Source organism: Dryobates pubescens, chromosome 22, assembly GCF_014839835.1.
Source record: "Dryobates pubescens isolate bDryPub1 chromosome 22, bDryPub1.pri, whole genome shotgun sequence".
In the NCBI taxonomy this organism is placed as follows: domain Eukaryota; kingdom Metazoa; phylum Chordata; class Aves; order Piciformes; family Picidae; genus Dryobates; species Dryobates pubescens.
The window spans coordinates 8,793,471-9,028,466 of NC_071633.1; the positions used below are offsets into that span (position 1 = coordinate 8,793,471).

Here is a 234,996-nt window from a genome sequence, read left to right on the forward strand (position 1 = left end):
GAATCTCATTTGGTTCCTCTTTGCCCAGCTCTCTAGTCTGTCCAAGTCTCGTTGAATGGTCTCAAAGCCTTCAGCTGTATCAGCCAAACCTTGACCTACATCAGGATGGTATTGCACCATCAAAGGAAATGTGGGATTGACAGTGTCTTCTAATACTTCAGGTCCTGCCTCCACCAACCTGATCTCCTTCTATGATCAGGTGACCCACCTGGTGGATGTGGGGAAGGCTGTGGATGCAGTCTACCTGGACTTCAGCAAGGCCTTTGACACCATCCCCCACAGCAAACTCCTGGCCAAGCTGTCAGCCTGTGGCTTGGACAGCAGCACTCTGCACTGGATTAGGAGGGCCAAGCCCAGAGAGTGGTGGTGAATGGTGCCACATCCAGCTGGCAGCCAGTCACTAGTGGTGTCCCCCAGGGATCAGTGTTGGGCCTGATCCTGTTCAATATCTTTATTGATGATCTGGACGAGGGGATTGAGTCCATCATCAGTAAATTTGCAGATGACACCAAGTTGGGAGCAGGTGTTGATCTGTTAGAGAGTAGGAGGGCTCTGCAGAGGGACGTTGACCAGCTGGACAGATGGGCAGAGTCCAACGGCATGAGATTTAACACATCTAAGTGCCAGGCTCTACACACTGGCCACAACAACCCCATGCAGTGCTACAGTCTGGGCACAGAGAGGATGGGGAGAGTGGCTGGAGAGTGGCCAGGCAGAAAGGGACCTGGGGATACTGGTTGACAGTAGGCTGAACATGAGCCAGCATTGTGCCCAGGTGGCCAAGAAGGCCAATGGCATGCTGGCCTGTATCAGGAACAGTGTGGCCAGCAGGAGCAGGGAAGTCATTCTGCCCCTATACTCAGCACTGGCTAGGCCATACCCTGAGTACTGTGTCCAGTTCTGGGACCCTCAATTCATGAAAGATGTTAAGTTGCTTGAACATGTCCAGAGAAAGGCATCAAAGCTGGTGAGGAGTCTGGAGCACAAGCCCTATGAGGAGAGGCTGAGGGAGCTGGAGAAGAGGAGGCTCAGGGGAAATCTTACTGCTCTCTACAGCTACCTGAAGGGAGGTTGTAGCCAGGTGGGGGTTGGTTTCTTCTCCCAGCACCAGAATAAGAGGACACATTCTCAATCTGCACCAGGGGAAGTTTAGGCTTGAAGTGAGGAGAAAGTTCTTCACAGAAAGAGTAATTTCCCATTGGTGGTGGAGTCACCATCCCTGGAATTGTTCAGAGTAAGACTAGATGAGGCACTTAGTGCCATGGTTTAGTTAATAAGATGGGGTTGGGTGATAGGTTGGACTTGATCTCAAAGGTCTTTTTCAACCTGGTTAATTCTGTGATTCTGTGAGAATATATATTTCTCTGATTTTATTTGCTTCTACTATACAGAACAACCAAAATCATCCAGATTTAAGTGAGCAGATGATATTTGTAATTAATAAAAAAACCAATAGAAGTAATTTTCCACTACCTTACCAGAGAAATTTATCTTTAAAAGCAGTATCAGATAAAGTTTAAATGGGAATTAATATATGTACTAAAGTACTGAAGCCATGCTAAAAATATTTCCACATTAGTCCTGTATCTATGTGTATTTGTACTCACATATACTCTGTATCATACTCAATATTGGGGGAAAAATGTATTAGAGAAGCTCTTTTCCCCCTGCAATTGTCAACTGTGAAAAGTGCTAAAAATACAGCCATATAAAGCAATCTGTTTCTGTGAGTTCTGTGTTTCCTTTCCACCCCCTTCCCTACAATTTTTTTTTAAATTAAGATCTTTTTACAGAAAATAGATTTTTGTTCCTATGATAATTTATTCCTAATGCTCCTTCCCTATCTTTGGTTGCACTCCCCGTGTTACATGGCATTTTATTGCTGCACCTGTGAATTGTATGGGTTAGCAACAATATACCTGAAGATCCAGTAGGAGGTTTTTTCACAAGCTAACATCCAGATGTTACCACATCACTACATTTCTTTCATAAAGTTTCTATTACGGCTAACATTCACAAACCTCTTTAAAGTTATTAATGGCAATCATACATATTATCTCATCATGTTTATACTTCAACAAAAGACAGGAAAATTAATAAAAGTATTAAGAAAAGAAATTGTACCCTTTAGTTTTCTATTTTCCCCTCTGTTTCTGCCTTTCACAATTCTCCCACAACTACTGCCTCAAAGTTTAGTGCTGTACTGAAAAACAGATCAACATAGCACTAGCCAATGAAATAAGAGATTTTGCATGTGAGATCTTATATTCTGGTGTTTATACAAGTAAAACTTTCTGATTTTTGCATGTATTCAAGCTCTGTGAAAAATTAAAGAACATCAACCTATGTTATACATTACTGATGCCATGGGTTTTGCTTTGGTTTGGTTTTAACTTGACTTTGAGAATTTTAACAGTTAAGCACACCTTGACCTATAGGCAATTTATATAAAGATATTCAGACCATGAATACTACAAAATGAGTGCTAATTAACTGTTTGCTTCAATTCAACATATGTTTTTACTTAGGAAAAAAAAAGTTATATTCTTATTTAGGATAATTTTAATATATTTAATATCTCTAACCTAAATCTCATAATTTTATATTTAGATTACAGGTCAATGATCATTGCTCCTTATGCCCTGCACATTAATGTTTTAACTGGTATTTAAATTCTTAACTCAAAACATCCTACCTGATACATATCCTACTTTAAGATTTCCACTGACTTCAACTTTTATTCATTTCAAACTAAGCCTAGAGGGCTCAATGAAGTGTAAGAATCATGCTCAAAATACTTACTGAAACAAACGTGTGTTTCTGAGGCTAGACTTTGACCAAGGGAATTAAAATCACTATTAGGAGATGATTATGCATTCTTGAATGTTTTTAATTTTAATTTCTGGTTTATATAGTTTCATTTTTTCCCTTCCTCTTAGAAATATTCTGTATAATGTAAGTGGAAAACCCCAGCATTTCTATAAATATAGAATCCATTAGGATCACTAAAAATATCTAAAATGGATTTTACTGTTAATTCTGAAGGTAGATTATCTATTGTTATAGAGAGCACTGAGAATGCATCAGAAAGCAGACAGATTTTTTTTCTACCAGGTTTTCTGTCTGCAGAGATGAGTCTTTAGGAGTTAATATTATGATTTTTACAATTACCCATCTGACAAATAGTGTGCAGTGCCCCTCTTCTCTTTGGGCTTTTAAAGGAGGCCCATAAGCTCCTAAAGCAGATGATACTTTAATTTCTTGATGAAGCAAAAACCTGAAACCTTAGCTCTGAATGCTGCTGATTTGAAAGCAGCCTTTAGAGATGGAGGTGTCAAAGATCAGAAATATTATTTGTAACAGATAAGGCATAGGAACAGACCAAATAGATCATCTGAGAGTGTCAAACAGAGACTATTTTTTAGTATATATTTGTAATATTCCTAGAATATTAGGCCTCATATCTTTGTTGATATTAAAAGCAAACACAAGTAAATTTTACCAAGGTTATTCATAATACATTTTAGAAAGAGCAAAGCCACTAAGAATGGTGCACAGTCACTCTATAGTATGTTCTTGCTTATTACTGCTATTAGAAAACATGAATCAAAAAATACTACAAAAAATGTGCTTCAAGCCAACACTTTGCCCTCCTGTCAACTCTTTAACAAGTAGTCTGTGTTCAGTTTCATGGAAATGTACAGATTTACAACTGTGCTATATGTGCAAATAAAAACCATGAGCAAGTTGTTTAGCAGCTTCTATGGAAGTGTTGTAATCAAGTGATACTCAGGTAAAGACAATACATGCCTAGTCCTGCTTTTCACTATACTTCTCCAGGGCTAGCACAGACAATGGAATTTGTTAGTATAAGCTAGAATATAGACTGGCAGTTCATTATCATCAAACTGATACTGATACATTACTCATTACTATTACACTGTTGGGGGAAGGGTGTTGTTTGTATATTTTCCATAAAAACAAATTACAAATTCCTTATAGATGTGATAATTACTGGATGATTACTCTGGGCCAACGAATTATACTCTCTAAGTTGCTTGGGAACAGCTTCCTCTACATTAAGTATCTGAAGTGTGTTATTTTTGGTCAAGGTCACACAGTAGTTTTGCTGTTCCCTGATTTATTAAAGATTAATTCGAACAATAGGAAATGTTCTGAAAAATACTCCTCACTGCTGCATGTAAACAATACCACATCAATACCAGTAGGATTAGTCATCAGCATCCTGGTCTCATATTTCTGAAGTAGAGGGTGAAGTAGGCAGAATGGGACACTGAGCGGGCAGACTTCAATCTGGTAAAGCATTTAAATAAGTTTTTACATTGAAGCCTGTCATTAAGTGGAGTTTTACTCACACAAACTTTAAACTCAAAACACTGAAGGAAACAAAAATAAAAGTCTCTACTAAAGCAAGCATTTTTAAATTAAAAAAAAAAATAGAAAAAAGGTACTTTTTTGAGAAGTTCCATAAAACTATAGAACTAGGTTATTGATTACTGAATTCAGCTGAGTCCTGCTATGAGCTCTGGAACCCTTACAAGAGAAGGAGTCACTCTCAGTTAACCCTCTTCCAGAAGACCACACACAGAAGATAAAATCCTCCCCAGTCACTTTATGCTCACAACTGGAATTATGTTGGCACAAGATTTAACTGCTAGAGAGCTGCTACTTTCCAACCATGTGTTTGTCAAATATGAAGAAATATGAATTAGGTAACCCTAGCAAACCTACCATGCTGATAAAAAACAGGAGGAAGCCAGAACCCAAATTGCTGAGCACCTCTCTATACTGACTGCAGCTACAAAAGCTGCTCAAGTGACTGAAATGGCCACAGTCTTGGTATCATTAGCTTAAATAAATATTTATCAGTAACAACTGACAATGGCAAAATACCTCCTCAAAACAAGTTGGTTGGTGTTCACTAAGAGTGAAAAGCTTTGAGCTATGATTCATCTCTTCTGAAAAGTGCAGGTGTTGCAGTGTTTTGCAAAACCACAAATCATTAATACCACCTGTAGATGCAGGAACTGAGTTATGGAGGCAAAATGAGTTGCCTGCAATCACTTAGCAATTTCATTTGGAAGGCAAAGATACTTTAGGTGTTCATCTTCTGAATATGCCACCCTGAATATCAGAGAGCTTTTGCAGGTTCCTGTTCACTCACAGAAACTTGGATTTGATTTCCAATTTTGGTAGATTAGTTCTAATTCTGTGCTAGTTTATACTCAGTGAAATAACCAGCTACCAGTCATATGTTATGGATTAAAAAAATCATAAAGAATCTGATTGATCATGCTCAGATTTGATATTAATGTCAATCACTATCACAACTGTGACACCCCTACTAAATTAACATGAAAATTGCACACAAATGAAGTTAGAATCTGTTGAATTGCCACTACAATAATGTAAGAAAATATGACACCCTTTTTTTTTAATCAAATAAATACTATGCAGTGGAAAATTAAAATGTAAGGATCACTTGATTATGAAAACCTTGTTAAGATCAGAAATCATTACTGTAATATCTGCACTAAGGGAAATACTGCAAAAGGCAAAGCTGCTGAGTCTTAAACTTTTTCAGTAGTAGGTTTTTCTTATGCCAAATAATATGTGTAATGTGAAGAATAAACATTTTTCTAAATTAAAAAAGTAAAGAACAGTTGCCATGGAAACATCATGAGTTGCCTCGGGGCTTGAAAAACACTATTAGCCTACAGGATGGCTTTCAAACACTTTAATTTGAACCTTTTGGAGTTTCAGCAGTGTAGTGATCTGCTGAAATAATTGTTTGCTCTTCTCTATTTTTTCAGTCTATATATTACTGTGTGTTCAAAGTAATGATTACAGAGGAATCATTCTGATATTTGAAATTGAATTTCTAGAAGGGAAATCTTCAGCTTTGACTTTTTAACATTGAAAAATACAACTAGCTAGCACAGAAATCTTCTTTTTACTCTTCAAATCTTTCTCATTTTGTAACCCTGCAAATTAGTTTTTTCTTTTAGGTAGACTGCTAGTTATAAAAAACAACACCAAACTGAAAATTTGCTGCTTGCTAATTTTTAGTTTGTGAATCACAGCCCTTGTCCAACAGGTTGCAACAACAAGCAATGGATGAACACAAGTTCCCTAAAAGTGTCTGTAAATTCCATGTGCTAAAAACTTTGTTCTTTGGAATTGTTTGCAATTTTCACATTTATAAACAACTTAGTAACTTACTATTTAAAAAAAAAAATATATATATGTGTATTGGACTAGATCTCAAGAGGTCCTTTCCAGCCTCAATGGCTGTTATCCTAAGATATGCAATAAAAGAGTATAGTTGGGATTTTTGACACTACGTCACATGCACCCAAATTCAGTGAGTACAGAAACACACAAACATTTAAGAGGAAGCAAATGATAAAAAGTAAGTTTAGAATAGTATTCACTAATAAGCCACATTGTGAGATGAGCCTTGAAAGGTAGGGATGTGCTTTTCTCAGGTCTCACACCTGCAAATCTGTCTATGAACACATCTGCTCACCTGTTGAAATCCTCTGCACCTTTTAACATTCAAACATAATTCTCCCATCCATTACCTTGTCAAATTCTTGCCCCTTACTCTGGCCACTGTAAGGTGCATAAAAGGACTAAAATTCTCAAATTTCAGAATCTGTCTGGAGAGGACTATTTCATCAAAAGAGATAATATTTCTGAGGGTGAATAAGAGGACTGTCACCTTGCAAGGCCTTCACACATGAAGGTGCAGTAGAATAACAGTAGGATGAAGATGCTATAGAGCTAACAGTACAAGTTCTAGGATTGCTGAAGAGAGTTACTTTGTATCACAAACTAAGCCTATATCCTGAGCTTATCAGGACATTGTACTTGGAAACCAATGGATCAGGCTGTCAGGCATCTCATTTGAAACTGAGTGAGTCAAGGAGAGACAATTTCTAGTTTCTTATTCTTTAGAAGAAATGACTGGTTTTGGCTGTGCGCTGGCAACAATGAGCCATATCTGGTCACACTCCCTCACAGCTCTGCCAGGGCTCATATAATTCATAAGTTACTGCTTTAGGAGAAAAGGATTTTGTAAGCACAGGAGCTTTGATCTGCAGAGTAAGGATTAGTAGGAGCAGCTTTGTAGCGCAAATGCTGTTGCTGAGGACCTGATACCTACACTTTTTAGCAGTCATCTGAGTTCTGTTCTTCACAACACGTTTTATACATACACGCATGGGTTAGATTCCCTCTGCACAATATAATATCAGCATGTAAAAAGCAACGTATCACATTCTTGACATAATGTGCTATAAAATATAGAAATGTGTTCAGATATATTCCTACCTATTTTCAGTTGTCACGAACAGTGGAGATCATTAGGTGATTCCAACAGCAACTTCAAATAAAAACAAAACAAAAAGAAACAGTGATTAATTTTAAAAGTCTCTTCAATTAAGCTGCCTGCCAAAAATGCTAGCTACAAGAGAAATGTACAATTGACAAACCACTAATAGGAAGTATCAAGAGGAATTGCGAAAGCAGCACTGTGCTGAATATAACTGAAAGATATGGATGGTATATATTAACAAAATACAAAACAGCAGTAAAATATAAACAGCAGTAATGCTCCTGTGTAGAAAGACCAGTAGACTTAAACATCCTGCACTTTTATTTTATTAAGCACTATGTTCATGTAGAATACCTTACAAATAATCTGCTTTAAGATAGATTTTCTCATTTTTACAGAAAGTCTTTAGAAAAACACACATTTAAAGTGTTTGAATAACGGTATTCATTTAAATATGACAACTATCTTAGACTACCTCTTTATTTTCATTGTAAGGAAGAAAGCAGGCACAGAACAAACACCAAGACCTTAGGTGAATAGCCTATGACATTAAAATCACAAATGTTTGCATCCACATTGAGATCATACCAAGGACATACCTATAAATGGCCTCGTTAATGAAAAGGCATCAAAAGGGCCCACCACAAATAGATTTGAATTAAGACATTTAATGCTTTTCTCTAAACTTTCAGTGAAGAAAACAGTAGAAAAGAGTAATCAACACTGTTTGAAGAAGAGTCTATTTCCAGCAGATACTCTGTTTCTGATTTAACAGTAATCTCTTCATGATTATACAGATTGGAGCTGAATTCTGTAGCCTTAGGGATATCTATGTCTCTTTCCTTCATTAAGGGGTGCATGAAAATAATTCTAATAACTTTTAACGTGCATCTCTGTGCTGAGGTGCAGCTCTAATGATGCATTATTATTAGCAAGGTCTTTTGGAAAGAATGTATCTCTTCCAACAGAAACCTCAAGAGATTAATCACTCAGGCTAAAAGCTCTTATGTGCTTTTAACACTTCAGATGAAATGAGCTATTCCTAACTGTTAGATCTAAAATCTTTGTATTTCTAACAATTTACACCTTCCTTTAATTGTCTGAACCTGTTTCTCAAAGGAAAAATGATTAGTTTCAATACATCTTTGCATATCATCTAATATAAATAAAAGAAACACGTATTTCTTGGTAGGTTTTCACTGTATGGCAACTCCATCTCACTTCCCCCTCTCTTTTCATTAAGACAAGTTGGTAGGTCATATTGGAGACTATGCAAGGAACAGGTCTCCAGAAATAACTCTGATGAGGAGAAATACAGTACTGTTACTCCGCAGTAATAGAGTTGCACAATTTATTCCTTGTCACAAAATTTCACTGCAGGATCTCAGCCTAAAATAAAAGAACTAAAAATGGTGTGAACAAAGTACCAAACAACGCAGAAAGATTTTTATGAGTCTAGAAAAGATCTGAAAAAAAGTATAATAGATATGCCCTATTCAGTTCAGTAACGCTTACTGAAGAAAACTACAGTGAACTACCACAAATTTCCTCTAAGCTGACTGCTCAGGAACCACCACAGGTAATTCACTTGTTATTTCTGAAATGGAAATAGAAGTTCTGACCATAGAATCACAGAATGTTAGGGGTTGGAAGGCACCTGGAAAAATCATCTAGTCCAACCCCCCTGCCAAAGCAGGATCACCTAGTCTAGACCACACAGGAATGCATCCAGGGAGGTTTTAAGTATCTCCAGAGAAGGAGGCTCCACAACAACCCTGGGCAGCCTGTTTCAGTGTTCCGTCATCTACACATACTACAGGGATCATTAAAAATGTGCAGAGATGAATGAAAGTCTTCCAACACTGTGCTGCTTCTTCCAGCACAGTAACAGCTAAGCATGGACAAAGAACCCTGAATTATGTAAATGCTGTGCCTATCAAACAATAACATCTGTAAAAAAGTGCCAGAGCTACTTGGACAGAAGCAAGCTCTTAGCCTACCATAAGTATCTGTCTTACAGCAATAAAGTAATCAGCCTCAGTTTCTTTTGAAAACTGTGGTTCAATATTCTTTCAAAAATGCTGTCCTGTTAGCAGGAAATGCTAATGGAACAAATGAAAGTTAAAGCCTCAAGACCACTTAAATCCAAGAAATTATCGATATATGAGCTACAAAACATTGCAAGCAAAAATTGGGGGGAAAAACAGGATAGATGGGGGGCGGGGGGAATGGCGCATTTATTGAAACAAGCACATAAGATGAGTCATTGTGAATCAGGGAGTCCAATAGTATCTCCAGCTCTTTCACATTCACCAGGTTGTACATTTGCTTATCAGAAACCTTTAATCATATTTCAAACAACAAGTCATTTTAATGACCCCGTTAAACTATGCTTTGCCTCTTTTTCTTTTGAAAGTAGGCAAGGGGCAAATGGATAGCAAACAACACTACCTGTGTCCTAAGCACTACAGGCAAACTGAGAGTAACTAGAGAAAAACAAATCAAACAACTCCCAATCAAACAAAAACAAACCAAAACCCAAACCCCCCAAAACCAATGAGGTGATGTAAATCTAATAATTTTCCCAGGCATCACCTTCTGTTCTGATTTGTTCAGTTCAAACTCATGTTTATTAAATACATTAATCTCTCCTAAAAATTGATTTATTCAGTTAAAAATTGAGGCAATCCATTTTTTCTTAAAGACAATTTTTAAAATCTAAAACATGTAACAGCTTTTTGTATCACAAAGAACATGAGCAAAATATTTCAAGTAATGAAATGGCCTAAAGGAACCAGTCAAGGGATGCATGAGAAATGTGTAACTTCCCTCAAAAATGTTGCAATGTCTACATGTCTTTCACACAGCAAAAATATTCCCCACAGTGATGTTTTTTTGTCCCCACCAGGAGGTATCAATTGCATTTTAAGTGCCTCATGTAATGCATCTTCCATAATTTTCCTTAAGAAGTGGCTTCACAGTCTAACAGCTGAAGATCCAGAAAACACATTCAAATTCAGAATGCTCTTTACTTGGTGCTTGTTCATACAACCCAGTAATTATCCATTTTCTGAAGTTTAATCGTCAATGAACCTGAGTCCCGTAAGAGCTGAAAGAAACCTTAGAAAGATGACAGGATATGACAGGCAACATAACTATTTTCACAGGGAAATAATATATGAATTATTAATCTGACCCAGAAAAGGTCATAATCAAAGACTAGCAGGAGCCCCTTGAGCACTGTTAGTGCATAATTCTGCCCTCCAAATCCTGAAAGCTTAGGAGAAGAGAAATAAAAACAAAGTGTATGTCACTGATGGGAATTTTAAAGGACTAGCGTTACTCACATGTATGATGTATTTTCAATTATGCCTCTATTATCATCTCTTTTAAAACACAGAGGGAGATACTTTATAATCACTTAAAAATACTATTGAACAATTCCAAGATTTGAAAAGCAGGGAATTGAAAGAAGGTGCGTCATAATAATTTAATATTTATTTCTTAATTACAGAACCATTTCTTTAGGGGGAAAAAAAAAAAGTAGTTACAACAAAGACATCAAAGGATCGTAGCTTTATTCAGTGCTGATTACCATTAGCACACTGGGCAACCTCAGATGCGGAAACTGCCAAGTCATGGCTTCAAGTGCACAGCTTCTGGGCTTGCACTTCCAGCCCGGAAAGCCAATCAGATCCTGGGCTGCATCAAGAGAAGTGTGGTCAGCAGGTCAAGGGAGGTGATTCTCCCCCTCTACTCAGCTCTGGTGAGACCCCACCTGGAGTACTGCATCCAGTTCTGGAGCCCCTATTACAGGAGGGATATGGACGTGCTGGAATGTGTCCAGAGAAGGGCCATGAGGATGATCAGAGGGCTGGAGCTCCTCTCCTGTGAGGACAGACTGAAGGAGTTGGGGCTGTTCAGTCTGGAGAAGAGAAGGCTCCAAGGTGACCTAATTGTGGCCTTCCAGTATCTGAAGGGGGCCTACAAGAAGGCTGGGGAGGGACTTCTCAGGATATCAGGTAGTGATAGGACTAGGGGGAATAGAATGAAGCTGGAGGTGGGGAGATTCAGGCTGGATGTGAGGAGGAAGTTCTTCACCATGAGAGTGGTGAGACCCTGGTATGGGCTGTGCAGGGAAGGTGGCTGAGGCCCCATCCCTGGAGGTGTTTAAGACCAGGCTGGATGAGGCTCTGGCCAGCCTGATCTAGTGTGAGGCATCCCTGCTCATGGCAGTGGGGTTGGAACTAGATGATCCTTGTGGTCCCTTCCAACCCTGACTGATACTATGATACTATGCAGTGAGTGAAAAACTGAAGAAAACAGGTAACTAAAGAATTTGGCTCAAGCATATTCAGCAGTAGTAGCATGGTTGCCTCTAAATTTGTCTGCTATAAAAATACAATGTTGATACAATTTACTACTGTATTGTTATTGTTCCTGAAAAAAAAAAAAAAATTTTTTTTGGTGAACTGAAACTGCTTTATCTACTTTGCTCACAGTATCACCATTATTACACTTGACTTATATCAGTATACAGCCAGGTTGATGATGCCTTGTAGTTCCTTTGCTCACAGCATACACAAGTTGTTAGATGCCTGCTCATGCAAACACGAATATCTGGTATCACACAAAACATTTTGAAAATTGTAGCCAAAGAAAAATGTTTACACTACATTTTATCTGAGAAAGTCACATAAGGCCAATCTCTTATCCCAGCAGGCCTGATCTGCAAAATTATCTGAAGGCTGATTTCTCCTGCCCCTATGGGACACAGACACAGCGTAACAGACTCTTTAGGCTAGCTCAGTCTGAAATATGTTATTATTTATGCAACAGATACAGGATTAATTATTTACAGAACATATTTAGTCAGGTACACATTCCCTTATCTTTAAAATGTTTCCCATTTAATTAATTTCTCATTATTTTCCACCACACACTTCCTCATAACCAGATTTCCAGTCTCTCTTTTGGAGGCAAGGTTTATGTCTCCTAACTGTCAGCTTTCCCCATCAATCTAATTGATTCTAGGAGCAGCTCTTTTGATAGCAATCTGCTGCTATCCTATGGCATCTAAGAAAACCAGCTTTCCTGAACTGTACCATAATTTAATTACTTCATTTTCTGCAATGTACAACCAAACAGGCAGAGCCAAAACCACTTTTTGCTTTCCTCCAGTTACCAACAACCCAAGTCTTATCAGTTTTTAAGTGTTTGCAACAGCACACCTGCTACTGCATTCATTTCCCCAGAAGATCCCATATGGCAGTAACAGTTTGCCAGCAATGCCAGCAACCTCACTGGTCACATTTTGCAAAGGCTCCTGCCTAGCTACCACAAAGTTTACAGTGACTGACATTAATATTTCTTGTGTGATAATGCAAATCCAAATACAATGACACATGGAGGGTCACAAAGCCTGCAGTTAGAGATGCAGGTGAATGTTGGGTAGGTCTGCTGGAAAAGCAGCTTTAGGGCAAAGAGCCTATGGAAAGAAGGTTGTCTGTCAGTTTTTGCTCTTGATCTCTAAGTTCTTTAGTTTTCTTCTTATCTCACCAGAACAGAGTTAATAACACATTTGCAAAGGGAAAGACAGACAATTAACACTTCTGAAAATGCTGAGATCATCATCCAGAACTACAGAATATTATTCTGTGATATCTCAGCTTTCAATAAAATTCTTTACTGAGAACATCTTTATACATTAATTACTCATCATTACTGAGATGTCATATAAAGAACGGGGAAAACAGTTGTGAAGACTAGAGTAAATTAATATTAACTATGCATTTCTAATACATCTTCAGAGAACAAAATTCAGCCAGCATAAAGAAGTAAATAATCACTACATTATCAACATTTTCTTAAAAAATATAACTGATTATATAATATTCTATTACTTTCTGCTGATTAATTTTTACATGGTAAATATTTTCTCACATCCCTGCCATAAATGCAGCTGTGCCCAGAGGGAGGTAGTCTCAAAGGATGTACATGAGCTAAGACTAACTCACAGAATTTTTTACCAAAATCTTTAATTTTGGCCCTTTTCCTTTGTTGCTTTCAGTAATGCAAAATACAGCCTCCAATAATTCCAGTTTTTCTGTTTATTGCAAATTAGAGCTTTCATGTGTTCTCCCCAGTTATTTCATGGTATCTTCTTTGGCATGAAGTTGGGTTGAAGCAAAAATCTTGAGTATAAACCTCTGTGGAGCTTTTTGTTGCTTTTGTCTGGGAAGAGAGGGAGGGAGGGAGGGAGGGAGGTAGAGAACTCTGGCATTTGACAGAAAACAGGGAGGTGCATAAAAGCTCTGACAGAGATTCTTAATGAATCAACATCCTGAGTGGGGAAGAAATAAAGATACTCTGTTCTTTGATAGAGAAGCTGCTAAACTATGTCGTCCTGGAGTCATTCCAGACTGTTAATGGCAGAGGTAACACACGATGCTTCCATACAACTTCACAACATGTTACCTTCCAGAATGAAAATGATCATACTATTGGTCAGAAAAAAATCATGAATGTAGCAAACTCAACTTTCTCAGCAACAACCCAGTTAGTCTGGAACTTGCTACCAGAAAAAAAACCATTGCACTTATGGGTCTCACAATGTTAGCAGTGAACCTTCCAAAAATTAAATGTACAGATAGAACAAGTGAGAAAGCAAAATTAAAAGAAAAACCTCCTTAAAAAAAAAGGAAATCAGGGATTTCAAGTCCTTAGTGAGCTTCAAAAATATGCCCTCTGGGCTCACATGTTCGTTTGGGCTTCTTTTTTTAAACACAAAATTAGTTGACTATAACATAGTAATATAATGAATCCTGTCTTTAGTAACATAAGTTTAGAATATAAATTTTCAATTGCCATAATATGAATTCTAAAAGCTGATGCAGAAAGGAATTATAGCTTAATTTCCTGGGATTTATTAAAACAAAGGAAGACTATGGGTTAATGTTGTGTAGTAGTTCTCTTTAAAGCTCACAGAAAAAAACTTACTCTCTAAAGAGGCTGTGGACTTTACATGAGAGAGGAATTAAAATTAGGGAAGGAAACTTGCAGAAGTACACCAAGTTACTGCATTTAAAAATAAATATATCAAATGCCATTTCAGCTACACTGTTCAGACTCATGATCCTAACTTGCACTGAGATGTTAGAAGTACATAAGAACACAGATTCCCAGAGGTGTTAAATACTCTATGTATTTTTAGATAATTTACTGAAAACTGTAAAAAGAGATTATGGCACTGTTATCTTTCAGTCTACCTGGATCTCTTCTAATAAAATGGCACTAAAGGAGTTACTGGTTCTGTCCTGAAAAAGCAATGAAATCCTTCTAGCTGGAATATCCTACTTAATGTCAGGGAAGATAACACAAATTTTATCACTGTGAAGTAGATGTTATTGCATTCACTCCATCCACAATCCATGTCATGACCTGATCTAAGAAGGAGGAGTTTGTGGGAAGTACTCTTAGCAATACCTGAGGGGTGCTGTGAGGCAAACCGACACAAAAATGGCTGGAATTACTGCAGGTTTATTGATTACTTGTTCCTGCAGATCACTCCGATTATATAATTACTCTTCATGCAGACAGGATGACTGCCTATTGCATGCTAGATAAAGAGAGAAGAAAGAAGAAAAAGAAAGGGAGGGAGAGAGAAAGGAGTGAAGAGAGAAATGAAGTAAGACCAGAGGCAAGTGGAGAAAAGTATCACCACTCCAAGTTCTGATGGTGTCGCTTGCAGTCGATGTCTTCTTGGTGGTGGGTGCACTCCTGACAGTTCATAGTACTGCCTTTATCTGTAAGTTCCTCTTCATTCCCTGCAGGGGGGCAGTTGGTAGGGGTGTTTCCATAGCAGGGTGGATCACATGTTGCTTGTGTGATGACACAGGTGCAGTTTTCATAATCCAAAAGCAGAATCTCTGTATTTTTCATCTAAAAATATTTTGAGTTGCTCTGACATCCCAGTACCATAGAAAAGAACAGTTATCATTATTTATACACATAATACTCTTTTATAAGACTACCAAATTACTTAGAATTTCTTTCTCTCCCTAGTTCTAGATATAAGTGGGTTTGATTTTTTTCATAAAGAGCATAGCAAAAAATCAGGTTTGAGAAAGGACTTCGAAAGCAGGTTTTGGTCAGCATGGTTGGTTATTTTATGAGGACTATCACAGAGATAAAACAGTTATGGATGTCTCTAGTAAGGCTGAAAGTACCACTCACTAGCAGCGTACACTGATATTTCAAGCAGAGACAAATGAGAAAGCAATGTTTTCCAGTGATTAAAAACAAAATTAAACAAAACATCATTTGGAATCCTCTGCATACAATTCCAGCTTTAGCCACAATAGTGTGAAGTGTAAGTGCCTAACAACATTTCCCCAAAGTATTTGTCAAAAAACCAAAACAAAACCACCAAACACCAGAAAAAAGATATTTCCTCTCCCTCAAGCAAACTTCTCCAAAGCTGTCAACATCTTCTAATGACATGAAATAGAACTGCAAGCATTTTGGGGACAGCATATAACTGAAGATATTACAGACAAATTGGATAAATCATATGAAATTAATCATGTGTCATTCCATGAAGACAAACACATTGATTGTGGAACTGTTAACCTATGATGCTCCAAAGCTGAGTTAAAATCTCACTCTCCTGCCTCAAAATAAAACTCAGTTTTACAAAAACCAAGATAAAATTATTGTGCTACTCTATTAGAAAATTAAAATTGACAGTCAGCTACAAGGGCTTCTAGCTAGAACTGATACTATGGAAAGACACTTTACAAGTCCATTTACTTTAATTTCAAGGAAACTTTACAACATGCATGCTTTACATGTATTCAATGTTTATTTCTGCAGCATACACTCCTCTAGTTTGCTTCAGCAAGTCATAGTCTGAATAACCTGTTTCTCTTCTGTTTCCACAAAAAGCACAAGACATGTCCTGATTTGCTTTCTCATCTAAACACTTGGGATTTTTCAGCTGGGTTCAATAGTGTCAACCCTTGCCTTTCTGAAAAAAACATGAACATGACAGTGGATACTTGGAAACTATCTTTCATGATGACTGAGGTGTACAATGCTATCAAATGCCAATCAAATCAAAGCTCATTATTTAGTCATGATTATATGAGAGAATGAAGTACTGGTAAGACACAATGAATGAAACATACTAAAAACTTTGGAACTTATGAATTTTCCCTTTGTGACAAATGCCCTTTGTGAACTTGGTGATGATTCCAGTTTATATGAAGTTTCTTCATTTCCCCTGTTCAAGTCTCTTTTATTCAACACTACAGAAGAAACTATTTTCTGCTTGGTTTTCATTCAGCCCGAGGGATTTTTGAAGATCATAACTACTGAGATTATTAATCGGACAATACTATTTGCAGACTTGAAGACTGAACTGCTCCACTGCTGTGGCACAATTAGTGGAAATCTGAAGCAGTATGACAGATTTCTCTTGCACTTGCTAAGTAACTCTTCGGTGAAGCTTGCTTCTTAGACTAAGAGCACTGTGAAACTCTTGACTGATGGTCAAGATTCAGACCAGGGTGAATTCAGAGGTTATGACAATGATCATGAAAGAAAGAAAAACGACCTACAAATAAAAATCACAAATAAGGTGTGGGAAAAAAATCAAGAGTACAAAGGTGAGGCCTCAGTGTGCATGCAGTGCTATCAGTCCTGACCTGGAGAAACCAGAACAGCACTGTTCATCTGTAGCTTATCCAAAAAAAATGTAATCATTAATTGGAAGTGTATTTGAAGTAATAACCTGAAAGAGAATAGTCAATATGGAATTCAAAGGGAAAACTTCCATACACAAAGATAGTTGTAAGAGCTTATGGAACTGATTATGGCAGCTTATCCAAACTGTTTGATATTCAAAAGGTATTTGATGACACATCTCCTGCTGAAAACCATAGAAAAATAAATATAGGTCACATTGAAAGAAACATCCTATGGTGAGCACTAATTGCATTCATCTTTTATTTACATCTGGAAACCTCATAAAACATTCCCTACTCTAGTGCTATCCAAATATTTTCCAGACTGAGCTATATTTAGGACTGCTCCAATCCCTGAAGGTGGAAGTTCTGCCACACTCTAGGATCTGGCTCACTAAACATCCTAAAATTCTAAGAGCAAAGGGATTTGCTGTTCTTTCTTATAAAAACACAAATGAGTGGAGTTTCCCCTCATCATAATATCGAAAAATTTCACACATGCATCTAACTACCTAGCTATCTGCCATTTAAATCAACAGGAAAATATGGCATGTTTGGTACTATCAGAATTTGTACTTCCTGCCTGCATATCTGTGCTTCTCTAGGGCAAATTCTTTCATACATGTATTATTGCCTCATGTCTCAAAATAGAGCCCTCCTGTTAGGGCCTGAGCACATTAATCCCATCTGGCTACTGTGGGAGCTGAGGGTGCTCAACCCTTCGTAAGAAAATGACAATTAATTTTAACCAAAGAAAGAAAAAAGAAAAGAAAGCCCTTTTTTTCTAAAAGTAGGTCTTGGCAATGATAGTAAATGAATACACACAAGCCTGTTCATCAGCCCTTGGGCCAGCTGGCATGGAACGGTTTATGTCCACACTACTAAAATCTCTTCCCCGTCAAAACAGGCTGCATTCACACTGTGTACTGGGAAGGCTCCCTGAGACCACTGCTGGCTCCTGAATCATGCCTAGCTACACTTTGCAAAAGTGGCAGTGAGCTCAGGCCAAAATTGAGCAGGAGACATTTTTAAAAGTGTGACAATGCAGACAATGAAGCTCCAATTCATGCCAATGTTCCTTGGCACTATTTAATTTACTAGAACAAACATGCTCTGAATGTTCTGGAATTGAAAAACTAGTTCTTTATAGAAAAATACCCTGTATCTTGCACACCAAGACCAGGTATTCTGGACATACTTAAGCATGGTGGAATCTATTTTCTTATATGAAATACCAGTTGCACACGAACCAATAGCTCTATCAGTTTTGGGCCCAAGGGGTCCAATAATTTTATTTTTAAGATCCTACCTAATTGTGAAGACTCACAGAATCACACAGAATCACCAAGGTTGGAAGAGATCTCGAGTAATGGTGAATGGCAACACATCAGTACTCTTACTTCACTTTTGCACATGCTAAGTTCTAAATGTTTTATTACAGTGCTTTGTAACAAAATGAGGAAACAGCAGTGGGCTAAGAGCATCGAAATCCTGTTAGTTTGAGCTGTTGCATCTTTTCAACAGGATCAAACACGGCACATGAAGCCAAGTATGATAGCTGTGCTAGTGATCTTGAGGTCTCTTAGCCAAAGAAGGATGTTCTGAAGTTGAGCTGAACCTGATTTTAAACTGCAGGAACATTTTCTTGTTCACTGAAGGGCAGAAAACATTAGAGGTAGCATTTATCCTTCCATGAAACCTGAGAATGCTGCTGATGCCTGCCCTTAAAAAACAATGAATGCTTTGTCTTCATATTGTATACCTACAAACCTGAGTATGCACTTTTAGGTATTTGAACATTAACACTGATGCACGGAGCTTTATGAGATATTGTCATAAACAATGAAATGCTCATTCACTTCAACCTTTTCAAAAGTACCTATGAGTATCTATGCCACACAATACTTAGGTCTGCTTCTTTTATAGACACTTGCAGCAGCAGATAAAACACCTCATTAAAGGGCTGAAGCAAGACCATTCAACAAAATTCAGCTCAGACACTTCGATTTTGCACTCCTGTGGATTGGTATGCTGTATAATGATGAATAAGTGATGAAGATCTTCATGTGACACAGATGCTTGAGAAGCCCCACAGCTCTATTAAACATCTAAGACTTTTGAAACAAAATATTTGAGAACCATACAATCTTAATTATTTTTTTCTCCAGCATAGTGCTATGAACTGTAAAAGTCTTCTTATCCGCACTTCATAGAATCCAAAAATAACTATAGTCAATACACAATGAAAGATGACTCCTTCTAGAAAATGACTGAGTGGCTAAGCTAGGCTTTTCCTGAGAAGCCTCTCTATTTCCAAAAAAGGCAGGTCACCAGAGACTGCACAGCTAAAGTTAAATTTCTCTAGCCAAAATGAATCTGAATACACCTCAAGTCTGGTTTTGCCTCTAAAATGGGTAAACAATACTTCTATATTTCACAGCAGTTCAACATGGATGAACACCTTAAAGATCATACCTAGACAAAGTTTAAAGGTGGTGGGGCGTGGTGCGGAACATTTCCTTCATGAGAAACTACAGAATGTCCACAAGAAAGGGTCATCAACCTACTGACCTGATATACTGTTGCATTAAAAATAATGAGCATAAATCACTGAAGCAGCTCTTCCTAACTGTATATTCTTTCTATACTCTCCCCAAATGATCAATTAAATCAGCACCCTGGCTTCACCCTCAAAATTCAAAACATTTTTCTTCTATATCAGCAGAGAGCAAGAAGAGCTTCCTTGGGTCACTCAGTTGCAGTTCATTACAAAGGGCTTTTTGACTATAAAATAAAAAGTCCTGATTTCATCAATACTTTCTAATACCCAGTCCACCATATTGCCAGTGGACATGAGTGCAAAATGGGAATTGAGTAGTTCAGACTTCCTCTGCAATATTCACAGCTGCATTCTCTTAAGTACGTAAGAAAGTATTTCAGAGCACCTTGAACAAAATTTTCCATCTTGGTTTGATCAATCAGTGTAGTCAGAACCCTCTTACAAGACTAGTATTATAACTTAACTGCCTGGGTTTTTTTTTCCCCCTTGGAAATTTGATTAATGTTCTCCAAATAAACATCTGGTCATACACAGAAGCAATCATGCCTCCAATGGAGTATATAGATCATAAAGGCACTAGGATTAGTGCAGATAATGTGCATGCAGCACATTGTGTTACTGCTGTGTTTGTTGCTCTAGCACACAATATCCATTTTGGGTGATTTTCAGCAAAATATCCTTCTGTGCTTGATGCACAGGAACTAAATCCTGTTTATTGTTTATATATCAATTAGTGAAACTCCCTGTCCAGTGCACTAGGCAGAATATTCGTGCACCAAATTTTGTACAGACTGCCATTTCAGAGCCTGTACTAACTAGTCCCTCAACCAACCACATGAAACAAAAACTCGTATTCTTCAAGCTTGACTGCTCCTAGCCTTCTCTCAAGGATTTTCTGTCTTTCTTACCCTGATTTATTTTCTTTCAGCTAGCCATGTCAGATCTGTTATTTTGGTATACAGAAAAAATACTCAGTTGTCAGAATAAGTCAGTAAATGAGATCTTGGCATTTCTGCAATTGATGATTTGAATGACCCTGTACGCCCACACAGAGGTCTTCCACTCAGCCATCTGTTAGTTTATGCACATGCCTGCTCATGCAGGTACACCTGTGAGTTGGCTCATTTCATAGTTTGTTTCAAAGAGCCATTTCTATTTAGTGCATGTCCAAGGGAAGTAGTAGTTTACCCATCTCAGCAGAAATATCACACAGAGAATTCCTCTGTAATATTCCATAGATCTGATAGAACAACACTCAGACTGCACATTCTAAGCATCCAAAAAGGTCAGTGTAGCTTACAAAATGGGAGTCTTGCTCAAGACAGCTTCCCCAACACTTCCATTCTCCCAGCAGCAGTTTCTATCACCAAACTACTGCTTTAAGTCCTGTAATGTTGAAACACTTCAAGAAGTCCATTTAATTGTTCGAGGAAATTTACTACTAGAAATCTATGAATATAAAATTATAATCTTTTGTGTTATTATTTGAACTAAATTAGGAATTCAGCTTTTATATTTTAGCTTTTAAAATGGGATTTGAGAGTCATGTTTTGGGTACTAACTTTCAAGATAAAAACCAAGGTGATTTTGTCCTTAGATATATTAATATCACAGTCACCAAAATTTGCTCCTAATACCTCTGCATGCTTGGGGGTAAAAGAAAAGGATTTTCAAACTAAGAGAAAGATAAGTAACTAATCTAAAGCTTCTTCCTCTAAGTGTTATTGCACATTGTTCACAAGGTTCATACAATATTTTGAGATCCTCAGCTATAAGCAGACACATGGTGCATTTATGTGCAGTCTATTGTGATTATTAAATATCATGAAATTCTGAGAGAGTAACATGTTCTGATACTACTGTTAACCACATCATTATGCATTCACAGTCTAAAGGAATAGGCTATATTTGAATTATATCACAGTAAAAATAATAGAAACCAAAGATCAGTACTCTACTTAACAGCATCAATACACTTCTATCTTTCCCAGGCAAGACACTGAAAAGAAGCATCATTCACTTAATGGACGGCTATGTATGCACCCCTGCTACAAATCTTTAATGATCTATAGTACTGCATTTCTAAAATACTTTTTCAGACAGATTTGTGGGCACTATTCTGGGTTCAGTAAGGTACCTTCATCTTCTGAGACTGCAAATCTGAGAAAGTAGTCAACAATGGATAAAGTCATATTTTGGAATCAAGACAAAATGAAGAGTAAAAGGTACTGCCTAAGGTAATGGCTTTTAAGCTATTTAGAGTGTTTTGAACTGGCAATATCCATTTTTTATCCTCCTGACTTAAAGAAGCCAAATGACAAAATACCCATTTGTGGTAGTTGGTGACCAATCATGTCTGAAGCACTCAGGACAGAAAATTCTGGTGTTTATTTTTGTCCTAATTAGTTTGAAGGGCATCTGAGAGCTAAAAAGTCAACAAGGCCTATCCCATGATGGATATTCTACTCTGATTCATCTATGGCATTCTCTGAGTAATGAAAGAGATTTGTGTAGTTTGGAGATTTGTGGTAAAATCTTAAAAAACAAGAGAAAAAAAGTGGCTACTCCTCCTGGCTCAACAGCAGAAGAACATTCATTTAGTAATCTAAATTCATATGTGGAACCACTTTGATACAGCAGGCTGGTCCGTCTGGCAGCCAAGAGCCCACAGGGCAGCCCAGCTTGGCTCATCAACTCTGTCTCAAAGGAGGCAAGGTAGCAGATGCGGCTGACAGAAGAGTATGTAGTGGCAGTCCATGAACAAGGGCCTGGACCCAGAAGGTCATGGCTGTCCCATGCCTAGAGACCAGGTCCAGTTCCAGGACTAGAAAAGCTAGGCCATGCTGGCACACGGTATAAAAATTGTCACAATAATCAGTTGCATAACAAAACTAAAATAAAGCCATAAAAAAGAAAAGCAATTAGGCATTCAACCCTGAGAAAGCAAATACAATCTTTTCTCTATTGTTCAGTTGTTTCAGGGCTGTGTCTACTGTTTAATTGCTACATCATTTATCTTTCTTCCCTAATAACACATTAAAAAAAATATTGAAACACAGTGCAAAAAATTATTTCATTTCTATACATTTGAAAAACGTGCCTGCCAAAGCCCATCTCTGTTTAGCTGCTATATCACTAATTCCATACTGTGCTGTTAACTACATTTAAATGAATATGATATAAAAACCTTGGACAAGATTTGATATCCCTCATTTCAGCCAGCAATGAATTAATATAAATATTGCTGTATATTAAAACAAACAAATTCCATTCTGTCTTGCTCTTCAGGGACACTATGCCTAATACCTAGGTGGACTCGTATGTTATTTGACTATAAAGGCTATTAGTAAACCAAGAAATTGTATGTAATATAAAAATGGAGTTACTGAAAGCCTTTGAATTTCCTGCTGGTAATTCTTATTGTCAAAACGTCATACAATACACCCTTCACTGAACAGCAACAAAAGGTAGCTTTTAACTGAAACTGTTGAGACTGTGTTTAGCGAAGAGTGAGCAGTAAATTATTCTGCTTATTTATTATTCAGATTAGGCATTCCAGAAACATTTCCTATTCTATTAATTAATAATTTGAAAACTGCTCAATGCAGAGAGCTGTGAAGAGACAGCTTTTTAGAATTTGATTGTTTCATGTGCAGAATGAGAAATAAAATTGTCAAATACCACATTGACATGCTAAGATGTAAAGTAGCCTTCCTACTCAATTTTTTCTGTGCAGCTCCCCCAGATAGCCTTGCTCTGTCCTGGATGCCAACTTTTTACTAGAGCCAGACTAAAAATAACTTAAATAGTAACACATAGCTGATCACCTAATGTATCAAATTCTGTCTACCTTATTTCTCCACAATCTGCCTGGCAAATTACAGGTTTGCTGTAGGTACAATAGCCTAAGGATATAAACCAGGCAAAATTTATTGGGAAACATAATACCTTTTCTTGGATCAAGTGATGCAGCTGAAAGAAACAAGCGAGCTTTCAAACACACAAAGCTTATTTCCAAGTTATTTACTGAGCATGAACATATAAATGTATACAGGCCAAGCAGATCTATGTCCAAATTTAGTATTTTTTTGTTACGATTTTACTGTAAAATCCATGTTTTGATATCTCTGAGATGGCAGTGTTGTATCAGGTGTATTATAATTAGTTCTGGGAGAACTGAGATTCTTTAGCCCCCATAGGCAGCACTGAGAATTGAAAGCCACAATCTGTCCAGCTCCCTCTGTTTGCCAGGTATAATTAAATAAACCTTCACAATTTATATTCCTCCACAATATTTTTCATATAATTAAGGTTCTTTTAAAATTAATTTACCAAAACATGTTTGCCTTCTATTTATAGTAAGACAGGGTTTCCATTTGTTTAATTTAGCACCCAAGAGCTCATGCTGAAGATGGGTGTTTGAGATCACAACAAACTATTTGTCTGAAAATTGTGAACTGGCAGACATTCCTGACATGAAAACAGATGTGCCAGAAGTACACTCCGCTCACTATTTTCTGACAGTATAAAGAGCACGTTAACTTATAAATAAAAGATTTAACCATGCTTGCAATTGCAAAATTTATGACTGCTCTTGCAAGTGTGTGTGTGGTCCAGTGGAATTCAACTCCCCGAACAAATCTTTTACAAACACACAATAAATCTCCTTCAGGCGAGAGAGCTATTAGTTTATTTATGAATATATAGTTAATATTATAAGCAGCTACAAAAAGGAAGAAAAAAGGAAATCAGAACATACAGAGCATCAGGACATTCTAAGATAAGTAAGTATAAATTTCAAAAAAAGAGGTTTTTTTAAATTCAATTGAAAAATCATTCTAGTGTTGGATACTATTCAGGAAAACATCATTTTCTGCTTTCGGATTCAAAAATATACTTTTACAATGCCATTACATTGATACAATGATATAGTTTGTAGTCATCAACACTCTTCTTGACACCATTTCTAGCTGCATCACTCCCATGTGCATGTTATGTGAATACAAAATTAAGTGAACGATGGAAACCTCAGAAAGTTTGCACACGTTTCTCAAGTTACCCCAGACTGGAGAACGGTACAGGAGGGGAGTACTACAGACCTTCCCAACTAAATTCCACCACCTAAAAATGGCAAACTGAAATAAAAATGAAAAACAAAAAAAAGGATGTTGACTTGCTGGAGCGTGTCCAGAAAAGGGCAACAAAGTTGGTGAGGGGTTTGGAACATAAGCCCTACGAGGAGAGGCTGAGGGAGCTGGGGTTGCTTAGCCTGGAGAAGAGGAGACTCAGGGGTGACCTTATTACTCTCTACAACTACCTGAAGGGAGGTTGTAGACAGATGGATGTTGGTCTCTTCTCCCAGGCGGCCAGTACCAGAACAAGAGGACACAGTCTCAGGCTGCGCCAGGGGAGGTTCAGGCTGGAAGTTAGGAAGAAGTTCTATACAGAAAGAGTGATTGCACATTGGAATGGGCTGCCTGGGGAGGTGGTGGAGTCGCCATCACTAGAGGTGTTCAGGAGAAGACCTGATGGGGTGCTTGGTGCCATGGGTTAGTTGTTTGGGTGGTGTTGGATTGGTTGATGGGTTGGACGCGATGATCTTGAAGGTCTCTTCCAACCTGGTGCATTCTATGTATTCTATTCTATTCTATGTATTCTAAAACAAAAAAAGCAGCAGACCCAAGGATAATTACCACTTGTTTCAATGGTGTAAGAAGGAATAAAGTTGTCAGGAGTAAATTTCAACCCAATGGGACAGTAATCCTGAAAAAGTAGTGGTAGGACAGAATTTGTATATATAAAAACAAATTTAGCCACCATCTCTATAGACTCCTGGGCAATACTTTACCATCTTAGGAACGTTTCCTAACTTCAGACAGTTCCTCACTGAAAAATGCAAAACACAATTCCATGCAGGGATTGTTCACCCTAAGGTCTGCACACTGTTCTATACTAACACTTTGTCATTTTGTTTCCACATGCATGTGAAGTGCTCAAACCTGAGATCAATGACTATATACACTGATGACTATAAACATACATTTATGATAAAAAAATATTTTTCTGAATAACTAATTATCACTTAATTCTTGTAATCTGCTATACTATGCTTGAAAAAAAATGGAATTCCATTCTTATTTCCTGCTTGACTGTAACCTCAACTATGAGACTGAAGAACTTTTCCCCCAACTCCAATCCTACTCTATCTAAGTAAACCCCATCTGATACTGTCAGAAGAATTATGAGGACAGCCAACCACCATGCATATATTACAACCTGAACAAAAGGGTAGTTTACTGCTATTCTCCAGTAACAAGAGAAAATAAGTATATCATACTAATCAGGCAGTTATGGAAACTATGTTTCTCATTGAGCATGAAGTGGCAATTGCTACATGAAGGAATCACCCTAGGTGTTTTGAAGTAAATTAAAATTCTTCTCTAACAACTAGTTTGTGCAAAAGTCCCGCTGGGCAAGCTGATCTTTCCATGTGCATTTTCCATTTTGCCTGCATTCAGTTAGATTGCAGGTGATTTTAAATTTCTCATGGGATAGCACAGCATGTGAAGCTTTTGAGCAGTAAGAATAAAGGCAAATGCTCTACCACTAGCAATGTAAAATCTTTGCACACCTTTTAAAGCTTATTAGCCCACTTGTAGACAAAACCACCAGGTAATTAGGTGGGTAAAAAAACTCTCAAGTGTACAATCGTATTCCCAGTAACTACTTTGGAAGCAAGTCCCATAACAGCACTCAGTGATCTGTGGCATCTTTCATCCAAAGCCTATTTCACCTATCATGTTTATGACTGAAATGCAGTTAACTATGAAAAACATAACAATGGCTTAATGGACGAGGCTCTGGTCAGACTGATCTAGTGTGGGATGTTCCTGCCCATGGCAGGGGGGTTGGAACTAGATGATCCTTGTGGTCCCTTCCAACCCTGACTGATAGTATGATACTACTATGATAATGCCAAGCAACCAGGTAAAGTTTACAGAGAGAAAGGACAATGAGTTTCAACTCATTTCAATCAATGGCAATTCAAGAAGAAAAAAAAATGACTGAATTCATTTTAACCAGAAAATTCAGCTGGAGCCACTCTCCATGTTACAAAGCATATAGCTGGATCTGCAATTACCACTAACTGTTCAACTAGTTTTATCCAAGAACTCTCTCTTTCAATGTCATATCATGCCCTAATCAGCGTTTCACCAGCTCAAGGCAATTTACATGTGTGCATATCCCCATTAAAAAAAAAAATATATAAGGAGGGGGGAATAGGGGAAGGGGCGTGACTGGGTGATTATCCACATTCTTATGTAGTCTTGATGAATCCAGGTCTGTACCCTAACTTATAGCCCACCTTGGCAGCTGTGCTCATTGTACTGATGCCTTTGCAACACTTTGCTCAGGAGAGAGTCAGTATGACAGACTCAATGGAAGTTCAGGTTCCTGTGCAGTGAAAAGGTTTTAAGAGGAAAGGAGTTTTAGTTCCTGTCTCTCCATTCTATCATAAACTGTTTCCATTTCCATTTCAAAGCTTAATTTGTGGATTATTTCAGTCTCTTTAAGTGAACACTGGAGCAGAACAAAAGAGAAATAATGTAATCCATTATCAGTAGTAACTGAGAGGCCACCGTATTAGTCTGTTACCTCCCTCCTGAGACAAGTGCCTGCCCATCCTAAATTGAAATGGCTCCTGAAGGTCAGGACCATTTCTGGGCCAAAGCTTAGATCTCACAATTGGGTCACACATGCAGCATAAACAGTTACCAACAACTCGATGTCCCTTGGCTGCATATGCAAGAATTTACTGTAATCCTATTTAACTGCTGACAATCACTGGATCATATTTGTATTTTCTACACTTGGCAGAATGATCTGCATGCATTTCAATATACAGAGGGCGCAGGTTCGGCCATCTGTCCATAGATGTCAAACTGAGACATTTTCCAGTGGCAGCATCTGGTTTCTCTACAAAAAGCAGTGTGTTTGCAGCTTTGGGCCTGCTACATAGTAGGGCTACAGATGCATTTTCTAGAGTCAGCTAAAGAGAGGATTCCTGCTCCCTGTGTGAAACATAGCAGGAAATACATAGACTGCCTTTTCCTGATTCTGTGTAGGACCGAGATCCTAATCTGTAACTAACAGATTATGGCACATTCTCATCTGCATAAAAACTTTGGCCCTTAGAAACTAAGAACCATACATATTAAAAATGGTAGTATACATGGATATCATTCAAGACTGTCTATACTTCCTATCTAACACATGTCAAACATGGACAAAAGTTCTAGTGTTTCCTTAAGAACAAGATCCAACAAACAAAAACATGAAGCCCAGAATCAAAGATTGAAGTCTCATGCTGCAAAATCTCTGCAGAAACATGCCATAGGACTTCACATACATTCTATGCCATTTCATTTGGTGTGACACTAGTAAATGAAAAAATGTACTGAAGAATCTGGAGGACCAGGAACCAGCTTGCAACGAAGACCACAAAAAACAGTCATAGAAAAGAAGCTAGCTGCCAAGTCTAATTTGTCACATAATTATACCACGTGAGGCAGCAACATCCTTTTAAATTACCTTTCAGGCAGACATACATAGATAATTTTGGCAAACAATCTAAGAGAATATATGTAACGCCCATTCGTGTACTAAAACTCACACAACCCATAGGAAAATACACAAAATCTTTGCTTAACGCTGCCATGGCAGCACAGCATGTGGGAATGCCTGCAGTGATTGCTTACCCCATACTATTCTTAAAATTAACCCATCCATGTTCATGGGCCCAGTACAGCAACAATTCCATACAGACTGTACAATCTTGACAGAACTAGAAGTGCACAGAGCAGACAGTGAGTTTGTGGTAGAGCATTTCCATGCGATACTCATATATGTGCAGGAAAGGGAATATCTTACTATTATACCAGCAGGCCTAAAAGATGTAGTAGTGTGCTAGTTCCCAAGTGTCAGAAACAAATATGTCCCATTGGAGGACTACATTGATTCAAGTGCAGAAAAGATCTCTCTCATGTACAGATGCTGCTTGTGCTCTGTTGCAGAAAACCACAGCAGGAATTTTATGTTTGAACATATGGACAAGTTAGTCATGCCCTATCTATTCAGAGAAACAAACAGAGACAGGCTGGATAGCTTGCAGGGCAGAACAGCTTTTTTATTTTCCTGCAGCCCAGTAAAGGCCATAATGGTGGCACTGAATTTCTATTTTAATCAGTTAACAGAAATAGTTTAATATTGTCTGGCCAACTGAAGACTAGAGAGATAGAAAATTTTACCACATGTGACATGGTACAGAACAGATTCAGTCCTTTTCAGCTTTCCTCTGAAAGACAAAGCGGTCTGCTTCTCTTCCTAAGAAAAGTCTCTATACATTGCATATCTTTACAGCAGAAACTCACATTTCATACCATACAAATTTAGTGTTCACTGAGCCCTGACAGGTCAAAAGGAACACTCAATACAACATTGTAGAGTGTTATATGTGACCTTTTTCCTGGAAGAGGATTATGAATTTTGGAGATACAACAAAGCCTGAAGATGTAGCATATTCAGTGTAACAGGCTAACTTCTAGAGAAGAATTAAAAAAATGTTATCCATTATTCATGATGGCTTAACAAGTTTATGTCCTTGTCCATCAGCATACTGTATGTGCTTTACTATTCATCATGAACTGGCACCAGACCACCTCTTCCAATACACTGCCTTTCAAATATGATAGCTCTAACCTAGAGAAAGAATAAAGCCCACAAAATCCAATTCTTGCATATGGGTCAGGCTCAGGGTTTGCCCTCTGTTAGTTAGGGTTAGGGTTCAGGGTTACAGTTGGGGTTTACTGTAAGGGTTAACGGTTAGGGTTGGGGTTGGGATTTGGGTTAGAGCTAGGGTTAGGCTTTATCTCTTACCATTTTGGAAGACACAGACCCCTAACAGCCCTGAGCTTGTCAGTGCAGCTAGCACCCAGTTTACTAACAGGTTGTGTGATTTTCTGTCATTTTGGACCATCTGAACTGTACTTTCTTCTGTGTTTTATCTCAGAGAGTTTGGAAATCGTGTGTTTCGGGACCTTTGCCTTTCAATCTAAGGACTTGAGAGCCGCCTAGTGGAAGCCTCTGTCTGAATATCAAAATACAGTGAAGCGTCTTCCAGTGGATTCCACGTTTGTCTCTTTTTACAGAAATGGGAATTGGAATTCAGTGCTATAGTCCATCTATGACAAAAACCTTTTCTAAACTCACAGATCCCAGCATTAGGCAACCTCATCATGTAGTGGCCAGTACTACTAATAAGGAACTTAATTCTCCAGACCCATGTGTAAACAAAATTAGAATATACAAAAGACAATGATACACTGCTTATTATTAATATAAAACATCTTTATGGCTCATCAGCATCAAAGCCTACCAAATTGGGCAACCTTAAATTAAACTGCAATTCCAAAGAAAAACCCATTTCAGATAATTATCTCTTTTCCTCTTGTTTTGCCTATAATACATCTGATTAATGATCATGAAAGGCAAAAACCACAAGGCACTCATGTATCACTGACACATCAGTCTAAGCAGCAGTTATCTAATCCATGAGTGTATAAAGTCAGTAATGCAGAAAGCTATGTTAGACGATGTTTCTGATGCTTTCTTTTCCTCTGTCATTTATTGCTTTACATGTAGAGGTTAACTAAAGACAAAAACCATAATCAACCCTGCTTTAAGCCAGTCAACTTTAGGAGTAAAATCTGATCTATATGTGTATTATTTAGGTCTGTGTGATGGGTCTATGGGCTTCCCACCTATTTCAGGGTTTTAATAACACAGGGCACAGCATTAGGATAGTGTATGCTGCTCACTAAAAACCAAGACAAGTAAAGATATGCCTGCTCTGACATGTTGTGTCATGAATTGTGTCAAGTCACATGCTTACACAAGCAGTCAGAAGGAAAAGGAAAGCTGTGTGAGGAAAATAGATGTAGAAAAAAAAAAGGCAGAAAGGGTTAGTTGCTTGGGTGGTGTTGGATTGGTGATGGGTTGGACGCGATGATCTTGAAGGTCTCTTCCAACCTGGTTTATTCTATGTATTCTATGTAAAAAAGTGAAGAGGTAGAGAATTCTGAGAATGAGAAACAGAGACATCCATTTTGGCTTCAGATACAAAGGGAAATGCTAACATCCTAACGCATGGTTTCCCAGCAAATACACTAGCATATACATGTATATTTCCACATAAGGCATTCAGCCATGGATATTATGAAAAAGAATAAATAAAAACTGACTCAAATGCAACAGACTCATTCAAGTTAATTATAATTAATTTTTAAGCCATCCAAAGTAAAGTTATTATTCTGAAAGAAGAGATATATCAAGGACTCCTTAGATTGACACAATGTCCTCCATTACGGACATTGATTTTAGCTGGAAAAGTACTAGCAAGAAAATAGAGGAAGGAAAATATTGTTGGGTGTTTTGTTTTTTTAAATTATTATACCTATGGTTTTCAGTTCTACTGTAAATAGGCTGAACTCTGGAACTGAAACAAGTCCTTTAGATTGTTTTACAGTAACAGCTGTGGCTGTTGAACTAGCTACAAACATTATACAACAGATCTTCCTGTGAAAGAATAACAAGTGCTCCACTGACTTTGAATCCATGCTGACTTACACCAAGTACACACTGCACATTGTTGGTCACACGGGAAAGCAGATGGGAGGAGAAAGGAAGGAATATAAATTATTTTCATTTGTATTTAATAAAATTTGGCCTACAGGCTTTAAGTGACTCAGTACTGAACATCTGGGATAGATCATAGGATCACAAACTGGAAAGAAGTCATCTGGCTTCTAGAAATAAACACATTCAGTTCCTCTTCCACAACTTTGTTACCGATAAGCTGCAACAGCCATCTTAGGGATATTTAATAGTTGCAGACACAGGATTTTTAACTTTTTAGTAATTTTTAGCCTGACTTTTTCACACTGAGGCATCAGACAACTGCTAGATTTAATCATGGACCAGCAATAATATTTGGGACTGCCCTCCACACACAGACACACACACTAAATTCACTTATTATTTCGATGCAAAATTTTATGAAACAATGATAGCCCTGCAATTCCAATTTTTGTTAGTTCCATTCCTCACAAGCACCATGGGAGCAGCACAGTATCTGATGCAAGATGCAGCACTGATGAACTACTTAGATCGGCGTTTCCTGTCTTTGGAGGTATGTGCTAACTGTATCCTTCTGTAAACCCCTAACTGCAAAGAGGTTTGAATGTTCTGCCATGTGAGTGAACACAAAACAGTGTATGATAAACAATATCAGGAAGATACACTTCCAGCTTTTTCAAATAACTGGGTAAAATTGTAGCTAAATGTTTAATTACAACAACTCATAATTACCACATCATTATTTATTGCAAGGTATCATTTCATAGTGTTATATTTTTATGCTGTCAGTGCTTGCATTATTTTTACAGCATTGGTGAATGTAGCTAAATATGCAAATGTTTATAGTACTGTCACAGTCCATCCTAGGGAACAGTAAAAACATGTTACTACCAGTAGAAGTACTGTCAAGTATTAACAGGGAGATAGAAGTTTATCAGGTATGTTTCCTAGGTACAGATGAACCTACCTGGAAGAGCATCTTAAGACATTAATATAAACCAGGATTGTATCTGCACTCTAATCTGAAGTTGAAATTATCCCCTTACAGCTGGGAAAGTGTAACAAGTAATTGTTATCTAAATGTACCAGTACCAGCTTCTTTTTCTGCAGTAAAAAACTACCAGGACTGCAAAACACCTTCCCAGTATTGGCATGCTGTCAGCAGACAGAGTTTATCCTAAATCACTAATGTGTCCTTGGCTTCTGCCTTGCATTGACAGACTTCAGAGAAGTTTTAACTTGCCTGATCTTGCTTCCCTTCTTGTACAAAGCTCTCATTGATCTCAACTTCACAACACAGAAAGAATTAAGGATTAGCCTAGTATTCAGTTCCCATTGTGTAGACTGAGATTTACATTTTCTTAGCCACTACAGGAATAACTTCACATGGTTATTTCCATACATTTGGCACCCATTAAAAATTATACACTTCCACCTGTGGAATTTGGTGCAAGGAGCACCAAAGTAAATGAAAAAGGGTGAGGCAGATATTGAATAATACACTTGAAAACATTTAAAATAAAGTTTTTGTAGGAAGTGATTTAACAGCTATGTGGGGACTTATGGTCACATATAAATGGGGGGGATGGTGTCACACACAGAAACCACAGGTCACTAAAGAAACAAACCACCACACGGCGTTGCCATGGCACACGTGCATGCCACATTAAGTATTCAGTAAACTCGGACATTGCCTAGTCAAACACCACCTTAAAACAAAATACCTGAAATCTGTTCAAAAAGCACCAAATCAGAAGACCTAATCTAGCAGTTAGATCTACTAAAATTGTGTATTTGTGCTTAAATATTGGGTTATTGTCCTCACTTTCCCAAAGGATCAGTTGGGCTTCTATGTTCAGGCCATCTATTATCTTTAAAAGCTGCTGCATTGCAACTGAGAAACCACTTTTCTTGCCTCTAAAAATGTTGATGATTTTAATATAGGTATAAAGAAATATCTAATGTTTTGGGGGCATTCTTAAATACTGACATAATTTTTACACTCCCCCCCCTCCAAATCCAAATCTTCTCAAATATAGAGATGTCAGTATTTCCATTTTCCATCTTAAATAGATGAAAAATAGCCACAGAAGACACTGTCTTGGTCAGAAGAAACACATTTATGTGAAATGTTCATATCTGCATATTTTCTACAGAAAACTTTTTAGGACTGCTTCACCAGTGGTCCTACAGGACTTTTTGCCCAGAACTGTGAATGCTAGTGCCAGTCTAACACATCCTCTTCACATAGATAAACAGCAACAGACCATTGGTTTGAAACAGATGGGGGCAGTGGGATCAGAAAGGATAGAATAGCACAGTTTTTAAAGTAATCATGAATGAGGTAATAATCTATATGGAAGATAACATATATCCATGTCTTTTCATCCTTTGTTCTACCTCAAGAAGAGGCTGGAAAAATGCAACCAAGACATACTAGATTATGTGGAAGAATTCCGAGACTTTTCAAAGATGGCGCTGTCACGCCTGGCGGGACTCAATACTCACAAGGCTGAGGTTAAAAGTGAAGTAGAGAATTTGCTAGCAAGAGTTGAACAAGCACAAAGGGACATAGACTATTTTGGATCTGTCAGAGATTCCAACACATGTATAGGAGTACATGAAGACCTGGTGAAACAGCAGCTATCTGAAGCAGCAGAAGAAAAAAAGAAACTTAAATCCATGCTTAATGCAAGTAAGAATGGTTTACTTCTCAGTACTTCAATGTGAACAAGATAGTTCTCTAGCCACTGTGTGCATGCCAGTACAGGAATAACAGATTTTCACAGGTTATGTGAATACCACAGATAACTGTAAATATTAGACTTTAAAAACCAAACAAATACAAAACCAAACTATAAAAAGGGAAGGGAGAGGAAGAGAAGAAAGTGCAATTCAAAGATTTGTTTTGCAAATACTCTTCTGCATATCAAACAGGTTCTTTGGAAGATGCTTTTTATTATAAAGCAATGTAAAAAGCCTCAGAAGGTTTGCTCTTGCAAAGTCCCAGAAAAAATGCCAACACCTTTCTGAGTATTGCAGATGCTTTTTGGAGCAGACAGGGGTCAACCCCCCAACTTAAAAGTGAATCCATGAGTTAATAAAAATACTTGAGTTAATAAAAAGACTGCTACGATTTGCATCTGGTTTACTGCCCTCTGTTATTATTTGTCTCCCTCTCCTTTTCAAGTACTCTATCAAGAGAGCACACTGGCTTAGCTGCAAGTAAAGCTCTGTTCTGATTAGAAAATTAAGTGTTAAGGTAGTAATAAGAATAGAGACACAATCTATACTCCTTTAAAACACACTATGTTTTATCATTTTAAGCATCTTTACCTTAAGAAAGTTGAGTTACAGATATTGTAAATTAGATAATGTAGATACATTTTAAGTAGTCTGTTTTCATTCAAAAGTATTAAGAAATGTAAAATAAACAATGAGAACTGCGAACTGCCTTTTCTTAAAAAGTGAAAGATATTTAGCATCATTAATTACAAAATTCCACTAACTTCAACAGAATTAGACTGATTTAATTTTACAGATATGCTTACAGTTTGTTCCTTAAACTTTTCCAGCAAGAGTATTAGGGCAGATGGTAATAGAAGAAACCACAATGCTTCTAAGCTCTATCTCTACACCACAAATGAGTGCTCTGAATATCAAGATTTCTTTTTTGCCATATAAAGATTTCTTTTTTAACATTAGACATTTTTTGAGAGGCAGAAAAAATTGAACTCATTGTGGCAAGGACACTTTGAAAATGGTATCTTTCTGAGAGTTTCAGAGAAGAAAAAATTGCTTTCCATTTTCCCTTGTTGGAAATTACTGCTTTTAATTTTATTGCAGCAGTTCATAGCAACTCTAATTTTATCAATACTAGTCAGATGCTTGTCTCATTGAAGTCAATGGCAAAGTTGTTCCCTGTGTAAATTTTACAGAACTGAGGAAAAAGTAGCAAGATCTTCAACTTTAGCAAATAGCAGCTCTGCTTCTTTGCTATCACGTATTTCTCAGAAGTGAGGATTTTTTTTTAGAGTGACTCAGCAAGCTAGCAAAAATGTTTTTAAAATCCTAGCTTTATTATTAGTTTTGGTTCAGGTTCACACAGACTTGAAAATAATACGTACATTCACTGTTTTTGTATGCAGTAGTCAATTTCTCATCCTGCTTTGGGTGGGAAACAGGAAATTATCTTCTGCACATTTTGGGGCACAACAAGAAACAGTGGGCTTTTAAGGTATAATGGTGAAGAATGTGGAACAATTTTTGCCCACTGTGGATGTCTCAGTTTCTCACTCTTCCTCCATGCTATTATGAATGCCAATAAGTTGTAAATCTTTTCTTAAGAAGAGAAACTCTATTGACAGATTTCAGATAGCAATCTGGTTACTTCTGTGGAGCAAAATGTTGCTAAGGCTGGCTAGGTGTTTTTTTTTATTATTCAACAGCTTTATGCTTTTAGAATCTATATAATCAATAAATTTCAGCTTTGGGAAAACTATTGTGGATTTCCCACGGAAGGTGCAGCCAGAGTGAGGACTTCCAAGGAAAAGGAAAAAAATTAAAAATAAATAAATCAGTGTTGTAACAGCAATATCCCAATGCTTTGGTTAGAGGGTACCAGTGCACACAAATGACATAAAGGTTGCTTTCTACAGGCAACTGGAATCTTGCCACTGACTTCAATAGGTTCATATCAGGCCAAATAGAGAGGATGGTTTTGCTTTCTTCATTTAATCTACTGCCAGAATTTCCTGCCTTAGGGCTTTGTTTGTTCTGTTTACTAAAATGGCTGCACTTCACTAAAGGCAATTCTTTAAACTTCAAATAGCGTCTCTTGTAATTTATGAGTGTCTTTAGTAAGCAAGCTTGCTAATATGTTTTGCAATAGAGGTTTTTCTGGAAAACATGGTACTTGATAAATATCTCAGTATTTGAATCTTCACAAGCTTGGTGCTTTTTGGTCTTAAACATCTGTTCAAAGTGGATACAAAATGTAACAAAGCCAAAACTATAACTTGCTCTCTTGTGGCGCTGATTTTATCCCTATAGTGAGGTAAACATCAGCCACGCTTCTAGCGTAAGAATTGTTATCACACACATATCATACCAGTTCATTTAAAGATCACCTTAATATATGGGCATTATTTTATGATCTATGTATTTGTTCTAGCTTCATTGTGCTGCCAATTTTGGGAAAGGAATGGGACAATAACCCAGTGATTTGGATTTCTCTTATTACTTATTTCTATTTGTCAGTTTTTTATTATTCTCTTTTTGTTTGGTTGGTTGGGCTTTGTGTTGTTATTATTTTGTTTGTTTGCTTGTTTTTCATTTTCCCCTTCATTTCTAATACAAAGGCTAGGTGAGGACAAGACAGTTCCTGAAACAAAAATACTATATACATAGCATAACAGGAAAATTGATTCTAATTTGCATGCCTTCAATAAGAAATAAATTTGATTATTTTAGTGTATTCATATAAAGCAGAAGTCACTTTTTGGAAGATAAACTGCAGCCTTGTAAAAGAACTGACAAGAATAGTCAGAATCACTAACTGTGCCCTTGGTGTCCTCTCAGGTACACAAACAGAATCCCATTTGGATAACACCGATCTAACAATGCAGAAAACAACACACTGTGTAGCTGAAGATATGCAGTCTCCTTATTACATAAAATTAGCTTCAGCACTACCATAGCCATATTGCTGCCACCTTTACTGATATATAGAGTCTGTATTATAGTTGGATTAAAGGGAAATTAATTCAAAGAAAACAAAACTAATATTTTTTGTTGTTTGGGTGTTTGCTTGCAGGTTGTGACCAAATGCTTGCAGGTATTAAGTCCCTAAAAATAGTTAAGAAGACTGAAGATAAGCATGGCTCTTGGATGAAAGATCCTGGCAAAAAGCATGCAAAGATTTATTTATTAAATGGTTCTGTAAATAATGTTATTTTGGAGTTTGCAAATATCATGACATTTATGGAAAGTAATCATACACTAAAAGCTCGCAGAGTCCCCTTGCCATTTCCCTGGGAAGGAACTGGCCACATCATATATCAGGGTTTCTTGTTCTATCACAGATATGGCTCCTTAAATGAGATAATTAAATTCAATATCCAGAGAAGAAATATAACTGACCAAATGCTACTGCCAGGGGCTGGAAGGATTCCTGTCTATCAGCTTTCTCCGTCTACAAAAATAGATCTTGCCATTGATGAGCAAGGGCTTTGGGCAATTCATGCAGAACCAGAGACTGAAGGGAACATTGTAATTACTAAAATCAATCACAAAACCATGGCAGTAGAGCACACTTGGGACACATCATGCAATAGCAAGGGTGCTGAAGCAGCTTTCATGATATGCAACACACTCTATGTTGTCTACAACTTTCCTAGTGGAGGGACCTCTCGCATACGATGTGTTTACGACATTTTGGAGACAGTAAATACTCAGGAAATTCCAGTATTACATTTTCCAAAACTTCAAGGTAGTCATTGCACTATACATTACAATCCTAAAGAAAAGCAACTCTTTGCTTGGCGTGATGGATCCCAGATCATTTACAAGATTCACACAAGACAAAAAGTTTAGAAATTAAAGCAACTTTTCAAATATACTTAAAAGCTAGCAGTCTCGTGTCACCATGTCTATTAAAGTGTATTAAAATCACATTATTCCTACCTGTTAAATAAATTCAGGCTTACACACCCTAGTGATCTTAAATATCCAGTTAAGAATATGCAAACACTCCATTAATATGAATGACATGACAACTACATAACCACAGATAAACAACAGCCACAAATGCTAGTCTTAATGACTAAGGCTAATTACAATTAATAATAATACACCCCTGACACGTTCTCTTCTTATCAAAATTATATATCCTACTTCAGTGCCACGGAAATCAAACCAGAAGTCCTTCCTGCCCAATATGCACTGACTGACAACCTTCACTACCCTGAAGCTCACTTTAGGAAGTCTTCTGGTAAGCACTATAAAATCATGTTTCAAAAGAAATGATCTGTAAAATTTTACTCAAGAGGTTTATTATAGGACAAAGCATAAGAGTAAATATGCTTACAAACATGGTTTATTATTAACACATAGTTCCTGTACATTGCATCAAGGCTACTCCTAATCATAGAACTTCTAGGCTATGTCTATGAAATGCCCACATTTTTGCTATCGTTATAGCTGTAGAGTCCACTTTTGATCATGTTACTACATTAGTTGCATTTAAATATTCACTTTTATCAGCTTCAATTTGCCACCTTTCAGGGGTTTTTCAGCATATCAATGCTTGTGTCAGAAGCAATGTACCTAGATGATCTATTCTGTATTTAGTTAGTAGTAGTTAGTAGTTAGTCTGTTAGCCAGACTAACTCAGTTAAAAGCAAATGAAGCTGTATTTACCATCAAAAACTACACTTTACACAGGAATGCAATGAATATGTACAAAATGCACAGTATTTACAATATTATACAGATATTTACAATTACCATAGAACATGAAAACCCCCCTGGTCAAAAGACAGGAAAGCTGTTCCCCTGCCCTCCCAAACCCTCCTGTCCCAAAAGAGAGAGAGGAGCAGAGAGAGAAAAGCAGTGGGTTACTTATCCGAGGCCAGCCAGAAGCACGTTATCTCTCCTCCAAGCAAATCAAAACAGCCAAGATCAGAAGAAAAAAGGAATGGGAAACGTCAGGAATTGTTACGGTACAGCTCCTCTTATCCCAGACATTTATCCAATTAATTTGTTTAGAATAATCTTTTGTTTTCCTTTTTACACCCAACAGTGACTTATTTATGTTTTTCTACTTTTCTGCTTGAAATCTGTACATAAATTTTAAAGGTCATAGCCTAAAACCATCACAATATTGTACCCAATTCGAAAATGGTTTACATATCATTCTGTTTCCTTTCTTATCAGTCCTTTTCTAGCATCTAGCAGTAAGGAATTTTCTCAATACTTCAAATCACTTACATTGCTCATAGCAGAATCTTTCTCATCCTATCCTCTGACTCCAGCAAAATACCTGTACAGAAAAGGTCAACCTGAGGAGCACAACTGTATAAGAGAGGGCATGCCCCTGGTCAGGCCTCATTTTATAAGTTATAGATAAACTCTGGGTAAATATAAACCCATTTTGTTTCAAAAATAGTATTTAAAAAACAGCAAACAAACCTTAGGCTTTTATTTGTGAAATACAGATACTGGGTATAGCTTGGGATTTCTAATGACAGCTGTGTTTCTGTTTAATAACAACAAAATCACCAAAATAAAACAAACTACCAAAAACCGGTGCTTGGAAAGGAATCCAAAGCTGTTTTGCAGAAAGACAGTTTTGTTCTTTACACTAAAAGAGCTGTTGTTCTGTTTAAAAATAGTTTCAACAGACAGCCAAACATTGGGGAATGATTTTGAAGAGGAGTTCCAGAACACAACCAAGAGTGTATGGACTAGAGTGCTGCTCTGCTTCTGGCAAAAGAAACTGTATTGTTGGAAGCAGCCTTAACGACTAGAGCATTACTACAGCATGTGTTACAGAAGCCACAGCAAGCACAGTTAAAGACATCCTCAGGCTGAAAACAAGGTGGGCTGGCGCTGACTTCTTGTGTGACCATGGGTCAAAGACAGAGTCAACTATTTGGCCTCTTACTTGTCATCTGTAAAATTACAAACACAAAAATATAAAATGGTATTGGCCACCCTTGCAATGCATTGAGATCCTTTACTGCAAAAGAATGTGTCATTTACTTAACAGTAAACAGTACTTACTTACTTAAAGGATTTTGATGCAAATATGGATTGAGTCTGCTCTTAGAAAAGTCCTTCTTGGAATATGCTATGTGCCACACCATTACACAACAGAGAAAGCCTACATTACTATTTCATATACAGATTTCAATGTGCTATCCTCAGAAGTTCAGGCAAGGACCTCTCTGAACGTTGAGGCCCTGGAAATCCACACTTCATAATGAAGTCAAGGTACTGCCTAATTTCAGTAAAAGGAGAAATTTTGTGTGAATGAGCTTCACTAGATCTATTAAATATCACTAGATATCATACTGTACAATTATTTTTTAAAATATTGAAAACAAGCAGACACAATAAAAGTTTTCACAAATCTCACAACTGAGGTTCATTTACAAGGAGGAGGAAACTTTCAAGCCTTTTTGTTTCCAAAATGTGCATGAACAATCAAACAAGTCAAAGAGCTGGAATTTCCAGCTATTAATCCTGATACTGATTTGTTGGTAAACCACTTATGTGCAATCATAAGAGAATAGAGGGGGCATTGCTGGATTAGCCTGTCTCATCTACTGTTTAAAATCTCTGATGAGTAATCCTCTTCACAATATTTTTGAGACCAGCACTGACCTTACACTTCATAATTTTTTTTCTTATCCCTTGCAAAGCCTGTAATTATCTGTAACCACTAACAAATATCCAGGAAGAATTAAGCACTTTCGTGGGGTTTAAATATTTTTAAAATAATTTACACAATGCCTATGTCCAACTGAATTTTCTTTTAAAGTTTTGGTCTTATACTGCTTGCACTGTCACTGTCCATTTACTTCAACTAAGAATTTGAAGATAAAGTGTCACTGTCATTTCCTGTGTACTTACTCAATTTAAAATCAATATTGTGCCATGTGGATGGATGGCTGTCCCTGTAAGAGCTACAAAACTTTACTTTGGCTTTATGCTCTCACTGTATTTTTCCAAAAGCAATTTTAATATGTTTGGAAGATGCATGATGATGTAATGCCAGCTTTCCAGGGCAACATATGCACTGTCAACAACTTTGACAGAAAAAAGTTTTCTTTAGCATAGGTGCAAAACTCAGTTTAAAGCCTTAGATTTTCTCTATATGGATCTACAAAACTGAGGGAACAGTCTGAGATCAGATATTTCAGTCCCAGAGGCAATCAGCTTTGAAGTGTGTGCAGAACTCATATCACTGTGGAGAATGTTATCTCCTATAAGAATCTCAAAAGAAAATATCTATTTCAGCAATCTTCTTAGCAGAAACAGTTTTGCTGAATGCTATGAATTGCTCATTTTCTCCACCATATTGGAAGCTAGGGTCTCATTCAAAAAAACAAACATACAAACAAAAAAAGGCATTTCATGTTCAATTGTTTGGTGACAAAATGCAAACAGAAACTTGCAGGATTAACGACAGCAGTAAAGTTAAAATGCATTGCTCTAAGTTTACAGAACTTGCATATAGACATACTGAAATGGCCCCCAGGCTACCCTGCAACCTTTTCTTCTCATGGCATTAGTACCATTAGTACACATTCTCATCCACGATGCACATTTGATATAACTACCTTCTTAGTTGGTCTTGTCAACAATTAATTTCTTATTAAATTTCACATAAATATCATTAAATCCTCAACTTACTAATACCACAACTTATATGGTATGTAATTTGAATAAATATTTTTCTTATCAAATGTGTACTGAAAACAATGTTTTGCTTTACTAACCAATATATTTATATTTTTATGCTTTGAGGTGCAAGCACACATATATAAACGGTGGGGGGGTGGAAAGAAGGACACACAACTGTACAAATATAAAACACTTCTTATATGCTATCATAGTTTTCCAGGTGAAGTCAAAACCATTAAACCACCTATCTTAAACTTATTTCATAACCTGAACAAAGTATCCTCTTTTTATTGAAAAAGAAGAAAACATTTGAGTTCTGTCCACGCACAGCCATCCAGCTACTCCTGCAACACATCCTCCACTACTTCTCCTCCAAAGGTTTATCACACATAGCACAGCACTGAAATCCAGGTGGTACAATTACATTGCAATTGATTTTTTTCTAGCTCTGACTTTAGTGACTCCCTGTAGCAGAGCTGTAAGTCAAGGTAGCTGCTGTTTGCCAAATCCTTCCAGCTAAAGCAAACTTTTTGGTGAAATATTTGTATTAACATTTACTGTCATTATGTTTGTCTGATACTATTCACAAGGTTAAATTAAATTCAACACTGTAAGTATTCATTAAAAAAACCCCAAACCTCACATTTCATTTCACACTTGTTTGTGTCTATGCTAAAAGAATTTGACTGCTTAGCAAGTAACTAGAACACCAAATGACTGACTATCCAAGAGAAACAATGAGGAATGTTCATAAACAAGACACGAATTCTTTTAAAAAGGAATGCAGTACGTTCACAGAAATAGGTTTCTGATATCTGGCAATGTACAAGTGTCCTGGTTTGAGGCCAGGCAGATCTTCTCTTGCCCCCTGAGAAGGGCAGAAGAATGACACACAAATGGATTGCAGAAGTGATGGAAAGTTGAAATAGAAAAGCAATTAGTGTTTCACAGAAGTTGCAAGCATAGTGACAAAAGAATCCCCGAAGTGTACAGAATCCCCTATAGCACACCCAGAGGCCTCCCAAACACTTCCATTCTCCCCACCTGAGGGTATACCCAAAAGCCCCCAGCGCTCTATCTTCCCCCTCCACTGCTAGTAGGCTAGTCCCAGTTGGCCAGGTCTGAGACTGCCCCTGCCCCTCCCCCTTCTTCTCCTGGTATTAGGCCTAGCCAGGCCTAAGAGGCCTTGAGATAACTCCCCCACTGGTACCTGATAGGGAGCATCTCCCACAGAAGCAGAGGGGGAAGAAAGAGGAAGTGAAAGACTTTGCAGCTGGATTTATAGGGTGCAGGATATTATGGGTATGAAATACACTATTTCCTGTGTCCACCCATTGGGCTGTAAGGTGTAGCTTGTGTGCAGCAACAGGAGGCACTCAGCCTAAGCTGCCGCAACAAGCAAATCAAAGAAGTTACAGTCACATCCGTATTCATTCCATTATTTCAGGGAAACAAATGTTTCTTCTATGTCCAATTGCACTGGATAAAGTCAGCACTTTAGATTCTTTGTGAATGGTGAAATAGGCATTAAGCCCAAACACTACAGCTATGCTTTTTAAATGAGCCTAAAAGAAGTAACCTTTTTCTGAATATAGCAGCTGAAAAGCACACAACATATCTTAAGAGCAGAAAAACAATGTTTACGGTTAAAAAAGTGAATCATATCTCAGTCTCTGAGTCACAATTCAGGTCTGAATTCAGAGTGCAGCTGTCTTAGGCTAACTTATGACAGGAATACAGTTGCTATCATACCAGCAAGTCTTTGATACTGAAGTACTCCTTTTGATTTGACATAAATTCCCATTTGGGAATCATAATGATTATAAATATTCAAAAAATTTTAGTTCCCTAAGAAGAGCACTTTCAGTAAAACAGTTATCAGAGCCACAATTGTAAAGTGGCTGATACTGCTGCAAATATTCATCATCTTACATTGACTTTCTTTTTTGGCAATTAGCTTTCAATTTATAGACAATACATTAGAAAAGTAATTAACATGGCTGTAGGCAGGTTTTATAACATGAGATGTCAGATCCATATGCTGGTTGGAAAATAAAAACATATCAGGAGACATTTTTGAGGTTATTTCTAAAATCTAATGAAAGTACAGTGACCAGGATGTGAGCAGTCATCTACAAATTAGGCTTACAGCTCAAAACCAAGGCAAAGAGACGAGACACATTAGCCTTACAAAAAAGACAGCTACTAGGAATGAAGAATTGCTGCAAGCCTGTAGTCTGGACATTAAACAAAATGGTCTTAGGTGCTAAAATGAAGTTTCTGCAAACCACACAGTTTATCTCTGAAGGCTAAAAGAGGAACAAAGGGAACAGGCAACCCGGAAATGGCCAAAAGTCAGACTGCAGAAGGAGCCTTACAGAGGTCTTTGACAGAAAACCTGTATTTTGCAGAAACGGATGACATGTCCCTAGGAAATATGTGTTTCTACCAGTGGCTATTACCTATGTCAATCATGATCAATTACTCCTATTTTCCAAGTTGTGCACACTATGGCACACAGATAGAGTTTATCAGCTACTGGATCCAAGATAACGAGTAGAGATAGGGACTTGCTTCCTTCCACTGTCGGCTTGGGTTTGGGGACTGGGTTACTGGGTGGGTTTTTGCAGTAGATCTTAGTGGATGCTTGCAGACTGACCTTTAAGATAATTTCAGGATGTTTATCAGCAAAGACTCTGTTATACTTTCTTTATATGTTCCCAATCTTCTTTAATCTCCACAGAAGGTACCATTCATATTTTCTGGTCACATATTAGCTAAGGTCAGAAAACAGCAAAAGAAAGCTAATCAGTAAACAAATCAAGAACTCAGGCATGTGACTTGAGTTCCTGCATATCAGCTGAGTCACAATAACCAACCTTGCCTGCTAGGTTAGGTGCAAGTGGCTTAAGCTAATCTTCATTGCTTGAGAGTTGCAGCAAGTCACACACTACAGCTCATTTCTGCAGCTAAGCAAAGATGGTGTATTTTGTTATATCAGAAAAACTGAATCATAATACCACTGGCTTGAGCTGCTGGTGGTCTGCTTCTAAAATAAAGGTGAACGCATCACTTACTGTATCGTATGTATGACTATGAAAAAAAGAACTGTGTGATAGAAACCATAGCAATTGTTGACAGAAGCAATGAAGAGCATTATTTGGGAAAAAAAGCAGAAAGAAACCCTTGCCTCCTGGCTCAAAACTTCAGGTAAGATGAATTTGGAGGTCTGCTATTATAATCTCTCCTGTGCTTGAAGGTGCAGGATTTTGTGGTGGGTTTTTTTGATTGTGTGTTTGGGTTTGTTCTTTTTTTAAATAAAAAAGGTCTTACAAAAAAATACAGCTTTCTTGGATCAAGCCTAAATGCTGGCTAGAAGCTTTCATGGAAACATAATATTATTATTTATAACATACTATCCATAATAATGGATGTCTTTTGAGTCAAGAAACAGCCTAATAATGTCTCATGTAATTCATGATACTTTCTAGTGTTTTTTCTGCCAGTTCTTATTGCAACCAATTTAGACAAATGCCAAATCTCCCAATGTTACAAGTTCAGTCTGACTGAAACAAGTTCCACAATTCAAAATGTGCTCAGTAAAATGATGGGATAACAGCTTACATGATAATGCATTTGCAATACATAAGCATGCAGTAACTTACAGTATAAGCTCTGTTTTCCAGGCTGCAATACAAAGACTTCTGCCTGATGCTTAGAGCAAATGCAGGTGTTTTAAACAGCCCTCATTAACTATGATAAGCTTCCCAATCCAAAAATGTATAAAATACCTCAATATATGGAGCTAGTATTTACCTGGGAGAAAACCTCTTCAAATCACCAGTGTCTGAGTTAAGAGCTGAACACTAGATGGAGCTACAGCCTTGTAGCACCACTGGCGACATTCAGATTACCACAGATGCCTGAGGTATGATTTCAATTAGCTACACGCAAGCAGCCTTGTTTAAAAGACTTTCAGAATCCTGATCAGAAGTAACGGTACGTCCTGAAAACTTTTTGCAAGAACTGCATGTGTCCATTAAAACTTCTGGAATATAAACAGAAAACTAGGGGAAAAAAACCCAGCTCAACAAGTATAGTACTCTGGGAGGAAACCAAAGGAAGTTTTTGTAAAGTTTATTTCATCTAAGTAAGAGATATCTGAAAGAAAACTCTTATACTCTGTGTACTGTTAAAGAACAGTTCATGCTCTAAACTGTCAGAGAGAAAAAAGAAATAATAAATTCTGGTTTAGTATCAAGTAGCTATAGTTGTCGTGCAAGATTCCAGGAAATTTTCAAGTGTAATTTTATGCAGAGACAAAATGTCTTTATTGAAACTTTCATCTTGAATATTTCACATTAACTTCACTAAGTAATGACAGGAGGGAAAAAACCAAAACAAACAAAACCACCACCACCAAAAGCCCAACCAAACAACCCCCCCGTATCTTACCCATTACATAAAGAGCATACCACATATGTCAAAAAACGGTTTCAAAAGATAAGAGAAGTTTGTTCACCTTACCAGAGGAAACTGGTAACATGACTGGGCACAAATCTCAGTTAAAGATAGGAGAGAACACTCTCTAACAATAGAGAAGGGATCAGCTGTATGGAATTGATGGGCAAGTATTCTCCAATACATTGTTCCCTGTCTACAGCTGATTCAACCAAATCTGCATGAAAGAAAATCTCTGATAATTTAAAAAGATTTACATACACACCCCAGTTTTTTTTCCCTCACAAAGAGATTGCACAGTACTTGCAGCTTTCACAGTCTTGCATCACAATGTTTATTCATTGTTTTAATGCTAGTGTTTCATAGCCTGTACAGCCTATGAATAGGAATACTGTGATTTGGGGAAAACAGTGGAATCACATTGTGACTAACCTTTGCTGTAGCCTTAGAGTAAAGCTTTTTGATCAGGAAGGATGTGAGGTCTCAAGTATCTCTTTTGAGAATTCTTGAGTAAATAATTAAAAAATCAGAATGGTTGGGACTGAACTTAGTCACGGTGAATTTACTGTCCTTTATAAACAGTAAAAATAAAGTTTTGTAAAAACTTTTCAGCAAATAAAACAGCAGTTCAGAATATACTGCAAATTGACACATCAAAACACAGCCATTTCTCCTGCCATGAGCATCTCTAGGGAGCACAGCCATTTAGAGCCTGCATCATGGTTGGTTTTGGTCCTTACTTTTCAGTGACTATGAATCATATTGCTGCTTTTCTGTACAATCCAGTAACACCAAGCAGTTTACTATGATATAACAACCAACATACATAAGCCTAAGCACCATTCAGGCATGCTTGCAGGATCAGGAACAGGGACTGAACTCTAATACAAGGCCTCTCAGCATTGCCAGCATGACCCATAATGTGACTGCGACATGAGGAAGAGAAACTCAGACAGTTAAGCTTCCTAATTTCTAACAAAATAAAAACAGGTCCTCGTTGTTATATCTAGTTGAGAAAAACAGTTATAGAGGGACATCTGAGATCTCACAGGTAACTTTCTACTGATTTTCAAGATGGAGAAAATGAAGATGGTCAATAGTGTCCAGCAGTATTCTCTTTTGGGGTTCCTAACTTGGTTTTTTTTGGTAGGTCTTTTCTGAGAAGAATGGTTCTGCTCTCCCTGAATAAGCTTCATTGTTATATGAGAAGCAAAGGCTTAACACAATGCCAGCTTTGTGACAGTAATGTGTCTGCACTACTGCAGAACAGAAATAAACCACTCTTACTGAGGGAGGGATTTCTGGAATGGTAATTAGCCAAGAGGCCAGAACAGCTGAGGGCGCAGCTCTGAAACATACTATACTGAGAAAGAGAGATACAGAATTAATTCACTTCAGTCAAAATGATATTAAACAGGACAGACAGGATCAACAAGGTAAAGGCAGCCCAAAACCAGGACTCCCTCTACACTGAAGTAGTACAATAACATTGTAGTAGTACCAGTGCTCCATATATCAAACAATAGAGAAGCAGAACAGTACAATGATTACGTGTGAATACCACAGTGCAGCAGGAGGACAGTGGTTTATAGTCGACGCTTAGCCTGTGCTTCTCAACCTCCTCCTGGTTGTGCCTGTGCTTCCCAAGGGAGTGGCAGTAATTGCACAGCCTCTCTGTTCAGGCCCCCTCCCTTCACAGCTGTAGGGCATGGCCATGCTCGCCTTCCCATGTACTGGCTGACACTGCTTTTCCTAGCAAAACACTCAAATACAACATGTACCGGCTGTGTCTTGACTATTCCAGGTCAGGAATAAACAAGAAAGGAGGTAACAACCCTTCCCAACAATAAAGGAATAAACTGGGTCTCAGATGCTGCTTCCACCACATGGAAAGTCACCCAGACACCTGTCCCAGACCACCAGGGAGGCTAGCCCAGGAAAAGGAGGGGAAACCAAGCCGGTGTTGAACAATGCTTTTCACTTTGCTCAGACTGGTCTAAATTCTATTGAGCCTTTCCCAAAGGATTTAAGAACAGTGGAGTAAATAAGCAGTGCCATAGTAATAATTTATGATATCACAAAAGATGAAAATGCTATCAGCTATTGTAATATTGACCACTCCTCCACGTGACCTATTTGACTACCTCAAAGCTGAGAGGAAGGGCAAGAAAAATTCAAAGGCAAGCCAAATTAATACACATCATGTGGATTCTTGCCAGTTTTAATTATCTTTAACATGTTCAGAGATGTTCACTTCTCATTTTCTCCCTCTCCCACCTTGGGAATGTTTACTCTGTGAGGTTCAATTCTTTATCTGGAATACCTAGTATGTGATTCATAGACCTGGTCTCAGACATTCCCTTCATGCTGAATTCATAGAAAGGCTGTAATTCCCAGTTTCCATCACATCAGTGAGGTAACTGGAAAGGTTGTGGAGCTAGGATCTAGAAAGCTGTAGCAAGGGGCAAGCTAAACCTCACCAATTTCTGCGGGGCACGTTGTAGCTGCTGAAACTGAGGTGCTGCGAGGCAGAGGAGGCTGTAAGGTACCAGACAGGCACCTACCCGAACTCTCGAAAACAGATTTTGCCTCCGTCCTGTCAGGGCCCAGGCCACACTTCGTAGTCGGGCTGAGGCTGCCGCGCGACCCCCTCACACCTGCCCGCGCAGGGTGGTGCAGTGCCACCGCGCGAACCCTTTCGCACCTGCCCGCGCAGGGTGGTGCAGTGCCACCGCGCGCCCTTGCTCCCGCCGCGCAGCTAGCTGTCACGTGGCGGCGGTGGCTGCCGGTCCTGTCTCCACAACCAATGGCGCGGGGCCCGGGCGATGCGTGAGGCAGTCGGGGGCGCGCGGCGCACCTGGAGGCTGTGGCGCAGGTGGGACGCCGTGGTGCCGGCGCGCGCGGGCGGTGTAAGAGGGCGGGCGGCAGACGGGCCCGGCCTGGCCTCAGCGCAGGGAGGCACGGGAGGTTGCGCCGCTGTCCCGGCGTCTCGGGCGGTGGGGTGGTGGAGTATTGGGCCGAGCGCTGTCGCGGTCCGATGGAGGGCACCGTCGGGTCAGAGGCAGGTCAGAGGCACTCCGGCCGCTGACGGCTTCTGGGGCGCTTCGGCCGTTTGTCGTCAGGGAATCCTTCACGAATCCCGCTGCGGACGAGGCTGTGAAGCCTGTTGATTCTGCTCTCTCAATGCTGAGTTCTTGCTGCGGGAGTTACGGGCTCCATGCTGCTGAGAAGACCGGCTTTTAAGTAGACGCGGCTCCTGTAAGTTAAATATTTATTCTCACAGGGAGCAAAGCTTTGAAACTTGAGTTCAACTAGCAGTTCAGCAAATAGACAGATCTGTTGACACAGAACAGTCGATTCAGAAACTGCTGTCAGTGATGACATCCAGTTGCAGCCCAGCTCTCTGAGGGGGCAGTGAGGTGCTCTCCCTCCAGCCTGTAACAACATTAATTCAGAAAAGAGCCGGGGGGGAGGAGGGAAGGAAGAGGATAGTTAAAAAGATGTTCAGAAAAGGAGAGCTGGAAGACGAAACTGAGTGTTACGGTCTGTTTTACCAGCGCCAAGATAAGGGAGTAAGAGTATGAGGAGATGCCAAGTGATCTCCAGTTTCGTCATTAAGCATGCATGTTATCATGCTATTATATGATTAAAATACCTCTCCCTTAATATTGACAGGGCGGGTAAGGAATCAACGTCTCATGGTATGTGACCATTTGTTCATGTTGCATGGGACAAAGTAAGATGTGTAGTATTCATTTGGTAGGTCAGTAACTGTGACTCTGTGTATAGGCAAAGCACAGTATCTGGTTTTGAAGATGCAAAACACATTGTATTTCCATAGGCATAAAGGTCATCTGCACTTGCAGATTTTTAATTGCAGGGTTTTGGTAGGAAGGCAAACCGTGAGGGGCGCTTCTCCAAAATAAACTCCAAACTGAAACCCCATAGACAGCAATCTGTGAACAGGTGCATGATGGGCTCCAATCTGTAAGGAGGTGTGGAAAGAGTGGATGGGAGAACAAAGAGGTCTGAATTTCAGCTTTCCAGGTTTATTGATTTACTTTGCATGTTTTCCTGCATTTTGCTTGGATCTGCTGTAGGAACTTAAACCCAGTAATTCTTCACGCTTTTTGTGTCTTTCTAATGGAGAAATTAGTGAAGTAGAACTTGGCAGAGGAAGAGAGTGAAAGGACAAGTTGGGACAAACCTAAGTAAATATGAATCTTTTTTAAGTGATGTGGACTTACCCTGCATTTGCTGATAGCTCCAGCTGGAAGCAATTGTAAGGGATTCTTGGACCTTCTTCACTCAGTGTAAGAGAAGAAGGACATCTCAAAAGACTCTTAGATTTGTCTTCAGGACAAGTATCTCTTGATACCAGAACAAGGAAATTTATATTTTTTTAAAATTGTAATATAATTCTTAATACATAAAAAAATTTCAAGTCACTAGTAACAAGACTTAAACTGAGTGGCAGCTCAAGACTGATCTTGTCACTGACTCCTGATGTTTAAATCTGTTGTAGATACATATAATATGTGTGTAACTGTTTTGAAATAATATTAGCATCAGTTCTGGAAATGTAAGTGCTTTATTTACATAAGTAGGTAATAATCAAGTGTCCTGAAAAAACATATAGTAGTTTATCTATTGTACTTCTGGGGTTCTGCCCTGTGGAAAGTGCCAAATTAAAGGGAGGGGGCAGGAACCGATTAATCTGTATGGCTTAAGTATGGTGGAAATTGGGTGGAAGCATTGTTCCCTGATTCCACGTTCCCTTGCTGCTTTCATGTCGCATTACGAGAGGCTGAGGAATTGGAGGAATGGTGGCAGAGGGCACTGCTGTTACCATCTTGGTGTTGCTCTGGCAAACCCATCCATAGGAGGACTATGCTAGAAGCAGGGAAGGCAGGTGGGAAGGAAGTAGAGTTGGGCTAAGCATTGTCCTCCGAGCACTCCAACTATATCTGATCTCACTTCATCTTTCCTAATGTGGTACCAGCAGTGTGAAAAAGTGATCAGGGTGTGTTTGTGGAAATAGAGTATATCAGTGCATGCATAGGCTGGAAAAGTACTTTCTGGATTCCAGAAGCAATTATTTCTGTTTTGTCTGTCATGTTTCTGTTACATAAAGTCTTTGTTTTACTCTGTACTGAATGTGCATGCTCTAAGGTAGCATAACATGACTTAATATGGTAGAGTGTGCTTGAATGTAGGATGGAAAGAGAATATATAGAAAAATGTAAAGGAGACCTTAAGAATCACCTTCTTTGAATGCTTTAATGGAGTCATCATAAAAGCAGAGGGAGAAATATGCTGTGAGTGCAAAACATGAAAAAATGTAATGAGATTGACCCACCTTTTTTTTCCCCCCCCTGTGTGCAGGCCTGCTTCTAGCCCTCTTGTTACCTAACTTGTTTCCTGTTTGCTTCTTTACAGTCTTGCTTCAAAACAAAGTCTGACAAACACCTATGAAGCACTTATGCCTAGATGCTACTTTCACTCTTACTAGAGTATTCAGAGACAGATCAGAAACTTGGTTCACTTTCCCCACAGCTAGGGATTTGTTTGAGCCTCTCAGCTCAAACAAATCAGGGCCTTGACCTGGTAAGATTAGCAAAGGAATCTGCTCATACATAAAACGCAGAGCTTCAGTGGGCCTTGCTAGTTAGCAAAAAAATCCACCTTTCCTTCTGTCCCCCCAAAAAAGAGATGAACAGGAATAGGATGAAAACCTCTTCTTGCTTTAGGTGTCCGCAGTATGATTTGGAGAATTTAGAGTTTATCCAACCAGAGAAATGCTGCATAGTGAAATGCATTTTGTGCTAATGATCATTCAGTGTAGATGCAAATGTAGTGCTGTTCAAGTACTATATCAAACAAGGCTTTTCTGCATTTTCCAAAAATAACTGTAACAGTGTAGAACTAGTAATGCAACAGAAGATAACATTGTTTAGGGCAGTAGATAACAACCTTCAGAAGTCACTTTTCTGTTTTTGAAGCTGAACCATTTAAAATCTCTGGATATATGCTTGTCACCTCATCCTCGGAGTTTGGTGAATTTGACTTTTTAAGGTATAATCTTGAAATTCTCATAAGCTACTGAGTAAAGTTTAACTAGCAATGGCTAAATGCTCTTGAAGGGATGCTTGATTACCAGAGTTCAGTACATATATATGATTTCCCACCCCCCCACCCCCCCCCCAATATCATGACCACTCAAAATCTGGAAGCTGTTTAAGTTCTCTGAATTTTTCCATTTGCTTTTGTATTTTCTGTGCTATGAACTCACCTGTTACTTTGAAAAGCTACAGAAACAGACACTCCCACCTTTGAGCAATCTGTTCTTTAACTTTGTCTAAGCACCAGCTCTGAGGTGATAACATCTCTTTCATGAGCTGTAACAGCTTCAATTTCTCCTGCCACCCTTTTACGGTGTCTCATAGTTCTTCTCTTAATACATGCACATAAAGCAACAAAATAAAAGTCCAATTTTTGTAGCTAGCTATATGCATCTGCCTATAAGTTTCAGCACAAGGTTTTAATTTCAGGTCTCTTTTGTATTTTGTAACATTACAGTTGCCTCTTTTGTTTCCCTGGATCTTCGTGTGTTTATTTGCTCTAAAACCATTGCCCAATAGCATTTTGCTCTTACTTGGCAATTCATTGATGCAGAGAACAAAGAAGTTAAATTGCAAAGATAATTTATTTCTGAAAGAAATGTAGAAAGTAAATCCTTTTGACACTGTTGTCAGTCTAGGTCAATTTGTTGAATTTGTACTGTGCATCTGCCAAGTTACAATGTAGTGGTGTAAAGGACTATAAATGTGACCTGGATTTTAAACCTCTAATTTGATAACCTGTAAAGCAAGATTGTTATGGACATTACCAGGATTTCTGGAAGACCTCTAACCCAAAGCTGCTGAGAGGAATGAACTGTATATTTTCATACTGATCAAAGAGGAAGATTTGATATTTTCACATGCATGAAGCAGGACATTATTTCTCTGCCAGATGATCAACAAAATAATGGGAGGCCATTAGTATTTTTCTGAACTCTGTGTATGTGATATAGATAATGTGGATACTTTATATCCACATAAAAATATGTTCATGTGTTCAGTTGCATTTTCCAGGTAAAATCTGAAGTGACTGAAGATAAAAGTTGAGAATTAAATACAGGGGGAAACACATCACTTAGTGGTTTAGAGAGGGGGAAAAGATAAGAAACCTGACGATGACAAGATAGTATGTGGCAGATAACATGCCTGGAATGGTAAATGACGTGTCTGGCTTCCAAAACATTGCAATGACACAGCATGAACAGCTGATTGTATGAGGGGTCTTTTGCATATTAACCAAGGACATGATGATGGTTTCCTGAACCGGATGTGAATTTGGAGAAAACAGAGCAAGAGGCCTGATTATTCTTCAGCAAAATCTTTAATTAGGCTGGAGGTGTAAAATAAGACTGAGTGCTCAAAGACAAGCTGGTTGGAGGAAAAAAGCAGACCCAAAGCTTGATTCTGTTTTGAGTGTTGCTTATCAAATGCTCACTGCAAGTCTCATTTTCATTAAAGCAATGATGTGGCCTATATGAATATTCATAGAGAATGATTCACTTCTGGGCTATGTCTTCATATTCTCTAAGATCAACAGATTGTACAGCAGATAAAGTAATTACTAAAGATAAATGTAAATTGCTGAATTGTAATCTGGGTTTCAAGCACTGACAGTATAGAAGCTGCTGTATTGCTTTATACTCTTCTGAAAACAAGTCTGGTTCGTCTGCACGTTCAGAGGTGACTTAGTTGGGGGATGCCTTCTTGTTTCTGTCTGTGCTGCTCATACAAAGAAGTAATTTTGTTTCCAATTTGCACTATTTTAAGATCAAAGTTTGTTTCTGAAGTCTTAGTTTGACAAGGGAAAATATTTGCCAAGTGCCTCTTGGATGTAGCAAGTCATATTTTGTTCCACAATAATACAGCGCAGATGGTAGCATCTGCTTTAATAATGTGTAATCAGAACATCTTACTCTAATGACATTGCAGTAAGATTTATGAATGTGTTTCTGTGATGATGAGAAATTAATGCATGTAATTCAATCATCTCCTAAACAGAAGTATTTTGATGTTTCACTCAGGACCAAAAAAAAAAAAAAGTTCTCTAGCAAAGACCTTGGGAAGGTAAATGCAATATTTTAAATAGATAGGAAACCAGTGCAGAGGACCCTGGGAATCAAAGTTGTTTGCATTCCATGTGGCTGGTATTTGCTGTGTGCAGTACCACGCAGAGATGTACTAAGATCTTCTTGCATAAAACTTCTCCAGCTTTTACTTAAAATGTTCTATCATTGTGTAGTTCATAATGAAATTTTTGTTGTCATCATTGTTCTGTATGTTCAGTGCTTTGGTGGTGTCCCAGGCCATGTTAACCTATATATTCATAAAAACAAGCTCTTAGGAATTGAAGTAGATGATTCAAAGAGGTGCCTTCCAACCTCAACTGTTCTGAGACTCAATTATTCTGTAGTAACATTCTTGTATGCTTCTTGAAACTCTTCTCACTAGGTTTAAGTACAGATCCTAACAATGCAGTAAGCATAAACTCTTATCTGAATTTAGTATTAATTCCATTCCTGCCCCCCACCAAGGTCCTATGCCCAGCTTAAGGTATGAATTTGTGCTTTGCTTTATGTATGAAATCACATAAGTATGGGTGGTCTTCCAGTGGCATTACCATCACTCCTTAAACAGTTACATTGGCAGATTTATAGCCGCCCAGAAGAAATGGCCAAATTAGTCACTGGATTTTGAGATGTGCTCAGGACATACATCAACAACTTCAGAAGTCTTTTGTAAGACTATTAAAAGTTTGCACCTAATGTTCAAAACAGGATGTACAGTTTCTGCTCTATCACCATAACCAGAACAAGACACAGTAACAGAGTACATCATCTGAAAGAGAGAAGCTGAGCATTTCAATGGGTTTTCAGTGTGATGATTTGGATCCTAGGTAAACATGCTCTTCTGTGAGCAAATACAGCTTCTTCATATAATAGGTCTTTGAGGAAGATCTATATATCAAGTCATATATTGATTATGGGCTGCTTTGTGTTCCCTCTGAAGTCTTAATCTGTCTCTGGTCATCTTGGTATTTGTTTTCCTTATAGGATTCAATAGAAAAACAACTATAAAGGATGTCACATTTTTCTTGCCACCTTTTAATAATGTTTCATCAGCTGGCAGGTATTGCAAGTTTCTCTCACCCATCTGAATCTTAAAAATATTAAATGTTGCTTTTGGATGTCAAATTACTGTTGTGTCTGTCATGCAACATTGTCTCTCTGTATAATGCTTTTTCTCATAATTAGAAAATTATGTTAATCCATTAAGTAAGAAAAGTAAATATGGGAGAATATATTACTGTCTGATTTAGAAAATAGCTGTGGCACAACGTTTTGATACATCCTCTTCCTTATTTGTCCAGTTCTGCAAGAAGTATGATGTTCTATATTCTGAATAACAGGAGTAAAATCAATGAAATGTGTCATTTTAGATCAGGGTTTAACTTGCCATGGAGAATTTTTGCCTTTTGGTTACTCCTGTTCTTGAGGCAGAAAAAGAGAGAATTTTAGGACAGCTTTTTCCAAAGGTATTTTTATTAATCTTCAGGAAGCAATCAGTGTAAGAATGTTTTGTTTATAAGCAGCTGTTAAAATTCCTGTTTTCATTAATGTGGTGAGTAGTGTGGGATAGGATGCTTTCCACAGTGATCCAATTGTTTTTCTTCGTTTTAATCCAAGCAGATTCAGTTTTGTTGAATTTGCTGTTTCTAGCAGAAGTATATTATTTTCTCTTCCTTTCTTTCCTGCAGACACTCGTAAAAATTGCTACTGAAGCTTAAATCTGTACAGAAGTACTCAATACTGTCAGTTCCTCTTAGTGTGGATTCAGCATGTTTGTGTTCACAGATGCAGTGTGGGTCATATTAAACCAGCCTAGTGATGTTCCAGTTATTTATAAATTGCTGCATAAAATATTTCAGAGGGAAAAATACTAATATGAAACTAAACTTCACAAAGTCAAAAAAGCTGTCTTTTTAATATTAGTTTTTAGCCTTATGTCTTAAACTGAGTTGAGTTAGGCAAAAGTCTTCATATCACACTAATAAAGTTGAGGTAAATTCAGGATGCTTTTTAACCTGAGTAATTCAAGAGTAGTTAATTATGTAATGAGAAATAATCATAAGAAATATATTTCTTATTTGTGTCTGTGTAGTCTAACCCAGACCTCAACTTTTTACCTTAGAAATGTTGTGGATAAAAATTGTCTTTTGATCTCAAATAATCCCTTTTCTAGTTTGTATCACTGTGTCCTCTGGTGCCAGTTCCTCTACAAAGCCTCACCTACTGTCTCTCAATTTTAAGGAATTCTTAGTATCCTCCACTCTTCTGATCCTCCAAAATGAATTATTTCTGTCAAGATTCATTGCTTTTACTCTGCATGGATACACTCACCTATTCATAGCATTTCTTATGTGGCATTTTTCTGAAGATCAGAAATATGGTGCAACTTGAATGTGCCAAGTAACTTTTGTCATCTCATCTCAACAACAGTACAATAAAAGAAGAAAAAGTATGTGGAGAAGCAGCAAATGTGCAGAAAAGTATGGATTTGGGTTGCTCTGGGGACAGTCTTGCAGGGTAATGACTCTGTAAGCAGGGATGTTGTAGGGGGAAAAAGAATAGATCTCAAAAGAGACTGTAAGATAGTGGCATTAAAAAGGTGAGCAGTGATTGACCACTGTTGTTCATTGAAACATCATACAAAATGATCATACAAATTGAAATCAGATAAATGTATGGCGGGTAGATCCTTCAACATCTGTGAAAGATGATGGCTCTTATCCAGTCTGTTTCATAAAGTCTCGTGCTAGCTGATTATTCAGGAAGATGGAGCAGGAGGCTGATCACTATGGACCTGTGTCACACTGAACATTATTAGAAACAGAGCACTGGACCAGAGAGACTTTTAGTTGGGATGAGCAGGACTATTCTTACAGTGTCATAAGTGTTCCAAAAATACATAGCTGCTTTCAGCCTCAGAGTCGGATAGATGCGATGGATGCTTGTTTTGATTACAGTACAGGCAATAAGAAATAGAAGGTGAGGCATGAGGACCAAAGACTGTATGACTTCTGAAAAGTAAGCCAATTAACTCTGGAGTGTTTGCTCTTTGTTGGCAAAGCAGCTGATTTTTACAGAGATGCTCTGTAAAAGTCGAGGAACTGAAGAAATTGGGCCTGCATACATTTCTTTGAAATATCAGCTCTTTTGGCCCTGTGTTAGCACTTGCCTACTTCAATGACTTAGCTCTATTTACAGACTAATATTTCAAATGATACCTGCATAAGTTAATGCAAAATCTCTGTTTCCACAGAGCCCATTTACACATCTGTAGCCCTCATGGGATGTATACACATATACTGAATAGATTAACAAAGTAAGTTAGTAGTGCTTCCTCTGCTGAGTTGGTTCGCTAGCAGCTTACTGGGCAAAAAGAATTATGTCCAACTACCTAACTTACTAAATGCAGAAAGGCAAACAAAAATCAAACACTAGGATTTTCTGTAAGTAACTGGCCCTGGTCAAGTAGGTTGTCATGGCCAGGTTGAGAAGCCTTGGTTTCAGAGATTTCAAATAGCCTGAGAACTATTTATGAACTGTAAGAAATGTTAATTCTTATCTTCAGATTCTAAAGAATTTTTTTTACCACCAGTATAGTTTGCCTAAATTTTTAGGATTTTTACAGAAGACAGCTTTGAATACTCATGTTAAATATGTATACCCTGTCTTCAATTTCTGTCAAGATTTTGCCCTCTGTTTTATTCTAACACAAAGAGTTCATTCATGCATGACTATTGTGTTTATTTTTGTAACCATTTCTCACCTTTTACTTTACTAGAGCGTGAATCTACTTTAACAGGATCATTCATTATATTATTATCTTAAGATTTTCAACTCCTGAGTGTTTTGTTACTTGGTTTGTTGGTTTTTTTAAGAGGGGGAGAATGCCTTCCCCCCCCTCCCTTTTTTTGTTTCCTTAATTTTTACCAAATAGAAATGGAAACTAGTTGGATGACAAAGGAGATAAAATAATTTGTGTATTTTTTCACTTAATTCAATAGTAAATAATGCATTTTTATTTTTAGGATTCACAAAGTTGGGATCCACATTTCTGTTTATACCCTGGTAACAGAAAACGATAACAATTTAATTTTAATTTATTAAATTTTATTTATTTTTAAATTTCTTAATATTTTATGGATAACATTTAAAAAAAACATTGAAGGAATGAAGGGATTTCAGCTGCTCTCATAGCAATTCTATCAACAGCAGAAGTGACCTCTCTTTACACATGCCATTCTGCCAGCATCAGGTTTTACATGTAAGGATGAGACTCTGTACAAACATGAGTCAGGAAATTCAGTTATGGTACCAATAGCAACTGTAACCTAATATCCACAAGTACTGTGGAGGAGTTACTATGAGGTGATTTGTGTCTTAAAGCATCATAAAGTATCAGTCAGATCATTTAGCATATTTTTAAGGGTGCTTTCTTTTTTCCTTCCCCCTCACTTCTCCTGAAATTGAAATTCAGACTCATGCTAGCAAACTTAATGAGTTTATTTTTGAAAACAGATGTTTGGCTTTGACTTTGCTACTTCATAATGCAGTATATTTAACTACATTCTGTTCCTTTCATATTTTAAATCATATTATTTAGTATGATATGTTTAAAAGCAGCCTAGTACTTAACTGCTTCTCACTCTTTTATCAGTGGTATACAAACCAGTGCCAGGGTGACAGCCCTCTGCCTGCATAAGCTATTGTAAATTATTTTGTTAATAAGCTTAGTTAACTCATTTTCATCATGGAGATAGTGTACTTGTACTGTGCTTCACCTAAGGGTGTCCCTTCTTATAAGGACTCCCAGCAGTATGTTGTCTACAGACTTTATCTGTTCTTCTGCTATCTACCTGAAATAGTTCAGTATCAGGTCTTCATTCTACTTTGGCTAATGTATATTTCTCTCTGGGGCTTCCTCCTCCCCCTCAGTGTAGACCTTTTATACTTTCTGTCAGAAAATATTATTATTATTTTAATTCTCATTCTAGTTATCCTTGAAAAAATGCTATAGTTTTACTTTTATTTAGTATGTAAAAGTTAATCAGTGAAGGTAGGGTTCTGTTTGCCCCTCTGCCTATTCTTGTGAAGCATATGAAGGGGAAATAGAGTAAGTTGTGTATGTACTAACAAATACATTAAATTTAAGCTATAATCAGATGAATGGGATTTCAAGCTGGGTAGTCCTGGAGGATGGTGTATAAGTAGTGATCCTTAGGTGGTCATTTCAGTGATCATCAGAAATTCTTTTGTTCCCAGCAGCTGTGGATTGTTATTTAGAACTGAGGATTCACCTAATTAGAGAGTCATGTTAGGTTCCTAAAGGCCAAATCTGCACTTGTAAGGTGGGAAATGACTGGTGGAAATGGTGCACATTAGTTTGTTCCAGTTCAGGAGTCATCTTGCAACTGAGAAAAGTGTGGAGGACTTCTGAAGCTTACCCAAGCCGCTTGGTATTTCATTACACCATTAAGTATAAAGCAGTGTAATATAGGACTTTGACTCTTTAATCAGTTTACAAATATGTATTCTTCTCAGAAGAAAATATGACAGTAGGTATTTAGAAGGCACAGCTAATAATTCTAAGAAGGAATTTGTAGGACACTCAAACTATGTGTATTAAGGCAAGATCTGAATTCTTGTCAAAAATCAGATCTTTCTGCATAACTGTTGGCAACCTCATTATTAAAAGCAACCTTGAAAATACATCTGACTTATGAGTTGCCTAAATGTTCATGTTCATATCTCTGGACAGCTGCTGCTTTAAGGCAGCCATGAAAGGTTCAAATTTAATTAAGGCTCTTCATAATTCTGAAGACCATCTTGCTCATAATGAATATGTCTGTTAAATGTTATGTTCTTCTTGGACACAGTAAGCTATACTTTTACAAACAGAGAGTAGATTAAGAAATTTGCAAGGGATATTGGCTCTAAGCACAATAATTCTACCAGAGATTTTTTCATCTTGTTTGAAATGCAAATCTCAGATTGGGTATCTCAGAGGGTAAAGCTAGCTGAGCAAAATATATTTAGGGCATTCAAACCAGTTTGCTCCATCTGCACTTCCTGGAAGATCTTGTTACTTAGGTAATTATAACAAACAGGATTGCAATATTATTTTTTTTCCCCTTGTGGGCTGGGCTTTAAATTAGTATGAGTATATGCCTTAGAAGGGCTGATAATAATTTAGACCTGTATCGGCTTAACAGTAAAACTTTGGCTATTAATAGTGAGTAATTTTTGCAGATCAGGAGAAAAATTCGTTTCTTCTTAGGGACCAGAAAAGGTGAGTAAAATTAATTCTTGCATTTTCTTGGTGTATAAATTAATAAATCCTGAAAGTTAGAATTTGCTGAGATGAAACCTTGCAATATCATGTTAAGAGTTTTTGTTCCATCCTTACCAGAGCTTTAAAAAAAAAGATGTATTTTTTCAAAATAATTGCATATTTTTATGTAGTGGGTAAGTCATGGTGTTCTGAATCTGTTGATGTTGACCAGGAAGGAAAATGCTGATAGGAATTGCAATTAAAATGCCAGCAAAGAGATGGATCCTATATGAGGATGCCTTGGGATTGATCTAGCTGTCTTGTTACCTAATTTTTGAAAATTATTTGTTTAAATTCCCAATTGCAGCTGTTTCTGTAGAACTAGACCACAAATGGTAACTGAAAGCATATGAGATCAAACGAGCTGTTTTCATAGTATTGCTCAGAACAGTCAAATTATAAGAAGGGAGTGTCTGGGAAAGTAAGACTTGCCTGAAGCACAAGCAACAGGTCTGTCTAGAAAAAGATGTCAAGCAAGTAATATCACATTATCGCTCCAGAGCAAAGAACGTTGCTTTTACAAAGAAATTATTGTTTGATCAGCAGGTTTGACTCTAGCTTAATGCAGTTAAACTGTAAATACGGTGTGGGTATAGTTGAAAAAATAGGCAGTGTGGGAGCTGGGAGATACAGTGCTTAGGTCTGGTGGTATTTTCCAGTATAACTTTATGGTTTGTGCCAAGGAGTTGATTAAAGGTTTTCTGTAAGTATAAATTCAAGTATGTGATACAATATATCGGCATTTTCTGGTTGGGTGTGTTGGTGTGTTGTTTTTTTTCACTGCAGATGGTGAAATACTGATGGTAGTCCTGCATCTTGTTAATAACAACTGTGTATAGCTCCAGTATGTGAAGTAGCTAACAGCACAAATAAGAGTGCAATCTAGCAATAGAAACTCTGTACTATTTTAGGTATTTTTCACATTTATAATCCTTTCTAACTTTGTGCCAGTTACTGTCCTGATTTACCAACACAGCTGGTGGCCATGGATTTCTGGAGAAGGGCTGGTCACAGTGGCCAGTGTTTTAATTGTCACAAAAATATTTTCATCTATGTGAATTGCCCTTAGAGACGACTATAGTATTTATTTAAATTAAAAATAATTGCATTCTTTGCATTAGTAATGGCATAAATACAGATTAGGGACATTTCAGTGGCATTGGAATAATCAGCAACATACGATGGCCAATACACATGCTTAGAAACTGCAGCCTGTGATAGATATCTCTAGCTGCTGACAGACCACTGTCTTTTGTGCTGCTTAGAAAGCTGCCCAAATTGAACAGTTTTGAACCACAGATTTAAAAACTTGCTATATCAGAAGACTGAATATCAAAAGACCTCTCGAGGGGGGAAAAAAAATCAAGACTCTATGACCCTTTAAAGGCTTTGATAGTATTTTGAGTTAAGAGCACTACAAGAGTTATGCATATGTATGATCCCTGTTCGTTGCTGTGTGGGCACTAGTTTCATGCTTCAGTGATGAAGCGATGTCCAAAAGGGTCTTAGTGCAGAGAGAATTTTCTTGCAGGCAGTGAAATGGGCAACATAAATTCTTTTCCCCTTTGAAATGTCATCTGTTGACAATAGTGGCTGCTACTTGACTAAGAGTCCAGCAACACCAACTCACAAGCAGTGACTAATTTTGGAACATGTTGTTTGTAGTCCTTAATGTCAGAGGGTAACATGAATGTCTTTACTCCTCCTTTAAAGAGTTAGCGGTAACTTCACATTTAGTTTATTAGAATGGAAAGACCTGTATTTTTAATGTCACAAAAGAAATAGCAGAAAGACTGAATGGGGGTATAGAAAGGAGGAGTACAAATTATTTCGCTGTCATTACTCTTAAGGCAACAATCAAAAAGAGCTCCTGCAGAGTTCTGCTTGTAGGTTAAGCATGATTTTTACCATGTGTTCATTCTTTCATTGAACTCTACTTAATCCTCTTTTCCCCCACACTGCAAAAGTTTGAAATCCACTGGGAAAACCATTGTAAAGGATGAGGGATGGGGAACCTCAAACTTCCAGTATTTGCAACTGCTGATTTTGTTTCCAGCTGTATTTCCTTGTTTTGAAAACTGAGAATGATCGTTGATGGATGGAAACCTCAGAAATCCCCAGACCTCTATCTAGAATAGGAACAATCTAGATAGTTTTCCAATTGTTAGGCTGTATTTTTGCTAGTGTGGATTTTTCTTTGTGTGGCTTAAATTATGATGCAACAGTGACACATTTTTCTGTCAGAGCTGGTTTAGTGTAAAACACATGGTTTCCTTTGTGTTTTTTTTCAGCAGAGAGATTAAAGGCCTGAAGAAATCACAGATGATGGCTTCTGACGCTAGTCATATGCTGGAAGCAGCTTTGGAGCAGATGGATGACATCATTGCAGGTATAACAATGCTTTATTTTAGAGCAAACGAAGTTGTATTTTTCCCTCCTGCGATTTTGATGTTTCTTTGTTTGGGGTTTTCTCTAAACTTTTTCATTATTATTCTCAATTTGCCAAGATCTTTGAAACAGATTTCTATGATTCAACAGTTATGTCAAGAAAATCTAAAGTAAAATAAAGGAAGAAACCCCTCAATTCCATCTCAGGCCTGTGAATATTGAACTAAAAGGGATTTACTTTGCTCTAATGCTGTGTGGTAACTTCAGAGCATCCTAATTCATGTGGTAACTTTCATATTGTAAGTGCTTATTTCAGTGTGCCTTTGAAAAAAGTTTTCATCCAAAACTTCCAGTTTACTGGTTAGTATGCATCTGTATTTTACACACACACGTAGACATAAACGTGTGTGTATAAAATATGCATTATTTTCTTTCTTTATGACATCTATATTTATAATAGCAGGCCCTGCAGGAAATTAGTAGCTAAGCTGAGTTAGAATGCATATCTTTTTGTTGACGTTTATATCCAGGAATGAAGCTATACATTTCTTTTTTCACAGCTATCCACTAGAAAAGCATATGATGCAAGGCAGAATTTGCTGTCTTTTAGTGTTCTCGTGGTAAGGCAATTAAAAAGTTTCTCAACATTGCAACATCCAAGAAGAGAAGTTGATTTCTGTGGTTAGGACTCAGTAGCCTTGGGGGTTTGTGCTCACACGCTGTTTGATATGAGCTCCTAAAAGAATTATTTGGGCAGGGCTATAAACTCACTTGTGATGTTTTCTGAACCTTTATAATTTAAATAGTGACACCCATGCTGTGCTAAATTTTCTTTTCTTTCTTCTCTTGTAGTAAACATTCATATCCAGAGAGTAATGCAGTGTCAATAGAGCTTCAAATTCCAGCATCAGGCTGTGATTAATTAGGAATTCATTATCCAGGATTTCTAGTTAAAATAATTTCTAGATTATTTATTTTTTTTCATCCACATATAAGTCTCCATTCTAAATGTGCAAGCTTTAACAGACTGCTAAGATAGGCAGAAGTGTAAATGTCAGTATTTGATAGACATAACTCTACAAATCATAGAATCTAGACCTCAGAGATGATAAAGTTCAACCTATTACCTAATACCTAACACCTCATGACTAACTAAACCATGGCTTCACATGCCACGTCCAATCCTTTTTTGAATACCTCCAGCTGGCAGTGGCACTGTTCACCACCACTCTCTGGGTTCAGCCCTCCCACCAATTCCTAACCCAGAACACAGTTCTCCTGTCCAAGCCACAGGCTGACAGCTTGGCCAGGAGTTTTGTTATGGGGGACGGTGTCAAAGGCCTTGCTGAAGTCCAGGTAGACTACATCCACAGCCTTCCCCACATCCACCAGGTGGTAACCTGATCATAGAAGGAGATAGGTTGGTGAGGCAGGACCTGCCCTTCCTAAATCCATGTGGACTGGGCCTGATCCCTTGGCCATGCTGCAGGTGTGCTGTGATTGCCCCCAAGATTATCTGCTCCATAATCTTGCCTGGCACTGAGGTCAGGCTGACAGGCCTGGAATTTGCAGGGTCCTCCATCTGGCCCTTCTTGTGGATGGGCATCACATCCCAGTCATCTGGGACTTATTTGGTGAGCCAGGACTGGTGGTAAATAGTGGAGAGTGGCTTGGTGAGCGAATCTGTTCTATTGAACCAATAGAATTTAATTAGGATTTTGGTGTTTCACCTCTTAAAAAATACAATGAAGCATTTGGCTTCCCTCAGATATGTAAAGAGAGAACAAGAAAAGTAGGTCTTAAACCATAAATTTTAAGTTAGGGAGATAAACTAATTTCTTCACCATTGCAAACCTTCGTTTAGGATTCTGGACAGCTCTATAAAACTGAGGTAATGTAGAAACCCATATCCCTTTAATTATGCGGTGGAACCTATGTTCATAAATCACCTGCATACATCTGGAAATGAAACATTTCACTTCTGTGATGATTTATACATAGCTCAGCAGAGACTGGTTGTATTGTGGGTGCACGGATGATTCCAACCTTCAGAAAAATCAAGAGAAAGAAAAAAGGGCATATTCTATATACACAAATTTTCAGATTAGATATTTTCTTCCAGGAGTTGTCAGAGCTTTGTGGTCTGTTTTATTTGAAGGAAAGAGTTAGAAAACTTGTCATGGTTTCGAGGGGTTTCAGGTTCATCATTCCGTAGAATTGAATCTTTTCAATCTTTTCTGTTAATAGGTTATGCTCCCAATATATCTCAAATTGTCCAGTATCTCCTCCTCTGAGCAGTAAAAGACAATGTATTCAACTAATTATTTTCTGTAGTTAAGATGTCTTATGCTTGAGTGAAGTCTGTTCTGGTTGTTCTCCTCTAGCCAATGTTCTGTGTGTTCTAGAACAGATTCTCAAATATTTTGGTGTGATTGAAGGACCAAATATACCTGCTGGAGCCTATACTTGGATACAGTTGTTATCCCAATTTGTTGAGGAACATAGTAATTATTCAAGTTTAAGTCCCTGTAATTGAATACAGTAAGCTTCTGTATGCAATTTGGGCATAGAGTGGAAAACAGGAATGCACTCCTCTCCTGTAGGGTGAGAAAACTAATAAGACAGGAAACACCTTCAGAAGAACTGCTGGTCTGTTGTGGAACAAACCAAGACCGAAAGTCTTATAACTGAAGGTTTTCTATACCATATGATGTAAATAGTGGACAGATCATCTGTATAAATTTAGCTGCTCTCAGAGTAGATGGAAACAGCAAAAACTGGTCAGCCTGTATGCTATTTCAATTCACTGTATCCAGATTCTATGGAAATTTCTAAGTAGCACTAGATTCAAAGATTAAGACTAAACTTCATAACTGATGGAAACTTATATAGCTGATGAAAGAGGTGTTTCCTCTAGAATGAGGCCTGAGTGGGTTCTAGCAGAACTATGCTCTTCTCTTGAACTCTCTCAGTTTATTGAGGAGACTGTTAGCTGTATTTATTAATAAAATACTAGATTGTGGTCTTGTTCTTTAAGGTAAGAACTGGGCGTGCAAATACATGTTACAAATATTTACAGATTTGTGGTCCTACTTTTAGCCTTCTAACTCTAGAAGTCATACACGTCCCTTGCTCCAAATGTTAAAGCTCATACATGATTCTGAATAATCCAAATAAAAAGGTTTCACTGTAGACTCTGCGTCTCAGTGCAATACGAAATATTGTGAGTGTTTGGAGTGCATGAAAGTAGAATTGGGAAGCAAGATTAAGAAATTGAATTTCACTGGGCTTGATCAAATTTGACAGATAAGTCAGTGTTCCCAAGTCCTCTATGCTTCAGTACATCTGTACTGATAACCCACCCTCATAGCTATATAAATTAGGCATGCTAAATGATTAGCCTTATTTGACTAAAATAGCAAAAAAGGCTAATGTGATTGTCAAGCAACATGACTTACCCATTAGCTTGAATGACTTGCACTCCAAACAGAGGCTTTCTCTGAAGAAAGCACCCTTACGTCCATTCTCTCCATGCATTCTTTGAGGAGCATGACTTCGGCATTGCTTTTCTGTGCAATATGACCAAGTCATTACTTTCCCTTTTATTTAGCCTATGTTCATTTATTATAGAGTACAGATTGATTATTTTTTATTTGCAATATATATCCTAATGAATTAGAACAATTTTATTTTTTCTTTATATCACACTGCATCTGTCAGTAATTTGGAAATCTGTTTAGTTTTGTGAACAATAATTGTAAGAGGTAAAAATCCTGTCACAATATTAGTCTGCTGCAGCTCCAGAGTCTCATTAAATTCACAAAGTAATCAGAGTAATTAGTGACTTTCCTTTTAACAAGAGCTTCTGCACTTAGTGTGTACTGAAACGTAACAAGAAAGTTAAATGTGTTTATCACATGGGTGTGTACTGATATTTCAGTATTAATACTGGAAGACTTAAAAGTATAAATTATTTAAAAGTTTGTCCAAGAAGTTGGCCATGTTTAAATTATCTGGAGGTGGCAAAATGCTTGTCTTGTGTTGTTTTGTCTGTGTGCTACAAACCCAGCCTCTACCCATACCTTTGCTGAAAAAGGGCCCTTTATAGGAACTTATGCTTGAGATGAACAAGAATTTATTTCCTTATGGGATTTATTTGCCAGTATTTGAAGGACCTGTTTGTGTGTGGGTTTGGGTTTTTTTTTGAGGGTTGTATGTGTTGTGTTTTGTTTTTGTTTTGTGGTGTTGGGTGGGTTTTTTCTCGGTTGTGTGGTGTTGGTGGGGGGGTTTGGTGTTGTGGGTTTTTTGTTGTTTGTTTTAGTGTTCTGCTCCATCTTAATGAATTTCAGGGTTTCTGGAATAAGGTTTTCTCTGAATTCCTATGTAAAGAATAGGAATTAAAAATATTTCCTAATGACCTCATCCTTTAGCCATGGTCATATGAAGTCGTATACCTCATCACAGGATTTACTCTGAATGGTAAGGACTAGGCCCATGGCATTTTAAGTGAGGAAGGTAGGCAGCTTCTTTCTGCTTCATAAGAGATTGAAATTGTGCAGACCATAGAGAAAGCACTTAATCCTATTTTTTTGTAGTGTGTGTTGTGGGGGTGGGTTTTATTTTATTTGAAATATACACTGAGTGACATGCAGCTGAAGGGCAGTACAAGCTTTTTGTGATTGTGCATAATGATTAAAGAACAACTTTTTCTTCTTTTCAATTTATGAACAACTTCAGATTTTTATCAATTACTTCCTATTCAAGGTATACAATATTTTCAAATCCAAATTTAGTTTCTATTGTAAAATTGTATGGCTTTTTATAGAATGAATATGAAGGTCTTTGTAGAATTTCACTTTCAGATCTCTGAGATGGACTGTCATTGAAGTAATGAGAGAAACAAGATTACTTAAATAATGAGGAACTTCATTTGTTATAGATCAGAATAACTGAACAGGAACAGCTGGAATGGTTTTCTTGTATTTTCTAAAATTGTGATTGTGTTAATAGGCTGTGCTTCAGTTATGAGTAGTGTATTTTTATTTTCTTTTTCAATCACTAATTTGGGCTTTTTTTCTCCTGAACAAAGGAAATAATTAATGCATAGAAGTAACAAAATAAACAAGTGCTGTAGATATATTAAGGTGAGCACTTGCAAAATTGTACTACACAAGATACTGTAGTGGCTTCTTTGAATCATTAACTAGAGCATATTTGTGCATAGACCTTATAGCAACAGAGATATGAATAAGGAAATTAAATAATGAACTATACAAAATCAATTCTTTGAAAGAGGAATGCATAAATTGCTGTCATAACAGTTTCAGAAGATTATATATCAAGAATATTGGGTGGGGTGGAGATTAAAATTGTGACCTTTTCACAGACTGTTAGGGGTTGAAAGAGACCTTGAAAGATCACTAGTCCAACCCCTTGCTAGAGCAGGACCACCTAGATGTGGTCTACCTTTAACCATCCTAAATGTTAAAGGAGAAAATACAAAAACTTAACACAAATATCTAAGGTTTATAATTTGTAGTTCAACACTTTATTGTACAGCATTTCTTATAGCTTGTAAGGTGCTGACATTCAGCTTCTGGTGCTTGATGTCAGACAAGCTAATTAGTTAATTACTTAGATGTCAGCAACAACAAATCTGTAACAATTCTGAATCTTTTAGAAATTTTAAAATACAGCCATTACTTGTCTATTTATTTAATCCATGCTTTTCCACATCAGCTATCTATTGTCTTATCGACAGCTAAGAAATGGCCATGCAAGCCATGCTCACAATTGACAGCCATTTGATACCATATTTTGTGGGGACTTTACACAAGCTGTAGCCTTAAAGCTAAGGCTTTGCATAACTGTTTGAGTGCAGTTTTGATCTATGTTTTAAAAGCATGTCAAAATCATGGCAACCTGCATGTTGGTAGTGTATGTGTCTTGCTCATTCTTTACACAGGGTTGCCAGAGCAACCTGCAGTTTGGAATTTCCTCTGACTGCTTAACCTTACAAGAGGTCATTACAGCTATTTGGGCTGCTGTCCCGAAGCATGCTTCCCATACCTGCAGTATCCTAAGCATATTTAGAATAGAATAGAATAAATAATCATTTCTCACAGATAGTGAGGTTCTGAGCACAAATAGAGAGTGAAGACTCTCAGAATCTTGTTTGTAGTGCCTGATGCATTCTCTGTGTACAGGATAGTACTACAGAATCTGATAGAGCTGAAAGCATTGGGAACTTCTTTCCTGTAAGATCACTTTGTGATGTTATCCAAAATGAGATATTTTCAATTTTTTTTGTAGGAGACAAACTTGCTCCAGAAAAGTCCGAGTCAGTGATTTCCTTGTTAAATTGCTCTTTCATGTGTTCCTGCCTTTCTAGCAAGATAACCGCATTAGACCCTTTTTCTTGAAAATGAGCTAAAATTAATTAAAAATTAAGCAATCTTTGTAGTTGAAACATGCTAATTTAAATTCTTTATCTGTGACTTACAGATAAACAGTTTCATCAATGTGAACCAAAAAAATGCAGTAATGACCTAGACACCCTCGTCAGCTTACAAAAAATGCAATACTGCATTGTGCTTATGCAAACCAAAGTCCATATATTACAGGTATTTGAATTAAGCTTTGGAAAAGGATGTAAAAGAAACAGAACTGTAAATATCTGCAGATACAGTATGTAGCAAAGAAAGGCAGTTAAATCATGATGGCCATAACCTCATAGGATTGAAATCTGTGACACAAAGGTTCTTTTGTTGTTTACATGATGTGATCTGTTTGTCAGTGCGAGAGTTACTCAGCTACTTAACAGGCTGGTGAACTAATTTTTCAGACCTAAATTTGACCACGTACTATCAAACATAAGATTTCCTTAAAATCAAAATTGGTATTTTCTACACACTTTAAGACAATGAAACTGATCTGAGTAATTTTTTTAAATCAAAATAATGTAATTTTTACCAAACAAGATGCCTTTATTGCCTCACAAACTGAATGCTCTTATTTTCCTTATACTTTCAGACTCAAGTTTTTCATATAATAATATTCATATTACCAGTAGCTTACTAGTTCTTGCTACAAACAGTTATGGATTTTGTACTAAAAAGATGTATTTATTATCTCACAACACTATTTTAATGAGACTGCCCTAAACATGCCTTTTTTTTTCTTTCTTTCTTTTTTTGGTGTGAATTGAGACTTGTATTTTCTTCCTTGTCCCTAATAACATGTGTTGGTGCTGTTTTTCCTGTGCAATGGAGACTCGGTCTCAGATCTCCATCACAGCTGTATATTCCATCTTCCTTTTTACACCAGCTGTAAGGCTGCATAACTTGTGTTTCTGGATAGGACAGAGCTTTTAGTTGTAGTTGTGTATATATACAGTACCTAATGCACTGCACATCACAGCTTAGAGTCTGTAAGCATGTTAAAGGAAAAAGGTTGAGTAATTACATGAATAATTTGCATGAGAAATTATAGACAGTTCTGGAAAAGTGTCTGGAGGATTCCATGTGTGGTTGTAAATAAAGCTCAGCTGAAAATCATCCGAGCTGCATGAAACTTGCATCTCAATGTGGTCATTAATGTTTCTAGGCTTGGAAATTCTTTCCTAAGGCTTCCTGCTATTCCAGCTTAACAATTACTGTTCCCTCTAGTTTAAAGATTTAAAAGCAGAGATTTGAGGAGAAGCTAATATGAGCTGTAATTCAAAACACACCACTTGTGATGTATTTTGCATTACAGTATTGGAGGGAAGCATTGAGTGAGCTACCTCTTCATTCCTTTGACAGAAGGCTTAGGAATGAGGAGGGTGAATTATGTTCCATCCAGACTTTACTACTAGTTTACATAAATTCGCGTTTTCAACGCTATCTTCATGAGAAAAAGAAGCATGCTTCAAAGAAAATTACACAGGATAGCCTTGAAGGAGAGAGGAGGAACTTGGACAACCTATATGTGCATTGAGGAAAATCTCAGGTAAAAAAGTTCTCTTACAGTGTAATGATTAACTGAAAGGCCAGAGAAAATGCATGTTTATAATTTTATTCCAAAACAGTGTTGGTCAGATATGAAAAGTGTTACCCTTGACTATTTCAGCTTTATAGAAAGGAATCCTTACCCCAGTACAGAAGTAGTTTTTGGCTTTTGTTGTGAGGCTTTGGTGAGTTTTTTGATGTTTTCTGCACTGAAGTAGTCAGCAGTTTTAGGAAAAACTTTTAAACTACTGATGATTAGATTTTTGCTTAACCAGGATATTTTTTTTTTTTAATTATTAATTTCAAGCCAGTTTTAAAACAACAAAAATGAGTTAATAAGGATGAATGCTGAAGATCAGAATTTAAGACGTAAGGAAAAGTGAGAGATCAGACATGGTATCTACTGCTAAGGGTGACAAAAGTTGGGTGTTGTATGAGTGGATTTTCAAACTGGCAAGGCTTTCTTTTTCTTTCCTTACTTAATAACTTATTTTTGCAAGCCACTAGTAGTGCTATTTACTGAATAGGTTATGTATTTGCCCCAAAGGAACTTTTCTTTGAAGCCATTCAGCTAATTACAAAGAACTTTGAACCCAAAAAAGTGCTTGCATGGTCAGAGTGTTGGAAAAATGCAAATTAAAAGTTGTTTTCATTTTTGTTTTATTACCTTTGTTATTCTTTCTGCCATACATCTACTGTGCAGCAGTGTTTAACCTCCTTCATCCTCTGTCTCTGTGTGGAAGCCAGAACTGAGCTGCTTCAAATGTCTGGGTTGCAATATGTTTTTTCTTCCTTTCTTTCTTTGTTTCTTTTCTATTCCTCTAAGTTGCACATTTATGACAATTAATTGTGTTACACTAGAATATTAGGAAACCATGGGTTTGAGTATTGTGTAAACATAGTGGCAAAAGATGCCCCTGTGTCCTGTTTACCTGTGGAAAAAATGAGGCATAAGCAGACAGGGACTTGCTCAAGGCTATACAAAATGTGTTGTCTTCCAAGAGTTCTAAACTGTATTGATTTTTTTTTTTTTCTGTGTATCAATAAAAATCTTATGCTTGAACCACATTCCTGCCCATTTCAGCCACTTATAATAAAGCTATGGGCAAATAAATTGCTGTAGAGTGTGCTGGCAACACGTAGTGATCTGTTTACACCATGGCATCTCTGTTGTTTGGAGATGGTTTTTTGCATCAGTCTGCAAAGAAATCCCAAGTTCTTGATGTGTGCTGGTGCTAAAGCTTAATGTGCTTTGCAGCACTAATACAATTAGGTACTCCTATGCAATTCTGTTTTTCAGGGTGTGTTCTTGTCCTGGTAAGCAATCTGTGTCCTATTTAAACTACATGGAAAACAAATAAGAGAAGCAAGGGTGTGAATCATTTGAATTTAAGCAGTAAAACAGGAAGCTTTCTGAATTAAAATGCTGAGTTGATCTCTGCGTTTCTGCATTTTTTTATTCAGTATCTTACTTGTTCATTCAGAGAAGTTCCTCATTTTCCATTTCAGCCAGGAGCATCAGTTTTAAAACAATTTCACGAAGGAGGAGTGCATGCATACATTTGATGGGGAGCTGTAAAAGGTCATGTTCTCTTAGTAATGCACTGAGATCTGTAGTTAGCTCCTGTTCCAGACAAGGAGAGTTACTTATGGGAGAGTTTTGTAACTTTTGTTGGGGACTTTGTCCCTTGTCTGGCGAAGCACTTTTAAGTCCTTGCTTAATCTTTGAGATCCCAGCAATTTGAAACTAGTGGAATTTTGGTTGTTGAAAGCTAGAATCTTCAGCACATCTCAGAATTATGCCCTGTGTTCTTGATATGGATAAGGGTACAGATACACTTTGGATTTTTGTCTTTCTAATGAGTGAAGACAAGAGTACGTTCTTCTGTCACCAGTACTGGCTTGCTTTTTTAAGTCTAAATGCAAATCTTTAATGCTCATCAAGATTAAAATATGTGTCTGTATTTATTATTTTTTTCCTGGTATTTTGATAGAGGTAAATCAAATAAAATTATGCAAAACTGTAATTGAAATTTCCTGCAGTATTTTGAATTGTTTTCTATAGAAGGTATATGTTACAAGTAATGTTGTAGTCCTGATAACCTAAGGATGGAGGCAAGATACTGTATATAGTGAGGAAATGAGAGTGGTGAGGGAAGGTGTCACCCATATTGTCCTCTGAGTTACAGTGATATGGCTGTGTATATGGCTATATAAACTCAGTACTATTAACTCAGTTATTGCTTGTGGGCTAGAAGATTTGTGTGGTTTTGTTTGAACTGTGTATTTTTATTTTTTCTTTTGTTCCTCTTGTCTGTATGTAAGATATTCATATAAATAACATGAATGCTATAACAGAATGCTCCATTAGGTTTTTCCCATTTGTTATCACTTTTAAATTTTGAGTTCATTGAAGGGATAGCTACTAAAGCTATGAATTAACTTTGGATGCTGTCTACTTTTCTGGTACAAAAAGTATATTTTGCTATGCAAAAAGAAAATTGTAGCATAAAGTTTTCAAAAAGAAAGAGTGAGAAAATCATTTTACAAGTCCTAATGTCACAATAACCAAGGAAGCCACACCTTTAAAACAGACATCGATGCTGCTTAAGCAAACAGTGGCAGAGTTTGTGTGTGTATCTCTTTTGGAAAGTAAGAAGTGAGGCACTCTGGCTTGGGTGACAAGATTTAAGAAGTCATATGATCCAGAAAGCTCTTACACAATTTGGAAATCTGCTATTTTTAGTTGCTAGAGTTTAATATTAATCTGTATTAGGAAGTAAACCGGAAAGAGCTAAGCTGGCATAAGTAGCTGAGAGTATACAAATACACAAGAAAATATCGTTTAGTGGTTAGAATACTCAGATACAGGGAAATGGTTAGTTGATACTCACCTCTAAAGGAAATAATTCAGGAAGACAAGATAGAAATATGAGGTGAAGTCGTTTTGTGTAGCAGTCTTTGTAACACCGGATATTGAGGAAACTTTATCTTGGTCATAGTCTTAGCCAGAAATGAAGATGAGATCTCACACTTGAGGTATTATAATTAACAGCGGAAGTCAGCAGGATCAAACAGGGACTATTCTGGTTATGAAAAGAGGTTAAGGCTATATGAATTGCTCCAGCACTGCAAATAAGAGTGTTGCAAAACACTGCACTGCAAAACTTCAGAATTCAAACTGCACAATGTTGTGCAAAGATAATTGGTGTGATAGAATTCTTTGTGTCATTAAAGCAGTGGTTGATGAAAGCATGGTTAATATGATTCAGAATTTTCCCAGAAGCTTTGAATAAAGTTAAGCATTCACAAATTGAGAGACAGAATATTGTCTTGGATCAAAGGCTGGTGGAGATGGGAGACAATATTAGGATTAAATGATTAGTCAGTATTTTGATTAAAAGCTAATCTAGGTGCAGAAGACACTTCACTTTACCAGTACCTAAAGTACCAGCGTAGTTGTGTGCTGTATTTAGGTATTCATTGTGTATCAGGCTATACAGAAAGCAAACCATTGGGTGCAAACATAGGTTGCAATGTCTGAATCATGACCAATATCCATAGCAGGCAAATTAACATTGGTTAATACAGAGTAGTGTGCATGAAGAAGAAAATTTGAATTATGCATATATCTAATTTCAAATAGATACATCTACTTGGGAAGAAAAAATCTGCCTTAAATAATTTTCAAAAGTGCAATGAAGATTTATGTTCCCTTCAAAATTAAGATGCAAATTGTTAAACACTGAAGTAAAATCAAGAACAGTATGGAGATTCTTATAATCTCCACAGGTAGATCAATAATGCAGGCCTCTAAGGAAATGTTCTCTGCTCTGTGGATCCCACATGCATCTGTAAAGTATGTTTCAAGGGAGGATTGAGAGAAGTACAAGTGATCTGAAGCCAAAAAAAAAAAAATGAAGTCAAATGAAGGTGGGGTAATATGATTGCTCATGCCAGAGGGAGCAGGAATGAAGGCATAACATGCACAAGCTGTTATGTACATGAGGCAATGGATTATAAATAAAAAGTACAAAAAAATAGAGCCAGTAGAGGGGAGCATTAAATGAAATCAAGGTTTGAAAGTCAGGACTGAGAACAGTTAGCTCATTTGAGTGTGCATCTCATTGAAACAGGGTATTAAGACAAAAATAGTTAGAGATACTAGAGCCTGCATTATTTCTAATTCTTCCTCCAAGTGTGCTACGTTTCTTGGCAAAGAAACATGCATCAGCCTTTCTTTGCTTAACACTGCTGTACTGCTGTGTGGAGTTTTCTAACTAGGAAGCTGAGAAGCTAGTGACATCTCATGGTAACCCTTGAAAATTACAAGTGATTTGTGGTAAGGTTTTTGCATTTGTAATTTAACTGATACTACAAATGTTTGCTAGATCAAAATTCTTTTTTAACATACTTGTGCATACATTTCACATTTAATTCTCCAGTGTTCATTATTTCTCTAAAGACTAACTCAAGTATTTCAAAGCCCAAAGTACTGATACATGTCAGTTAACATCTGAAGCCTAACTGTAGTCTGTAGTACTTATGAATTTGTCACTCACAAAACAATCGTATACCATGATTTTCTCTCCTGGTTTTACTTGGTTTAGGTACAAAGTCGGCTGCAGAGTATGCTAATGGTGGTTATGATATTGTGTCACCTGCTCCTTCAGTATACTTGGGCACGTTTCAAATTTTACATCTCCTGGAAGATCTAAGGATGGCATTGGAAATGATAGAAGATCCTCAAGAGAAAGAAGCATTGCGAAGTCAAATTCCAGGGGCCACAGCAGTGTGTATACGGCAATGGTTTGAAGAGAATCTGGTGAGTAGTTAGACATAGCTTTTACCTTTTGTTTGCAACAGCATTGGTTCAAGTACATGGAATAGAATACATAGAATAAACCAGGTTGGAAGAGACCTTCAAGATCATCGCGTCCAACCCATCAACCAATCCAACACCGCCCAAACAACTAACCCACGGCACCAAGCACCCCGTCAAGTCTTCTCCTAAAAACCTCCAGTGATGGCGACTCCACCACCTCCCCAGGCAGCCCATTCCAATGGGCAATCACTCTTTCTGTATAGAACTTTTTTCTAACAGTATTTGGATATTTCAATTATTTTTATTATGGCCAAAATCTGCATATTCAGAGAATTTCAGGGGGCGATGAGCAGTCATGGAAAGCTTTGGATACTGCCTTTTAATGTGCTGATTTCTAAAGTAATGCACAAATAGGAGTGTAAGAAGTTGATAAAAGATCTTATTTTGCCCTTGGTGAGAGAAAAGTTACCTTTTCTGTGTTTTTATTTGGTTGATTTGTTGTGTTTGGGGTTTTTTGTTTGTGGTGGTGTTTTTTCTGGGGATAAACAAGTTTATATTGAGTTACAAAACTTTTTGTTTAAACCATCAATCTGGAATAGATAGCATTGTCCATTGAAGGGGCAAATTCCAGTTGGATTGCTCTCCTATCCTATCATATTGAGCCACATAGGGAATAAAAATTTGACTATATTGGATAAGGTTGAGGCTTACCAGCTGAGAAGCAGGTCTTCAGACAAACCTTAAGAGACCCATTGGATGTAAAGGAAGAGAAACAGCAGGACCTGCTAGAACATTCTTTCACTGCAAGTGAATGGTGGTTTCCTAATGAATAAAAGCTCACTTTCTGTATTTCATAAAGTTTTTGAGATGAATGAATTTTCTTCTGGCTTTGTCAGTGCATGTTACTCTTAGGTAATTTTGTATGTGGCTTCTGGTTCACTGTTTATCACCTGCTGTAGCTGTTCCATGCTTACTAAATTCTAATGTTGTTGAAAAGGTAACTGCTTTTGTTTGAACAGGTAACTGCTTTTGTTTGAACTTGTCAACTCTTGGTTTGTTAGTGTTCCCCACAGAGTACAGATCTATGGCTGGAAAGTGCAGTTTGGGACCTTAAGAGGAAAAGAATGAGGATTTATTACCAGTTTTGGAAGCTGAAAGTAGAGGCAAAGAAAGATGGCTCAAGACTAATTCCTGCTTAGTGTATCAAAGAATAACATTTAACAGCTAACAGTTTGGTTTAAGCAAAAGAATGGAAAAGAAATCCCAGTTACTTTCTTGCATGCTCCTCCTGTATTAACAATCAAACCCGAATGCAGCCCTGAAAACTCTGTGAGACAGAGTATGGCTGTCCCTGCTAGTTCTGTTTGTGCTACACAGCAGTGTTTGGGATTGCAGGTTACAGGACAGAAAGTGACTGAACCTTCTTTGTATTGTTTGCCTTGTATTGGGATATCATCTAGAAACCACAGCTCAGCTGCACTAGAATAGGAAAAATTGCTTCTGTAGAAGTTGCCCCTTGGCCTTCTAATTCAAGGACCTTTGCAGATTTGGTAATTGTCATTCAGTGTGCTGACCTACACACAGTGCTTAAATAAATAAGACTGTGGACTTTAGCCTTTTGGTCAGCTTTGAGACATTGGCTTTTTACTTATGAGTCACAGAGCTTCTGTGATGATTATGGATATAACAGCTGGTCTCATTAGAGTCTTACCTTCTTTCAATTCCATAATGCCAAACTGGAATTTCAGACGTGGTTTGTTGCTTTTAATCAATTCTAACTTGTGTTCTTTGTCTGCTATGGGTGTGAATAGCAAAGGTGTGGGAAAATTTAGATATACCTGGAGTGTGAAAACTTCAGATGACATAATTCATACTTGATTACTTTGCCTGCTTCTTCTTCTGATAGCGTTTGCTTTGTTCCTTGTTTTATGGCAGCATTGGTAATGATTTAGTGTTTTGGTGATTTGATGGAGCTGGATTTTGAGCTTTTCCTCTACATTCTTCTAAGGAAGAGGCACACCATTCATGGAACTCAAGTGTGCTTTTAGAAAAGGTTCCTTTCACATTTTTGTGGTATGAGATCTGTGAAATTAACAGGATATCAGGTTCTTGAGTTCATAGTAGAACTGGACACTGTAACTGCTGCCACTACTTTGAGATAGGTTTGACAAACTTAGCACTGAATTCAGAAAGATTGTTACTATGTATAATAGAATGAAGATTGAATAATTGCTGTAACTGCATAAGTATTTTGGCAAAGCTAAAATAGAATAAATCATCATTAATTATAGACTGTTGACTACTTAGGAAATGTATTAAAAATTTTTTGCCTCAACATGAATGTTGAGAGTATTATACATGCTTTATGATTGTAAACTCTTTGGCCTTAAAACGGAGCAAAACCACTTGGACTACCATGGTATTCATATAAAACAATTTTGTGTGCACTTTCAATGCTTCATGTTAAATATTCTAGTATAGGTGGTGTCCACATGACATATCACAAAGCAGGTAGTAATTTCAGCATTAAAAATTAACTGCCACAGTAACAACTGACTGCTTGACTTGGTGAGCTGTGAGAGAATGTATTTAGTTATGGTTTCATTTCATTACTCTAAATGAACTTTTACATTGTAATTTTATTTTTATTTTCTATTTTTATTCTATACATCTTTATGGAACTCTTTTCTGAGTTCATGGGAATGCTAGTGATCTTACAGTGTTACTGAAATGATTTTAAGTATGAATTATGAGTGGAACATTTATATTTAAAGTAAGCCGCTGAGGATTTTATAAAGGTAAACCAAAAGATTTTCACAGAAGTAGGGTGAGTATCTTGGACTCTTGATTGGCATTTGTCATAATTAAACTTTGTAAGAGATTGTTTCTACTGTGTGTTAAAATCAAGGAGATTTTTTTTTTTGTCTACTCTCTTTACAGGGACTTAGAAAGTCCCAGTTTAGAATTCTAAATTGGTGGAGTTTGTGAAGTTTTTGGAATTACTTCAAAGTTTTATTTTAAGCATGTGTTACAGTGCTCTCCTGAAACATTATCACTGGTCCCTCTGTTTCACTGTTGTCTGAGATTCACTTTGTAGTTATCTGTCCAGAAGAGAGGCAGAAAATGACTGCTTTAGAGGACACTTCAGTGTGCTTGGAAACATGATTTTATAAAAGTATCAATAGAATTTTTTGGCAACATCTGAAAGGGAAGAGCAATGTCAATTAAAGCCAGTATATGTATCTGCTGGTAGATTTGACTGTGGAATTCAACTGTTGAGAGTCATGATGGAGCTATATGTAGCTGGATCTTCCCATTGCCAAGGGGTATTAGCACATGTTAAATTGAAAACAGACCAGCAGAGCCTGCTTGGGACAGTGCAGAAAAGCCATCATTCCATAAGCATTTGGGTTTATTTTTCACAAATCGAAACATTAGATGGATGTGTTTTCTGAGCAGTAGTCAGAGTCACAAGTTGTATGACCCAGTCCTGTGCTGTGCTCCAGCTCCTTTTGAATGAGTTGATGATGTAAGGAAGCCCTGAACTGGAAGATCTGGCCTTCTCAGGAGTTCCTCAAGCATGTTAGAGCAATTGACAGCACACAAGAAACAGCAGAGAAGTGTCCTTCATACAGGCAGCTTTTTATAAATACTAGAGTGTCTTGGAGCTAGTGGATATGGGATTGTACACAGCTTGCATGGATTTTTTTTTCTAAATCAGGCCTCATTTATTTTACTGTTTTTTGGAGTCAACCATATCTGACTGTGCCTGTCTACTGTAGTAGCTGCCAGCAGAGGCATGGAAGTCTATTCTGCACAGAGGACTAATAGAAGCTTTAAAAAGTTTTGGAATAAGCAGGGCTGATTTAAATCTCTTTCCTAAAATGACATGGTAAGGGTAGCTCTTGGCATTTTATTTCATCATTGTAATGGTCCATAATGCTTAATAGAGCCAGCTTTAAACAACAGATTAGAAAGAATTGTGTTATGGCCTTAGGTTTAGCATTCTCATGGAAGGAAGGTGATATTTCTGTTATAATAGCAGAGCCTATGTCTTTATACGTTAAGCATTCTGAGATTTCAAGCTAGTTTACTTACACCTTGTGAAGTTTAGGCCTTGGGGACAATCCTTACCAACATGGGCTATCCACACCTTGATGACATCAGAGGAAGCAGAGGATTACTCACTCAATAGGAAGCCATGACTGTGTACAGAGATTGCATGTTAGCTTTCAGAAGTATTAATTTGATTTATTTGGTTCCATTTATCTCTCTTTGAGCTGTTGGCTTCAGCATCTTCCTTTGCACTAAGTGTCTGAATATCCCATCAGTTCATCTTTCCTTTTATGTCTGATGTTACGCATAGTGTCCATTTTTCATTTCACATTATGTTCTGTCACTAGAATTTCCAGCTGCATTGCTTTTTAGTAATTTAAATATGATACCCTATACTGATGTAACAAACATTAATGTAGAAATTTAAGTGCTATGAAACATCTGCTTTTTAAAGTTTAGCTAGAGGGAACACTGGAAAATATTTTCCATAAAGTAACTAGCAAAGAGGTTGGTAAGAGATAATTGTTTTATTAAGCAATGGTGCTAGCAGATATTGTGCCAGTACAAGAACGCTATTGACAGCATGCAGTTGTGCTGCTCTGAAAGATCACAAAAATGTGGCTTAGCACAAATTTAACTGAATAAAAAGTTAAATTGTTATGTAACAGTAATATAATTTCTTAGGGACTCAACTAGGTGGGAGAAGGAGAAACAATGGTGGAAAAGCAAACAGCTTCATGCTTCCTCAGCTCCAGTGTTGTCAGGAGAAGAAATACACCAGACAGACTCCCTCCTGCCACAGTTTCAAGAGGATTTGTGGATATTTTCTGGTCTCATCATACATGTGGAATGGAAAGGCATGAGAAGTTTAACTGATGGTTTAAAGTATTCTTTTACTTTCAGTTTCAAAGCAGTTTATATAGCTGTGTTTACTACTTAAAATCTTGTTTGCTATATTTGACATTGACTAATAAAGCAATGGGTTGCTTAGCTGATTGGGTTTTATGGGTTATGTATCAGCAGACGTTCATGTGCCTAGCACCTCTGCTGTTCTGCAAATGGTGTTTTGGATTCTTTCAGCAGGGGCAGCGGTCAACAGTTTCTGTGAAAGTACAGAACTGGCAAAGAAATCCTAATGGATTTTCATTCAGCTTGTTCAGTATATAAACTTTGGTAATTTAAATATTTGTAGTGCCCTACTTTGCATTTATATCTGTTGTCATTTATTTTTTGAGACAATACTGGAGAGAGGAGAAAAAAAATTTTAAAAATTGCTGGGACAAGGGAGTAATATCTAAATCATTCTCCCTGGGATAACACTTGAAGGAGGTGGTGCTGCAGTGAGAATGGGGGATTTTTGCTTGGTTGGTTAGTGCTTAGTGAAGAGCTGCACACAAGCATGGATTTCCTAAAAAGAAGAAGAAGAAAAAAATACAGTGGTAACCTCAGGAAGCAATCCTCAAATTGCAACGTATTTCCCTTATTTTCACACTGGCCAGAGAAGCTAACCTACTGTTTCAGTGAAATGGAAAAGTATTCTAAGCAAATCTGTGGCAACTGATTTGTATCTGGTTGGAGGCTGAAACTTTTTTCAGGCCAAAGCTCAAGCAGGATGTAAAGTTCAGTGTGCAGGTGACAGGTTAAAAGAGGGAGCATGTGACTGTCTGGAATGTATGTTGTCAACATTCATGACTGATAAGATGCAGAAAATTCAGACACATTTACCTTTTAATCAGGAAGAATGACTAACAGAACCAGGAGGCCTTTACCTGAAATCCAGGACAAATGACAAGGCAGAAATAAGGTAGATTTGTCGTTTTAAGTGCTTTTAAGAGGAGAACTGGATACTCATGTAACTGCAAAGGCTGCACTGACACACTAGTGAGGTAATCATTTTCCTGCAGGTTTGTTTTGTTTTTAATGGAAACCAAAATCAGTAAGAGGCTGTGTGGTGGAATGTTTTGCGATGTATGTTTTCCTTTTCCCTATATAAGCCTGAATTGAGAGTTAGAGCTTGTGTGTAGAAACACAATACTTTGAGATAAAGTTTGATAGATTTGCTGTTCTCCATAATTAGATAACTAGTTTTCTGGGGAAAAGAATGACTTGAGCTGAACAGACCTTGTGTTTAATGTCAAGAGAACTCCTATTCAGTCTTCAGTATGTCAGCCATGACAGAGGCCATCATACACAGAGGAGTGCATCTTAATTTTCTTAAGTTTGTTGTGGTTTTAGGGGGGTGGGGGTGTTTTGTTTGGTGGTGGTGTTTGATGTTTTTTTTTTTAATGGACCATTGACAAAAATAAGGCTTTTGCCAGATGGTGTGGGCTAGTCAGGAAATAACTGCTTTTATCAACTTCTCAGATAGCATACATACTTCTATAACCAGTATAGTGTAAGTGCATTCTGTGTAGAGCAACCCCAGTCCTGTTCAGATCTCTCTTATAGCATGGTTTACTTTTGGAAGATGACAGTTCTTTTCTCTTGTCATATTTACTAGTCATTTTAGTTATTCTGTGCCTTGAGAAGTCTTATAGCACTAACTTTCTAAAAAAATGGAATGTATTTCTTGTTGCACAACTTCATGCATTTGTTACCTGTTGTTACTTAAAGCTGGAAGTCTAGCTTTACATCCCTCCCCTTTAACACTGTATTATGGAAGACTCTAAAAAGAGGACTGTCAGGTCAAATGGATCAAGAATGGTTGAAATAATGAAAGTTAACATCCCTTGCAGAAACTCATTCACATACTGGTGACTTCCACAGTTTGGAATGTGATCCTTATAAGAATTGCATTTCAGGACATGCAGATTAAGACTTTAGAGTTCTTTGTATATATCATTAGTATGAGGGGTAACTTGGACCCTGGCTCACCCAAACTGCTGGTTTACTTCACCTTAAATGTAGAAGTGAGTTTGGCTGTAGAAACTGAAGGAAGTGGGAAGATAAGTAAATTTGAAATCATCACAAAAATTCCGTGGAGAAACAGCTGCCATTTGGTCTCAATAGACATTGTCCAAGCAGTTGTCCTTGTGTGTGTAACAGTCAGTTGCCCAGTTTAAGGCCCATTTTTAACTAGTGGGTGATACAATATTGGACACTGGAGTCTATTGGGAAAAATTAGAACTTAATCATAACTACTCTGTGGAGGCACTAGAGGACACCGCAGTAACAGGCAACACTTGTAAACTTCCCTTCTTGCCAGAGCTTTGCATATGCATTTGTGTTGATGTTGCAAGCCTGAAAAGTTGCCATGCTGTGAGACTTCAGCTTCAGCAGGAACAGACAAAAATCTTAGAGGGGTATCATCATCTTCTGTTAAGACAGAAAATTGCCTCTTCGGCAATAGCGGTATTTATGGGATAATTAACTTATCCACAGGATCGTCCTTGGATTCGTCCTTTCTTATAATGTCTTTTGAGGGGACAGGCAAGTAATTGAAAGAGCAGAACTTATTTTTAGGCTTAGTCTGAGCCTGAAATAAACTGAGGAGGCTGAGTAGTGTTACGATAAACAGGGAGTGAAACGGAGACAGGAAATAGGGGGTCTTTGGTAATGAATTCCAGTCACTCTTGAAACAGAAACCCAGAGAAAGCATTACTTGAAAATAGTTTCTTAGTGTCAGCCTAAAAATTTTTAGCTTGTTATTCAACACTAAAAGGGAACAGTTTCTGCAGATTTATACTATTCTTGAAAGATCCTTTTTCAAAGATCATTTAGCAAGTTTTATTTTTGGTGTTTTTAGAGTTGAATTGTTCTGGTGTTAACTGATCTGCTGTTTAAAAAAACCAGATGTTTGGGGGAGAGTCTGAAGTTTATACAGTTGTGTGTAATATATACATCTGTGAGAAACATTTGGGATAAGATTGTGGGGCAGAAGATTTATCTTAAAATACGAACATGCATGCAAGATTTTAGAAGTTGAGGAGTGAAAGGAAAAGAAGTCAGAACTATATCCTGTAGAACTAAGCTGTGCGCTTGCTTCCAAAAATCTCTTTTAACCCTGGGAATGTGACTGCTGAGATGGGCCCAAAGCATGGATGGTGAGATTGATATTTACAAGCACTTCACGTGGCTAAAGAGGGTAAGTGATTTACTGGGGTTTGTTCTTTCTTTGTAAATGCACTTTAACAAAGCTTAGTCAGAATTCTCAGCTTTGTGAAAAGAAATATTGAGTGCCACGGCTTTAAAATACTTTAAGTTTCTTCCTGAGAAATGAATTAATAACTTTTCACATAGGAGGAGGTGGCTTGGGGAAGGGGGAGAGAATCAGCTGTCTTTGTCTTTAAACTCTATGATCAAACTTCAAACAAAGATTCTAGCAAGTGCTTGAAAGTAAATCCTGCTTCAAAATGAAAAATTATTTGCCCTTGTTCTTTGCTTAATTCTTCCTTGAGTAACTGTATGAGACCTTTCAGGATGCCTTTGTTTTGGATAGGAATAGCAGTATGTTTTTTCCTGTGCACGTACTCTGATAAATATGTGTTTTAAAAAGACAGTGTTATTAAAACCCTGATTTTTGTGATGAACTGTCTGAACGTGAATTAACTGCATGAGATTGTTTTCTCTCTTCCTGCAAAAGAAAGAAAAGTAAGTTTGTGCGGCTGTCTCGTCACCCTGGGAAAAACTACTTCGTATTTGTCAGCTTTCAGGTTCTTAAAGGTCCAAGTATTTATTTTTCAGTGTTTGAAAAATCCATGTATGGGGTGTGAACAGATCCTTCACAGTAAAATGGGGAGGGTGGTGTGGGTGTGTATGTTAATTAAAATACTAATTTGTGTGTCATGTAAGCAGGTCATACTCTTGTTACACTTCTAAAATCTATTTGAACCTGTGTGTACTTTTCTTGCAAAGTCTGTGCATGCCATTTATGTTAGTGCTTCTGTATGGCATTGGATTAAAAATATACATGTATACATATGCACATGCATACTATCTTTTTTTATTAGCTGTATAAACATAAAATGTAGGTAAATATGTGAATTGTGATTAGGAACTTAGAGTAATTTCTTGAATGAAAAATATTCATGATCTAATGCCAGTATTTAATAAAGGCTTGAGAATCTTGAAGTTAGTTTACAAAATATTTACATCAGATTCTGGAAACTTTTAACAGTTCTGGAGTGTGGGAGTGAGTGGGATAGTGAAGGAGCGGAGATAACAGGAAGTAGCAGTTGGTAACATTATACTATTAGTTTAACCTGTGCTCTGTGCATTTAAAGCTGAATAACTCTTTAGTGGCTTTTGCAATTGCATATTAATTTATTTAAATGAAGTTAGGAATATGGTATGTCTGGCACCTCTGCTTCCTGGCTTAAATTTCATTTCTGAAAAGATAGGCTTGTTAGCAAAAGGCTGTAGCATGGCATTCAGGATACACTGAGGACAATAACATGGTGAGAAAGGGCTCACAAAATAGCTACAGTGGAGAAAGTCTCTGAAACACCCAAATGCTCACAGATTTGGAGGGGTTAACACAGGGTGTCCTTAGGGTGATTTTCAAGTACCGCGTTCAGAAGGGTTACTGTGTTTAAATGTAGTACAGGTTTTTACAGAAATTAATAATGCTTTTACTGTTGCTACATGTAATTCCTTTTTACTGCTCTGACGTGTAATTCCTTACAAGCTCTTTAAGGGGCTGAGCGTGTGTGGGGGAAGGGAATTGAAAATGATCTTGCATTGTTCCCAGGGGAATTTAAGCAGTCTGCTCCCAAATTCCTTTGACGAGTGATTTTTAAAAAGAAGTTGAAACAATCTAAGTTGCTTATTTAATTCTCATGTTCAAGAACCCTAATGTCACATGTCTAGCACTGATTGCGTTAGCATACAAAGATTTCAGGCCCTGCAATCATAAACTGTTGCTCTTTGGCTGATAATGAAAGTATGAGTACCCTTCAGAGTAACAAATGGCACTTCACAGAAAGTAACTGCAACAGACTTCCACAAGCCCTTGGTGGAGTATGCCAGAGCTGGCTCAAATTTCACCATTAGCAGAAATCACTTCAGAGAACAGGATCAGTTTTGATGTTGCAGTGGTTGGCTAAGCTAGACTTGAATTAGTATCTGTGGTTTGGACGGTTTAGGACAGCAAACAAACACAAAAATCACAAGGTACAGGCAGGGACAATGACATATGCAACTGCTATCCTCAGATGTTTAGAAGAGAGGATTTGGGTTTATGCAGTGGTCTTATAACTTAACATGCATCGTGCAACAGCAGGAAGCACAAAGCAATATTTAGATCAAATTGAAATGGTCATTCTTGGCACAGCATTTTAACAGGTCATTTTAACGTGAAGAAAGTCCAGAAAGAAGTGTATTTGTTTGTGAGCTTGGACAGGGTTAGAGCAACATAGTGGGCAGCAAAATGTAAGAGTGGATGTACAGAGCCAAAAGCCAACTCAGCTGCATATGAGGCACAGCTAATGTGTTTTTCTTTGTTTACTTAAGTCTTTCTTACTCCGTTTCATTTTTTCCCCCTGACTCTTCCCAGTAATGAAAGTTATTAGTCTGCAGTAGTATTTCTCACAAGAGAAAGAATTTTCTCTGATAATATCAGACAAAATTCTGCAAATGATACAGCTATACTGTGCTATACCTTACAACTGTACTTGAATGACACTTTCAGAACTGGGTTAGCTTATTCTGGCTGAGAAGCTGAATATCTGACAGAGACACATAGTACCACCCTGTTTGCAACAATGCAAATATTCTAGGATACCTCATCAGTAAGCCACGAAGCCTGCCTAAGAAGGATAAAAGAAGAAGGACAAAGAAAAAGGAGGACTGCAATGTGTTGGGACCTGGCCCATGCCTATCAGGCTCTTCTCATTACTGTTCAGAGTGCTCAGGGGCAAGAAAAGGTCTCTGGACCTACAGGCAGGGCAACTGCACAGGAGAATCAGCCTGTGCCACTATCAGCTGCCCCTGTCAGCAGTCTGTTTCTAGGAGGTTATGAAAGATTCTCAAGAAGTGCACTCTGAACATTACAGCAAAGGCAGCAGCATAGTTCTCATAAAGTAGTTCATGGGCACTTTGTGGGAAAGTGTCTTGCTGATAAGTGATGTTTGGTTCTTTGACAGTGCCTAAGCATAAATCTGTCACTCTTAAAAGTTTCTGTTGCAAGCTGTGGAACTCAAGACACTCCCACTGTCTGAAGCTGGAAGTGTCTCATCTTTAGCAAACTTTCTTTGGTTCTTCCAAGGGATCTAGGTTAGAGGGATGACATACAATTTCAACTGTTGTCTTGTTGCTTTGTTATCTTTCCATCTGGAAACTTTCCTTAAATGGAACACACCATTCCAAATAAAAATGCCATACTACCCATTATGGTACATAGGCATGAAGGTATAGCCACAAGTTATTAACAAGTGTCACAAACATAATTGCTAATATTTACAATAAACAGTATTATGGACTCTCTAAGGGACACTGTAAATAGCTGAGTTTTTTGAACTGCAGTGGATGGAATGCAGCAAAATGGAAGGTCTCTTGTCTTATTTTGAGAGAGAGATGCTTTCATTTCTCTCTCAGGTGTTTGATGACTCTTATGGCTTGCCTTAGACTAACCTTTTGGTGTACATGCAGCACAGTATAATGGCTGATCTGAAAAAGGTATAGATTATTCTTAGACTTTCCTTTCTTCCAGATGCTGTTCATAACCTTTACTAGCACGAGGTGGTACAGTCAAACCCATGGTATAGGCATCAAACTTATGATGCTGAGGGTAAATCTTCTGACTTCTGTAAGGATATCTTCCTTTAAGTAATGGAGGAGGAAATAGGAATTACTGTTAGGAAAGATTTCCAGATAACAAAATTTTCACCAAATATTTATACTTTGTTTTAAGGACTACAAAAATACAGATAGTTTTGTCTTTACTTAGTTTCAGACTATATGCTGTTAGCTTTCACAAGTGACTGCCACTTTCACTGAAGCAGCAAGGAGCAACAGCCAATAGAAAATCCTGTGGTTGATTTATTAATTGCCTTCTGATGAAAGGCAAGCATTGCAGATCCAGAAATCACATTCCAGCCTTCTCCTCCTCAAGTACCCTGAGTGAATGTGTGTGTTTTCAGATAGGTGTGTATCTGAGATAGCACTAATGTGCCAAGAGATTATATTTGTATTCCGTCCATAGTCAGATGCTAAAATAAAATTGTTTGCTCTGTAGGCTACTCATCACTGCACAATAGCAACTACTGCAATTCATAACATCAGTTCTGCTGACCCAAAAGAGCAATGAAAGAGATGAAAATTCCACACTCTTCTAAATACTATCAACTCCAAAATAGGCTGGAAAAAGCCTGTAGTGTATGTTTTCTTGTATTGAAATATAATACTACAATTTGTGTTCCTGGTAGTTTGTGGGGAAAGTGACTGGTTGAGCTGTGCTGCCTATACTTGTTCTCAGCCTCTGAACTTCAACAAAAGGCAATAGATGAAGCATGTCCCTAGTCTTCCCTATTAATGTTGTATTATAGTTGCCACAGACATCTTACTTAATTATCAGTGGAACTGAAGGTGATTCATGTGACAATAAAAAGACGTTTATAATATAATTTGTCTTCTGAAAGAGGTGAGTGACTTGTTAAAAAGCCTTGTAAGTCACCACTCTCACTGACTGCCAGGTTTCTTTTCCCAGCTTCTCACTCCTCCACCAATATGAGGTCCATGGTATTAGAGACAAATTCCTGTGCTGATCAACTTCAGAAGTTGACATTTTTTAAAATCAGTTGTGTTGCATGGTCTTTGAGCTGAAACTGAAACAGCACATATGAGGAGAGCATAAACTGGCCTATATTCTGTTTTATTATCTTGTATGTGTACTGCTTTTAAGGGGCTTTCTTTTACAGCCGATGAAGGTTGAGCTAGAGGTTCTGCTACTGAGATTCTGATCAGAATGCTGTGCAGTGGTTTTTGTTCTGTTCTGACAATCTGCATTCTGAATTGTTTCCTTGTAAAATAGCATGCAAGAAAATGTGACATTCCACGCTTACAGGTCTCTGAGAAGGCTGTTGATAGTTAAGGTAGCTACCTGGGTTGATCAAACATTTCTTCCTTTTCTTGACAGACCCTTTTATAGTTCTGCTAATTATTCCCATTTTCAGTTAAAGCTTTTGAATCATATTACTATGATTTTTGTACAATTTTTAAGGTGGGTTTTTTTCATATATGCTGGAGGAATATTTAATCCTTTTTCTTGGAAAAAAGATTCTAATGCCTGGATTGTGTAAAGCGATACTTAAACTTTCCAGCAGCTACTAGAAGTATATCCAGATTAAAATAAAGAGCATATTCTAGAGAGAGATTTGGAAACTAAAGATGAAGAAGCTGCTGAAATATCTAATGGAATGGAAAAATACTAAAATACTGCCTTTTTTTTTTCCTTCCCTCCCTTAGAAACAGGAAAAATAATAGACTTGGAATTGTTTCAGGAAATTATGTTAATATGTCATGCAATCTGATGGGCATTAAACTATATTGAATATGTCTGTGGAGGCTATAGTACAGGTACTTCAGAAAACTGCTTTGCTGCTCCTTTAGGCAAAGCATTTGTGGTATACAGTTGACTTTTCTTCTGCAGTGACACTACCATCAAGATAGTTTCAGCTACTTTGTGTATCTTTCTGGTTTGCCATCATGTGTTACTACACACTTTTTAATATTTCATGCAATTTTTTCCCTTCTGTTGTTACAATTAACATATTTATCTTATAATTTGTGGGGATCAGGTAATGAATTTTTTGATCTTGAAGGCTACTCTTCTGAAATAACATCTTTGTGAAAAATCTTGGCGATTCAGCCTTTTATCTGTGTGGTTGCACAAGTCCAGTGTTGTGAGCTCTTAAACCCAGTTGTCTTTAGTCATGACTTCAGTGCTACAGGTACTATAATCAGTTGCCACTGATACATGTGATATCTAGCACTACTTGCCCAGTTTCCTTTTAGTACTGACTTTCCAACTACAGAATGCACTCCAACCATCCACAGATGTCCTTGGTTCATATTACATCGTTTTATCTTGTCTTGATGCATGCCACAAAGATTTCTCAAGTCTGAAACAACTGCCTTGTGTCAATCAGCCACTTTTATTTAGCAGATCATTTTCTGTCTACTGTACTTATCTGAGCACTCTCAGTCTGACCTGTGGTTGATAGGTTTTTTTCTGTTCGCATGGGTGTGATTCACTAGGTTTTACATGAGTATTAAGTATTGGAATTCTAGCAAAGGATATTTCAGTCTCAGTGCAGCAGACATGATTGGAACCTACACATTTGGTAAATGTGAGTGTAATAAAATTACATGATTTGATGTTGAACTAATTGTTAATTAGTGATTATATGAAATGTTGAGCTCTGTTTTGTGTTTGTGATCAATTTGGTTTGCAAAGATGTATTGGCAGTAATTTAACTCATTGTGCATGTTAGGCTTGGAGGGGGGAGTGATTACACAAATGGTAACAGTTATATTTCTTAAATCTATCCTAGGAATATAGCAAATGACAGTGGGAGAAAGGGTGCAGAATCTGCTTAACTAGGTGATCTTCATCAATAGGTTTTGTTATTAAGAGAATCTTTTCCTGCCTGGCAGTGTGCTGCTGTTCCCTGAATACTTGATGTTCGAGGTGCAGTAAAGTCTCCCCTACCATTGTGTGTGAGCCAGAGACATACTGGGGAAGGCCTGTGGGCTCTCCATTGAGAAAACTCATTTAATGGTATGTAATTGAGTTTTAACTCTAATGGAATCATAGCCACCAAGGCTAAAGATTTTGAGTTCTGAAGTACAGTGAAAGATTTTGTTCTCTAAGTGGAGTAACACCCCAAGCAGAAGGGCTGGCAGTATGACTGTGGGTGCATAGCTGAGGCCAAAGGATTTTCCAGACACACATACAGTTGTTTACTTGTATTCTTTCTTTTCAGTATAGTACTTTAGGACCATACAGACCAATGACCAACTTTTAATACAAAGGGCCTAAATTAAACTGAAAATCCATGTTTTATAAACACAGTGTGGGGCTTGAGGGAAGAGATTATTTCTTAATAAGCAGAAGGCTTATAAAATTACATTGATATGTCAGGAAGGATGGACAGAGATGCTAGGACACTGACATTCTGAAAAACTAGAACTAGTCAGGGAGAAGGAGGAGGACTGGTCACCGTTCCTTTAAAGGCATTACATACAGCTCCCTACAAGTTCCAGTGTAAAACTTAAGTTGTCTGAAATTGTGTGTAAGCGATGCACTCACATGCGTTTTTAGAGCTGCTCTGTGAGGTTTTGAATCTTAATTGTACCCACTATAAACTGGTCAAAAGCTAGTAAGAAAAATATATTCCAATTAAAGCTAATCTATTCCTCTTTGGACAATGAATGTTGGTTAGAGACTGTGGAGTGAGGTTCTGTACATTCTGTTCTTCAGTGTTCTTGTTAACCTCTAAAACAGGGAGAAAAGACTGAGCTTAGTGAATTTACATGTGGTTCTAGGTAGGGAGCTTGCAGCCATGGTAAAGGACACGATTAAAACATAGGAGCCTGATGCATAGGAAACAGAATAAATAATAGCATGCAATTGAGTATAGACTACTGCAAGGTTATACATTTAAGCAGAAACAATAACTAAACACAGGATGAAGAACAGAGCACCAGCTAAATAAGAACATTAAAAAGGGATCTGGAAGTTATGGGCCCTGAGCTGAAAATATATCAGTGTTACTGTATGGCTTATATGAAAAGAAATGTGGCCCAAGGGTCTGTTAAAAGTTTTTTTCCACTCTAGCCATTTTCAGCTGGAGTCCTTTGTCTCCTCTGAGGCACTTCATTTCAAAAGACATCAAGGAACAATTTGTGAAGAGGAGCCAAAAGAAAGCAACAAAAGGGATCTTGAAAAATTAACCTGTGAGGAACAGACAGAAAAACTTCTGTTTGTTTAATCCAAAGAGTCACTTTTTAATTAGAGATCTACAGATAGTCTTCAAATATGTAAATATTTTCTGAAGCAAAGGGAAGGACCTTTTTATTAGCCATGGTGGTGTGATAGGAACCAGTAGTTTGAAGCTGAAGAGATGATGATTCAGGTTAGACATTAAGAAAAATGTGCTAATGATGGGTAGCTAAGAAGTAGATTGTCTGGGGAGGCTTGTGTAATCCATTTCTGGAGGTCTTTAGGAGGCAAGACAAGAATATGGCAAATAATTAAAGGTATCTAAAGGTTCAGATACCTTTCATTCCTGCTTGTTCGTGTCTTTGTGATTGGATTCCATTCCAAATTATCAGAGACGAGTGCTCAGTTTGTCTCAGCTCATAAAGGTGCCATACTTGTATCTAGTTCAGTACTTTATGGCTTGAAAAGTGTCTTTTGGATAAATATTTTTATTTCTTGATTGTGTTAATTGGCACCATGTTTGTTTTCAACATCTCTTACATTTGGGCCTATGGACCTCACTGGAAATGAAGAAGCCATGAATATATTTAATATTTTTAAAAATCCTATTCACAAATGTTCAGTTGAAAAAGACAGTTGGGGAAGAGAATTATGATTGGTGTAACTATAAATGTGCAATCAGCTGCAGATTAGTGTAGCTGAATGGAACTCAGTGAAGGTGGGAAATTGTGTTAGCTAAAAAGCCAGCCAGCGGGTTTTATTCCCTGGCAGAAATGCATTGCCTGCAACTGAGCTGGGAAATGAACCACTAAGGGCTTATGTTACTTTTGATGCTTTAAGCAAGCAGCTCCATTCCCACAGTTGCACAATGTTTTAGTATGCAGGATGAAGCCATGGGACTCTTCTAAACTTTTTAGAATAAATCTGTAGTTGTGTTTTTGTTTGCTTTTGGTGGTTTGGTTTTTTGTTTGTTTGTTGTGGTGTGTTTTGTTTTTTTTTTTTAATTATGGCATTTCTCTCTGGAGTATTAAAATGCATAGGAAATAAGACATAGTGGTTAGGCACAGGCTGTGTTTTAGAAGGTCTTGCTCCATGGAGCCATTTAGAAATTTGTAAGTGACTACATAGCTGTAATTTGAAATTTTAAGTGATTTTTAAATGCCTAACAAAAAACCCCCATACTTTTCTTTCAGTAATTTTCAGGAATAATATAATATATATGGCAATTTTGGCCATTTAAACCTAAGCACCAAGATTCCTTGACTTTTGCAAAAGACTGTTGAACCTAGGTGTTTCCAACTGAACTATTTTTATCTTGATAAGATGGTATTTCACAATGGGAAAAAAAAAATCAACTCTATTCCTATAACATTCCTGAATACTGGAAATGACAAAATATTCAAAATCCATTTAAAAAACAAAAAAGTACATTGAAAAAAATCTAGTGTATATGGAATAACCAATTTTGGTGTATAGAAACATTTTGTATGTTTTTTGGCATTATAATAACCACTCTGTTTTATATATATATACACACTCTTGCTTGAAATTTTAATATTAAGTATAAAAATTCTCATAGCACTTTTTCCCCCCCCCAGTCACAGGTGAATCATCACACATCTAATAATGAAACTTATCAAGAAAGATTGGCACGATTAGAAGGTGATAAAGAGTCACTCATTCTGCAGGTACGTCTTAAAGAGAACTTTCTCTATGTAGTTAATGGTAAATAAAAGCTAAATTGACAGTTTTTGCTGTTAAATGTTACCAGGTCTCTAAATGTGACCAAAAATCAATCTGATTGATGTCATGGTGGTGTAGCTTGGTAAAAGAATGGGGAGAGAAGAATGTCAAAGAAAGTTATGGAGTTCTAAAAGAGTGCTGTAGTTGTGGTTCTCGTACTAGGTTTGCTAGGTTGCAGCAGGTGTTTTTCTAGGTTCTGTGTGCCACCATTTTTAATGAACTGGAAGACTAGCAGGTAGATAGAACTGGTAATTTTCCTGCTTTTATACTGTACTGTAGTTGCTTTGTATCAGCAATGAGCTTAAGGGGGAAGGAAAGAGATAAAAAGAAAATTCAGTAGTAAAATGCACACCTGAGCTCTTCTAGATTTTCCATTTCTCGCTTTGCCAAGGCTTTTTCTAACAGATCCTTGGACCCAGGCAAGTTTTTCTCCTGCAGAAAACACATGTTGTACAACTTAAAATACAAACCAAATTATTTTTTCTGGATCTTTTCATTGCTAAACTTGCCTTTTCGTATCCTTTCTCTGTATGCTTACATGAGCATATTATAAGCACATATATTTATATCTATCAAACCCGAACCATACCGGGTATGTGTTCTACCTACTTTCAGTTACATGTTTTATCTTGCATGTTCTGTTCACACTTGTGTTTACTGAGCAGAATTCTCACTGCTGTTGTTAAACAAACAGTGAATGGTTTGAGAAACATAAGCTCAGGCTTGATTAAATTTTTTCATTTTATTACCAAATTCAGGAGAGGGGAGGGAAAAAAAAAGAAAACCCTGAATGAAAATTGAACTTTGGTTGGAATTTCAAGTGTTTCAAGTCCTTTTTTTTTTTTTTTTTTTTTTTTTTTCCCCCCCTGAGAGGGAATCAAGTCAAAGAAGACAACATCAGAACTGCTATTAATTGGGACACAATTTATTACTCAAATAACTATAACATCTTGATTCTTTTAATGATAGCAAACAACATTTCACACAGTACATTCACTACTCTCACAGTTTAGTCACACGCATGAGCAACTCATAAGTGGGGTAACCATCCAAAGACAAACCAGCTGTTTCCTCAGAAGCATAGGGTTGTACTCATGCACCTGTGGCTTTGTTCCTGAAGGTCTCCTTTATTTCATCAGTCATACAGTCCTGAAATCTTTGTCTGCTTATAGCAGCCATTGTCATCTTGGATGTGGTTCATGCTGTGCAGCCTATTGTTGGTCATGTGTGCTGGAGGGCTTGTACAGATTTGGCAGAATCTTGGTGTTGAAAGTGTATCCACTTTTGTGGACTTAACAGAACTGCTCATCTCATGTGCTTGTAAATTCATATCCAGGCTGCTGCTCAGTACTTACTTCTCCTGTCTTCATCCTGCTGATTTTTAGTAATTATTTCTTCATCCACACAAATAGGTGCCTATAGAATGCAACCAGCCAAACTTGGAATTACATGGTTTGGAGACCTACCTACAGTTTTTCTTTCTTTTCTTTTATTTTTTCTTTCCTTTTTTTAATAGTAAAAACAGAAGTTGTCTTTCTCTTGCTTTCTACTCCCACCAGGTCTCCATCTATTAAAGAGGCTTAGGCAATATTTATGCATCTTCCTATCCCACTGTCGAGTGTTGCAACAGAACTCCAAAAACCTCAGGCAAATAAGACAGATGAAAACTTCAGTCTGGTGGAATAACATCAACAACAACAAAATAAAGGTGGTGAGATGGAGCTGAGGTTAGAACCTGGTTTACACTGGTTCTGCATATTCCATCTAGGCAGATGAATATGAAGAACACAGGCAAGTCCCATGCTGAGGTTACACTTGCCTGAGGGAGTCTGCTGGTACAAACCTGACTCCTGGGTGTGACCATTGGTAGGAAGGATGAGAAAGTGATGGGAAACAGAACACCTCTATAGCTCATGCTGAATTGTGACTATGACTGTGGCCTGTAGCTGTAATTTGCAGGAAATGTGAGGCTCGGAGTACTCCAATCTTGAGTCGGACTTTCTGCAGAAGCAGCAATACAAGGCACCTTGTAGTGGGCACAGGTATTGCTAGCTGCCTCTGTCTACCAAGGCTGAGTCAAACAGTGCACCCTGAAACCTGATCCTTCTGTTCAGTCTGTGGTGGAGGCTGAAACTGCTGCATCGTTTGGAATACCTTGTTATAGCTAGGTGCCCATGTGGAGGGGCCTATGTAATTCTTTAGGTGGTTGGTTGGCCTTTTTTCACTTTTTTTTTTTTTTTTAAAGCATTATAAGCATTATGCCATTTGATTTTTAGGTAATTGTTCAATATACCTCAGTTTTATAGATATTTATAGAAAATACAATGTCTGTGGGCTCATTCTTGCAGCTGTCACACTACTCAGGCAAGATGGACTTGCCAGCATAGCATATGTTGGGGTTATGCAGCCTGCTGAATCCCTGAAGAGTCTGGCAGATGTGATCATGAGCAGAGGGGAAAATATTAGCTCAAAGTGGCTAATGTGCCTCTCAGCCTAGATACTGGAACATCTAACACGTACTTCCAAAGCTGCTAAGGTTTTACTAAATTCCTTTGCAAGTCACATTTAACATATTGCCCAACCCTTTATGTAGAATTATTTTTTTTTTTCCCCTCTTGCACCAGACTGGAGGAGAGGATTTAGTTTTTCTTCTTGCTTTCTGACCTCGCAGGGGCACTTTTTGTGTGCCATCACTCATTTAGTGATGCAAAACAAAGTAGGCGAGCAACACACTTGATTGGAGTGATTATTCCCCCTATCCTAGCTTGAGTGTGCATCCCTGCCATCTGCCTCCACCCATTCCTTCGTATCATCTCTCATCCTGCATTCGTCTGTGCTCTACCCTACAGCCAGCTACTTTAAAAATGGGGGGAGGAGAAAAAAAAAGTCCCCTTTTCTCTCTGTTCCTTTCCCAGGTATGCTTGTCTTTGTTTGCAGATAAAACAGATCACTCAGTCACCCTCTCTGCAGCTTCCCTGAGGTGGATTCAGTTGTTCCTTTGTTGGGTTGTTGGTTTTCGGTTTTGTGTGGGTTTTTTTTGTTTGTTGTGGTTTTTTGTTTTTAAATAGGGGTTATAGGGTTGGATGTGAGAGCCTAAATAAGTTTTTGTTAAAACATTTGATTCAAACAAGTTTAAACAGTTTAAAATTTTTGTTTGATATAACACTTTTGTAGTATAATCAAGTGAAAATGAATATGCAGATCGATGTGCTGCTTAAGATAGGGATTAACCCTGGGGTTTTTTCCACATCTTTCTAATGTTATCCTGAGCTTTGCAAGTTTTGAGTTCTTACTACACACTCAGTGGTCTGTACCACAATTCCAGCAACGCTCTTCCAGTATTGCTTGTTGTTTCTTTTTCTGGGATTCATTGTCTGTATCTCACTTCTTTCTGCTTTCATGTTTTGGCTTGCAAAGCCTGGGAATTTTTCTTGGAATAGAACTCTGCCGCTGCTAAAACTTGCCTTTACTCATTGCATTCTTTATAACTTCAGAACATTTTATTGATAGGTAAGCTCTTTTTTTGTTCTTGTAAGAAGTGAAGTAATTGGTTGGGTTTCAAATGAACATTCTCATTGTTCATCCATTCTAGGAAATGGCAAGCCATGATTCAAACCCACATAAAATATTTTCAGAATCCTAGGTGCTTGGTTAGTGCTTTCTAATTTCTTTTTTTCAGGCTTTTGCATGAACTGACTCAGGTGACCATAGGTAGTCTTCTGTCTCTTCTATAAATGCTATTTCTTTTTATATGTATATGTGTGTGTGTGTATATATGTGTGTGTGTGTGTGTGTGTGTATATATATAGTAAAACAACATAGTTGAGGGGAGGGAAGGGGTGCCAGAGGGCGGGGTTGAAGGAAAGTACAGGTAAGACTGAAAAAACTGTCTATCTTGACAGAGCAGGTTGCTGCAGTGCACAAGCATATTACATCACTGAGGACTTAAAAAGAGAGCTTGCTATTAAAATGTGCATTTGGATGTTAATTGTATAAGGTAATTGAAACTTATTTACAGTCACTTCAGTAGCATTGTGCTTCTGCTCTCAAATTACAGGTGAGCGTTCTTACAGACCAGGTGGAAGCTCAAGGAGAGAAAATCCGGGACTTAGAAATCTGTCTTGAGGGGCATCAGTTGAAACTGAATGCTACAGAAGAAATGCTTCAACAGGTAAAAATCTGGATTGGAAAGCTTCTTGCATAACTTTCTCCAACAGAGAGGTAAACATACATGGTCAGCTTGCTTGCATGCATGGGTGCCTTAGGCTACAAGATAAAACAGGAAAAAGAACCAGCTTCTTTTATTGTTCTCTTGATGCTTTGCAGTTTTTTTTTTCAATAGATGTTTCTTTGTTTTCCGGGTGCAGAAATGTTTTACTGGCTGGTTGCATAATACTGAATGTGGCAGCATGTAAAATGAAACTGTTGTGTCTTATTTATCCTGTACTGACAAACTAAATTTGGACATAGTTGAGTAACTGGTTGGACGGGTTAAATGGATCTAATATATGTAAAAATTATAGAATTCAGAAGTTTTATTTAAATGGCTCCTTGTTTTGTATGGCTTTGAAGCTCATCAGGTAGTAGGTTGAAAATTACTGAATCAAGCTTGATTCTATAATCATTTTTGCCTAATTTAAGAGCTTTCCTGTTATTTTTGAAATAAAGTAAATATATAAGGACATTTTTCTTTATTTCCATCAACAGTTTCGGGCTACGCGATTTAACTTTTGTTCTTTCATCTTACATGTGAGGTATTTCATTTATCATTTGCTCTGCTCCCTTAACATTTCATGTGTTACTGCAGAGCTGGCAGATCTGTTGATGCAAAAGCACTTTCCTGGTGCAACTTTCTGTAATTATGGATAGAAGAAATGTATGAGTAATACAGTACATAGATGTCAAAAACCAATTTGAAACTAAATAGCCTTCAATATAACACCAGAAATGTGCAGGGTAGATATTGTTCTTGATGATCTTAGTTCCTCTCACCATTCAAAATGCTGTGCTTTACATGTATATTTTAGTCTTTTTATGTCTTTCTATGAACTATTCATAGCTTTAAGTTGTTGTTGTGCAAATCTATATAAATGTATTTCACCATGATCAGTATCCATGCACATATGTATGTAAATAGTACCACTTTCTATAAGGTAAACTTTTACAAACTTCTCTAAAAACAAAACTTGGTCTTACAAAATTTTTGCAGCCTGAAATATTCCCAGCTGAGAAGTTTTATTCTCATACTTAAATGAGAGGATGTTACACAGATTGTGAGTGCATTTTAGTTTTTCTGTGAAATCTGAAATTAAATTCAGTGGTTAAAATTAAATTCAGAACTAATACTAGTTACGGTATGAAAATCTGTTTTCAAACTTCAGGAAAGCATCCACAATATACTGTAGAAGCTTCATGTTTCAAAACTATAGATAGTTGTTCTATGACTTCTGCTAAAACTGTTTCTCTGACTTAAAATACTGGGAAACCCAAGTTAGATCTTCCAAAATCTCAACAGTCAGACAAATGATACATTTATGATGGCTCAGCAGAAGGCTTTACTTGTCTATAACTTATTTTGAAGGTTCTTTCCTCAGTTCATCTTGTTGAAAAGATTACCTTCTATAGGCAATGAATTGAGGTTTGGAGAAAAGACGACGAGCTGATAATGTGATGATTGGAATGTTCATGTAAGACACATGGCCAATAGGCCTTCTTGCAGTTACTTTGTCAAAAGTAGAGTGAAAACCTAGCATCAGGTGGACTGATGGATCAGTCAAGTTTGGGGGAGAGTTGGGTTCAGGTACTTTCAGCCAGCAGTTGCCAGCGTTCTGTGTAAGCGTTCATGATGATGCAAAGAGATGAAAGATACTAGTGCTGTCATTGATTTTTATTTTTTTCACTTGTTTGTTTGTTTTTTCCTTATAGATAAAACTAATAGATCTTTTAAGCCAGTTTTGGTTTTCTTTTTTTACAGTAAACTAGTTGATTTTTTTTTTAAAATTTCTTATTAGAAATAATCTAACTCATTGTACTTAAAGAAATATTTCTTGCTTTTCAGAAAGACTTTTATTATATTCCTGTGTTTCTGCTTGCTTGTTTCCAATATATTGAACTGCACTGATTTATACCTTTGTGAACTTAAGTCAGCTGCCTCTTCTAAATAGAAAAGGGAATGGTAAAGATAATTGCCCTAGCTTGACAATACATTTCACATATATTAGTAGAACTAAGCTAACTGCAATATGGATAAGCATATTTTTGGGAAACTTGAGCCTAGCATAAATCTAGTCGTTTTTAATTGTAAGAAAATTAACTCTTAATTAATTATGTGCCTAAAATGCTACAAGAAACCTAAAAAATTATACTTCTGAAAATAATTTAATGACAATATCTGGTAGTTTCACAACAGAGAGGGTATGCGGTGCTAACCTGCAAAATGGCTTTTGCTGAAGCTATGCTAGCAGAGACTTGTACACTTTGGGTGGGGTTATTGGCTAAAATCCTTCTCGCTTATGATTTATGCGCAGTTGTTTTGAACCCTGCAACAAAATGATGATTGGAACACTTCTGAAATACCAGCTAAAATAACCTTTTGGTCAATTATGTAAAATGGTTCCTCAGCATTTTGCGTGGATATCTTGTGTGGAATAGTAGCAACAGAAACTGCTGCCGCTTTGCGGAAAAGTATGGCTCTTCAGTCCAAGGCGAAGGGTGCAATATCCCTTAGTCAGATATGGACTTTCAAGAAATGAGTTCAACCAGTTTAAAGGTTACTGCTTCAAAAAGAAGGCCCGGTTCTCCTTTCATTCTTCTCCCTATTTCTCACCATGTACTTCTGGAACCTATTTTATACTGTTTCTTATGCTCATCAGACTTCTTTTCCTCAATCACTGAGAGAAATCTCATTTGGGGTTTACAAAGTTGGGTTGGATGCGATGATCTTGAAGGTCTCTTCCAACCTGGCTTATTCTATGTATGTATGTATGTATTCTATTCAAAGAAGGCATTTTTTTCTGCTGGTTTAGTGAGTTGAAACAACTCACAGAAAGGTCAAGGCATGGCACAAGGGCAATGTTGAGATGTGCATTTGACCCAGTTGTTTATGAAGCTATAGCCAAAGAAAATACGGCTCGACAGCATTCCAGAAACAAGAGAATCCTGTGTCACAGATGCAGAGATGTCCTGGTGTGCACAGTTACAGCTAATTCATGTATGTTTTCATGAGATGTGATGCTTATGGTGTCAAGCTCAACATTTTGCCTTTGTAAGGATGCTTGCACTACGACTCTAATCAAGATAATGCATTTTTCACCTTGAAGGTGTTTGCAGTTTTTTTCTTTAAAACAAAGCAGGTCTCTCAAAACCTCAGGGCAAAGTTAAGTGTGATTCTGGCTTAGGCCAAGAAACACACATCCATGGTCATCCTTCACAGGTTGATCTCATTGAATTGCTTTCAGTGGTACCTCTGTCTTGATATCAAAAGGGAATGGGTGTTGGGGAAGAAACCAACCAACCAACCAAACACCACCACCCCCACCCCCCCCCAAAAAAAAAAAAAACAACAAACAAAACTTCAAAAAAAAACAATTTCCAGAATTTTCCTATGAAACAATTTGTGCTGTAACAGTCCATTTCCAGCATATCATCTGTTTTGAAATGTAAAATTACAACTGATTTTAGAGAACAATGGCCTGTATGTATCTTGTTCTAAGTTAGTTTATGGCATTTCTAAGTTATTTTCTTCAGTCAATTTTAAGAAAGAATACTATTTTTTTAAGAGAAGAGCAGGTCTTGAACATCCATTATGTTAGCCCTGGGGGAACTAATATCAAAGAAAATGTAGGTTTTGTTCTATAAAATAGCTAAGTTGTCCCCTAACAAAAAGTATCAGCCATGCATAATGCAAACACATTGGTTCTATGGAATCTACAATGTCTGGACAATTATGTTAGCTCAGTTTGATTTGTCTTTATTTTTCTTTTTAACATAAAGGTTTCATTTCCTCAGTTTTAAAGTGCATTTGTTATGGTAATTATCATGAGTAAGAAAAGTTAGTTATTGTTTTGTTATTTCAGTGCTGCATTTGATTTATTTACCAGGTACTAGTTCCCAAAAACCAAGAGACTGAAGAATGCAGGGAGGAGCTGTATGAGAGCAGGAACTAGAATCCAGTGCAGTTTAGTGTGTACCTGTTCTGGTTTTGCAGTTGTTTTATAGCCAGGGGAGCCAGAATACTATCTTCCTTGCAGAGTAGAAATCTGGCATGTATCTGTTTGCTTCTCAGGAACTTTGCTGGCCAGCAAGGATCATTCCTTCAACTTTCAATTGCCCGAGCTATCTGATCTTAGATGAATTTCAGCAATTGTTTATAGTAGGCATCAACTTCTTGCCAGCAGCTGGCTTAGTGCTTCAGATTTTGAAGTGTGCCCTGTGCTGCTCTGATTGTGAGGCATAAGGTTTTCAGAGTGTGCTCTCATATTCTGCAGCTAATCTATACAGGTGAGAATTACACTGCTTTGATATTTTACAGTTAAGATAGGCACAAATGTTCTCATCAGGCATTTGCAAAGGCTGTTCAAATTGGCAGTTGGATGGTAAGATCTGTCCTTTCCATTGCATAATTATATAATAGGCAAATGATGAATTGGAGGGCTATAATTCACTCTCTGCTACTGACTTGCACCATTTCATGGTGATTACACATGTACATTGCTCTCAGCTGTGTTGTCGGTTAAGCAAATATCTTGTTTCTACCACAGCTGACACACAGCACTTGGAAAGTGCAGTCCTCATTAGTGGTGCTTCTTGCTGAATTTTGCTTCCCAGGTAGGTAGCGTGGTCGGTCTGTCGCTCTCAACTGTTTTGATATTAATGTTTTAATAAGGGTGAAAAGTATGAGTTTTTTTGAATTATGTATTTTGTACAGTGCACAAGTGCAAAATGGGATCTGTGGGCTTGGGTTGTTTTTTTCCTTCCATTGGACTAAAAATCATACTTTTGGTTTCTCAATCAGTGTATGGCATGATTGTTTTGTGGAGTGCTAAATATCCTGGAATTTTCTGTGCTTGCAGCTGGCAGCCTAGGAAGGTGTAGTGTCCTATTTCTAAGCTGTTTTCTGTCCTATTAAATATTACAAGCTGCTTTGTAAGAATTATGTATTTCCAAGACAACAAAGTGCAGAAGTGAGATATACACTGTGGACTGTAGTTTCCTTTGGCATATTGAAAAATGTGGTTAAATATTTTAAGTGTACAGTGTGAATTTTAACAATACACTCATGTTTGGAAAGACTTTGCTGTCTGTTGATCTGTCTGGCACACATATTGTAGCTTCTACATGACTCATCTTTGTAATTATTCTACTCTGAAATAGCTTTTTGTCCTTAACTTTTAAGTTGAGTTAAAAACAAACAAAGCAACAGCAAAAAAGCAAACTTTGAGAAATTAAGTTTTACTTATGGTATATTTTAAAATGGGGGGGGGAAGGTATCTTAACTATAAAGAATTTCTGTTTCTGTCCTGTATTTCAGCTCTTTAAGATCCTCCTGAAGCTGCTAGACCCAAATTACCATTTTGCCTGTCTTTTATTATCCTTTTTTTTTTTTTCCCCTTTGAAACCAATAACATAAATTTGTATTTTCTTTTCTTACAATTGCATATTTATTCTGGCTGAATTCAAGTCGCATCATACCACTGAAATACACTATAATTTCTCTGTAACAAAATGGGTCACATTCTTAATGAGCTGTTCACTGTGAGCATCTGCTCGAGGATGAAAATAATTGCTTCCAGATGTTGCCATTTCAAGAGGGGACATTTACTTTAAACGGCACTTTCCTTCAAAGCAGAAGTTAGAGACTCTAGATGCAAGAGAAATTGTCAGATGTTTTAAATCAGTGTAGCTCCACTGAAAACAAACTAAGGATAGTTAGTTATTTTGTCTATTTTAAGGCAAGAATTTTCAGCCAGTTTACACTGGCTGAAAATCTCATTCTCCAGCTTCAGAGCAAACTAAAATTTTGAGCTGATTAAAAAACCCATCTGCTGCCTTAATGCTTGCTTATACCAGGTAGCACAGAGCTACTGAACGCAGGAGAGGAGCTGAGTTATTACTCTCCACTGCATAACTAAGTGGAATCTGGGAGCCTCTACAGAAAGTAAGGAGTAATGCCAGATGGTGCACTCAAAGGATAGATCCTTTGTTGCACAGTGTCTCCTTGCCTTATTAAGAAACCTTTCTGTTATATCATGGAATACTGCTTTAGTTGGGGAGGTGTGGAATTAAATTTTGCTTCAGTTCAACAGTCAATTGCCTGTCCATGGGGTCAAAGTCACCTCATCCTGATAGCCTTTTTGATGTTCAGTGGCCATATTTTATATCAAAGTTTTCCTGTATAGCTATGTCTTAATCGGCAGAAGTCTGCCATGTTGACAGCTGTACAGAGCCTGTTCCAGACTGGATTGGAATGTGCCTCTGGAACTTGTGCAAATTAATGTTTTCTTGGAAGATAGAGGACTTATTTGTAATTATAATTGTAATTTGTAACCACCTTTGTAGAAAGCAGCTGCTACTGGGATTTCATTAGATGACTACCTCTTAAGAGTTTCTCAGTAAGAATGCCACTGCACTATCCTTCCCTGATTAGTGCTTGATTTATTTTGTTCAGATAAAAACAGCAAAATAAAACACATGAAATAACCCGTGAGGCTACATATCTGTTTATTTTCCCATCCATACACAAATATCATTGTCAATGTCAGCAGGAATGGGCATCACACTGGGAGTAGTGGGTGGTTTAGATAATGATGTTGCAATGCAGATGCAAGTTTAGTACTATTTTTAATTTGGGCAGTATTCCCCACTGGACTGAAACAAATCACATGTAGAGCAGATTTGGGTTCCAAGTAAACTTTAACTGTATAATTTTTAAAATAACCTTTGTGGCTTCCTTGGCTCCAAACTATGGCATACAACATGCTCTATGGCTTGTGGAAGAGGAAGAGATGAGAAAAGCATGATAGACTGGGCAGTTTCTGCTCGCTCATCAGCGTAGATCCACAATAACTACGGCAACTTCAGTTAAGTCACTTCCATCTAAATTAAAGCAGAATCTGCTGTGATTCCTCAGTGTGTTTCTTATGTGAGTTATGAATTACAGTAATTTTTTTAACTATTCAGAAGGCAGAGTTCTTTCACAAAGTTTGGGTTTGAATTTTCAGTAAGACTTAAACTCCTGAATGTTTTGGTGGTGGTTTTTGTTTTCTCTTTGACAAGGAGACCAACTAAAGCATTTTATAGCTATAATATACTGTTAAATCTTGGAATGTTTTTTGCTTTAGCTTTCTTGAAAAGTCAAAGACACAATGAAGGTGTGAATATTGAATGTTTTACACACAGTGGTACCATTCTGTCCAAACTATGCCTTTCTCTGCCATCTGGAAAAACAAACTCTAAGCGTGCAAACCAAAGTCATGGACAATTGTTTCTCCTTTACACTGTTACATAGTTTAGACATTGCCTTTTCAATTCCAGTTAGAGCATACTACTATTCATTTGCTGCTGTTACCTCCACAGTGTGTAGCCTTCAAAAGTTAGCAAGTACAATGTGGTGTAAGCTTTCAAGTATTGTTGCTTGTCTTTAGTATTGTGTTTTGGCTGGGGTGCTCACTGTGTAGTAACATCCTTTATTGAATAACACACAATAAGGAATTCTGAAATGTTTCATTATAATACTAAAACATCTTTGTCTGATGAGTAGCCAACTATTTGTGATGTGTTATGTGGTATTATGTAGGTTTGTGTGTGTCTTTTCTGTGAGTCCATGTAGCATTCTGTCAATGTTCAAATAAGCAACTGGAGGAAATAATTCTGCTTTGCTTTCAGGAGTTGCTAAGTCGAACATCACTAGAGACTCAGAAATTAGATCTAATGGCGGAAGTTTCAGACCTGAAGATTAAACTGGTTGGTATGGAGAAGGAACACAGTGAATATGAAGAGAAACAGAACAAAGCTGAGGTGAGTTTCTTTCATTGGCTTGTACAGATTCTTTTTCTCTCATGTCTGTCTATGGTATGCTGTCATGTACCTGAGCTTTTAAGCCAAGAGTCCATATTGTCGATCCCGTTAGTTCAGTGAGAAATATGATTATGCATTTTTGGGATGTGATTTCTTTTCCCCTCTCTCATTAAACTTCAGAGGTTGCTGGTTGGCTTTAATCAAGGCATAAATCCATTCCAGAGGCGTACATTACAATTGGTGTTTGCGTTAACCCTTTCCTTTCCACAGGACCTGGATTGGCATGGCCATGTGAAGCCTAACAGAGCTCTTTTATTTCCTTGGGCATGTGGCAGGGAAAACCATCAGCTCAGTAGTACCAGGGGTGCTACAAACACTTGTAATCACCCATAGTGATTTGAATTCACTCAGGGCACTTGGGAGGGAAAGACAAAGGGCAGGCCATTTTCTTCAAATGAGCCTTTCCCCTTGTTGTTACATTAAAAAAAGGTGCAAAATAATTTGACATGCATTGGAGGCAATTCCAATTCTTACTCTCCTTCTGCTGTGGATAGTTATGGATAACAACTTTGTACCATTTTGATTAAGAATGTGAAACAGGGAATCACATGAACAACATCCATTTTGTGGTAGTGAGCAGCAGGTGGAAACCTGGAAGGAAAGTGGTTATGTAGGTTGACATATGCTGCTTTATTCAGGGCTGCTGAAAGGGGGCCAACTAGAAGAGCAGTATATCAAGGGAGGATTACTAGGTTCAGGACTGACATACTGGTGACTGAAAAAAGACTTTATGTTGCTCCACATGGACTTAAGAGAATTTGAAATGCAGTCAATGTGAGAAAACAGTTTGCCCTTCATAATGTTGGTAGTGGAAATGTTGATAACTATGTATAAGTGATTTACATGCGGTGACATAATACATTTGGGGGGTGTTTGTGTTTTGACTTACTTATCCTCTGAAGTTTTCCTTAGAGATTAAAAGATAGCTTAAAGAGTGCAATTTCTGGCAGAGGTTGCAATCCAGAGAGGCACCAGCTGCTGTCTTTACCATCTGTGGCCTTCTCATGCTCTTTCACCCATAATTGTCAGTATTTTGTATACAGAAAGCTTAGGCAGTATGAGATACTACCTGGAAACCTAAACAGGTCTGTGCAGAGCCTGTTGCTACAGATGGCAGCCTGCTCCCAGCAACTGCCTTCCCAAGAGGCCTTCAGCACTTCCCATTGTATGTGAACAGCAGAACCAGGCTGCCTGAATTACTGCAGGATATGCAGAGCCAGCCTGACTCCTGGAAAATAACAAAGCTTTGGGGTGCGTTTGCACGGAGAGGTTTTTTTAAGTACCCCGTAGGTCTGGGCCTGTACTGAGGGTGAGGCTATGACCTGTGAAACTCTTCCACTGCAATAAGGTGTGTGGCCTCCTGGGATGGAAAAGTTGAGCTTTATTGGCCTGGAAGCCTTTGTTGTGTTGCTAATTATAGGAAATGTTACTGCTGAGATGGAAAAGGATTCTAATCTGATGGAAAAGTTGAGAATCATTGTGTTAAGTATGCCCTGAATTATTAACTACCTCAAGGTGTGATTAGATTTCTGTGCTCTTGAAAGTTGCAAGCCTGTGTATACAAAGCCAGTGAAATGGGCATTGTAAGCAAAGCTGCAGGAAATAAACAGCATTTTTAGTTTGCTGAGAGCAATCTGTTAAATTCTTTCAGAATGTTTCGAATTAATCCATTAACAAGATAAACAGAGGTTGCTTTCAATCAGATTGGGTGCTTGCTTGAATTCTGACACTTGAGTCATAGCTCCTTTTACTGTAAATGTCATAATTTTTAAAATGCAAGCACAATTTCAAACATCAGGATCACATTGAGTAGTATTTTCTTGATACTATCAGACTACAACTGCTGCCTCAATCTGGTAATAGTCTGGAAGTCTTACTGAGCTTCTTGCCTCCATTGCCTGACAACATTTTTCCAGTGAATAAACCACTGCTGTGGATGCAAGCCATCTGTCCTCAGTCTGCTCTCGTTGAGGCACACATAGTTGTGTTGAGAGAACCTAGCTGCATCAGTGAGACAGTTCTCCAAACTGACAGTGACCTAATTAAATTAATCTTACTGATACATTTGCTACTATCAGAAATAATAGTCCTTAATTTTCACCCCAGTGCATGTGCTACAGAGGCATCCAGTAGTTAAACCATTTTAAGCAGCTTTTACTTCATGGCTGACTCTGCCATTTCTAAATATAGTATTGGGGTTTTGAAAGTTTAAAATTAAATGTGACATTGCAGAATAATTCAGCTAAAACATGTTTGCTCTGCACTCTTAATTTTGTGTCAGCATATTTCACAGCAGCTGTTTCCAGTCATATAGAATTTATCTATAGAATTATTTCTCTGGTTGGGTTGAAGGAAACAGAGCAAATTAAGATATGCTTCTAAATGTGAGCAAGTTTTAATGTGTCAGATTCATTTCACTATCTCCTGCAGCTGTGGTTTAGTTCTGATTTTAGTTAGCAGGAAAGAGTTTATCAGGCATCTCTAACTTCCTCTCAAAGGTATTAATTTCACACTGAATGCCACTTGTCTCTGCACATGCTAAATTTAAAGTGCCATTTATTTTTACATATAACACAGGCCAAGAGAGTAGCTGCTTGTAAATGGACTGTCTCACACTTGGCTTTGTAATTTTAATTCCTGTTTTGTGGAATAATAGTCTACTTTTGCCACAGTGACGCTGTGAAAGTTTCTGAAATCCCACCTGAGAGAGTTTGTGTCAGTTTGCTTTTACCTGAGAAGCCTTAGAAATTTTGGAAAGGTATTTTGTTAATGTACCAAGGTATGAGCAAGCAACATTATCAAGTGATTAATGGCAGCCTAGATACCTGTTCTACTTCTACACAGACAAAAGAAACCTATCGCCATCAGGACACTGCAAAAGTAATTGTCCACTTCAACTTGCTTAATACCCCTTCTTCTGACCCACTTCTTTAGCATGAGATAAGATTTATGGTTTTTACTCTTTCATACTGAGTATCTGAAGACTGCTGTAAGCTGTGGGAAGCGTTTGTAGCTCTAGCTACAAATCTAGTGCATAGTTTCTTGCCATTTCAAAGAAACTTGAATCAGTGAGACACTGACTCCCACTGAGGAGTTTATGTTGTTTCACCTGAATCAAATTCAAGATACAGTGTGTTAGTGTTAATAAATGTTCATGTTGTGAAATAATCTCAAAATTGTGGAGCCTTTTCTGCTTCGACAGTAGAAAAAACTGTAAAGGCATGTATTGCAACTCTCCTCTGTTTCTCCTTTATAGACCTCTTACCTTTCACTGAGAGAAGGTTTTCTACTGTTCCTGTACTGTCAAGTTTGCCTTGAGGGTTGTCTGTGAGGTGAAAGAGAGAAAAATTACAAGGCAGCAGCATTGTTTCTGAACAGCTGCCACAACTGGGGCCAAATCTTAATAGAATCAGAATCATTAGTCTGGAATATAGATTCAGTTCTACTTAAACTGTCGCTCTGTGCAATATTCCAGATGTATACCCATTCACCTGTACACTGTCAAAAGATGAACACTTTAGCTGTGTTTTTCCAGTTTGCCTTTGTTTATGTCTTTGTGTTGCAATTGTAGAAATATCTTCTTTGTGTCATTTTCTTTCACCTCTTTTTTGTGTGTGTGTGTGTCTTTTTTCACTTTCTTCCCATGTATTCAGTCAGTAGTGAACCTGATCAGTGAGCTACAGGAGCAGATGTGTAGACTCCAGTTGGAAATTAATAGTAGAATCCAAGAAAGAAAGTCTCAAGATAGGAAACCAGACTTGACACGTAGCGGTCTTCAATCTAGTCAAGGATCAGTGGTAGAGACTCCAAACCAGAAGAGTTGTTCTCAGTGTGATGTATGAAAAGTGCACCTTAGCAGAAGCCTGTGTGTTGCCTGTTCTGTTCTCTTGCAGAGACTAAATTCCACTAACCAGAGCTGTGTTGTGAATTATTGACATTAATCTTCATGGCTTTCATTAGCAAAGAGTGAGGTGGTCGTAAAAATCAGCAAAAATAACCCCACCCAAGCCACTGCACTTCAGTTACTGGGACAAATTTAGTCACCACTGGTGTCTGTTTACTAAAGCACAGACACTTGCAAGACCAAATCATGTCTTTCAGACTTTAAAAAATTATTTTCCTTTTACTTGTGGTCTATAGCACTGGTTTGGTGTGGGTTTTTTTTTTTTGGGGGGGGGGGGGGGATTTGGGTGGTTTTGTTTTTGTTTGGTTGGTTTTTTTTTTCCTTTAGTTGAGATTTTTACCTGTTTGATGTGCAGCTTGCTACCATGGTTTGGTTGTTTGCTGATTTTCCTCATCATGATGTCACTGTGCATGATGGTGCATGCTAAGCAGTCCTCTGGTTATTAATCCCTGAATATCTTAAAAGCTTAACACAGGTATAAATGCAGTTTCAGATAAGACAAGCTGAAACATATCCTTTATTTTTCGAACAATAATGGTAAAGTGAATAAAAGAGAATAAAAATAATCTGCTTATATCTCTAAAATAGCAAATCCATCAGTTCTGTTTTGGTTTTTCTTTTCTCTGGCCTCAGCAGTGATCAGTAAAGCATTTTTGAATTTACATTACAGGTCCCAGTTGTATTTGACCAAAACTCTGTCACATGTCAACAATACTTTGCATAAACTACTTACATTTACTGAAGCTGGAAAGATGCAGGTAGCCCTGAAAGGGCCAGTTTAATACTTGTTATTAAATCAGTTTGCTTTACTTGCCACGTTCCTTTGGTTACAATTTGTATCCCCAGAACTCATTTTACTACTAATCTGCTTACATTGCCAGGGAGTTTGGTCTCTCTAAAGCTCCATCAAATATTTAATAGTACTGTCCTTCACAATGAACAAGAAAATATGGTTCTATCAAGGAAAGGGAGAAGGGACATTTGATGAATAGACAGAGAATGTTAAGAGCCCTAGTTGAATGCAGCTCCAGGCAGCATCAACTTGGCTTGCGTGGTGGCAAACATCAGTGGTGAAAGTGCATAGTTTTAGTCATATTCGATTGGGTGTGTATGGTATTAAATGCCTTGCTAGATATTTAGTCCAAGTGTTCCTGGTACGTAGCTTAATCATTTGTTTGGGAAGAGGATTGTCATTTTTAGCAACATTTGTAATCTTATAGCACTGCATGTTTGCTCTTGCATTCTGAGGTGGCTGAAAAACAAAACCCCCAAAACAAACACCCCCCCCCCAGCCCCCAAAACAACACCACAAATACTGATGTTTTTTATACAAGACTGCAGTTGTGGATTTTTGGCCCATTTTTCTTATCTCTCATTTCAGAATACTTGTCATCTTAGATGAAGTCACAGTTTTTAATGTGGTGGTTCAGTGTTTACTACCACGTGGTTTGTGCATGATCTTTTAATCCAAAACTTACCAATAAAAATCTAACACAGAAATCTTTTAGCTGATGTTCTTTCTTTGCAGGGTTTGCTACAGGAACTTAGACGCCTCAAAATTAAAGTGGAAGAATTGGAAAATGAAAGAAATCAGTACGAGTGGAAATTAAAAGCAACAAAAGTAAGCATAGTCCTTGGCATTTACTAATGACAGACTCATTTCAGCTGGAGAGGGATGCCTCTATTTCCCATCAATATTTACTTTTCTTACAATTGGTATCTCTCAGGATCTGGTATAAAGTCAAGGTTTCTTCAAACATTTTGGGAATAAGTATTCTGGTTTAAAGTTTTTGTGGCTTCCTTTGCTCCCTTCTTGCAGTTTCCAGTCTTCTACCTTTTTGTAATTCTTTCTTAATTACCAAACAAACAAAGGACATAATTTTTACCTACAACAGACCTGGTCTGAGTGTTCTGAAGAAAGGTCTCTCTGAAGGTTTTCACTCTTTTATTTGTATGATTCTGGGATCTACTTTCCAGACTGAAGAGAAGAGACTTGCAAATTTGATTGGGTGTTCACTTACTATGGAATTTATTTTCATAGAATTATAGAATCAGTAAGGTTGGAAAAGACCTCAGAGATATTAAGTCCAACCTATTACCTAACGCCTCATGACTAACTGAACCGTGGCTTCACATGTCACGTCCAATCCTTTTTTGAATACCTCCAGCTGGCAGTGGCACTGTTCACCACCACTCTCTGGGCTCAGCCCTCCCACCAATTCCTAACCCAGAACACAGTTCTCCTGTCCAAGCCACAGGCTGACAGCTTGGCCACGAGTTTGCTGTGGGGGACGGTTGTCAAAGGCCTTGCTAAAGTCCAGGTAGACTGCATCCACAGCCTTCCCCACATCCACCAGTTGGGTCACCTGATCATAGAAGGAGATCAGGGTGGTCAGGCAGGACCTGCCCTTCCTAAATCCATGCTGGCTAGGCCTGATCCCTTGGCTGTCCTGCAGGTGTGCTGTGATTGCCCCGAAGATGATCTGCTCCATAATCTTGCCTGGCACTGAGGTCAGGCTGACAGGCCTGGAGTTTGCAGGTTCCTCCATCTGGCCCTTCTTGTGGATTTTAGTAGATATTGAGCCCAAAATACATTATTAGATCATCTGATTTGATTTAATGTATATCAAAGTGTATGGCTGCCTTACCCTTCTTTTGATCTTAAATCCTGGTAAGCTGTTGGACTTGATGATCTTTGAAGTCTCTTCCAACCTTGGTGATTCTGTGATAATGTGGAGAAATAGACATTTGAAACAATAATTTCCCCCAGTAATTAATTTTTCTCATTTAACATCCGCATTGTTGAAGAATTGTACTGTAGTTGTAGTTAGAAGTTTTAGTTTTTTCCCCCTAAATTAAAAAGCATGTTACTAATTTTCCCTGTTGAGGTACACTTTTGTGCTGTAATCCCTTTCCCTTTCATTTGTGTAGTGCTGTAATGCCTGTTCATACTAATGTCTGACTTTTGGAGTCGTGGTTGGATCTTGGAAAAACATTTCAATTATTAAACTGAGCTTTCTTTTTAATATTTGATAGCTTCATCTTGAAATGGCAGACAGCTATTATTTACATTATCATTTCTCTCCTTTTAGAATTCTTGGATGAATATTAAAATGCTGCTATCGTGTCCCTTTTTTTTTTCCCTATTAAAATAATAGCTCTTGTGTCCATGAAGATCTGTTCTCCGGTGATGGATTGAACAGTCTTTGGGAAAATATTTTCACAAGCAGTGTGTGGCCAGCTGCCAAGACAGATAAAGATGAGGGAAAATGTAGGAACAAAATGAAAATAGGGGAAAAAAATTGTGCAACCCATTGAGTGAGAAAAGATTCAGGACTAAAAAGGAAGAAGAGTACAGGGAGAAGAAGCAGAAGAACAATTGCAGAAGTGACAGAAATGAGATGTTAAAGGAAAAGAAGGCATTTAAAAGAGCTCTGAGATCAAACAGACCAGGGGAGGCAAATCCAAATCTGGCATTAAGAAGTCTGCAGCTTTTGTCTTCCTGTTGCTCCAGCTTCTTAGATGAGAAATTGGAGTATTTCCATTGCTGGATATAAAAAGCATATTAGTCACTGGGAAGTGTAGAATCTTTTCAGATATGCGACAAGTCAGATTCTTTTGTAGCATATGGAGTTGCAGACAGGGCAGTGATCTTTTACTGCCATCCAGCTGCTTGCTTCCTGGTGAAAATAAATTTGTGTGTTAGAGTAAATTAGTCCATGTTTTGCCCTGCTTGGATAATCTGGGTTTGTGTGGGGTGTTATTTTGTTTATCTGTTTGTTTCTATTCTTTCTTTAACTGCAAGGAGCTTTGGTATGCTTTTGCGGGGGGAAATGTGGAGTGTTGATACATAGAAGCTTTAAGTCTCCTGACAAACATCTTAATGAAACTGGTGACTTAAAGTATGCTATTGACAGTTTTTGTCACAAATAGGACACAGAGATGAGAGCCACTGTATTACAAACCGGGCAAGCACAGCATTTTCATCCCTGGGCACCGTTGAGGTCTTTAATGTTTAATACTCTGTCCTAGTCTAGTGGCACCACAGATTGCAGTATGTGTAAATTAATCACTGCTATATTGTTTCACATACATAGTTGTTTTCCAAGCCATTCTTTGCTTCTTGTCTATTTGCTGTAGTATCTGATATTAGGGAGAACAATTTTGTTACCCTGCTGAGAAAAGGGCCCAGAATTAATAGATTCTGTTATATTAGTAAGTAGTAACTAGTGTTGAAAAAAGTGTCTTTTAAGAAAATGCTTTGGTCTTCATGCAAAACTCAGGATTTGCTTTGTAATAGTAATTATCATATGACCAGCATTATAGCACAGAGAGCTTTCCAGGGTTTTTTTGCCTATGTGGATTCTTGAAAACTTTACTTCTCTGAGGTCTAACTGCATTGGGAAAAGTGAATTTCTGTAAAAGAAGTAGGCTAATAGCCCTGTGAAATATGTATGGTTGTTATAATGTTTGTGATATGTCCTAATTTGGGAACAGGACACCAATTAAAATAAGGTGTTATGCTTAGTTTGTTGGAAAGAATCACAGAGAATCAGTGGTGATGTTCTTCTGCATTTCTTGTACTCTCTTTCAGGCTGAGATAGCCCAGCTTCAAGAGCAGCTAGCTCTGAAAGATGCAGAAATAGAACGCTTACAAAGCCAGCTATCTAGGACCTCATCACATAGTGAAGTGGCAGAAAGAGGTAAGAGGAGGGGCAATAAAATTTAAAATTCAAGACCCCATTTTAACTTCTCTTGGCTTCTTATTTCAAAGCAATACAAAGAGATACAAGAATAGAGTTACAGGATTTGTTTTCAGAGGAAAAATGGTGCAAACTTCCTTTGTCTTTTGATAGTGAAAGTGTCCTTTAATGTGGGAAATTCTGACCCAGTCCAGAAGCAGCACAAATTGCAAAAATGTCCTAAAAGCACTAACACTTTCTTTACTCAAGTTTTATTTATAATTTGAAAGACTCGTTGTAATTCAGTGGGAAGGTATTTTTCATTTATACAGTCAGAATTTATTTGCTAAATCTTTAGTTTCCATTTTTCAAGGGGGAAAAAAACCACAACCAAAACTACAACAAAATTATCCAAACATTCTAAAACATAGTGATTCACATCTTTTCTTTCTTCAGGACTAAGTCTCATTTAGACTCCTTCTCCCACGAAAGGTTGACCCAAATGGTCTTTCAAAGTCCCTTTCAACCTGGGCTGTCTATGATTCCATGATATAGCACTTTTCTGCTTTAAATGTGCACTGTTGGTACAGGTCAATAGCAAATAAACCATTTTGTTTAGCTTTTGGTCTCAATCAGTCCTGTCATAGCTCTGTGAAATACTGACTCCTTGGGGCTTCTGTGAACTGCTGGGCTGTGAGCAGTGTGGTATTAATGACTTTTTTCACTTGTCCGTGCAGGAGTATTTGCCTGTGGTTTACTGCAGTGCATCAGCTTACCTGCACTAACTGCTATGGTGGGTGTTAACTACTGCTTCCAAAGAGGGTCCTTCTTGAGATGTGACATGTCAGGTTCTATGCTACCTCCTTTCCAGGGCTTAACAAGAATCTTTTTATAGGAATTAATGCACATGGGCCTTTTGTAGAAGACCGTATTTTGACTGTTGTTTATTGTAAAGAAGTGACTTAACATATACTTGGTACTGATTTTGCTAAGCTTCAGAGCTTGTGCATGTAGAGAACTGCATGTTCTAACTAGAAAATGAGTTTGTCTAACAGCAGTGTTTTGTAAAGGAACACTTCTACTAATAGAATTTTCTATTCTTGTGAGGTTCCCAAATAATTTATGGTACTTCAAAGGAAAGGTAGTGGTATGACAATAAATCAGTAGATCAGGAACTTTCAGCTTCTAGTAGTGTGTCTTATCCTGTTCATACTGAAGATGGGTGAAACTGGTCTTGATTCCAGTGGGAGAAGTGTCGAACCCTGTACAGCTGCTTTAGGCTACATTTACGGAAGCCACGTAGACAATACTTGGATGGAAACAGCATGCAGCAGTAATAATTCCTCTGGGGAAAAAAAAATGGGATCAGATTTGTAGGTGGTCTTCTCAAATAAAGTTGAAAAATAATGTCAATGTACTTGTAGTATGCTAGAATGCATATTCTCATTAAATTGCAAAATTTATCTAATATGTGCTTTTTCTGCATACTTTATTTGACTCTCACCATTTACCATCGTAGAGGAAGTTTATAGGAGAAGGCTAAAAGAAAAACGTAAGCTTTGTAATTAACTTTTGGCTTTATCTCACTGTTCCTTTCACACAAATTATAACTCAGATGCATTCTGCAGCAATAATTCAATGTTTGTTTAGATTTGGCTGTCTTAATTGTAGTATACATGAGACACTGCTTTAATTGCTTGCAGCGAGCAGACAGCTACTTGCACTGTATAGGAAGATCTCACTTCAGGGAACAAAAAGGCAGAGGTTCACAAATCAAATAGCTGGACTTCAAAGTGATTTTGTCAAGGTTAAGAGAGGCAAAATTTTACCTTTTTTTATTTGTACATATGTAAACTCCATATAATACCTGAAAGATGGCTTTGATTGAAGGTTTCCTCCTTTGGAGGGGAAGAATCTGGCCTTTTTTTAAATCAATGCAGTACATTTAAAAAATAGCTATTTTAATAAGCTTATTTCCATACTTAATGTTGTTATGAATATTTTCAGTGAAGTTTGCTTTAATGTGATTAAAATACCTCGACACCAGATCTTTTTGAAGTCTATTATTTATGAAAGGAAATTAATAGGGCTGGGATTTTTGATGGCACCTAAAGGAAAAAAATCTTCCAATTGCTTGCCAACTGCTTGCTGGCTTTAGTTTTTGATTTGGCTGCGTCTGTGCATGTCTTGTGTTACTAAGCGTCTTCTCTTGCAAGATAAATGTTTGCAAGCTTCATTTGCATGTTTTAAAATTTGATCATTGCAAGGTGTGTACTTTTCAGAATCACTACAAGAGAAACTAATTGCAGTTTTTGCATGTAGATGAGAGATTGTGTGTTCAATAGGTAGTGGTAGGACACATCTGGTTTTTTGAGGAATGCTCTTCAGCAGTATTGATTTTCTTCTCTCACTGTCATGCCTGCCACATCTGTTTTTCATAGTCGTTTTGTGAAACAAGTGGGTCTGTTTAAATGTTGAAGTATGAATTCCTTCAGTGGCAGCTACAACATATAAAGAACTGTTTCAGTTTGTCTCCATCATCTACACTTGATTTAGTGTAGGTTGGAATCGGTTGCTAGGAATAGGACACCACAAAGAAATTAAAGATTGGGTTCAGTAAAGTTAGAATGATGTGAGTAACAACCTCTTAAATTTTCAGAGTGTGTTTGAATAGATTTGACTGCAACAACTGAACAGCTTCTATCTTGCAATGCCAAATTGCATGTGAGGCAATTCTGTATTAGCTTTTGATGTAGATTTTAATTTAGTTGTTCATACTGAAATGTTTTGAGGGGGGAAAAAAAAGAAAAGAGAACACCACACCAAAATTACCTTAAATTACTTTTTGTTGGTGTTCATTTTCAAGTTTCTTGAACTACTTCTCATAAACTAGCAAATCTTTATCTTAGATGCAATATAGCTAATTTCCAGTCACGCTTCAATCGTACGTAACAGCAAACACTTTAATCTTTTGCAAAATAAGCTTCAATGTTTCTTTGTTACTTCATTACTTGACTTTTAGAGTATAAAATACTATTATAGAGCCTTCCAGAAGGAAACCCAGCATGTTTGTGTTGCACAATGCTTTTAATAGTTCAGCTTTTGAAGAGCCCTGAGTGAAAAGTAGTTTCATAAACTGACATGCTCTTGGTTACTCATAAGACTATAATGATGCTACCACAAAACAGACATTGTCTACACTAAATAGCAAGAGTAGTTTCCTTATAACATTCAAAAAATGTTTGTAGATCAAGAAGTTCAGCGGCTGAAGATAGGAATGGAATCGCTGTTGGCCGCAAATGAGGAAAAGGTAAGAAATTTCTGTGAGAGACTTAAATGATGGCTTTGAGTCTCTGAAATGCTCTGAATACATTGCTTTCTAAGTGTAGTATTTACTCTTATAGTATAATAGCAAAGTGTTAGGTAATGGATAAAAAGTGGAGTCTATAGTGCATCAGACACTGGTGAGACTTCAATTCTTTGGTTTTGTACAGGTTTGATTACCCAAGTTCAGCAAGGTGGGTTTAAAACTGAAGTTTAGATGTTGGAATGCAAAACAAATCCCATGAGAGAGGATTAAGGATCACGACTAGATTGTTAAACTATACAAAACATAAACATGATTTATTTTATGATTACAGCTATGATGTGAGCAAAGAAGCAAACTCTAGAATCTTGTCTTGGCTCTTACAAGTGAAAGCTGACTTCCAAGTTTTGTTTCTGTAAATAACTAATTTACCAGTAAATTCAAGCTGCTTTGTTTTCCTTGTATTCATAATTTCACACTGTCCAGTAAAGATTATGTACAATAGCCAAAAAAGGGCAAGAAACATTCCTTACATGGCATGTGAGAGACTTGATCCTGCTTTCTGGGAAAGTGGGCCACAATCACAGAAATGAATGTGTGAAGCAATGTTTCTGCCGCTGTAAAGTAGTGGTTTAAATGCAGTTTCATTTAATGCTCTTCACAGGACCGTCGAATAGAGGAGTTAACACTCTTGCTAAGCCAGTACCGAAGAGTCAAAGAGATAATGACTGCAGCTCATGGTAAAGTGTCTTGTGAATAGTTTTCTGATATCAGGCCTTTTAAAAAACTGCATGCACTAAACCTGTTACTTGTTTTTGTTTTAAGCATGTGTGTGATGATACCTGTTGTAGAATGCATGTATTTGTATTGTGTTGGACTGTACACTTTTGGATGGAGAGAACCACATCATGTGTTGACAAGGCTTGTGTGCTACTACCTGCACTTTTGTGGAGATTTCCTTTTTGTTCTGTGTGCTGTAGGCAACACAAAGAAAATGCCACTAAGAAAAAGCCTCGTAGCTGACTGGGCAAGTTCTGGTTGGAGTGAACAACTGAAAACCCATGGTTGCTTTGGAGTATACACTGTTATATATATCACTTCAAAATCCAGGGGAAAATCTTTGTCTCATTTCTTAATTACACTGCAGGAAGTGCAGTGAGGCTTAGGACAATCTCATTTTAACTTGCCACCTTGGTTTTCAGTACTAAATTTAGCTGGGGAAACCCAGCTTTCTAAAAGGACAGCTTTGTTTAACATAAGTCATCTCATTACCAAACACAGTATTTTCAGGTCTTGTATGGCAGAATGGAAACTTGTGTTTAACACACAAGAATGGGGAACAACAGTCAGGTAAATCTCTGAGTAGTCATTAAACAAAAAAAAAAAAAAGAAAATAGAAAAAATCTCTCTTCAAAGTCTTATTAAAGGAAATTCAAAGGTTGATTGTAGGTTTTGGAGATGCATTTACACTAACTCCCAAGATAGCTACACCACCGTTACCCAGGGAGTAGGTGCTCTCAACACCACCCCACAGTACCACTCTCCTTGGCAAATCTTGGTTGCAAAGATTTGAGTACACCATTCCCATGTGCATGAACAAGCAGCAAGCTTGCTTTGAGTTGGTACTGCAGGGAAGCATTTCTTATTTCTGCTTAAGGCAATCTAGAACTCTGGTTGACAGAACATCACAGAATCACCAAGGTTGGAAGAGACCTCAAAGATCAAGTCCAACCTGTCACCAAAGACCTCATGACTAGACCATGGCACCAAGTGCCACATCCAATCCTCTCTTGAACACCTCCAGGGACAGTGACTCCACCACCTCCCTGGGCAGCACATTCCAATGACGAATGACTCTCTCAGTGAAGAACTTTCTCCTTACCTTGAGCCTGAACTTCCCCTGATGCAGCTCCTCACCAGAAGTAGCACATAAATAGATTCTTCTGATTTAAAATGTTGCTAAAGTAGGACAGCTGCTTGAAACAGCCTCTGACAGTTGAGTAAAATGTAAAGGAACTACCCTGAACTCAACTACAGGTTGCTCTTTTGTGCTATCTGAAGGACTATGTACCAGCAACTGTAGCATGAGATTCCTTTCTTATCCTGAGAGCTAGTGGTCAGTAACAGGTTTGTTTGTAGTCTTTACAGCTGAAAAGCATGGTAACCAAGCTCACATTTAATGAGTCTTCAAGTGATCTCTCTGCTAATAAAGCCAAGGCTTAGCCATAAGATTTGTTATTTTTTTCATGTGTCTAGAGCTGCTGCATCTCTGTCACATAAATTGGGAGTTACTAATGTGCTTAAAGGTCAGTCTGAATTTCTGCTTTATGGCATAGCAGCCCTCCCACATCCTTTTTGCAGCCTTGTGCTTAGGAGAGCTCCAGAAAAATATTTTTAGCCAAAATACTCCAGAAGTTTGATCAGCACTGACTATTCAGACCCTTATTTAGCATTGATTGGCAATTTAGGAATAAAAATCCTACTAAATAATGAATTTTGGAATGTTTCAGTATTTGCTTTGATCTGGGATATTCAGAAAAACCAGGAACATGTTTACCATGTTCAACCTCAAATTGAGCATGGGGCACTGCATTATGATACAGATGATGTCAAATAAGTGTGCTACCTATAAATCATTATGCTATGAGTAAGAGGATGGTACTTGAGCTCACCTCATAACATCAAACTGTGATTTAGAGTGGTTCAGAAGCTGCATCATAATCAGCTCAGCTACTCACAGCAGAGCACAGCATACAACTAGAAGTGATATTCCTTGCTCTCATATAAATAAGCTTGCTTGTCATCAGAGCCCAAAAGAGTGGGGAGCAGAGAGGCTGGTAAACTACATGTGTCAAATCAAAACAGAAGGGGAATTTAGAAACTGAAGTACTTAGAGTGTCTGAGAAGGTCCTAAATGTTCTTTTATTGGCCTGTTTCTCTCCCATTCTACTTCTAATCTTCATTGCTCACAGGCTCTTCTATCTCTGGTGGCAGTGAAGAGGAACTTGAGACAACAGTGAGGAAGTGGAATCTTTTGAATAATCCTCAAGGAGAATTATTTAAAACAGAGGTACTTAGTGAAGATATTTTTTAGAAGCAAGCTCTGCCATATATATGATTTATTGTATTTGTATTTTTGTAATAGCTAAGGTAATGCAGATGAGGGTTTGACCCAGGCTGAATTTTTGTACTACTCAGTATGAATATGATAGATTCAGAATTAAACACTGGAGTTACAGACTTGAAACTTATATTTTACATAGGCCTCTTCAGGAGAATTGTCACCAGGTGTGCTCCCTCCAGTGCCACACAAAGCTATGGAAATCAGGCAAGACCTTTGTTTCTTGGGTTTGTTTGGGGGTGTTTTTGTGGATTGTCCTAAATCTGTATAATCTGTTTAACTGTTGTGATTGAATCATAGAATGGGCCAGGCTGGAAGGGACCTCCAAGGGTCATCCAGTTCCACCTTCCTGCAGTCGTCAGGGACATCCTCAACTAGACTAGGTTGCCCAGGGCCTTGTTGAGCCCTACCTTGAAGATCTCCAGGGAAGGGGCCTTAACTACCTCCCTGGGCAACTTGTTCCAGTGTTCCACTACCCTCATAGTGAAGAACTTCTGAAATCTAACCTTCTCTAGTTTGAAGCCATTGCCCCTTGTCCTGTCACTGCAGGCCTTCGTAAACAGGCCTTCTCTCCATCCTTCCTGTAGGCCCCCTTCAGGTACTGGAAGGCTGCTATTAGCCTCTTCTCCAGGCTGAACAACCCCAGCACCCTCAGACTGCCCTTGTAGCAGAGGTGCTGCAACCCCTTGATCATTTTTGTGGCCCTTCTCTAGACCCTCTCCATCAAGTCTATGTCCTTCCTATGTTGTGGGTGAGGTCTCACCAGAGCAAAGTTGCAGAATCATCTCTCTGGATCTGCTGGCAATGTATCTTTTGGTCCAGCCCAGGATGTGATTGGCCTTCTGGACTGCAAGCTCACACTGCCTGCTCATGTCCAGCTTCTCACCCATCAGCACCCCCAAATCTTTTTTCCACAGGGCTGCTTTCCAACACCTCATGCCTCACTTGGTATTGATAGCGAGGATTGTTCCGGGCCAGCTGCACAACCATGCACTTGCTCTTGCTCACCTGGGCCCACCTCTCCAGCTTGTCTAGGTCCCTCTGGATGGCCATCCTGTCTCTCTGGCATATCAACACCACCACTCAGCTTGGTGTCATCTGCAAACTTGCTGATGGTGCATTCAATCCCCCTGTCTGTCTCACTGATAAAAATATGAAACACTACAGGTCCCAGTACAGATCCCTGAGGGCCACTACTTGTTAGTGCTCTCCATCTGGACTACAGGCCATTGAGTACCACCCTCTGGATGCAACCATCCAGCCAATTCCTTACCCACTGAACAGTTCACCCATCAAATCCATATCTCCCCAACTTTGCAAGCAGGATGGCATGGGGGACCGTGTCAAAGGCCTTGCAGAAGTCCAGGCAGATCACATCCATAGGTTGTCCCTTGTCTTGTTTTTTCTTGGTTTTGCAGGGACTTTTGGGTAGTTGTGAAAGCAGTGTTTCACCATGGGACTTTGCAATACTTAGTTGTTACGTTTTTAATTACAGGAATAAATTAGCACTTCTAAGTACTTAAACCAGTCTATTTTGTTCTTATTTAAAGTGGAAGCATCCCAGCATCCTCAACTAATGTAACCTCTCCACAAGCAGATTCTTCAGAAACCGTAAATAGGTGAGTGTGAGTAATTTCAACTGAAATGCTTAACATGCAGTGGGGAATTGCTCTTGTTAATATTTTTGTTTTAAATGTAATTCTGCCTTTTCTCATTTTTAACATCCCTTAATGTTGCTCCCTGTGCAGAGACTTACTTGCTTAAGAGCTTCTAAAAAGCCATCTGTAGGCATTAAGTTCAAAACTTCACATTCAGCCTCATTTACCTTTCATTGTTGATCAAAGGAAGTCTTTTTGCTGTTTCTTCATCTCTTGCAGTTCCCAATACTGTGTAACAAACCATGACACATAAGGAGCTGTCATCGTGCAGTTGTGGAACATACGAGCATACTAATGTGCTATTAACTGCTGCTTTTTTGCCTGTCATTATTTTAAGGGTCCCACAGAAAAAGAAGTCAAACAGTTTAGAAGACTTGCAAAGTGAATCCCTGGAAAAGGTTGGTTTATTTGTAATCACAATTTGTGGTGTTTAATATCATGACTGAAAGAGAGAGGTCAAGTATAAATAATCATATGTAGTAACCCTAACCACCACTAACATTGGGGTGGGAAGGAAGCCCTAATGGTCAAATAGTTCTTTTTTTTCACCCCATTACCAAACTTAGAATAAAAAAGCTATTTGACACCCATGTGTACACACCCCCAGATTCAGCTTTTCACTTGAAAGAAAAATATTTAAGAAAAATGCAGCAAATAATGTTGAGGAATCGTTTTGTCAAACTGCAGTTTTGGTTTGTTAATAGGTTTAAAAAACTTTAACTCCCACATGGCTGAAGATACTAAGGCTGAAAATCTTGAAAGTAGTTAAATATTTGGACTTGAGTATTTCCACATAGTGCTTGCATGTAAATAATACGAGTGGTGTCTCCTGACTTTGACTTCTGCTGTAAATGGCATTCCTGAGGATGGTAGTGATGCTGAGTTAAAGCAGCAGGAGCACTGTTATTAACTCAAAGATTTAATTTCACTCTAGAATAAAGACTTTCCAATTTACAGTCTCATTATGTTATGGTCCAGAGGCTTGTTTTGTCATTATGTACACTGAAACTTTTCTGCACTTGTGAGGCTGTTAGTGACACTTTCTATTCCTGAATTAGACTTGATACTAGATTACCCACGCCCAGGGCTGCCATTGAAAACAGGTGCTAGTAATATGATTATTCCTGTTCTTCAGATTAAGAAAATATTTGTGTAAATCTCTGAAGATGACAGTGACCAAATAGAATGTTTGAGATTTGTGTGGCACTCACTTGATTGTGACAAATCAGTTCAGAAATAATGTTTAATTCCACATAGGACTTATGAAGGTCTGTTTTCTTTTAATAACTTTAAGCTATTTCCCTGTCCTAAATTCACAAACTTAATTTGTCTTTGTGATGTAATCTGCTAAGGCTGTACTTGCACATCTGGCTCTATCTGTTAAATCAGAGTCCACATAAGAACAAGGAACTACCAAGAATATGAGAGAGTTTTAGCAAGCCAGGCCCATGCCCAGCAAGGCATTTAAATTGTATGCCCTATTTAGGCATGAGGCTTCTTAGTGAAGTAACTGAGACTTCCCTGTGCATATCAGCGAGTGGCTAAATGTGAATTGGTTACAACCAAAACTAAGGCAAACAAAACTTGGTTTTCTGACTCAGCATGGCAAGACTTCATTTCTTGTGTTAAGTCCAAGAGAACCTGTGCTAGGGGCATGGTTTATTGAAGCTATTCTACTTTGCACAAAACTGAAATTCCAGTTATGCCCAGCAATAACAACAATGAAACACATTGGTTGTCTTTGACTCAGCTGTGCTGGCATTTTGAATTGATTTGTTTCTGTCCAAGTTCCTCATGGTTGCAGCTGGATACACACAGTATTGTGCATGTTCTTTTTTTATGCCAGTCATTTTCGTATTGACTGTTAAACAACTGCCTAAGATGATCCTGCTCTGGCGGGGGGTTGGACTTGATGAGCTTCCCTTCCAACCCCTACCATTCTATGATTCTGTGTTCCCAGCTTAAAGGCTACAAGGACCACCCAGAAGCCTGAAAATAGAAACATTCCTTTGATCATAACAGAACATAAACAGGGCCTGAATTTTGTAGAGTGATTTGGACAAACGTGTTTAGTATTACATACGTGATTTAAATGAAATGAAGGTATGACAGACCTTGTGATACACCGTCAATGCATTAGGTAGCATCACTGTAGCAGTAAGACTAGACTTGATGTTCTGTGTATGTGTGTTAATACTAACATTTGTCTGTTGCTTTTTTCCATAAACTCTGAAATTACCCTCCCTCCAACTCCGTAGTGTGTAGACGGGAAACCAGTACAGCCTGTTGTAGAACAAGAGGTATATTAACTGTAAACTCTCTTACCTGGTGTGACGTGCTGTGATGGTATTTTCATTTTATATTTATTTCCTCTTAAAACGTTGGCACAGTTTCAGTGCTGACAGCCTCTGTGAACAGGGGTAAGGGTTTGAAAGGGAAATATTCTCTTTTACATTTTATTTATTTATTTAAAAGCTTTTATGTGATGCCAGAAGCTGCCATCAGTTTCAGAAAACACAGTGCTAATGTAATAAGCAGTTTCTCTACTCATGCAATTTTTGGTACAAGTCAGGATATACTCCTGCAGTTGCTGAAACAGGAGCAGAGTTTGAGCTGAGTTAGTGTCACAAAGATCCCTCTAAATTGTGAAATAAGATAAACCAGTTGTAATCCAATGAAAGATTTGCTGTCTCATCCTCTCACAATGTTTTGAAATAATTTCATTAGAATGATGTCACTACACAGGTCCCTACTAGGTGGTTTTGTATACTAAATATGCTTTGTATGTTTTCAGTACAATTTTTTCCTATATGACTTCCTGTCTCAGTGAAACACTTACCACTGTGAGCTTATTCCAAAAACACACTGCATGTGCACTACTCCCACTACTGCCAATTGCACTTGCAGGTCCATTGTCTCCCTGGAAAGCCTCTATATTCCTACAGTTCGGGATATACATTTTGTTCAGAGTGATGGCTGCTGCTGCTTTTCATTTGTATTCAGTACTGAAGGAGTTTTAAGGTGCTATCTCCAAAAGCCTGTGACATATGTACTCTAGCTGGAGAAGTACCGTGATAGGCTCAAAAATATCAGATCTGTGTGGAAGTTCTAATCTACCCTTGTGAAGGAGCTGGTCAGTGAAAAAATAAAGGCAAGGAAAATTGAGATGGATTGATTCTCATTTTAGCAAAGCCTATGTGCCAGCTGCCTTTCAGTATGATATACTGAAACTTTGAGGAGCATCTCTTGTGAGCTCTGTTGCTGGACAGTCCTTCTAGTTCAAGTAACCTCTTTTGGACAAAAATTGTAGTCAGTAACCATTTAGCCCTAAAATACAGAGGATGGGTGTCATGCTGACCACGAGCTTCAAATACTTTCAACTTTTCAAATACTGGATTGCAAATGCTATGCATTACTTGATTTTGTATTCATTCATTTCTCCCTCTTTAAAAAAGCAGAGCAAGCCACTTGTGAAAGGTAGCAGGTATCAAACCTTGCCAGGAAAGCTACCTCGACCTTTGCAGAATGGAGAACAGGGAACTTACAATTCATCAGACAGGTGCTGCACAAAGGACAGTGAGGACAACATCCTGAGCCTAAGTATGTATCCACAACTCACTGAGAGGGTTGTGTAGGAGGGGGGAAAGGCAAACTGTTTGAGGGGTTGGGACATAATACAGTATATAATCTGCAATGCCAGAACAATGGGTTATGACCTGATTCAATGAGGGAAAGTTCTATTGTTTTATAACGATGTACCACTGAAGAGTAAAAACTGGGTTCAAGCTTTTCTGTTGCGCTTGATACAATTTGCTGACTTCATTGATGACATAAGTAATGAAGAGACATTGTATTGGAAATTGTGGGGAGAGCATCATGGAAGTCAAGAAATCTGTGATTAAAAAGTGGAACTTTTAGAGGTGCAAACATGTTGACAATAATCAGAGCAGTTGGTTGCTGTAGCTTGTGGCACCCACAGGTGAAAAATTAACTTGCATGTCAGTGGATTTTGAAAACACAGGTGCATTGTAATTCCACAACCACAGCCAGGTGTGGAAGCCCTGTATTAATTTCTTCTCAATGAGATCTTAAGGATGGATTTATTGACAATGACATTACAGCAAGGCACAGAAACCGGTATTTGCCAAGGATCAAGGAGCTTGGGAGCTTAGCCATCAGAGTATCCCATGTGATTTTGCATGGTTTTACACTTCAAAAGTTATGGGGAAGGTTTTTGTTTGATGGCATTTGTCTTGTTTGGGGTTTTATTAGTTTTAAGACCCCCTGGTCCTAAAACCTGCTAGAGTATTATGGCTTCAAGATTTCAATTGGTTGGGGGTTGTTCAGGACTTCTTACGGGTTTTTCTGTGATTGCAACAGTGCATGAGCCCTGCTGTTATGTCTTTAACTGCAGGATCATCCTCCAAGGATACAGTAAGAAAATGTTCTTCTGATAGAACAAGCAATGACTCCCTAAATACAGAATTAACAGAATTTTTAATGCAAGTTATTTCTTGCATGTGCACTAAATTCATTGCACCTCTAATTCTGTATTTCAAAGGGATCTGACGTAATCTCAGATATGCTTCATTTCTGATACTCTGTAGGCTTTGTGGACCTCTGTAGTGTGTGCTTAATATGTTAACACCACCACCCCACCCCCCAATCAATAGATCAATGATCACCTCACCACTATCTGTTGAAGATGAACTCTGCAGAATTCATGGGGCCTGTGCCCACTTCATACTCACTTTTATGTCAAACATAACTGCTTCTTTACCTTTTTGTTTCTGCTTTTAATGCTTGCCTTACTTCTTTGCTCTTCTGTAACTTTATTTTGCTGGTGTTTTATATCTTCTTTGCTTCTTCATCTGGCTTTCTGCTTCTTGGGATGACTGAAGATCGGATCAGGAGTGTCAGTGCACCAGTGCTAGGTACTGTATCCAAACAAGATGCAACTTCTTAACATAGATTTTGCTGCATACTTTTCTTTCTTTTTTCCTTGCTTTCCCTATGAAATACTAATAGCGAGTGGGCCATCCAGATTGAATGCCTTAAGTGCAGCACTGAACGGAGGTAACAACTTTTGCTGCACCACATTTGGATGGGATTTCTTTTGATACTTCTGATTTCATTCCATTTTCACTGAACTCAACAGAAGAAAGTCCCACTGATGTTGATGGAGGAGTTACAGTATAAAGAATAGGAAAAAAATTTGAGGAATCTGCTTTTGTCTGAAGACCTTTAATTAATTCAAGTAATTAAGTACAAATTTAAGAAGCAACAATGCTCTTTTACCCAGTGTGTTATTACATATGACATGGACAGCTGCTGGTTTTTTCCCCCCACTTTCTAAGCATGTGGGGCTTTTCAATACAGGAACATTTTTTATGTTCTGCATCTAAACATTCTTCTCCCAGGTAACAACTTGGTTTCTAATTAGTGTAAAATGTGACTATCTTAACCCAGGAGAAACAGAGAACATGGATGGTACAGTAGTCTCTGATGACCTCTCACCTCTTTCTTCGGGAACGGATTCAGGTCCACAGTCTCCATTGTCTCCAGAAAACAGAAAGAGTCCAAAAGGGATCAAGAAAATCTGGGGAAAGTAAGGCCTTTGGTTTTGGTTTTCTTTTTCATGTTGATTGTCAAAGCATTTTGGCTGAGAATGAACCTGGTTCTTGGCAAAAGCCACAATTACCTCCAGCAGGAATTGAGTGAAAGTCGAGAAAGAGAAAGCAGCTCTGGCACTGCTTGGGTGTGTCTTTACACATGGGTATAGGAGAATGGATGGTAGAGTTCACTGTCATGCTCTTGGAAGAAATAAGACACTCTGCTCTCATCTTAATGCTGGTAATTGAGAATGCCAACAATTTCATTAGCTATGGGAAAATTAAATGATAATAACTTGTTCTTTACAACAGGCTATGAGGCAAAATAAAAAGAAAGTAGAAGAAAAGAACATAAAAGACTGAGTTTTACTGTGTTCACATTATCTGCTTTGAGACAGCAATTCTGGCCTCCAGTATGGACTATTAAAGGGATTGAGGGTTTTATGGCTGCTCTGCAGAGCTTTTCTTTTCCTCAGGTCTGGAGGGCATTTGCTGGGAACTTGAGCTACCACTTGAATTAGATGTTTGTGGTTTACAGGAAATTTAATACACTTTCTAGTTGTCATATATGAAATAAATCCTCTCTCTCACAAGCTAATACTACTGTCATGGCATTCTTGTCTTGAAAGAATAAGAAGAACTCAGTCAGGTAACTTCCCTGCAGACGATCTGGGCTTGGCAGAGTTTCGAAGAGGTGGTCTCCGAGCAACAGCTGGACCTCGGTTATCCAGATCAAAAGAAACCAAAGGCCAGAAAAGGTAATGGTTCCTTCTTTACCTTGCACAGCACATGGTGTTCAGTGTGCTCAGCAGCCAAGTTTGCCTTAGGTGAAGCACATTTTTTCCCCAATCCACTTCATGTGGAATTCCAAAACAACTGGAAAGAATTTGTCTTGTAGAAAACATGTCTGAGTAGCTCCCCTGGCTGCACTCCTTCAGCTGCAGGTTGCAGCACTAGCTGTTTGTTGGCAGTGGCAAAAATTTCACCTTGTGTAAAGCACAAGGAAACTTCGTATCATCTCCTATGAGAATATCTGCAAAGTGATGAGGATTCAGCAATTCCCTTTTTCCTGTCTTCAAACAGAAAATGGGAAATTCTTGTTCAACCCCCATGCCCCTCAACTGTGGGCAGCCAGGTCAACAGACACCAGCACCACAGCATGTACTGCAAGACCGGCTCTCAGCTTTTGCTGTTGCACAGAGCAAAGCACACCAATGCCTAGGCTGTAGTTCTGCCTCTGGCACACGATGAGCTTGCTGGTAATAACCACAGTTCTGTAAGATTATTTTTTTAAACCTTTCCTGTACTTTTCAGTGACTACAATGCTCCATTTGCTCAGTGGAGTACTGAAAGAGTTTGTAACTGGCTTGAGGACTTTGGCCTCGGCCAGTACGTCATATTTGCACGGCAGTGGGTGACTTCAGGCCACACGCTGTTAACTGCGACCCCTCAGGACATGGAGAAGGTAATCACCTAGAATTGTTTCTCTCAAGCCCCTGTATGCATGGACCCCTTCAAACAGCTGACAGTTCTGCTTTTCTGAAATGTGTGGTATCAATTTTTAAAGACACCTAAAGAGAAGCAAAGAGCCAGAGACAAGGCAGACTACTTGTTAATTGTTGTTGTTGCAGGAGATGGGAATAAAGCATCCACTGCACAGGAAGAAATTAGTTTTGGCCATTAAATCAATAAATGCAAAACAGGATGAGAAGTCTGCACAACTTGATCATATCTGGGTGACACGTAAGTGTTTGAACTGTCATGGAATTGTTTGGAAAGGAATTTCCCCCACTGCAGTTCACAGACTGCCTGGTACATTTCTTTAAGTAGGTACCAAACATCTTGTTAAGAGTACCAAGTTTCAAGCCAACAGAATGAGAATTTCTGTGGTGTTTTTGACCTCCAAATATACAGTTGTACAGTAGGATCTTCCACAAGGAACTCTGGGATTGCAGGGAAGTCAGTGCTGGGGGGGCTCAGTCTAGCAAGAGCTGTTATGCTGCAAAAGGCATGTGCTCATTCACTATGTAAAGTTATCACAGGGGTATGGTGGAATTGGTTTTAGGCTGCCCTTTCAAAAGATGAATGGTTCATTTTGGCTCAGCTGGAGTTGGGTACACCATTGCTCTTTTATCTGCAGGATGGCTTGATGACATTGGTTTGCCTCAGTACAAAGACCAGTTTCATGAAGCTAGAGTTGATGGGAGAATGTTGCAGTACTTAACTGTGGTAAGTTAAAAACCTTTTTCCTCAGTTTAACCCAATTTAACGTCAGACTGAGCAAAGAATTTTACAATTTTCCTTTGAAGGTGAATGTTTAAAAGAATTTTTTGCAAGACAGAAATAGTGCCAGTAGCAACTCTCCACACCAAGGTAGCAGTAGTGTTAGTAAAGATAAGCAGCAATTCCAGTGCTTTGTACAGCTCTAGGCACATTAGCAGCAAAGCTTGCACTACACAGAGCCCCTGTGTTTTCTTAGTTTCCCTGCCCAGGGACAATGAAGTATTTGGCTTTAACTGTGCTAGTAAAAAAGTCTAATTTAGTTGTTATCAAGGGTACAGCCTGGTCTATGCTGCTTGAGGAGCCCTTGCTACAAGAGCATGGTGTCTGTGATCCCATGGTTAGATGGGTGTTGCTAGCTGCAGTGATCCTACTCACAACAGGATCTTAGCCACAGTCTTAAGTGTGTTAAACTACCAATGAGCCTGGATTTAATAAATAGGCTACATGTTCTCCTTCACTTTTTGCTGGGTCTTGCTATGATGCAGTGTTTCAACCAACCAACTACAGCAATGCACCGCAAGACCCCTGCCTTAAAACCCTCTCAATAAGTGTGAACTTCTACCTAAACTATGGTTACTATGGTTTATATAAAACTACACAGCAAGTGTAACCATCTGTCTTCTTGGGGCAAGTACCTGTTTTGGAAGTATTCTGCACTCTTCTCTACAGAATGACCTGCTCTTTCTGAAAGTCACCAGCCAGCTGCATCATCTGAGTATTAAATGTGCCATTCATGTGCTGCATGTCAATGGTTTTAACCCCCACTGCCTACGCAGGAGACCAGCTGAGGAGGTAAAAGAATGTTTAAATTGACTAAATGAGCACTAATTACCTGACTGCATCCAAAGGGGGTAATGAGTTAGCAGTACACAATGATCCAGTAGAATCACTGCTACTAGGGAATGGCTCTAAAGCAGGCTTCCAGCTTTCTAGCTCTGGAGTGTAACATGAATTCAGCAGTAATAATAAACATATACTCAGTTTTAAGCACTTTTTAAGCACTTCTTAGTTAAGTATCATGCACTTCCCTTTAGAAATTATTTGCTTAAAGAAATCAATTCAACTGCTGAGAAAATAATTTTGAATGCTTTTTCTTTGCCTAATTTTTAACTCTCGAAGACTGTTCAGATTTTTCCTCTCTCTGGCCAGCACAGCTTAATTTCTTAGTATTAAAGGCTGACAATAACACTGTTGCCAACATGTCCTGTTTTTCACACCCTGCAGTCTCTACTCCTCTACTACTTAATGCAATATATGGAGTTTCATCTGTCCTAGACTACCTGTACCTGCCATCTTGTCAGAGGATGGCTGAAAAAGGCCTTCCGCAGAAACAATGTCTTAGAATCAGGGAACAACTATTGCTCTGAGGTGGAATGCTGGTTTTATGGCAACTGAGAGCACATTGTGAACAATCCAGGCTACAGCATCATCATCTTTTCTGGTTATTTCAACAGAATAATGTGTCACCTTCTGAAGTAGTTCAGTGGTCCAACCACAGAGTGATGGAATGGCTCAGATCAGTTGATCTGGCAGAATACGCACCAAACCTTCGAGGAAGTGGAGTGCATGGTGGCCTGATTGTAAGAACTGCACATTTTACTATGTATCTACTAAACACTGTCAGACTGTAGTACAACACATGTATCTTGATTTCACAAAGGAAAACTAAACAAATAACTGCTAAGACTTTTTCAATAATAAATCTGAGCTATGCATGAGTGGTTAGCAGCACTACATAAAAACCCCCAACCCAAAGTGTTCTGTGAGAGTTTTTTAGATAAGGCATCACTGAGTGCTTCTTTTGAGTGGTTTTAACAGAATTCTTAGCCACAGTAACTTGAGGCATTGCTTGCCAGTGACCAGGAATGTTGGGTTTTGAGTGCAAAACATCAGAACTTTTTGCAGCCTAGTAAAGCTGGTGTTCTGAAATACCATGCTTCTAGTCCCTAGAATGTCTGCAAAAAAAAAGGTTTTTCCAAGATTGAGTTTATACTGAGTAGAGCAGAAAATTCTGAAAACAAATGTGTTCAATCCAAAAAACCAGAAGGATTGACGATAGATACAAATATGTATTTCCCTGACCATACGCTGCATCTCTTACTGCCTACTTCCTTGTATTTCCTGTTCCAAGTCTAGCACGTATCACATCATAACTGAGTTATAGAATGAGCACTCTCTGCAATAGTAAACATTACTGTGCTAGTCAAACGTTCACCCCTACAGAAAACAAATATTCTGCCATTTTCCAACAGGTTCTTGAACCTCGCTTCAACGGTGACACGCTAGCAATGCTGCTGAATATTCCACCTCAGAAGACCCTGCTGCGACGCCACCTAACAACCAATTTTAACGTATTGATAGGACCAGAGGCACAGCAAGAAAGAAGAGAAATAACAGAGTCAGCAGCATACACACCTCTGACCACCACTGCCAAAGTGCGGGTACGTACTGCTGTCAAAAAGCAGGCATTCCAGAATGTCACACTTCCTTGCCCCTGTCTTATAAAGAAAAGGGAAAACTTGCAGGGAGAGGTTGGTTCTAGAACTGTTGTATTCTCCTTCCAGATACCAAAGCATTTAATGTTGTATCTGTTTACATCACATAAACATGCAATCCCCTCTGTCTTTTCTTAGAAGAAACATTATCTAAACGTATTTAACATCAGCTGTAACTCCCAATTTGAAAACAGTGACATTAATTCAGTTCAGAATCTAGATACTTGAAGGACTAGAGTACAGCAGTAAATGCAACAGGAGAGGATTTGAAATGTATAGAGGACAATCTTATGCTTATCATTCAAAACTTCTTGTCATCTTCTTTCAGCCAAAGAAACTCGGATTTTCACATTTTGGAAACTTAAGGAAAAAGAAATTTGATGAATCCACAGACTACCTTTGTCCTATGGATACAACCCCAACTGCTGCAAATGGTACCCAGAAAAACTATGGTGGCTACAAAGGACTTAGTCCATTCACTGACCGGGAACTGGATCAGGTGGGACAGACTGACTGATGCCATTCTCATCTCATCCTCTCCCTGCATTCCAAAGCTTGCAAATAACCAAACATGAGCATGTACAAAGTATTTGCTACATCTGCATGAAGTCATTGAGAAAGTATTGGGTGTGGACACTGGAAAGAGTTTTCTACTAAGAATGCCAGCTTCATTTGTTTTAATCAACATCATCACGACTCCACCTCCAAGCCCTTTCTCAGGACTGTAACACCTTTACACTATGAAGACTGAGGTATTGGGGCAGTTAAGGTGGTGGCTGCAGTAAACACAAGACTTTTGTACTTCTAGGTTTCATAGCCTCAATATGGCTGCACTACCTTTTCATTATCTCCATGGGTGGTTTTTAATGTAATTATTTGGACTAATTTGTACAAAGCTATTGACCTATACAATCTGGTTATACTTTAATATATATTTTAACAGACATTAATCAAACAGTCCAACTGAATTTTTCTTCCATTATGTACAGGGGGGATTAGTTACGTTTAGACAGTATATGTGAAACCAGTGCATTAGTAATGAACAAGATTAATAAACCAGTGCTTAAATAATTCACTTTCGTTATGCAGTAGTGAACTTGTAAATGAAACTGTCCAGACAAACAGACAAATGACAAAGAATGAAAACCATCATATTTTAGTCAAGTTGGTTGTTGTGTAAAGGGATATGAACCTTGAAAAATGGAGCTCCTGGAGGCTTGCGTGAATTTTGGCAGCACACAAGAGACCGGGCAGTTGGGGTGAACTGTCCTTTCTCCAGTGACCTTAAGAGAGAGAGAAAACACATTAAGCCTGCTAGGGTTTTTTTTCAGTTTTGTGACCATTCTCTAACTGGAAGCAATCTTTTCATTTGCATGGTTTACTGCATTTAACATCTCGTTTGTGCTCATTATCTAACACTTGTCTTTTTCAACGTACACCTCAATAAAACATAGCACTTCTCCTAAGCAGGGACACTACCCAATCCTGACTGTGTTACAAAATGGATGTCCACTTGCACAGTTAGGAGTTGAAAGTGAATGGATTAACTTTGGGCCCTGAGCTTGCAGGTGTTGAGGCATCGCCAAACCACTGGATTTTGGTCTAGGAGCATGGTCTTTAAGTTATGTGTGACTTCTGAGCATGTAGGTGTGCAGTGAAATCTCAGTGCCCTAGAACTGATCACCTTTTCTGTAAGGACAGGTAGGACTGTATCACAGAGGACTCTTCTTGCCTGTGAAAGAAGGCTACCAGAAGTTTAAGTACTACAGCATCTGGAAAATGTTACCCTACACTGACAATATCAGTTAAGCTGCTCTTGTGTGAATTACAGTGGAATCAATCTCTCCTGATCAGGATTCTCTCTTCCTCTGGCTGAGTGCATTTTCATGTACCTCACAGCATTGAGGCATTTTTGTTAATGTACAGAAATGAGAGCTTTTAAACTTACTAAACTTCATTTGTCCAGGCACTGCTACCTCCCAAAGATGCATATACAGTGAATAATATTGTATGTACTGTCCTGATTTGAACTAGTTCCTGACTGCTTTTACAGATGGAACATTCAGAAGGAACAGTGATGCAAATAGGGGCTCTTTCTGAAGGCATAAGCCATCTCACGGTATGTACTCATTTCTCACTCCTCTTAAAGTCACAAATGTACTCTGCTAGAATTCACTCAAAGTTGGTCAGTGGTGATAGTAGTTAAGGGTAAGCAGGTCCCTATTCTTGTTAAGGCTTTCTATTCGAAGGCTATACATACACTTTATAGCCTGGCTATACATTCACAGTTTAAACTCCCCTGCTTTTAAATTGCACTAGAAGTGATGTTTAGACCTAGTTGTACTGCTACCTTTGACGCAATGACAGATATTCATCCCCTTAAATGAAAACTGTTCTTCAAAGATTTTGCAAGTAACCACTTCAGTCACAGCAAAAACTCCATGGAAAACAAAAATCACTACTAATTCCTGACTCCACAGCAGCTAATTAAGAAGTGAGCTGAAAGGTATAATGAAGACTTGCATAACATGGTTGAGTCACATGCCCCACAATCTCAGTGGGAATTTCCTCCAGCAAATAATAGTTTACTTTAAGCTGCAGTCAAGAACTCCTTCTAATTTTATGTGCCTCTCACTCCCTCTGTTGTGAATCTGATCTCATTGCAGCTGAATGTCTTTAACTGCAGGCCTCTACATGAATGTGCTTACTCCTTCACACCTTGTTTTTTTTCCAGACAATGTTGAGCCAAGATGAAATGCTGAATGACAGCAGGTTTTTAACACCTACCTTTGAAGACTGTAGATGATGCTTTACCGTGACCAAGAACACTAATAATACCTCATGCCTGGCCAGAGAGGTGGCCAGGAAAAGCCTGAAAGTACCGAAAAGCTTTACCTCTTTTCTGCTAGCGAGATGTAGCACACAACACTGAACCTTGTCCATGTAGCAACATGTTACAGGCAACTCTCCTCCACACTACTCCCCATATTACTACATGTGAAGTAGGTGTTGAGGGAGGTCTGGCACCTGTATCCAGAGTCAAGAAAGCCAAGACTGGCAACATGCTTTACCCTTTTACTCAGTTGTCCTGTACATGGTATGTTTATGTACTGTTGTCTCAAAGATCTTTTGTAAATGTTTGTTTTTATAATTAACTTGTAATGGAGGAATCACCAATACTGTTGTGCCACAGGGACTAATCTCAGCCACAAAGAAATTCAGATGGGTGCTCTGAGTGCAGCAGCACTGGCTCACTAAATCCTACTGCTGTCTTGCCAGAGATTGTTCTCCACAGAAGGATTTTAATCTCTCATCTCTTTTGTTAGCACTTGTCCTTCCCTCTTTTGCTAAGCAAGTGCGGTGTGAATGGGAAAACCGGAACATAACACTATCCACCAAGCCCTTGCTTTTATCAGGAGGATGACAAGATGGCACATTCACAAATCTTCACCTAACAGATGATGAACTTGGAGACTACCAGAGAAACTCATGTGCTCAAAAGCTGGTGCTTCATTTGAAGTGGGGTTTTACTGTGAGATTTTTACATAAGCACTAAGATGTTCACTGTCAAGGAGAAATTACTTTAAGAATGGTGTTTGCTGCGCTCCATGCAGGGGTAAGTAACAATTTCCAGGGTGATCCATTCCTTAGTTTTAAATGGCAGTTCTTTAACTAGAAGTCTTGAATAGGCTCTTCCTGCAATTGACAATTTGTCTGAGACCACTGCTGCCACATTTGCAAGCACCAACCTGCTCAGAAGCCTTCTCAACAGTCAAAATGGTTCAGACCCTTTTCTAGGCCCCATACCTGGTTTGTCTGCAACATGGTACTTATGCTCAGGAAGATAGGGATAATATTTCTTTTGCTAGTTGATTAATTAAACATGGCTGCAAAAATCCCTGAGGACTGGAGATTACAGTAGGAACACTTCAACACTTGCATGAGAACTGGTGATGTTTAAACAATAATGCTGTTCACTTTCACTTCTCTTTTTGTTCCAGCTACAGATAGATTTTCATACAATATTTAGCAATAGGAGGCAAACATTACTGCTTTGTGATGTGTAAAATGTGACTGAAGAGTATTAGGCAAGTACCATAATGAAATAAGTATTTGTTTAAAATACCTAGATTTCTTTACATACTAATACAGCCTAAAGCCAGCTCATTCCCAGTCCCAAATGAAGGGGGAATCTCCAGCAACTGTCCCCAGTATGCTGCAGAGGTTCTTTGCAAGCTGTCAGTGGCACTTTTCAAAGATGAGCTGTTCTAGTCCTTGCTCCCTGAGCCTCTCGTGGCAGACCCTGTACTGTATGGTCAGATTTTAAAAGCTAAATACAAGGGGTTTTTCCCCAAAATGGTACAACCAAGGCAATTTTTTTCACTCATTTAACAATTACATAATACTGGAAAAATCTGAAGGAATGAGAAGTCAGTACAGACATCAAACCAAAAATGCTTAATAAAAAAGTATTAAATCTCTAATCTGGCAATGCAGTCGACACTGGTGACCAGATCACGGGCAGCTGAAATTCTCTGCAAGGTTCATTAGCCAGCAGAGTTATTGCAGCTCTACAGATTACATCAGCTGCCCCAGCAGAGGCAGCCTTACCATCACTGGGATAATCTAAGCACATTTTCAGATTCTGCTTAATGATCCTTAAGGTCCTTTCCAACCCAAACCATTCTATGAATCTATGCATTTATTACTCCGTTCAGTGTAGTACCAGCTGGGCTGTGAATCATCAATCTACAAAACTGCTGGGGTTCTTAAACATGTGTATATAGATTAAGACTATTTGACTACTATAAATAAATTCCAAATGTTTCTCCATTTCTTGTTGACTGAAATGATTCAAACAAAAATATACATCTCTGATCAGGGACAGAATCAGTCTGAACCTCTGTCTGTCTTTCAATTATTACTACACATGTAACTGATTAAGTACAAAACTCCTGGTCAGTTTTTAATTAACAGATTCCTTTGCTTTAGATGACTAGAAAATATATTAAATAAATATTTTAATTAGCATCTAAAGAAACAAGTTTTCTGGATCAGGGATTTGTCAAACCTTAAAAGAAATGTGGAAGCCACCTCCTGGCAATATGCAGTACTTCAGGCACTGAAACCAAGAAATGCTATGCGGTAAAAACACTGAGATGAGGCATTAGCTGAGAGTAAGATCTATTCAGCATAGCTTCCAAGAGGAAGAAGCCATGTTTCCTCGTAAGGAAAGCAAATCTCAAACTGCCAAAAAAACTACCAAAAAACCTACCACTGCACTTGGAGAATGATGTGCAAGCAATGTGCCATTGCTGGATTAGGTCTCTATATCCACCCAGAGCTTCCAGATACAGTCGGCAGTGCACATGAAGTCATGTTAGCCTCCTCAAAACACCTCACATCAATGAGAGTCTGTTACAGCAGTAAGCAATTTGCATGTCACCCAAATTCTATTCACTTGTAACTTACTAGTTCCTGGTAATGCTATAAAATAGCCTTTTTTGTTCTTTCTAAACACACACCAAAACTGACTGCTCTCTGTACTCTGCTTCCCCAGCACTCACTAAAGGAATTACCCTCTCATGAATTCCATCCCCATGTTAACAAAGAAGTGGCTTTATCTGTTTTATCTCTCCAACTACACTTAAATTTCTTTTCTCAACATTACCATTTCATACTAACTTCAGAGTTTGTCACACACCTGAAGATCTCTCTACTACTTAGCACAGAAACTACATGTAAGTAGTTAAAACACACAAAAACACCACACAGTTACACACCAGTTGTAGGGAAAGATGCAAGTACTTACTTACCAAAAGGTGACAACAGTGTTAGTAAGAGAAGGTACAGCTCTTGGGATAGCCAAGTTTGTCCAGGTTGGGTTGACAAGCAAACTGAATCATAGGTGGTGGCCCACACATGAGAATGAGTGTCTCACTGCTGGGGGAAGGGAGGTGGGCTTTAATCATGTCTGCAGTGATGAAGCCAGAACTGTACTTCCAATCTGAAAGAAAGAAATGACACTGTTCATCTCAATGTCTGTGCAGTCTGAAGCCTTTCTAAGCAGCGTGTTGTAACCACAAAGTAGCTCGAGTCAGCCAAGTTATGCCACTATCACTGCGAGTCAAGAGAGGGTGAATCTCTCATTGACCTCAAAGCCAGTGGTGCCTTCCAACAGACAGAACATGAATAACGAGGAGCTGTTTGGTAAGACACAAGAGTCTGTGAATTACAGATTTAAAAGAAATTAGACAATAGATGAGGGAACAGGAGTGAAACTCTGCCTCTTGGACAACAGACAAGCAAAGGCATTTCCAGTGTGCACCAGGAGCCTACCTTGTGGAGGTCTGTCCAGTGTATACCACAGCGTGAACTGCTCAGGATGGCTCTTAGCAAGATCTTCCAGCTCAGCTCTCAGCAATATATCCTTTTCTGTCTGCAAAATAAGGCTGCTGTTCAGCTCCAAACCATCTCAAGATGCCCTCTAGAGTATAAGTGCATCTGGCACTCAACAAATATGACTCTTTCAAACCAAGAATGGTTCTTTTTTTCCCACTCACATGATAGCTGTGATCATTAAAGGCTTCTATAAATTCAGATGAACAACAAACTTTGAGACTTACATCCATGTGAACCCTGCCTTAAAGATGGCAATTTGAACACATTTGTAATCCAGGCTAAAATGGCAGTTAGCTGAATTTGTTGCTGATCCTGGCACATAGAGCCCTGTACTGACATGGTGAAGGTTAACTGTAGAAACAAATTAACAGAGCAAAAGCCTGTTTCCTTGAAATCAGTGGAGGAGTAAAATGAGTAGGATCAGCACTATTTATTCCCCAAAACAGGAAATCAGGGAGTACAAGTGAAACTTTGAGGAGCCATCTTCAAAACAAGTAACAGATGATCACAGGAACTATGACACTATCTTGTGAATAATTTTTGTGTTGTTCCTCCTTCCCAAATTGTTCTGGCCAAAGACAATCCATTGAGAACTGACATTATAACCATTTCCTGCTCCTCCCTGCACTGATCATTTTAAAAGGTCAGACAGTATTTTTCTCTCAGTATTTTTTCATAAATGGCTGCATGAGAATACAAACCAAAGTTATGGGAAGAGCATGAAACAGAGAAGCGATTTTTCCAGGGACAATTGTCCCACCCCCCGCCGCTTCTGCCGCTCCGCAGAGAGTAAAGGTGGAGGAGGGGCAGGTCCCGCATTCTCAAGCGAAGGCCCAGTTCCAATGGTTAAGAGCCACCCCTGCTTGAAATAGCAGGAGGGGCTCCGTGCCACCGGCTACGCACCAAGTGTCCCCCTGCAATCCACGAGAACTCACACAATCGCCCCAACAACAACACTTTGAGCCCCAACTGCCAGCAAACCAAAATGACGCCCAGAACTAAATTTAAACTCTCTTATCTTTTGCAATCCGATCTGCAGAATGCACACAATAACAGACTCCCCTCCTGCCTGGCTCGCCAAGAATGTAGTGGGTTTAGAGGGAGACACACCCCCCCCCACCCCAACAACCATCCTCTGCTACCAAGAATGTGCTGGGTTGAGGCAGCCCCCTCTCTCCCCACCACAGGCACAGGAATAAGACACTCAAACAGATTGCAAAAGTGATGAAAGTTTAAATAGAAAGCAGTGAATGTTACAGAGAACCCAAAGCGCAGTGACAAAGAAAGATCCCAAAGCAAACCCAGAGGCATCCCATCCCCACCTGAGGGTACACCCGAGACCCTCAGGGCTCCTTCTTCCCCCTCCCTCTGCTGGGCTAGTCTCAGCTGGCCAGGCCTGAGACTGCCCATCCCCCCGTGGCCTTGGGCCTAGCCAGGCCCAAAGCCAGAAGACATCTCCCCCAGTTACCGGCTGGCGGAGGAGGAAGAAAAGAGAGAGTGCTAGACTCCGCACTGGATCTTATAGTGGTGCAAAGAATTATGGTAGGAAATACACAATTTCCTGTGTCCATCCCTCTGGGCTGGACTTCTGGACACAGGAAATGAACACACCAGGGGGCACCCAGCTCAAACTGCAACAAAAGCTCACAGGCCAGCAGAAGCAGCAAGCTGTGAAAGGACAGAGGAGTTCATATACTCACTTGATTAGCAAAAAGAAGGTAACATTTTGTGGAGTCCTTCGGATCACTCGTGATACGACGAATCAGCTGCAACATAGGAGTTATTCCTGTTAAAAACACAAAGTGGTTAAAAAAAAAAGGAGATTTCTTTCCACTGCAGTTTCAGTATTAAATCTGCCTTCCTTCAGTGGAGTTTAGTTTGCACAGGGCTACGTACCTCTCTATTTCTAACCCACACCAAATGCAGAGCTTGGAGGTTTCTGGTATTAAAAAAACCATTTCAAAACAAAACCCAAACCATACTACTTGTATCTGGGGCTCTCCTCTTTAGCATTCTCTGCCACATACAGTGACACCTCACCCTCAAGACATTCTCCCAAAATATGTGACGACTTTGCTGAGCTCCCACAGTAAATCAGCTCTGAAGTTGCCAGCTTCTAGGACCAAGCTCAAGCCACTGGAAAGCCTTACTGCTGCCAAACATTCATAGAAAGAAATGCAGGAGTTAAGTGCTCTGCTACTGAAGTGTTTGATACTCCACACCTACATAAAGCACCTTTGTTCTCTTAGACATTCCATATGATGAGAACAGCTTTACCTGTTCCTCCAGCTATCATCCCAAGATGCTTTGCAAACTTTTTCTCTGCTTCAGACTTCTTATGAGGCTTGATAAGAAAGGTACCTAGAAGAAATATTCAAAACCTATAGGTACATTAAGTCCCAAAACAGAGATACACATTCCATGGGAATAAATTACTATAGCCTGTAACTAATCAGGACAGCTCTTCTGGACATACTGAATGGACTTGGGACAGCACTGAGTACAAAGAGCAGAAACCTCTTTGTAAGCTCCAGTCCTAGCTCTGAACAACTGATTGACTCCTTCCCTGCTATCCAACATCATTTATCATCAACTCAATGCAACCTGGCCACTGTGAGTGGCAGATAAAGGTAACCACTACCCCTACTACTCAGAAACAGGCTTCTTAGGCCATCATCATCCTCACTTGCACCATGGATCTAGACATTTATGTGTGTCTGTGTTGAAGTTGTAATTAAAGCAGCATCAAGTAAGAGCCCCTGCAAAGATTAGAATCAGGAAAGCTTAGGCCTGCATACTTTTATCAAGTACTTTATTATTGTAATTGATTTCTGGTTAATGAGAACACTGATAGTCAGCTAGATGACTACCCTCCAGTGTCCTGTGTTGGGAAGACCTTGCTGATTTCTGCCACTGATTCACAACTGTCACAAAAGTTAGTTTGTCTCTGAGGGTGGTTTAGGCCACAATCCATAATTATGGATTTTCTGTCTTCAGCTTACTGGAAAACTATGTAGAGAATATTCTCAACTTTCATAAAACACCTCTGAAAACCACCAATACAAAAAAATAAGGGGGCTTACCTGCCCCCTTATACACAAGGAGTCCATTTGGCCCTCTGAAGTCAATCAGGTCTCCAATCTTCATGTCATCTAGGTATTGGGACATCTTTCCACCTTCTGGAAACTTGGGATGCACATTTTTGTGGTAGACCTGTAAAAACAATTATTTATATGGTATCGACCAATCAGTTTCCTACAGACAGCATTACAAGCTGTACAACACAGTATTGCAGGTCTGAAATACAGCCTCTAGGAAAGAAATCCAGGTAATTCTTTGCTTTCAGATATCTGTTGTGCCTTGCAACAGGAAGCAGCCACAGTAAGTAAAATGCTGTCAGGCACATGTTCCTATACGCTCTCAAACAGCCAGGTGAACAGGAGTAGGTGGCAGGCAGGTTACATACTGGTGGCTTCATTTCACTCCCTCTGAAAAGAGCATTGTATCTTTGCTTTTTGAAGACTTCCCCATAGACTTCAACCACATGGTAGTTTTTTCACCTTTCAAAACATACAATAAATATTAGGGAGTTAATAACAATTCACCACGCTTGTAACATGAAGGGACAGAGCACACCAAAAAAGCTCAGGTTTTTGCCCAAGAACAAAATTTATCATAGGAAAGGATTTTAAAACTCCAGAAGTTCTGGGTTGAGAATCATTCTGCTTAAAGGATTTCCCTTGTTTCTGTATCCCATTTTCTTAATCAATAAACCCATTAGAGTAATTGCTGATGCTTACAGATTTAAAACTGCAATGTCTGTAGGGTTACCAAAGATAGCAGCTCTTACTGACTTGTTTTCTACTTACACTTATTAGCAGTAAGTACCAGTAGCAGCATAAGCAGCTTGAGGGAATGATTGCTATTTGTGTGTTACCAATCACTAGGGAAGCTGCTGCAGTATTGCCAAGGTTTAACCCCAATAGCCTTCCCCATCTACCCTGTCCATGCTGTCACTCAAGGACACAACAGGTACACAGCTTACAATTTACTGTTCACTGAGTTGTTTGTCATGCAGTCATCCCACTCAAAAGAAGATCAATCAAAAACTGTTTCACTGAAATGAAGGACCTTCCTTCCTTCCAGTCAGCAATTTATCTGTTAAGGGAAACTAAAATTTACCTTTATAATTAAATCAACATAACCTTTTGCCTCGTCGCTGGAAACTGGGGTATAGGCCCGAATCACCAAACCACCACCAATTTTCGCAGAAAGATAAACATGTTGGCCTAGGGAGAAAGAATTACAACCTGATTATTATTTTTTTCATCTCCAGCTTCAAACTTTCCTCAGGTCTGGAGGAAAAGACAAGAGCAAATCAGCTGTTTTAACCTGTTAAACACAAGCAATGGTGGAGAAAATCTTAACCATATAAATGCTGTACAAAACATTTAGTCTCTGTTTTGAAAAGGGTGTTTGGGGTACAGCGTAACTCAGAAGAGCTGGAACATTACAGAATCAAAGAGCAAGATGCTAGGAAAGTAGGGCATTTATAGTGAAATAGTGATATAGAAAGTTTGTTCCTCATTCTCAAGTGCTCTCTACTTGGGTTCTACTGTTCTCATATTCGTTAATGAGTGGAAAAAGTAAGGATACAGCAGTTCACACAGGTACAGAAAGAAGCATTAGGGTTTAGGAACAGCAGCCTCTTAAGAGCAAACTTCCCAGAGATTCTGCACCAAGACATGCAGAACAAAGCTTTAGGCCATATTCCTTCTCCCGTGTCTCCTGCTGCCATAACACTGCAAGGTTTCAGGCTGGACACTGCTGTCCACGGAGGGCTCTTTGCCCAGCCTAATGCTCCAAGGAGGAGACTCAAAAGGCACCCTTTTCTTTATACCAATTGAAAGAAGTGAAATTCCTTGGCAAGAGTAGTCTCTTCAGCCAAGGTTGTATGGAAAAACAAAAAACAGGAACAGTGCTAGCACAAAACACTAAGTTTTAGTAAAATGATCCTGGTAAGAAGCAGACAGTGGGAATCTCCTAAATTGTTACGAATAAAGCCTGGATACACAGAAGTGTAGCAGGGCACATTTCTATTCTTTTATCATTTGTCTAGCCAATGTGGACCATTCAATTGCACTCTCTCATACAAGCAGAAGAGAATCTGCAGAAAGACTGCTGCCCTTGGCAGACAGCATGCAAGAACAACGTGCTCACAGCATGGAATGGCAAAGACCTTGACACTTGCCATACAGCACAGGAAACTGCAAAGCAGCACAGAACAAACAGGGCTACATCTGCCACATCTGCTCATCATAAAGGGATAGTTTGCCCTGCACAAATTACCACTGATTCAAGGTCCAATGTTCAATGCCATCAGGTTTTGCAGGGCACAGGAAAGAAGAATTTGTCAATGCTGCGCTGAACAAGCTCCATGCTATGGAAAGCATGATAAAGTTACACACGTGTGTAAAGCAAAGGAAAGTGCTCTGAACATTTCTGCGTGTTTCATATGCAGTAGTTGTATCTACCTCTTTGTTTTGCACAGAACAGTTACAAGCTTCCCAGGCAGAAGAGTTCTCTTTCTCATTTGCATGTATGACTGCGTTTGCCAAAAGCACAACAGCTGACAAGAAACTGAGGGCTTCCAACATGGAAGCAGAATGCACACAACAAATAAGTTTTGACAGACAGTTCTTGCTTATATCCTGACTGGTGATGAATTCCAGCAGACTCAGTTCAGTTTCACTGTTCTTGTTCTTAATTACATCACAAAATTTAATACAAGCAGAACAAAGTATACAGACAAGATAAGAAATACAATCTTTTGTGAAAGCTGACATGTCTGACACAGCAGCATTCAGACACGGCTTGCAATGCCTTGTTTTGTTTGGGAATTTGAGGTTCAGCAATCACTGGCCAAGAACCATGAGTACAGGTATAAATCCTGAAACCCAGAATATATGTAATGAAGTGTTTTCAGTGCTTACCTACAGGTAGTCCTAATATATGATCTGGTGAAGGCAGCCCAAATCGGAATCTCTTAGTATCATGACTGATCTCCTAAAAGAGCAAGCAAACAACAACAGTAAAAATCAACACGAGGTCAGCATCACCACTGCTTTGAATTTCAAAGTCTCCTCAATACAACACACTTCAGCAAGCCTGCTCTGTGTTAGCATGCAAGCCAAATGCTAGGAAGGGAAACAGAAATTACTTTTAAAAGTAAAATGTAATTGATTAGAAGTTTTAGAAGCAGTCTGTTGTTCTTTAGTTCTGAAAGGAGTTCTTTTTGCCCATCAAGGCAAAGCTTTACACACAGATCATCTGGAAACCCTCCCTTGCCCAGGGGAAATGAGCACATTTCATAATTTGTGACCAAAGTTCAGGCAAGACATGGCATGCAGAAATGCATTCTACCTGCTGCACACTGGACAGGAATCAACGAAGAAACAGAGTCCTAATCTAGGACTTAAACATACAAAGTAACAACTATCCTCCAGAAACAACTGCAACACCACAGCCTTGGCATAAACGTTTCTAAGAATCCTGCTCTACCTTAGGAAAACTTTGCAAGCATGATTGCGGGAATCGCAGCCGAGCCCTGAGAGCTCTGCACGCTTCTCCAGCCCCAAAGCTTGAGGCAGCCCAAGACTACCACCTCTCAGCCCCCCATCGGCCAACGAACCAACCACTTCAGACTCCCCTTGCCAACGGCCCAACCGCCCCGGCTGACTCGGCAAGACCACCGCAGAGCTGGAATGAGGGAAGGGGTTCAGGGGGTTGGTCACCTCTTTGTCCACCAGCCGCAGAGCGTATTTGGTTTCGGGGTCCTGCAGGGTGACACGGCCGTTCTCCCTCCGGCCTGTCCCTCTGAACAGCAGCAGTAAAAGGGCGGATGCAGCTACCACGACGATGGCGACGGTCACAGGCGCACCCTGCGAGGAGAAGGCAGGCAGGAGAACATCCCGCACACTTGCACCCGGCTCTAGGGGCCACCTCCACCACCTCCCAACCCCTCACCACAAGCGCCTCCATGGCAGCGACCGCCTGCAGGTCCCTCTCCGGCTGCACCCTGCTCCCCTTCACCGCCCCAGCAAGGCAGCGGCGCGACACGGCGGGAGGCGGGCGCTGGCGCGGGGCAAGTCGCATGGCTGGAGCCGGCCTATGGCTGCACGCCTGCTCCAACTCCTGCTCCTCCCAGCCTGAAACAGCGCATCCCCGCCTGGCGAGTCGGCGCGGCAAAACTGACGGGGACTGAGGAATGCCCGGGGCTGTAGCAACGTTTACCCGTCCCGCGCAGGTGTCGGTGCCAGAAGGGCTGCGGGAGCGGTGTGGGCAGCGGATCCTGCTCCCCAGGATGGCAGAACGCCGCTCGCAACGCGGGCAGGGCAAGCAGCCAGACCCACTGTGCACAACAGTGCGACAGCGTCCACCACGAAAGCCCCGCGTTAAATGGGTTTACCTTTTGACTGCGAGGTTCAGGAAAGCCTTATGTAACTGTAAAGAATGAATATAGCCTTCTTATCAATATGGTAAAATCTAAAAATAAAATTCCATTACACGAATTCCACTGATTTATTTTTTTTTAAATCAGATTTCATTTGCATCCCAAAACAGTTCACATCCTGGCTAAAGCATACCAGTGTCTTAAAACAGATTATAAAGATACAAGACACAAAAATCAAAACTGAACTACTTGTCTAGCAGGTCTTCACACTTACAGAAATACACAAGGTAAACATCACACAGTCAACCAAAAGTAAACAACAATTAAATACAACTAATTTAAGATGAATTTTTAAAGTCATCTCATTTCTGTTAAGGAGAACAGAAAAGCAACAAAGTGATTGGACAGATCTGCTCCCAGCATAGTCAAACTGATACAGTGAGCAACTTTACCCATACCTGAATATTACCAAATATCCATAATGGAAAAAAAAAGAATCAAAGGATATTTTCCCTTTGTTGCTCTCTGAAGAGAACTTCAGCTTAGAACAGACTACTAACAACTGTGCCTTACACTTAATCTTTGTCCGTAGTCCTCCCACTATGAAGTATTTTCATAGTTTCACCCAAAGTTTGTTCCAGATTATTTTGCGGGGTTATTGGCCTAAAACTTTACAATTAAGAGAAGAAAAGAAACTGCTGAAAAACATTTACCATACTCATCTGGGAATAAAGTAGATTATTCTGTAGCTGGGGAACAAAATGCAGAAAAACTCTATTTAGTTTTTGGCATTAAGTGCTTGAACTGGAGACATGTCTGAAGATGCTTACCATTCTTTTATTCTATTTTCTGGATTACTGAGTCAAAGAAGTCTGCTTGTGTTTCCCACTGTATCATCGTACTGATCTAGTTTTTAAACACCAAGACTGTGCACAGAACAGCCTGCAAAGCTAATTGGAGCCTGTCATCACAATTTCTTGTGTGTGAAGCCATTTGGGCATTAAACAAACTGCTATTTAAAAATTCAATGTGCTCAGTTTGCAGTGTGGGATACACAGTTCATCTTCAATTACATGTAGAGATTCATTAGGATAGCTGTCAGTTCTTGTATGATGCCAAAGGCCCTTGGCCTGTAGAACCTTTTCAAGCACCTCTGTTTAAGTAAGACAGGAACTGTATTAAAAATACCCTTTTCCCAGCAATTGGATTGATTCTCATCACTACTGACTTGACAATGTCATTCTGCTCCTCAGTGACACCCTATTACTACCACGGTCTGGGTGCTCTCAGGGGCAGAGGTAACACTCATAGACCTTAATGGAAGAATGACTGACTGCTCCTTTAATTGTATTACACAGACACTTATTTAATCTCATTTCTGCAATATTTTTATGTTCTCCAGTACTACTTTCAAGGAAATGCTTGGCATATGGTGGCTTATTTTCTCCTCTCTTTCCTTGTAAAACAGATTAAGAGAGTGTCAGAAGCCTGCAAGTAACTTGTGTACCAAGCATGCATGTGCAAAGCTAAAGTCTCAATTCAGGAAAACCAGCAGTAAATTCACCAGGGTAAGCATCAGCTACTTTGGAATCTCTCACCAAATTTTGTTTCAGTAACAACACTTGTGCTTTACAACATGGCCCATCAAACTGTTCTTGTGACAGTCACACCACGAAAATGGGGAGATCTGCAAAGAGGAGAAAAATAAAACAGGGTAAACCTTGCAAAGATTGTCAAAGACAGGCTGCAAACTTGTTGAAGTGCACTCGGCTGTTAGCATGTGTTAAGCTTGTGCCTCCCTTCTTCCTCCCTCCCCCTCCCTGAGAAACAAAGCAGCAGTAAGGAAAACACACTCATCACCACAAGAAATGCAACAGAAAGGGGAATAATGATAGATTTAGAATAGAATAGAATAAACCAGGTTGGAAGAGACCTTCAAGATCATCGCGTCCAACCCATCAACCAATCCAACCCACCTAAACAACTAACCCATGGCACCAAGCACCCCATCAAGTCTCCTCCTGAAAACCTCCAAATGATGGCGACTCCACCACCTCCCCAGGCAGCCCATTCCAATGGGCAATCACTCTCTCTGTGTAGAAATTCTTCCTAACATCCAACCTAATCCTCCCCTGGAGATCTGGAAGAAGTTAAGGTTTTCAGAAATTACTACTGATTTAGATGTGTCTGTTTCTGGGCATTCAGCTGGGGTACTTTAAACAGGAAAGATTTCAGGAAGTGCTGGACACTCAAACATAAAAATGGCACCCTAGAAAAGACCCCCAAATAAATTATTTATCAATAGGATTAATTTAAATGTTGTTTTGGTTTTTTCCCCCCCTCATACATACCACTACTATTAACACTCTGCTTGATCCAGTCAACAAAAGCACCAACATTTGTGTATACTCCTGGGTAACTCTTCTTTCCACATCCCAAGCCCCAGCTAGTGATTCCATGAAGGGTGTAAAATCCCAAGTTATCTTCTGAAGGACAAACTAAAGGGCCACCAGAATCACCCTGTACAAGGATAAAGGAATCTTGTTATGAGTCAACATCACTGCCTAGGTTTTCAAGTTACCAGATCAGCTCCAAGAGCTCCCGGCTGCTCACGTGTTTGGGGAGTTCTTTTTATAACACAAGACAGAAAAGGAAGTATTTCCTTTTGCACTAGGAGTAATTACTATCTTACTACTAAGGAGAGTTTTACTGTATGTCACCTACCTCCTGTTTGCAAGAAAACAGCTCTTGGTGAGGTTTTAACACTCCCATTTCCAGAACCCATCTGGCTATACCCCAAGAGTCAGAAGGTGATGTGTGCAACTTACTGTGCATGAGTCCTTGCCATCTTCTAGAGGGAATCCAGCACAGATCATCCTCTGGGTGACTTTACTGGGAAGATTTATGTAGTAGCTCTGACAGGTGTCAAGCACCAGGACAGGGACTTCTAGTTGATGCAGTTTTTTACCTTTTTCTCTGTCTGGAAGTAAACAACATATCAGAAACCACTAGAGGCATCAATTTGCGATTCCAGAAAGCAGCTTCCTTCTTCCTCTTTTCAAATGGTATCAACCCAAATGATCTGTTTTCTTTCCTCCCACCCATTTCCCTAAATGTCTAGCTGATCTTACACAAGAAAACTTTTTAACATGTCATCTCTCCACAAACAAATGTACAGACAGAATGAATATTACAACACAAGAACACAGTAATTGAAACAGCTACAGCATGCACAACCTCCCAGATAGCAAAGCCTGCATACCTTCTTCACGTGCACCCCATCCTGTGACAACACACACTCTTGAGGGCTGAACTGCCTCCTCCTTGGCAGGCAGGCAGACTGGGCGCACATAGTGGTTGAATTCTAAGGGCTTGGCCAGTTGCAGTAAGGCGATGTCAGAGTCCATAGTGGTCTTGTTAAAACTTGGATGTATAATGTACTGCTTTACTGACCTTCTCTAGGAAAGCAAGGACATTGGCACTTTCTGAATGACTTGGAAATCTGAGTCTTTCAGTAACTTTGGTTTTGTACATTTTCATGCCATATACAAGATGCCTTAAGAGTAGGACACATTTAAAAGCAGCTGCTGAAGCCACAAGCTTTCTTATACTAACATGTCAAGATTATGCTTCTTGGATGTACATCAGGGAACTTGCAGGAAACTCCCATCCAGCAAGTGCAGGAAGGTCTTGGAAACACATCATGCTGTCTGAGCAAAGCAGAACGCTGTGCCCCAATTATTTCTGTTTTGGTGATAGTCACCAGGGAGTTCAAAGACAATATACTCCACACTCCCACAAGCTCCAGGGTACTGAGCTTCAGAGTTCATGACTGTTGATAGAGTTTCTCTGACAGTCTCACAAAAGCTGTTGTGTAACTGCAGATTTAGGTCAGCATGCAGGCTGTGAGATTGCTCCAGCATAAATAATCTCAGAGACACATTTATATTAAAAGATGTTTTGCAAGATTGATTTATATTTTACTATTAAGCAGAATTTATAGTACCTGTCTGTTTTCTTGTTCTGTAAGATCATGAAGTCCTGCTACCACCATCCATAAGTCTCTGTATGGTTCTCTTAAAACAAAAAAAGATAAGAACATTCTCAGGCTAGTATAAGAGCATGTGAATCTTAGCACATTCCCACTTGGAACAGATATTTGGGCCCTGCAAGTCCTGAGGCCCATACACCCACAAAAACATATGAAAGTCTTCCTACTGACTTCTAGGAGCATGAAATATTCTCATGATGAGTCAGTGGGATCTCCCAAACACCTAGTGAACTGAGTGAACTTTTTTAATGACTGGGGTGCCTGCTGTAGAACACAAGACCATCACGGTCCACATCATCAAGGGACAGTGCTGGTCTCTACCTTTTAATTTCTTTATGAGAAAATGGGTGACCTCTAAAACATTACTACCTATCAAATGAGATTTAAAAATCCAAACCAGAAATATTTAATGTCACCTTTTGTTTTCATGACCAAACCCTCTCACTGCCTGTAAACCTGTCATAACTCCCTGATAAAATTAGTTGTGTAGAAACATTAATCCACATACACAAATTCTGATGTGATGGTAACGTGAAACACAGAATTCCTCTCCAATTCCTCTTAAGAGCAGTACCTTCAATACAGCACAATGCTCTTGACAAAATTTTGGCATAGTATTTAGAAACTTTGAAGCCAAAGTCCAAAATTCAAAAAGAGCACTTGCATTGCAGATCCACAGTTTGATGGGCATGGGCAAGAGAATCGAAAGAACTGGGGACTGTCGATATCTAAGCAGCTTTAGCATGTGGGGATTTTGAAAGCTCTTCCTCCTTTTCAAGTAACTGCAACTTTATTTGAACACAGGCCCAAATACCTAATTATCAGCAATCCTGGGAGGAATTAAAAAAAAAAAAAAAATTAAAAAAAAAATTATGTCCCAATATGTGTGAATCTGAAATTAAAGTACTTGTGATTAGTTTGAATTGCAAAACAGGTAGTATTTGGCTTAAGAGATAAATACAGATTGCAATTTAGAAAGTATTTTTTGAGGTCCTAAAGTCACACAGACTATCCTTTTGTCTTCTCTCAATAAAGACAATTTTCCATGTAATCTGATTTAACAGATTGATGATAGGGTCTTAATAGTTGTTACTAAGGGAACAGGATCAACCCTTTGCATAAAAGCCTTCTGTATGTCCTCCAAAATCTGCTTGGATTCTACCATGCTCTGTGAATGATCCAAATACACAGAAGTTACCTAAGAGTAAGTGATGGATGACAAGGGATTTAGGATGATCCCTTCTGAAAACCAAGCCTGCAGATGCAGGCTACTTCCTTAGAAGCCATTCTGCCAGTGTAAGCTGGTGATAGGTGGTAACTGAAACTGTGCCAGTCACCCTAGGCAGAGTCCCCACGCTGCAGAAAGGCACTGTGCAATTACAGATATACCCAAGGCAGGGTTCAACCCCGTGCACTTACTTAGAATTAAAGCAGTGAGCAGCTGTGACAACCCATTCTTTGGCAAGAACTGCTCCTCCACAGATGTGCTCATCTGAAAGTTGTACACTGACCTGCCAAGGCCATGAGTATGGTACAGCTTCTTCACCTCCAATTATTCTACTGAAGATAAACCGGGGCTGATTTGAAGGCATTCCACAACTATCATCTGAAACAGAAAGCACTCATGGTTCAAGATGACTTTAGAGGTTAAGATTTGGAGAGACTAAGAGCAGTCCATTTAACAGCTACCCCACAGCTTCCCAAGCTTCCTCCCCTCCCCATTTTTTGCTAATTCTTTCAACTTCCCTCATTACAAAGAATCCAAAAGTTTAGTGAGAGCATGAGGAGATGATCTTTGCAAAATCAAAGCTTCACCAACATGAAAGCACCTGCTTACTTTCAAAATTTCAGCCTCAAATCTTCAATCAGTATGGACTCATCTCACTCTCCATAAAGGTCTGGATTGAAAATGGAGCAGTCTAGTGTGATGGTTATTTTCAGGTACCCTGTACTCTTTATTTTCACCAAGTCAAGAAGGAATAAACTGACATAGAAATAATGTCATTGTGTTGCTGTGAGTGACTTAAGATGGAGACAACAAAAATCAGGTTCTGCTATTCTCAAGCTGAAGCTCAGAAGTGTTACTAATCATCTTTTTATGTCCTTGAAACATCTTAATGAAAAATTCTGGAAAAACTACATCCATTAAGTATTTGGAGAAAACACAATTTATAGTCCAAAGCCCCTATTCCCATGAAGAAAACAACTCGGGTTGGCTTACTTGTTGTAACCTGTATTTTGTCTTCAGTCATATCCACATCTTTAAATTCCTCCTCACTAGTTGAATCTAAAGTATCCAAATCTAGCAAATGAAAATAGAAAATATGTTAGCAGCCCAATTTGAGTGATATTTCTATTACTAAAAATCACTTTTATTATAAATCTTGTAGAAAGAATACATTTCCACAGTAAAGATCTGCGCTATTACATCTTCACAGGGTAGTAAAGTGCCATTTCAAATGCAAAAGGCTTGAATACAAAAATCAACCCCTGAGGTTTTGGGTTGATTAATTTTTTTCCTCTTCCCCCAGTCAATAGGCCCTTTCTTTCATGTCACAACAGGTTGGTTTTTTATGCTGAAACAATGTGTTAGATGAGAATCTCCTAGAGCAAAAGAATTCTGAATAGCCAGATTCACTGAAGAGCCCTTTATGCTGTCACAAAGGGGCCATTTTTCAAGTTACTTTTATTACCTGTTACATGGACAAAAGAGACTGTAGCTCTGAATCCTCCAAAGGTCTCTGTTTCGTCAGAATGAAAGGCAACCAGCATCATAGCAGAGGAGCTTAGAACGGGTGCTGGTAGCGTAAATCCACAAGACCTAGCTACAAATGAGAAAGTAAAGGTTTCACTGTAGATTAACATGTATTTTGTTATCCTTACCTCTTTCAACAGTGGGTACCCAATATTCTGTGTATTCCAGCTCTCACAGAGGAGCATAAAAAACTATGCACAAGAGGAGCAGAGATAAGCAGACTGAGGGCTGTTGTATTATTCTGACAGTCTTTGTTGATTAAGATAACAAGAAAACTCTTTGCATTATTTCACAAGAGTCTAATGCAACACTCACAGCTCTCATAGGTCGCCATTACATACAGAATACATTGGGAACCTGATTTCCTCCTCTTATTGCATCTGCTAATGGTAATTTGAGTACTCATCTAAGTACCAGCATCAAGCCAGTGTTGAAATCAGTTGACTGGGACAGGTCTTCCCCTCTTTCAGTGTAAACCAGGGGAATTTCTAGCAAGGTGGCAAGAATTACATGAAGGCTCATTTGGAGTGAACAACTGGCCCCTAAAAAGGAGACCTCCTGGGTGCTTTCTGTGTCTGATCAGTACTATAAAAACAAATTACTGTGTTATGTCCTTTTCTTCATTTACATGAATTCAGAACTACATTTCACGTAGAATTTAAATTGTTCTGCACAGCGTGGGTTTGCCCCAAATGGAATGGAAGTAGGAATACCTGCAAGTATTTTCCAAGGTACTGAAACTAGTACCTATAACCACTTGAGACCCTAGAAGTAAACCTGATCTGTAAAACTGTAAGACTGTAAACCAATGCTGGTGAATGTCATAAAATAAATAAGCCATCCCCAAAATATCTCAAAAAGTCAAACCGATTTCCTCCTCTTTTCCCACATCTCCATACACAGTCACGGCGTCGTAAGAGCAATCTTCACTGTCTTCTACTTCAAAAGACTGGTATGTAAGCTTGAAATAAAAAAAATGAAAAAGTGAACCTTGTTAAATTCTCATAGAAAAAATTCAAATATCTGTAGCAGGGTCTTTAGTATTCTCAGTAATTCATCTGGGGTCTGGGTTTTGTGACATTCAGATCTCTCACAGGTGATGTGTATTGCATTTGCTAGAAGAATCTGTCATAACATTTAAACCAGGAAAGACTATTTCACTATGTCCTAAAACAGAAATCAAAACCTGTCTGGATTTTGATATGGAAAGTGATTTAACTACATCTAGCAACATTATTCAAGCTTAGGTTGCTTGATCTTGATCGTCCTTAACTGCCTGATTTCTTGTTAATGGTGACCATTCCCATTCTGTAGAAACAAGAGGGGCTCATAAAATACCTTGATTACATGGTCTTCTTGTGCATAAATAATCCACTGACAGCTTGCCATGTTGCTGTAGTGCTCTGGATAGTGCATACTTTGTAAAACTCCCTCTTCAAAAATGACAGCTAAGGATGAACAGCCAGAATCTGGAAATCAAGGAAAACAAAACTGCAGGCACTGTGATTTCCTGTTAAACCATTCAAACCTTCTCCCCTGAATAAATAATTAAATCCAGAAAAACTCTTGTGGTACTGTCACACAGCTTAGGGAGAACAGGACAAAAGCAGCATGTCAAATCTTCGTCTGAAAAAGATGTAAAGAAAATGTTTAATTTGTTGCCAGGCAGAAGAGCAATTCTATCCATGACTGTAGCATTCCCCTTTGGCTACAGGCACAGGTACCTGTGTGGGGTGACAGAACAGCAGGACATAGGCATGTCAGAAGAGCATTTGCCAGCTTTCTTGGGAGAGGAAAGAGGAAACTTAACACACAGAGGACATGCCTTCCTGATCGGCTATGCAGAGGCAAGACCCCTCAGAGGGGTCCTTCCTCCCCATGCTCTGCCCTTACACCCTGCAGAGTTAAAAAAGCTATCTAGAAAAGTCACAGAAACACAGGTAGCAGGTGTCTGTCTGTAACACAATTATCCAGACTCAGCAGATAGCCCTTGGGCCTGAAGGAGTACTCTATGACATACACCTCAGCATTAGCTGCTTCCCTCAGGGCTCTTCCATTAAAGCATCCTTTCAACTAGCAAGGCAGCTTTCATCTGGAAATTCTGCTCATCTGACTCATCTTATTAATAGAGTTTTAAAACATTCTGGAAGCAGGGAAGGAAATGAGATCATCTTTAAAACAGATGGAGAAGTAGTAAAGATAAAGGAGGGCTTCTCTCAACAGCACCTACCCTACCTCTTTTGGGCATCTTAGTTTCTTCACAATGTCACATGGCAGCCTAACCTCATTTACCTTATAAATAAGATCACCCACGTAGAAATAGAATAGGAGCTTCCTCTGATTTGCTTCTGCCTGAAAATATTTTTCAGGTCACCACCCAAGAGCACAGATGGGTATATTACTAAACTTATACTTACCAGGAAGAGCCCCTGGTGAAAGAGCTTTGTAGATCATGGAAAAACCAGTTCCGTGATCCTTGCTGTCAGAAACAAATTTCAGCCTCATACTATTGGAGCCAATCAGAATAGGCAATGGAATATCTCCTCCACAGAATTTCCCTGAAACACAATTATTAGAGAACAAACAATTTAAAGTCTTTAGTCACTTGAGAAAACTTGCATATACCATATTTAGTTGTCAGCTGTAAATTGCCAATTCATTCTTCCACATTCCCTATTAATTCATTAGTCCAAATTGATGCAAGCTATTAAAAACTGAAAAACCTTGACACCAGAGTCATTTGCTGACCCTGTTCCCTGCCAGACATTTTCCATTCTTGTCTTCCTCCAGTACTGTTTGTCTTTTATTTTAGATCATATGGCACAAAGTATTCATCATGAAAATGTAACTAAGTCTTACATTTTACTGATTCTGTTGCAATGAACCTCAGGGTCCTCACTGGACATACTTGCTGTGATAATTTCACAGAATAAGGAGACAGCAACTCACCAATAAGTCTGTTGTCTTTTGAATAGACTGATAAGGAATCATAGTCACAAAATGTTTCTGGCTCTATATCAAAGTGGGAAAAATTAAGCCATATGTAATTCCCTTCTGGTACAAACAGCGTCCACACACACAACCTGGAACAAGAAAGTAGTTTCCATTGACAAAACTGCAACAAAGCCCCAAACTATACTGGTACAGGGAATAGTTTCTGCTTTGTCTGCTTACTGGTGGTTTTGATAGAACTCTTGGGGACTTCCAGGAAAGTCTAATTCTCCTTCACTGCCAGGTAGTTTGCCATCCTGAATGCTACACAATGCTGCATTGTGGAGTTAAACCAAGATAAGAGGAGTCAGGTTTGACATATATGCAATCATCTGTTCTGCAAAAAAACCCCAACCAGCCAAACCCAAACACACACACACACACACCCCCCAAAACCAAACCCACCAAACAAAAGAAACCACTCATACAGCTAGAGAATATTGTAAGACTCCAGATTGGTCAGCTGTACCTGGTTGCTGTTGACAGACTGGTGCCTGGCTTCCTCTTTTATTTGGAATGATGGTAAGTCAGTTAAAACACACAATTTGTGCAAAACTTAAGCAGGCAATACGCTACCACATTTCACTGTAAAAATAGCAACACTTTTTTTTTTAACCTTGAAGAAATTGATGAATTAGGATTTCAGTACAAATATTTTTCAAGGAGGAAGAATGAACACCACAGGACAAAAGAAAAGTGTTCATTGCAGCCCACTTGTAAGAATGTCCTTAGCTATGTTGTTACAGCAGACTTCTGCAACAGTACAATATGATATTGAAGACATTAGAAGAAGCAGAAGCTAAACTCTCTTGTCCAGCAAGAACATCAACGTGGCAGAACTAAAGACTTCAGTTTTACAATATGCTACACTCAGGGTTGGGGTTTGTGGGGCTTTTTTGCATTTTATTCCTAGAAATAGACACCAGACAAGTAGACAGATTCATCAGACTGTGCAAAGGTACTGCTAATCTACCTCATACTTTCTATTTAGCGTCTATATTTTTATATAGAACCAATTTCACTAATTAGATTTCATGCATTGCCTGAGGAATGGTCTGCATTTTTCTCATTAGATTTGTTTACATTTCAATAAACAGATGTAGCTGTCAGAAGGAAAAATCCTTTTTGAAGCCACCAGTACATAAGTACAAGCCTACATAAGCAAAAATAGTAAGTACATATTTAATATGTACATTTACAAATGCTTTGATGAGTCAAGCTGCTTCACGTTCCTTCCTTCCTAGATTACACGTCAGATTATTTGGTCGGTCTTTTTATGCTCTAACAAAGACAGGAGATATTGAAAAAATACTGTACTCACCTGTGGAGCTTTTCATTTTCAGATCTAAGAAAGGAAGGATAAGAAAGGAGGCAGAAAAAGAAGAATAAATTACTGGAGTTTCACATTCACAACTTAGGCTTTATTCTCATCTATGTGAAATGGTAATTTTATACAACTGGCACTGAAGCATATTCAAGTGCTTTTGGGGGACAAAGTGCCTACAAAAAATTAGGCTTAGAATTAAAACAATATTGCAAGTTCAGGTAATGCTGACTTTGGAATAATCAGCTGTGGAGCAGCCACTTCTAGAATGAATCATATATTGACAGGCCACTGCTCATTCTGAGCAGCACAGTACCCGCTTGCTACTTTCAACTGAGTAAACACAACACATTTCAGGTAAGAGTAGTAGAATGCAACCACTGCCATCACATCAGGGACACAGACACATGAAGCCTGACAGCAGACATACCAGTGGGACACTATAACAGAGTGAGCAAGCAAAACCTAGCACAATGCAGTTGAGAATTGTGATTTCACTTGACCTACCAAAATGCTTTTTCTGTTCACTGGAGCCAACACACTAATGAAAAGCAGAGAAAATTATTTTTTCCTGATAATAAAATAGGTCAAGTAGTAAATTCTTTAATTTGTTTTTGGCAACTGCCTATCAGTACCTTATACTTAAAGGTGAAATGCTATAGGGCTTTTCCAGGAAATGCTGTATCTTGAAAAAGATAAAACTAAATGAAATAGTTTGAGGCAGAAAAGTTGTCACAAGTGAGGTACACATTACTGTGGAGACAATACCAGCACTCATGTTCTCTTGAATCCAGGGAAGCACCACAGTGAGGTCTGTGAATATTCCTGGAGATCCTCTGTTGTAATGTTTCTTCTTCTCATTACTTATCCAGCCACGAGCACAACCCATCCCCCAGGAGATTACACCAGCAAGAGTCCAGGCACCATGCTTACGTCTGCACAAAAGAGGGCCCCCCGAGTCTCCCTGTAACAAACAAGTAAAAGCTCACAACCCACATCTTACAAAACCACTTGCATACCACCAAGCAAGCCCCCGGGAGTTGATTTATTGAGTTCTCTTTTGTGCCATACTAACAAAGTTGCAATGCAGGGCATAGCAGTTTTCAGAAAACTGTGAAGACACTCACTTACTTTCTTACTGTGTTTAGTCAGGATTGTCAAGAAGGGGACAGAATGACTAATTCCCTCATGGGTACATATCTGTCGTGTTTTAACATGTGATAAGGAGTTAGGAGCTTTTGTATTAGTCTTGTGACAAGGAGCAATCATTTAACCTTACTCTGACTTCCTTTCCCTCCTTTAATCCAAGGCTACACTTTCTGTTTCCTTCCCTACCTAGCATCTCAGCAACACTAATAAATTTATCAAGTGTTCTGGAGTTAGAAAGCCCACAGCATCATTGCAAAATTGTTCTCAGGAACCTGTCATACATCTCACACAATAATTAAAGTAGAATCATGTAATGAAATGCATTGCCCCATAAAGAACCTTTGAAAGGATTCACAGATCAAAATACACACACTCCAAATACTGCTATTTACAGTGTATTTATTCACTTAAGCACACAGAGCCTTTTAGCCTCTGGGGAACGCTTGTAAATACCCAAGGCTCTCCGCTCAGCTCACCTGGCAGGCATCTTTTCCTCCATCTGGAAATCCAGCACACATGATAGTGTCACCTTGGATGGGGTTCTTTAAAGTTGATAGTGCTCTTGAACACTCCTTACTGTTTAGGATCGGTAGATTGACTTCATATAAGACCTGAGGGAGTACTCCATCTGAAATACAAAATAAACTGTTCATTGGAAATGCTGAGAAGTTAATTTAAGGTCACTGCTAATACACAAGAGTTGTAAACTTGCTCTATGCCATTTTATGGTTACAAAACATCCAGTTTTGTGTACGTAAGCAGATTTACTTGAATAAATTTCAAAGAGCTCCAGAACTGAAATACAGAGCTGTGATCCACTGGGAGGCAATTCACAGGTAGGCAGAGAGGCTAGCAAAGATCCCATTTTGAGTTACAATTCTTATGACCAGTTGCCGATTACTTCCAGCTTGTCTATGACTATGCAATCAAGCTCTTAGCTTCACAAATAAGACACTGCGAAACTTGGATCTCAAAGAACAAGTTGAATCGCTTACTCTCATTTAAACGACCCCAACCGCAAGCAGTGCAGATATATCCTGCTTCGAACTTTTCACCTGGATCAGGAAGACATGCTGGCAAAACTGATGGACCTGCCACACATGAACATAAATTTTATTGACAAGTATTTGAAAAAACAGGAGGAAAAAAAAAAAAGAGAGGAAAAAGAGATTCCTCAGTTAAAAGTAAAAAATGTTGTTATTTTTGTGGCATCAGAGAAATTAATCTGGCATTTGGCAATTTATCTGTGCCTCCATTTTGTAGTGTTTTGGAAGAGAAAAAGCCAGGAATACCACAAGCTTCAGCCCAGATTTTGCCATTCAGCTTAATCTTAGCTGTATCATGATCCAAACTTCCACTAGAAGTGGGAAGCAAAGGCATCACCTTCCCCACTGGAAAAAATTACAGATAACTCTGGCCTTACTGAAAACAAAGGCTCCATCCAGCTTCAGAAGGGCAATGTCATAATTCATTGGCCTTCTGGGGTCGAAGTTTGGGTGCTTAATAACATATTTAACAGGGAGTGTCTGCTCGCCATTCTCCCTGATCCTCAAATCATGCTCCCCTGCAGTGACATTCAAGTACTCCAATAGGTTCCTGTAGAACAGAAAAACAGAAGCTCAGCTACAGAATCTTCAAAAGGAAAAATTATAGTCTTTTTTAAAAAGAGAAGTTAGTATCATTGGTATCTAATACCTTTCATCTCCAGATTTTAGAGCACTTAATACGTATAGTCAGCAAGAACTGAGTACATCCTGCAGTAGAAATTGAGAGATGAAAAGGGAGGGAGAAGAAAAATAATTTTAGCTGCACTCCTGACTGGTTTCCTGGTCCATTAAGGAACCAGGTCCTCTCACTGTGGTTAAAAATGTTCAGTCACATTGCTTTTTGAAGGAAGAAAGATCTGAACTTAGGAAACCACATTAAAAATAAGACTACTTGGCAAGCATTCTTGGTTTATACCTTAAAACTATGGTGAATCCTTGCTTTAGGGCTCCAAATACCAGAGCAGATGTGCAGCAAAGGAACATGAAAGCAATCATTATGAAGTTTTTATTCTACTTCACATTTATTCACCAGATTTGAAAAATTACTTTTCTGTCAGGAGGCTTTATGCTGATTTAGACATTGCCTGTCCTTCTGAAGTTTATATAAACTCTGGCTAACTTGACCAAGATGTGATCACCTATAATGACCAATATAGATCAAATTTACAGTTCCAGGTGATCCTTTAGTACAAAGATTTAGAATTAACTATAAGGGAACTAAAACCTCAATGAAGCCACCACAGAATCAGAACTAAAACCTTCCATACAAAATTTACAGACCACTTTTTTTTCCCCCCATTTAGTATTGAGGCTGAAAATCTTCAGCATGCAAGAGATCAGTATTATATTCAGTCACCATATGCTCTGCCAGTTGTTACCACTAAAAAATAATTTCCATCACCTGGCAATTACCATTAGGCATAGATTTTTATCTGCACTTCCAAAATCAGCCTCAAACAATCCCTGCATATTTATTTCATTCTGAATTATTTGTGAGATGTTCAAAGTGTTTGTTTTTTCTTCCTGTCTAATATGCCAAATATCTATTACAAGAAAAAGGGTAACACCTATAAGCAATCACCATAAACAGATGCTACAGCACACACTTTCACAATCAGTGTTACTCTGCACCTGCAGTCTGCTGCTGCAAGATCACATCCATACCTGTCTAAGATGCAGTGAGCTGCTGTGACCACCCACTGAGCAGAAACAATGGTGCCTCCACAGAAATGCTTTTGCCTTCGTTTCAAGGAGACCTGCACCATATAAAGAAGGTGTGCTGAGTGAAGAAAATCTTTACATCTGCTCTGATTGCATTTGAGGAAGAAAAGACAGTACACACAGGCACCCCCTGAAGACTCATATAGTAAAGTACATGCTGCATTTCAAGCAGACTTCCATGGCATTTGTACAGTCTTTAAGAGATTCTAAACTCACTACTCTCCCCTCAGCTGTGACTTGCTACCTGGATAAGTGCAACACTCTTGTAATAAATGCCAACTCACTGAGGTACTTAGCACACTGTAAAAAAGGTTATTATTCAGCTGAGAGATTTTGCTTTGCAGGTCACTAGGAGCACATTGCAATAGTTGAGGGCTGGGGCTAGTGTCCTTCAGTGCCCTGTTTTTGCATAGTTTCACCCATGCCTCTTTACTGTAGACTGATGTAAAAATGCTCTTTCAGAAATTATGATAAACAAAGCAAGAAGGTTTTCCAGGGAGCAGGACAAACACCACGTCCTGCCCACCTGCTTCACTGCTTTTCATAAATCAGAGTGGCGCTCGCCAATACACCATGAGTGGGAGTGAACACAAAGAATACCAGTTTTCTTCTGTCATTTATATAAAATGGCAAGACTTTGTTCTAAAGATAAAAACCACTTTTGCTTGTGCACACCTGCCACGGATGTGAGCCTTGTTTCACCTGGTTTCCCCCAACAATCCGAGTGAAAAGGTTAAGGTAACTCCATGGTTTTGGCTCTTGAAATTTCTGCCCGCACTTAGGATCTGAGGAGTAAAATGGGGAAAAGAAGGACAGATATAGTCTGTCTGGATTTTCTACTTTTTTGAGTAACATAGAATTGCAAGTGGAAGACAGGATTCTCTATTTTGTTTGGAGCCCATGAGTATTGTGCTAAACCACAACCTTCATTAACTTGATGCAAATCTGAGATCATTTATTTATTTCATTACAAATCATACTTAAGTTATTAATTCTGAATCATCAAGGAATCAGACAAAAGTTTAAAGAACTACTCATTAAAAGATAACTATCAGTTACAGACCTGGACTGGAACAGAAGCAGAAAATCAAAGACTAGACCAATTATTTTAATGCTACTGTGTCTCTAGGTGTATGACTTAAGAGGGTGAAACTAGTGCAGCTTCCTTATTTCAGCACTATCTCCCATGCTTGTCACTGCCTAAGAACCAACACCATTAGTACCTAGAAAACTGTTATAACCAGATGTGAAATTTTCATCCTACCTTTCTGAAGAACAGATGGCACAGCATGAAATTCTGTGACACAAACTATCCCCATCAGGAGTAACTGCAGCTTACTGGGGGCAACGTGCATCTTGGGGCGTTAAGTGACTGAGTGAAAACAAGGAGAGTTTTTACAGGGACAAAGAAAGCAAATACTACACTATAGAAGAATAGCAACTAAATGAAGTCGAAGTTACTCATTAATCCAGCCATGAAACACTTAGCTGCACAAATAACGTAAAAGAATCATGCGCCGTTAAGTGTCACTACTAAAGCCTTTTTTGCTAAGTGCTAGCTAAAATTCCCCCTAAACCTAGATTTTTTTTCAGGCAAAGGACAAAAATTACTGTTGCATGCTTTGCTAGCAATACTTATCCAGGCTGATCTGTATATCAAAGCACAATACACATGCACACAATATCAATTGCTGTTTGTCCCTACAATTTCTACAGCTTTTTAAGAGGGCAAGACTTCAGTTTCAGCCAATTTTGCAGACCTGAGAGACACCTCAGAAGTTTAATTGCTTTGTTGGCAGCGTGCTCACTGTTGTAAATGACAAGGACAACTCTCTGCATCAGTCATTTTGTTTTTTTCCAAAAGAGCAGTGTTTACAACCCATTTTTAAAAGGCAACCAAGAAGGGCAGAGCTCAGCTTTAAAAAGGTATTTCAGTATTGCTGCAATCAGCAGCACCCATTCCGTGTCACTTTGACGGCTAAGCTCTCGATAACAATTTAAGGGCAAATCTTTTAGAAGGGTATTCAAATCCTAAATAAGCAACACAGCTAAATTAAAAGCTTTCACAAAACAGGAAGCATAATTACCCTGCAAAATCACCACTTAAAACTTTATTCTTATCTGTTTTGGCAGGTATTGCCGGACTTGGAAAGGGCTGAACAAAGTAATAAATACAATTAAAATACTGTCAAAAGTATCTTAAAAGTCATATGAAATGTATAAGCATCAAGTAAGACATTAGAGTCATCAAGAGATGCAACACATATACAACAGATGATAAAAACCATAAGTCTCTTTTGTGCCAGAAAAGGGCAAAAGATATTTATCCCAGGGAACTAGGAAATATTTACACAAGACAGGGAAAAATATTGTTTGTTTCTGGGTATTTTTCTTGGCTTGAGTGGTTGAGATCCTCAATTTCCTCTCTTTGTAAAAAACAAGAATTCAATATTTCCACCTTTAACATCTCTGCAACAGTCAATTTTCACATGGGAAATGTATCAAACTTTGAAGAGAACCATGGAGTAAACAATCCATTCAAATTAACACAAATTTCAGTCTTGAACTTATCAAAACAGCATTTTGTCAAGATGCCAACAGATAAATGGAAAGGCTACATTCTTTTAAAATAAGGTACAACAATAATTAAACAGTGAGGGGGTTTTTTGTGGTTACCATCACAATGGACAAGACTTGTATTTTTCAGTTCTGCTCAGGCTCCCAAAGAAAACAGTCTTACACTTGACTCATTAGCCCCAGACTATTGAATATGTTCTATTTTTTGCACAAGATTTCACAATACAGCCCAACAATTTACCAATTTATTCAATTATAGGTTTTTGTTGTTCTTTACCTCTGCCATTCAGAGGATAATGAAGACCATCTTTTATTCTGAATATGCAGTTTCATAACAAAAAAAACCTGAATACAAACCCTGTGCTGTAAGCTTTGAGTCACAGTTGTAATTCCTGTTAAAAATATACAGAACTTCTTGAGACTGCAGTTTCCATTCTTGTTCTGTGGAGATCTACAATTCTGCAAATTCCAAACCCTGCATCACCAGTATCACTCCAGCCCAAATCAAAATCTTGAAAGGCTGTTTGCCTTCAGTAATTGATTTGCATTTTGCAGGGGCAAAATAAAACCCTATACCCCCAGCTCAGTTCCATATACAGTAAGGCTCTCTGATCACCCACCACAATGACATCCTTTGGAATGATGGCACTCACCAGGATGACAGAACAAGAATAACAACTATCTCTGCAGTTTTAAGTGATGCTGTGCAAACTACACGGCACTTTATTGATGAGAAATAGAAACATCAGCCCAATGGTACATGGAGAGACATTCAGCCCGCTTCAGGTTTATGACAGAGGCAACACTTACTGTGCGGCAGCCAAAGTGGTCAGAAAGAAAAATCATAGCAGGGCATGTTCCATACAACCTGGTCCCTGTCTGGATGGCAGAACAGAAGTGCAGGCTTTCTTGTCCTATTATTCTTTGTTCTCCTCTTTTGCTACCTATTTATCTTTCCAATTGAGCTGTTGTTATCCTGTGTGCAGGCAGAGGCACTGATGACTTCACCTAAGTCCCCCACTGGAGAGCTGCTAGTTCTCAAACTCACAGCTTTGGCAGGCAGCTCTGCCAGCACCATTCCTCAAAGGCAGGCAAAGGTCAAACCTTATGACTTGATCTCCATCCATGCATTTGCTCTGAATCAGGGCTGGCTTTGTATCCTTTTTCATGTCCTGTACCTTTGTAGTGAGAAAAACAAAACCATTAATTGAAACTATCCAAAATGGCCTGATCCATGTTCTAGCAAGCAGAGCCAGTCCCTTACTCCCCAAAATAATGGTGCTAGTCCACACTAGACAATCTGGCCTGTCCCTTCTTTTCCTGTGCTCCTCCAGAACAAAATGCTTGCAAATAAATGTATACTTGATGCTGTAGAAATGCATATAGTTTCTCCTTACTATGAGGCTATTAAAAAAGAATAAGCATACACAGAAAAAAAAGTAAATTTAAGACCAAGAGAAAGCAAAGAATATAGAAAATATTCTTAGAATATTTCAACAGAAAGATTCATATCTGTGATTTTTCAGTCACTCAAGACATTTTTTGGGAAGCAAAATGTTTGGCTGAAAATTAAGCAAATAAATACTCACAAAAAGGTCAGAGACCTTTAACCCAGTACCATTTCAAGCCTGTTTAACTTCCATCTGTTAATAAAAACAGCATTGGCAATCGATTGCTACTATTCCAAAGACAAACTAACTGTTGAAAACACAAACACTTCACAAGCAATCAAAACATCTGGTGTATGTTCCCACAGTGCTTATGGGCTCTTGACAGCTTTAAACCAACCCAAGTTTAAGCCAGTTGTGCACCATTTCCCACGAAAGAGCCTGTTGCTACCATCGCCCTTGTGCTAGCTTCCATTCCAGCCAGGCTGTGTAGAGAGCTGAACACTCTTTATGTAGCTGGATTGGTTTCTTGATCACTTAAGAAGTGAATTCTAGTATCAGTGTAAAGGAGAAGGAATGAATGCATGCACTGGACAGATCAATTTATTCCTTCTGATTGCAGCCTCCAGTTACACTTTAAAATACCCAAAGCAATCATGGAATTTCAGCCACACTGACTTTTCGACACAGTATTGTCCTAAAAACAGACCCAGAGTTTTCAGCTCTGGTCCAAGCTTTGTTATAACCTCCTGTCTGCTTCTGGTTAATAAACATGCCTCAGCTAAGTGTTTTGCAATATCTATCACACCCTGGGGATTATGAAATCCCTTTTCTTGGGCTGTGAAGATACCTGAAAGGGCAAAATATCTTTATAGCCTTTGAGAAGCACAGTAGAAGTCAAGAGATACAGTCACCTAGTAACTCCATAGTTCAAATAGGGAAGTTGCTGCCACCCTGGTATTAGTCAGCCTAATATATCATGGTCCCTTGAATGCAGACTACTTTGAGACTTTGTGCTTTTAACATTTCCTCCCCCTCTACAACCCTCTGCATAACTGAAAGGGCCAGTGTTCTTGCCTCAGAGACATTTAGTTATGCTTTATTGCCTCTAATTAACAATGTAAGGACTTGGAGAGAACAATAAAAGAAGAAAGGTTAGCTTTTGGTAATGTTTTTACTTCAACTTGCTGCATCCTCCTAAATTCCTTCAGCTGACCTGTCAGGACACAGAACAAAGCATACAACAACAAGAATGTTCAAAGGAACCCACAGAACATCCCCAAGATACTGTTTCCCAGAACATTTGCTCATTAATTGAATCATCTGGATACATCAAGATCTATATGAGTCTCCTGTGCAAAAAAATAAAAGGAGTGCAACTTTAGAGGAAAACACACTCAGCTTTTTCATGATGCACAGCAAAGCATAACAGTTATTATACTAACCAAAATTAACCAGCAACTAGGAACCAGAAGAAACATCACTTGTTGGCCTTTTCCCATTCTTCACAACAGCTCTGCTTTTCCTGCTTTCAGAGCTCATCAACACATGAGAATTGTAGATATAGGTTCAGTTACTTGCATCCACAATGGGTGCTGCTACAACATATATTTTAGTCTTCTCACGGACAAAGACTTTACCTCTCAAAGGAAAAAAAGACCAAAAAGCAAACAAGATCAACAAATGTAAAAATACTGCAGGCTATGAAAATCACAATGTGTTAAGATATAGGCTAAAGCTTCCCCTGGATAGAGTCCAGCCTTACATCTACAGCATAATTAATTCATTGGGGAAGAACAATGGAAGGAAGAGAAAGGGAGCAAGATTATGCTCAGCTCAAGTATTTGGCCAGAATACCTCAAAAACCCTTTGTAAGGAAAGCTCAGCACTAACACTTTTCAGCTAAGGAAAATCAGGCATATGAATTAAACAAATTGGCAACAGTCGGAAGTATGCTGGCTGCTCAGCTCCCAAACATCCAAGATGATCTCAAGACTATTCTGTTACTAACAAAATCCATACCCTTTAGCACAATGGCAGCTCCTCAAGGTAAACAAATCAGAAAATAGAGGAAGACCAAAGCATTCATTTCTGGTAACTGCACTATTGCCTCCTAACACACTAGCAGTTACTGGTTTTGTTCTGCAGGTATCTGGGCTCTACATTTAGCATCCCCTTGCATCTAGAAGAATAAAGCCTGAAATGCTATGAACCTGAGCTCACAAAGCATTGTACCATAGAGAGAGGATTATAAGCACACTAATTAACAAGGACACTTCTGTATCACATAAGGAAAAAGTGTATTATGTTAGCATGGTTATGATGCCAGTACAGTGTAAGCACCACACATCAAGGACAGGACATAAGGAAAGCACTCTGGGTGCCTGCTGATTTCAGCACTGGAAGCCCACAACCCTTGGTATCATTGCACAGCCTACTTCATGGAGGGTACCACTGCCTTACAAGTAAGCAAAACTGAGCCCAAATGGTGGACAATCAGGGATGACTGACTTATCAAACTAGCTTAAAAGTCCAGGAGAAGGAAGTCCAGAAGTAATCCATATGTTTGCTCTTGATCAGCCAACAGAGATTCCACTGTTGCAGAAAACAGGCACAAAACCCATAAGCAAAGTCTGCTTGCTCTTTGCCAGACTTGCTCTCCACAAATAAATAACTTACTTTCAGGACCCAGGAGAAAATGTAACCAGCACAGGAAGAATCAGAGAACAGGCTCACAACCCTCAGCTACTGCTTTAGACTAAGAGGTATGAGAGGCCAAGCCAAGAAAGAGAAAAGTGACAAAGTAGCATGCTCATAAAACTACTTATATTGTGCCAGAGCTGTAGAAAGGTAGATTTATAAATCTTCAGGAGTAATTTCCAAGCTGAAATCCTGGTAGTGGGTTTGTGAAAGATTAAAAGATATACAATCCCCACCTTTAAACATTGAAACAGAAACACACACAAGAAAAGAAGGAAGGAGGAAGACTTCAAAGGTTCAGTTTCAGCTGCATTCATATTTATTCTTCTAGATGTCCCATGTCAATACACATACAGCAATCTTCACTGAAACTTCCCACGTAGGAAGTGGCGAGTCCAGTTTTCAGCTCTGCCATAAGATGGCAGAGCAACACCATTTCTGTCATGTAGTTGATCTGTATATGGCAGTTTGATCAATTGTTTTTTCTCTGCACTGCAAAACAAACCTTGTCCAAATCCACTGAGATACATCAGAATGTTCAGTTCGTAATTCTCCTGATAGACTTTGCAGAAATACATTTTAAACTGGTTTCATTACTGCAGAGAAAGTTTGAGAAAACCCAAGAATCCTGCAATGTTATGAGTAAGTGACACAGTCAGCACAGATCTTACTGCACAGTTTTTGTATGGCTTTTCCATTTCTGTATCTCCTTCTCAGCACTGAGTGTACAAAGGCAACAGTACTTTGCAAACCCTTTGTGCCCCCTAGCAAACCTCAATAAGACTCATGCTAGTAAAGCTATATGCACTGATAAACACTCATACGAATTTAAGCTTTAGCTAGCTTAGAATTCTCAAGTTGAATTAACATGCCTATTTTCTCAATTTCATAACTAGCCTTCTGCCTCCCAGCAGCAGAGATTCAGCAAGCAGCTTGTATCAGTGCAACCACCCACAGTATCTTCTACACAAGGGATTTGCTGCTCAAGTGCTACCAGCCAGCACAGAAATTACTAATTCTTCCCTTCAGGGAATGATGCAACAAACCTTGTGCTACAGTAAATACCTCATGGTAGGATGAAAGTCAGGAAATAGAAAACTTTTCTATTGAAATGGAGGGGATTCCTCGTTTCTGCAACTTCTGCAATGGTAGATATAGATCTAAACACAGAGGAGGAAATAAGAAGTTTGCCTTAGAAAATACTGTGTGCTTTCAATGTGCAAATACAGCTCAAATCTTAGCAAAAATACTTGTGGTGAGAAGAGGCAAAAAGAGCAAAAGCAAAAAATCCAAACAACAGAGCTATTAAACCCCTTCATTGTTGTATGCAATTAATGCAGCCATGCACACTGAAGATGAAATATGGATGTACTGACATTCCATCACACATCTGCTTTGGAAAGCAGGAATTTCAACAGTCTCCACAAGATTTGGCAGTTGACAGTCTGAAAGTTTAGGTTACTATTGTCACATCTGCAATGACAAGCTAGAGCAAGCTCCAAATTAATTTAAAGGGAGTTTCAGGATTGATATGAAACTTCTGTAGGTAGAAAAATGAACTGTACCATTGGTCAAATTTCTTGAAGCAATTCAGTCAAAAACTGGAAGCTTTAACAAACATTACAGAACACAACAGAAACCACAGCATGCTCAAAGTGGCTTTTGCCTTTCATCAGCAGATGCATGATATTCCACACAATCAGCATTAGCAGAAGCTGCTGAATTCTTTCCACTCAGAACAACTGCAATACAGTCCACCTAAGCTTAGCAGGCACATTATAAGGTCAGCCCTCTTTCTTCCAAAGGCAATAGTACATAGCACTAGGAAACTAGTCAGTATGTTTATTTGTGGCTCAAAGACATGTGAATTCAACCATCACAGTGTTAAATTAAAATGAACTTTATTTTAAGTTATTATAGCCAGGACATAGAACTAAACCACCTCGCAGTTCTTTACATACTTAAGACTTCATTGCCGTGGGAGTTGGCCACACAGTTGTGAGCAGCACTGTGCTGAACATGTAAAAACTCTAGCCAGTCCTGAAAAAAAAACCACACACACAACAAAAACCAAACCCAAGCTAGACAGCAAATATTAACTCCCTACAGAAAAAAACCAGCTGATACACACTGAATAGCAGCATTTCTTTCACAACTTCACACACAATGCAGCCATTTTTATGTAGGAAAGTGCCATGCCAAGCCCTCAGAACACTGCAGCTCACACATACTGCAGAATACTGTCATTTTGTGCCTCTCTGTACAAGTTTATATTGAATTAGTACACATTGCTTGCTGCAGTGGTCCTTGGCCTAATGTAATATGTATGTGGTTGCATTATTAATTAATGATTTAGGAACTCTTCACCTTCCCTAGCACAGAGATAATAAGTGGTAAATTATAGTTTTGGGTATCTTTCAATGCCAAAATAGTCTAACATACAAAGCTTTCATACAGATGGATGAAAGGAAATGGGATAGAATAGATAAATCTGCAACCCAAGTACAGAAAACTTCAGTTGAGCATATCTTAGCCTCCAGAGGCTGAAGTCATGTGTGCTGAAAACAGGAGACCTAACAGGGCTGTGGACTAACATCACAAGCCAGCTAATGGAAGCACTGCCGTTGATACTTAAAAAGACCTTACAAACAAGCAACTCCGTCAGTTTAGCAGCTTCTGCACGGTTTTCTCCACCAGGACCAGCAGAGTAATTTTCTCTCTGAACTCTATTTCTACCTGGAAGGTTAGAGGTTCTCCATAGACCTAGTAAAGTCTTTGGAATCCTGAACTATTCCCAAGTAGCAAAAAAGAAAACCAAAAGGTTTCTGAAGCTTTCACCTTGCAGGATGGATGTCAGATTTGGGACTATGAAAAGTTAATACTTCAAGTAGTCTCAAGTATTGTTATAGGCAAGGAAGAATCACGCAAAAAACTAGTGGTTACTTAATAGGTGTGTTCAAGTGTGAGTCATTTTTCAAACACCAAAAAAACCAGAGAGTTTAGCATAAGCTGCGTGACATTGCAGAGTTAAGGACCAGGATTCAATACTGAGCACAGGAAGCTTCTGGTTACAGCCTTATTTCACAGCCTTTATCAGTTGTGAGCTGTGTTTAGCCAAGGTCTCGATGTGCCCAAATCAACTGTCCAGATTCCATTCATGTGGAAAAAATCTCAATAACAGAATTCAGGTACACATTGGATTAAAAACTCCTAAACCCCCCTAAATTACACTTCATTCATTCCTCACTGTGAAATACCTGGTCTGCTGCACAAAATTCTACTATTAAGTGATACAATTAAATAAAGCCAGAATTCCACCTCTCAGTTAAGACTTCATGAGGGCCCACTGCAAAGGTCAGAATAGCAGAATGACAAAATTAGCTTCAAACCAAAGAGAGGTTAGAAAAAAGTCAAAATAAATTCAGATCCTCTGAACAATTATATGTACACAGCTAGCAACAAAGCAAAGCCTAACTGTTGAACAAATTATGGTGCTAAACATAATTACTACATTGAACAAATAAAAGGTTATGTTTTCACAAGGAAGAGCATAGTCTTGACTGGTTTAGGTTGATCAAAAAAGACTTGGTCCCTTTTTGGACTGGTCTTAAAAAAGAGGGGACAGTCCAACAAATATTGATTCCAGTTTCCTCATCATAGGTGTCAGTGGCTACCCAGGCAATTTTCAATGTCAAATGAATCCATCCCACCTTAGGGAGCTCTCATTTGGAGTTTTCAGTGAGCCCTCTAAAATTAATCCACAGCCCACACCCCCAGCTCACTTAGTGGGGATGGAGCTTGTACTAGTTTATCCCCAGTGTGAGATGTTAGCAACGATTTTCTTTTCTCTGTATCCTTATCTCATCTGTTCCACATCTTCATTAACAACTCCTAATTAGGAGTTGGAACAGAGAGACCATCCATCAACTCTCTGGGTAACTTCTCATGGCAGTTGGTAAACCTCCCTCCAATTCTGCTCTAACTGCAGCCTGTCTCTTTAAGTCTCCCAGTGCAATTCTTGCACAGCCACAACCAATTAACTCTTGGGCAACCCCCACCCCAGCCAGAGAGGAATCACCACCGGTATAGCTGGGGAGAAACCTTCACTCGAGGCTAATCTTCTTTCACGTGTCCCGGGTGTGGCCCTGGATTTGCATGGCAGACAAGAGTCAGGGACGCCTCTTGTCCTCTAACGGTTCCGGGGAGAGCTGCTGTGGAATCAGCTGCTGTTCATTCACCAGCTGAAGGCAAGCTGCCCTCTCCACACCCCTGACCAATTAGTCCATACACGAAATGTGGAGGGGCACTGGACCCCCCCTTTTTATTTATCACTGCTTACCTGACAGTCTGTGTATAACAACAGTCCACTGTATGATCCCCGTTGCAAACCCTCCTCTCCTGGCCTGCGCTCTGTTCAAATGAATTGCCAGTCCACAGCTCCCAGAAGGAGCAGCACCTGCAACATCATTAGCAGTGTCTGTCAGCACTTAATAATACACTGGCTGTGTATACAATTTTGTAGGAGCCACGTTCTAGAGCTTTTAGCACAGAGTTGCAGAAAAAGTAAAACTATAGTTGGGGGGGAGGGGGAAGAAGGGATTTGTTTGTTTTCAAACCGAATGCATGCAGCTGCAAGTTTCTAGGCTGTTTTCACTACTGCAGGAGAAAAGTGCCTTTCATGGAATGCAATTGAACTTGCCCCTCTTCTTGAGCTTTTCAATTTATTCCTACCTGCTCAAGCATGTAGAGAGCATTGTTAAGAGTGATACCATCTCTCTGCATGTTCATTTCCTAGTTGCCAAGAGTATGCAGGCAAACACTATGCAGTTAGAAGTTTTTCAGTGTCTTTAGGAATCCTTTCCATTAAAAACCCTATTGTTCTAGAACAGAGCTTAACACCACGTACAGAAGCCTCTTTATGTGCAGTAACTAATGATTTAAAAATAGAAGTAAGGCTCCAAACTGTATTTAATATACATGTAATGACAGAATGGAAATGATAAACCTTTCAGTCCTCTTGTGCACATTGCACTGTAAGCATTTAAGCATCTGCTACAAAAGCCTGACACTGAAAAGCTATGCACACATGTGTACACATACATACGTGCTTGTAGGGTGTACACAAAATAAGCAAGTGATGTCATTTAGGGAGCCTGATTTTTATTTGGAAATACTGATGACTGGGGTAGAATTTCAATCTTTCATTTTTAATCACCAAAGAAAAGCACAACAGTAGAAATATTTTTAAGAGCAGTGATTCATCATCCATTTTCCCTTTTAACTCTCATTTCCCACTTCTCTTTCAGACAGGTACAAAGGCTAGTATAAAAGATACAAGTTTTATTTAATCTAGCTGTACAAAATTTGATTTTTTCCCTCTCATTTTGACATTTCTCCTACGCACATGTACTTCTTGTTTTCCAGAGGTAGCAGGCCAGGCGGCTTTAAACAAGTCTGAAGAAGTAATTTCTGCAATAAAAATTAAATGCTGCTTCTCATCTTCCACATCTGCATCAAGACAGTGGTGACAACTCATGCTCTACCACTTCAGTTCTGGGGCACCCTGGTAAATCATAAGCTTGTCAAACCTGTTAGCTCTTCAGCATCTATCAGTGGTGAAAAGCCTCCTGTAGAAGCTCCACCTATGGATACAAGCTTAAGAATATTTAGTTCTACAGCACAGCACCAGTCATCAGCCCCAAAGAATTTCACATAGTGCTGTACCCAGTTTTGGGTCTTCTCCTCAAACGGTGCTCTTTCATACAGCCAAGCATGAAGACCATGTCATCAGCACAGCAAAAGGACTTAAGGAGGAACTGGGCTAGTGCAGTTCTGACATAAGCCAAACTCCCACCAGATAGCACAAGTTAGCACCAGCATTCTCTATCTAGCCTTCTCATAAAGCAGTTAACCATTACTATTATCAAAGCATAAGTGTTTCCTCCTTTAGCTCCAAAAGTGCCATAGATAAAAGAGTGAATCAGAAGCCATGAATGAAAACAAAAGAGGAAACACTAGCAATATATAGTGCTCTTTATGCATAGGTATAATTATGGAGATGGGAGACATGCACATATTAAACATTAGATTTTTTCCAAATTATATAATTCTTGCAAATTACTGTGTATGTCGTTAATACAGTTGAGGAATACCTTAAGGAAGTATGAGGATTCAAATCTGCTAGGGACATACATGTTCTAAATAGAATTCTGTCAAATAATGTTTCCAGAGAACACAAAAGCAGCAGTCACCTGAAGGCTGGACAATAGAAGCCATTTGTACTGTATAAATAGTTTGACAAGTCCCATTAAATCCAGCAATTAATAGACTGTATAGTATTACAGATGGCTGGATGGAAAAGGTAAAACCCCCGAAGTTTTTCTACTTTGCACATTTTCACATAGTTTTTCTTTATTAAATAATAAATCTTACCGGTCTAGAGTCCTGGCTACATGCACATGAAATTACTTTGCCTTCTGGTGAACCATGTCTAGGAATTTGCAATGGCCCCTCAATTTACACAGGCTAAGGATACTGAGTATTGAGAAGCCAAGGCATTACACAAAGGAAGTTATTTGCCATGTATTTAGTAGGGCAGTCAGGAAGTTCTACAAAACCCAGAAGCTCTGAAACGTGTTTGAACACCTGCTAACACACCATATATGCTTTGATAGAAAAACCCTGCTGCCTGTGATCAAAAGAACACGTGCAAAAGGCCTGCAGTTAAGGACAACCGCTTTAATTAAAGGCAGTGAAGTGGGGAAAGCAAGCAGTGCCTCTGGAAACAAGTGGTCACAACTCAGCACGAAGGGGCGTGTGGATGATGCAGAAAGGATGAACAAGTAGAGCAGCAAGTTCACCGTGGGTCAGTTCAAACAAGCCAATATTCAAAGGAACCTCTCAGCCTTTTCTGTTCTCTTTACAGAAACTGGTCATCTCCGCTTTTCTCTTACCTGAAATCAGTGTCCCTCTCCATCTGTGACCCATTTCCCAAGGAATCTTGTGAAACTGCTGCTGAGGAAGAGAACAAGCAAAAGCTTCCAGAAGAGTAATTGAGAAAATGCAGCAGCAATCAACCATGAAAATCCCACAAAAAGAACTGGAGACCAACTGGGCAGGAAGCCTAACACCAGGTGCTCTCAGTTCCAAGTAGTGGCTGCCCATTCTTTTAGCATCACCTGAGGCCTCGGTAAGCTTGTCCTCCTACCCTGAAGTCCCAAGCAGTTACTGTGCAACACCTGGTTTCTTTCTGCAGCACCACATGCTAGTAACTGCCTGTTCCAAACTCTCCCAGCTGAGCTTCTAAGAACACGATCTTAAAATAGGAGCCAACCAATGTTTCATTGGTAGGGAGAATAATTAAGAGAAGCATAACCTGTAAGCTGATTTCATGCTTTAAAGATTACAATCATTCATCAAGATGGTAGCCATCACCTTCACTTCTCATGTTTTAATAGCTGCCTATGCAAAAAAAAAAAAAAAAAAAAGCATTCTGATGTGTTGACAACAGTACCTCAGGATTTAGAAAGGGTATTGCTTTAAGTATGCTTTCCACTTACCAGGGCTTTCTCAAGCCTTTTTTTTTTTTAAGTGCCTGAAGAGATGGCCCTTCCAGGAAAACTATCTTAACCATGTCACCACACAGCCAACTTAGCCTAGAAGACATGTGACATAAAAAGGTTAATTACTAAGCCTGCATGCCAAGCATCTGTAAAGCTATCATGAGTGAAGGGAGCATCTGTTTTGAGATTCCTCATCCAGCTTCTATGTCAGCTGCAGTGATCACTGCTGCCACTCAGGGTAAGAACTCCTGACATCTCAACAGAAAACAAACAAGGAGCTCAAAACCCCTGTCTCCAGCAGAGTGACTTAAGTGACAAGTCTGTACTGAATCCCAAAACAAAAGAAAGAAACAAATGCCAAGCAAAACTGGCAGATTTTTTTCCCCTTGCTTTCTGGTCTTAGCATTTTTTTGCTTAGGAAAGTTCAAGTTCTAATTAGAAGCACCTATAGGCTCTGAAATGCAGAAACAAGCACAGAAGCAGATCATTCATCCAGGAGGTGCCTTACTAGGATAAGTGCAGCACATTCCTATTAAAAATGAATAGACTTGGTTTTAAATTAGTCACAAAGAGTGGAAGTTACCTTGCATGTTTTTCTTTCCAAATCAAATATTTAAGAGGAAAACCATAGGTGTCACTGACAAGGAAAGATTAGTTGTGGCTTAAAACTACATATGTGGGTTGAAAATTAGTGAGACATGTTCTGCTCACTAAGTAACCTTCTAAGTGCATAATTTTGACTAATGCATATTACAGCAGTCCATCTCCTATCATAGAAGAATTAAAAGCCCTTCAATTGTATCAGCTTTTTCCATACGTCTTTCTCCACTCCACAATGTAACTGCTTTTGTGAAGCCCTTGCTTTTTTAATCATTTGCCTTACAATTCTGAATCATGCTGAGAAAACAGTACAAAAAAGGAAATCAAGACTCCTAACTTCAGATCCTTGAATTTTATCCAAGTGCCTAAAACAGTAAGTGTTACCATTTGTGTCCCTAGACATATAGTTCTGGATAATTTCATCATGAATGGAAGAAAGGAAGAGCTATTGAGTTTCATAATGGTAAAAAAGTGCTCAACTACATGATGCTGTCTTGAATCTGTATTGAGGGTGACATGATACAAAGTTAATCTATTTCATCTTAAGTGGGTTTTGGATTAAAACAGGAATATGACAGCTACTTTCTGACACTCATGGTAGAAGGCTGGATTGCTTCCTGTAACAGGGACAGGGCATGCACAGAGGTTGCAGCAGAAAAAATCCAACTATATGAGACAAGGGCAATTTAGATTTAATGTTCATTCTGCATCTTTGAAAATTTTAACCAAGCACTGGGTTTGAATTTTTAATTCCAAGGAATTGTGTGGCAAGTTCAGACTTAAGGGTTTTTTTCCTATGCTCAAAGAAGAAAAAGAGGCCTTGCTTGTGCTACATGGCAGGATATCAATTCTTCAGAAACACTTGGTAGTTCTGGAGCCACTTTCTGAAAGGCACGCTATTAAAATGGCTAAAATTGTTAGAATAAGGGGTTCTGGTAAAAATCACTATACCTGCAGTTAATGGATATACATGAACCAAAGAGTAAAAAAGTCCCATTCACCCTACCTGAAGCCCCTGGCTCTAAGCATTCCACTTTTATTCAGTGCATTACCATGTTGGTAATTTCACTTTCACCAATTAGTCACAATTTCTCCTGCATCTCACAATAAGAATAAAAGCTGCTCACAGCTGTCACTGTTCCATACTCTAGAAAAGACAGTTGAATAATTACTAATTACCAGAGAGTTGTATTTATTGCAGAGCCAGGAAAAGCCAAAGTGAATGTCCTCTCTGCACTAAGGAAAAGTACTGAAGTAACATTAAGGAGGAAAATGTTTATAAATATCTTCAAAGTGGACACAGGGTTAAATTTAGTTCCAAGATAGCAGAGGAGGAGCTCAGTTTGGTTAAGTAACCTTTAACTTGCAGTCACAAATGAGGACAGAGTTATCTGAAGAAGCTCCGAAGAATACAGAGGAAAGAGCACAAAACCCTACAATTTATGGTGACACTTGTCAACCTTACCTTCTAAATGTATGATGATACAGCACATATTAAAAAAAAAAAAAAAAGAGACAGTTCCACTAGAAATATTTTTACAGCTTCTAGAGATTTACTCACACAGAGTGAATGTCATCAGGCTAGGCAAAACAAAACGCACATACTTCAGCACAAAATGATCGACAATCAGCAAGAACACACTTTAAAGCATTTCACTTACATTTGTCCAGAGTAGCCATTCTTTGGTGACTTTTTCATCATTTCTGTTTTAAGGTCTGCTCAGCAGTTGTAAAAATAATATTAAATGTTCTACTTCCCAGCTTTGTGCAGGGCACTTCTCTGATTCAAGTTTACTCCATAAAACCTGTTGTTTTTAAACAGAATACAACATAATACTGTACTATGAACCTTTTTGTTCTTTGCTTCCAATTCTGAATCATCTGGGGAGACCCACAAAGAAACCATTTGGTAGTTTAAGTCTTAGTCAAAGGCAAAGGTTATGCTTTAAAGCTGGCAGACCCCGAATCACACCTTGCAAGATCTTAAGAACTGTGCTGTAATAAGAGAGGGAATCCATGGAATTTGAGGATTCTAAGAAATCGAAGTTAAAAAAAAGAAAGAACATGCCCCTCCCCAAAACTCCCAAACCCCACCCTCAAAAAAACCCAACCCCAAACACCTCCCCCTGCCAAAAAAGCCAACCAAACAACAACCCAAGCCATTATAGTGACACACTATCTTAACGCTACCTTTCCCTCCATCATGCCAAAAGGCAGATGCTACACATAGCTGCAGTCACTTCCAGTTCCTTGAAATGTTAATCCAAATACTGCAGAACCACATCACTCTTCTAGATAGACATTTTTTCATACAGTTTAAGTAAATTTGAAACTAATACTACTAAAGAGGCGGCAATAACAGCAAGAAGAAAACAAGTGGAGGTACAATAAAGTCAGCATGATCAAGTATACCTCACCACATGTTTTTGCTATCACCCCATGAAGGTTCAGACTGCAGAGGTCTCCTTTGTTGCTTTGTTTTGTGATTGTGAAGGTTCATTTTGGTTTCCAAAATGCAGTTAATTATTAGCTTAAGTTTTCAAAGTCTCTCACAAAGAACATGTTCACATATCTCAAGGTAACACTTACAATATCCAATTATTTTCCACAAACTAGACCAAAAACCCCATGCAAAAATACAATAAACACTGTAACAACACTTTCAAGGGATTTGTTTATTTTTGGTTTACAAACAAAGGCACCCAATATTTCTTAGTAAGTTTGTCTTATAAAAGCTCACGGATTTAGCATTTGTTTCCAAACATCAGTTCCTATAGCAGAGAAAAACATTACAGGAAAAAGTATTTTTTTTTTTATCCTGGTCCCAAATTTAAATACCAGTAACTGTTAAGTGATGATGTTTCAGACTGCTTTTCCTAATTAACCAAGTGGAATGCCTCCTGTAATTAGTCAGCACAGTAAGTCTAGCTTACTTTATCAAAAGATAGTTGCAGTATGTTTTTGACCAACATGTGCAAACACTTGTCTGAAGAACCGTAAGAAAACAAGGTTGATACCAAAAAACCCAGCTGTTTGATAGAATTTCACTGACCACAGGAAGTGACAAAACAAGTGTAACAAATGTAACACTGAATTCATTGTCAATTAAATAGGATGACTGATGAATTTGTGTAAGATAGCAATAGTGCACAGAACCAGTCTCCAATGAGGGGGAAAAAAAATGGGGTTTCTAAATTGGCAAATGTTTAAAGAGTAGAGGTTGAATATCCTTAGTTTATTTAATGGAATCCTTTTCTTCTAAGCAGTGTTTTAGATCAGAAATAATCCATTTGTTGGCATCATTACCAGCATTAACAAATCAACATTAAAAGTAACATGTATAATAGTTATAAATGACCAAAATTCCTAACTGAATTGCTTCACAGAATCATTTGCAGAATATGATGTTACTTATCTTTCCCAAACTTCAGATACATACCAACACGTAACAAGGGGCATCATTGGATAGTAGGCACCTCTGAGAAAGTCTACAATGCAGGAATGCTTAAGCATACGTTCAGGTCTGGTAAGATACTTACGGAGGCAACTAAAAATGTAATACACCTAAAGTATTTGTTAAAGTGTAACATCTTCAATCCCAGAAGCCATAATTTATTTTCAGCCACAGTCAGAGGTCTCTCACACAAGGTGTGGTCCTAGACCATTTAGGCTTTTCATCACTAGCTTTATATATACACAGGTCACTTTAAAAAGAAATTACAGTTTATCTACTTACTACAGAATATTTAGCTTCAACAAGGAAGCCATTCTCTTTTCAAAATGAGATACACCAGCATGAAAGGTGTTCTCTTTAAAGTAAGAGTTTTCATAAGAATAGCAAAATAACTTCTTTACATACTTAATTCAAATGGAAATTAAAACAAAACAAAAAAACCCACCACTAATCAACAAAATGAAAAATAAAAAAACCACACCAAACTATTGAGGGCAAGTGTAATGTCTCTCTTATGTAATTAAGTAATTCTTTGCCTTTCCAAGCACATACTCTTCAGTATAAACTGATTTTAATAAACAAACACTGGGCAAAGGTGCCAGTCAGTGCATCAATTAGAGGAACAGTGTTCTCAGAGTTCTGTGCAACCAAAGTTTAAAGGGATCTTCATGTATTGCCTTCAACAAGGATTCAATCTCTTCTTATAACTTGCTACTTCTACAAAAGCTTTCTCTATTGAAACAGGAGCAACATGCAGAAAAAAATACCTTCAGCTTTAAACCTAGTAACTTAAAGTTATGAAACAGACGGAGGTATTGTGAACATACTTCCATTCTGAAGCAAGGTGTGTCTTGTTCTGCTTGCCCAGTGAAATGAGAGATTTCCCTGGGGCAGAGATAGCATGTGCTTGCACACCGGAATTGTCCATGCACCAAACTTCATAGCTCAGAGATTAAAAAAAACCCAAAACATTACCATGAAGTATTTGCTAACATTGCTTAGAATTTAAAACCTTGTATATCTCCTAATGAAAGCCTACAGTTTGTCCAACTAGGACTAACAGTAACCTAAATAGCAACTAAGCATAATAAGTTTCTTCCAAATGCATTTACCTTTTGAAGTCAGAAGTGTAACAACCAAATGCTAGCTCTGCATTCCCAATAAGAATAATTCAAAAACAGAGGGTGGTCAATGGTTTTATTTTTGCCCTCCCTCAGAGTTAGTGACATTTCCTTTTATCTACTCAATAACAAGACCAACTCTGCTTTCAGAGAAGCAAATTGTTTGTGCTGATATGAACACAGCCAGTTTCAAGCACAGAACTGAATCATTAAATGCATTCTGAAGACCACATTGGACAAAAGGCTCTTCAGTAATTAAGGAAGGTTGGGTTTGTTGTTTGATTGGGTTTTTTTCCACTTGTATGTCAAAGTAGGCACCACTGTTGCATCTCTACTTCGAGAAAGGAAGAAGTGGCAAAAAGTAAAGACAAATTACAGAAGTCCTCAAAAAATTTTTAGGAGATCCACCATCGTTCATACACTTTTGCAACTTGTAAAACCCTTTGTAACGTAGAATTTCAAATCGATATGTCTGCAGCAACTACTAAGTCAATATTTCTCTTGCTCAATGTGGAGGGGGAAAAAAAAAGAAACACCACACACCTCATGTTAAGGCAGATTTCAATCAAACACGTTCCAAATTGCACAGTTACGCTGGTCAGTGGTCTAAAATATTTTCCCCAGGTCAAAGAGTTAAAGTGATTTAAAAGCTTGTCTAATGCCAATTCAACCTGGCACTTGGCCATTTTATTTTCTCTGTTTCCAGGAAGATACACAACTAACATTACACATACCATACCATAGAATTTGCACTCCAATTGAGGATGAAATTACGCTTTTACAAAATGTGAGATGACTACATGTTACAGGCTTTGTGCAGTTAGACCACCATATGCATAGATGTCCTAATGCTAAATTCTCTTCTTCAATATCTCATAGTACTGGAGGCTCTGAAGTAGGAGAGGAACTTGTAACACAGACTAACCACAAAGTACCAGATATTTCTTGCCATTTGTGATCTTGCAATGAAGACACGCCAGATCAGGATCACAAGAATTGTATTGAAGCCATAGCGTATATTCCTTAACCTAGGGGGGGAAAAAGGAATTGTCAGAAGCCAACATATCAGGACTTGCAGGAAAAAAGAACAATCTAAAAAATTAACTTCTATTGTAGTATTCCACTGGTTTAACTATTCATCTCCAGACAGACCATGAGTGGTATGAAGTGGAATTCAAGTGAATGACCAAACAGGGCTTTTCTATAGTTCACTGGAACACTTCAAAACTAAGGAACAGAGCCAACCCTGAAGCTGTACTTCTGGTTTATAGTTGCTTAATAAAAACACCTCTTCAAGGCAAGGTCACACACACCGAGTAACTTCCCTGTTGAAGGCTGCCATCTACTCCAAAAATAAGGAAATATTTAACACTATAAACTCTCCTCCCCATATTTAAAACCATACATACGTAGAAATAAATTGCTGCTAACAAAAAAAGAAAGCCAAACCAGCCAACAAAAAAACCAACAACCACCACCCAGCAATCCATCATAGCATTTTCCAGCTATAGAATCCAGTATTTACTGCATGTTTAAAAACATTCCCTGAGCAGGAATGAGTTTAAGATTAGGAGAAACTAAGGGTCCTTTTAGGGCAACTGTGACTTTTGGAGATCTTATCACATGTGAGGATGGAAACTTTTACTCAGTAGTTTTCTCAAGAAGCCAGGTCCCCTAGGCTGCTACATCCTGTTAATACTGAAGCAGTGGACTCCCCAAGTTCAGATTTAGTTATGAGTTAGATGGTAATAGAAGAGACAAATTTTATACATCAGAGTAAACATATGCTAGAATCAAAGCTCCTTTGCAGTATATTCTTCCAAAGGAATCCACTTAACTGAGAACTAGGGGCAACTAGATGCTGTCCAAATACAAGACTATTTCTTACAATCCTTTGTACAAAGAACAGCAAATGTATGATAACTCCAGTGCATTTTGGTTAGCAGCAAACTTCAAAACAAAAAAAAATAAATAAACCAAACCAACCCACAATCAGAAGGGGACTCCTCTGGAGCTATCTCTAATGGCAGCTCTCTCTGCCATTAATCAAAAAACATCTTTCAAAAGTGTATCTGAAGTTTTAACATACTGTGCCAATCCACTTTACAACTGCAAATCCTTGTCTTTAGAAGACTAGCACAAGTGATGAGCTAGACCACTTCTCTTTATGCTATCAAGATAGCAGATATGAAATAGTACTGCAGAACAAGATTAATCTGTTATTTCAGTTTTTAAAGAGACAGAAAGTCTACAACTGTATGAATCAAGCAAAAGACAGACAATTATGCCAGTGAAATTCTGGCATAATTAACAATGCATTCAAATTGGAGGACTTAAAGCACAGGGCTAAGAGAAATCTTAGAGCACCAACATCAAAGATTCCTGCTCTGAGTTGGAGAGTCCATGCTTCTTTACTCACCCACATCAGAAGTAACATTCCCAGAAGAATCAACTATTGTTTTATTAAAGCTTCTCAACTGAACAAGCCATTCTGACCTTGTGTCACTCTGTGCCTTTTTAACTTTCCAAAAGATAGTTGGGCAAAATCAGAAACCTGCATTACAGTATACACTAGTGATCAGAGCTACAACCACAATCCCAGACAAACACTGTAGCTATTAATACTGAAAGCAACTCAGGAGCAACGAACAGAACTAGGAAGAGGACATAAATTGTAAAAACACATCAGACTACCGGGCCGGAAGAGAATTCTGGAGGACCTACAAAGAATAATTAGGTCATAACATGGAATAGCAGAACCTGAGAAGGGTAAGAAAACACAGAAGTAAAATGTACGTACTTATTCAAGTGTTTCCGAGCCGCAGGAAGACCAGACATTTCTTCATTTAGCACATATATCTTCGTTCCCATACAGTAATTTTCCATGTATTCTGCCCAGTGCAGTTGTCGAACATCGAAGTTAAAGTGCTGTATAAAATAAGCTTTCAGTCAGTTACCTAAAAATTCACCTGCTATATACAGTAATTTAAAAGGAAAAGAATAAGTGCCTTTAAAAGGGATAATTTAGATCTCATTTTTGACTCAACCACCAGCTTCTTAAACCATCAAATTTCAACTATTTCATGCCTTATTTTTCCACCTCAATGGCAATGCTCTTCCCTCCACTACCAAGTACACTGCTTTCCCATTTCACATCCGTAAGGAGTTCCACTCAAAAAATACTGGTTTGCTATTATGTTTCCTTTTAAGCAACAAAAGAACTCCAATATGCTGTAAACACTGCTGTGTGCCAAGCTCACTGTTTGATATATGCAGAGGGGTTTTTTAAGATTTGCTTATAGTTGTACATTTTAAAAAGAACCTTGTCAGTTTCTTCCTCAGGAGAGCAAATTACTACACTGATGTATTGATTTTCTTTAAAAGTTGTTGTAGATACACTGTCTCCAAGTCCATACTTCCAAATAAAACTTCAGTAGCATGGCAGGTGTGCATGATGAAAAAAAAATCCATTACAGTTCTGAAAACAGTTCTCCTCAGAGTGAGCCTTTTAATTTAGCATGGCTTCCAAGTGGAAGGTCAACATGTAGTTTTAGTCTTGATACAAAATACATGCACGCTAAACAGGCTTCTAGTACTGGTAAGTAATCAGCTAGCCATATCCAGGATTTGAGTTTGTGTGGCAAGATTTAAATAGCTTCTTCATAATGTAGGTAAAATCGTAACAACAGCTTGGCCACTTCATTGATACATGTGTAATACCAGAATACATCAGGACACTGAAAAAACAGTCATCTTTTATACCAGGTCTCCTTTAAGGGGGTTCTGCCTTTCCTCATATCTGATCACATGCCTGATCCAGCTTGTAACACAGCCCTGACACAAATGAAAGGATGTGACACGAATCTCCAGCACAAAGCTAGTACTAGGGTTAGCTCCTCATTACAGTACACAGCATTACCAGCTCATCCTTCAATAAAGTCTTAAATAAATGAGCTCGTATTTCACTTTCCATCTCCCTGCCCAGATCACACAGCTACTTGCCTTTTTATCTTCGGGGTTTAGTTGGTTCATTAGCATAGTCATATTTTCAGTATTCCAGATCCAAGAATTGCTTGTAAAGTATTCTAACAACATCATGGCCTTATGAAGACGTGTTATTGTTTTCATCATCCTACAGTCCAAGGCATGGAATGCACAGGTTACAGTGGTAAAGTTTAGTTCAAATAAGAACAAGACATTTCTTACTTTCCAATCCCACACCTCTGAGTTAACATATCCCACCTTGCTCTGTACCCAAAGCGTGTTATATGAGATCAATAGCATATTTCTGCATATTGAGTTGCACTTTTGCTATCCAATCTTCATACAGATTCAGAAATTATAGGACAATCCTTTTTTCCAAATCCTACTTCCCAGTGCAACAGTAAATTTCTTCCCTTAAATAAAGTAGAGATGGTAAAATGCTGTCTTTTGTTGGTAACTCTTAGTTTAGGACACAGACAGAACACTTCTCAACATACTAGAATATCTAGCTGTACAGAACAATGTGACTTGCTAAGTCAAATTGCACAGTGCAGAACACATGCACATGACAGCTTTAAGCAAGGCGGCAAATTTCCCTGATAGTTGTGCATGACCAGATCTCTGTAACAAAACAAAACTGGCTTATTATGGTCATTAACAGATCAAAGCTCAAAATGACCAGAAATATGCCTTTAGCTTACTGTTTCTCCAGCAAAGGGCAGGAAAACCTTTAAGAGCATAGACAGACTATAGCAGATCCTGCTAGTTAAGTGAACATTTCTGTGCTACTTCAAAATACGCTTTCCATCATCCCTTATTATACAAAGGAAGCAACTCTACAAAACCATCACTTGGAGTACAGAGAAATTATGTTATAAGGATCAATTTGGGCAAGTTTCTCTTTGATCACTTATCTGAAGTGGACTCAATGCGAGTCATCCAGTCACTCAGACAAAGCTGCCAAATTTATGTCAAGAAAATTATTTCAAGTGTTACAGTGCTACAGTCACTCAATAAACACTAACTAGTTCTACATAACCTTTTGCTATCAAACTTGTGCTTTGGGTGCTCAAAGTATTTCCACCTCACAGAACTGCTTCCAATTTGATCCTTATAGCAGGACACATTGATCATTACAATTACAGGGGGATAAAGGGGTAGGGATAGTCAACGAAAGCAGAACAACCCAGCACTAGCAGGAAATGGCTTTCTGAAGATAAGTTTTGTTCAGTAATGTTCATAAAAGCAATAAAACCCACTGATTTTTTTTCTCCAAAATCTGCCTTGATGTATTCATACTTGTAGAAGTGCATATTGCCCCAGAAACTCTTCTAAAGAAAGTATTCTGCATCACATTAGTGTCCTGTACTGTCACTCACAGCTAGCATCTCTGTATCTAAGGAAATAACAGAGTTGCCTTTTTCTTCTTGTGAAATGGAACAACACGAACTGCAGAGACCACTGAAAAAGCAGAACATCTCCAAGGCACGAAAAAGCAGAAATATTTTTCCTTAAACATCTTAGGAAACAATCTACAGAGTAATTTAGAATTGTATCCAAGTTTTAGGCTACCAGCTGATTTTTTTTAGCAGATCTTTCAAACACCTGTTTTAAAGTTTCACCAGCTGGGCAAGAAGACAACAGCAGGAGCTGAGTTGAACCTCTGATTCAAAACTAATCAAAAAAACAGAGTGTGCATCTTGTGCTAACAATACTAAAATGAGCATTAAAAAAAAAAGGCATATTAATTAAAAGACAAAATCATAAAAGAACTCAACACTTGGAAAGCAAAGGTCTCACTGATCAGATAAACCAGAAAGATCTCACAGCAAAATAGCCTGGATAAAAACAGTGCCAAAGCAGGATATGGTGGCTAAGTGCTTTTGCAGAGGTGGGTCCACTGACAGTCTAATAATTATTTAACTTAGTAGACTTGACCTTTTCTCCCTCCCCAGTTTGGGTTCTTATGCTAAGCTGGAAGTGCAGTTGAGTTTTATTTAAGACTGCTACTGCTTTAAACTTGTGCTTCTGCAAAATACTGAATGGTGCAAATGAGTATCTGACTCGACAAGTGTAGATTGAGTTTGTTACTGGCCATTGACATTGGAGTTTGCGTTTTTCTGTAAACAAAAGAAACTAACTTTAAACTAATGTAAAGACTAATCTCTGCTGGGTGTCTTCCTGTCTCTGCTTAAAGATATGGCTTTAAAGCTAAGCTAAGCTGATTTGAAAAATAAAAGTCAAGTGGTCAAAAAAGTCCTACCTCAGCTGCAGACTCTTCCCTCCTCCCAGCTCAAACTGGATTTAGTGATTGGCCAGCCACAGAACTAGCTGATACAATTTGTCAATGGAGAATAAGTAATTCTTCGTAGGGTTTCTTTGTATATCAGCTAAAAGAATCAAGTATCTCCACTTTCAACTGCTAGATAAATTACAAAGCTGGCCAAAAATTCTATGTATTCTATGTAAAAAGGACCAACTTCTTGGCCACAGCTCGTCAGTCTGCATGAAATCACACTTTTGGGAAGAAAGTAGTATGATGATAGCTTCTTATTCAGAAATGTCAGCATTAAGTGTCATTTAGTGGACATTTGGGTATCTCTGGCAGACTAAGCTTTATTTGAATGGCACCATATTTCTCCTACAAGTAAGAATACCCACATGACTGAAAAGAGAACATGAATACACATAATAGAACTACTTCTGAACCTGAAGTTTTGAAATACACACTTCAAGGGTTGTTCCAGAGATAGCCATTAGATACAAGTCAAATATCAAAGCCATATATAACCAGTCAGTGGAACATGAAGTATTGTATCACACCTTCTTAAACTGAAGACAGAGAAGTCAGACCTGCCGATCATCACAATGAACTGAACTTTAGCAGCAGTAAGTCAGTGTGACAGTATGCAGGTGTTCCAACCTAGATGCTAGGTAGAATTTTGCCTCTACTGAACACCTCTGACTGCCATTAATATGAATTACAACAGTTGAAGAATATCACAGGAGTTAGAAGTTTGAAGCAACAGTTAATTCATTATCCATAAGTTAGGCAGGCATGTTTTTGTACCACACAACTGAAAATGACCTGGCTTAAGTCTATGACTGCATTTTGAAGGAGTCTTATACACAATCTTGTCTCCAAGCTACAAATCATTTCTGATGTTAAATACAGCCTAGTCTTCAGTGGTGCTACAGGCTGTCCATCTGACAGTCTCTGCATAAGCATTAGAGATAGTTACCATTTTTCTTAAGCAAAAAGAGATTCCTCTAAAATACATAAAACAAGCTTTCAGAATTGTCTTTTTTCAGGTTTTCATTTGGCTGTAAATTTTGAAGTGCAAGACACAATACTGGAATTCTCCTATTTCCAGCAGCTCTGTGGTCCCTTGACACGCACAACTTAAATGTGCTTTCAAGAGGAAAATATGTATTTCAATCTTTATTCTATTACTGCCTTACAAATCAGAAACATGTAAGGTGCTTCATGTTAAGTTTTAAGAAGCTTTGAATTTGAATGGAAGATATGAAATTATGTCCTTTACACATCCCTACATATATCAACCATACCTTCCCCCCTTTTAACTTTCCAAGAAGCAGTTACAAAAAGTCACTTACTGGCAAAATCCCTGAATTAGAACTTCAAATATTTCATGCCACATTCTGTCCTTCCAGAGCAAGTGGAAAGACCTCTCAGATGTGTATTTTTAAAGGCTCTAAGATTTCAAATATACTGACTTGTTTTTACATAGAAAATGTTTGTGCTAAGCACTATGCACAGTTGCAAGAGAGGACTGTGCCTTAAAATTAGGCAATTAAGTTTTGTTAAACAACTATTTATACAAGGCAAGCTACTGACATCATCTTTAAATTTGGATGCTAAGGATTATACCACCATTTATCTAATTGTGTGATGCTAAGAGTCTAAGTTTTTACTATGAAATATTAAATCTTTATTATGCCAATCCTTCTTGTATGTGTTCTCTATAAAACCAGGAAGAGGTGTTATTTCTTCCTTCCTTTAACTGTCAATACTATCACAAAATTGTTAAATTCAAGAATTTTCATCTAAATGCAAAACCAGCAAAATAGATTCCATCATGCTAGAAAACATTGCTTCCACAAGTGAAGTGCAAAGGAATGATTTTGTATTGCAGAAAGATTTCAACAGGCAAGTTCAAAAAAAAAAACAACCAAACAACCAAAATAACCAACCTGAACAGGAACATTTTTCATTGCAAACATAACCATTTAGTTCTGGAAGATCAGAGGCCTGATCTATTTCTTCCACTTGTTAAAAAAAATCTCATTCAGTAGCAGTACAATAACCTGAGAGTATGACAAAAATGCAGCCCAACTAACGTAGTAATTTCATTGCTTGCGAGTTTTTCCTACATTGCACACAAAGACCTCAGAAGTGTATTCAGTGTCAGCACACAAAAAGGGCAGACTATTGACCACATGAAACCAAATTAGCACTGCATTTGAATGTTTGTGGGTCAGTATTACTACATTTTTAGAATGCTGCTCAAGTTTTTCTACTAAATCATGGTGAAAAAGGTCCTAGTTTAGGTTAAGCTAGCTTTTCTTCCCTCAGAACAGCATTATATTAAGAACCTTCAATGTTTCCAAGGCTTGCATGCTACCTGGCAATTAAAACTTTTCTGTCCAGTTGACAGAATGACCACAACCACCACACCTAGTCTCCTGCATATTAGTTAAAGCAGCTTTCAAAGTACTTCAAGCCATAACGTGGTGAAAGAGTAAAGATCTGTCTCAAATGTCTTCTAGCATTAAACAAAGTCCATTAGGATTTAACACTTCACGTCTTGCTCACATCAGTACATTTGTTTCTAGTGCTCTTATTGCATGCTCCCCCCCCCTTTTTTTTTAATACTTAAAAAGGCAACACATACTAAAAGCTGGGCATCAGACTTGAAAGCTTTTCTTTCAAAAGTAACCTTAGTGACAGAACAGCAACTTGTTTCAGTTGAATCCCCCATCATTCCTCCAATTTGGAAATCCTGGGTACGACAGAAAACTTACCCACCCACTAAAACTAATTAGGAATACTCATAATACTTCACAGGCTAGAAATAGATAACATTACCAATTGTAGTGGCTAAAGTTCTAAACTCTATCTTTGGCCAGCAAATAAGAACTCCAAGAAAAGCAAAAACACGATTCAACATCCCCAGTGTTACAATTCCAAACTGCTAAGAGTATTATAATTAAAATTATAGTTCACAGCTTTGTTTTACTGCCACTGGTCAAACACTGAAAAGACCAGATGCCTTTCAAAGGCTGAAAAGGCCCTGGCAGCACTACTTCCTAACCATTTGGAAAACAGCAGGTTGGCATTCATAGTAGAACTAGTTTTAGTGAGTGATGAAGTATTCACATCTGTCAGGGAATTTCTATAAATTTTTATTAACTTAAAATTGCAAAACAGCCTGAAAGATAGGAACTTGTACATCCAATATCTTCTTTTGATCTGAAGGGCTTACATTCTTCTACAATGTGGAAAAAGTGCTATCAAGCACAGCCTCCTGCTACTACAGTTGCTGTATTACAGTACTGAGTAGGCTTCACACAGAAGAATGCAAGGCAGTTAAATTGTCTCCTACAAATCACCTACATAGCTTCCTCTTACTGATTCAGTGCCAAGATTGATACAGAACTCTCCCCTCCTTGTACAACAGGTCAAGACTACAGGACAATGTATGAATACTCACTTGCTTTAATACACTGTCACCACAGTAGAGATTTTATAGAGTCTGAAGACAAATAGTTTTGAAAACATAAAATATGCAGTGAGTTAAGATCATATGGCTTGACAAATCTGAAACAAATTGAAGTGACAACTTACATTCCTTCCACATGATTTACCTTAGCCTATTTAGAAGAGCTATGCCACTTTAACCACTTAAGATGTTAACAAGATGCAAGCATGAATATTATACACCAAATGGAACGTTGAGATGATACAAACCAACTGATTAAATCAAGTTGTATCATCTACAGGAATAACTCACAATTATCAATTCCATCTGCCATTCCATTTTCAGTTTATAACAGCAACAACAATCTTAATGTAAGCCACTTCCTAGGAGTTTAATGACTGACTGACTAGGAATCCAATGTGAGAGACATCTTGGACAGCATTGTTGAGCCAGTCATTAATCTCTTCAAAGAGCAGCCATTGGATTGTTACTGCTTACAGTTAGTAAATCTTGATAGTGCCCATGCCATGTCTTCTTCACAAGTCTCCACCACCTTACAAGCAAGATATTTTTAGCCCTGTCCTTCTTACCATGGTTCATGACCTGTCAATCTGAGCAAAAGATCACAGAAAAATGCAGGTATTGTATGGCAGACTGCTTCCCAATATAGACTCAAGAAAGAGTTGGTTTGCATACTAATGTTAGGGCGCCTTACTGCACCTTCTAAAGGATTTATCTTGAAGTTCAAATTAATATGGTATCCTGTAGGAAAAAATAAGCATCAACACATTTTAAATACTTAGTATTGAAGAATGAGCATTACTTGCTAGACCTTGCAATTCTGTTTACCTTGACTACTCAAACCCCCAAACTATCCAACAAAAACATCCTCATTTTCACTGTAAATTTCAAAGTCACTTTGAATTCAAGGTCCTGTGCGCAGGGAAAAAAAGTCTGAGTTTAATCAAAGCATTCAGATAAACCAAGACAAATCACCAACCAACAGACATCGTGTGTAAGAACAGCTTTGTTTAAAAGTAAGAGGAACAGACAAGACAGAGCTAGTCACCATTACCTTGGGCTTCTTCCAGTAATCCTGAGGTAGATATCATACAGGAATGCTGGGGCCTTATGGCTTACAGCAATCCAGTAATGATATAAAAGGTGATTGGAAGTTAGATTTACATTGGGCCGTCTGAAGGCCTGTTCGAGAGGATTCCTCTTGAAAGTAGAAATTACATGGTATTCTGAGAAAGAAAAGTTACGTAACAGCTTTGGTAATAACCATGTAAAACTAAATGGGTTTCCAAGTACATTACAGTGTGTAATATTCATGTCAGTATGTTATATAAATAACCACCCTAACCCTTCTACAATCCACAGAAACTACGATAAAGTTGTAAGCTTTAAACCTAACATACTGTTGAACTGGTTCTTATGATAATCAAAGGGTCTTCTATGCCTGTGTCTTCAATATCACGTTTTATTGTAGCTTCTCTCTTTCTGTTCCTCTTTTCTACCTTAAGCTGGCTTAAAAAATTCACAGCAAATTCTGTTTACATACAGCATGTATTTAAACAGTCATCTAAATTTCATGAAGAAGGCTATTCTGATCTAGTGTGAAGAGCAATTTAAAAAACAGGCTGGGGACTCTGCATGCATCTGAAGTGCATTTCAAAGGACATTTTTAAACACCTTAGCTTTTTCTTAATGCTTAAATATGGATAGTAGAATGGGACTCCATGTGAAACTCATGCTGACACCTGAAAACTGCACGACAGACATGCAGTTCTTAAGTGATGCTGAAATTCACCTCGCCTTTTAATAATTTCTTATAACTTCATGCTGCTGTGGATAGGCAGTGTTTAAACATCTTGATTCAAATTGGAAAGTCAAATAAATGAAGTCAGCAATTTCTCAAGTTTGGCTGAAGCAATAAGGTTTAGATACAGAGAGATATAAAATGGGCAAAAGCAAGTAAGAAGCACAAAGAAAGTAGTAAAGAGTGATAAAATGAATTCAAGTATTGAAGTTCACTGAGAGAAAGCAATAATTATCCTATCTTAAGAACTCTTTTTTCTGAAAAACTGAAAGCTAATAAACAGCTTTAACCATGCCAACCAGCTATAATGAAAATATTACAGAGCATTTGGCATGTGGGTTATGTACTAGTCAGGATATCTAAGAGTTGAAAAATAGGTGGCTATACTTTCTTAAAGATTACTTTTCCCTGTACATAAACAGTTGAAGATTATCTGATGATTAAAAAAGCCACCTCAACCAACAATTAACTTAAGCTAAACACAAAGAGCTGTTCAAGTGCAAAACTTACCATACCTCTCAACTATGCAGTTGTAAAAAAATTTTAATTGTGGGACACTCATCTGTATGTATTTCATAAGGTTGGCATTACACTCAGCATGTCTGCTGCTTCTCTGAGCAATGCTTTTCTCTGCACACTACTGGCACTCTGAGGATTATTATATTATGGCAGCATCAACACAAAAAAACATAACCTCCAAGTACATAACAGGATGAGAACAAAATGAAACTGATATTGCTGCAAGGGGAAAGAATGAACACCAAAAGATAAAGCACAATTCGCTGCAAAATTGAGAGGTATGGCTACCATACTTGTTTCAACGATAAAAATGCAGTATGCCCTACTGGTGATAGCCTGTTCTTTTATTATTTGACCTTGTTGGGTTTTTTTTCTATTAAAGCTTGTGAAAAAAATACGGCATACCAACTTCACTCCAGTGGAAAGGATTGGTGCCACCTGTTGTACAGTTGTATACCATGACATTTCTTGGTCTGAGGGGAAGAGACAAAAGAGCAAGTTTGGAGACAAACAAAATTTTAAAAACAGAGGCAAAAGACATACCCTAAATTATCCTTTCCCTCAACAGCATCATTTACATGTAACGAGAATTGTTGGCCTCCTATTAGAATTTTTTGCTTTCGATATCAGCTTACAGTATTTTTCTTCTCCTTTAACTATCATATTTGTTTCAGAAGAGGCATCACCTACATTATTGTAGAGTGCATTGATTATAGTACACAGGGAGGAGTTTTTAGGCATAGCTTGTACAGCAGTATCAGTAGATCATGTTTTCCTCTTTAGCTTAAGGAAGATATGCTTTTGAGGTACTAACGCTGTTAGAACCTTATATTCCTTTGTTCTGGGAGAATAGCAGGGCAGTGATTAGAAGTTAAGAGAAGACTGCTTTACTAAAATACACAATCTTATTTCAAAATACTTAGTACTCCCTAGTGTCACCTGTTATACCTATTAACTCCAGAATACCAGGCTGCAGCCAGTGTCGCATTGACAACAACGTCTACTGGAATAAGATCTGCTACTGCACTGTTGGAAGCTCTCATTGTTCGAAGAATTCCTTTTCCTGCCTTAAAGAATAAACCAAAACAGACAGAAAATCCACCATTAAAACACTTGACACCTTGCCTTCCAAAAAGGGAGAAAAATTTAAGTTCATTCATTACTTACAGCAATAAAAAGACCGCTAGGTCCATTGAAGTTATCAATCCATCCCTATAATGAACAGAGAGGGAAAGGATTTGGTTAGAGTATAGCAAAGTCAGCAGTTTCAAGTGAAAAGCTGAGGGATTTCTACAAGTGTAAAGGGTGGAGGGAAAAGAGAATAAAGACAACAAAGATAGAGATTTTCATGTCTAACTGAAGTTCTTACATCATCAGATTTTGCCATGTAACAAGTTGCTACAACTCAGACAAGATCTACCTGTAGATGATTTGCTGGTCCTTGAAAGCAACACGCTAGCTTGTTCATTTCTTAGCGAATAAACTGCAGGACACTGTATGCATGTATGTTCACGTTATACTAAATGTATTCAAGTTCACAGGTATTTTTAGGCAAGTGTCCAGCAACTCACCCAAGACAGAGAATCAGTTTTGCTATTGCTGGCTTTTTCATTTTTCAAACAGAAGGCACTCTTGTATTCAGATACTACATACTTACTGGTTTGACATACTCTGTACATACATACACTGCACATACTTGTAATATACAAAGTCAATTATATGGATTTTAATGGCTTGAGACACATTGTCTTGAACTGAAGAGGCTCTTCCAATACCAGCCTCCCGTACAGGGGAGAGCATATTGCATATGTGATATCAATATAGCTTAGAATACACAACTTATGCAACCCTCTGCAAAGCTTACAGGGTTTGACCAGAAGTCGAGCCAAAACACCTTCATGTCCTGCAGTCTTCTGTTTCTCTTAGTATGTCAGCTACTGACATACCAAAGCCTCTTGAAGAGGGAAAACCAGATGAAGTTATGCAGAATCATGAAGAAAGCTGTCAAGTTGTTTAATGAGTGAAATACCATCTAACATTGTGATAGAAGTGTATTGTTCCATGATTGGAAGTACTTTACCCCTAAATTTCACACATGAAAATAATATATTTGAGAGCTTTTGTATCAAAGTTATCATCCAGAAGTAACCAAGCCACAATTTCAGAGTCTAAGAGACTTTCTTCTATGACAGTAAATAGATAGAAAGGCTTATCAGTACATACTACAGTCCTACAGGCAAGACAGTCGGGGGAAGACTCAGTGACTTACAGGAAAAGGTTCCTTCCAGCTAGCACCAACAATAGATGGCCTTATAATGGCTATGTTTAATTTTGCACTTTCTTGTTGTACTATATATTCAGCTAAGGCTTTTGTATATATGTAAGTATTAGGTCTGTCACCCAGCAGCTTAGGAGTAATGTCATTCACAAGGCTATCATCCATCCACCTAAAGAAACAAAGAGGCAAATGTACATTACTGCATTCTGCTTCACTGGGGAAGGGGCAGGGGGAGAGCAGCAGGAAAAAGCAAAAAATGATAACCACATTAAAAAATGTTTTGGGAAGTGAAATTAAAACCCCCTTTCTTTGAAACACCAAAGTAGTTAAAAAACCCTCAACAAAAAAGACCACTCAAACCACCAATGCATTAGCATTCCCCTACAAGCTGCATAAGTACAAAGGCACAGCAAATTCTGTGAAGAAATTCAGACAATAATTAAAACCTCAGTTCTGCAACTATCTTGGTATCTAACACTGAAGTAGTACACTTCGAATCTCGGCTTGATTTTTTCAGAATTCAACAGTAACTCCTACTGAAGTTACCATGTCTCATACTTCTTTCTACTTAGAGCAGTTGGAAGTTGTAAAACACTCCCATAAGCATTTGCATATCAAATAATAAATGTCTATAGTGTGCTTACAGAATGCCAGGTTGGAAGGGATCCCAAGAATCATCTGGTCCAACATTTCTAGGTAACAGTATAATTGGAATGAGATGGCCGAGCATCCTGCCAAGCAACGTCTTAAGACCTGTCCAGTGCAGGGGAAACCACTACTTTCACTGGGAGATTATTCCAATCTCTAACTGTTCTCATGGTGTCTCTTGGTAGTTGCTTTATGTATCAGTACATGGCAGTAAGGTCTCCCCTAAGCCTTCCTTTCTTCAAGGCTGAACAGACCTAGTTCTCTCAGTCTTTCTTCGTATGGTAGGCCTTCTAGTTCTGATCATACTTATGGCCATTCTCTGTACAGTTTCCAGTCTGTGTGCATCTGTTTTGTATAGCAGGGACTGAAACTGAACACAATGTTTGAAGTGCTTAGTTTAAAAACCATGCAGCTCCCACCAGTAATGGCCAGTTCAAGACCAAGATACAGAAAACAGATTTTTCACGTTTGCACTCCCTGAATAACTAAAGGAACTACCCCTAGAGCTCTCTTTCTGAGTAGTTAAATAAACCTTCAGCATACAGGTGGCATCACAAGTAGATATGATCATCTCTCTCCATCAGTACCACTCCACACCTAGCTAGCTAAGAAGTGGCTAGAAAACCTTAACCCACCTCCTTCACAGAAAAGGCAAGTGTCAGCCAAACAGGACAGTATAAGCTAATTTATTAATCTTTAAGTTTCATAACCTTTTATTTAGTGTTTCATTACTAGGAAACAAGTGGTTACAGATTACTGAAGTTGCTTCATAAAGCTTAAACACATACTCAAGAGAATCCATCAGTTTCCTGGGATCAACAGGAGGTGGATAAACTACTTCCCCAATCTGCTTTCGATTGCAGTATGCAAAGGCAGTCGATACGTGCATGAACACTTCTAGGTTCTTCATTCGCAGTGCCAGGAAGAGGAGCTGTTGTGTGGCAGTCACATTTAACTGAACAGCATCTCTGTTGGTTAAACAGAAATTTCATTAGCAGAAGGCAAGATAAAAAACAGGCTAAAAGTAGTAACTAGTTGATTCACTCCTAAATGCCTCAATGATGAGCACAAAGTATTCCTAAATATGCCACCCCCACAAAAAAAGTGTGGCGTGGACAGTGTCCAAACTTTTTGCCTTGAATATACTACAGTCTTCATCTAGACCATCTCTCAATATTCAGAAGTTTTTCCTACATTTTATCCTGTTCTTGCTGGCACCATTATGCTACATTACTAGAATGGGAAAGCCAGCATATCATTGATCTCAACCCTACATTTTTCCATAAAATGTGAATGAAATCATGCAATGCAACAGTTGACTGCCACAGGAGATGCATCTCTGAATTTCCTGGCTCAAGTTGAATTAGGTCAACTCCTCAGTAGCCCTCTAAGCCTTCCCTACAAGTTGGAGACTGGCATCTTCTTGTAGGATAACACAAGGCTCAGTAACACAGCAGGACTGCAGGACAGGAGTCCCTAAAGACACTGTAGGAAAGGAGGTATCCCTCTACAAGGAGAAATGAACGAATGAAATTGACCAAGGACACTAATACCACAGTACATGAAGTGGCCAGACAGGCTGAGTATTTGCAGGATTGAGTGGACACCAGATTTATCCCCTCCCTGTCAGTACCATTCCATTATCAAACCAGAGTACACAGAATTTGCAACTCACCTTAGTGTTTCATTGAATCTGACTGTGGCAGCACAATGAAATATGATATTAACACAGTCTATAAGTTCTTCCTTGATTGGTTCAGCAAGGTCGAGTTCAGGCCGTGTAAGGTCACTCAAAACTACTATTATTTTTGCTTTGAAGTCTGGCTGCTCTTCCCTCAACCTGTCGAAGAGCTATCAAGAAAACAGAACTAAAAATCTGAGCTAAGAGTCAGTGAAGGTAAGTGACACACACAAATTTAAGCAAGGAAGATTCATATATTTTCTGCCTATAGAGAGATCTCTTCATGTTTCAAGATCATCAGCAAGTTAAAAAAACTTCATGTTTGCCCACTTTAAGTAACCACAGTAATGGTGAAGTAAAAACATGGGACATCTCCAGTGAAAGAGGTCCATAACAACTTTTAAATGCAGGTGTTTTACTTCCCAGTTCTGCATTACAGATAAACATCCCCTTCCTGAATTAAACACAGGTTAATTTTCCGCTACTGGCTTTGCTAGAGATTAACAGCTTAAAAACCAGCACTGCCAGGTCTTAGATTTTGTGTTTGTTAGGGGACAAAAAACCCAACAAAATGAAAAAACAAACAAGAAACCCCAACCAAGCAACAACAGAAGAAAAATGACCAATAAACCCGAAACAAAACAACCCCAAACCCACAGAAACCCCACATTTATCAACAGTATTTTGCTTTATATGAACCAAATTTGTTCTGAACATTAAATGGGAGCATTATACAGAAGGACAAAAATGTACTTCATGAGCATATGACACATACCTTACAGCTGGTAATTTCCTCTATTCTTTTTTCAGGCATCTGCCCTGCTTTGTTTCTTACCAATACATACACTGCTTTCACTTTAGGACAAGACCTGAGCAGTTTTTCCAGAAGTACTTTTCCCAAGAAGCCTGTAACTCCTGTCAGGAGGACATTCTTTCCTTCGTAGTATTCAGGGATGGAAACCATTATGACCTTAAAAATTAGAAACAGAAAATACATTAAAGAACTTGTAGGAATTCAGATTTGCAGAAGATAAACAAATGGTACAGATGCAAACATTCTGTCAAGTATGAGACTGAAATACTTAACAGATTATTTTTTTTTTTAAGCTATAACCAGTACTTAAAGATATCTTTTTTTATCTGCTTGCAACTGAGTCACACAGGGTCAGTTTAGTCATCTGGGATCTTCTTATAAACTGCTCCTGTTAACAGGGTCTTCAGGAATTAGACAGCCTAGGATAACAGCTCAACTTCAGCCTACTTTTACCTCTGTGTAGAAGATCCTTTACCAAGTGACTGTTCCATGTAAATTAAAGGTCGTATCATTAAAATATAATCACAAGTAGATACTTCAAACACGTTGACAGAATACAGGGAGCCAGGCATCTGCCAAATGCTGGCCCTGGTATTTGCCTGTGTCAGCAAAGTCCCCATCACCATTAGGCTGAGCCTTCGTTAAAATTATGCTAGGCCCCAGAGAAGGTTTGAGACCTTATCTTGATAACAAAACCCTCCACACAGTTCCACAAGTTACACAAATTTCTAACCTTGTAATCAATTTTGTTGCCCTTTCCCTTCCAAATAAATGAATTTACAAACTGAAGATTTGAGCTAGCCACAAATAAAACTTAGTAAAATGAAGGGCAGAAGATTATTGCTGAAATCCAGCACAAAGCCTGGAAGTGTTATAGGTTTTGCTTTAAGTTAGGGAAACTCTAAGAATACTTTGTTTTCCCTCTCTTAATTAACCACTTTGAAAATATGTCTGATCATAAATAGTGGAAACTGAAAGACATCCTAAGGACAAATATACTGCTAATTCTTTAGACCTTGCTCTTTAGAGCACAATCTGTGCCTCAAGCTAAACCAAAAACTTTCTGTTAAGTTCAGCATACCAACATCTTTACTGTAACCTTTAAGCATCTTTTTACTGTACAAAACTCTCACATATGAATACACTTCCACCATGTTTTACCAGTTCTACTAATTAGACTCTAGAAAGGCTAATAACCTGAAGTAGCAAGTTTAGTTATAGTCTCTACGGCAGTTGCACACACAAACCATTATGATCAAGACAATCACTAAAGAAACAGATTCCATAAAACCATGATACTAAAAAAAAGAGTGTCCTTAAACACAGATGGAATGTTCCTTAAGCAAGTTAAGAATTACAGCACTGAATACCTAAACAGGATGAGAGTCTTTCTTCACCCACCACTCAAGAATCAAGGAATGCAACTTCTAAACAGGCTTAGTTCTTCTGAAAGAGCAGGCTACCACAAGCAGGAATTATTAGGAAATACACTTGACCCTGTATGTTAATAGTGAACAACTACAAGCTTAATTTGCACTTTTTACCTGTAAAGTTTCAGAACACTTGTCTACTTCTAAGGCTCCTCCCAAAGCATTAGTGCACATGTTTGTATCACAACAAAGCCTCTATACAAGCTCTAAACATTGCCAGAAATTAGTTCTGACCTGCTCAAACCTATTTCAGGAGTCTGGGTACGAAGTCTTATGGTTTTGGTCAAACAGTCCAAATCTTGACTACCTTTTTCCAACAAGGTTAGCTCCTGCATTTACTAGTGAACTGATCATGTGACACAGTGGCAAGTCTAGAGTAGAACAAGCAGTACTACTTCCATCAGCCACAGTACATCACCAAAATTCTTCAAAGGCTGATGACAGAGGTGGATAAAGGGGGAAAAATTATTTACATCAAACACTTTTGCCACATACTCAGAAGACCTCAATGAAAACGTCCAAGCATGCCTCGTGCAATAAAGCATGGAAAACAAGATACAGCACACTCAGGAGTCACTTTTTTCCCCATTTAATGTAACATATAGGCCTGTTGTCCTCAGAGAGGCTAGTAAAGGGCAATTAATGCCCTCTCCTATTCAATTATGTCTTCCCCATAACTTCTGTTCTCCTGGTCTTTGCATACACCATTCAACTCCATTTCCTCTTAAACATCTGCATTCTTGCTCCCACATACAGGATAAGACTTATGTTACCTCAAAGAAGGAAGAGAAAAATTCATGTAATTGTTGCTGTACCCATTTTGTCATAAAGACTGAGTTTTTTTAAAGTTCCTAGATAATCTTGTTACTGATTTAACTGTCTAGCCATAAGTCATATTGCCCCCCCCCTTAAGCCTCTACAAGAGTACTTTAGTACCATTCGCTTAATTGTCCTTCCTCAAAGGAAGGCTTAATACTACTTGTCACATATCCTCAATCTGCAAGCCTGCTCACACTGACAGAGACAGTCTTTGGCTACATAAACACAGGAACCTTGTTAAAACAGCCAATGCACGGGCTACAGCCCAGAATCTGTCTCTAAAAGAAAAAAAACAATGAAAAAAGTTAGGTTGCCAATGGAAATATCTGTGTTGCTATGGTCCAGCTATTCAGTTAACTGAAAAAAACCTGACAATATTTAGGGTCATACAAAGTAAAGACAACTAGAAGCTACAACAGATAAGAAAGCTTCCTGTTGCAGTTATTTCTGGCCATACTTCTTTGGGTAGAAGATTGACATTAGATAAAAAATAATTATACTCCTGAAAACCTACTCCTGAAACCTACAGAATACCAGAACTACAAAACATCCAGATTCAAAGCTGTGATTAAGTATGATGAAATGGGTTCAGTTAAAAAAAAACCCAAACCAACACACAAATCAACCACCACAAACATACATACTCACATTCACACCCAAGAGGCAGCAATACCTGTATGTTTGCAAGATAATTTATTTTCTTGTGGTGGTGATGGTCTCTTCTCAAGGACCAGCTGAAACTTCCCTAGAAAAACTCTCAATACCGTTTCCCTTCAGCTCTCCAACAACTAGACATTAGTAGACTTCATTCATAGCGATTTCCCACACTAGTTTGTCTTCTACTTCCATCCTCCCAGAAGAGTCCAGCTAGAAAACAGAACTGGTAACCTTTTCAAAAGTATGCTGCTGCCAAAGTTACAGCGCTAAACACCAGGATTGTGAGGAAACTGCGCAGAAGCATCAAATTTTCATTAAGGCTAAAAACCACATCAAGCATCTAGGCATGAACAAAGTCTGAAATCAGCAGCCTAAATTTTATCCTAATAGAAAGAAAAGTTAATCTCAACCACAAAGGGAAAGAATGTTCCCATTCCCCACCTACCTTTCCCTGCCTTCTCTGAGAATGCATCTTCACATGCCAGGTAACACAGCATTGCTGGCAGCTCATTTCCAGTCCAGACAATATAGTTCTCAGAGGAAATTAAGTTCAATCTCTAACACATAACAGACCGGAATAGGTCCAGGAAAATATATCTACCTTACAAGACAACATATCAGAAACTAATTTAGCATTTTAACATTCATTTTCAAGTGTCAGCCATCACCTTATCCAGTTTTAAGAGTACTAGTTCCATGAGTTATCCATTGACTTGCTAATAGCTACCTTTTCCTGTCAAATACAAAACTGCCTAACACGCACTTCAGAGTATCTACCCCTGTATTGTAGCTACTTGGAGTTAGTAACTATTAAGTCCACAAATCTGATGTTGAAAGGATTAATACGAGTTCTGCAAAAGATTCTTGCTCTAGAAGAGAGATGATCAAAAGTAAAAGCTGACTTGTAGGGACAGCCTTTGGTAGAAGAATTTTCTGTAAAAGGGCTACAGAGAAACTGATGTTAGGACACTCCTGAATTCACAGGTTCAGTGCCAAAACAAAGGTGAGGGTGACGCTTTAAAGATACTGCCTATTTGAAGGGTGTTGGCCTTTGATAAATCAAGACCTCCTAAACACTTCAGTAAAAGCATCCCACACTCCAGGATCCCAGCCAACATTCCCCATCTTGTGAAAAATTCTAAGTGTCCGAAGCTGAGCAAGTGCTATTATGGAGCAAACAACAGCATCTCTGTTTGCCTTCAGAGTTACTGCAGCAATATTTAACTCATTGGTTCAAACAGAGGTCTTGAACTCTCAAAACAAGGACAATTCTGTTTTCAACAGGAAGAGAGAGCAGTTCTCTGATTTGTCCAAACACAGATCAAGATGCCTAAAGATCTGCTTTCCAAGTGCCACAAAAGCCTGCTGCAGTTCCACTGAATGTTTAGATGTTAAACCCAGCGACCAGAAAGAGCATACATTTATGTCCTTGTTAGAGATTAAATGGTCTCTTTCCTGATTTATCACTGACAAACACTAGCTCTCATAAGTTATATTATTGATCACAGTAAATAGAAAACATTTATTTCTCGACTCTTAAGCATCAGCAACAAGCCACAGAGTTCTGCAAAACCTCATCCTCCCCTTCCCTCTGACATCCCCAAACTAGTAGTACAAGCAATACAACAGAAAAAGATCTGAAGGTGAAAAAATGTTTTGTTTATGTACATTCAGGAGACAAAGTCCATCTAGACATTAAATCTGGATGCACCAGATATTTTTAATCAAACACTTGCATCCATGCCAGGCAAAAGCCATTACAGAAACTGCTCACAAAGTGGTTCAATTGTCATGTTGCAAGGATACTATATCAAGCCAAAAAAATCCCAAACACCTCAAAAAATCTAAATATTGTAGAAATTCAGGCAACAAAAGTAGTAATATTTAACTCATCTACACAAAGCCGCTGCCAGAAAAGACAAGCCTGGGTTATATCACGTCTTCTGACATTTGGTGCCTTGTTTCCCCAGAAGTGTATCAATGAATGCTATCAGCAGAATGTCCACATTTTCAACCACCACAAGGGTCAATGATCTTGCCCTGTTTGGACAATAATTATCCAGCATATCACCAAAAGATGAGAGTTTGTCTTCACAGTCCAAGGTTATATCCATTGAGAAACCTTATCTGTGAAAGATCACAGAATCATAGAAACATTCAGGTTGGAAAAGACCCTCAGGATCACCAAGCCCAACTGATAACCCTACTCTACAAGGTTAACCCCTAAACCATATCCCCAAGCACCACATCCAAATGACCTTTAAACACATCCAGGGTTGATGACTCAATCACTTCCCTGGGCAGCCCATTCCAATACCTGACCATTCTTTCAGTGATTTTTTTTTTCCCTTATGTCCAGTCTAAACCTACCCAATTGCAGCTTGAGGCCATTCCTCTTGTTCTGTCTCTTACTAACTGTGAGAAGAGACCAGCACCAGCCCCTTCACAAAGTCCTTTCAGGTAGTCGTAGAGAGCGATGAGGTCTCCCCTCAGCCTCTTCTTTTTCAAATCAAACAGCCTCAGCTCCTTCAGTCACTCTTCATAAGATTTATTGTCCAAGGCCCTTCACCAGCTTCGTTGCCCTCCTGTGCACTTGCTCCAGTACCTCAACATCTCTCTCAAACTGAGGTGCCCAAAACTGAACACAACACTGGAGGTGCAGCCTAACCAGACCTGAGTACAAGGGTACAATCACCTCCCTGCTCCTGCCAGATAGAGCATTTCTAATACAAGCCAAGATGCCACTGGCTTTCTTGGCCACCTGGGCACACTGCTTGCTCATATTCAGCTGCTTGTCGATTAGAAACCCCCAGATCCCTTTCTGCTAGACAGCTTTCCAGTCACACTTCCACAAGCCTGTAGCATTCCTTTAGCAATACTTCTAAGTCAGGTCTGTGCCTGAAAACATGGAATCTTTGACCTCGTTGAAGTCTTTTAGCGAGGGGAACCACGTGTGGGTCACTGTTTGGTTGATCTCAGCAGAACTTTGTCATTTGAGCTGATGCGTGTGGTTACACAAGTACTTCTGTACGTGTTCACATACCACCTTTTAGCCAAAATTTTGATTTTACTATAAATTTCCATTCACTCACACTTCTATTCAATGGGATTCTGTACCAGATGACTTTGAAAATACTTTTGAGTTCACAAAGTACTAGAATGACCCTTTGCTCTGCTGTAATTAGATTTTCAGAAGTACATCCCTACTTTGAAATTTGATTCAAACAAAAAGTTACTATCTCTATGTTTTCCCTGAAGTGCTTACTGCTAGTCTTCACATGCATGCTGAAAGGGGGGAAACAAATCTCTTCTGGTATAGACATATTTTGGCAAGCTGTATGAAAGGCACAGATCAGTTGAGAAGTTAAGTTACTACAGTAAAGCACTATACTTCATGTTCATGTGAAAACACATTTTACACATATCAAGAGTGCTTTCAAACAAGTTTTCTTAGAACAAGAGGCAGGCAGATTCTAGCTCTAATGAACAGGATCATTGTTACAAATGATCTATCAAATTTAATTACATATCACTCTTCTGTTTTTGGTTACAAAAGGATAAGATAAAGCTTCATTGTTTATGAAGGTAGTTGACTAAATCATAACTCTAACTCTGAAAGGAAAACAAAACCTGTCTGAAGACCCTACTTGCAACATGTGTAACACTCAGAGCAGACTACTACTACATAAACTGTTAAAAGTTTATTCTTATTGCTCTCATATTGCTCTCTCATATTGATCACACAGGACAAAGATAATTCACAAACTGTAACTGCGATTACATTCTGTTCACTACATCAGAAGGACAAAATAAACCACCTGAGCAAGTCTTCTACTAGAATCATCTTGGCATGTATGGTTAAATTTAACACAGCATTTACAACCAGAATACTTTATCAAGAATAAATGAAGCTACTCTTATTCCAGCCCCATCCCTGGAAGTTTTTATGGCCAGGCTGGATGTGGCTCTGAGCAACCTGATCTAGTGTGAAGTGTCCTTGCTCATGGCAGGGGGGTTGGAACTAGATGATCCTTGAGGTCCCTTACAAACCCTGACAATTTTATGGTTCTGTTCCTCCCTTGTTTAAAATTATATACATTATTACTGAGTCAGAGTGCAAAAATTGTATTTTCTTTTTTGTTTTTAGTACAGGTAGAGCAATAACCCTGCCAAGAACTTAGAAGCCTATTTTCACAACTTCATCTTGAAAACTAGCTTAAACACATACATAATTAAAGCAACTTCTACTAACAGATTGCAAACATATCCTACAAAAAGGACAAAAATAATTAACACCAATTAAACAATACATGAATCCTTTCTCTTTCTTCTATCAGAAATAGCGTAGTGAGCAGGACTGGGGAACTGATTGTTCCCCTGCACCTTGAATACTGTTTCAGTTTTGGGCCCCTCAATACAAGACAGACACTGAAGTGCTGAAGCATGCCCAAAGAGGGGCAATGAAGCTGGTGAAGGATCTAAAGCACAAGTCTTAGAAGGTGTAAAGGCCTCGAGTTGTGCCGGGGCAGTTTAGGTTGGATACTGGGAAAAGTTTATTCACCAAAAAGGTTAAGCACTGGAACTGAATGCCCAGGGAAGTGGTTAGGTTACCATCCTTGGAGGTATTTTAGGAGACAGGTAGATGTGGTGCTTAGTGTTGATGGTTTAGTGATAGATTTGGCAGTGCTGGGTTAAAGGTTGGTCTTCTCCATGCTAAACTATTCTATAATTCAGTGCACTCCAGTAGCTGATACTGATCACATTGATGTCAAGGGCTCCAATCTTAAGTCCTGCTATTGAACAAGAAGCCCTATAAATTTGCAAACATCAAGCTGAACAATGACACAAAGGTTGGCATGATGCAGCTCAGATACAGGTACCAATCAGGCAGAAGTTCAACAGGATCTACTAAGCACATTGTTTCTAATCACATCCAAAGGAAGACAGTAAGAGAGTACATCAATGGAGTCACACATTCTATGAGAAAAGCTGGCAAAAGCTTAACAAAGGCAAAGATGATCAGTTTTATAAAAAGGGCATTACTATAAGCCCTGGGTTGGAAACAAAAGAGAAAAAGCAAATAGGAATACCTATAACCAGAGAAACAGTACTTGTTAGGATTGTTTGCAGATTTCAAACTTTGAAAGTGTTGAGGTTAAGCAAGCATCGCCAGAGTATTCTATTACTGCAAGACTCAGAATTAAGAGCTGGGAGAAACACCACAGAAGTACATGAAGGTACTAACCATGACTAGCCAATAAATGATGCTACGTCTTCCATCTACAGACACAGTACCAAACCAATAAAGTATGAGTTCTGGTGACATAGGTTCCTTTTCAGATATGCTTCAAGCTACTCAGCAGCTCTGCTTCCTGAAGACAAATAACAGGCATACCATACTGAACAGAGACCCTCCTAAAACACTATTTTGTGACAGAAGCACTAACCATAAACAGAAAACGTACACACAACAGCTGGAGAAGCTAACCAAATCTGAACTCACTGCAAATGATACAGCAGTGTCTTTGAGGACATCTGGCATGTTTTCTAGCACTCGCTTAAGCTTTCCAAATTACTGTATTACCACTTCAGTTTGTTACACACCCCTTGCAAGCACTGACAGCACAGTGCTGGTGAGAAGCTGAGTTCTTACAAAAGCCTGCACTCAGGAAGTGAAACATGACAAAAGACACTTTGGTTTATAAGCAGTCAGGAGGAGATTCAGTTTGGCCTCTCAGGAGCTAAGAGGTTCTGTGGATGGACTCATTCTCCATTTGAAGAAGAAAATACTAGCACAGGTATTCCAAGACATCTATTACTCCAGCATTCAAAGATAGCACTCTTAAGCAGAACCATGGCATTCTGTCAGTTGTACTATAAAACTGCTCCCATCTGGTTATTAGATTTCCTATTCTCCAAGTCTGAGGAACACTGAATATCTGACAAAGAGAAACCCTTTGCTAGTCTAAAAGTTACAGTCTTGTTTCCACGCTTTTATAAGCACGAGCTGGCTTGGAATGATTCAGATGTCACAAAAATTGGGGGGGGGGGGGGGGCAAGACTTGTAACTATAGGGAAGAAAAATATTTATCATGTCCAGAACATGCCTCTGCATGACAGCCACGTCATGGAAATCAACTGCCCTCACGGTGCTTTTATTGTTAAAACCGTCTCAGGCAAAGTTTTGTTAGATCTGCAATCCTGTATAAGGTAAATAAAGAACAATTACTTGCTGTCAAAAGTTCCTGATCCAGATATGCATATTATTTCACAGTTCTGCAATAGCTAGGAAAAAAAATAAAAAATGACACACACAAAAAAACTTCACAAACAAAAACCCACAAACTATAGAACCCTGCAAACTCCACCTTTCACATCTAGGCTTCAGAGAGGGAAATAGCTATTTTTAACCCATCTATATCAAAGGGGAAAGCAGGAGAACAGAGTAGAAAACCCGAGGAATAACGATCCTGGAAATATATACACAATCTCCACATTTCTCAGATAGTAGTATTTCAGTCGTGCAGACATGATACACAAACTGAGGAAGCTGGGGGTCAATAAATTCTAGTCAGATGGATGTCACAGATACTAGGACTCCTACATGCTCCACTTCTGGCTTAATTATTATTGAAACCGTTATTAAAAGATCAAAAAGTTCAGTTTCTAAAGCTACGAAGTAGGTTAAACAAAATTAAAGTTTTCTACTTCCATGGGATTCAAGCTGGTTTCCATTAAAGTTTGCTACCAATTGGTATATCTGTCCGATTAACCACATTTTAAACTTCACTCAAGAAAAGTCCCTTGGCAGATCCACACAGCTGCTGTTCCACAAAGACTCCAAGCCTCTACCCAAAGGCTGAGGCAGCCTTACAGCTCTCAATCTACTATTTCTTGATGCACGGACCCATCGGCTTAGGTGTCCTGTTTGAAAAAATGGACCATTTGGGTCCATCTTCTTCTAAGCAGGAGAGGAACTTTTGACCTTTTCCTTTAAGCTATTCTTTGCACTAGATGCAACTACATAAGCTCTGAGAAAGGGGAACTACAGTGGCTGTAGGGCCGGAGCTGGAGGAAGCCGACGGGCCGCTGCTCACAAAAGGCCCATCCAGGTACTGGAGAGCTAAGCAGACAGCGAAGCGGGCGGGAGAGCGAGGGAGAACACCGGGAGATGGGTGGTACCCTCCGGCTGCGGGCCCGGCGGCAGGTGGAGCGAGCAGCCGCGGACCCCGGGGCTTTCGGCCTCGCCCACGCGAGAGCGCAGGCTGCAGTGCGAGACCGCCGTTCTGAGAAGCGTCTAGGGATCTCCCATTTCTTAAACATCAATTCCGGCAACCGAGTTCCCCGCCTGCAGCGTGGGCCTGCCCGCCACCACGACGCACCTCAGAGTTCCCCAGCGCCTGCCTGCCGGCCTCCCTTCCCCCGCGGCCCCCCGGCAGCCTCCCGGAAACGCGCGACGGCAGCGGGCTCCCTCCGCGCCCCCCTCACGGGCCGCAGGAGAGGATGAACAGCTCTCCCCGACTTCCCGTCGCAGTCTCCGGCGGCCGCTACCTGCTCCGGACGGCGCCTCTCGTTGAGTTTCGCAGCCCCGCTCCCCACACAGTCCGCCACTGCTCAGAGGGGCTCGGACAGCGGCCCTAAAAGAGCCGCTCTCGTTGGCTGTTGCGCACACGGCACCCGCGCGCCTATTGGCTCCTCGCTCCGCCGCTCGGAGGGACGAAGACGCCGAGGGTTGGCGGCTTCCAGGAGCCCCACCTAGTGCCGCGGCCCGGCGCGTGGGGCGGCGGGGCGTCTGTGGGGCAGCGAGGGGCGGAGATGCCGCTTCGCGACCACGCTATCGCCGCCCTCGCCGTCCGCCAACGGCCGTCGTCGCCTGCCTATGGATTTGGCCTCGCAGGTGCGGCTTGGCCGCTTAGGCGACAAACTGTGCCCTGCGGCGCTTGGAAACGCACCCCGCGCTGTTCTCTAGATTCGGTCACGCCATCCCCGCCCCACCCACCACCACGCAGCTGGCACCATCGCAGCGCGATGGCTCATCGCTGTGCCCCCACAGGCTCCCACCGGGGCAGCCCGCACGGCGTGCTCGCGGCTCTGCGACGCATCACACCACACGCGAGCGAAACATGGGCCTGTGACACTGTCAAAGACACGTGTATGACTGCTTTGTACATCTGATACCTGGAAGAGGTGTCCAATTGCTCATTGGTGGCCACGGTGACTTCACTTGGTTTGTATTAAATCTCTAAAAGCTTGACTAGTGAGGTTACTAAGTCAATATGGCTGAAATCGGCCAAAAGATCCAAAACCAGGCAAGGCTGTAGAAAGCAGGCACAGCCTCCATAAAGGCAGCCCCAGCAGCTTGGGGGTCCAGAGGCACGATGCCAGAGTGGGCCCTTCAGTGAGTTGGCTGTGTCACAGCGGCAGCGCTGGAGACATTCTTGGCAGCTTGCACCTCCATGCTGAACACCTGAGGGCCTGGTGCAGTGTTACATGCTCAGTGTCAATAATTATCAGTGAATTACTGATACACATTGTTTCTGTGCTACAAAAATCATTGCACTCCACTTACCTCACATTTGTTACCAGCACTAATAGGCTACAAAGCAACATACCATTATGCCATGCCCTGTTACCATACATGGTTTGTTTCACAACTGAATATTGCACAGATGGACATGCATCATCTTAAAAAAAAAACAACATAAATTCAAGTGTTCAGAAGTTAGGAAACATCCTATATCAGCTTGTGCAACCTGTATTAGTTCAGATTACAATGCATTTAAGGTATTCTATGGGAATGGTTGTAAACAGTCCTTGCTTGTGCAGCCACTCCATACCTTTCCAGACTGGCTTCTGCCTTATCCAGGCCATGAGAAGCACATGAGCTGTGCTCACACAATCCAGAGCAATTCGATAATGATTTTATTCTGTCACAGTTTAACCCCAGCTGACAATTAAGCCCTACACAGCCTCTCACTCACTCTGCCCTGGTGGGATGGGGAAGTGAACTGGAAGAGTAAGAAAATTCATGGGTAGAGATGAAGACAATTTAATAGGTAAAGAAAAAGCTGTGCATATAGGCAAAGCAAAACAAGAAATTCATTCACTGCTTCCTATCAGCAAAGAGATGTTCAAACATCCCCACAAAAGCTCTGTCACTCATTGATGGTGACTTGGGAAGACAAAGACTATCACTCCAAATGTCCTCCTTTTCCTTCTTCTTCTCTCAGTTTTATATACTGAGCATGACATATGGTATGGAATATCCCTTTGGTCAGTTGAGGTCAGCTGTCCCAGCTGTGTCCTCTCCCATCTTGTGCACCCCCCAGTCTGCTCACTGGTGGGATGGTGTGAGGCATCTGTAAGCACTGCTCAACCATGACCAAAACATCCCTGAATTACCAACACAGTTTTCAGCACAAATCCAAAATATAGCCCTGTACTAGCTGCTGTGAAGGAAATTAATTCTATTTCAGCCAAAACCAGCACATATTCTTAGATGTGTGCTCTCATAATTTATCTAATCCATACTAGTTAAACCTAGTAGATAAATCCTTCTTCACTATAAAACTGCTTCAGGACCTCAGGAGCTTCAGAAATTATGGGGATATTGTGAGATATAACAAACTGATTTTTTCCAGATTGCTCTTTCAAAGTCACAATTAAGTTATCCATCCTAAATTATTTATCAGCAAGAAAACATCACAGTGACATTGTATTGTGATGCATTTCCATTTCAATGAAGTAACATATGGTTGCTTCTCAAAGAACCTACCAAGCTGATTATTTAAGGTAGCATTGTGAATTTTTAATCTCAGAAAAAAATGAGACCGTATCAGTACAAACATGCCCTATTCTGGGAATGCTAAACTAATTATAAAAAAATCTCAACACTATATATCATATATTATTATATTATATCATTAGCTAATGTTACGAAAAAAGTATTTGGAACTATATTACCTAATGCAAATAAGCAGTGGGACACAAGGTTAGCGAAATCGACAGGTAAATAGCTACAGGTGACTGCAAGACCAAATCTTGGATTGTTGTCCGTGAGAGCTTGAAACAAAAGCTACATACTCACAATCAGTAAGGACATCCAGTTCATGTCTTTAAACTGGTCCATGTTTCTAAGCAATACTAGCAAGTTATTTAATTTACAGGAATCTTCAGAGATTACTTCATTGCATCTCTCCAATTTTAATCAAGGCAAAAGGTTGTAAGAACTTTGTGCCTTTTACTGACCCATTCATAGAAATCTTAAATTTTGCATCTGCTGCCTGGACTGGGTTCCCCAGTCTCCCTGCTTTGAAAACTGAAAAACGTGTGGCTGGCAGAAGTGAGAGAGGACAAGTGCCTGACCAAACCCATGAAGTACCACTACAGCCCTGTCCCAGGAACACAGTGTTCATGCAGAAACTTTGTTTCTCTGTTCATAGCTTCATCACTATAATCTTAGAAACAGAATTGAGTTTATGCAAAGAATAGTCATGTATCTTTATGTCAGTCAGCTGTGGACATACTGCGAAGGGTGGGTTTTCTTGCATAAACTAAAGCACATATTTACCACAAGCTAGCTACTTGGGCCATATGGAGGTTCACTTCTATTTCTGGCTAAATGCAATCAATTTAATGAAAAGATTAGTCAACAAAAGTTTTATTTCTGTGCTGCCAGAACCATGCACAGGGGCAGCTTCTGTTCAGCAAACTTGCATTCCTACTGTTTCATTTGTGTTCATGCTGATCAGAGTTAACAGACATGCCTAGAGCAGGTGTATTTGTAATGTTCTGAGCATGAATAGCTCTTATCCTCAAGCTACAGTGCATTCCAGTCACAGTAATACAGTCTTCAACTGGCAAACTTCCTTCTCTACATGGTATAGTATAAAGGATACAGTTCTAGAGGCTCAAAACCAGGGCTTTTTATGAGCAGTAACTAACAGAGTTAAAACTATTTGTTTTCAAATTTGAGGTAGTATGGTTCAAAGATAAGGGTCTGATCAAAACTGGTTAAACAAGTTTAGGAAAAGTCCAGGAACTTTTTTGCAGCGTTGTATTAAAGTTAGTTAGAATATTTAAAGATATGTTTGGATTTAAAACAAAGCAAACACCTCATGAGAGGAAACTTGCAATTTTACTCTCCAAGGAACTACTATAATACATTTTTTTGGTGAAGTTATGTTTTCATCTTTTACTAATGAATTAACTGATTTAGCATATTTATATAGAGTTCTGAATGCTTTTTAAATTTAATCTTGGGTATATTTAACACATCTTGGGTATCTGTACAAACTGGAGAGGCAACAAACACCTTGCTTGTAATTTAATGTGTTCTGCTTCCTTCTTTATGTTTTCCATGCTGATGTGCTAATTCTTTTGGGGTTTGGTAACAACTGTCATGACTACAATGTTTATTCAATAAAAGTTACTAAGTCCTAAATCGTAGAATGTGAGGGACCTCTGAAGATTGCCTAGTCGACCCTCCCTGCTCAAAGCAGTGCCATCTAGAGCAGGTTCATCAGTGCTGTGCCCAATTGGGTTTTGAGTATTCAGGGACAGTAAATGGTCGAAAATTGTTTTTCAGTTAAGAACAAATTAGCTGAAAGAAATGGTGACAGGTAGGCTTATTCCGAACATTAAAGGAAGTGCAATGGGCTTGTGGTTCTGGTGCCTAGCTCTCAGATACTCAGTCACAGAAGTCCCTTTGTAAAATGGTTGTGTTCCATTCTTAATACAGCTGTACTTTGGTTCCTCAAACTTTTTCATTGTCCTTTAATTTGCAGTCTAAATGCATTTCCCAATATACCTTTCTCTGCCACTACTTGTTTTTTATTCAGTAATCCATTCCTATAGTGGTACATGTGTAATGAGTAATCTTACCCCATTTCAGCTTTCATTTTATTGGGCTAGAATAGCCACGTTCTGTAAACTTTCTCTTGTGTAGAGAATTTCCTTCCTAATCATTCCAGGAGCCCACCTTCACATCTTTTTCAGATTCAGTTCATAATTTAGTTTCACTAAAATCTCACAGCACAAATCTTTTCATACCTCTGCTGAAAATAGCTCTCTTGATGGCAGCTTAGGCTCAAATTTGTTTCTCTCATAACTACCTCATGTCATCAGTTCATAAAAAGTGTGAGTTTTGATGAGTATATTTTGGTTTCCTCTTCTGTTATGTCAAACTGTTGAGGTTCTAGGACATAGTGTTGTTATTTGTTCCCAAGCACAAAAATACCTGTTTCAATATAAATAGCATTTCTTTTCATGTCTCTTTGTCTAGGCTATCAGCTCCTTTGGTATAAATTTTAATTGGAAATCACTAATTACTTGTGCTGGTTATATTTCTTCACTTTATCAGTGAATTTCAAGAGCCTGTATCCATGTGTCAACATTACTTGTAGCCATGCTTTTGGTGTCAGCTCATCATTTCAGGTTTCCTCTTTATTAGTTTTCCATATCAAGCATACCCTTAGATTTGATACCTTTGAATTCATGGTCACATTTCTCCTTTCTATTTCTGTTTCAGTTGCTCTTTTCTTGCATAAGCTTTGTAATTTGTCCTCAAGGACTGATAACAAACAATCAATATATAGCTCACAAAAACAAGAACAGTCATTTCTCTATCTGTGTAATTATATAAACTACACAAGTTCTTGGTTTATTGCTCATGAAGATTACTTCCTTAATTTCTGCTCTTGTTCTATTGTTCAGCTTAACAGTATCCTCTCATATAAGCAGAATATCCTGCCTCAATGGCATTCTCCCCAAAGCAATTTCTTTTTAGCTTAGTGTTTCTTATTTTGTAGGTTCAAAATAATTAATGTATTTCCCATGTCTACTCTATTCAAAATAAGACACTTTATGCTTCCAGATGTGAAATAAATCAGTACCTCTCCCTCAGTCATGCAATCACTATTTCAAAAGTCTTCACTTCATTGGTGTTTATTTGCCCTTTTATTCATAATGTTGCACTGTATTCATCGACACTTGGTATGACAAAAGCAGATCAGAAGACTGAAGCAATTAGTGCTGAGGCACTCTTTTATCAAAGGGATATGCAGAGGTGAGAAAAGCAAGCCTTTCAAATACAGGGTACTGTTCTGTTCCCACAGCACCTAGGTTCTCAAGAACAGGTTTCAGTATTGGAAGAACTGGAACAGAGCTATTTCTGCCTTGATTATCTGACAAGAGTGATAGGTGAAGTCAAATTCTGAAGATGACATTCTACCTAGTAGTTACCTTAATGTCATTGCCAGCACAGTGATGTAAGAGAGTGTGTTTCCTGTGAAGTCTCCTGTCAATGACTGTGGCAGGGCAAAGCAGAATGGTGATAAGCATCTGTAAAGGAGGAGAAAGAATTGGGATGCACTGAATGATGAGTGGGCCAAAACACTCCTGCTTGTTTAGCTGACCCCAGGGATGGTTACTGGGTGAGGCTATTGAATGCAGACAAAGTGTATTATGACTGCTGGCCACTAGTTTGCTCATACAGTGCTAGTGTATGTGCACTCTGTGCTGATGGGGTAGCACAGAGAACTATGGTCTTGTGATTAGGTCAGCAGTGTATCTTATTTCACCACAGCTCTGACCTAATTGCTGTTATTCCACCAGAAGCTCCATGATTTCCAGCCCAGAGACATGTTCAAAAAGTATTAGTTAATTTTAATTTTATTCATGTGTGTCACTACAAGGAGCTGCTGATGCTGATTGTGGTGGGGAGAGAGTTAAAAACATCTCTTGCAGAGTTTCAATGGGATTAGGAACTGGGTACTCAGAGCAATGATGGAAGGTGCACACTCTCACATTTTCCTGTGTAGTTATCTTGGGTCTGAGGTGCAGAAGCCCAACTGAGTTGCCTGCTTGGTAGGGTGTTCCCACCTGAGGATGACTTCAAGCTCTCTCTCATTGCTGCATCTGTTGCGTGGCCCCAAAGTGTAATTATCACTCTTGATCTTCAAGAACACTGCCTTTGTTCACTCAAATTTACTGAGCCAACAGTCCTCTCAGACTCAGAAGTTGTGAGGCTAGCAACTTCCTGATACTGCCATGGGGTAATCCTACTTAGCCAGAGAACATGTGGCTTCCTCATGACACAGATTCACAAAGAGTGTGATTTTCTTAGGTCTCCTGGTTGCACCTTTCTGAAATTTCTCTGAACTTGGAAATATAGCTGTTGACACAGGAGAAGCAAGTAGATAGAGAGCAAAACCAACAACAAGAAAAAGAAAAGTGATAAAAGAAAAAATGGCATCAGCAAGGAGGGTCTGGTAACAGAAAGTAGGACAGAGAAAAGGATTTCAAACATGATGTGTGGATGGATGAGGAAGAACTCAAAAATCCCTTGAATAGGATGAGGAAAAATACATGTCTAATCTCACAGCTGCACTGTCAGCACTCACATGATGTAGTTATGCTACCGAGCAAAGTTTTGCTGTTCTTCGTTAAAGTGTTCAAGCTGGCATAACACAAAGAGTCCATAAGAACAGTTTCAGACTCATGGCAATTTACAGCTTTAACAGAGGAATAAGATCCCTGTTGTGTTGTAACACAATTAAAGTATGGAGAAATGCAAATCCTACCTTAGGAAAAGACATTGTGATGAAGCAAATGTTATGTTGAAGTGATGTCTATTGCTATTGTGAAATGGTTACTCTGCCAGCATCTCTGGCCAGAGCGTGGGGACTATCCCTAAATGATACATCAGCAGATATAGCAGCACAGAGAAGAAAGACTCATTCTGATAGATACTCATCTTCTGACTCTTAGGCAAGGTCCCAGTACCCATTTTTTACTTTATTTCTATCTGCCTAAAATCTCATGTGAGTCATTGAGTATCATGACCTGGAACATCAGAAAAATAGCAGTAGCAGTAGGAGAGAGGTCACATTCAGAAAGCATGGAACTTTCTGTAATGAATTTGTTTGTATAGAGACACAAGTCAGCAATAGCAAAAAAGGCATAGTGAGAGCCCATGAACACCGAGTAGAGTATCCGTGGCCTATTCTTTTGTCTGAATTTTACTTCATGTGATCAGTTGTACAGACCAGGGACCATATAAGTTTTAAGATGCTCCTGTGATTCTAACATAGTATTTAACACTGATTTAAAGCCATCATCACAATGTCATGTGTAATTTCCTGATAATATATTTATGTAATGCAAGAAGTATTAGAAGACAAAAGTTAAATATTGAAATGACCAACACTCTGCCTTTGCTTCTTACACTGTTTCCTTAAGTGTCTGCTACTGGCTGTTCTTTGGGTAACATGGAGAAAAGACAATATTGTCTCAGTTTGGCAGTCATTATCTTCACTAAGATTCACAGCCACTCAGCAATGTAACCTAAGTTTATGATCACTGCAAGATGCCACAGATGCTGAGATATCTCTGTTAAGATTAATTCCTCATCAAGAAATAAACTCTATTAATTCTAACACTGAAAAATGCTTTGTTTAGATAAATTACAGTCAGTTGAACTACACACTACAGAGCTGCTTAAACTTCACCTTACTATTACCCATTACTGGACCATAAGATTAGATTCTTAGCAACACAGTGAACTTAAACTCCACCAAATGCCCAGTTGTAATACTTGCTGCCATTAAGTTATTTCTTTTTAAGACATCTGAATTTGTACTCTATGCTTTAAGCTTTTATTGCAGCTGTAATATTGCTACCACATTGCTCCACTCTCCAACAGGCCTTAACTCTTAAAGCAGAGTTAATCAGGTCTTCAGATTCCCAGGGATAGAGTCTTTTTTTTTCCCGCAGAAGATTCTAGAGATATTTTGACTGGGCAGAATTTAAAGATGTTGGACATTTGCTAGGAGTTTCTGGTTGTCCCACCATTGAGTCTTAAGCAAACAGCAGGGTGTTCTGAGATCACAAACCAACAAGCATACCGCAGTTATGGCACTTCCCAGAAGATTAAGATCTAATGTGCATGCACTGTAGCAGTGGTTGGCAAATGCAAAACAAATCCAGCAAACTCCACCTGTGTTGAGTTAGAGGAAATGCCTTGTTTGCCCATGAAGAATATGTAGAGGTGGTCTACTGCATCCTGAATGACAGGCTGACTGCTTAAGCACTAAATAGATGGATATATACTTCTACATAGGCAGAGACAAAAGAGACTCAGCCTAAGAAGGTTAGTCTAAATGCAATAGTCCTTACTCTGACATAGAACTCAAAAGTAATTCTGAGCTGTGATCTCATTTTGGAGAAGGCTAAAGATCCAGTAATCTAGTGATTAAGGTACTCACATTGTTGGCAGACTTGATTTCAGTCCTCACTCTGCTTGATCAGTAACTTTACTATAGTGTTCTTTCTCCCCTGGTCCATAAGAGTGACCTTGACAGCAGACTGCCATACACCCTGGGTGTCAATCTTCCGGAATTTCTTGCTTGCACAGAGCATTCTTCAGAGCAGAGTGTGGATTAGAAAATGCATCCCTCCTCCTAACTAGGTTACTCCTAAGGGTAAAAACTGATCGCATTCTCCTAAAGAGAGAAGCAGCTTTCTTTCATTTGGAGCATAAATTACATTTATCCCTGTTCTTGGCGGGACCAGCAAGCGAGTTTAGACTTGAATGCATTGCTTAGGGATCCAGGGTTCCAATGAGGAGCTGAAGCAGTCAGATGCCTAACACCTATGCAAACATCATTCAGATTGATCTAGTGAACTCCAAAGCTCAAGAGTAGGAATCGAAGTGAGTATTTTCATTCTGTGAAACATTTTAATAGCTGCTTCAATTTGACAGTGGGTCAGGATCTCTGGTCTTTGGCCATACTCCAGATCTGACATTCAGGGCACAGCTGGAATTTAAGTATTTTTTCCTCCTGCTTAATGCAGGCCATGTTTTTGCCAAAACTATGATGGCATAAAGTATTATTATGTACTATGAATTTGCTCTGCCAAATCCTGGTTTCCCTGATATTAAGTGAATTGTATTTAGCGTAATTATTTCCGTTAGCTAAATGCATTCACATTCTTTTGTATTTCATGGGAATTAAAACTGTAGCAGTTGGTTCCACTAATTTTTCCTGAAGTATAGCAATCCAATAGTAGGTAGAGGCTAACCTTTTCTTTAATTTCCTCCATTTCCCATTCTTATTTATTCAGTCCCTTATCTCCTCCTCACTTTATTGGACTGGATGCTGCAATCTCCTGGAATTTTGTAGAATTCACAGAAAAATTTTAGTTGGAAGGGACCTCACCTGATCCAATCCCCCACCCAAAGCAGAGGCAACTCTATCATTTGACCAACTTCAGAGATAAATCTGGCTGCTCTATCTGTAACCACCTGCTATTTCAGTTACTCTAATTTACACTGATCTCATCTCTACTGTTTCTGTAAATGCTTATGCATGATAAAGGAGCTGCAGTTGTTTTGCAGTTAACACAGACACACTGTAAGCATAGTGCCTGGGTGTTTCATTTTGCCCTTTGCCGTAATGTGTAGGTGGTGAGTTCTGCTGTGCATCTGTGAACAAAGGATCACATACAATCACACCACTGTAGGGCTCTAGAATTTCCAAACCCTAAATTACAATGCAGGTAAGGGCACCCAGCAGTGATTTAGGTCAAAATACACCACAGAGATCTTGAAATGAATACTCAATCCAAGTATTACAAAACAAGAAAAGTTCAGAACAAAGGTTCCCTTGAAAAGAAAATTGAACTATATCAAGACAGAGCAATGCAGCTGTGGCACTCAGTGGTGACAGCAGGCAAGAATTAAGGGAGTGGCAGGTAAAGACATTTTAGGGTTTGTGATCTCTGGTGAAATTTCATGCAATAGCATGAAATGCTTCTGTTTGTCAGTTACATCACTGGCAGGGGGAGGATAAGGATGCAGACTGTTCTTAAAGCATATCAACAGCAATGACCTGGTGGCTTCTTCACCAGAATCAGTGAGTTAGAAGACTAATAGCCAGACAGGTCAATATGTAAATTTTCCCTTTATAAATGTCATTAAATGGAGCTGTGCCTTCAGCTGAATGAGCAAATAACCTTGTACTCTTCTTGCCACTCCCTCTTAGAAGCCCTTTCCCATTCCAAGGCCCTACCAATGATCTAGGATTGTCTGCTCAGGGCCTGATTTACCCACAGGAGGCAGCATGCAAAGACCTCTACACAAACTCCCAGTAGGCTAACAGTGATATATATCCCAGGAGAAAGAACTATGCTACACTACATTATAAAACACACAGCCAGCCCTATCTCTCACCACCCAGCTAATTAGTTTGAGTGTAGAGCCTTGAGGATGCAGTGATACTGATTCCAGTTCTGGGGTTAGCACAGCCAGCTGGGCTATTTGATATCACAGTAGCCTGGAACAGACACACATATAGTTACCTTGTAAGAGACACTGGCCTAGATATTCCCCTTCACTTTTTTTTTTTACTCAAAAGAGTACCTTTTATCTGAAAGCCTGAAGACACTTTTGGCTATTTTTAATTTTAAGTGCTGTACCAGAAATAATCAAGGGTTGTACTACCAAAAATCTATGATGTGAACAAAGCCACATATTCTTTTCAATATGACAGAATCTAGAAAAAAGTAGGTGACAGAATTAGCTGTTTAGTCATACTGGAACTATGAAATGGTATTAGCCTTTCTCCACTGATCAAACTTGTGGCCTTCTGGACACAGAGGAGGTTTGACTGACTCTCAGTCTTTCTGTCCATGTGTAGGTTGGGACTGCCTTTAGATTCACAAATATGAACTCTAGCTCTATCCTGATTCCACATTAGAGTGTGTCTTGACTGCATTATCACTTCTGTCCTTTTCTCTCATGCCTTTGTTTACATGGGAATAAAATTAGGGGCTGTGCATTAGAAAAAAGCCGTACCAGTAATTAATTTCTCTATCTGTGCAGTCAGACGACAGAGACTCTGGGGTCCACCACACTGTACATCTTCAATATAGACTTCTGAAACAAGACTCCAAGTTTTTTTCTCTCACAATTCTTTCCAATTTTTTATTCAACAGAGAAGCTCCTTTCTAGATTTTTTTTACTAGTTTCCAGTCCCAGGATAGTTATGAGAGCCCATTTCCAGTCTTTCTGCATCCAAAAGTTGTCCAAAGATGTAGACAGTAAAGCTGCTTTTATTCTTCTTCCCTTGTTTATACATATGGGACCATCTTCTTACTTCTAGTCCAAAAGACTTTGAGTTTCTGATACAAGGCTTCAGCTTTTGTTTGTTTGCATTTGGTTTTGTTCATTGTTGTTGTGGTTTTTTTTCCATTTTGGCTTTCACCTATCATGTGCAACATATGGGTTCACCAATCTTTGCTTTCATGTATCTCTTTAATCTTCTTTTGGTGCAACTCTCGTTTACTCTTTGTCACAGCCATCACAGTATTTCTTCACAAGCCTTCGTTTCCCTCCAGTCAAAGGTGTTACTGCTTGTTGGTTTTATGTTACTTGTTGGCAGGCTAATCTTGCTTATAATTTATGTCTGGGGTCATATCCTAATTCTTCATCAAATGCATTTGGTTTTGAGGTTTTGCAAGGATTTATCCTATAGCAGGGCCTTCATTTTACAAGGCCTGCCTTGCTTATCCTAGCTGTAATAAAGCTTTTTTGTTAATTCCTGGTGCCTCACTAGCTAGCTTTTTATACTGCACTTGTTAGTGCAGCCAAAGCTACCATACATGATTTGTTCAGCCTCATCCTTTAGAAGAGGATCACCCTCACTTTGCAAGGTTTACCAGACTACCCAAATTACCAACCCCTACTCCTTCATTTACTGCAGTTTTTGAAGGAATCTTGCCATAGACATTGCCATCCCCTGTCCTTTCCTGAGCTGCTATTTTCAGTTTCTCTGGGATGTTCTATTATTTAGAAGTTGTGTCTTTCTGCCTGAAAATCAGTTTCTTACAAACTTTTTTAATTAAGTGCTGCAGGGTGATTATCCCAGACATACTCCTCTAGTGCTTCAGACATTTACTGTACCCTGGAGCTTTCTCCAAAATACTTTATTGTTTATAAGGCCACTTCATTTGCAGCTCCTGAGCCCTTTTTGATTGTGGTCTTCTTGTGACAGGCAATACAGTGCTTCTGGGATTCATGGTCTGCTTTTTGTGGAAGATTTGTGTTCAGATGCAATTTAAAGTTATATAATCCCAGCTAATGCTGAAGAGTTCATCTTTCAAGTAATAAAATATTCATTTGTTCCCACTGGCATTTTAAAACACATTAAAGAAGCATTTGTACTGATTTGTCCATTTGTTAAAGCTTGTGTTTAGAAAACCCTTGCCCAGATCATACTTAATTTGATGGCATCTTTTAAAATGACACATTTTGAAAACATCACACAGTGATGGCTCACCTGTGTGAAATGAGCATGACAACAGAAAATACTGTGTTTGGAAAATGACTGTGATAAAATTTGACTTGAAAATATATGAGTTCTGTTGAAAAATTTCAAATGGCTGTGAAGAGAAGGCTCCAGGGAGACCTAATAGTGGCCTTTCAGTAACTGAAGGGAGCTACAAGAAGGCTGGAGACTGTTTACAAAGGCCTGTAGAAGTAGGACAAGGGGCAATAGTTTGAAATTAGAGAAGAGTAGATTTAGATTGGATGGGACACTGGAACAAGTTGGCCAGGGAGGTAGTTGAGGCCCCATCCTTGGTAATATTCAAGGTTAGGCTCCATGGGGCCTCCTCCAGGCTGAACAATCCCAGCTTCTTCAGCCATTCCTCATAGGACTTGTGTTGAAAACCCCTCACCAGTATTGTTGCCCTTCCCTGGACTGTCTCTAGAATGAAAGGAACAAGATGGACCCTGCTCAGTTATCACTAAAGGCAAGAGAGGACAGAAAAAAGTTTAGGATGAATATTAAGTTACTACAAAAAGTAGGAAAAGATACTTATTCCCTAAGAGTAAATCTAAATTTCAGGCTTATCAGCATGACAGTATTGGCTTCCAAAATCTGCCTTTGTTCCATTTTTAACCAGTATATTCCTGTATGTCACAGCTGCATGTGGCAGAAGAAATAGAAGGTGAATAGTGGGACTGAGAGAGCATCTTACTGATGAATGCCACCTCAGCTGGAGCTCTCTCTGGGAAAGAACATGCAAGAATAAAATGAGTTGCTGTTAAAAATAAAAAAGAACCCAAAAGAAAGCACAGCATTTATAAATGATGTAAAAAATTGCCTTCTGCTCCAAGACAATGGACGCAGTCAGAAGTCTCTGAGACAAATGAATCACCTTCTGCCAAAATACTTGCGCCAATGTGAAGGAGAACACTGAGTGGAAATATGCAAGTACAGATCCAGACCAAGCACACAGCCAACACTGAAATTCACTTTCTTAGAAAAATGTATTGAGCTTCATTGCTAAAATGCCAGAGTTCTGACCCAAGCCCTGTACTAGTCTGAGACACTCGGAGATTGCACTTGTGCAGCCAGTAGTGGTGGTAATTGTGAGGGAGCAATTCCAGCACCAGAGCAGTTGTGGACACAAAGGGAGTGAAATATGGACATGTTGCACAGCTGTACAAGTTGATATTGCTGTGACATTATGTAGCTCTCTTCCTTCCCTAGGAAAAACATGACTTCTCAACTGGAAGACCTTCCTTTGCTGTGTGCTTACAGTATGCCTATTCTCTGCTGTGAAGCTGAACTTAGTCTTACTTCCCCCTAGAAAAACATCAAGGAAGGGCACTTCAGCAACATGGAAATCAGTAACTGTGGTCTCAGACACTCTGAGCACAATTTGCAAGAGTATGAGCAAAACAATCCCTTTGCCTGTTTTCAGTTTGCAATGCTGTGCTATTACTTGTTTGGATCTGATATTATTTGCCCATGAAAGTATGACTTAAATAATGTTCATTACATGATTTAAAGTTTTATAGAATTTGCACCTTTATATTACAAAAGAGCATTACATGGTTTCAGTGCTGATTTTCCTAGAATCAAGGTTACTTCCTTATACAATCTGGGAGATATCGATTATCTTAATTCACGTATGGTACACTCATATACATTCTAGCAAGTTTTTTGCCTTCCTCTTTTGAGTGAGTTTATGTTGATTTTGAGAGAATTATGGAAGTTGCAATGAAAAAGTGAATGGAACTCCTTCATCTCAACGTGAGAGCACCACCTAGAGGCAAGTAACACCCTGTACCAGGGTAATCATGGCCAAGATCACAACGAACAGATAAACTGCCTTTGAATTTAATTCGAAAGTGCTTTGAGGAAATCATCTCAAACTTCTGTGTATTAAGGGATTTTTTTTCTCCTACACAGTTTATTTTTGTGAAATGGAATATACTGGTGTGAAATCTCCTGTGACTTTTGCAGAGAGAAGGATGTGAGAAATCAACACTCCAAAAAAAAGTACAATCATTTTGTTACACCCGTAGTTCATAAATGATGCAATCTTTCTTCCAGTTCTCTGGAAGCATGATTACAGTTGCTTTACATGCTGGAGCATATTATATCTGTGTGCCCCAGACTGAGAGACTGAGACAGGTTAACACAAGGATTTCTTCAAGCAACAATCCATACTAGAGCACTCCACCTGAGTGCTTTTAGACATCCATTCACATTTTGATGATTTGTGAGGTTGTGATTTATATATTTAATATCTGATAAAGGATTATTGGAGTTGCTAGGCATTACATGGCTTGGCAGCTCTTTTCCATAGGCAAACCAGGTTTAGTCCTACAGAAATTGTTGAGTCCTTCGGTTTAAACTGCAATGATTTAGAAATAAAGCAAGCCCCCTGCATCCAGAACTTCATATTTAGGAAGACTGGACATGTCTGTGGCTCATGAGAGGATTTTGATTTTTCACTGCAAGACATCTCAGGTGATCTGCACCGTATGAAAAGAAACAGAAGATGCCACAGTGTGTATAAGTGAGTGGAAAATTGCGTCTATGTACTTTTGGTTTATGTGATAGACAATTTGACTGCCTATCTTAATTTTCAGATGCATCCATAAAATTCTGGAGTAATTCTGAAGTATGAACAGCTGTCATGGAAAGACCAATTAGACAGAAACAACAAACTCTATGCATGCATCAGAATATGAATAATAACTATTTTCAATGCATCAGAAGGATGACCAGATCCCTAAGCTACTATGGGCTGTGTAGTATCACAAAGTATGACTACAGGTCTCAGATACAAAAATCACATTAAAATTCAATTCCGCATACCAGACCCACTAGGTCTGGGATATTTTCACAAACTTCTTGTACTTCTCTTTCTGTATTTCCTTACCCCTTTACCCTATCAAAGCCAGTGCCCATATTCCTGTTGATAGATGGCCACTCAGTGAAGATGAAAAAACTCTTTCCTTCTCTCACGAGAGGGCAGTGTTGCTCATGGCAAGCTCAGATGCAGCGCCGTGCCTGCACTCACAACGCTTTTTTAGCTGTCACTCAACAGGTAACTATTGGTTCTGTTACTTTTGTGTGTGTAATAGAGAAACGTTTAAAATAAAATACAGAGGAAAAGGTTTTCTCTTTATAGGTGTTTTCCATCCTGTAACATCTCCTCCTTCAATAGCATCACTAATTAAGCCCTGATATACCATCAAAGTGACCTTGTTCAACATTCTAATATATGCAAGAATTAAACAATACTCATGCAGAGATGATGAGCAATTTCCCCCCAAGCTTCTTACCATTTTATTCTCATTTCCCCAGCAAGTAAACTCCTCCCCTTGCTGGCTGTACATGGGGCACTTGAATCTTAGACTGTGGATGTCATCTGCTCTAAAGTTCCCAGGTCAAACATCAGTTAAACTCTGTTGCAGAACGTATGAGTTGCCCAACTTATCCCCGTGCCAGGAGTTGGAGGGTCTCTCATAAACCCACAGCCTCCCTAAAACTTCACCAGCTCTGCAGGGCACACTTTACAGATCTTTTTGGACATTAAATGTTTTAAAATACATAATGCTTTCTGATACATAATGTTTTTTAATACACAATTCAACTGATGATGTTAATAAACTGACATCATATCAGAATTTAATGCAAAAAATACTCCACTGAGAATAGCCTTCCTGATGTGCATCCCTACTGTAACAAAAGCAGAAGAACTATGTTTGCTGGGTGCCTCTCAGAGCAAAAAAAAAAGGAAATAGGGAATTTGATCTCTGGGCCAAAATGTCCTTTTAGGATCACTGGCACAAGTGAAGGGAGTTTCCCCAATCAGAATGTCAGGGTTGTAAGAGCAGTGCTCTCTGAGGAAACTTATGTGAGGTTCTGTGCATGCACAAGTGTACCACTAAAAGAAAGGAAACATCCTGGCAGTCTGGATTCAAGGGCCACTTAAGAAAATTTGGCCCATCTAATTTATACTGATGGAAGCCAACGCCACTGATGTTGTCAGAACTCTTTGGGTCACGAAAATATCATAATATTACACTCTGTGCATACACTGAGTGAACAGAAAAACATTCTGAAGTGCTGCTTCTCCTTGCTGCATGTATGATTTACACAGTATAAGAATTTAGAATGATACCTCCTCCCACATAATACTTTGTACTTTTGAATTGTTTTTCTGGTTCTAAGAAAGATAGCTGAAGCAATCAATCAGTTGTATAGATGTAATGATAATATGAGCCAAGGAAAATGCATTTGGAGCACATGCCCTATGAGGAGAGGCTGAGGGATCTGGGGTTCCTTACTCTGGAGAAGAGGAGGCTCAGGGGAGATCTTATTGCTCTCTACAACTACCTGAAGGGAGGCTGTAGCCAGGTGGGGGTTGGTCTCTTCTCCCAGGCAATCAGCACCAGAACAAGAGGACACAGTCTCAAGCTCTACCAGGAGAGGATGTTAGGAAGAAGTTCTTCATAGAAAGAGTAATTGTCCATTGGAATGGGCTGCCTAGGGAGGTGGTGGAGTCACCATCACTGGAGGTGTTTAGGAAGAGACTTGATGGGGTGCTTGGTGCCATGGTTTAGTTGTCAGGAGGTGTTGGGTGACAGGTTGGACTTGATGATCTCTGAGGTCTTTTCCAACCTTATTGATTCTGTGATTCTGTGGTTCAGTTGATTAGTGTTGGATGATAGGTTGGACTCTGTGATCTCAAAAGGTCTCTTTAAACCTGGTCAATTCTATTCTGTTCTGTTCTATTCTATTCCATTCTATTCTATTCTAGGCAAAGAATGACCTTTGTGATACATCCACCTCAGTAGATCCATCCTTGATTACAAATATTCATGACTAATGCTACAGTTTTAATTATAATGGAACACTTATTTGAGATGCTGCAAATGCATCAAATTTTCAAAAGCTTTTGTATTTGAATGTTTTGCCAGTGCTTGCTAAAATCCCTTGAGAGGCAATAATTTTCTCTGAAACTTGCCAAAGCCACATTGGAGCCAAGATACTGCATTGTAAAAAATCCTAAATGAGGTAAAACACATTGATGAAGAAAAAAATCTTTCACATCACATAAATACTTTTGTAGTATGTGTGTGGTTTTTATTTTCTTTTTTTTTTTCTGATGAAAACATAAAATGAGGGGACAAAATTCTGGTGGCAAACTCATGCTTCAATGCTGATATCACAGTATCACTAAGGTTGGAAGAGACCTCAAAGATCATCGAGTCCAACCTGTCACCACAGACCTCATGACTAGACCATGGCACCAGGTGCCACGTCCAATACCTCCAGGGACGGTGACTCCACCACCCCCCTGGGCAGCCCATTCCAATGATGAATGACTTTCTCGGTGAAGAACTTTCTCCTCACCTCGAGTCTAAACTTCCCCTGGCACAGCTTGAGACTGTGTCCCCTTGTTCTAGTGCTGATTGCCTGGGAGAAGAGACCAACCCCTTCCTGGCTACAACCACCTTTCAGGTAGTTGTAGACAGCAATGAGGTCACCCCTGAGCCTCCTCTTCTCCAGGCTGAACAATCCCAGCTCCTTCAGCCTCTCCTCATAGGGCTTGTGCTCAAGGCGTCTCACAAGCCTTGTTGCCCTTCACTGGACACATTCAAGTGTCTCGATGTCCTTCTTAAACTGAGGGGCCCAGAACTGGACACAGTACTCAAGGTGCGGCCTAACCAATGCAGAGTACAGGAGCACAATGACTTCCCTGCTCCTGCTGGCCACACTATTCCTAATGCAGGCCAGGATGCCATTGGCCTTCTTGGCCACCTGGCCACACTGCTGGCTAAAAGGTGGCTGTCAATCAGCACCCCCAGGTCCCTCTCTGTTTGGGAGCTCTCCAGCCACTCCGACCCCAGCCTGTAGCTCTGCATGGGGTTGCCGTGGCCGAAGTGCAGCACCCGGCACTTGGACTTGTTGAATGCCATCCCATTGGACTCCATCATTTTCCCTGGCACTGAGGTCAGGCTGACTGGCCTGGAGTTTCCGAGTTCCTCCATCTGACCCTTCTTGTGGATGTGGACCACACTGGCCAGTTCTCCAGAGATTATTTGCCCCCCCCCGCCAAAGCACGAACACAAAGAGAAGTTGAGAAAAACTTACTTGCTTAGAAAAGGTTTAGGAAGGCCTAATGACAGCCCATCTGTACCTAAGAGAAGGTCACCAAGAAGACAGATCCAGACTTTTCACCAAAGTGCATTGTGAAAGAATGAGAGATAATTGGCTCACATTGAAATATGTGAGATTCTGACTAGGGAAAAAAAGTTCCCCTTAAAGGTAATTAAACACTGAAACAGGTTGCCCAGACAACTTCTGGGATCTTTGTCTTTGCAGATTTTCAAGACCCAACTGGACAGAACATGAGCAACCTGGTCTGCAGTCATTGTTGACCCTTCCTTGAGCAGGCAGCTGGACTACAGGACCTCTGGACTTGATTCTGTAGCACATAAGACCCTTAATGGGAAGGTCGCTAGTGTCCTCCCTACTCTAGTCATGAGGTCTGTGGTGACAGGTTGGACTCAATGATCTTTGAGGTCTCTTCCAACCTTAGTGATACTGAATATATAAACAGGAGATAGTTGAAATCTTCCCCTTTATAAATGTTACTTGGACAATAATCTCTTCTGAACACCAAGAAATTTGAAAAGCTTTTGTATTGTATCATGGTCTGTGATCAAAAAATACAAATTCTTTTTTGCCTTTTTTTTTAAAACACTGATGTGGTATCACCATCTGGTTAGTCTAATGCTATTCACAATGCAGCCACAGAAGCTGAGTGACTTGTTAACACCTGTGTTTCACCATCACAGATGGACTAGGATGTAAGTACATGCTTGTAACAAAGTATTTATCATACTTGTGCAGTGAGATAATGCAGAGAAGTGTTTTATTACTTGGAGGTGAGATTGGCATCAGCAATAACAGCTGTCAGTGTGAGGCTCCCCAGAAATCCCAAAAATGACAATCATTCTGTTCAGTGTTCATATTTTTACATAGGGCTTTTACTTCATGCTTCAAAAGAACAGAGCTATAAATTAAGCAGAACAATATGTATTAATATTTCTTCTGAAATATGGTACGTAGCATGTCATATGACTGATTATAAATTAAGAATAAAAACCCAGGAGAGAAACACAACAGAGAAGTGAAGGCTGATGGAAAGAAATGAAGTATGTCTGGAGAGCACAAAGCATAAGACATAGACTGAAAATCTAGCAACACCCAAGAAGATTAAAAACATTAGTCTGCAGATTTTGTATAATTCCTTTGTGAAGATCAATACAGGAAAGAAAAGATGAGATTGCAACCTTAGTAGAGTGGGAAATATGTGCCTCTTGCAGGTGTTCAATCAATTGTGGCAAAGAGCTTGTAAACATTACATAATAGAGCAGTAATAGACTCGCAGGCCTGTGGCCTGCACTGCCTCCTGGAATGCAGGGCTTCACATACCAAACAAATTCAGCTTTTGCCCTCTCAAACCATGTTACACAGTGCGGACCACTTCTATGGGAAAGTATCTTCACTTAAACACAGTGATGCTTGGGCCTTTTAGTGATATTTCCTCTCAGTCTAGGTAGATTTCAGATTTGAGATTTGCAGAAATAGTCCTCATTTCTGTTTGCTCATTTGAAAAATGCATGAAGTAACTCTTCCCTTTAAGATTGTACGAGAACTACCATGAACAAGAGACCTGTTCAGGCATTAGTGGTAACACAGCTGTAGAGCACTCTTTCCTGGAAGGATACTATTCCTCTAAGTATATCCTTAATGAGATGAGGTCATATTTGAGCATGTGTATCTTCAGATCTGACCATTCCAATGCAATGTCCTCTCTTTACATTATTAGGCCAATGTAGCAATGACATGTGATTATTCAGCTTGAGAAGGCAGTAACTGAACATCAAATTGCATGCACGAAGAACTCCTACAGTAATCTATTTGCAAATGCTTTCAATGCACAGTTTCTCTGTCCATAGAGTTTTGGAGAGTTAGCAAGAATGGCATTTTCACATAGAATACAATGGGTTCAGATTTGTATACAGTTGCTCCTTTATGGACAGATTTCAGAACTTCAGAATGAGATCTTCCCTTTAGTATACAGTGCTTCTTAAATGCTATTGTTTTCCAGAGGAAAAAACACTTCTCCAGCTTCTGTTGTAACTTAAGTTCAAGGACAGTCTTGCAAATGTGTGTGATTCAATTTGGGTATTTGCTTCCCCTCATATAACTCAGCTGAGCATCCATCCTTGTGTGTCAAAAATAGCCCGTTTTGACCCTACCTGATTTAACTTTAGAATTAGTGTTTTAGTCTGATGTTTCAGATTTGGTCTTCTTTATAAATGTGCCTTAATAAATATCTGCAGCCAAAGTCCAGGTCCTCATATGCTGAAAATTAGCATTGCTCCTTTGACCCAGTATGATTATGTCAACTGAAAACCTGCTCCCGTGAGTATGGAATGTAAGCTAAAGGGATGCACTAATTTTACAGTGGTGTGCAAAGAACCCAATTTGCAGAGCGAATGAGTGTGTTTAGAGAACAGAGTTATGTAATTCATCTATTTTGGGGCTTAGCCATCCCTTAAGCTCTGAAAAAGGTAACTGGGTTGGGTTATTTATAGAGTCCGTTCCTATAGTTACAGCACAGATGCTAGCACGGAACAAAAACAAACTGTTAGCTCAAGCCATCTCCTCTGTGCACCTTGGTGAATATAATCTAATGACAGTTTATAGATCTCTCAGCTATAAAGAGATTCAGGGGTCTATTGCCTCAGCATCTGTTTGCGCATTAATATGCCCTATTTCGTATTAGCTTCAGACCATGCCTTTATTTTTCAGGTCATCTGTACTACAGAGACATGCAGAGACTCCTTTCTCAGTGTATAAGACAGGAGAAGGGGCACTAATTTGTGGAAAGATAATGCAGTAATTGCCTAAGTTATTTTGATTTTTAATTTCACAAGGCTACTAGGCATGCTGGCTCAGAATCCTTCTTTTACATGATTCCCTGTTTTCTAAGATACATTTATGGGATAACTAAAACTATGAAGCCCATTGTTACTGCTACAGAATGATAACTGTGCATAAGAATTAATGAAAAAATACAATGCATACTCAAAGAGTGCACAGTCTTGAGGTCTTGCAGAACTGACCAACTTACAGGAAGGGAAGGCACAGTTTATAGTACAACAGTGTGAGTTCGGGCTGCTTCTTACAGATTCTGCTTTTTTATATAAAAATACATGCCTATATGTAGTTATTGTTGTCTTAATTACTGAAAACCAGACAATTATTTTGATAGTGGGCATTAAGAAAATGGCAAATAGACAAGAGGAAGAAAGTTTCCTGGCAAATAGAGAAGAGCCTGCTCCTAACAGTGGAATTACCACTGAAGAAAACAATTTAGAAACAAGGTATATATTTATATATATAGGGGTGACCATTTTAATAAGGACTAGGAAGCGCAGAAGATTAAACCACTTGCTTAGGCAGAATTGGTTCATTCTTACCTTCACTAGTCTGTCCTATGAGATAGGGAGATCGCAGTGTAAAACAAAGGGTAGCAGAAAATGAGAGGAGATCTATATTATCATTCTCACAAAGTGCAAGCTAAGCAATTTTTTATTTGTTCATATTGTAGCCCAAATTGCATAGATAAAAATGTGCACTGCACCAAAGTGCGGGTCTAGGCCTTTTACAAAAAGCCTAGAAAATTAAGATGCAGACTCTGAATTTCATATGGAAGACGAAGCACATCTTAGGAATAGATTTTACCAGAAGCCAAGCAGAGAGAAATAGTTTAGTTGGAAAAAAATTAAACTGAATTAGTCTGAATTGTGAGAGAGGATAAATATGTATCACAGCAAGGAAGATCTAGAAGAGACATACTGACTAGAACAATCTATCTAATTAACTGAAACTACCACTACAGTCAGTAATGGTCTCCTCTAGTGAAGAAAAGGCCAAGGTGAAGATCTGCAGAGCCAAGCTCCATTTTTTTCTTGTTTTCAATCTCACTGGCTCAACATAGAGACTGAAACACAGAGCAACAAAGAAATAAAAGCACATAACTCTTGAGCAGTGAGACCTAACCATCATACCATAAAGTGCATTTCCTCATTAACTACACTGTCAAAACTAATCGGGGGGGGTAGGGGGGGGTGGGGAGTAAAAAGTAGGGCAGGAAGTGACTGATGCTCAAAATTCATGTAAGGTGCTAGACTTCTTGATGAACTAGATCATAAGAATTACTCTAAGAATTTCATGTTAGTATTGATATTTCAGTAAGGTCTAAGAAGAAAAATTGATTTTGAGAAAATCACTGGTCAGCTCAGAATACTTTAAAACATGCATGCAATGCAAACAAAATGTATGTATTTAAAATGTCTTTTGAGTTAGGAAAAAGAGAATTATTAATTCAAGAATTTTATTCTGGCAGTTATTAATAATCTGGTTAATAATTCAGTGAAAAGGATGGATTAAATAAAGCAAACATGGGAAAAGTATTCTCCCTTTAGAAAACAGTGTAAATATATGTATAATGGGATTGAGAACCTATCATGTAGAAACTTCAGGTCAAAATATTTAACTACTGAGTTAATCTTTGATAAGTCTTGCACCTAGAAGTTTTCATTTAAAGGTCTTTGATATATAACTTAAAACATTTTGTTTGCTATAATTGGTATCTCAGATAATTAAAAGTTTAATCTAAAATACAATCCTTTTTTTTTTTTAACTTATTAACAGCATTATTAGGGGATCTGTATCTTCCTGCATGTTTGCATTGCACCTAGCATAATATTTTCTTCCAAAGCCCAAATAAAACAAGGTTTTGGTGGTTTTTTTCTTGTAACTTTTCTGTTTTCAAGTTTTTCAGCTGACTACAGACTAAGATTTTTTCAGGACATTCACTGGATTGAAGGAAAGGTCTGAGATGTCATCATTAATTTATAAACTGTACTCATAATTCCCATGAGATTTCATCAAGCTCCAGATTGCTTACTTGGATGCTATCTGCTCATCTGCAGTGACTGCAAAAAATATGGGAAGATGAACTTGAAATGTCTTTCCAGTTGAAAGGACAGAAAAATATGTGGTTACCTGCATAAAACATGCAGACCTTCATTGTTCCATCCTCTATCATCCTGAGTCTTCATGGTTATTTTATGCACAGCTAGCACATCCATTCTTACGGTTTTGTTAGGTCAAACCTGACACTTCTAGATACCTGATTGTCCCTACATCCTACTTTCAGGATCAAGTGGATGCTAATTACTTAAACCTTCTCTAGTAGATGCCATAATTGCTTTTAAAAGGATGATTTTATAGACTGTGCACACATATGTGCCTGTCTGTATGCTGAAGAGAGGGTTCCTGAATCCTGAAGGCTTGAGTGAGGTGCTTCAGACTGGAAAAGGAGGTGGGGTGGATTTAGGCTCACTGCTGTTTCAGTGTTAGATGCATTTGCCTTTGGGATTATTTGTGCTCTCAGAACTATGCTCCTTGGGTGGCTTGTCAGAGATGCCATATGGGTTTCAAGGATGACCAAACAGAACATGACCTCTTATTAAAGCTCTAACTTACACTGCACAAGGAAACTCAAGCCTGCACAAAGTATTTAGAGCCAGTAATAGGCCAATGAGCAGTCTGGCCTATATATGACTATATATATATGTGTGTGCACATGCATATGCATAACTCAATTTCATAAAAATGTTTTGTTTGGAAAAGACCTCTAAGATCATCGAGTCAAACTATTGACCTAAAGCCTCCATGGCCATTAAACCACATCCTGAAGTGGTATTGATCCCCAAAATGTAATAATTCAGCAGCAATTTTGAGCACTGTACCAGCTTCCTACCTACTGGAAAAGGTCATTGTTCATTGACAGTGACACATTGACAGTGTGGCATTTTGGTGTCATGAGGGCTAATATCTTGCAAATTACTGTAAAAATTTACTAGAACTTTTAAATCTGAAGTATAACCTATGAATTCACACACAACTCCATAAATTCTCATAGATTTAGTTCAGAATTCCTTAACTGTATCTCAAAAATGTGCCAATATGTACACGTTGAAACTAACCACGGCTTTCCTTACTGTTCATGATGCACAACAGCATTTTTGTTACTGACCACTGAAATATGTCTCTGTAGAGGCTAAGAGGTACCTCATCTTCATGACTTTCCTTAACAGCCATTTTAGCATTCCTCCAGGCTGCTCTGGGCTGTTTCATCAAGCTTCAGATTCTTCTCATGAGAGAGAGATGAGGTAAGCAGGGCTCTCCATTTAGGACCCAAAACAGTCATGTAATGCTATGTGAAATTCTATGCAGCCATACTATAGGGTGGCATGCAGAGAGCAAACACTCATACATTCATGATCATATCATCAAAGACTGGCATGCCCATGATAGGGCAATAGAGAAACTCCATGATAAATTGGATAGCTCTGTTAGATAACATGGCTAAGTTACATTGAGAGCAAAAGGGGGTGTGCACTCAGGCATTGTATATGTTTCACCTAATCAGTGAAAACTCTAGAAATAATCTGGATCACAATTATCATTACAATGTCCAGTTTATCTCCTAAGTTAATAAAGTATACTGAAAGTTAGGTGTATGGGACTAGCATCTACCAGCTTCTGTTTTCTCCCTAATATTTTTTCAGTGATGTTTGCATTTAATCTGTCTTTGCCTAAATGTCTATAATCTAGAAAGAAATATCATCAGCATATACTTTCCTCAGAAAGAAATCAATGAGATTCAGGAACAAGGAATCAATGAGATTCTCAGATGAAAGATTTTATGTAACTAAAAATATACCAGCAAGCAATTAGTTCCAAATTCATATTTGCCAGCAACTGCAAAAAACACATGGCATGGTGTTACTGGACACAAACTAAAACTGTAACATCTTTTGATTTTCACATAAATCTCTGCTGGTTTGCATCTAATTGGAAACTAGCATGTGGCCAAAACTTCATCTAGCTTCAAGAACTCAAAAAATACCTGAAGATACCCAATATTGCTTACATATATTACCAAACATGCTGCTGTGGTATTTGAAAAGCCACAAATCTTGTCAATCAAATGAAGTTCTAAAGAGTTTACTGACTGTTACTTTGAGTCTTCATTGTGTCAAGGCAGAAACATTCCTTGGACACATTTAGAAAGGTTGCCTCACCAATCATCCAATGT

General features: G+C 38.7%; 5 protein-coding genes across 7 annotated transcripts; 2 read left to right on the plus strand and 3 right to left on the minus strand.

The window, feature by feature from the left end:
- The first annotated feature begins 31,482 nt into the window (after positions 1-31,482).
- Positions 31,483-38,174, plus strand: OLFML1 (olfactomedin like 1). 2 transcript variants are annotated; one of them, XM_009896519.2, is made up of 3 exons: positions 31,483-31,913; positions 33,767-34,055; positions 37,176-38,174. In XM_009896519.2, exons 1-3 carry the CDS (start codon positions 31,788-31,790, stop codon positions 37,952-37,954), a joined length of 1,194 nt encoding a protein of 397 aa, XP_009894821.2. In that variant the 5' UTR covers positions 31,483-31,787; the 3' UTR covers positions 37,955-38,174. The 2 variants fall into 2 exon arrangements, with proteins under 2 accessions (XP_009894821.2, XP_054027949.1); XM_054171974.1 differs by having other exon boundaries at positions 33,770-34,055.
- A 24,872-nt stretch (positions 38,175-63,046) lies between these two features.
- PPFIBP2 (PPFIA binding protein 2) lies at positions 63,047-137,099 on the plus strand. The gene is made up of 28 exons (XM_054171977.1): positions 63,047-63,136; positions 75,734-75,948; positions 93,484-93,573; positions 97,686-97,799; positions 105,512-105,643; positions 111,136-111,228; positions 114,202-114,310; positions 115,809-115,841; positions 117,538-117,599; positions 118,261-118,336; positions 120,569-120,666; positions 120,860-120,924; positions 122,268-122,336; positions 122,713-122,773; positions 124,634-124,675; positions 125,834-125,975; positions 127,250-127,309; positions 127,845-127,983; positions 128,617-128,745; positions 129,302-129,452; positions 129,619-129,730; positions 130,128-130,216; positions 130,940-131,062; positions 131,725-131,850; positions 132,523-132,711; positions 133,094-133,264; positions 134,819-134,884; positions 135,500-137,099. Exons 1-28 carry the CDS (start codon positions 63,070-63,072, stop codon positions 135,569-135,571), a joined length of 2,895 nt encoding a protein of 964 aa, XP_054027952.1. The 5' UTR covers positions 63,047-63,069; the 3' UTR covers positions 135,572-137,099.
- LOC104296692 (NADH-cytochrome b5 reductase 2) lies at positions 133,834-146,337 on the minus strand. 2 transcript variants are annotated; one of them, XM_054171976.1, is made up of 10 exons: positions 146,194-146,337; positions 145,962-146,108; positions 145,161-145,233; positions 143,350-143,456; positions 142,251-142,380; positions 141,445-141,528; positions 140,868-140,953; positions 139,105-139,204; positions 138,582-138,772; positions 133,834-134,048 (listed from the first exon to the last, which is right to left on the minus strand). In XM_054171976.1, exons 1-9 carry the CDS (start codon positions 146,320-146,322, stop codon positions 138,600-138,602), a joined length of 1,029 nt encoding a protein of 342 aa, XP_054027951.1. In that variant the 5' UTR covers positions 146,323-146,337; the 3' UTR covers positions 133,834-134,048; positions 138,582-138,599. The 2 variants fall into 2 exon arrangements, with proteins under 2 accessions (XP_054027951.1, XP_054027950.1); XM_054171975.1 differs by having other exon boundaries at positions 138,578-138,772.
- Positions 146,338-148,927: 2,590 nt separating this feature from the next.
- Positions 148,928-163,037, minus strand: OVCH2 (ovochymase 2). Its single transcript, XM_009896528.2, has 20 exons — positions 162,923-163,037; positions 162,334-162,443; positions 161,602-161,693; positions 160,314-160,486; positions 159,886-159,981; positions 159,367-159,518; positions 158,510-158,705; positions 157,739-157,762; positions 156,601-156,691; positions 156,376-156,509; positions 155,844-155,984; positions 154,765-154,895; positions 154,294-154,387; positions 153,365-153,496; positions 152,893-152,973; positions 152,091-152,277; positions 150,627-150,696; positions 149,883-150,078; positions 149,449-149,600; positions 148,928-149,140 (listed from the first exon to the last, which is right to left on the minus strand). The coding sequence occupies exons 1-20, from the start codon at positions 163,011-163,013 to the stop codon at positions 148,928-148,930; spliced, it is 2,556 nt and encodes an 851-aa protein (XP_009894830.2). The 5' UTR covers positions 163,014-163,037.
- Positions 163,038-181,348: 18,311 nt separating this feature from the next.
- On the minus strand, positions 181,349-209,082 carry FAR1 (fatty acyl-CoA reductase 1). Its single transcript, XM_054171670.1, has 12 exons — positions 208,987-209,082; positions 198,491-198,685; positions 197,710-197,885; positions 196,823-197,002; positions 195,378-195,555; positions 194,276-194,320; positions 194,057-194,175; positions 193,514-193,581; positions 191,843-192,014; positions 185,063-185,192; positions 183,861-183,988; positions 181,349-182,088 (listed from the first exon to the last, which is right to left on the minus strand). Exons 2-12 carry the CDS (start codon positions 198,677-198,679, stop codon positions 181,926-181,928), a joined length of 1,548 nt encoding a protein of 515 aa, XP_054027645.1. The 5' UTR covers positions 198,680-198,685; positions 208,987-209,082; the 3' UTR covers positions 181,349-181,925.
- Positions 209,083-234,996: the final 25,914 nt, after the last annotated feature.

Bases quoted from the DNA above. Each gene is read 5' to 3' on its own strand.
- OVCH2 (XM_009896528.2), bottom strand. From the start codon at position 163,013: ATGCACGTTGCCCCCAGTAAGCTGCAGTTACTCCTGATGGGGATAGTT. The intron at 159,982-160,313 runs GTAAGGCCAGAG...CATGTGTGGCAG, and splicing joins GGATGGAGCCTTTGTTTTCA to GTCCATCAGTTTTGCCAGCA. The intron at 154,388-154,764 runs GTATTTTATGAG...TTTTATTTCAAG, and splicing joins AAGAAGACCATGTAATCAAG to CTTACATACCAGTCTTTTGA.
- OLFML1 (XM_009896519.2), top strand. From the start codon at position 31,788: ATGATAGCCCTGCAATTCCAATTTTTGTTAGTTCCATTCCTCACAAGC. The intron at 31,914-33,766 runs GTATGTGCTAAC...TTCTACCTCAAG, and splicing joins GGCGTTTCCTGTCTTTGGAG to AAGAGGCTGGAAAAATGCAA. The intron at 34,056-37,175 runs GTAAGAATGGTT...GTTTGCTTGCAG, and splicing joins TAAATCCATGCTTAATGCAA to GTTGTGACCAAATGCTTGCA.
- PPFIBP2 (XM_054171977.1), top strand. From the start codon at position 63,070: ATGATGGCTTCTGACGCTAGTCATATGCTGGAAGCAGCTTTGGAGCAG. The intron at 63,137-75,733 runs GTATAACAATGC...TACTTGGTTTAG, and splicing joins GATGGATGACATCATTGCAG to GTACAAAGTCGGCTGCAGAG. The intron at 120,667-120,859 runs GTACTTAGTGAA...TATTTTACATAG, and splicing joins GAGAATTATTTAAAACAGAG to GCCTCTTCAGGAGAATTGTC.
- LOC104296692 (XM_054171976.1), bottom strand. From the start codon at position 146,322: ATGCGACTTGCCCCGCGCCAGCGCCCGCCTCCCGCCGTGTCGCGCCGC. The intron at 139,205-140,867 runs GTGAGTATATGA...CTTATTTTGCAG, and splicing joins ACCTTCTTTTTGCTAATCAA to ACAGAAAAGGATATATTGCT. The intron at 138,773-139,104 runs GTAGGCTCCTGG...TCTTTCTTTCAG, and splicing joins ACTGGACAGACCTCCACAAG to ATTGGAAGTACAGTTCTGGC.
- FAR1 (XM_054171670.1), bottom strand. From the start codon at position 198,679: ATGGTTTCCATCCCTGAATACTACGAAGGAAAGAATGTCCTCCTGACA. The intron at 195,556-196,822 runs GTATGTGTTTAA...TTGTTTCTTTAG, and splicing joins AAACTGATGGATTCTCTTGA to GTGGATGGATGATAGCCTTG. The intron at 194,321-195,377 runs GTAAGTCACTGA...TGTTCATTATAG, and splicing joins GCTGGAAGGAACCTTTTCCT to GGATGGATTGATAACTTCAA.